We start from the raw sequence: 256191 nt of genomic DNA, 5'->3' as shown, positions 1-256191 counted from the left end.
TCTTGAGCCAAAAACTCGTCACCAAACACCAATCACTTGTACATACACTATATGGACAAACGTATTGGGACACCCCCTTCTTTAGAACAGAAAAAGGCACTTCCAAAACTGTGGCAACAAAGATGGAAACATAATTCATGTATTTAAAAATTGTATTTCCATCTCTGTTGCAACAGTTTTGGAAGTGTCTAAAATGACTGTATCCCATATGTACGAGTCATTGGTGTTTGGTGAAGAGTTTTTGGCTCAAGATCTGCATTTAAAGTCACACCAGAGGTGTTCAGCTTGGATTAGGACTTGGCTTTCTGCAGACTTATACACAGAGGCATTGTCATGTTAGAATAGAAAAGGGTCCTGTCCAAACTGTTGCTTTAAAAAGAGAAGCACACAATTCCCGAGAATATCATTATATGCTTAAACATTAAGATTTGTAATTACTAAAGTAGTCAAACCTGTTCATTAGAAGGGGGTGACCCAATACTTTTGGCAATATAGTGTATGTATATTAGGCTTGCTCACTGATGGGTTGTAAAGCATTATTTAATTCAATTTAGTTTAATTAAATTTAATTTAATTTATGTACAGTATATATACTTTAGGCTTGCTCACTGATGGTTTGCAAAGCTTTAATTTAATATCATTTAATTTTATTTTATTTATGTATATATACTTTAGGCTTGCTCACTGATGGATAATTTAATTAAATTTAATATTTAATTTAATTCTAAATGTGTGTTTTTTGTTTTGTTTTTTCAAGTTCATCTACAGCCAGTGCATTTGAATTTCAACAACTGCTGTAATTCAAGACCTAAATAAATAGTCCAAAACATTTTAAAACCCTGAAATACAATTAAAATCATCCTAGTATGCCAATACAGCTTTTAAATTTTGTATAATTGTCTATTATTTGCGGATATTGAATAGTTGCAGGGTGTTCAATTGAACATATGAGGATATGTCTGCCCTGTTCAGGATGGATATATAATTACTGTAACCTAAAACTTGTAAAAACTTTTGACTGTCACTGTATATGAAATTAAATCTTCTCCATACAGCTCCAAAGTTTAGCAATAAGTTGTTCAAATCTGTCTCTCCTAGGCAGGTGTAGCTGGTAATATGAGCTTTGCGGGCTTGTGAAACAGCACAACCATTCTGCCTGAACAGCAGCTAATTAGCAGATTGTAGATGTTTCATGATGATGGAGTACAACACAAAACAGGACCGCAGCGAGAAGCCCATTGCTTAGCAACTATAAGTCAAGACACTGGGCAACTGGCAACATAATAGATATCATTTTTATCAGTTTGCAGGCCTGTATATCCAACAATCTCCGTCAATGGGGACAGATTTGGCTTCTCCCAAGTTATGTTGTTTTGGTACCTAGTATCATTATTGTCATACTTCATTGTGGAATTACTCAAATATGTCTTCAATAAATCATTTTGCATCCCTGTCAGACAAATAACAGTGACAGCTACACAGAGAGTGGATGAATTAGTAATAAGGAGACATACGGTACAAATGCTCTGGGATTTTCAAGCATATAATTTTATGCAGCACCCGGCGAGAGAGCCACTTTGACGGCAGACGCTTGGGATGGCTGGCACAAATATTGTTGAAGTAATAGCATCACTAACAATTTTGCAGAGAGAGTTACTCGCATTATTTGTGGAGGAAAGATAAAACTCACTTTTGTTCCTCTTGTTGACATTTGTACTACAAAATACTAGGCTACATAACTTAATAGAGTTAACTTTCCTCAAAACTTGTCATATTACAATAAATATATGTCACATTATAGTGGAAATGTTTGGTGTGTACCAAGAACACAAAAGTGAAAATGTCATTTAGCTCAGAGCAAGAGCAATCTTTTGGTATTATCGGAAAGCTTTAGGCTAGTTTAAACAATATTGCATCCAGTATCGCCAAGAAAGTTAATATTTAAAAAAAAAAAACACATTGTATCAGTCATAGACAAGATAAATATATCAACCACTCAATCTAAAAACTCTTAATACTCTTATCTGAAGACAGCTCACACATTCACCTGCGCTGCTCAGTATTTATAATAGAATCGGAGGGAAGAAATGCCACAGTCAATATGACATTTTCCCATTTGCTCCTTGCAGAAGTGTATAAGTGAGAGCAAAACCTAGCACAAGACAAGCCGTCTGCTCTTATCACACAGCTAATGACAAAACATTTGTACCAGTGTGGTAAAATTTGGGTTTGTCCTGTTTATCTCTGTCAGCTTGACATTTTCACCTCAGAGTGTTTCTTTAAGTCTCTTTTTTTAATGACATTGCAACACAAGCATTTCTAGAGACATAAGATTGTCTCAGCTTGTTTTCCTCTCTCCAAAAAACAGCTTCTTTAATTCATCCCATGCCTTGATTCGTTGTTAACGCTCCGACATGTTCGACAGTGACAGGTGCTAGCAATGGATCCACTGAGCTGATGACTTCATTAAATCAATTAAACCCGTCACAGGGTCGCTTCATTGCCATCCACACGCTCGCTGCACCAATTAGTTTCTCCCTCTTGGTGTTTTCGAGCACGCATCTCCCATTTGCCACAATGCTGCTCCACAATTAGCGACCAAACAAACAAGATCTTGCAGTTTCCAGACAACATCAAGATCTTAGTTTGTGGCTCAGTGAGAGCTTCGTGTGGGTGGGTTAGACTTTCTGCAATCTGTGATTACAACAAATTATTCAATTATCATAACTGAAACATACTGTATATGTAACTAAACTGGGCTGAAGTGGCCTGTTCGTAAACGCAATGGTGACAGGAGAAACCTTTTATGGATTGCACCTTATAAGATTTGAATCTACAATCTTTGAGTCTCAAGACCAGACTGCACAACTTTCTTCGCCAGCATCTGAACCTTGGTCAGCTGCTTGAATGATAATTATCAAACTACAGGCTACTGAATAGATGCACTCTGAGAGAAAAGAAGTGTAATATAAACACTTTATGTGCTAATACAGTATCTCACAAAAGTGAATACACCCCTCACATTTTTGTAAATATTTAATTATATCTTTTCATGTGACAACACTGAAGAAATGACACTTTGCTACAATGTAAAGTAGTGAGTGTACAGTTTGTATAACAGTGTAAATTTGCTGTCCCCTCAAAATAACTCAACACACAGCCATTAATGTCTAAACCGCTGGCAACAAAAGTGAGTACACCCCTAAGTGAAAATGTCCAAATTGGGCCCAATTAGCCATTTTCTCTCCTCGGTATCATGTGACTCATTAGTGTTACAAGGTCTCAGGTGTGAATGGGGAGCAGGTGTGTTAAATTTGGTGTTATCGCTCTCACTCTCTCATACTGGTCACTGGAAGTTCAACATGGCACCTTATGGCAAGGAACTCTCTGAGGATCTGAAAAAAAGAATTGCTGCTCTACATAAAGATGGCGTAGGCTATAAGAAGATTGCCAAGACCCTGAAACTGAGCTGCAGCACAATGGCCAAGACCATACAGTGGTTTAAAGGGGTGGTTTACTGCGATTTCACTTTTTTCATTTTAAATAGTGTGTAACGTTGCTGTTGGTGCATGAACAGTATCTGCAAAGTTGCTGCGCTGAAAGTTAAACGTAAGCAGAGATATCGTCTTTTAAAAATCAGGAAGTTTAATGCCTACAAAATGCTTGACTCTCTTCATAACCGCTTTCTGGGTCTGATTCTGGCTCAAACTGATACGGCAATATTGACACCATTATTTACATTTGACCGGAGCACATGCAGCTGTCGGCCGTAAAGGTAATGGGCGTGAAGTTTCCGGACAATGTGCAGTACTCAGTTTAGCCAATCACAACACACCGGCCCAACTAACCAATCTGAGCCCATTGCCTGTTTCTGAGGGAGTGGTTTCAGAGAATCAGGAAGTCAACCGGTCTTTCAAATGACAGAGGAGAAAGTGGCTTACAATAAAGGTGAAATATATGAAAAATAAGGCGTTTTTTAACAAACGAAACACGAAGACATGTTATATTGCACCCCATAAACACAATCAAGCAAAGAAAAAAAGCAGTAAACCACCCCTTTAAACAGGACAGGTTCCACTCAGAACAGGCATCGCCATGGTCGACCAATGAAGTTGAGTGCACATGCGCAGCGTCATATCCAGAGGTTGTGTTTGAGAAATAGACGTATGAGTGCTGCCAGCATTGCTGCAGAGGTTGAAGGGGTGGGGGGTCAGCCTGTCAGTGCTCAGACCATACGCCGCACACTGCATCAAATTGGTCTGCATGGCTGTCGTCCCAGAAGGAAGCCTCTTCTAAAGATGATGCACAAGAAAGCCCGCAAACAGTTTGCTGAAGACAAGCAGACTAAGGACGTGGACTACTGGAACCATGTCCTGTGGTCTGATGAGACCAAGATAAACTTATTTGGTTCAGATGGTGTCAAGCGTGTGTGGCGGCAACCAGGTGAGGAGTACAAAGACAAGTGTGTCTTGCCTACAGTCAAGCATGGTGGTGGGAGTGTCATGGTCTGGGGCTGCATGAGTGCTGCCGGCACTGGGAAGCTACAGTTCATTGTGGGAACCATGAATGCCAACATGTACTGTGACATACTGAAGCAGAGCATGATCCCCTCCCTTTGGAGACTGGGCCGCAGGGCAGTATTCCAACATAATAACGACCCCAAACACACCTTCAAGATGACCACTGCCTTGCTAAAGAAGCTGAGGGTAAGGGTGATGGACTGGCCAAGCATGTCTCCAGACCTAAACCCTATTGAGCATCTGTGGGGCATCCTCAAACGGAAGGTGGAGGAGTGCAAGGTCTCTAACATCCACCAGCTCTGTGATGTCGCCATGAAGGAATGGAAGAGGACTCCAGTGGTAACCTGTGAAGCTCTGCTGAACTCCATGCCCAAGAGCGTTAAGGCAGTGCTGGAAAATAATGGTGGCCACACAAAATATTGACACTTTGGGCCCAATTTGGACATTTTCACTTAGTAGTGAACTCACTTCTGTGAGATACTGTATACCTTTAAGGTACTAATATGCACCTTTTTGGTACAAAGGTACCTTTTGAAAAGGTATCATCCCAGTGAAAGCTTTTGTACCATTTTTTTTTCTTCTGATAGTGTGCAATATTAATTCAAATAAAAAGCTCAGTCTTACAGCAAAAATAACTTTCTTAACCACTAATTAAAATTTTTCCAGTCCAAATTTACATATCTAATAATAAAAATATATTCATAGAATATATCTTAAACTAATTATTATATAATATAATATAATATAATATAATATAATATAATATAATATAATATAATATAATATAATATAATATAATATAATATAATCACAAACATTGATGGAGATTATTTTAAATAATAATAATATTATATAATATTTTTTGCCAAATTAGATACATCGAATAGATAGAATATATAATATTCAAAGTAAATCTATTTCAAGATATATCCTTTGAAAACAAGTCTCATGAAAGCAATAAAGCAATATCGTATGCCAAAGTAAATTGTTTTAATTATTATATATTTTTGATGAAAAAAGTCAAAAATAGTTACTTTTAAAAAAAATAAAAATAAAAACAATAATAATAAATATATTTCAGTGTATGAATTAGCTGGCTGATGGTCTTCGTAATCAAGCGTAATCTCAGTGCTTTGCTGAAAGTGCAGTTGTGTGGTCACGGCTGATGTGACCTGAGGTGGCTATCATCAAGCCGTGGCTGATGAGTGATGAGAGGGGACATCTGCTCCTCATGTTCATCCTCTCACCCACATCTGGCTGACATTCAGATCAACACAGCTTGCTGTCACACACCATCAAAGGCCTGTGGACAGTGACAGCATGTGACATGCAAGAACAAAGACAGCCAAGTGCTTCATACTGTACATCCTCAGAGTGAGATACAGGAGTTCACAGGATCAGCGTTGGAGCCTGTTTTAAAAAAAGCATTTCGGAAAGCAGTTTCTAGGGAAGGGGCCAGACCTACACAAGCACTCCAGACAACCTGACGCTCAATCATAAATCACATACTAAATCCACATACTAAACTCTAACTGGAAGATAAACTCTCCTATACGGCCATCGTCAACAAATCTTCAGTGTTCTGGTACACTCTGCTACAAGTGAACTTTTTACTATTCTGAAGAAAATATGATTGCAGTAATGATCACATTACTTTTCAGATGCTAAGGTGTTCTTTGTATTTGTAGCTTGTTGATACAAAAAAAAAGGTACAAAATTGTCATTGGGGCAGTACCCTTTCAAAAGGTAATAATAGTGGCACCAGAGGAACCTTTTCATAGTTCCTAGAACTATTGGCGGAAGTACCTGCTTTTAGGCACCGCAAGAATTAGGAACGTATTTGGTTCTATGAACTCCATTTGGGGGAACTAAAGGCGCTTTCACACTGTGTAGCTCCACATTTCTCCTTCGAGCTGTATTCCTGGTTGCATTCGCACCAGCAGCGGAAACTCTGAAGCAGCCAACAACGATGTCTTTTTAGCGGCATTTACAAATGTCAAAAACCGGTGAATGGAGGACGCCGTGATCTGAGCTGTGTGTTTTGTGATAATTTACACGATTGAAAGAGCATGAAAATCTGACTAAATCTCCGACGACAACTTGAAGTGTTACATATCATCGAAGCTGAGAAAAGAACACGATGCTGTAGACAACAGGTAAATGCTATTATTGCTGTTTTCCATGTTAGTGGAGTAAATATTTTTACACGGCTTTTTAAAAATGTTTCGTATACATTTGGCCAATCAGCATACACTTACGTCACTAATAGTTCCTATAGAACTGCTTTAGACCCTACTCTGAAATAAGTGAGTTCCTGGAACTAAAACCCTTCCTAGTTCCTGCGGTGTGAACGCGCCAAAAAGCGGGAACTTCTGCCAATAGTTCTAGGAATTATGAAAAGGTTCCTCCGGTGCAAAAGCCCCTTAAATTAGCTCCTTCATCAGAAGAGGCTTTTGCACCGTGTAGTTCTGAGAATACAGTTCTGGAAGCTAGCCGGCAGAGTGGTTTAGAAACCAATTTTGTCCTCAGACCCTTTCTTGGTTGCATTCACAGCAGCAGGAACTCTGAAGTGGCCAACAGTGACTTTTGAGTATTTTGGAGTATTGCTAGTTTTTCTTGGTGCCTGTTTTTTTTAATTTTTTTTTTTACTTTATTGGCATATCACAAGTGAATCACAGTTACTACTTAGGGTGGTTTCATTGAATCCCTAACAACCCTAAGTATAAGCAAAAGTGTCTTGGTAAGAAAAACTATTTACAGTTCTCTGTCTCAATCTGCAGTCATCAGCACACCTCGTACCTACATCTCTGTGGATTCATTTTGCAGATGAACCTGTTTTTAGATGAGAGCTTAATTCAGCCCTGACTTCTCGTTTCACAGGACGCTTTGAAGGCAGCTTGTTTGGCCAGTCAAACACTGTTAGGTTTATTAAGTCATAATGAATGTTGAGAATTATTGAGCATGACAACAACGGTGTGGTTCATTATTCCTGGTCACAGTCTCCCTGAGCAGGTTCATGGTGTTCCAGATGTGCTGCTCCAGTCACTTCACTGGGAATAATGTACATTTAAATGCTAAAAGCTGACTTTTTGATTGTAGTTCTCCAAAGTTTATGTAAAAATTATTTTCACTCATTCAGAAATGCTGTTTTGAGATATTAGTTACTGGCAACCTCTGACATTAGGTTTGTTTTTCTCCTGACTCGTTGCTGGCTGACTTCTAATCCACTCATAGTTGTGACAAATCTGTGTATGCAAATGGAAAAGAAGAAAATGGAAGCAAATGGAAAAACTCAAGAATGTTTCAGTGATTTGTCATCCACCTCATTACAGCATGTTCCGTTTCTGTGCATTTCATTTTGTATAATGGACTTAGTCACAGACCAATGGGTGGGCTTAGTCACTCTAAATGTATCCTGGCCAGTCTCTTGTTGTAGATTTGATACATTTCCTTGCAGTAATCTCCACAGTCACAGCCCTCTGACTTTAGCCCTGTTTGGATGGGACTCATTTGCTCAGAGGAGGTTCGGTTCAATTTTGTTTTAAAGAACATATCTTTGTTTATCCTCAGCCGTTTTAACAACCTCCCAGTATCATCTGAATCAGTGCATGCAATCATTAACATTCCATATTGATAACTGTAGCAAAATAGTAGTTTGGTAAACCATGTTGTTCCACAGAATAAAGAAAATCAGACTTGTTTGGAAACAACATGTAAATGAATTTTCATTTTTGAGTGAACTATCCCATTGACTGTCCATCCTTTCATAGGCTACAGTAAATGCTTGATCGAAGGACAGGATCACTGGGTTAGAAATGATCATTTACCCCAGACTGAAGCATCCTAATAAGACCTCATCTTCATGTTGTGCATTGGCTAAACTCCATATCAACTATTTTGGTTGCATCTGGTATAATATCAACCTTTATTTTGCTGCATCTAAGTGAAAACATTGAATCCTTGAGGAACATCTGTGGAGATGCATCCATTTCCATTAATTAAAACATAATATTTAAAACGACACACACACATCAACCGTGTACAGTATGTGCAGCTGCTTACATGTGTTGACAAAAAAAAAAAAAAGAATAATGACTTTTTCCAGTGTTCTGGATATATAGAAACCCTAGTACTGTCAGAACAACTAGTAAACTGTTTTTTTGTTTTGTTTTGTTTTTGTAGAGAGAAATCCTGTAATAGATTATGTACATGACATCCATCACTTCTGTGGCATCACTGCTGTTTGACGTTATTTACACAAGACTGACTTGATCGCTGCAGTATTGTCTTATTTCCGGCAATTGAACTGTCATCTGTGAAGCTGTTTATTGATTCTCTCTGTGACCTACGGTGAGAGAGTTTACACATGATCTGTCACTGCTCAGGTGAAAGATTCCAGTTCATCAGAAAAAAAAAAAAGATCTGTGCTTGTGTTTCTGTGTTACAGCTTCTGCAAGCTTTTATGTCAGCTGTGTGAAGGTATCTGATACATTGTTTTCCACTTTTCCTCTTCTGCACATTAACACATAGTGTTTTAAAAGGCAAGTGTGTTATTTAATTGAATGTTAAAATACAGCACTTTACACTATCATATATCCCTGTTTTTGCCTTAGAGTAAAAAAGTTATTTTGAGAGTTTTTTTTTTTTTTTTTATGATTAGCATTTTGCAATGTTTCTGAAATAAGTATATTGTGCCGATTAAGACTACATTTATGTAATCAAAAATACAGTTAAAATATTTTTGTTAAATGTTATTACAATTTAAAATAAGTTTTCTATTTAAACATACTCTATTCTAGAATGTGTTCTATTCTTGCGATGACAAAGTCATTACTTAAGTCTTCAGTGTCACACAATCCTTCAGAAAGCATTTTATTTTGCTGATTTGGTGCTTTTTCGTTATTTTTTATTTTTAATAAAAAGTTACAGTTTACAGTTTTTGCTGCTTAAGTTTGATGCATTACCATTCAAAATTTGGGGAAAGTACATTTAAAAAAAAGAAATGAATATTTGAATTAAGCAAGGGCACAATAAATGTATCAAATGTGACAGCAAAGGCATTTATAATGTTACTGTAAAGTCACAAACTTGTGCATTTTACATAATGAGGGACTAGGGTTATTAAACTAAAACTAAAACCAAAAACAAACGCTAACTGAAATAAAGTAAAACAATAATAAACTTTTATTTCAGCTATTTCTTATTTTCATTTAGCTTAACTTGATGCACTAAAATAACTAAAACTGTAATAAAAATGAATGAAACGATACAATAAAAATATTATATAAAAATTATTGTACAGATCTATTAAGAAATTATAATATTTTAAAATATTACGAATTATGAAAAATGACAAAAACAATAGATTGACTAAAACTTTAATTAAAATTACAATTAAAATTTAATATATAGAAGTTAAACAGCTGAAGTTTAGCTTCTTACTTATATTGTGTCTATTTTTTTATTTTATTGTATTTTATGTTGCTAATAATGTTACTATTTTTATTTAAAATGAATGCTATTCTTTTGAACTTCAAACTGTTTTCAACTTTGCCATTAATGAGAAAACACAGCTAATTCTGAATGCATGTTATTGGGAAAAAAAAAATAAAATAAAACATGTCTCCTTGCTAATTAGCTAAACCATAACTCCTCTGTCCCAAAACAGCAACTTTGGCTCAACCAATGATGTGAATTTTAGGCAAATTTATAACAATCATATTTTTGAAGATAACTCTGATTTTTACAGACACAGCAAGCAAGGGAATGTGGTACAAAGAGAAAAAGGTCATAGTGAGTGAATCTCTGAAATCAGACTGAGAGACATGTATTTAACAGGTTATTTGTCACCCTTTTGTTGCCGCTATGAAAGCAAACATCCACATGACCTGAGCAAGCCTTGCTGCTCTAAGGGTGTGCATCACTAGCAACCAGCAGACACAGACTACAGGGAATAAAAGCACTTCTTTTCACACTTAGTAAAATCTGATAGATTTTAGTATGTGCCCCTGTGGAGATCTCCATGGTAACTGTTAGCATTGAGCTTGCCGAGCTTTAACTGGCGGAGCTCTGCTGTGGATCTAAAACAGTGTGTGCCAAAGTCTGAGTCACGACTGAGTCACAACTCAGTCCTCCCTCACTGGCCTTTGAGTACACCGACATACTCACCCGTGTCTTTCTCCGCACACTGTGATCTACACACCTCACCCATCAAGCGCTCGGTAGGACCTGCGGAGCACGATGCACTGCCCTGCCTCCCTCTTCCCACATCTCTAAACACTCAGGTTTCTCGTGGAGTGAATCATCTGTTTATTCTAATGCTCTGATCACGCCTAGCATACGTTTGGAAGAGACAAACAAATATATTACAAGTGAATGATATATGCCAGTGGTTTTTAAAGGTTTTTAGGAACAGGACGGAGCAGAGACCTGTTATGTGTGTGCTGCATTTTTAAACTGGCCTAAAATAATGTGTGTATATAATTCTATTAGTGCGTTTACACACCGTGATGCATAGCAATCATTATGAAGTCATAAACGTGTGCATTTTACATAATGAGGGACCAGGGCTATTAAACTAAAACCAAAAACAAATGCACTAAATAAACTTATTAAATAAACTTATTTTATCCAGTTAGTTGCAAGGCAACATTTCACATTTTATTTAGTTTAACTTGATGTACTAAAACTCTAATAAAAAATGATATATTTAAAAATGTTAAATAAAAATTAAAACTTAAAGTTAAAAACTTTTATTTAAAAAAACTAATGAAATAAAAATGACAAAAACACAATAAAATGACTAATTAAAATTACAATTAAAATGGAAGACGTTGAAATTACAGTGAAACATTTAGATAAACTTCAGCATCTTAACGTCATCTTTAACTTCACTTAACTTTATTTTATTTCAAATAAACTCCCTTAATACAATCCTAGCAAGCAAATCTTAGAAACAAAATGTTTTACATTTATTGAATTTAAAAGGTAGACGTTCTGCCATTTTTAACCTGTACAGCTCAAAACATAGTTTTGTTTTCTCTAGTTCAGGGGTTTGTACTACTGTCACAGTTACGCTGCCGGAAGGAACACGGAGCCGTGGGTCAAACGAACAGTCTTTATTATAATCCAGAATAAAGGGTTATCCACACCTGGGAACAGGAGAGACCCAGCAAACACAGACTGGACAGACTAACGAGGGACTAATCACCAGACACACCTGAACCAAATGACATAATAATACAAGGGAGAAACTGGGTCACGGAACACATGGGGAGCAAAAACACAACAAAACAGTCCAGGGGCATGACAACTACTTTCTTAATTACAGTGTTTAATTAAATTAATTAAAGGTAATTATTTACTTGAATACACTTATTCTGAATTCAGAATACATTGATTATTTAAAGGTGAATTCAGTGGTAATATGCATCTTACAAAGCAAATAGAAATATTGTTTGCAGCGTACTTGTAAATTATTATATAAAACTCTTAATTAACACCAATGATTTTGAAACTAAATGCTCAGAAAGTATATAAGTGCATGCTATAAGGTTGTATGCAAAAAGACAACATGTGAAAAAACCCCACCACAGATGAATGCTTACGTGATCTATTGTAAGGTGGTTGTGAACTCTCAAGGCTGGAGTGTGTGGTTAGTGTTGGGGAAGGAAAGAGTGACAGCTCTCCTCCCCGATGCCTCTTTCAGGCTGAGCTGCTGTCATGGTGACTGACTCCTGGGTGCTCGACACCTGAGACAGCTTAAGCATTGAGAAGAGAGAGAGAGAGAGAGAGAGGATGAGGGAGGGCTGACCTGCCCCACACACCCACACACACACACACACACACTCACACACACACACACACACACACAATCAGCTATTAATGCTGCAGCTCATGAGGAGCTGTATGAGGAGATGTATGCCGTGTGTATTAACACTTGAAGGTGACTGACATCGGCCCTCCCTCTCATCTCCGAACTTCATAAATATGCTTTAAGCATAAGCCTCTGTCATAACTGTCACTTGTCTAACTAATTACCACTGAATACATTCAGTTTGCTATATATTTGCATTTAAGACACATTGCTTGACTTCATTTGCATGAAATGCGTTACCAAAAATACATATGAATGTCTTTAATTAGTCACATTCATGCACATACTTCTGGAGAGGTATATGTCATCTTTAATATAAAGCTCATAGTGTTTAAGATGAATATAATTATAATTTGACCACATATAAAGGCCCAAATATGCTATATATATATATATAGTGGATGCTTATTTCTTCTATTTTTATATTTTGTTAAATTTAAACACTGTTAAATTCAATCTTTCAAAATGAATATTGTAATTGTAATATTATAATATTGATAATGATGAATAGTGATGGCTAAAATCACTTGTATAATTTAAAGTGATTGATTTTATTTGTTGTGTCTTTTATAGTTACATTTATTTAGACCAAGTAGAGTAGAATTTTATTATGTAGTTTTTGTCTTTCCACGTGCTTATTTTGAACCTAACCTTTAAACAAACCTTATTTCTTCTTTGATTATTATTAAGATGTTTATTTTTGTATAAAACTGATCACCTTCCCCACATACACACACACACACACACACACACACACCCATCTTTGACTCAAATTGAGTCATTTATCTTTGACTTTGATTTATCTCCTGAGACCTGCATGGACATGTAATATGGGAATGATTTTGAATGACATCTATTTTATTATCAACAACTGAAAACAGAAAACAGACCCCAGCTGGCATGTGGCTCCCATGAATGTTTGTGATGTATATGTATTAGACAACACAGAAGAGCATGTGTAGACAAGATTATGATTTATGCATCCGTTTCATCTTCAGCAGCAGTTTTGCTTTGTGTATCACCACGTCGTTTGTCTGAAAGGATTTTGGAGTTTTGCATTTGGCCGTACGGAGTGAATTTTGGACAGTTCTGCCCAAAGTGACATGATTGTTGACCAGGACACTGCATTATGGATGAGCTACAGCCACTTATTTCTCCCTGAGCAACCTCTTCCTATCTGTCTCTCATTCTCCTTCGTCTCTTTCCTCTGTGTGCTGCTAAGTGCATTATAAAATTGTCAAGAGTGAGAGGAACAGAAAGAAGATGGGAATGTGACTGTGAGTAAGTGGGAGAGAGCCAGAACTTTTAAAAGAGAGAGAGAGAGGCACACTGTGTCATCTCTTGTGACGAGTGCACACACAAGCGATGCTAGTGAGGACACTAGCTCAGTGTGACCCGAAATCTCTACCAAATAAATCCGGACTGTGAAATTGCCAAGCACCTCTGAAAGTCAATGAAAGTCATTACTAATCCACCTGGCCAGAACACAGTCTGTGTCTCTCTGAGTTATTATGTCTGCTTTTCTGTCCTCTGTGTAGTCTCTTATGATATGTGCTAATGCAACACATTGATTCAGTGGCAATAGAAGCAAGGCATTTCTGTGTCTAGAAAATCAGTATGTTTTTTTTTCCTCCAGTGTGCTTTGATGAGATCTTTACTTTGAAATTATGTCTCTTTCTAAAACCCCAGTCTGATGTTAAACAAGTGAGTCTTTGATTACAGCTTGCTGACTGTGCTTGCTTTTGTAGGATTTTATTTTAGCACCCAGTAAGCCCACATGCATATTGGAGAGCTTCTTAACACTCTTAAAATCTACAAACACATGATAAACATCTTAAGAACAGATTCACATGCAATGGCACTTTAAACGGGATACATTCTATGCAACTTTAAACACTTGCTCTTTTTCACTTCCAAAAATTAAATTAACGGTATTTTACTGTAAAAATACATTAACTGCCCTGTTATTTATTTTAGTTTTTCAATGTATATAGTAAGGGAATTTACCTTCTAACCAGTCAACAGGTTTTTACCTTAGCATTTTTACAGCCATTTGCTGTTAAATTTCCACTGTTTTTTTTTTTTTTTTTTTTTTTGTGTGTGTTGCTGATGATTTGAAATTTTGTTTCTATTGGAATAGTTCAACCAAAAATTCTGTCATCATTTACCCACCCTCATGTCATCACAGTTTGTAAAGTCCTTGTGTAGCTAAACATTTAATTAAAGTCATGCAAGTTTTGGAATAATATGAGGGTGAATACATTTTGACATTTTACCCCATTACAAGGATAGTTCACCCAAAAATGAAAATTAGCCCATGATTTACTCACCCTCAAGCCATCCTAGGTGTATATGACTTTCTTCTTTCAGATGAATACTATCAAAGTTAGAAAATGTCCTGCCTCTTCCCAGTTTTATAATGGCAGTGAATGGGGTTTAAGATAAAGTTTGATTTTTGTAAGAAAAATATCCTTATTTAAAACTTTATAAACTGTAATCTCTAGCTTCTGCTATGTGCATTCACAAGAGAGTGGCGTTCCAGCGGATGATGGAGGACGTACACTGTTAAAAATTGTCTTGTTAAAAAACAGTAAAGAACTGGCAGCTTGGTTGCCAGCAAGTAACTGTAAAATTAACTGTGTCTTACTGTTGGTGAAATTTACAATTGACTACTGTTTTTGCAAATACAGCATAACACTTTTTTTGCTCTACTTCACAACTAAACAAACAATGTGTAAACTACAATACAAATATACTATGCCATTGTGTACGCTATTGAGTAATGGCCTGCTAGTAAAAAGGACAACATTTTCTTCTTGGTTTTTAATATATATGTGTACCCTTTGAAATAGTGACTTGAAATGTAACACAAGTAATGCAGCTTTAAAGTGTTGATTCAAAACTTGTTTTGCTTTATTAAAAAAAAAACAAACAAACAAAAAAAAACTTTCTTAGAAAATACATTAAAGACAATAATTGAAATTTAAGGGGAAGAAGTGGTCATAACAGAAATAAACTCAACATATTCCACAAATCAGATTCTGACTTACAGAACATTGGTACAAAATGAAAACAAATTGTAAAATAAAGCCCAAAGCTTATTACATTTATGACAATAAATGTACATTTCAGCTGTATAAATGATAAATAAATTGCTTTAACTCTTTAACAATTAATTCTAATAGGTCATGCAGTCCGTCCAAAAAAATAACTCTGGACACAAAGATTAAGTGAAAAACTTAGAGAACACCTGAGTAAATGTTTTTGAGTGAATAGAAATTAATGAATACCTGAAAAATAGAGATCAAGAGACTGTGTGTGTGGGTGTGTGCGCACACACATTTTTTGTGACAAATGAGGACATAAATTTGTATAATGACAGGTATTACAAGGAGAAGGTGACTTTTCAGGACATTACTCCATGTCCCCACTTTTCAAAACGCTTATAAATCACAGAGAATGGAGTGTATTGAAAATCTGAAATAGCAGAAAGTTCCCTGTAAGGGGTAGGTTTAGGTGTAGGGTTGGTGTAGGACAATAGCACATACAGTAAGTACAGTATAAAAACCATTACACCTATGGGATGTCTCCACTTTTCACAAAAACAAACGTGTGTGTGTGTGTGTGTGTGTGTGTGTGAAGTGAGTGTGTGTGTGGTCTGTGGTGTGTAATAATGGTATAAAGTCCAACTCAAAATCCATCAATTTTTTTAAGTAGACTGCAGACACGAGGGTTCACAGTTTTCTTTTTCCGGGTGACCTTCCCCGTCAGCTTTGATATGACTCCTCCAGCCCTGGTCCCTTTTCCGGATTTATCTCGATGAACCACCTGAAAAACAAATGTGTGTGTTTAGAATTAGTGTGGAGGGGAAAAAAACAGATGGCAACACTTTATCTTAGGGTCTCTTAACTAGTTGCTTATTAGCATGCATATTACTAGACAATTAGCCATTTATTAGTACTAATTAAGCACATAGTAATGCCTTATTCTGCATGACCTTATTCTACATCCCTAATCCTACCCAATACCTAAACTTAACAACTACCTTACTAACTATTAATAAACAGCAATTTAGGAATTTATTGAGGGAAAAGTCGTAGTTAATGGTGAATAAGTGTTCCCTATTCTAAAGTGTTGCCAAAAAGGGTACTCACGGATAACATATAAATATTACAAGTATATAAAATTATATTCTTGTATCAAGAACACTTCACTATACTTTGTCAGGAAAGGAAAGCTTTCTTAAGAAGCTCCAACACTCTTTTGGACTGAATGATGTGTTTCAGTCTAGATTAAAGATATCTCTTTGTTCAAGCATTGACATAACACATCTTATACACTACTATTTCAGCCATGTCTTATAGAACTGTAACATATGCACATGATCATCATTTTAATGCTAAAGAAGGATGGGTCCTAGATGAATCTGCTTCCTTTCAAGGTTTCCACCAACACCTCACCACCGATAGACATTTTATTTCCTTGACATTCACCTACTGCTCACTGGGGCTCAAATATTTGATAGCAAATTTCTCTATTTGATGCTAGATTCCCTGTTTATTAGGGCCAAATGTTTCAATGAAACATACATTTTCTGTATAGCTGCTTTAAAAATATATGTATTGTAAAAAGTTATATAGAAATAAAATGTGAAGTGAATTGAATGTATGCATCCAAGTATCTAACCTTTGAATAAATTCCAACATGCATGCGTCTTCAGCTTGACATTGAAGATTGAAATTGTTGTAAGTAGAAAAATCAGCTGCGAGCCCAGACAGAAAAGCCAGCTGGATGCCCTCACAAATGATGTGCTCCTCAAGGCTGACCATCCAGTGCTGGATTCTTCTTCCTGGTGTTTCACCTGAACCTTTAACAAGAAAAACACATTTAATGTTTTAATTTAATTCACATTTAATTTCAGCATTGACATAACATTAATTTGACATTGCCAGATTACAAATGAATGCAAGGAAAACTAAAATCATTTTAAACAGTCACAGAGTTCATCACTTCTAACATAAGAAAAGCATTTCAACATGGACTGGTCTGGACAGACCTTTAAGTCAAAATGTGTATACTGTAAATTGTGTATTGTAAAATTTATTTTGATTTATATTCAGACAACAAAGAAAGCCCATCCACTGAAAGTCCACACAAGTGCATGGTAAATAAAAACTCAATTTCAAACATGCTAGCTTTCGTGTTTACATTTTTAAGTGCTCCAAGCATATGCTTTCCGATTCAGAAATCCAGCTAATAAGTATTCTATCACTTTAACTACAAAACCAACATGCATTGATGCAAAAACATAACCAACATAAACACAACAGTAAAAATCCCCCTTAGAATAAACATATGTCATACTAGAACATGCTTACCCAAATTTGCAATCACAATGACACCTACATTTTGAGTTTGTTCGTTGTTGAGGTTTATTTTTTATTTCATGAGATCGGGTCGAATGCTGTGGCGAATCCAGAAGTGACAAACACAGCAACGCAGTGGAGAAAGCAAAACAAAACACCGGTCACTAAACAAGGCTTTGTGTAGAAAAATGTCAGAGGATTTCCATATAAACCAAGAGGAGACTGGTTTTCCTTTGCTGTAAACAAAACTTAGTTCTCGCGAGACTAGCATATTCTCACCGCAGCTTACTCTCTCATGAATGTGAGTTGATGGAAGCTAGAGATTAAGATTTATATTACGGTTTAAGTTTTTAATATGGATATTTTTCTTACAAAAAAAAAAAATGTATCGATTTTCTTCAGAAGGCTATAGCTAACCCCCCAGAGCCATGTGGAGCAGATTTTATGATGGATTTATGCATTTTTATTGGACTTCATCCACCTAACTTTATCTTAAACCCCATTCACTGCCATTATAAAGTTTGGAAGTGCAAGTACATTTTTTTAATATAACTCCGATTGGATTTGTCTCGAAGAAGAAAGTCATATACATCTAGGATGGCTTGAGGGTGAGTAAATCATTGGGAAATTTCCCTTTTTGGGTGAGCTATCCCTTTAAGGGTACATTTACTAACAACAATGGTAATGTTTTTTACTTTGCAGTTCTGAAAAGTTTTGCGTACAGATGAAAGGTTGTCAAAATGATCCCCGTTCACGCGGATCCATGAATATGACTAAAAACATTGTATTATTCATGCCACGCCAGTAGTTGGCCATGTCAAAAAAAAAACACTACATGCCTATGCACATACCTATTGATTATTATTATTTTTTTTGCACATACCTACAGATTAAACACGTAATACTCATCTGCATGACATCACCGCTTCCACAAATTTGCATTTTTGTAGTATACATGAAGACAATGTTTTTGTTTTCAAAAACTTGCACTTTGAAATCTATTTTTTAAAACTTTGCATTTTTAGGCTCCCAAAATGCCATAGTTGTGTTGTGTTTGTTTTTTGGCCAAATCCCATGAAAAATTATCAGTTTAAGTTGAAAACTGTGCTGTGTAAATGCCTCCTAATGTTCGTAATGTTTTCCTTTTAGGTTCCATTGAAAAATAACTGCATACGGGTTTGAAACAACATGAGGGTGAGTAAAAAATAAAAGAGGTGAATTATTCTTTCCAGTGAATTTTGCTCAGTATAACACATTAATCATCAGCACTCAACCCTTCCTTTCTCCCCGCTCAGCACTCTGCTTTTCATCCTTCTCTGTTTCCTCCTCCACCACTTCACCTCCACTGTGTGTCCCAAACCAGCCCACTGTTTTCACACCCTCTCAAGCTCGAAAAAAACAATTACATAACTCACTGTTGCTCAATAGAGCTCATGTCACTGCTGTGAAACGTACAGCATCAGGCATGCACTGTAAAAAAAAATCTGTAGTTTTTACAAAATTATTTTGGCAGCTGTGTAAACACACACACACAACAAACTGTAAAATTTACAGTATAAAACTGTAATTTGCGAACAAGAAAATTTCAATGTAAACCAGTAAATTCAACAACACACACTGCTATTAAAATCTGTTTTGAACTTTTAACATACTGACAACCACCATAATAGTGCAGGCGATAAAAGAGAAATCCACTTGAAGAATCAAAGCTCATCAAAAGTAGCTTCACCACAAGCAGAAGTATATACTGATATATAGAAGGTGCCATTCATGCAAACACACATGATTCTTAAATAATGCAATCAACTTTCATTAAACAACAGAAGATGTAACATAAAGCACAAATGTACATAACTGATAACAAAACTATTAAAAAACATGATTATTTAAAGAAAACACTTTCAAATGTGGAGTGTCATGCAGGGAATTCTGGGAATATCAGTTTACAGTTTTTGACTAAATTATACATTGATTAGTTTTTGTTTTTTTGTTTTTTTTTACTTCTAAAAACTGTACAATTAACAGCATTTTACTGTAAAATTACATGAAATGTCTGGTTAGATGTTTTACAGTTTTTCCCTGTATATAGTATGGGAACTTACAGTTAACCTACACTGTAAAAAAGGACTGTGGATTTTAACGGTAAAAAACTGTGAAAATGCTACAGTAAAAACCTGTTAAATGGTTAACGGTAAGTTCCCCTAATATATATGGTGAAAAACTGTAATAGACATTTCAGACAATTTTATGGCGAAATACTGTTTTTGGAAGTGAAAAAGAATGTAAAATTTACAGGTAAATAAACTGTAAATTGATGTTCCCACAATTCCCTGCGTTGCATTTCAAATTGGACGTTTTTTCTTTGAAATAACTATGTTTCTTCTTAGTTTCTTCTTATCAGTTATGTTTATTAGGGTTGTATGTTACATCTAATGTTGTTAAATTAATGTTTATTGCATAATTCAGTTTAATGAGTCTCACCATGATGGTGTTTAGTGTTTGTGTGAATGACACTGTGCACCTTATATATATATATATATATATATATATTATTTAAAAGCTGCTTGTGATGGGCTTCGGTTCATCATGTGACTTTCTCATCACCACCTGCATTTGGTGGTTATCAGTGCATTACAAAGGTACAAAACAGATTTCAGTACTTCAATAGGTTGGCATATTAACATTATATCAGTTAATGAAATTACAGTATTTAACTGTAAATTTAAGTTAAAACCTAAAATGTTGCTACAGTATTTGTTACGGTAGAATTCCAGCAACCACAGCTGCCATTTTTTTACGTAAATTTTACAGAATTTTTTTTACAGTGTTATAGTTTTTTTTCTGTAGCATTTTTACAAATTTTTTGTTCAAATTACACTTATTTTTTTACAGTGTGCAGCGGGAGTGATTACATTTCAATGTGTTCATCAGCACGGAGGCTGTGGCCGCTCCAGCTGCCCGAGATCGTCGGGTGAGGAGTGATTGGTGTTGTGCTCAGAACAGGTGGGCTCGGTGTGCAGCTGGACCCCTCATCATCAAACCCTGCTTGATGAGAGCAAACAATTCATAGCAGCGACTTCTGGAGGACAACGTGAACCCAACAGGAAAAAAGAGATGGTAGCAGCTGAACTGTTAATGATGATGATGATGATGATAATGACAATGTTGAAAATACACGTGGCTACAGCTGGGATGTGGACAAAAATGCTGAATGTGTCAACTAAAATGAGTCACAAATTCATTTAAGCTTTGAGCTGTAATGTGTTTTTGTTTGCTGACGGATAGTTTAGAGATGTAAAGTGAGTTATCTCCTCCATTCTCTTCCTACAGCCCACTTGTGTGGTGATGAAGATCCTCTTTAGAAGTCGGAGGCTGTTTCTGAAACCTGCCTTCGCAGGAAGTATACAGAGGTAGGGAGGCATTAAGGCACATCCAAATTCAAAGTTTAAAGTAAAGCACTGATGTATCCTTTCCTGTCTATTACATCACACAATCCTGTGTACCAGATACTGTTGGTGGAAAGTATAAAAATGCTGTCGGGTGGAACACTTTAAAGAATTAAACGCCCATTTTCTTTTTTTTACATTTACAGAGTATCTATTTACACTAAGTGCAAATAGGCATCTTGTTGGCAAAAGCTATTTACACTAACTCCACCCACCATTTTCTGTTTAAGCCAGACTAAATTACAAATTAAACCAAATTGCAGTAGTGGAGAGTATGGACAGTCGTTCGAATTCACCTTTTTCAGTCTCATTCTTTTCCCTTTGCTCATGGCCTCTCAGCTCAGGGATGATTTTTAAATAAAAAAAAAAAAGTGGAAAAAAGTGCCAAATACTGCACTTTAATATTTAATAGTGGGAATCAAGTGTTTAATGGTTATTTAATGAAACTGGAAGTGGTGTCCTCACTTTGATCGAATTGGATCCGTAAAAAACTCATATTTTTACCATACTCAAAACTGTGGTTCCCTTCCTGGACCTTCAAAAACACTTTTACTGAGTAGTGGGTTTGATATGGTTAGGGTTAGGGTACAGTGTATAGGGGTGAGCTTTATAGAGATGGGGACAAGTAAGGTCCCAAAAAGGCAGCATCTGTTTAGCATCTGCCTAAAATATATTTCCATGTTATGATTGTCAATAAATATGTGATTTGTTTCCTAAAAATCTCATCTTTGTTCTTAATCACTAGATGTGACATTGAAGTGTCTTGGAAGTCGGTCTGAAACCAGTTTCCTTAGTAAGTTTGGAAACATTAGTGTAAAGTTTTTGAATCATTAGGTTTGAAATAATATTGGAATATATTGTTGGTGTAAGTGCATTTAAGCACCAGCAACAATGATGCCATAAAAATAACATTGGTTTGGTTTTGCAAAGAACCTTTGAGCAAAAGGTTCTTAAAATAACAGTATTGTGTGAATTTTAGTGCAAAGAATGACTTTCTGCTACAAAAACCTTTTGTGAAAATGGAAAGGTTCCACGGCTGTTAAAGGTTCTTGGTAATACCAACAACAAACTATTACTTTAAAGAAAGGCAATATACATTCTGTGTTTTACTGACTGATTGCCAAATAATAAGGTTAGTACACAGTGGACCAATTAGAACAGTTTTAAAAAGCTCTATTTACCTTTATTCTAAATTCATTATTATTATTGCTATTATTTATTTAAATTAAACATGTTTCCACCATTTATGTAGTCAATGCAAAGTCTTGACAAAATGAATTTATGCTACTATTATCCAAACATTTGGAGGACCCTTTTTGCACAAAACTTTCCCTAGCACATCTGATGCATGCACCTGAATAGGTTGTGTGAGCCTGTTAAAGAACCCACACATCTGCCAACCTTCTCCGTTAATGTAATGATTATGAAGTTGTAGAGCAGCTCATCACAATGATCACCTTTATTACAGAGCGAGTCTGGGAAAGATGTAATAAATGGAAAGAATAAAGACCGTGTCTGATGACCCTGCTGTCATGAGAATAAAAGAGTGCATTAGAAAGGACTTGTTATTGGGGAATGAATCTTCCTGGATTGCACTTATCCTGGACTCATTAACATTCACCATTCACAAAGCACTTCAAAGCACGGAACGGTTTCGTTTTTGTTTGTTTGCTTTAATAAATACTGTAAGTCATCGTTCAGAAATAACAGCCTCTAGAGGATGCCATATTTTTGGGGTGGAAAAATCCTAGCATGAATTGACATATTAACGGCTAATTCATATGTATACTCTCATTTGTACTTCATACAATTTGTTTAAAGATGTTTAATTTTATGGGTGGACCATCATGCTTTTTTAAAGATCACATCATGCAAATTAATACTAAATAGCCACCTTATAAAATAGTTTTCTTGTGAGATCAGGTTAGGAAATATACTATTAGCAGCTTGTGTGAACATCTATATGAGTGAGTTATTTGAAAAAACAGCAAAAGAGGAACGAGCATAGGAAAGAGTCATTTTATATTAATACTTCACATTAAAAGTCTCTCTGATGAATAATTGATTCAGAGAAAAATGTAGCAGTTTGACATCCCTGTGTACTAATGAAATGGTATATTAACTTTGTCTTGTTATACCCTAAAGTCAGGGTACACGAGTACTTGCAGGCAAAACCATTCTACTGTACACTTGTTAATGGAAATGTACATCATTCTCCGTCTGACAGAAATATCTATTATTTGTCATAATTGTGACGAAAGCCAAGTCTCTGTGAAAAATGACATCTAGTTTTTCTCATTTATCTCTCTTTGGTTCCCATAATGATTCACTGTAGTTCCTGGGAACATCATCAAAATGAAGACAGTTTTGTTGGACATCTGAGGCGGTGCGTCGGGTTTATCCTGTCAGAATCTCCCCGGGTCTTCACAAGCTGTCATACGCCGCTTTGTTACATCCATTTACACATCAGCTCCTTCAGGACTTGTAATAAAGAGTGATTTCTCGCTCTCCAGGTTGTATCTTCAGCCATCATACAGCCTGGACAGTCTGTGTGAAAGCCTCATCCAGGCCGGAGATGAGGAAGAATTGCCTCTCCAATGACAATCACATCGTCATGTCAGAATGTTCTCATATCCTGTTTCATTAAACTCTAATTTTGGTTATAAGAGATATTACACTGTCAGGTCCTATTGACCTTGCCATTCTGTTGTCGGCGCTGCTCATATCAGAAAAGGAGAGGAGAAAAAAATAACAAAAAGCATATTTTCTCATTCTTACAGCTCATTAATACGAGCTTTTCATCTCTGAAGAGTTATTCCCTCACCAAAGCCTTTTTTGCACTGGATGTCATGTTTTATTCAAATAGTCTCCGCATCAGACATGAGTAAAGTTAACACAATATAATGAAATATTCAATCATTCTTTTGTATTCCATCTCTTCCTCTCTCCGATAGACGTCTTGCTTCGTAGCGTTTCTCAATCGGTCTGGAATTGGTACTTCCAGCCAGACCGCATGTTTGTGCTGCTCATAGTTGTTGTCACATAAGGCATATGAGAGAGTGAAAACGACCCAAGGTGGTTGGTATTGTATACAAAAATATGAAAAGATTTGATTCTCTCCCACCCAAAATAGCTAAATAATTACTTAAGATTGCTTCAGACGTAATTATTGTCCCAAAATTGTTTTTGATACAATCTGCTAAAAAGAGAGCATCCAACCAATGCAGCGCATTACCTCCCCTTGCACTTTAATTACTGTGATGATGATGGTTCACTGTTTCAGTTCAGCTCTCAACGCTTCTCCCCAGTGTTATTTTGGGTATGCATCAGGCACTTCATTACTGATGCTTCAAAATACAAGCTTTTCTATTTGCAAGAGGAGCCTGTGCTAAACATCAGCTAAAATAAATGTTGAATTTGCACAATTTTCATGGAATATTTTTTACTTTGACTCACAAATTGCTTCGTGTGGTTTCTTTTCTTTTTTCTTTTTTTTTTCACACTATGTCATGTTCTTAGACTAGTGGTTTTCAACTGGTGGGATCACAGACAGCAAACACATTTAAATAATAAAATTCAGCCATATAAGGAAATAGATTATTAATCTGACAGCATGAATAAAAGAATAAGTAAACATATAGATATGCATGCCAAATTAAGCAGGTGCCAGCATGACATTCACTCATCCTTGAAAACCCAAACTACATTAAACATGTAAAAAGGACGGTTTGTACTGACCACATTGTATTTTGTGTAACACACAAATGATGGATTTGTTTATTACAAACATGCTTTTCATTTCACAAGATGTTGATTGATGGACTGGAGTCATTATTATGATGTTTTAATGGACTCTGACGGCAGAGTAACTGATGTAATGCTAAATTTCAGCAAATGTTTTTTTTTTTGGTGAAATGTTCCTTTAATCCCAGTGTTTGATTTAAAATTGATGTAAAAGTGCGCCCTAGCTGAGAAGTGGTTTTGCTTGTAGACATCTTTTATAATTCTTGAACTTATTCTACCTGGTTGTAGTGATTAGATAGTAAGCAATTTTGTATTCACATGTGTGTGTGTTTTGTTTAGCACTATTAATGTGTGTGTGTGTTTGTACACACTGGAAGAGATGAAGGGGAAGAGAAAAACTGCTCTCATATTTTAGCTCAGTATCCCTTATGAGCTCCCAAAAGAGCCCCAGAGACACGGCAAATGGAGGAAATGAATGATTTATTTACTTTTTGAATGTGCTGCAAAATATGCAAACGTCAGATGAAAAGCCTAAGCAAATCTATCTCCCTGAGGCAACAACACAGTGTTAAGTTGCTCCTTGAAGTCGTCATAAAGCTTTAAAAACTGACCATGAAACCATTTTTTCCTTTCCTCATTATGGGACTCAAAACTATTAAGCAGATGCCTCACTTGTGCATTTTACATATGAGGTTTGGGAATGAATGAATTTAAGCAGACGATCTGCTTTCATAAGGAAGGTAATATAAGCTAATATCTGTCATTGAAAAGAGTCTGTAGGTTTCTGGTTTAATGGGCCGAGCGCTGGTGATGCTGTGCAGAATTGAACAAATATGTACACAGCTGTTAAACATTCAGATAACTGCCGAAACATAGCAGATACCATTTAAAGGCTTAGTTTTGTTCTGAAAAATATGATTAAAACTCCAGTGTCCAGTGGTCATGTGGGTCGAGATCACATGACCAGCCAAATACTACCAGAAAAGTAACAGGAGATGGACCTGTTGGATATATGAATGAGAATTATGGCTGGTACTCTCTTACAAATAAAGGTTTCAAAATGGTTCCCCAAAGAAACTTTCATTTTATTTTTCTTAGTCTAAAGAATATTTTTAATTTGAAGAACATTTTTTTTGCTTTCCAATTTAAAGAACCAGTCTTGGAGCACAAAAGCAGTCTTAAGTCGCTGGGGTATATTTGTAGCAATAGCCAACAATACATTGTATGGGTCAAAATTATCCATTTTTCTTTTATGCCAAAAACATTAGGACATTAAGTAAAGATCATGTTCCATGAAGATATTTTGTAAATTTCCTACTGTAAATATATCAAAACGTCGTTTTTGATTAGTAATATGCATTGCTAAGAACTTCATTTGAACAACTTTAAAGGTGATTTTCTCAATATTTAGATTTTTTTGCACCCTCAGATTCCAGATTTTCAAATAGCTGTATCTCAGACAAATATTGTCCAACAAACCATACATCAATGGAAAGCTTTCAGCTTTCAGATGATGTATAAATCCCAATTTCGAAAAATTGACACTTAAGACTGGTTTTGTGGTCCAGGGTCACATTTGTAAAATGGAAAGGTTTTATGGATGTTAAAAGTTCTTTATGGAAGCATCAATGCTAAAGAATAGTGTATAATCACTCCACCTTGCAGTTAAAAGACACCACTCATCTTTTCAGAGGCATTACAATGCTCATTATTGCATTTATAGAAATGATAAAACTAAAGAGCTAAAGAGGCACAATTTACAATGACATTTTTTATCAGATTTTATTCCTAATTTTAAAATGTTTTCAGTTTTTGAGCCGTGCTGCCATATTGATTAAAAAAATCACACACAAACATATGTATATTAAAGAAGTTCTGGACAAGCTGTTCATAATGAAATTATTGTAACGAAACATTGGCATGTTTATCATTTTTTATCACTTACTCTATTATAAAACACTTAGCCATCTCTCTTTGTATAACAAATGACTGACAGCAATCTTATCTCTGACCTATAAGTGTGATTGGGTTTGAATTGATTTTGTAAAGCCTCATCTTTGCAGATGCAGACGTTAAGTGCATTGCTTGGGGGCATGATGGTGGCGCCTGGAGCAGGAAGAACCGCTTCCTCACAGTGATGGAATTAAGTTGTTCAAACTTCCTGATTATTTGTGCTTCTAAACCAATGTTCTGTTCCAAAAAGTGGAAAAATAATAAAGTGCGATTAAAACCATTTTTAATAATGGGGAAAAACTGTCTAAATGTCAGAGCGAAGATATTATGCCCACAGTTTTCACTAACAAAAACAACACAGAATAACTGAGTGGTTCATTACAGTGAACAATATGATGATATTGCACATGGCTTGTTCCCTCATTAGATTGTCTTTCTTTTGATTGACTCGAATATGCTTTTTGTTCCATGCACTGTGATGGTACAACAACTCCCAATTAAAAACAGACTAGTATTGTACTGTACAGTACATGCAGCAATAACAATGGAGTGATTGTCCTTACAGGCTGGAACACACTATACTCCTCCACATTCACCCGTGACTGACGGATGATCAGACCCCAGCCTTTATCACATGAGATCCGTCTCTGACTGTTCTCTGACTTACATATCAAGACAATAATTTTACACGAGACACTGAGTTGTAAAACCATCAGTTTAACCAATTATGAGCAGGAGTCAAATTATACATGAGCACCGCTCTCCAGTATTAAAAACATAACACAGTTACAGGTCAAAAACAAGGTGAGAGGCAAAAAACCTTATTTCATTTCACATCTGGCTTATAATTTGATTTGTGACCATGTCAATGGATATTAAATGACACAACTGATATCATCTGCGTGAACAGCTAATTTAATATAAAACTTCCTAATGTTCACTTATTTATTTCATTTTTATATTATGGCTCAGATGAGGAGGGTTATACTTTTCCAATATGCAATCATATTAATGTAGTTTTCAATTGTACTTGCTTTTACAATTTTACTTAATATGAAATGGCTGGGAAATACAATAAATTTATGCACAAATCTGAATACGTCCATGTTTTCAGCTGTTGGTACAATTCAGTCTGGTATTAGATTAAAGGTAGTTTAATATTTTACATAAATATTGATATTTTACATACTTTACATTAATTGACACACTTTAGTGATAATAAGAGATTTCTAAACAAATTTGTAGCAGATACACTATTGTTCAAAAGTCAGGGGTGAGAATTAAAAATGTATTTTAAAATGTAATTCGTTCCTGTGACGCAGCTGTATTTTCAGCATCATTACTCCAGTCTTCAGTGTCACATGATTCTTCAGAAATCATTCTAATATGCTGATTTGCTGCTTAAGAAACATTCCTTATTTTTAGGCTATCAACATTCATGTTTAAACTTTTTTTTTCAGGATTCTTTCAAAAGATTAAAATTCAAAAGAACAGAATTTATTTGTAATAGAAATCTTTTGAAACATTATACAGAACGTGAACAAACATAAATGTGACCCTAGTGCACAAAACCAGTCATAAGGTTACATTTTTTGAAATTGAGATTTATACATCATCTGAAAGCTGAATAATCTTTCCATTGATGTATGGTTTGTTAGGATCGGACAATATTTGGCCGAGATACAACTATTTGAAAATCTGGAATCTGAGGGTGCAAAAAAATAAAATAAATAAATAAATCGAAATATTGATTAAATCGCCTTTAAAGTTGTCGAAATGAAGTTCTTAGCAATGCATATTACTAATCAAAAATTAAGTTTTGATATATTTTCAGTAGGAAATTTACTAAATATCTTCATGGAACATGATCTTGCCTTAATATCCCAATGATTTTTGGCATAAAAGAAAAATCGATAATTTCGGCACATACGATTAATTGTTGGCTATTGCTACAAATAGACTTAAGACTGGTTTTGTGCTCCAGGGTCACATATGTCCCCATAATACTTTTTATTCTTTAGGCACTGGTTTCAAAACTAGGGGGCAGCTGTTACCTGGTGGTTTAGTATGGCATTACGCCAAGAGGGCGGAGTTATGCACCGGTAGGTGGGAGGAGCTATAGTTTGAAAGTGCAAACGCAGGACAGCAGGAAATCAAATTTCAAATTCCCATAATTAGAACTTTCACATGCGGCGGCGTATTTAAACAACACAATAACATGAAGAACACGCTTCTCTCTGACTTTTAAACCAGTGGCGAGAAATCAACGAAGCGTGCGATTTCATAACACGCTGAAAGAGCCCAAGCGTGCACCGTTTACAGACTGTAAATGAACTCGAGTAGGCAATGGTTAAAACGAAAACGCACAGTTAAATTGCGATTCCCAGTGATAAGCATCGTCTCGAATTGTATCAAAGCAAACGGCGTTTGCGCTTTTAATAGCGCGTAAACTGCGCCGTCGCTAGTGCCAACTGATAAAAAGTGATTTAGCCATGCAAAACTGACTAAAGCAGATTTATTTGACTGGGACACAACTGGTAGGATTCCCCCATCTGCTGTCCTCAGGCAGCAGCCCATGACTGAAAGTAAGAGATGGGCTGGGCCGCCTCTTTGTGACAATAGAGAAGAGCTGAAGGTGATCGCGGGAGCGGCAGCATCACCGTATCGCTCTTCACGGAGAACGGACAGGGCACCACATCTGCTCATATATCAGAGCTTCCACAAGTTTATGCACGACCACAGCAAGCCGGTTGTTTGACGCGAACTGGACGAGCTGGTCTCACTCCTCCTCCTCCACGCGTGGGCTGCTCGCGCTGCTGGGAACCGGAGAGCTCGGGTCCATCCCAGCGTTCAACTCACTATATCGGATTCATTCGTGAACGGCGGATGTAATTTATCGGAGGAAAGCATCCAAAGGCTTTATTCACTCGCACGCGCGTCTCTTAACAAACACGGCTGTTGTTCGGGGGCCGGATAGCCGCGCCACACGCGTTAGACTCGGGAGAGATTGAGTCGTTGTGGAGTCGGTACACGCACTTTGACGCGGTCCGAACAGGTGTACGCGTTCAGAACTCCATCCGGACTCATTTCTGAAGGTCTGAGTGGCGATTAGGAATTTATAACCACATTTGCATTTCCCCCCCCTGCAATATCTGGACTTAATCGGCGGTGCTGAAACAGGAGAACTATGGATATCAAATGGCTTATTATTGCCTTTGCGGTTTTGGGTAAGTTACATATTTCATCATTTTGCGACCCCCCTGTTTAATTACCCCCGGAGATGCCCTTTTAATTCATTCCATGAACTTGTTGCAGTTTTGTGTCGTTTTTGATTAATGCTCCTGGTATTTGAGAGATACATTGTCGCGTAGGCTGCACGTTAATAATCTGGAGATGCTCGATTTTTTTTTTTTTCTCATCGAGACGTTTCCATGTCTGTGGATGCTTGTGACCCAAGTTATGAAGCTGTGAAAGTACATACTGGAATAATATGAAGTAGTTTTTGATGTGGTCCAGTGATTAAGTTGTCTAAGCAGTGATGGTAAATTGATGAAGGATATTTAAAGTTATCTCAGGTCGTGTTGTTAGATGTTGAAAAGGTTTCTTATGCGATTCTGTGTATTCCTTAAAACATCTTAAAGCTGTCATTTTGGCTACATACCATATATGTATTACAAACATGTAGCCAAATAATCTAGGTTATTGTATATACTTATGTGGTGTTTTTACACCCCGTTGTAATGAAAAGGTAGATTCTGTATGAGCATGGATTGGATGTGAGATGTCAGTTGATTATAAATCTATTTACTTGTTTAACATGGATGAGTTGATTGACCCAACAGCATGCTCTGACTTGTCATCCTTGTTTTTTTTCACACTTTGACAAACACGAGGCAGCTGGGTCTCAACAGCTCTGGTCAGATGAGTGGGGTTTGGTTTGGGTCTAATGTTGGTTTAGAAAGCCCAGCTGGAGATTAATGTTCCTTTATGGGGGACATTAAATCAAGTAAACACTGGAACGCATTGATTGATTTGAAGACACTACACACAATTTCACTCCTAAAGGTGCACCCAGTTTAAAAAAAAAATAAAAAATTGGGCTAATTAGAAGTGTTTAAATGCAAAGAAATTAACAACGCTTTTGAGAAATAGCATTAAAGACTTGAGGCTTGTCAGTCTTCAGGAAAAATCTGATTTTATTGACATGGAGCAGGTTGCCCTCTTATGGGTGCCACTATGTTGACGTCACATGATCAGCTGTGTTATGAAATTTCTGTAGATTCGGAAAAGATTGTATTTATGAGAAGAACGGGGATGAATTGTTATATAGAATAACAGTTTATAGCACTTGCATAAATTGAATATAAACACAAAAACAAAAAAAAATGCAAAAACACACCGGATGCACATTCTGTATTTATCATTATGTAGAAGTACAGTTAAAAACCTCGCTGTATTTTTCTGTAGAAAAGGTAGCCTACATCGCTGTCTGTCTCTGACCAGGGTGATTTGAACTCGCATGACCTTGTAATTATTATGACTTCCCAACTCATAAATATGAACCTCCCAAGAGAATTTGAAAGTGCAATTAACATGACTGGTATTAATAATAACAATGGCAATATAAAACAATAAAAATACAGATTGTGATGAATAACGGCTAAATGCAGGCCTGCACAAAAACTTATCTAGTGCAGCTTTAAGCCTTCTATCAACAGTTTTAAATCTTGACCTACTGCTCGAGGGCAAAGATAAGTCTGTGTCATTACAAGTTTATAACACTGAAACACACCTTGTCCTTACAAGCCAGATGTCACACACACCTGGATTCAGACTCACCTGTGTGAGGCTGTAGTGTGTCATTGGGTTAAAAAGCACAGTGTATTAGTCACACAGACGTTCTCCAAACAGATGTGTGTGATCACAGTTTATGATCTTAATGTATCTCTGTTGATGATAACACTGCACTCAAAAACTGCTGGACAACTGGAGCTGTGTTTGTGTTGTGAGAAAGCATGTTTTGCCAATGAACTAGGTTAATATGACATTGAGCTCGGACTCCCGTTGGATTATCCTACCCCCCCACAGACTATATCCCCATATCCATGTAGATAAGTGGAGACGGAATGGAACAGGCTGTTATTTCATTAATCGACACTCTTTTCCTCATGCAAAACACTTTTTAAGCTGCTGTCAGTGCACACTCGCGAGTGCCAGTCACAGAAAATCATTAATGTGTACATTTACATATTCTACTCATACCCCCCATTCGCTTTTGTCTCCTTTCTTTTCCTCATCACACAAGCAAATACCGTCATACTCATTCACACAAACTCTCTACCTCCTAGCAAACAACAGATGGCTGTACCATCCTGGACAAGAGGCATGTTAGTTCTGCAGGGAGGGGCCTGGGTGAGAATGGAGCTTTGGCTACTGTTGGCTTTCTTATCATTTTTGATGTAAAAAAAAAAAAAAATGGAATTAGTGTGGTTACGTGCTTTTACGTTTGCTCTCAGCAGAATGATTTGATCAAATGAGTGTGAGAAGTACGGTTAATTTGTACCATTTTTGGCCTTTTGCGTTACTATAGCAAACCAGTTCCCTAGATCACCTTTGATAGAGGCTCATACCGCTCCTTTAGCGTTGAGGTTCTATTAATTACATGCAAATGATCATATTTCAGTAAAGAAGATCTTCAAAACACTGTGGGTTTGAACGCAGGGGAACTCGAGGGTTTTTGAGGAAATGCATGAACAGCTCATTTTCATATTCACATCAGCAGGTGAGCTGTATTTGAGTGGAAATACAGAGCAGAAAATATTTAATTTCTTATCTTCATTCTGAGTGAACATCTTCCTACCCCTCGTTTTTTGTGTTATTCTCTAAAACTGCTCGCAAAACAGCAGGAGAGGCCATAAAAACCTTCTTCGCTCACACAAAGTTAATAGGCCCACAAACCGGTAAACACAACCGTAAAAAGCTTTTTTATTTTTTTTTATAGTAGTGTCACTGTTCTATTCATAATTAGCTTTCCTCACTCGTGGGAAATACTTTTATTTATAGGACCATGTGGTGTAGGGCTAGGCGATATGGCCAAAAATATGATCACACTAGCGATATTTAGCTTGATATTCATTACCATTAATGCGGAAGGAAATGTTTCCACATGTTTGTTGAGAACGAAGGGAAAAATAACCTGTTTGGTCACAGTTAAACTCCATAGAGTAGACTAACTTTTAATTTGGGACCCCATTCTGAGTTTTATGGTTTAATACAAACTTATCAAAAATGGTGTCTAATGAAACAGATTTAAATGATTACATTGAAACATTACAAATGAAAATATAACCGTTAATTTACAGTTTGTGTAAGGATGAAACCACACCATCAATCACACACAGACTGACAACTTTGCAGTTGTCTTTTGCTTATTTCTGTTGTGTTTAATGCCGTTTAGATGAATCCATATCAAGTAAAATAGATTATCATCGATAGACCAATTTTATCACAATCTCTATATGCTATAGTTTATGTAATGTTCATGCTTATCAAGATGTTACACTTGTGGTATTGTGGTCTGGAGATAAGGCTAGTGTGTGTGTGCTAGATACTGTGATTTACTGTGTTTGCCTGATCGCAGTGTTTGTTTATGCAAAAAGTGTCCCCATAAGCAATGTTATCCCTTTTGAGAAACGCACTAGCCTCATAGTATGCTAATTTTAACTACTTTTCATCCATTTTAATGCAGCTGTTTGAACACCATAGAGGAAGCTATCATAAAGAGAACGACAGAATGGAAAAAGTGAGTGCTGGAGAGAGATTATTCAAGGTGTTTGTCTGAAGCCTTTATTAGCCTCCCACTGACTCGAGCACATTAGCCGAGCTTAGCTTCCCTGCATGGAGTTCACAAAAAAACAATGCTCTCATTTCCTGACACTCAGGCTGGGCTTAATAAAGCCTCACTGAGTGGATTTTGGTTTTATTAGAAATACAGAGGAATTTAAAGGTGCTGTAAGCAATTTTAGACTAACTGTGTTTTGCTAACATGCTTTGCTAACATTGTCATGCAAGACCCCCCTGCAGCGCTATCCGATCTATGCTTGGTCTGTTAAAAACCTTAGCACATTATTGATATATTTATTCTGGCTCGAGCTTTTCTTAACCAGTAAGCTATGCTGACGAATAGGCTAATAGGCCTAACTGATAGCTTGCTAAGCAAAGGCAAAATGGTCATAAAATGGTCAAATTTTTAATTAGCTTTGCTTATGAAAATGTCATAGATAAACACATTTTGTAATTAAGAGGAAATTCACTTTTAAACAGATTTTCTCCTATTTCTAATTAGGAATCAGATAGTCTACCCTTAAGTTGATAATGTTATGCTAACGTACGTTCGGTAAGCGAGTGAGTTCATTCAGGCAAGACCAGTGTTTCTCAATGTTTTTCTCTGTTATCCAACACAATATTCAAAGGCTGCCCTCAGACAGGCTAATTTATTTCCAGCATTGCTTCTATAATTATGACAAAGCTGCTTGTTTTCAGACTTTTTATTAATTAACAGAAACTACAAGAATTGATTTAAAGTCAATTAACCATGATTCATTTTGTGATTGTGAGTATGATATCAGCACACGTTCTGGTTTGATGTATTTTAAGCATCTTGATTTAAAAAGTATTTTAATATATTAATAATTAAATACTGTTAAGTCATCCTGCAGCCCCTTTTGAATGTTTGCTGCACCCCAATTTGAGAACCATTGCCTTAGATTCAAACCATGGGTGAGTCATTTTGATCGATTCATTGAAAGAAATGGCTCATATGTTGAATCAGACTACACTGCTTGTGCAAACATGATTCCAATTCTGGTAAAAACCAAAATGCTGTGGATTTATGCAGCGTAGATTCAACGTCAAAGGTTGTGAAGGAAACATGGCTTTCTCAAAAACCCCCATTGTCCATGTCAGCGAAATGATTTACAGACAGCGTTTCTGACTGGCCACATAGCCTACGGCTGTCACAAAGACAGGTGTCATTTCTCAGGACACCCATTTCAGTGATGTCAAGTAGAAGAGGCGTTTTGGGTGTGGTGTTCCAGAAAATGTGGCCATCAAACCCATCACTGCTGTGGTGAAGTTGTGTTTGAAGTGGGAAACAATGGTAATTTATTTATACGTACTAACTTATAATAAATACAATTATATTACAATGGTGGCTTCGGTTAGAGGAGGTAGGACCAAAACTATAGTGGTCATTCCTGCCATGTTAGCGCTCTACCAGCCATCAGCGCTGTTTACACCCAGTGTTCAACTTCAACACAATGGGGTTAAGAGTCCCAGCGACGTGTAAGATTCTTGTAGAACAGACACAGACACACATTGCACAGATACACAGTGTGTTCATAGGAACATCCGAGGAGCCTATTTACGCCTCCCACACAACACTTTGGTATCTCGCCATGGCTTTTCAGTCAGTCGTTTCACTCTGTTGTAGAACGTGATTGTCCTTCAAAACCCTGAGAATGCTGCTGTAGTCGGGGGCTCTCAGTTGCCTGACTCCCGAATGACCCGTTGCTCCAGAATGCTGATCCGTGAATATTTGGCTACGAGCGTCTAGCTGGGCCCTATTTGTCATCTGTCTGATACGTCCCGTGTATGTTCAGGACTGCCTTGAGATGAGGCCAGCGCTACACGTGTTTATACATTCATGGCATACTGTTCATTTGCCACGCTTCAGGGGATTATTACTGTGGTGAAGATCTGTATATATACTTAAAAAAGCAATTACTTTTCAGAAAGTATAGTTTTTGAGTTACAGATAAGGAATTTGAATTAGCGTAGTCTACTCTTTCAGATGTTAAATTTAATTTGCACCTGCTATTTTCTTCTATTTAGGTGAGATTGCATATAAAAATTGTGATTTTTTTTTTAAATTGGTCTTCAGTTTTGGGCTTTTTGGTGTTTGAAGTTGTCTCTGTTCCATTCTACAGAAAAAAAAAATGGTTATTGATCTGGTTTTCTATGAAAATGTCTATGACATATCCTAGTCTGCATTACCTCCGCTAACCCTGCATAGATTTTAGAATTTGTAGCGTTCAAATATATGTGCATACATTTAAACTTAAAAGCTAGCATTTATTTGATTTTATCTTGATTCTCTTCAAATTCTCCTAAAATGTTGTCTTAAAAGACAACATGTCCTGGATGAACTCCCCATATCAACATTTTAATGTTCAACTCAAAGTTCTGGATTAAAAATGTATGAGAATTGACTGAAGTTTCTGCTTTATATTGTCAAATTCAGTAAACTGTCCAAAAATAAGCCACAGCTTTATAGTATACTTTCTATCCCTTGGTGTACTGGAAGCTGGTTGTACAATCATGAGTAAAAGGTCAAGAAGGCATTTAGTGAGGGTGTGTCGCTTTCCAATTGTTCGTCTTTATCAGGTCTACTGCTGTGAGACTTTATCAGCTTAAGCTGTGTTGCACTTGAATCACCAGTGTTTGTGTGTGTCCTCTCAGGTTCTTTGTAGTTTATTTTTGGTTCCTTCTCTGTGTGTTTGTTCGTGCAGGTAGGTATGCGCTTGCCTGAAGTGGCTCAGATTAGATCTAAACAAAATGGAAACATGCAGCAGGGGGTTGGGGGTTAGTAAGCTCATTTCTGCCCCCTTGGCTATTATACAAGATCTCCGTAGTTGGCTCTGATCCGTGCCTGGTACCTGCCTCTGGCTCTTCCACACTTACAGGAAAACAGACCCCCTCTCAAGATCTGACCAAGAAACTGAGGCGCTTTTCTGCATGTTGGACCTCATTCAAGTAGCTTTTTAGTGTTGCAGTCACTTTGAATTTCTCTTGAAGAGATCTTCTCCTCCCCCCAACAGCTGAGCACACACACAATTGCAATGACCCCCATACACAGCAAACACCCACACCCCTGCAGAAACACTTCCACCTACCCACACAAGGCATTTAGATAATTTACTATATTTAACAACATTTATATCTTCTGTAGTAACGCTTCCTAAAATGTGAACATTTAAGAAAGTTTCTAAAATCCTGTTTTGAATTTTTTGACAATAGTAGGTTGAGTTCATTATCATTAATATTCAGATCTGTCATTGTAGCTCTATATGATTTATATCACTTATAGAAGAGGCATAGTAATCTGACACAGAACAGGCTAAAGGACTGTGCAGAGTTTAGTGGACATAGCTTGAGATTTGTAGAAGGATTTAAAGTCAGTAGTTTTCAGTGGAACAAAACAGGGTTTTGCTTCTGTTTGAGAGCTTGACATACAATAGCTTGTAATTCCTCTTGGAGCTTTCAGTCAGAACTTTTCAATGAAAACCTATAGGATTTTGCTCTGGTTTGAGAGTCTCTGGTGAGTTCAAGTACTCAGAAAAGATATAGCAATCTGAGCCAGAACAGGTTGAGTCTGGTGGATATAGCTTGGGAGCTCTAGTTGGAATTACATTCAGAAGTTTTCAGTAGAAACCGACGGGAAGGGTTTTGCTCCTGTCCTGTCTGAGACTCCACAACTGGAAAAACATATATGCACAGTAGGTTAGAAAAGAGGTAGCAGTTTTGAGTCAGGACAGTTTGTATGACTGTGCAAGGTGCAAAGTTTTGGGTTAGGGATTCTGAAAGAAACCTAGCCCAAGTTTGTTGACTTTTGTCATGTTAACTTATCTAGAGTTCCTGTATGCCCCTAATACCAGGCACTAACAATAGTCCAGACGTCCCTCTGGGGAAGGTCCTGAACACCAGTGAACGAGCCAACCCTAAAAATTAGCATCTGTCATGCCTGAAAACTGCTTTTGGAAGTAGACGAAAGCCTGACTCTATTGAGAGACACTGCCATTACTGTTTTAGCAAACCCAAGGAATCTGAGTGATCGCGCTTAAAACGACAGAATAAAGCAGTCAATCAGGAGCAGTGTGTTGGCAGGGCTTCATTAACTCTGGTCAGATGCCTGCTGTCTGATTGTTTTTCTTTAGAACAAAGGAGCGAGTGGACGGGCAAAAATGGTGGAGAAGGAATGAGGGATTAGAGGATAAAGGCTTCCACTTTTCTTTTAGGACACACTGCCATCCAAAGACAGAACGTGACTGACAATTGCTACAGAAGCTAGTCAGAAGAGACTAATTAATTGTTAATTAGCTTTCTTTCTAATGTTGTGCTGTGTGCACAAACATGGAGATGGAGATTTTGAGTTAAAAGCTAAAAGCTGTCATTCACTCAAGACACTCAAGTTTATTTTAGTTTGAGGTTCCATTGGGTTGTCTTTGACAAGAACCAGTCATTAGTTGACTTATAATGATTTAGTGCTTTAAAGTGTGTCCATACAAACAAAGGGAGCAATGGAAAGAGGGTAGGGAGGGAGAAGTGCTCCAGAGAAGCGAGACAGTTTGGGGGTCTGTGGGTGGCTAGACTAGACACTTAACAGGCGTGAGTGGCTATCCCGGTGGGATGTTGGAGCGCAACAGAGTCGACTGGTCACAAACACTAAATATTTTAGCATGTCCATGGAACTGATGGATGGAACGGTGGAGTGGGGTGTCTGCAACCCACTCATGAATAATTCACAAGGGCACTCGAGGGACAGTGGGAAGGCGGGTCAGTCTATGGGTGGGGGTTGATTGAATAGATGGTGTGATAAGATGGGGTCCAGAGAAGACACAAAGATTGTACTGTTCTGAGCGATTGACCGTAAGTAGGACATTCCTGGAGAACATTTTTTTTTTTGGTCTTGGGCAGCTTTCCTGCTGGGGCTACTTGCTTCAACTAGACTGAACTGCATTCTAAACCATCATTTCCCGAAGATTTTAAAGGGGGCGATACATTTATATATTTCGGGCTGTAATTGTTTAATCACCATTCCCAAAGATCCAAAACATGTTCTACTTGGATAAATCATATCCTAAATTGAGTATACTTTAGGGGTTTCTTCACACCTGGTATTAAGATGTGTTTTTAGTGATCCGATCACAAGTGGTCAGTTGACATACATCGGCATTTAAAGTGATAATTCACACAAAAATTAAAATTCTGTCATTAATTAGCTACTCACTCTCATGTTCTACAAAACCCTTAATACCTTCGTTCATCTTTGGAATACAAATGAAGATATTTTTGGTGAAATCCGAGAGCTTTCTGACAGCAACGCAACTGACACGTTCAAGACCTAAAAATGTAGTTAGGACGTCATTAAAATAGTCCATGTGACATCAGTGGTTGAACCTTAATTTCATGAAACTACAAGAATGTTTTTTTTGTGTGCAAAGAAAGCAAAAATAATGACTTAATTCAACAATTTCGTCTTTTCTGTGTCAGATTTCGACGCAAGTAATTAATGACAGAATTTTAATTATTGGGTGAACTATCCCTTTTTTAGCATTTCAAAATGCATTTTCTGTGACCACTTGTGTTTGGATTTTGTCAAGATACTCCCCTCTTGTTTTGTCACTCTACATCACCTTCGCAGGGGCACTGAGTAAGGAATGTGAATTCTATTGAATATATGAACCCATGTCGTGTGGAAAAGAAAGTGAGTGAAAAGGGCAGCTGCAGTTTCAACTGCAATATGTGTTTTTTGGTATAATTCTGCAATGGCATAGTTTGATGCACCTTCTCTCAACATGTCTAAGAATGATCATGTGTGGGCAGCGAGTAGGCAGAGCTTTACTTCAGGCAGGGAAGCATTCAGGACTGTAGTATTTCCACTACAAATGTGATGTGATCGCTTGTGTCTTTGACTGCATACCCATGTGGTTTCAGTGATTCAATCTGAAAACACTTTAGACACCGTTTCCACCTGTATTTAGCACTGATTACTTGTGATTGGATCTTCTAAAACGTATTGCAATACCAGGTGGAAATGGGGCCTAACACAGTCCTGTTTGCTTTCGCTACACACTCGAACACCTCTGTTTCACCCATTTTTAACTTGCTCTTTTTTTGCTCTGTGAAAGACTCCAGGTGAGGTTACTTCTGAAGTAGTGCAGCATCGGTCATAAATTTGGGGTCATTTATCTGTTTGTGGCACACGTAATTTAAAGTGCCCCTATTATGGATTTTTGAAGATGATCTTTCAGCAGTGTGTAACACGGCTCTAAGTGAATGAAAACATCCTGCAAAGTTTTAAATCTGAAAGTGCACAGTGTATAAAGTTATCGTCTCTCAAAAGAAAGAGTCGACTCTGAATCACTGAAACGAGTCGTTTTTAAAACGAATCCCAAGCCGTTTCATGTTGATGTCAACATGAAACATTAGCATATTGCCGCCCACTTGTTGGTCTTTTCGCTTTGATCTGAATGAAAATGCAAATTCATTCTTTACCACTAGGTGGTGCTTTCGGAGCGTTAACAATGTTTTCCCGGTTACGCTGTACACAAAGCAGCACCGCGCTCACAAACACTGCTTTATCAGGCATTACAGGCGAGATCAAATGAGACCAATCGACCAATCACCGCAGATTAGCGTCACACAAAGGAGGGGTTTGGAAAAATGAATCGTTAAACGAATCGTTTGGGAGTCGTTGAGCAAGTAAGGTAAAAATAAATGCATATTATAAGACAATGAAAGTGTTTTTTAACCAAAAATGTGAATCTTTCATTAACCATAATAGGGGGCACTTTAAGGCTCCTCGAGACCCCTTTATGCTCTCCTGCTGGAAGAATGAAACATGATCTGACATGCTAATAAAGGGCAACTTGGACTAAATATTTATCTGATTACTGAATACAATGTAGAGACTCACTTTAAGATGAAGAGAAATTGAGGAGTTGTTTTGTTGCCTCTTCTCCCTTTCTGATGATACAGTAAAATTAGATTAATATTGATCTAGATTGAAATTAACTAGTAAATGAACTAGCCAGATCAATAAACGCTATAGCTACATTTAAAGTATGCAGCATGAATCACTGCTGACAATTTGAATCTGTTGGCCACTTCCTCTGCCTGTGGTTCTAATGACATTCACTGCTTCCTCTGCCTCAGGATTAAGTGAAAGCTGAGGGAAGTATCCCTATTGTATTGCGAAATATGCCTCCCCCATTTATCTTCTGCACTCTCTTATACTATGATGCAAGAAATAGTTTTTGGAAAGGTCTATGTGTTTTGTTTCTTGTTTTGGTAATTAGAGTGGTCTCCATAGCATAGAGTATATAAACAACATTGGGCGGCTCATGACTCAACTCTGGTATGAGATGCATCACAAGATTTTTTTTCTTTTCTTTTGGACCTAAAGGTACGGTGTACTAGTCTGGATAAGGTTTTTCTTACTTTTTTTCTACTCTTATATACCAACTTCTTGGTTACTTTTAATTGTGCTTGAGCAGGGGTCTGGATCTGGGCTTTGTTTTAAATCGAAACCAGGATTTCTCATCACTTTTGTTACCAAAATCCCCCAAATATGATGATCCCTTTGAGGGGGACCCCATCCTAAAATGTGCAAGGCAGCTTTATATTTTAATGAATAAAGAGCTAGTACTGTGAAAAAGAAAATTCTTAGTATAAATCTAAAAAAAACCCCAAAAAACTGTCAATAGAAATAGAAAAATATATTTAATAATAATATAAATTATTCTATTAAATAATATAATAAATTATGTTGATGATAATTCATTATTATATTTAAAAATTCTTTAAAATATACTAGTAATGAACTAAGAGGAAAGCCATGCAGCTAGAATTTATTGAAATGTCTGTTACTGGTTGTCACAGTGTTTTAGTAAGTAAAATCAGCGCTAAAGATGTGGATCTGGCATGTTGGTGTGTGTAATCAGTGTGTTTGTATTCCACATACACATCTGCATGTGTCATCCTCTGTGAAGTCTTAACATAAATGGGCACAATGAATATTTAAAATGTGTGTATGAGATGTGTAGACGTCAGCCTCTGTCTCACCTTTGTGTTGCACAGTAAAAGCAAAGTGTTAGATGGGTTCATAGATTATTAATGGAGAGAACAGTGCTGAGCAGAGCAGCAGATGGTTGTGTGGCCTGTATGTTCCTGCCGGAGAGGAAAGAGAGAGCACTGATTGGCTGTGATTGCATGTATGTTGTGCGTTATAGTGAAGCTAGTCTTTCCAACCAGACTTTTGACTTTCGGCATATTAATTCTGGACTGCCTTTGTATCTTACTCTGGCCAAGAACCACTTGGAAGATTCAGTCTGTAAATGGCCAACCACAGTTTATTTGTTATTTATTTATTTAAGTAATTCATTTTTACATGACATTTTGGATTTATCTGAAATGGTAGATGTGACAATAATACATTTAAGGTAAAAAAAAACACACACACACACACACACACACACAAAAAAAGAAAAACCTGTGTATATATAGTGGGGTTGCACAATTTGGGGAAAAATCTAATTGTGTGTGCGCTTTTAAATGCATTTTAAATTGCTATTCCAATTTAATATAGATAAAATAAATAAATAAATAAAAAATCCAAGTTAGCTGTGCTTGTTTATATAAGGCTGCACAGTGGCCAGAATTGTGTGATTTATAAAAAAAAATAAAAAAAATAATAATAATCATAAAATAATTATTGTTAATATTCTTATTATTACTACTATAATTAAAAAAATAATAATCTAATTATATCACTGGAAAGTTAGGAAAATACAATATCATAAAAATATAATAAATATAAAATATATACATAAACATGAAATATAATAAACATACCATACAAAATAATACCAATACAATATCATAAGAATATAAATTGTAAACATTACATCAAAATCAACTTTTTTGACACAAAAAGGAAGGAGCTCTTTTTTTTTTTTTTTTCTCAAGTACTCCCAAATGCACATTCGAGCAAAGATAAGATTGATTAATCATGCAGACCTAGTAAGCACTGGCTCGCTCAGGACCGTGTACCATAAATCAGGATTCGACTGATATATGGTATTGCCTATGCGCTGGACCTTTGCCCCTGACTCCAGCTTCTTATGTGTTTTAAGTATCCATCAAATGTAACAGTTTGCATCTGCGTGAAAGGAATCGCTTGCGCAGTCACGCACATGTTTTGAATCAGGCCCAGACCTTTTAAGTATATTTAGGACCGTTGTAATTTTGAGTCATGTTGAGCGTCAGGTGTCCTGTCCTTGTACACATGCAGTGTGTAGTGGACCGTAGTATCCAGCACCACCTGTTTCCGTGTCCCAAGGATATTGTTCAGTTCATATCGTTTGTGTGTCCATAAAGGCAGCACAAGCACTGATTCATCTAAGACCTGGCCCAGAGTCCAGACGAGAACCACCTCGGCCCAACAAAGGGAAAATAGCTTCGTAGAGCTACAATAAACAGCTAACTGCAAAATCCATGAACTGTCTTATCTTCAGGGTCGATGCTTTTGCTTCAGCACTGAAAATACTCTGAATGGGTAACTATAGGTTCATAGCGTACTCGTCTCTTGAAAGAAATGAATCCGTGTTAAACAGAGGTCAGCTCTCTCACCTATTGTGTGCAGCAGCAGGCTTCCTTTTGAAATGAAAGATGGAGTGGCTGTGGAGGGCTAAATTGTTGCCAATTACAGGGACGGGCCACAGAATAGCCTTTACTCTTCTGTTTGTGTGATACATCCATTAAGGAGGAAGGGGCTTGCTCAATCCTAATGACTGGCTTGTCTGTGTTGGCCTTATAAGTGCTTTTTTGCCTCACATTGGCTAATGCATCAGCATTTTAAAAAGCACACGCTAATGTAGACTTCAGTGCCTAATGCAGGATGCTTTCTTCACAAGTGTCGTGCACTTACATATGTGCCTATTAGGGATGAGCTAAACTACATATTTTCTGAATAGGCTAGTCGGTGGGCTGACAAAACAACTAGTCTATTTAACCCAACGCAAGACACGATGCGCAATTTAAAAAGCAGACAAAACTAGGCATGGGCCGGTATGAGATTCTGACCATATGATAACCTTAGATAAAAATATCACGGTTTCATGGTATCACGGTATTGCGATTACAGCTGTAAATTGTGTTTTGTTTTTTTAAATGTCTGGGTAAAAAACAACAACGTTTTTTCCACTGAACACAATATATCTTATTTTGAAGAAAAATATAGAACATTTTGGAAAAGTAAACATGTCAGGCTAAATAATTAAAATAAATAATTGAATTCTTGTTAATTAAATTAAGTGCAGTCACTTAAGTAAGAATAAATAAATTATTTTCTGTAAAAAAAAAAAAAAATCCTTCTAAATGAAGAAAAAAAAAAAAAGTGCAGTCACTTAATCTTAACCTACAGCTCAATCAAAAATATAAATGCATTTACTTGCACACATTTGAGAATCGAGACATTTCCTAATAGTTAACACGTTTGGAAATATTTTGAATAATAAAAAAAAAAAATAAATAAATGAAATGCAAGCCTACATCAGTTATACAGTGCTATCGTGGCTGCTGTGTCACATGACACCCAAACCAGTCCAAACCAGTCAGATTAATATGCGTTAAAATTTGCAGACAAATTGATTGTTGCTTTAATCTAATTGAAATCATTGCATATTTGATCATTGATTTGGCGCGCTCGTTTTCACCTGTTTTTGCATCTTGATTAACTCCTATATGACGATAAAAGTAATCTATTTAAAATACAGAACACTGTTAAATGTAATCCTTAGCAAAATGAATATATTTTTTATACTGTACATTATAATGCCTAAATTTACTTACAGCACTTATAAATATTGATTTAAAAAAAATTTAATATCTACATATTTTTTTCAAATATTGGCTTATATCAGCCAACATTTGTGAAGCTTTTGTGAGGCTAGACTAAGCGTAAGAATGGTTGTGAGAATTTTTTTGTCTTGTTTTTAAAGTTGGACATTTTTAAATTCATTATATGCCACCTTTAAAACACAGTGGTCATGGCAGTATGCTGTAATGAAGTTGAATTTGAAGTCACTAACTTGCAAACTGTCGAATAGCCAAAACATGGCATGTTGTTGAAACTCTTAAATTTAAAGCCACACAAAAAAAAAAGATTGTTGAATGACTACTTGACCATCATTCATGTATGTTGTTCAAGGCTCTACTGTATGTCTGTAAATGCCTCTTCCCTTCTGTGCATCTATGCCTGTTCGTGTTTTGAGGGTAACGGTGGTACAATAGTCCATCTTCCTGTTGATGATGAATCCAGAAGACATATGACAGATTTTCCATTCATTTGGGTTCCCTGCAGCTGAGGCCCGGAGGAAATTGCCTTTTAGGAAATTGAGTGGAAACAAATTCATTTGGTAGTGCGTGAGCCTTAACAGGAGGTCAGTAGCTGAGAGAGCCTAGCACTGCAGTGCTGACCGGAGACCCCTTCGCCTCGTTCGCTCAACACTTCACTGACCTGCTCCATTACCGGCACTCCCACGGCTGCTTTATTCCCCTTCATTCACATAAACACAGAATCGGCTGGCGCGCTCACTCTTGACATGTTTCATTTGAGAGCTGTGTTCAGTGTCATATACGCATCAATCTGAATGCAGTAGTCAAACAATTTACAAGCATTTACCGTATTTGCTGCTGGCCTTCTGATGTGCAACCAATGATTACCAGACAATCTGCGTGACGTATCATTAAATGAGTGCTGTCGCTGCATATAATGTGGAATGTGTATCATACTTCCTGCTTTCTTGCTATATTACATCCTCATTTATTTTTTCTGCAAAACACAAAAGACGATGATTTGAAAAGAACAAGCAAAATAATCTTGTTTTCTGTTTGAAATAACGTTATTTTGCTTACCCCATTGGCAGATTATTGTGCTTGTTCTAAGCAACAACTCGCTTAAATTTGACTTGTTTCCTTCTTGATTTAAGACAAGTCCGGTGCATTTTGTATAGAGAAAAACAGTTCTTCAAAATATCTTATTTTGTGTTGTGTGGAAGAAAGCAAGTCATCCAGGTTTGGAACGACATGAAGGTGAGTAAATAATGACAATTTTAGGGTCAACTATTAATTTTTAAACTCTAAAAGGCAGAAACTCAAATACACTATCGTTCAAAAGTCTCTTATGTTCTTCAAGGTTGCATATTTGACCAAAATACAGTAAAAACAGTAATTTTGTGAGTATTATTACTTAATTATTTAAAATAAGTTTTCTATTTGAATGTGTTGGCAGGTGACGTCAACAGTTGTGCAGCAATATGAAAACTGGGATTTTGTTTATTATTTATTTTATGAATAGAAAGTTCAAAAGAACAGCATTTATTGGAAATAGGTATCGTTTTTAATTAGTGCTCTCAAACGATTAATCGCATCCAAAATAAACGTTTTTTGTTTGCATAATATGTGTGTGTATTGTGTATATTTATGATGTGTATATATAAATACACACGGTGAGCGTGATTTCACCAAGTACAACATGTTCCTGGATCAACATCTTTGTTGATCCTGGAACGTCATTCCAATCAACCAATCAGAATTGAGGGATAACTTTTCAGGAAATGTAAGTTTTAGGCTTATGATCAGGGTTAGGTGCTTCGACACCCTTGTTAATCAGCTATCATTTCTCACTGATTTTAGGAATAAATTATGGGTAGGATTAGGTTTAGGGGTAGAGATTGGGTTAAGTCTATATTTTTGGACAATAATGTTGATCCAGGATCAACAAAAGATGTTGATCCAGGAACATGTCTTACTTGGCAAAATCACGGCGACCAAATACACACACACACACACAGCATATATTTTGAAAATATTTGTATATTTTTATATTCATATAATTTGTCATATATAAATATATTTAATATATAAACGTTACATATTTTTCTTAAATATATACATTCATGTGTGTATTTATATATACATAATATATATATACACAGCACACACACATGTATTATGTAAACTTCCAAAAAATTCATCATTAATCATTTGACAGCACTATTTATAACATTATAAGTGTCTTTACTGTCACTTTTGATCAATTTAATGCATACTTACTGAATAAACTTATTAATGTTTTTAAAAAATCGTACTCCGTTTGAGCTTGCGATTTGAATGGTATGTACTGTATATAAAGAAAATGTCTATTAGCCTTCATCTTATTGCTGAAAGAACAAACATAGTTATAACATAGACAATAACAGCAGGAACATTGCTCACAGCAGAAGATATAAAGTCTACAAATTTCAAGATATTTATTGTCAGAAGACTGTAAATTCTGAAGCACTTCGGTAGCTTTAACTGCATTGATTTAAAGGACTTAAATTTAGAGACGCCACTACTCGAGGCGACTTACAGACGCTATAGCACAGCAAAGGAAAAAATCAAAATCTCTACAAATTAGTCAACCTCACCACTGAACCACTCCGACCCATTTTTACTAGCAACCTTGTAAAACATCTCTTCCGTGATGCTATTTGCGATGCTTGTCATGTGGAGGTCAGAGCCGCTTGTTTTGAGAGGTGCGTTCAGGCCTCAACGAGCGTCTCATGAAGGGCCTCTGCTGTCTGACTTAGTTTATCACCTCATGTGACATTTACAGTGTCTGTGCCTGCTGGCTTGAAAGATAAAGCTCTCAGGTATTATTATGACTATATTGTAGAGCGAGAGTGATTTTTATGGTAATTGCACTTCCCTGTCCTTTCCTGGAGGGTGTCTGTGTGTGTCTGTCCTCGCCTCTGTTTGATTTAAGTGGAGCACGTCCAGTGGATTTTCTGCCCCGTGCTTGTTATCCTTCTCGGCCAGCCGTGTCTGGCGTCACAGGTGTTTATTCAAGCACAACGCACCACGTTTGTGCATTTGCTCTTTTCTCTCGTGCATGGATAAAACGCTGTTGAACATGGCAAAGGAGGTTAACTCTGCGGATCTCCAAGTTGTGGAGCTTGTATCGTGAGAGCGTTTGAAGTGACGTGAGTGTTTGACACAGAAACAGGGCTTTCTTGTTAACTTGCGTGAGTTATGGAGAGTCCCAGACGCGCCGAGGTGCACAAGAAGTGGGATTATCCGTAGCTGGTTTAAGAACATGGTGTCACATTATAATGAAGCAGTGAGATTGTGCCTCTGTGGAGGAAACGTGGCATGCTTCTCACGGATTAGTCCTTTATTCCCCTTATCTTTGTCGTGTGCATAATCCGCACACAGCCGTCCCGTGTGAACGTTTGTCCTGGTTCCCACTCTCAATGGGACACTGGAGCTCCGAGTCCAGCAATCACAAGCTAGATAGAAGAGAACACAGTGGGTTGAGTAGATTTATATTGGCAGCAGAAGCGGAGCAGGTGAAACTAGATATTAGATGTGGGTTAATGCCGTGTTAGGACGGGCAGCTGTGGTCAGAACGTAGGTAGAACGCCTCTGATGAGGGATTTAGGACCTCATTTTCAGCCTACGTGAGCCGTGGCTTCACTTTGAAGTCTCTCTGAGCCTGTTAAACCTCGCTGAAAGGGTTCAAAGATCTCTGAGACAGACACGAGCAGCGGGGATTCTCACATGGTCACGGGCTGAACGAACGAAGAGGGCTTGTGAGGAGAAAAAAACAAGGGGAATAGAAACCGAGAGAGTGATGTTGCGCTGTCTGAAAGGATAAAATATGGTGTTTGACTTCGTTTTAGGTTGCATCAGCTCCCCTGAACACATGTTTAGCACTTCAAGTGATGACATTTTTATGAGCAGTCGTGTGCGGACCTCAGTTTGCCGCAATCTTCTTGCTGACTGAAGTCGGTCTGCTTACCGGCTCTTCAAGCACAAACAGAGCAGCTCTTTGAAGGAGTATATGGGTGTTATGTACTTAAAGGGATAATTCATCTCAAAATGAGAAGTCTGTACTCAACCTCTTGTCTTTTGAAATCCGTTTCTTTTTCTTTTATTTGAACACTGAAGTAGTTATTTATGGGTCAATGACTTAGAGAGTTCTGGCAAATTATGGAAAATAATACTTTTTTGATTTTAAGAAACTTATTGATGTTGGAGTGCATAGTCGTGAGAATCTGCAGGTCTCTTCTCAATAATTTTGTAGGCTATTTTTATTATTATTATAATTTTTTTTGCATGTTGGTTGGACCATATGGTATTTGTTGGTCACACTTTTTAATTTTCTTATTGTGCATTTTTTTTTTTTTTAAATAAGCAATGAAGCATTTTGGTATAATATTTTTTTTTTCCTGAGGAACAATAATAAAAGATCAGACTAAAAGCTGTTTAGCTATATTTTCTATTTTAGAATGTTTTCAAATGTAATTTACTCCTGTGATGCTTTTTTTTTTTTTTGCTTTTTTTGATGAATATAAAATTCAAAACAACAGCATTTATTTAAAAAAGACAACTTTTATTGTATTATATAATTGTCTACTGTTACTTTTGATCAATTTAATGCATCTTCGCCAAATAAAAGTATTAATTTCTTTAAAAAAAAAAAAAAAAGACCCAAGATTCTCCATGTTAGTGTACAATGGAAAGGAATGGAAAATAGGATTTTCAATAAATAATGTGTGAAATTTCTATTTGTTCCTCACACTAAGCTGTTGTATCTACTCTCAATATATGGAATATAACAACTTGTAATGTCTTTGGTGTTTCATGGAAGACAGTAAATTTGGAATGACATTAGGATGAGTAAACTACAATTGTACTGTACTGTTTGAGTGAACTATCCTTTAAATGTGTATATTGCGCTCATTGTCCTGGAATACATCAAGTCAAGGCACCTTTATTTATATAGCGCTTTATACAATACAGATTGTCAAAGCAGCTTTACAATATTAAGCAGGACAATAGTGTGTCGATAATGCAAGAGGAATATGTAATCCCATCATGCATCTCAGTCTCATTTTGTCATACGTTTTCTCTTGTCCATGATAGTTGACTTTGTGATGCAGAGCCAGACCATCCATGCTTTGTTTCTGTGGTCATCCCTTTAAGAACTGGTCAGACAGAAAGGCGCCTGTTTTCTGTCCTACTGTGGTTCTTGTTTGCCCATCTAAAAAAGACTTGCTTGCTTGCCTGGCAGACAGCACTCCAGAAATGTATCAAATTGTGAAAACCATCCCACAATGCACCAGTACGCGATTAGAATGAGGTCTGAAACCGCTTGCATTCCTTAGGGCCTCCTTTTCAGAGTCGTGCTTATTGCATTTAATTCATTTAAATAATATCAACAGGGCTGTTGGAGTTTATGGGGAAATTTTGGTCTCATCTTAAGAGCCTTGAGCAGTGATGCTTCTGAAATGATGTCACACTCAGAATGCAAATCCCATTAAACTGCGCTTTTGCAAAAAACAGAGTAAAAAAAAAACAAAGAAATTCAAGATATAAAATGGATTTATGAGCTCAAGGAAAAAAAAAAAAAAAAGTATCCCGAGACTGAGGGCCTGACAAAACAGCACAATGAAAGCGCTGGAGGGGTGGGGAATAAAGATGGAGTAGCTTTGCATATATTGTAAATATGGCTCTACACACCCAGAAATGAATGTCTTCTATTTCATATCGTTTTTTTTCGACTGACTGGGTGCAGCTCGGTGTATGAGGCCGTTCATTTTTCATTTAAATAGCCTTTCCAGGCATGTACGCTACTGCTCGGAGGCGCAAGTCCATTGACTGCCGGTGTGATGGAAGTGAATGGGAGACTGAAAGAAAGAGGCCAGCATGCATTAACTTAAATGATTTATTGAAGAAGTGAATTGTGCCTAAAGACACACCGTTTGTCCTAATGTCTCACTTGCACTTTATTTTTCTGCTAGGATGCATTTTTGCACCGACCCAGTGCTCGCAACCAGCAGTTGCACAAATTACATCCATGGTCTACAGGCAACATGTTTTCTGCCTGCTCTGTGGTCCTACAGTCTTCTGATTCACAGACGTTTGGTTCATTATGAAGATTTGCGTACCTTCCTGTATTTCCTGCTGGCCTGTTCTGTTCTCCAGCCTGTCTCCCCCTCAGGATATTACACGTTACATCTTTTCCTCCAGACTCTACATCTGCATATGACCCTCTCTCACACCATGCTGTCCCTAGATTACCTCTCTGAATATAGCTTTGTCTCCTAATTTGAGCCTAACCATGCATTCTTATCAGAGACTGTTCTTATCTGCGGCAAATATGCAATGCTGCTTTCCAAAGCAAGGCATCTCGTAATTACACCGCATAGCTTTCACCTTGGGATCACACCTATGATGCCTTAAAATGATATTGGAACAGAGCGTTAAGACTGATAACTACAATGATAAAAATATAGTTTTGAAAGTCTTTCTAAATTAAAAAAAAAAAAAAAAAAAAAAAGAGTCCACAGCTATAACGATAACAGCACAGATGAATGACATCATAGATATCATATGCAGCGTGTGCTTATAATAAACAGAACATTATTGTACTTGGTGTGGATGCTAATATAGATATTGTCGTCTTTGTGTGAACGGGCCTTTAGTACGGTGGCCCAGTAGTGCACAAGCACAACAAAACAACGCATTGGACTAATTTTGTTGTGTGCTAATTACGCTGTGTTGTGCTAATTTCATTGTGTTGTGGTTTGTTTCTGTTGTGTTGTGGTTTGTTTTCATTGTGCTAATTGTGTTGCATTGTGACTTGTTTCTGTTGCGTTGTGTTAATTTCATTGTGTTGTGGCTTGTTCCCACTGCGTTGTGCTAATTCCGTTGCTTTGCAGCTTGTTTCCATTGTGTTGTGCTGAATTCGGTGCGTCATGGAGATTTCGTCGTGTTGTGCACTACTGGTACACCACCGTACTTTAGTTTTACCACAACCCACTCACCAGAGCAGCAAGGCCAGGATTCTCCTCTTCTGACATCCCCACAGAGCAGACATCAGGACTGCTGTGGTCATGTCTTGCTCGCTGAATGGTTTTGTATTGATCTAATCAAACCCAGAGCACGCTGTCTTACGACTCATTTCCTGTCCTTCCTTTGGGGCTGTAGCCCACAGACCCCTTTCCCCCCTTTCTTCCTGCCATTGGACAGTTAAGTCACTTCCATTTTTAAATATAGTTAATACTTTTTAGAAACCGATTAATCGCCACACACACCAGTACAGCTGTGCCTCCAGCTGCTCACCCGCACACACACAGGAAGCAGTGTGCCACCCCCCCGTCTGCCTGTACTAAAAGACCGGTGTTGTTTTTTACGCGGCACAGCTGAGGTGCTGACTGGAGTCCCTGTCCTGGCCTGGAAGAGGCAGTGCATATGCTTTTCTCTTTCACTCTCTTTCACACACACACGTTTACTTAGCTAATTTGGGCATTCCTTATACTCTGTTAGCTAGTTATGAAAACAGAAGATTTTCTACATTTATTTTACACCTTTAAATCTGTTTGTTCATTCTCTTTTATTCATTCTATTTTTTGTTTATTCATTTGTCTTACATTTTTTTTTGTTCATTCTGTCTTTAGTAAATTTTTTTGTCTTTCTAACTTAATTGCTTGCTTTAGTTAATGTCCTCAAATGCATATAATATGTTTGGTTAGTTGTCTAATGAGAGATGTTAATGAGGGCATTAACATCTCTCATTAGACAACTAACCAAACATACTATATGCATTTGAGGACATTAACTAAAGCAAGTGTTGCCAGATCCAGCTATTATAAGCGTTTTTGGACTTGTCTTTTCCACTTAATTTGACACTTCAGCATGTCAGCAATGTCCTTATCTTATTTACTAAAGATTTGAAATAATTTTGGTTTATTTTTATTTATTTTTCTGTTTTTGTTTGTTTTAATAGCACAATCTGGCAACACTGCATCGCCGGCACTTAAACTGCCAGTAATCAAAAAAGCCCATGGACAGGTTATTGCACATTTGGTAAGGCAAACGCAAAAATAAAATAAAAATCATGTTATTATCTTTCAGAAACAGTAGCATTTAACACTAATACACAGATCTGTAGAACAAGTAGGTTACAGAATGAAATGAAATGCGCAAACACTAGCCATGAAGAAGTCTATGCTAAGTCATTCAGAATAGTAATAATTATTTCACAAATCATGCTATAAACATTCATAAGGGCACAAAGTTATCAGTTATATAGCAATGGTTATTAATGAAAACTATAACAGCAATATGTATTGTTGCGTAAATAATAAACAACTGATAAAATGATCCACCCCATCTATAATAAATTATTAACATATTTTGATGCAGTAAATAGGGTATGATTTAAAAATGGTCATCCCTCTAAAACAGAGAAAACATCTTTCACAAACATCTACATTTCCGTCTCTTTTAAAGTGTTTATAGTGTATATAATGAGTTGCGTGTGAAAGGCATGGCATCTGGAAAATGTAGCCTATTTTATTGCTTTAATGTTGATCTAATTGCAATCTCAGAAATGCACTCAGTAGCCAATAGGTTTGCTGGCTTGCTTTTGTCTCAGTTTATGTATTTTGGCACAGTAACTAGATGCATGGGCTCTGAATTCCTTGATTTATGTGACTCTAATCTTGCACCTCTCCTGTGAAACCTCATTAGTCCCAAGTCCCTTCTTATCTCCAGTCAGGACAGGCTTCTTAAATCTGGCTTTTTACTCATCCGAGCTCTGTTAAACCTTAAACATATCAAAAAGCTGCTTGTCACTTTCTGGTTCAGCTCAGCTCTCAGATAACAGACAGAAAGCCAGCACCTTAAAGTATTACTGTATGTAGAAGAGAAGTGACAATAATCACAAAACAGGAAATGGAAAAATGTCAAAAATACAAGTTTAAAATGACATGAGAGTGAGTAGATAATGACAGTTTCATTTGTTTTGCTCCTTTTAAAGCTCAACTCCAATGCTATTTATTTGTCTTTATTTGCTCAAATCTGTTTTGCTATTGTTCATTCACTACAGGCTCGAACAGACAGCCAGCATGAAAGCAACCCCAAAGTCACGTGCACTGCTTATGTGTACATAACAAATAAAATTGGCGTTAAAGAAACCATTCGATTCCAATCTGATGGTTCACGCTCGGGTCACATGGCCATGAATTGAACACATAATCGGATCAAGGACCACATATCAAAGCCGCCCAAATCGGATTGAAAAGATTGGATTTTTTGTGTTCACACACTGCTCTGAAAAATGGGATCTGTGTCACACATAGACAAAAGAAACTGGATTTTGGGTTGCCAAATGCTGTGAACTTGTATTCCTTCTCAATATGATCCCCTCTTCTGGTCATTTGCTTCTCTACATCCTCCTCTAATTGGCTGTGGGTTCCCACCAAGCCCCTTTTTTGCTCTCCTTGTGAGGAAGTGCTTACGCTCTGGCCTGCATCACGTGAGCAGAAGAGATTTTGGTAATTGCTCCGCTGGGTTTGGAGTTTGTGAGGTGTGGTGATGGTGGTAATGGTCTAGGCCAATTTTCTCCGTGTGTGTGTGTGTGTCCTGTTAAACACCAGAGCTGTGCGTCTTTAGAGGGGTGTTGCGTTACTCTCTTGGGCCGTGAGACGCAGCTTCATGGCTTGTGTCTGTATACTCAGCGGCTCCATTAAAGTGCTTTTGGACTCGATGTGTGAGAGGCAATTAAAGCAAGACAAACAGCAGGCTTGGGAAAGTGGTTGTCTCTCATGTACCAGTATTTATCAGAGACTTTTGTGCTGACCAAAGACTAGACTGTAGTCTCCTCCTCCAGCATTGTCTTCCTCACTCGTTCTTGTATTCTACCGTTTTCTTTTGATCTTTGCAGCTTTGACCGCATTTGATCTAGTTTGCTCTCTTATTCTTTGTCTATTATCCACTCACATTTGTCTTCTGTTTTTAATTGTTGTCATGGTTTTAAAGCGGTTTTGTTCTGTTCGTTTGTTCCCGTGGGACTCTCTTTACAGCGATTTGTGTAGTAATAATTATGGTTGGGAACTGAGAACTAAATTCTATTCAGTGCTTTCATTTGTCAAAAAATACAGTATCCAAATGATTTTCATGGCTTTCAGTTTTGTTAATATAAATAAATGTGTAAACTTTTCTGTCCAACTCTTTTCACTAAAAAAACGTGTATAATGACTTGTTCTTTATGTAAACAGTGTGAAATGTTTATTTATTGAATGTCTCGACATCCACCTTAGCTCTTTTTGAAGAGTTTGTGAGAGAAGTTTTGTGTATAACATTTGTGTCCCTGGAGCACAAAACCAGTCTTAAGTCGCTGGGGTATATTTGTAGCAATAGCCAAAAATACATTGTATGGGTCAAAATTATCGATTTTTCTTTTATGCCAAAAATCATTAGGACATTAAGTAAAGATCATGTTCCATGAAGATTTTTTGTAAATTTCTTACCGTAAATGTATCAAAACTTAATTTTTGATTAGTAATATGCATTGCTAAGAACTTCATTTGGACAACTTTAAAGGCGATTTCCTCAATATTTAGATTTTTTTTGCACCCTCAGATTCCAGATTTTCAAATAGTTGTATCTCAGACAAATATTGTCCAACAAACCATACATCAATGGAAAGATTATTTATTCAGCTTTCAGATGATATATAAATCTCAATTTAGAAAAATTGACACTTAAGACTGGTTTTGTCGTCCAGGGTCACATTTTTAGTGAATTGGTTGGTTTTGGGATTATTTATTTATTTATTTTTATTTTTATTTTTTGCTCTTAATGGGCCTCATTTACGAAACGAACGTACGACAGAAAATTGGGCGTAAGGTCATTTCAACGCAAAACTTGAAATTTATCAATATGGACGTGAGCGGTGGCTACGATCAAATCTCACGTCAGGTCTGAGCTCGTGTACGCAAGTTTGTGAGTTAGCCTGAACTTGCTTGCAGCATAGAGAGTTTCGGAGAATTGTATAATGACAGCATTTTGTTCATTTAGATTATTTTCCTAAACCGACAAAGTTTTTTTTTTTTTTCCCCTTTCAGGGCTTAGCTTTATATGCGCAAATAGCAGCATAAACAACATACCATGATGAATCACACATCGTCGTATCACGCACCTGCAGCGCCTCTGTGAATGGAGAAAAACAGAAATTATAAAAGGAATAAAATAAATAGGGCTACACAAAATATATTTATCTTAATTAACAGATTAACAAAAGAAAAAAAAAAAACAGTGCGACAAGTATAGGCCACTTTCGTTTTTGTGACACTCTTAATGCATTTTATTTGTTTTCTTTAGGCTATATCGTTATTTTTAAAAATGTAACTGATGGGTGATCACACAGGTGCCTCACACGCACACACATAACATTTCAGCGTTACTAACTTGACATTTCGGCCATTAATCAAACTAAAATGCAGTCACCCAAACATAAAAGTTGCACTGCACAATTTGGAACAAAAAAGTTCCACTGTAAAATCAGCGTGCAGCGCCGAAACAAACATTTATGTTTGCGCATGTGAAGGATGATGTTTTACGTGGATATTGGAACGCAAGTAAAGTACAAAGCCTTGTTTACATCACAGATAATAGTTTAGCAACCAAATGTTACATGGCAAAAATGGAAACATTTGGATGTCGAATGAGAGAGACTTTAATAAATTCGCTTTAATAAATTCATTTTAGCTTGACGTTGTATTCTGTTTAAAATGAATGCCACTATAGCCTAATTTGTGTTTTACTTCATAGTTTAATATAACGTTTTATAGCTACACATTTTTTTCATTCTTGTTCTGTAATACCGTTAAATTTAAAGGGTTTGTTGTGGATTAAGCAGAACTAAATAATCTATATAGTGTTTATAATGTTTATAAATGTTTCATTATATTTACTGGTATTTAATATACATATAAATGAATACCATTGTTTGCAATTATTAGGTTAAAGGGTGTTTTTGGAGTAAGATCAGTTTCTGTTTCATGAGATCACTTCCTCTTTTTGGCCGGGTTATGTTTCTCCGTGTCGCAAACTCTAGGGGCGTGATATTCAAACGGCGATTGTTTTCTTCCGGATCTGCGCTCGTTTCTATGTTAGATTGATAAATGAGGCCCAATATCTCCAATTGCATGGGAATCAAAATGCTTTTGGTTCAATGAAAAAATAAAACAAAATAAAGAAGTCATGCAGGTTTAACACAACAAGAGCATGAGTATGGACAGTGTTTTGAGTTTCAGTCTAATAACTGACTGACTGAATCGATGAAGAGTTGAAATGCAAGTAATTATATTGTAGTTATTGCACTGACGTATAGAATATTTACAGAGTTTTATGTTAGTTTAAAGGGATAGTTTACCCAAAAATTAAAATTAAGCAATCATTTTCTTACTCTGAAGTTGTTCCAAACCTGTATGAATTTCTTTCTTTTGCTGAACACACATGAAGGAACATTGAAGATTGTTGATAACCAAACAGTTACCTGTAGTTTCCATAAACTATGGAAGTCAACGGGGACCAGAAACTATTTGGTTACCCATTTTATTTTTTTAAATATGTAGTTTAGGGCTATCATACTATAAAAGAAGTAGACTACTAAAATAATTGTTAAGGAACAAATCCCTTCACTAAAAATAATACGATAATAATTGGCTCTATGTGATTAGCTTACACTGCTAATTAGCAGGAATTCAGATTAGTAATGCTGGATGAGAGGTTAAACAGTTTAATGAGATTTATTGTTGTCAAAAGTATAAGGTTGCTCAGGACCATGATTTAGAAGCTAGGTGAAATAAAAATTTCATGAAATGTCTTACTCTCTCGCACTTGGCACTCGGAGGACCAAAAGCTCCTGTGGTGTACTTTGATAAAGTACTGTAAACTGGTATTGAAATGTATTTGAAACAGACAAAACTCTTATGCCATCCTCCTCCACAGGAGAGAAACGCATGGTGTTTTATACAGTATGTGATCCATATTTAATGCTGCAGAGCTGATGGCAGGCCAGAGCTGGTTATTCTGGGGAAGTCTTCTGTGACCCACATGGAAACGCTGCTTTCATCAGCCGAGCTCAAAAAGAGGAATGAGCCTGACATGAATGTTCCAGTTAAATATCTCCGAAATGTCTCTGGATTTAATGTGTCGTATGAAATCTTCATCCTGCTGAAATCAGACTGATGGCTCATGGTCTAGCAGGCTGTGACAGGGCTTGTCACTCCAGCCGTGCCAGAATTGCAAAATGTACCCTGGCGCACTTAAGAATCGAAACCCCGGTTCGATCACATTTCATAACCACATACTGTACTGTAAAGACTTTTTTCTTTGAAATGACGAGATGGCATTGTTTACTGGTGGACGTAGTCTAAATGACTCTGTGGAGTCTTTGTTTAGAATGCAAGTCCTGCAAATCAATCTAACAGATGTATGAACTAACTCAAACTTGGAGTGCGTGTTGAACTATGTAACAGTCAGTGCTCTTGCAGTGGTCTGTGTTGACAGGTAAAGTCTGGTTTTCAGGGGAAATGTCTCCCAGACAGTCTTTGAGTCCTGAACAGTGGCTCTGAGGACTTTGGCACAGCGAAGCGAAACTTCAGCAGACAGACGAGGGGTCACATCTTCAGTAAGGAAGATGCTTGAAATGGGAATACCAAAAGTGAGGGTGACACGGATATGAAGTGCAAAGAAGGGTGAATTTTTAAGGGTCTGTGGGAATGTAAATAAGAGAGTTAGTTTGGTGCTAGCATTAGAGTTAAAGGTGCAGAATGCCAGTTTAACTGACTGTCTGATGTTGCTTACTACATGCAAAAAAAGCATAATGTGGGCAGTGATTGGTTGGTTGCTTTGCAGCGTATGAAGGTTTTGTTTTGTAATTCCACCAGATAATATACACTTCTATTCAAAAGATATACACTTCTGTAAGATTTTTAAATATATTTTTGAAAGACATCATCTCTTATTCTGACCAAGTCTGAATATTTGATTTAAATTGGTATTGATTTTTCAAATTAAAATAGTAAAATAGTAATACTATGACACATGTATTGAACCGAACTGAACCGAAACTTTTGAATGGTAGTAGAAATCTTTAATGTATTTAAGATTTTTTTTTTTTTTTTTTTTTTTTGTTTTTTTGTGAGGAAGCCTTTGGGCAAATAAAAAGGTATTAGGATTTTATTTGAGGCAATTAGTTATTATAAGAAAGATGTTTTGTTTTGTTTTAAGAGTTATGTCTGTGAAATATTGTGTATTATAATATAATTTAATACAGTATCCTAAGTTTTAAAAGTCATAATATTGGTAGTACTGCAGATAATATTAATAAAAAAGCCGTTTTTTATCATCCCCATTTGCACGTAATCTTCAGTTACTTTATATGTCATCTAGGCGGTCATCAGACTACCCATCTTTATAGTCAATTATTGACTTAAAATATGCCTGAATGTGGTCCAGACCTCATGCCTTGCTCTGTGTGAGTAGTTTGGCTCTATTGTTCAGCTATAATTCTGACTGAATAGAGAACAATTTACTGCACATGAAGTTGTTTATGGGGAGCCAGGTTGGCAGAGCGCAAACATGGGTCTCCTACAGAGCCGGATGTCATGGAGGGAGAGAGAAACGCAGGGCATGACAAACATCAGATCAACTTGGGAAGTGTAAATTATTCCCATGTGCACAGTTGTGCCATAGTGCAGCGCAGTCAAGATAACCCAGCTGTGTGCTGCCGTTCTATAGAGCTGTTTACAGTGTTGCGTAAGTTACTAAAAAAAATAATCCACTACAAATTACAAATTACTTCTTTAAAATTGTAATTTGATTACATTACTGATTGCTGCATTTAAAAAGTAATCAGATTACTAATTACTTTTAAGTTACTTTCAAGTTTACTTAAAAACAAAATACACTACAAAGAGAAACTCATAGTTCTTTTATTTCATATTGACTGAAGAAAAATACATATTCTTTTTTTGGTTTTGTAAAATAAAGAAAACAAATAGGGTGCGCTTTCTGCATTCTCAGTCTCCGTGAATATCTTCCTGAAACCAGTCACTAAAATGAACAAAAATGACATGAGACATGACATTATTAAATGAAGTAAGTCATGTCGAAAACAAATATTCTCTGATAAAATAATCCGTATGAAACCAATGCGAGGTCCAGTCTTTCCCGTCTGAACTCACCTATAATGTGATCATACCCACGTACATCGCACGCTATAAGATAATCATCCACACGAAACCAAGCTTGAGACGCGTGAACATGTAAACGCTCACGTCACCTCTGTAGAAAGATTCAAGTTCATCTTGGATACGTTTTGTTTTTGGAAGAAGACACGCTGTGAGGAATAAGCCTTGAATTGTGATGCCGACGCGGTTTAATCCAGCGGAGGATCTCATTCTGATGAGTCATTAATTTTTACTTTATTAGTGTTACTGTGACACAAACTTGTACACGTTCACTAGTTTAACTTTTCCCAAACTATAATACCAGGCTAAAATATGTTGAGTGCAACATTTTGAAATATGATGGCAACCTTTCATTGCATCTAAATGTTGTAGGACTCTCATCTTAGCTCGCATTCTCCGGTGATTTATTAAAGGGCATACTGACGCGCAAAACATGACTTTTACTACTTTTTTTTTTTTTTTTAACATTGCATTTGTAACTTATGTAACGGAATTTTATTGACATAAGTAACTATGGAAGCCCGTTTCTGTCACTGAATAAAAAAAAAAAAAAAGGTTATTGCAACTTTTTATCTCACAATTCTGAGAGATATAAACTCGCAATTCTACATATCAGTCCTTTTTCCCCCCTCAAAACTTTAACTCGCAATTGCGAGTTTATATAACGCAATTCTGACTTTATAACTCGCAATTGCAAGTTTATATCTCACAATTCTGAGAAAAAAAGTCAGAATTGTGAGTTTATGTCTTGCAATTCTGAGAAAAAAAAGTCGCAATAACTAGGATGCTGTTTCAGTGGTGTTTTTTGAGTGTCTGAGTGTGTAGGAAAGCACAGGCGTGTGTGGGAGTGCAGGGGTTACAGGAGGGAAGGAAACAGATAAAGTAAGTGATAAAAGCCACTTTCAGTTCACTACGGGATGGCCCGGAGATGCAGATGCGTGTGCATATTTAGAAGTAATTAAATCACTGACGTCTCTTCTGAGGCGTGGGGAGCGTTCACCCACACACGCTCACTCATTGTCACAGATCCGCACCAGACGGGACGCGCTAACAGATGGGCTCCGTCTTTTTTCTGTTACAGATTGGACAATGACATTCGAGGAATGACTTTCTCGCTGTTCCCTCAACTCCAAATGTTCACACTTGTCTTCCTTTATCCTAAGCTTTTGTCAAACTCGGGCAGGCTAGGACGATGTTAGTTTATCGGTTAACATCTTTTATTCCGTACAGAACTCTCATTATTCTCACAGAGGAGGTGTTGTGGCTGTCTCAGAGATGCAGATGCTGTAAAACGTCTGAAAGTAAGAAATAATGCCACTTATGTGTCCCGTGGTGGCTTGAGAGAATCAAATAATAAACGGATACTTTTACACTGTAATAAAATCCTGTTAAATTCACGGTTCACCTTAAAATTCACATTCAAATGTTTACAAAATAGGTTCAATTTATCAGTTTAATCAATATATGCATCAACAAATACATTTATCTATACTAATGATTAAAAAAATGTAAGCGTTTAAACGGTCAGAGGCTGTTTATTTGTTGCCTACTGTACTGTATGTACAGTAAGTGTTTATGTGCCTGTTAATTAATAATAATTAATATGGCTAATAATAATAATCAAATATTATATTACAATTATTATTGTTCTACATTAAATGAAATATTTGAATATAACTTGAATATATATATGTATGTATAGGTATTTATAGGTAGATAATGCCTTTTAACAAAAGTCCATTTTCCAGATATATTCTCCAAATATTCTAGAATATAAACGTAGTATGCTATAATTTTACAGGAAAATAACTACTTTACACACACACAAAGATGAATAATTGCCACTTTCACATATGAAACCCATTAAATTGCACTAAAATTGCCAGATTACCTTTTCTAGTGAATGTTCCGCATCTGCTATTCATATTTTGCTACCGTTCACTCATCTGCATTCTGCACCAAAATGCTGTTAACATTTTATAATGTGATTTGTCTTCGGTCCTGTGTATTGCTTGTTTCCTAAGGAGGCTAGTTATTTGTTTTTTTGTTTTTTCATAAATGAGACCATCTTTAGTTTCAGTAATCAGTCAACTAATTTCTTCATCTGCTCGCATGGAGAGAAGATTTTCCATTTCAAAACCTGTCCAATTTGACAGCATTATTTTCCACATCATTTCCCAATCCAAACATGCCTAATGAACACTTAAATTAGGTCTTTTGGTCTGTTTAGGCACATCTCTTGCTAAGTGGGCTTATTTTTATATGTATACCTGAGCTGAGAGTGTTTACATGAACTCATTATGATTTACTGGCACTTTGACCTTTATTCGTGTGTTAATTGTAGTTTTTACAGTGTAAGTTTTTGATCACAGCAAACACACTAGCCACGTTTACATGTACACTTTTTTTCTATCGTACAGAACCAAATTGATATCTCGTTTGCAGTTTCTAATAACTAAGTTGCACAGATAGCGTATATTTATCAGATAAAATAATAAACACAATATAGCTTGATCTCAGCCAGTTGATCAACACACATCATCTCCATAATTTCTTAATGTTAAAGCATTGAGGGATAAAATAACTGTACGACCCTCTGTAAAGCTATATTACAAACATTTCCACGTCTGTTTTCGTACAATATTAATGGCGTGAGCACTTATACATTCAAGCAGATTGGAAATTATGAATCTGTAATAAATAAATACGAATGACAAAGGCAAATTTTGGCCAAGTTGTTTATTTTCATTGAGCTATTCTGTCACCATTGAGTTGTTTCTAAGATGAATTGCGCTTGATTTCAGATCCGTTTTCCACTCCAGTCATGAGAGCGGATAGGTCATAACACAGCAAGCGTTGTTCTAATGTGTTTATAACTGTATAATATAAATTTTAACTTCTACCTCCGCTATTTCCCAGTCTCTACTGTAGGGTCGGTGTCCCCAAATCACAGAATGCCGCAGCGTAATCAGTTTAACACGGTTACATGGCAGGATTTTAATTTTGTTCGGTTTATAGAAAGATTACAATTTCATTTGGTTTGGGCATTTTTATTCCAGTTGAGGTGTTTATATGGTGCATTTTCATTCGGATTGGACTTTTAAACTGATTATAATGCTCTATGTAAACACACCTGCTGTGTGTGTTTCGTGAAAGTGTGTGATTCTATCGAGCGTCTGTGTTTACTGTATAATGGGCCTCTTGGCTGAAGGCCACTTGATTTCGTGACTCCACACACACACACACACACACACGCACACGCGCACACACACATACAGTTCAAGCACTCAAAAGCCTGAAGGTTTTCTTATCAGACAGGAGTGGACTTTTTATCAAGATTATAACTAGATTATTGAGAAATACCTTTTGACTGGTTATGATGGTTCACCTGATTTAAAAAAACACCATTATAAGCTTGTTAGATGTTTATATACTGAATGTACTCACATTTTTGACCCATTCTGTCTTTCTTCCAGTGGTCTCATGCTCGGCCCAGCGGCAGGTCACAGTTCAGCCGGGGCCCTTGATCCGAACGGAGGGCTCTCACATCACCGTCTGGTGTAACGTGACCGGCTACAAGGAAGGTGTCGAGCAAGACTTTGAATGGTCCATGTACCTTTACACCGCTCCCGATCGAGAGATCCGTATCGTGAGCACGTCCCAGCACAACTACGCCTACGCCTTGTACGCCCAGCGCGTCAACAGCAAGGAGATCTACGTCGAGAGGCTAAGCGGAGACTCTGTCCTGCTGCACATCACCAAGCTGCAGGCCACTGACCAGGGCATGTACGAGTGCTACACTCCCAACACCGACAGCCGCTACCTGGGCTCCTACAGCGCCCGCACCAACCTCACCGGTGAGCCCCTCCGAGCCCTCACTTAACCCTGATTCATAATCTAGTGTGCTTCCCACAGCACTGTGTTTTTGAATTCATGAGCCTTATTCAGACTGGACAGGTTTTCCCGCAGGAGGTTGGGTAGATGCGTGTTTCACAGATGTACTTTGTGATTTTATTCTCGTCTGAATCAAACACATCTGTGATTTTTCTTTCACGAGCTCGGTGCAAATTACAGAGAAAATTACCTACTGTTTTTCAGATAACTCGGGGGTCCTCTGAGAAATCAAATTCCATCCGGATAGCAATGTCTGTGATTTGTGGGATATTATTATTATTTTTTGCTCCTCACAACTTCAAATTTTTTGACCTTTCATTAAAAGCCATAACTAAAGCTGTCAGTCAGCGCAAGAAGAAAGTTATAGTTACAGTGTTGTCCTTGTATTTAGACCTTTTTCACCAGCTTTCTGTGTAAAATGGTTGGTGGTTCAAGCTCTAGTGACAGCCCATCCAATTTAAAAAGAGAATTAAATCAATCAGAGACAACCAAGTCCTGTCTGAATCTGAACTTGAAATATCAGGCATCATATGTTAATAATAGGGATGCATGCACAATATATTGGTATATATATGTATATGTGTGTGTGTGTGTGTGTGTATGTATATATATGTATATATATATATATATATATATATATATATATATATATGTATGTGTATATGTTGAATTATTCATAACTATTTCCCTATTTTTACATTTACCATCATCTAACTTTTTTAATGTTTGAAAACTACTGTTAGATCTTTAGAAAAACTCAAAACAAATATACATTTTTATACTGTACATTGTAATGTTGTGACATTTAAATTCACTTCTAGCATTTCAAAATGACTGGCGTAATTTTAGTTTTTATTTCTAATTTATTAGGCAGAATTGTGTAAATTTGTTAATTTGAAAATGATAATCATCTTATCTGTATAAGCCAAAATTGTAATATTTGTGCATCCCAATTAATAACTGTGACTAAAAACACATTTAATCTGAATAGTATACTGATTTATTATTAGAGTTTTCCCAAGCAGTTTCTAGCAATGCAGTTTTGGATTTGCTTGGATAGTCACTTTTGACATTTTGAAATGCAGCTTTTTTTGGAGCCGTCAGCCTGAATCCTCTCCAACTCGTCATTGCTCATGTTAATGGATCTACGCTAATTGGTGGACTTTTAATGCCTGAGTGGATTTATGCTGCACAAATCAGTCACTGTTCTGGTGGAGTAACAGAGAATCTACCTGACAGAATGCCAGTCCATCTGTGTGCCAGCCCACCCTATTATTAAGTAGGGCACAGGCTTGTAATGCTGCCTTGCCACCTGCCACCATGATATCAGTATCAATAGTCCTCTTAATTGCAATTGTAATTAAACGTTATCCTTCCAGCTCTGCTCACACACACATACCGCTGATGTCTCATCTATTTGATAGCAGTCACATGGGCTTATCAGTGACTGTAACTTATTACAAAAAGCTCATTGTTAACAGTTCGGCTGTTGATTGTGACTAACCGTGTGGGCTGAGCTGTCAACCCCAGGCTCTTGCTGCATAGGCTCACATGCACCGCGTGTCTTGAGAGGCTGCACAAATGGACATGTGGACCAGCAGGAACAGTTTTAATATGGGATCGGTGAGTCACGAGTCGTGTTCGGTGTGGGCTGGGGAGCATCACACTGAGAGAGCCACCTGTTTAAGGACAGGCATGTTGCTCAAGATCCCTGTCCCTCTTTAAACACACCATTGTCCTTCCTGCTGTCTCTACATGCTAACAGACCTCATGGAAGTGCTCCCTTTTAACTAGCATCCTATTCCCATCATCACATAGCCATTATTGTGGGTGAAAAAATAACTTGAGTAAGTCATTGTCTCCGGATGCATTGAACCTGTGGCAAACAAAAGGTCAAGGTACAGTATAGTTATGTGATATTTATTGTTCAGTCTGTAGGAAGAGCTTAAGAAATTTCTAATTTAAGTAAAATTTCTTGAAGGAAAAAAACAAAACAAAAAACATGAGTTGTCATTTTCTTATCTTGTTGTTGCCGAAGACCCACATCATTTTTTGGGGTATGCAAACTAAAGTTAACAATTATTCTTAAGTTATAAAATAAGAAGAAAATTGCAGTTAAAAAAGAATTTCAGTCTTAAGAATATTTCATGAATCTGGCCCCAGATGACTGGTTTAAAAAAAGTACCCTGTACGCTGAATTGAGTTCAGTTACTGTCTTTGAGATGCTAATGCTAGTAATAAAATACATTTATACTGTTCCATGTGAGTTACTCTCCCTAATGCTGCAGGATTTCATATTCCTAATGAAATGCGGTGTTGATCTAAATTTAATCCCTTCTCTTAGAACAGGGTGAAACAGAACTGTTAGCGTGTTTTAGAAACACAAACAGTGTTTGTGTGTGTGTGTCGGTGTGCTGTGACCTTTTGCGTCTGATCTTTTCTCACATCCTGAAATTCCCACAGTGCACCAGGATCTGCTCTAAAACCTCCTTCAACCCTTTATGTCTCTATCAGCCAAGCTTATGCTTGAAAGACAAGCTAAGGTCAAAAGTAAAACGTGGCTAAATTCAATAGCTCTGGCAAATGCAGATAACAAACAAGCATTTTCCAAAATATAGTGAGCTGCTTTCCAGACCTGATTAATGATCACAAATGAGTTTTACATTAGCACACATTGCTAAGCTAACAAAGCAATACACTATTAAGTGTAAACATAGTTCATGTCACACATATGTCGGGGTTAAATGTTCACGTTTAAATGCAATTAAACAGCAGGATGTGCTAATGCTATACTGCGGTTGAGATTAGTGTGTAGGTTATGGTAAGGGGTTAGTATTTGTTTCAGCATTGTGTAAGCAATCAGCACTGTGATGACCAATGATGGGGATTGCACTTGCTTAACTAGTTTGTGGGAAAAAAAGTTAAATAGTTCAATTTAAAAGATGATCTGCGTACACCAGTGCATAGGGGTGTGCGATTTATATATCGTCTGCGATAATATCGTAATTGTTGTTTTAACGATGTGCGATTTGACATTAAGTATTTTGATTTCGAGTGCGTTTCACTGCATGATTCAGTCTAATAAAATGCATTTAGAATGATCAAAAATTCAAGATATGGGGACAAAAAATGTATATATTTATAACATTTCATAGAGTTGATCAATATCACACAAAGAGTGCCGTTTCTTTGTCCAAAAATTACCATGATTACAAATGTAGTGTTTTTAATTTATTTTTTACAACAGTTCAAAAGCAAGAAGTTAATTAATACACTTACGTTTTAGACACCATATTGCCTGTTTTTGCGCTATTTCGATAACATAAATAATTCCAAACACAGCCACCGCACTGTTTTGCGTCTCTGAGCAACATGACAGCGTTTCGTTCCTGAATGAATCAGCCGTTTAAATGATTCGGTTCAATCGCAATGATTCACTTATTAACAGTGGCTTGCTGCCACCTGCTGGCGGTTTTAATTTCACATTTAAAGTTTCTTTTTATTATTTAAATAATTTCAAATAACAGTATTCAACGTTTTATGTTTAATATATCTAAACATTGTTTATGCATTTATAATTGCAGGTTAAATGCATTCATGTCTTGCATTAAACAGTGTGTAAACACATCTAAATGCCCCTTCAGACGCAGCTTATGTGTTTCCTCTGCATTGCAAAGATTAATTTAGTTGATACTGATTTAATTAGCTTGGTAACAGCCCAAATGTCTTATTATTCCAATTCACTGATTAAATGTAAGATAATGCACACTTTTAGAAAAATGGATTTATAAAGGTAAAAATACCCATAAGAGGTAAAAATCTATTTAAACTTATTGGAAAAGATTAATTTCTATCAATTTCTGAACTGACCGCACCACACAAAATATGAAGAATATAAAAAAAGATACCAGCACAATAACACAAAATATTGTCTAATTATCGTTATCGATAAAATCCAAGAAAATATTGAGATATTATTTTGTCAATATTTTGCACACCCCTACTTAGTGCACCAGTATTTTCGCCAAATGCATTATTAAAATCAAGTTGTTTGTTAACATTAGTTAATGCACTGTGAACTAAGATCAAAAAACAATGAACAACTTTATTTTCATTAACTAACATTAACAAAGATTAATAAATAGTGTAATTGTTCATTGTTTGTTCATGTTAGTTAATACATTAACTAATGTTAACAAATGAGACCTTATTGTAAAGTGTTACTGTTATTTTTTCTAGTCTGCTTGGTGCTGTTAGTTCCAACTTACTTCTCCTGTAATGTTGGACTATTTCACCCAATATTTATGTGCTCTGTACTTTTTTTTGTAGTGTGGATGGGATTCCAAAATTGGCCAAAACGAGACCTCTAACAGAGCATAATTTTGCTACCCACTGCCTTAGCTTAGGAGTGCCTAAAAATACTGTTAGCAGCTCACTAGCATTTGGAACAAAGCCACTGAAAAGACACAGCATATGTCTGACCTTCAGGAATTTTCTAGTCATTGACAGGAATAACTCGACTAATCAAAAGTGTCACCATGCTCAAGTGTTGATATCTGTAGGATTCCACAGACTGTACTGGAGCTGTTTGTGCGTGCGTGTTTAAGCTAAGCTAAGCTAACAGCTGAAGCATGTGATGATTGAAGTTGTGGAAGCTGGTCAGGGCAAATGTAATGCTATATATATACACATCCTTGCCCGGTGTAATAATTAGTACGTGTGTTTTCATAGATTAATGAATGATCAGTATGCTTCGTAAGTGGGTTAGGAATGTGCGAGCTGAATGTAGGCCATGACTGGGCTGCTCTCAGCTGCTGACAGGAGTAATGGCTGTGCTCATTGTGGGCTGTATTTTTAGGCAGTGTACATGAGATGAAGGGAGGAAGCACATACTAACTGGAGCCTCTGTGTGTCTCTAACCTCTTAACCCATTTCCCCGCGGCCTTGCTCATATTACAGGACAACCCTTGCATGCTTTTCTATTCCTCACCGCCTGGCAGCTGCATGCTGTCATCGAAAATCAGCCAGCCCTCTCTTTCGCAGTTATGTTTTTTTTTTTTTCTTAATTCATTCTGTAATAACAGTTAAACTCAGTTTATATACATAGCCGCGGGCAGTTCTGCGTAAATATAAGCATTCCTGTCAAGAACATGTGCAGATCGTATTTCACCCCAAAATCAAAATAACTAATTTATACAACGCTTCACAGGCAGTTCATAAAATATATATTTTGTTTTTAAATTACGCTTACTCACCTAATTGTTGTTGTTATTATTGTCTTATTCTCATTATAAAAATAAGTTCAATTTTAGACAGTATAAGATACACACACACACACACACACGCACGTTTGTTTTAGTGGTTTACGGGGACTCTCCATAGGCGTAATAGTTTTTATACTGTACTTACTGTATGTGCTATTGTCCTACACCAACCCTACACCTAAACCTACCCCTTACAGGAGACTGTCTGCATTTTTAAATAAAAAAAAAAAACAACACCATTTAGTATGTTTTTTAAGCCTTTTGATTTACGGGGACAACCTTCAAATTGTAATACCTCTGTCATACCCATGCCATTTATACAAATTTTGTCCCCAGTACACACACACACACACACACACACACACACACACACACAGAGTATATCTTGTACTGTTGAATTTTTATTATAGTATTGTGGTTTATTTCCAGATGCAAAATCATTGCCAAATCCATAACCCACAAAAATTGGTACTAATTCAGACTTCCAGTGTTGTAAATTTTTTTTTTTTTAAAGAATTAAAATCACTGAGAGTAATAGGGATTTTCCCCTATGAAATGTAAAAGCTAAACTAATGAGACATTTGTGGGTAAATGTATGTAATGATCAAAAATACATATTTTAATGTTATGAAAAACAGGCACAATTGTCTTTGTTTCTTGGATGAAATGTGACCCTGGAGCACAAAACCAGTCTTAAGTCACTGGAGTATATTTATAGCAATAGCCAAAAATACATTGTATGGGTCAAAATTATTGAATTTTCTTTTAAGCCAAAAATCATTAGGGCATTAAGTAAAGATCATGTTCCATGAATATATTTTGTAAATTTCCTACCGTAAATATATCAACACTTAATTTTTGATTACTAATATGCATTGTTAAGATGCATTCATTTGGACAACTTTAAAGGCGATATTTATCAATATTTCGATTTTCAAATAGTTGTATCTCGGCCAAATGTTTTCCTATCTTAACAAACCATACATCAATGGGAAGCTTATTTATTCAGCTTTCAGATGATGTATAAATCTCAATTGACCGTTATGACTGGTTTTGTTGTCCAGGGTCACAAATGCGACCAAAGCATGTTTCTTTGAGATTCACCCTTCTAGTGTTGTCAGAAGTTACTTCTCTGTTTGTGTTCTGTCCTTTAAAAGCTGTGTCCCTGTAGTCTCTGATGTTTATTGTGCTTGGCTATATCTGTTGTTTTACATGATGGAATGATGAAATGAGACGATAGAGTTCAGTTCTCCTGAATAAACGTCCATTTCTATGCGTTCCCTTGGCATCTTGCCGTTTCTGACGTCAGTGGGCAAAAAGGAAGCTCTGCTCACTCCTGCCAAAGAAAAATGGTTCAAGCAAACGGGCGAAACATCCTCTTTTAATCTGCTTCACTCAGCTGCAATGATTTATTTAACAGTTTGCTTCTGAAGAAGATTTAGAGTTTTGTAGTTGTACATTTCAAATGGTTTCTTCTCTTCTCTAGCTTGGTGCTTTTGTTTCAACCCTGTCCCTAGTGATGCAACTCTGTTCAAACACGAGCGATACAATCACTACTGAGTGTTTGGCATGGTGTTGTTTTTGTTTTGGGTATAATTTATTTATGTATTTGTTAGTTTAAACATTTTATGGCTTTGAGCTTTCAGGCTGAAATCCTCTTTCTCCGACACTTTACTAAACTAGACTGCATTTACTCTGTCAACAAATTTAGTGTATTTTTCCCTACGGTTATCTGGCACAGACCAGATTTGGTTACAAAAATGCTTATCCATATGTTATTCTTTATCCAGTGCACATCCAGTATCTAAACGCTCCTATCTAATACTCATTTCACAATTTTCTGTATTTAATATCCACTGTAATAGATTTTGAGGTCTGTGCATGTCCAGACATAGTAGTTTTAAACCTTCAAGATGTTAAGCAATTGTGAAATGTCAAGCATGTTTTTGCAGCGAGGATATATATTTTTTTAAGATGAAAAGAGATGAGTATAAATCAATTAAAAGTGTGAAAGCACTGCAAGTCACTCTTATGAAGTTTTACACTCAAGGCTGGTTGTGTGCACATATCTTAACATAATTTGAAGGACATGAATGAGAATTCATTATTTCATTAAATTACTGTGCAGAATTGGCGAGAACAGCGTAATGAACGGTATGAGTAAGCATCTCCATTATTTCCAAAGGACAAAAGTGTGCAAAGAAAGGGCGTTTCTTAGTTTATTCTGAATAGCATGTATACATGAGTACTCTAGTCTTAATGAAGTCAAATTATTCTTCTCTTTTTCAAACTTAATTGAATTCCTGTGATGTTGTTGACCCTCTTAAGATATGTGAAAGAATGCACAGGTTAAGGTCGTATTTGCGGGAGTGAAGTAAAATGTTTAAGGACAGCTAGTGTGTTTTGGCGTGTCATAAATGTAAATACGGCTTTTACTGAAACAAAAGGGATGTGTGCTTGTTTTAACCTTTAATTTTTGTCTTTTGTGGTTCGGTTTTTGATCTTGGGCTCCTATAGATTGAGTGTGTGTTTGTGTGTTAAAACAGGTTATCATCATGTGGGAAGGATTTGGGTTCATTTTGTCACACACACACACACACACACACACACACACACACAAATACATTTACGTACTGTAATTGAAAGTTCCCATTTGAAATCTGTTGTCTTCACTTAAACCAATTATAATTGAATTGAAATGCTTTTTTTTTTGTCCCTAAAGGGAAATTTGTCTTGGACTACGTGGAGCTGTGCATAATATATTATCATCACAAATCTTACAAATGACAAATTAGAGAAATACTCCATGATGCGATGTAAAACATTTGTAGGAATACAAATGGCTTTGGCATTTTTAAGATAAGTGTGAAGCCATTATTCTCTTGTCAAGTCGCCTTAATTTATGTAGCACTTTATACAATACTGATTGTTTCAAAGCAGCTTCATAGTACTAAACGAGAGAAAAAAAACTGAATCAGTGATGCAAACTTCATCATATATGAGGCAATTCTGCTGTAAAAAGACAGTAGTGCTATTATTCAACTGGAGTCAGTTTAGTGTTGGTTGAGTTTAATAACTGTGCGAGTTCATCAATTAAAAAACAAGTTCAGTTCAGCTGTAAGCAGCCCTACAGAGATAATGCAGCTCGAGTCAGTGTTGATGCATTTCAATGACAGCGTCTGTGTTGAAAATGTTTTATTCTAGAATGCCCCCAAAAGAGATTTGCACTAACTTCTGTGAAGATTTTCAGCTGTTTAAAACACACAGACTGTAGCTGCAGACAGCTGGACTGTATCTGAGACTCATTTGCTGGAGAGCTGAGCTGATATGCATGTAGGGTGTTATACATTCCTCTGAAGTTTCCACTGGGTGTGCATGCCAACATATCCCTCCTTATCTGCTCTCCTCTAAAGCCCACATCAGCTGTCCTCCAGACAGGCCCGGTCCAGAAGTGTGTCTAAGCAAAGTCTGGATTTATACCCGTGTCCAAAGTTTAGTTTTAAAACATTTCAAACACTTTGAATTTATGAGATGAAGATGTGGAGCAAAAAAAGAGAAAATCTTGTGCAACTATATGGGAGAGTTTCTAAGGTAGAATTGTTCATAATATTTTAAGGTCATGGTTTAGTGAAGGGTCAGTTGCATTGTTTTTCACGTGCTGCTGTTGTTTAAAACTGCTGCGTAAGCAGTTTCAGGGACAAACAAGGTCTTATCCTCTCTAACCTGACGTAATTCAGGCCCCTGGCACCTTAAACAACCTGAAACGTGAGTAAGGAGAGCAAAGAGAGAAAGCCAGCGAGAACGGAGTCAGCGGTGAGTCAGGCTGGAATCAGTAGCGTATCGTCTGAGGTGTGTCAGCTTCATGAAAAGGGAGAAACTGTATCCTTCACTACAACTATAAACAAGAATCATGGTCTCAGCACACCTGGACAGGCTGCAACACGATACATCTATAAAACACACTCACTTTACCCCGCAGCTTTCTGCCTGTGGTGAAGAAAGGTACTGAAGAGATGAATCTGTGAACATTGTCATTAGTGCCTGGGAAATTTAGAGTGACAAACCACAAGAACAAGATGATCTTTCTTCTTTTGTCTGTCGTTATCTGTTTGTCCATATATGGCAATGTTTTGAGCCCTCATTGCCATCGCTGTAAACACTGGTGCTTTCACTGTAATCTGTGTTTTGGTGACCTTGAGAACGGTGTGTGGAGCTTTTGTCCACGAGTTACTGCCTCGGTGTCCTTCGCTTGTTTGCCTGTTTTGAACATTTGGTCATTCTGAATACTTTTGGGAAGCTGCAGTTAATGTTACTCTTTAAATTTGTTATAATACTGTAAACTTTTGTTTTTTCCAAATATACAATACCGTTCTATTATTATTATTATTTTTTTTACATAGCTACAAAAGATTCTATTTCAAATAAATGCTGTTCTTTTGAAATTTCTATTCCAATAAAAAGGATCATTGTTTCTACAAAAATGTTAAGCAGCATAAGTTTTTAACCGTTTCTTGTGTGGCATATTAGAATGATTTCTGAAGGATCATGTGACAATGAAGTCTGGAGTAATATCTGCTGAAAATTCAGCTTCGCCATCACAGGAATAAATGTTTTTAAATATATTAAAGCATAAAACTGTTATTTCCTATTTAAACTGTTACAACTTAATTGTTATTGTTTTACAGTTTTTACTGTATTTCTGATCAAATAATTTTTTTTTTTTCCCAAAAACGTTAACAAATCTTATCAACCCCAAACTGTGTTTATGTTAGTTTCTGTTGAAGCCCGTTTCCACCTCAGAATTAAAATTCAATTAAATTCAATTAATAATTAAAATTCTGGGAAATGTGACTATTTATTGTACTTTATAGCTCACAATCATAACTTTTATCTAACAGTTGCTATTTGTGACCCTGGATGACAAAAGCAGTCTTAAGTGTCAATTTTTCAAAATTGAGATTTATGCTTCTTCATATGAATAAATCAGCTTTCCATTGATGTATGGTTTGTTAGGAATATTTGGCTGAGATACAACTATTGTAAAATCTGGAATCTGAGGGTGCAAAAAAATCTAAAGCCTTTAAAGTTGTTCAAATGAAGTTCTTAGCAATGCATATTACTGATCAAAAATTAAGTTTTGATACATTTATGGTAAGAAATTTACAAAATATCTTCATGGAACATGATCTTTACTTAATATCCTAATGATTTTTGGCATAAAAGAAAAATCTATAATTTTGACCCATACAATGTATTTTTGGCTATTGCTACAAATATACCCCAGCGACTTAAGACTGCTTTTGTGCTCCAGGGTCACATTTGACCCTTATACGCATCTCAGTTGTAACTATATCTCCTACTTGCGACCATGTTCGGTAAATGCAAATAATTGTTAATTTTTTAATACAATACGGCCATTTCTTTACTTATCTCCAACTAATTTTAGTTCACAAATTCTTTTTTCTTTACTCTTAAGGGGAAAACAGGCTTAAAATAAATTATGACGCACAGTGTTACCAAACTGAATTTTACAATCAATGATTGTCTTCAAACAGGTCTCACCGTCTGCCATCGCTTGGACTAGCATGACAAAACATTACATTTCGTAAAAAGTAGTGATGTTTTGCTGTAGTGGGACTAATAATATAAAGTTACATGTAACGTTCCCCAGTGCTGGTTGCTAAATGTGTCGTCAGCATGTGCAATGCTAGCATCTGAGAGGAGGTTTTGAAACATGACTTTCCCAGCAATGATCCAGCAGAGTGGGAGAAGATCTGGAGCTGAGCTTTCCAACCTACGCACCAGCCCTCGCAAGAAACAGCCTGCACTTTATAGCATGTGTAGCAGGGAGTCCTCCACCCCTGATAATCACATGCTCACTACTCCATACTACACCGAGAGTGATATTAAACCCTGAACCAGGCTGTCAGTGCCTCTGAATGCCAGCATGTGCTGCGAGCACTCGTTTGAGCCAGCGATGAGAGACCTCCCCTCTCTTAATCATGGCAAAACACATGAGCAAGTTGAGCAGCAGTGCCTGAGTCATAAAGAGCTACGGCGCTGGCTCTCTTCAAAGCTGTCAGCCAGCGTATTTTGACAGCGAGGGGAGTCCAGAGGGGCGTTAGTAATTTAGGAGCCGAGCTCCTGCTTTAAGAAGTGTGCTAGCGTGAGTCAGAGGTTGCAGGCTGGTGTTTGTATGAAACCTCATTAGAGTGTGAGGAGCAGTGCGGTCTGGCCTGACTCTGAGAGCGCTGGACATCAGCCTAAACCTCGGAGTGAAGCCATCACATAGGCTTGAGAAGTTCTTTCTTTAAATGCCTTAACCTGCTGTGGCGTGAAGCTGGCGTGTTTAATTTCAGAGCCATTAAAATGCCAATATCGTCACAACATCTGAATAGCAGTGGACAGTTTTAACTTTTTAATGCCATCTCCAAATATCATGTTTTTTTTTTTATAACAAGGAGAGCAAGGAACATGCTTCCAGCTTTCCTGAGATGAAATTTAATCTTTTAAAAAATGTTGAGGATCGACTTGTGGACCTGCTGGGGAGGAAATTAGTTTTTATGAGAATTTGGTACATTGTGTGAATAATGTTCGATACATGTGTACTCCAGCAACATTCTGCATGATTCTCACAATGAATAATACTGTCTAGAGGCATAGCTGTTACATTGTTACTTCGAGCCCAATTCTAATTTGAATAAGAAAGGAAAGTTGCCTCGCATAAGCATTTTAACAAATGCAGTGTGTTTTTCTGACTACAAGCTAGAGGACTAGTATGTGTGTGTTTTGGGAATGGATCGTTGAGTTTTTTCTAAGTGTTTTTGATTGACTCATTTGTGAGCTACTTTGGGCAAGAGTGTCCATAAAAATGCATTTCTCATAATATTACTGTATTTATGACCAGATGTTTGACCAATTCAGATTTCCCAGATGCTATAACTGCTGTGCTTTTCCTATTAATCTAAACTGTTTGTCATGTTTATCCTAGTTTTCTGGCCCAGTATATTTTTGTCATTTTTTTTAATGTCTTTTTGCCATGGCAGATTGTAAGAATCTGTGAGGTTCAGGTAATTAGAAACTTTGCTGCATTTTTTTTTTTTGTGTGTGTGCAAAAGAAATCTCTTATATTCACCAAGGCTGCATTTATTTGATTCAAAATACATTTGTCAAAAAGCCTTGGGATGTTGGTTAGCCAATCAGAATGAAGCGTTCAAACATGCTGTGGTTTGAGCACGAAACCATATTACAGAGTCAGCTGTATTCCTCCTCGTGAAGAGGACACGGCGCCGGAGTGATTGTGCTAAGGGAAAGGGGTGAAGGGTTCACTTGGAGTCCTGTGGCGGGGGTAATGTAGCGTAATAGAAGCGTGTTTTAAACGCGGTTCTGCTGAGATCAGCGGGAGAGCTAAAACTGGAGATAGCTGTTCCTCTCATCTCTTTTAGAGAATCAGCGTAGAAGAAAGCAATCTGTTTCTCCTTTTATATTTCATCTTTAAAACTCTTTTCAGCCAACTAAAATGTCCTTTCCCATTATTCTGTGACTTCAGTACATTCACCTCTATGAGGGAAATTGATTTGAGTGGTTGTGAAGTGCTAAATCGTCTTGCCTGCCATAGTTAGGTAGACGTTTGGTCTTTTCTTGTGTGAGGAGAGGGGTGAGGAATGTCACAGTGAGAACATTTTTCTTACGCTGTCTCTATTCCTTTATTTTTCACTGTGTGTGTGCCACTTCTGGTTTGCACTGATATTTCTATGCCTGTGCTGTGAGTTTAGTTTATATGGCCAGACTGAAGTTGGCGAACTAGAGCTGCACCTCCTGTCTCAGAAAGGACACAGTCTTCGTATTAAAGGCTGTCTGGGAGTCAGGAAAAGCTGCTTAAACCAGCCACACAAGAGAAAGTATGAAAATGAGAAAAATGGAGTAGAAGTTGCGGACACCAAAGAGAGGGCAAGAAAGAGTCTGTCCAGATGATAAGAGAGGAGAAGTGAAGAGGGGATGAGACGGACGAGTCAGTGGAGGAGATTTCGAGGTTATTTTTCGCTTGCTATCAGACTGTTATCAAAGACTGTCAGAGTGCTGGGGGCTGTTTCATAACAGACACTAAGAAAAGCGGGGATTAAAGTCCAAAACCTGACATGAAATAACCTAACAAATCAATGGGGACTAAAGCGGTTTCATAAACGACGATTTAAGTTCACGCAATCTCACTAATTTGATCCAGGTTCAGTGAGTCGATCATGGATCAAATCGATCCACCATGGCTAACCGCGAATATTTGTGCTTTTTAATGCATTTGAGTCATTGTGTTTTCCTCAGTGCATAACTGACATGTTGTTATATTTTTCATCTGTAAATGTTAGAAAGTCATGCAAATATATCTATTTTGCTGTCAGGAGTGGGCGAGGCTAGGAGCGCAATAATAAAATATAAAATATACATTTTGATAATATTTGTTGTTGGATATTAAATGTGACACGTAGAATTTTAATCCTACTTATACATGTATTTTTATGATTGCAGTGACTGTAAATCAAATGTAAGCTGGGTAATACAGCCCTAATTACTAGCTCAAATTAGGCTACTGTGTGTTCCTCTTATCAGTTAAAATGTAGTCTGTTTTCTATTTTTTTTTAAATTTCGTTTAATTCATTTAATTTAGTGTTTTTAATGCAATGCTTTAAAGAGCAATTTTAGATTGTAATGTTTTAATGTTCTACTAATAACCATAAAAGGTACAGCTGTCGTAAAACTACAGAGAATTTTATTAGATTCAAGTCATTAAATTTTGGGCACAATACAATAAATACAGTCGGTTGTAGCCTGGGCCTGCATTTTTATTTATTTGATTTATTGAAGTTGCATTTTCTGTATACTTTTTTGTTTTTGGACTAATAATAAAGTCAACTAATTGTATGTGAGAGAGTCAGTGGTATTATCAATGCGTTCCTATTGGTCAGTGTTAGAGGAGCTCAGCTAAACCTGACAGTTAGCCTGTGTTTGTTTGGCTGAATTTCGTCAGAAGCAAATGGATGTAGTTTAGTGTAAAGAATTAGTTCACCCATAAGTACACAATCTGGTACTATTTACTCACGCATTCCAAACACGTTACATAACATACATAATTTCATATTCTAAGTGACTCTTCTGAAGTCATACGGTAGCTTGGTCTTTGGTTCTCCAGTGTAACCAATGTAATGTCAAACCACATATTAAATATATTTGATGGAAGAAAGTATCTGCAGTGGATGTGACGGTTATCCTTGAATAATGACTAATCGTTCCTCACACAAAGCTATTGTATCAAACTTCAAAGGACTTGACAATAGCATGTGTGATGTATGGACTGCTCTAAAGGCTTTTTATAAATTTTATTTTATTTTTTCTTTGGAACTTGACAACCTATCGAAGCCCGTTTCCGCCACTGAATAAAAAAAAAAAAAAAAAAGGTAATTGCGTCCTTTTTATCTCACAATTCACTCTTTTTTTCTAATAATTATGCGATACAAACTCGCAATTCTGACTTTTTTCTCAGAATTACGTGATTTTAAACTCTCAATTGGGAGAAAAAAAGTGAAATCGTGACTTTATAAATCATAATTCTGACTTTATAACTCGCAATTGCGAGTTTATATCTCACGATTCTGTGAAAAAAAAAAAAGTCAGAATTGTGAGATAAAAAGTTGCAATTTATTTATTTTTTATTCTGTGGCGGAAACGGGCTTCCATAACAACCGGTGGCCACTATGAACTGTCACTGTATGAAAATAAAATCTATGTGGCAGTTCTTTCAAAAATATTTTTGGTAGAAAACTAATGGCATACAGGTTTGGAATGACATGAGGGAGAGTAAATAATGATTCATGATTTGGGTTAACTCTTCCTTTAAATGTGCTGTAAGAGATTCAGAAGTTTTGCTAACTTTCGCCACCACTGAATTAGACGGTCCCTATCCACAACTACATGCCTTCCTTCCTAAAGCATGCACAAAGAACATGCACGGATTGACAGGCAAAGAGCATTTCTGGTCATTTTTTAAAGAGCAAACAGCTCCCTCAACTTTTTTTCCACCTTCTTACAGAGGCTTAAGCTGTCACAGAGAAAAGTGTGATTTCTCAGGACACCTATTAAAGTGATATCTGTCAGGTAGTAGAGGCATTTTATATGTGATTTTACAAAGGACAAATCCCAGAAATCAATTGTTTTGATTTAAAGTGCCCCAATTATGGATTTTTGAAAATGACCTTTCATGCAGTGTGTAACACAGCTCTAAGTGAATGAAAACATCCTGCAAAGTTTTAAATCTGAAAGTGCACAGTGTCGACGTCACCATGAAGCCCACTTGTTGGTCGTCTTTGCGTTGGTCTGAATGAAAATGCAAATTCATTCTTTGCCACTAGGTGCTGCTTTTGGAGAGTTAAAATTAGCGTTTTCCCTGGTAACGCTGTACACAAAGCAGTACTGCGCTCACAAACACTGCTTTATCAGGCATTACAGGCGAGATTAAATGAGACCAATCGACCAATCACCGCAGATTAGCGTCACGCAAAGGAGGGGTTTGGAAAAATGAATCGTTGAGCGAATCGTTTGGGAGTCATTGAGCAAGTAAGGTAAAAATAAATGCATATTATAAGAAAATGAAAGTGTTTTTTTTTTTTGACCTTGCATGCATGTCAACCTCTTGTTGGGGACTCCCAAAACCAAAATATGAACCTTTCATTACCCATAATAGGGGCACTTTAAAATCTGAAAGTGCTGATAATACAGACGGTTGTGCATAGGTGTGAGCAGTCTTTAACGCATGCTTTCATTGGGCACATATGCATTGCACGGTTTGCACTGTAGGGGAGATTTCTTTCTTTCCATTTGTCTGACAGTCCCATAGGCCATCGGAGGGGCTCCTGGAGTAATGACATAATGGTATAAAGTGTACTGAGATGCCTCCTCCGGCACGGCCAGATTGGCTTTAGCAGTAATTGAAAGATATTAGAGCTGTAATTTGCTCTGAACAATCTCCACAGTTACCAGCCAGGAGCTGCCAGAAGGCTATCAGTAGATTGAAGTGGACTGAACGGTAAGTGGCTGAGAGACCTATTAGGAAAAAATGCATAAGGAGAGAAGAAAGTTTAACAGCTTGATGGAGGAAGAGTGAGAATACAGTTCGTCAACCTTCTGCAATCTTCTCTCTTACGACTATTGGGTTTGGGTGATCAATCTGGCACCATGGAGCGGTTCTTCAAATAATGGGTGCACCAGGGAGAAAGGCCTGTATTTTAGCTATTTGCCATCATGTGATGGAATTAATGGGACTTGGAACCAACGTGGGCCTGAGAACATGAACAATAACAAGCTCTCGGCTAATGAGAGTGGCTTAATGGGTTTATATATTTCAAGGGTGTCAACCAGGTTCGTCTTTACATTGGGAAATTGGGCCAAAGCATTCCTCCTCTGCGTTGCTTTAGATTTGATTTGCTTAAACCACTAAACCCCAGGCATTCTCTCCTCAGCAGTGTCTAATGAATGCAACAAATCCTCTGGAATAAAAAAAAAAGAATACGAACATCGTTTGTAAATGAATTCTGTGGCTGCTGCTTCACTGTACACCACGTTCAGACATCCTATTGACAGCGTCTTGCGCGTGATCTGCGTTCCCGCAGAGCTTACTTCTAAGTCTAATCAAACACAACTCAACCAGCTAATCAAGGGTTTGAATTTAACTCAGCAGGAACGTAGATCTCCGTGTGAAGGATTGAACGCCCCTGGTTGAACGCAAATGAAGATATTTCTTCTTCCTGTTTGCACACGTAAGCGAGACGTTCAAGGTGCCCTTCTCTTCTGACTGTGAACTTATTTGCATACAGCCCATCAGTACATCTTTTCCCTATCTGCTCATCACAGCACATGCTTTTATGGTGCTCACCAAGGCTTATAATTATTCCCAGACGGTTCACCTTTCTGACTGCTGCTCCTTCAGGTCAGCCCAGAGTTATGAAGCAATAAATGAAGCTGAAGAACGGATGAATAAGATACCTATAAATCAGATAAATCATTTTGGGCATTTCTGAATCCCAGAGTCTGCAGCAGCCCATTAAAGCCATCATGCCATGATCATGTCCTTTGAATAAGTGTAGCGTCTTCCGTTGGGGTGACCTTGCCGTCACAGACGTTTTGTTCACCAGGTTATTTGCGACATTGAAAATGTTAATGCCTCTATAAATTCACATCCCATTGTTGCAAGCGATCCCCCGCCTATTGTCTTGTACACAATTGCACGCTCACCTTTGCATTGAGTGTGTGTGCGCATATGCATACCCATGCAGATACACACTTGCATAAGCCATAAAAAGGAGGCTGTTGAGGTGCACTGGTGCGTGGATAACGGCACTGTAGCCCTGAATCAATAATCAACTTTCCCTTGAGTTAGTAAAAGATATTACCATTTCACCCAGCTCATTAAAATGTTAATCACTTTTCTCATTATTTGGAATTGAAAATTTTGATTTACTTAAAATGTCTGACATAATTAGTTTCAATTTGAATTAAAGGGCCACCGTGCTTTCTCTGTCCCTTTTCAGTTACTCCAGCATGAGTTGCTTTAGCACAGCAGTCGCTAAAAAACCTGAATGACAATGAAATATACTTTTGAGATGTTTATCAATGTACTGTATGTGTAAGAAAAAGTCTATATTGTACAATACATATTAGTGCTGTCAAACGATTAATCGTGTGTGTGTGTGTGTGTGTGTGTGTGTGTGTGTATATATATACATAATACATATACACAGTACACACACATATATTATGTAAACAAACTTTTATTTTGGATGCAATTAAACGTGATTAATTGTTTGACAGCACTGATACAGATGTGCACTAATACTGTGCACTAACCGTTAAAATAGTCAGTAGTGCTGCATTGTGACCCAGATGTTGGTATAATATGGTATTACTGATTCTCACTCTTAGCAGTCAGCCTGTAGCTCATTTAACTGTATAACCGGGACAACGCACTCTTAAACCCCTCTTTATCTGCAGCCCAGCCAGCCAGTTCTTCAAAGCCCTGAAGATAAGTGCATCATTTACTCAGTGCAGATGCATCCTCTCAGCTTGAATCACACCAAGCATTTATGCACACTTACTGAAAATCTCCAGCCTGTCTCATTTTCTTGAGGTAAATAGCGGAGTGAGTGTGCATTCGAAATCCAAATCAACCATGTTCAAATCCAAACCCACTATATACATATCCTTAAACCTGTCCGGAGATTTTCATCATACTTCAGTTCTATCTGATGCACATTTTAACCCGCTCAACCCGAGACCAGAATTTGTAAAAGGCACAATTTACATTCAGCTGGAAAGATTCTAATTAAAACGAGAGAGGGAATTAAATGAATTAATTAACTGAACGTCTACCCATAAAGCTTATTCAGCCACTCAGGATTAAATATTTAATTTTTTAAAATACTTTTATGTATTACAGGTCATGTTGCAGTGCCAACACAGGGCAAAGTTGACAATCTGTTGTCTTTAAAATCCAACTCATTAAAGCAATGTCACGCTCATGACTTATCCTAAACTCCTGCCAGCACTGCTTTCCAATTTCAGCTTTTCAGCATGAACCTCAGTGGCCAGACAGCAGACAGGGACAAATATCAACCCATGTCCTCCTTTTTAGAGCCCTTCAGTTAGGCACTGGACAGACATCTACATCATAATGTATGTAAATTAATGCTGTCAAACGATTAATCGCGATTAATCGCATCCAAAATAAAAGTTTTTGTTTACATAGTATATGTATGTGTACTCACACAAATACACACACGTGTATATTTATATTCATATAATTTATATTATATTATATTATAATTTTCTGAAATATATACATGCATGTGAGTGTATTTATATATACATAATAAATACACAGTTCACACACATACAGTATATTATGTAAACAAAAACTTTTATTTTGGATGCGATTAATCACGATTAATTGTTTGACAGCACTAATGTAAATATTAGCAATTTATATGTAGCTTGAATGATTTTTGATGTAGAAAGATGGTCTTTGAAACCAGATGGTATGGTTAATGTAGCAGAGGCTCATTTTTTTTATTTTATTTTTTTTTTACTTATTTTTCTGTTAAAGAAATTCTAAAGCCATTGTTTTTAATGTAACATCTATAATTCTGTACATTTAACCAATTACCCCCGGTTTCACAGACAAGACTTAAGCCTAGTCCCCGACTAAAATGTAAGTCTGAGCTGTTTTAACTGAAAGAAACTTGTACGGATTGATCTTGAAATATGTCAGTGCCTTTGTTTTGTCTCAAGATGCACACCAGTAATGTTTTTTTCTAAGGCGTGTCTATTAAAATGACTTTAAAACCCTAATTGAACTATGGTCTAGTCCTGGCTTGTGAAACCGGGCCATAATGATTTTAGCAGCATTACAGGACAGTTTTTGTTGGGTCTAGTCACTGTCAAAGGGTCTTAAATAATGTACATTATGCATCTCTCTTTCCTGCTCCCCTCTGCTTTAGTGACATAATGGAGGTTGTGTATGCTAATCTCCTCAAGCTTATGTCAGCCATATTCAATAGACCAGGACACGGCGCATATGCTGCCACCTGTGCCCATTCACAACCGCCTCCGCCCAGCCTGCTATTCTGTAGGGAAAACTCATTCACCCCATCCGTACATCCCGCCTTCTCTTGGTTGAGATGGAGCGGGTGTTCTTTGGTTGCATCTGCTGCCCACCTGGATGTGTGCCTCTACACTCCCTCCTCGTTTCTTGCGTCTCGGCCAGACCCCTGGGCATCCTCACACTCGCAGACCCTGGCATTCAGATCCTCTGCTGCTGCCCTCAGCACCACCCGTGATCCTGCAGTCTGGCTGGGCATTAAAGGAGTAGGTCACCCAAAACTGAAAGTTCTGTCACTGTTTGCTCACGCTTATATCATTTGAAGTCACTGTCTTTCTTCTGTGGAATACAAAAGAGGACAATTAACAGAGCTTCCAAGCTGCACTTTTTTCAATGCAGTGAAAGTTCATGGTGACTGTGGCTGTCAAGCAACATTGGGATGACCTAAATTAGATGATGGATGACTCCAGAAGTGTGCAATGTAGTGTACAGGTTGTATTCATTGTCATTTTTGAAGCTTGACAGCACTTGGTCACCATTCAGTCATCATATGCAAAACACAACCTACGCTCATTAGAAAAATGTTCCTCTACCTGCAAAACTCCAACTACCTGTACATACAATTCACTGCAGTTTCCAGTTGAAATGAACACTAGTGACCTTAAAACACAAACCTTTATTCTTTTTCACACTGATTGCAGGGGTGAATTATCGCGTAATAAAGACTTGTTTTCCAGCAGTTCATTGCATAATACTGTATTATGGCCTCATAACATTTTTACCACAGTGCATGGTTTGTCAAATAATCCATTTTGAATCATAAAATAACCAGCTCTATATAAAAATTACTTTTCTGAAATTGTAAACATGTTGGTAAAGCATTGCACTTGCGAAGAGGGGCGATCAAGGATAACTCGCATAGAACATAAATCACAATAAAACTGCTCAAAGACTTGTAGAAGCAAGCTAAAATGCCATGGCTGCTTCAGCATATGTGTTTTCATCACAGGTTTGCTAATGTTAATACTATTGCATTTGAAAATAACATACCACCTACCCTAAACCTAACCAACTGTGCATAAACCTTTTAGCACCACTCACTGGACATTTCATTTCCAAACTGCCGGGACAACAACCTACATAATAAAATGTTGCCAGATTTACCTTCATCTGTTTTGGGGTTAAAGCTGATTTTGCTTTAGTGTAATGCCACTCAATTACGTTTCACTTTGAAAGTGTCATGAAACCTGGCACAGGTGCAAATTTCCAATGAGTCTTGGTTGGGAAAGGGACAGTTTGGACATCTTGCTAAATCTATTTCGTTTTAGTAATTAATGGCACATTTCATTTTTGGGTGAACTATTCCTTTAACAAAGCTGCATCCTGCTTATTTTGCCCCCACGGTCCAGCTGAAGGCTTGCCCTGTTTGGATGGCTTCCTTCTGTTTCTGTTCACCCTTCGTGGCCAGTTATGATATTAGCTTGGCTCCTCGTATACGGCTGATTTCTCACCGCGAGTCCATGGTGGTTGCTCAGTCTAGCAAATAAATGGATTTGACCTCTCCTGATGACTCTTTTGTACTTCTAATGTCCAGACTGGCTCTGTCTCTACGGTATTTGTGGTTGTTTAATCAGAGGGATTTTTTTATTGGCTCGCCATGAAGGATATCGCACCATTCCATTGTGGTTTACAACCAGCCGCCGCATTAGCGCTGAGCAGCCTTTGTAGCCTTTGTCGCCTTAATCCTTCGGCGAAGCCTTGGTTCTCCCCACGCGTGGTTTACGACACCAATTCCTCACCCACACGTAATGCTGTGACACACTGGCTCAACTAACTGTTAGTCACACACCACAGCACATGTAATGAATCATAAACTCGTTTATTCTCACACTTTCTCACAATGTAACATTTCATACACTCATGCACGGGCACATTAAACACACCTCAACAGACTGATCAGATGGTGAAGCCTGTAACTGTGGCCATCCTGAGGAGTTGTTTAATTGGTCACCAGGGTTGCCCATCTGTGGTAGGCGGCGCTTTTGAAAAGACAAATGGAAAAGTTTGGAGAGACGTGAGCAGGGGCGGGAGCTGCTGAGGGTGCGACTGAGAGATGGGATGGAAAAAGAGGAGCAGAAGAGGACGGAGAGCGAGTGACAGAAGGGCTGAGAGGGGGGCACGCTGATAGGGGAGGAATTGGGTGCCAAAACCCCCGGAGCACATGGGGCAAAATCTTTGTCCTCATACCTTTTTTTTTTTTTTTTTTGAATAAGCTAATCATGAATTAATTCATTTTATTCATTAATCATGATTTCCCCCTCATTATTTGACTGCAGAAGGATTGTGCAAACTGTAACAAAAGCCTACTCCATGTCACAAAACTACAAAAACATCTATTACATTTATTAATATGGAATAACCTTCTGTCATTTTTTTTTTCCAACTGCGCTATGTTTATTATGATGGTCTGATTTGGTTATAAAGGTGAAGTAAGTGAAGTTTGTTTATTAACATGGAATAACCTTCTGTCATTTTTTTTCCTTTTTTTTTTTCAACTGCACTATATGATTGTTTATAATGATGGTCTGATTTGGTTTTAAAGGTGAAGTGTTGCAATTAAAAAATGCAAAACACATCTTGAACACATGGAATTAAAACACAGTGTTTGTTTTTAAAAATTGTTTTTGCAATATTCCAATATTTTACATCAATTAAATTTGCAATTTGGATAGAAGCACAACTTTTGGCTCAGTCAATGTCTGGTCAGTGGCAGATAAGGGCAGTACTTGGGAAACCTGTGAGAAAACAATCATGATTTTGCAACAGAAATTTTGACCTTTGTTTAAATTGCTGCAAATAAATCATTCTCCTTTTGTTAGGGAAAGTTCAGCAAAAAATGAGACTTCTGAGCTGCGTGGAGCAAAGTTTACGGTTCTCGTGCATTAAGAAGCATGTGTGTTGATCAGTATCTGTATGTGAATAAAACCTTAAATGAAATGTGTTCATCAATTCAGACATCTTTGATTAAACGGCTCGATTCATATGGGTTCATTTTAATGATGTCTTTATAAACATTTTTGATTTTTACATTTTAGCTGCATGGCATTTCAATGAATGGACAAACTAGCTGAGAAAGTATTAACAATTCTGAAGATGAACAGAAGCCTTATGGGTTTGGTTTGACATGAGGTGAAGTAAATGATGACAGAATTTTCATTTTTTTGGTGGACTATGTCTTTAAACAGACCAGATAAAAGCATGACATTACATGAGTAGTAGAATAACTGGCCATCTCTTTTCTCATGCTAATGCAGAAGCACTGTAAACGCAGCGCTGGAGCCCATTTATTAGCTACAGTGCTGCAATCTGATTGGTTCTCTGGATACGGTGACTGTGTTCAGTGTGTTTGTGGGGAATAGTGGTAATCACTTTCCTATGTCTCTATACCTTGTACATTTCTGCTGATCCAAGCAGTCGTATGGCGGGGCGGTCAGCCAGACTCACTGATAAACTCTAGCAGGACAGCTGAGTTAGAGCTCAAGAAGAGAGACCGATTCCCGGAGGGGGTTGAAATTTATCAAGAAAAATAGAGAGAGAGCAAAGAGAGATGTACTCGCTTCTGTCCTCTACTGTTTACTTCTCTTTCAGTTTAATTCTCTTTTTTTCTTCCTCTTGGATCCATTGTCCCATTGTTCTGCATCAATCCTTTGCGCTTCCCCCTCTCCATCTCGCTTTCCTTCCTGCTGTTGCCGTGTCGTTGGTGTGCGTGCTATCCTCTTTCCTCCCCGGTCTCGCCAGTTCCTTATCTGCATCTTTCTTTGGTGTCAGGGCCTTTCTTCAAGTAGGAACATCAATTGTCTGATTAATTTCTGAAAGGGCCTTGGAAGCCACGACAACACACATTATGGTAATGAGACGGTGACTAGATGTCACAGATGTATTATCAGTAATTATTTTCCTGCTATTTTTCTCCACTGCGTTCAATTACAGCACTAAAAATTCCTGATTCTTTTGATGAGATTTACAGATTACTGCTTGCCTATTGATTTGTTGCGGTCCCTCTTATTGTTTCCTCCTTCTGGAAATCAAATTGCAGAACTTTGCTTGATGTTTTGGGGAATAGAGGTATGGCTAATGAGCTCATTGCTGTAATCGGATTACAGGGCTCTTGTACCCCTAACATCCCATTAGATTTCCCCCTTAATGATGGGCTGATTATTCCAATGATAAAGAGCTGGTAATGCAGCACTAATCCCAGCTCTGAGAGCGAACGGGGTCCAGACATGCAGTCAGATGCTCTTGACAGACCTCTCCATGTTTTATTCACATTTTGATGGTATTTGGAATGATTATTTATGATGGAATTATCATAAACTGTGCTTCTATCAAGGTTTTTGTTAAGTGGAGAACCTCCTGTGACTGTTGGAGGCTCATCGTCCCAGTACTGTTTGTTCCTCAATCTGATTTGAAACTCCTTGTGTGTTTAAGAAGATTATTACTAGCTTAGTTTAGTCATGACACATTTTAGCAGAGTGTAATATTTTAGCCATCATCACATGGCAATAAAGCTTGTTTTCTAGCCATGGCCATGAAGTATCATTGAATGAACAATATCACTCTTAATCCTTGCCTTACTAAGGAAGTAAATCTGCTACTTTGTGTCTTTGATTAGATTTAAAGGTGACGTGTGTTACGTCTCAAACCATAAATGTTTTCAAACATGCCTTGGACATTCTGTCTGTCTGCCATTTGTCAACAAACAGATAGTCTTGCCCCAAAGTTGGTTGAGTCAGTGTTGCGGTGTCAAGCTGGGGTGCACTTACCAATAGCATTGTTAGCCAACTATGGTCGCAGCTTCCATTGCTACAACATAGTTCAACGATTTGGTGTTTCCCGAAAACATACCGTATTGTCCCAAATATAAGACGATGTTTTTTTCTTGGAAATACATCTGAAAAAACGCGGCCGTCTTATATTCGGGGTCTAGACTTTGACATGTCAATAATACACCCACAACAACAGGTGGCGCCAAAAACGCATAAAACGAGTATGCCATGAAATATGTAATGTAATGTGTGTTGTAAAGTCGTGACTGTCATGTTAGCCTGATGGGACCAAACTTCCTCTGTAAGTGATTTTAAAACATAAGACTATACCCAGATTTGAAGATTACAATAAGATTTCACTTCTACTGATAATACAATTTTGGTAGGCTACTATGAGATGGATGGCCTAAATGTTATATAATTCAGATGGGCTACCTGCTATTTCAATGGTATATCAAAAAGTGTATATTTTTCAATGTCATTGTTGGTACATTTTACCAGTATTTACCATACTTTCAAAAAAAAATTAAAATAGGAAAAATATGCAATTTGAAAATAATTTAAGAAAAAAATGTGTTTTACAGAGAGAAAAACAAACAAAAAACAATATTTGGTTTTCAAAAAGCCTTTTTCCAAAAGGTACATCTGGAAAAAGGGGGGTCGTCTTATAATCAGGGTCGTCTTATATTCGGGACAATACGGTAGTTCAAATGAACATTCACAATTGACAAATGACAGGGAACAAAAAATAGTAGTGCTGTCAAATGATTAATCGTGATTAATCATATCCAAAATAAAAGTTTTTATTTACATAACATATGAGTGTACTGTTTATATTTATGTATATATAAATACATAAACATGCATGTATATATTTAAATAGAAAGTGGTATGTTTATATATTAAACTATTTACATATAATGTAAATTATATGAATATAAACATGCAAATATTTTAAAAATATATACTGTATGTATATGTATGTGTGTATATATGTGTATATATATGTATGTATGTATGTATGTGTATATATGTATATATGTGTATATATATGTATACACACACACACACAGTACACACACACACACTATGTGAACAAAAACTCTTATTTTGGATGTGATTAATCGTTTGACAGCACTAAAAAATAGTAAATTATTCATCAGGTGCCATTATTCAATACAATACAATACAATTTTATTTACAGGTGCTGGTCATATAATTTGAATATCATCAAAAAGTTGATTTATTTCACTAATTCCATTCAAAAAGTGAAACTTGTATATTATATTCATTCATTACACACAGACTGATATATTTCAAATGTTTATTTCTTTTAATTTTGATGATTAGAGCTTACAGCTCATGAAAGTCAAAAATCAGTATCTCAAAATATTAGAATATTACTTAAGACCAATACAAAGAAAGGATTTTTAGAAATCTTGGCCAACTGAAAAGTATGAAAATGAAAAGTATGAGCATGTACAGCACTCAATACTTAGTTGGGGCTCCTTTTGCCTGAATTACTGCAGCAATGCGGCGTGGCATGGAGTCGATCAGTCTGTGGCACTGCTCAGGTGTTATGAGAGCCCAGGTTGCTCTGATAGTGGCCTTCAGCTCATCTGCATTGTTGGGTCTGGTGTCTCTCATCTTCCTCTTGACAATACCCCATATATTCTCTATGGGGTTCAGGTCAGGCGAGTTTGCTGGCCAATCAAGCACAGTAACACTATGGTCATTGAACCAGCTTTTGGTACCTTTGGCAGTGTGGGCAGGTGCCAAGTCCTGCTGGAAAATGAAATCAGCATCTCCATAAAGCTTGTCAACAGAAGGAAGCATGAAGTGCTCTAAAATTTCCTGGTAGATGGCTGCGTTGACTGTGGACATCAGAAAACACAGTGGACCAACACCAGCAGATGACATGGCAGCCCAAATCATCACTGACTGTGGAAACTTCACACTGGACTTCAAGCAACATGGATTCTGTGCCTCCACTCTTCCTTCAGACTCTGGGACCTTGATTTCCAAATGAAATGTAAAATTTACTTTCATCTGAAAAGAGGACTTTGGACCACTGAGCAACAGTCCAGTTCTTTTTCTCCACAGCCCAGTTAAGATGCTTCTGACGTTGTCTCTGGTTCAGAAGTGGCTTGCAGCCCTTTTCCTGAAGACGCCTGAGCGTGGTGACTCTTGATGCACTGACTCCAGCTTCAGTTCTCTCCTTGTGAAGCTCTCACAAGTGTTTGAATCGGCTTTGCCTGACTGTATTCTCAAGCTTGCGGTCATCCCTGTTGCTTGTGCGCCTTTTCCTCCCCAAATTCTTCCTTCCAGTCAACTTTGCATTTAATATGCTTTGATACAGCACTCTGTAAACAGCCACACCTTTCAGTAATGACCTTCTGTGCCTTACCCTCTTTGTGGAGGGTGTCAATGTTTGTCTTCTGGATCATTGCCAAGTCAGCAGTCTTCCCCATTATTGTGATTTCAAAGAACAAGAGATACCCAGAATTTATACTGTAGGGATAGTCATTTATTCAAACTCAAATGTAAATATTCTAATATTTTGAGATACTGATTTTTGACTTTCATGAGCTGTAAGCTCTAATCATCAAAATTAAAAGAAATAAACATTTGAAATATATCAGTCTGTGTGTAATGAATGAATATAATATACAAGTTTCACTTTTTGAATGGAATTAGTGAAATAAATCAACTTTTTGATGATATTCTAATTATATGACCAGCACCTGTATATAGCACAGTTTAAAAACAACCGGAGTGGACCAAAGTGCTTTACAACACTATACAAACAATAGGCAAATTAAAACACAGCAACAGAGAGAGAGAAAACTAAAAACCTTTTAAAGCTAAATGATACTTAAATATTCACAGAATATACACAAGCCACTAATTGAGGATGCACTAATATACATAGTTTAAAATGTATGTATATTTAAATAGAAAGGAAGATATTGTACTGCAGGTTAGCTTGCTTAATTACACTATGCTCCTAACCACAGGTGGGGAGCTGTAGTACCAACCACATAAGTTTGTGATGATGCTGTTTCCAAATGTTTGTTTGAACTATGGTTTCGGGAAACACTGAATCATTGAGTTTTGCCGGTAACAACGGAACTTGAGACCATAGCTGGATAAAGATGTTTTTGGGAAACGCACCCCTGGTCGGGATCCGGGATTGAGCAATGTCTCTACATATGAACAATTATAGTTTAATGTTTTGGTTCATTATAGTAGATGTTTTCTAATTTCCTCATCTATTGAATGCTGTCAGTATGTTATGTATGCTCTCGTTCACAACCATCCATGTCTGGCTATCTGACAGTCTGTTAGTCCAGGGATTTTGTAGATGATAGTGAATATATGCACAGATATCATTTTTTCCCCCTGGTTGTTTACAACACCTTCACTTGTTTGAGATGATATATTTCTGTATTCTCTGTTTACTTCTATATAATTTCTCCTTTGTGTTGAGGACAACTTTAAGTAAAAAGTGGCACAGAGCTTACCCCTCTCTCACTTACATATTTTAATTTCATCCCACTTGGTCCAGGTCAGTGCTTCATCAGCTGCCACCCACAACAACATACTGTAACCTACTTTCTCTGTCATCCCTCTTTCTCTCCTTATTCCTTTCCTTTCCACCCTCTCTCCTGTTGACTCGAGATTTTACATGGACATATGCCATTATTCTCTTCATATACAGTATATAATAGATTTTTTTTGATGTTTGTTTTGAGTTGGTGGTAGGGCTGTGCGATATGACAATATATATCAGATGGATGAAATAAAAAGTCTATTGTTTCATATTATGCTCTATTGTTTATTTCGTGGTGTTGCAAAATACATTGTTTACAGCAATACTTTTTCGTCATTTGGATGACTGCGATCTTACATGCCACCATGGGGCTCCGAGCAGGAGAACGACCAGCCGGGACAAAACGAGGAGCTCGTTCCTAAACGAGGGACTACATCTGTAGCATGGACACTTGTTTTTAAGAACTGCAGTTTTAAAACAACCAATTTTAAGCTGTTGAAACACAAACAACAGAGCTATATGCGTGCGCCGTCTCTGTTTCTGTGTGAGAGGTGCACGCATTTTTTTCCGCTTTATTGGCTTTGAACGATTACATAAACACTTATATGCGTCAGAATCCCCATCTTTGCAAGTAACCTCATAAACACAGTGATTTAGGTCTTAAGAGAGAGTCAACAGCTGAAAAAGAAACGCACATGTAACAGTATATTGGATCTGGACTTCGGTCTTAAAGAGGAAGCTGCCCGATAATCGTCTGTCTGCCATTCATATTAATCAAACAACAGTGAGAGAAAATCTCTTACTGCTCATGACTAAATCATTTTTGTAACTTTAATAAGATGAAATTAAAAAAATAATAATGAGATATTTATATGTATGCATAGAATCTATACTTTATACACGTTAATTCTATCCATCTATCTATCTATCTATCTATCTATCTATCTATCTATCTATCTATCTATCTATCTATCTATCTATCTATCACTATTTCATCACTGTTTATTTATCTTCAGTGAGCTTGAGGTTTTTTTGTCTCTTTTAAGGCTTATATTAGTTTGATATTGACATTGGTGACAAGGATTATGAAAATTCTATGGTATCAAATATTTTAATATCATAAAAATCTTTTTAAAAGAAAAAAACAAAAAACTATATTGTGATTTATATATTGTTATCTTGATATAAAATTAGTCACATCGTGATATAAGATTTTGGTCATATCGCCCACCCCTAGTTGGTGGACAAGCTCTAATGAAGTCCAAACATTCAGTGTGTCGGGATCTGCCTGCCTGTTATTAGAAAACCCCAGACTTCCCTCACTGACTCAGCACTCTGGTTAACCATGTTACAGCTCCAGTTGTCTCTCTGGCATCAGCATTTTTCCATTGAGACGGACCAGTTGTTCTTTCTCAGGTCTACAAGCATCATTTTTCCATGAAAGTATTTGCCGTAACTGAAGACACACAGTTGTTCACAAGCCGAGGCTGGGGGAAAGCCCCTGTACGGTCTCTCAGATCTTTCACTCTTTGTGTGGCAGCAACAAAGACAGCAGACAGAGATGACCGCACTGCTGTGTCAGGTTGCTCTCTGCACTCATATAGACACACAAATGCGTATGTGCGCAAATACAGGCTGTGTGCCCAAGGCTAGGTTTGATGGTGTTTCTAATTGGGGATTTTTTCTTTCTTTTGTTGTAGTCCATTGTAGTATTGAAAACAGAGCAGCTGTGCCCCCTGGGGTCAAGGATGGGCATATCAGGGTGTGGTTGTCAGTTGATGTGTGTGATGGGTCTTTTTTCACTACTAGCCTGCCATTAACATTAGTTTCGGTTGATCTTATGCCAAGTGGTCAGGTGAGACAGATTTACACTTGGTATTAATGTCTCAATTAAGTCTCATGTGACTGTTTGTGATCTGATATCGAGGTGATGTCCATTATTTTGTGGCTACATTTGTCACGTAACACAGTGTGGCAATTCAGAAAAGAGAAAATCCACCCACCCACAAACACACACACACACACACATACAATTGTCCACAATCATATTCAAAGGCCCCGTAGCCTTAGTTTTGTTTTCAAAACGTATTTTAATCTATGGACATTTCTCGTTTCCGTCAATTAAAAAGGAAGTAAAACTTAAATAATTATAAATACAATTACAAAAACTAAATTACAGTAGTTTTAGGAACTGAATGTTCTTCAAGGATTCCACTCTTTTAAAGCATTAATTTACATGACCTTCCCAGTCATTGTGATTTATTTTTAAATTTGGCATAACGAGAAAAATGCTTGTTCATCACAACATGCTCGTGGGGTTTTAAGATTTAGTTAATTTGCATGACTTTTTATGTTTAAAAATCACATTTTTAAAATTAGCCTACCTCATTTATTCAGGATATATGAGAGAGAGATGCACGTCTGAAGTTGGTTGAGAGTTGGTCTCTGGTTGAGAACCACTAGTCTAGATATTTTCAGAACAGTTATTGTGAAAGTAAATAAAGATTATTTAGCTATAGGATCTTACTATTATTTTTCAAGTTAAAGATTTGATCGAGCAATTCATAGATTAATCTGCATTGTTCTCATATTAAATGAAAGTACTTTATTTTCTAGTGGAAAGATTTACATGCACATACTTTAATGTTCAGGTATAGAGATATTGCTGAATTTGTGTTACATCTTTGCTAACATGCTAGCCTGTGTTCCCTGGTAGAGTTGCCAACCGTTCCGTATAATACAGAATCTTCCCGTATTTAGGGCATCAAAGCAGCGTTCCTTATGAAAGCCATACGGAAAGCAGTTTGTCCCGTATTTAAGGCATATGCCGTATGACTATAAACTATAAAGTAACAAACTCTAAGTTGAGAATTTAGCATTCTTTTTGGACAAGTGTGTGATTTGTGAACATAGCCGATCGAGGAAGGCTTTAAGACGAAGCAGAATCCTCTGCGCGCTACAGGAGTTTTTTTTTTTAACATCTGCGTTTTGACTTCAGCAAATTTTTGACACATGCAAACAACGTGATTATTGCATGCGTGTGTGTGTCCCTTATTCTGTCCCTTATTTTACTAAAACCACGATTGTCCCTTATTTTCCTTTTCTGAAGTTGGCAACCCTATTCCCTGGTAAGCACAAAAGCACGGACATCCACTTGCAGAAAACAGCAGATATGAATATGAAAACGTTAAAAGGTGGAGAGTTGCTATGGACACCCTCTCCCAGCAGTGTATGTGTCGGGGATAATGCAGAGGATTATAGTATAACTAGCATGACATCAGCAGGGAAAAGAATGCTGGGTAAAAACTCACTTTCCAGACGTCTTTCTCCTCTCAGCACACAGGTTATCATAGCCCGCCATTACCTCCATGAGATGCAGGGTGTTACTTAAGTCTGTCTTCTATATGTGATGTGTTCACAGCCAATTGTAAATGAATCTTATGAGCTTGTTCTTTTTTTTAAATCAACAACCTAAAGTATAATGAGTGTAGTCCAACTCCCAAACACATCAGTTCTTTTAGTGAATCAAAACCATATCGATTTACCAGTTTGGTTCAATTTGCAATTGGATGAATATCATTACCATGTTCTTTTTAGTGAATCAAAACCACACAGCTGTGGTTCAGTTCTCAAGCAAATTAATATTGTGACCAGATTCTCTTTATTGAATCAAAACCATAAAGCTTTATCAGTGTAGTGCAATTCCCAAATGAATGAATCTTATCAGCCGATTCTTTTTAGTGAATCAGAACCATAAATGATCAACATTGTTGTCTGATTCCAAACAAATTAATCTTATGAGTCGGTTCTTTTTAGTGAATTAAAACTGAACAGCTTTAGCGTGGTTCAATTCTCAAACAAATTAATTTCATGACCAAATAATTTTTTAGTGAATTAAAACCATAAAGCATAACCAGTGCAATTCCCAACTGACTGATTCAGGCAGTTCTTTTAAGTGAATCAAAAATATACAGCATGACCATTTAAGTCTAATTAGCAAACATCTAAATGTACTGTTAAAATTTTCCCCCCAGAAGTACTAAAATTGTTAGTAGCTCCATTAAGATACCAAAATTGTACCTTTTTAAAAAAAAAAAAAAACAAACAAAAAAAAACATTATATTTTTGTTTCGTATATATTTGAGTGTCTGTATGGCATTGCTCGGCTTTGTAGTATTCACTACCCTCATGCTGCATGCTGATAGTTTAAGGGGAGTATATTAATCGTTCGTCTCTCTTCAAAGGATGCTTTTTGCATAAAAGATTTTATCAGAGTTGCTCTGAGGTCATGTTTTCTCCGTCAGCTTCGCTGCAGATTTCATCAGCTGATTAGTCTGAGTGGTGAAATCAAAGTGATTTTATATCTCCGTTGTTTGATTCGGCCCACAGATGCATCTCATCTGCGAGAATGTGTGGGTTTTTGTTTGTAGCATGTGTGACTGACTCATCGCGTCACTCTAAGTATCATTTTTGTGACTAGGGTGGTAATAGATGTCATATGCTTGACAAATGTATATCATGTACGTTTATTTTGTGATGGTTCAATTGAGTGTCAAGTTGATGCTAAAGCCATAATGTGGAGAAGCTTCATGTGTGGGTGGCGTGATGTGTTTTATTGTTTTATCTTTAGCTTCAGCTATACGTCTGTGGTAAATTTGACTTGAAAGCGATGGGTGTGTACAATATGTTTGATTTTTACTGAATGTACAGTAGGTCTGCACATTTAATTAAAACGGCTTGGTTCACAGTAAATGTCGCTCCATATCTGCTGCGAATTTAGGTTGCTTATAATGTGCATTTGGGAACACAACATACAGTACATCAACTATCTTGCTAAACTTGTAATGAGAACCACTTATGAACCATCTGCTGTCAACAAAAGAGAAATGTTGAAGAGTCCCTGCAGTTTTCCATCACAATAAAAGTCCAGTGCAGTGGTTTAATGTTTGAAAATGAAGAAAATAAGATGGCGTATGAGAAGAAATCTAATGCATATTAGAATTGTAATTTTACAGTTTTTAAATTATAAGTTATGTTGTTCTTCTCTTTTTCAGTCACAGGGCCTGCAATTGTGATTTATCATTACTTGGATGTTAGATGTTTTCTTTATTTTGATTCTCAATATGTGACCCTGGACCACAAAACCAGTCATTTGGACCAAGGATCAATTTTTCAAAATTGAGATTTATGCATCATCTGAAAGCTGAATAAATAAACTTTCCATTGATGTATGGTGTATTGTTAGGATTGGACAAAATTTGGCCGAGATACAACTATTTGGAATCTGCAGGTGCGAAAAAATCTAAATGTTGAGAAAATTGCCTTTAAAGTTGTCCAAAGTTTTGATATATTTACACTAGGAAATTTACAAAATATCTTCATGGAACATGATCTTTACTTAATATCCTAATGATTTTTGGCATAAGAGAAAAATCTATAATTTTGACCCATACAATGTATTTTTGGCTATTGCTACAAATATACCCCAGCGACTGTTTTGTGCTCCAGGGTCACATATGTGTTATTTTTTTGGACATTTTCTCCTTTCAAATGCGGATTGATATCTAATCAGCTAATATACTGGTTGATTTCTTTCCATGTGTGGCCCTGGTTTTGTTCATTTTGTGATGTAATGGTAGATTAAAAAAATGGGTACATCCCTATATACAGTCAAGGTTGGAACTGGTATTTAGTCCCACTTTTTTACTGGCAAAGATTTCTGCTTTATTTATCTGCGCCCTCACATCATGCAAGTGAGTTTAGTTCAACATGTTTGGACAGCAAACGTTGTTATGGTTTAACACAAACTATTTCTTGAGCATCAGTAGTGCATCTGTCATTTGTGGCACACTATGTAATGTATTTGTCTTTCTTCCTGTAATGCCTCAATACACAGATCAGCATTAAAACGCATGGCGTCTCCAAGACGGGACACAGTTGTGCAGCGGCTGGAGACAGATGGCTGCATGCTGCAGCGTTTGATGCGCGGGCTGTCTGGACCCCTGCAGGGCAGCCCCGTCTCTGGGGACACGCAGGCCCGTCTCAGCCTGGTGCCTGTCGCTTGTCTCCATCTGCACACAGGTATAATGAGCACGTATATCCACAGGGGCACATGCATTTAGATGTAGCAGTGCCGTGCCGATTGGTAGCAACATACATGTAAAACCAGAACAATCACAAATTGGGAAGATGGGCAACAGCAGATTGTAATTCTAGAAGCAGCAGCAGCCTGTGTATGGATTGGATGCATGAAAAAGAGAGAGAAGGATCTAAATCTTCATGTTGATCTGATGGATGTGTAGATAAATGGTAATGGAAATGAGAGTGCCGTGACTTTGCAGACGCAATGCAAAATGGCCATCACTCTTCCTCCGACAGCTCAGCCTTGACCCATCCCTACTGAGATGTGCACAGGTGAACACGCAAGGGTTGTGCTTCATGGAGAGGTTACAGATTGTGTGTGCGTGCATAACTATCATTGGTGCAGGTGTCTTAAAATGCATCTTCTGTGTTTATTTGAAGTCATGCTCTGTCATACTATCAATAAATCCTGCTGTTGGCGGCTCAGGGGTCATTAGTGATGGACTTCTGATTTAACAGATAGTCTAGAGCTGCTCTGAACACTAGTGAGCTGCCTTGCTGTCTGCTGTCTGCTGCCTACATAAGTAGCTACCTTCTGAAGCATCTTAACTAAAGTTGGACCTCAGAAGCAGCTATGGTCTTGTTCAGACAAACAGACTTTTTTTTTTTTTTTGTAGTTTTAAATGGAAAAGGCACATGAAATCTGATCCAAGCTGATTTAAGTTCCAATTGCAAATGATTTGAAAACTGATTAACAACAGATTTTTATTAATGCATCTCAGTCTGAATGAATGGATCTGGCTTCATGCGATTTATTTATTTATTTTTTTTAATCAATTTTGTGCAATGAGAACAAAAACATTGCATGCATTATGCCACTATTTCCCTTGTTTACACTGATTAATGTGATCGGGATACTGCCATCTTGATGAGAAACACAATCAGTTGTGAAACATTCATCATAAGTTCACGCATGGTGATCCTTTGCAAACTTGTGCTGTTAATAACAAACAATGTGGGCCTGCTAGCAAAAAAAAGTGACTGTGGTCTGAACAGAAAATGTCTGATATGGCCACATAATACTAGGATTTTAAAAAGTCTATATTGCAGAAAATAGTGACTTGGAATGGTCTACGCCAGCTCCCCCAACGCTGCATATTTTACATGCTACCCCATTTCAGGTCTCGGAGTCTCTGCTAATGAGCTGGTGACCTGAATCAGATGTGTTTGATTATGGAGACATGCGGTTTTGGGGGCTCCAGGAACATGGTTGATAACCGCTGGTTGACACAGACAGTAAAGCAGACATGTATCAGAGACTGGATTGGATTGAATTGAATAGATTGTTGTTAGAATGTTGCTAAGATAATTATATGGTACACTCAGGAAAAAAAAAAAAAAAAGCTGTCAGTGGGGAGGTACCACTTCAAAAGGTACTAATACATACCATTTGGGTGCTAATATGTACACTTAAGGTACTAATATGCACCCTTTAGGGGTAAATTAGGTACAAAAGGATACCTTTTGAAAAGGTACTGCCCCACTGACAGCTTTTGTACCATATTTTTTCCTGAGAGTGTACACTTAAAGGGACAGTTCACTCAAAAATTAACATTCGGTCATCATTTACTCTCATTTTGTTCCAAACATGACTTTATTTCTTCTGCATAACACAAAAGAAGATATGTTGAAGAACAGTGGTAACCGAACAACATTGGTGCCCAATCCACTAATACATTTCTCAGAATATCTTCCTTTGTGTTTCACAGAATATAGCAAGTCGTACAGATTTGAAATTATGTGAGGGTGACTAAATGATGGTAAGTTACATTTTTGGATGAACTAAAATACATTCCACACACAAATATTGGTAAAACAGTCTTTTAATTAGACTGAACTAGACACATAGATTTTGTCTATCTCAGAAGGTCTTCCCTTTTTTTGTGCCAGGAGGGAGATGTATGTCATTCCTGATGAATGACCACGGTGAAAGGGAGACATAACCAAAATATAGCTATAAATCGCTGTAACGCACTCCTCTCTGGAGCGAGACACACTTTTGGAGCCTCTGAGTGACTGCTTGATGAATTCATGCGAATGGAGGTTATCCCACTCTCAGTGTCAATTTATAAAATATTGTGTTTGAGTTAGTGAAGCGAGTGTTGCTTTTGTTGAAAAACACGGTGCACGTCTCATCACTGATGTCAGGGTGTCAGATCCTGGCCTGATGTGTTTAGCTTCCCAACCACTGCTTTATAACTACTGAAGAGAAGCATTTTCTTAGCCTTCGTGCTCCGCTATAGCCATAACTCTACCCCGACCAAGGTTTCTTTCTCAGTAGGGAAGGTCAGATACTTCACAGTGGTATAGCCTGCATCCGACTGGCACACATTTATACAGAACTGGAGAGTCGGAGTGAGTCTGTTGTGGCTATTGATTAGTTGGACTGATTTAAGGGAGGTGCTGACGTGGCCAGATGGAGTGCTTCTAGTTACTTTCACTACTGGAAAGAGTTTTCTTCTGTGCGCCTCACAGCCGAGAGAGACTGAGAAAGAATCGCAAAGAAATGGGATAATTGGATGTTGAGGAACAAAGATGGAAAAAGGAATGAAGACTGAAGAATGGAAGGAAATTCAGATATTATGACAGGAGAGAGAAGAATGAGGTAGATGCACAGTGAAAGGGTGATGGTGTCCAAGATAGACTTCCTGCAATTTTATCTTGCAATTTCAGGTTGATGAGCCCATAAAGAATAATGAACTCATAAACGTTTCACAAAAGTCAATGTGACTATTATATCTAGCGATGCACCTATGTTAAAAAAAATCTGGCTTATTTATTTGCTTATTCAAGAATTATTTTCATGTTTGGGCCAGTGTTAAAATTCTACATTATTTTGTACAAATAAATAAAAAAATAGAACACTTAAAACTAAAATGAGCCATTTTAAAATGCTACAAGTGAATTAAAGGGGTCATATGACGTTGCTAAAAAGAACATTATTTTGTGTATTTGGTGTAATGCAATGTTTTTATGCTGTTTAAGGTTCAAAAGACATTATTTTCCACATACTGTACATTATTGTTGCTCCTCTATGCCCCACCTTTCTGAAACACGCCGATTTTTACAAAGCTGATCGTTCTGAGAAGAGAGGCGTGCTCTGATTGGCCAGCTATCCAGTGCGTTGTGATTGGTTGAATACCTCAAGCGTGAGACGGAAATGTTACGCCCCTTACCGTATTGTGATGCTGTGTCCCGGCGCGACGACGACACAAAAACAATAAAACCCATTATAAACGAGGCATTTGCTGATTCCAGTGGGGACATAATTACTGATTATAATGACTTTTCTGTCTTTTTACGCGTCACGTTGCATCGTGGCACGGTAAACATTACCATGTCTGCATTTGTGATCGGAGAAACGACAAACAACAAGCACTACTCTACACAGCTCAAAACTCGAGTTTGAATCATCGGTGGCAAATTCTTTAAATAAGAAAACATACTTACAGGCTGTGAGTCAGAAGCGCCAGACTGTCCTTGCAAAGTTGGAATTGCCCCACTTTATAAAAACAGTCTTTGAGCAGCTGGCAGCTACTCTCCCAGGTTCAGGAAACAGTCCTCCGTAAAATGCGCTGCACACACTCTAATATTTGGGTTGAACTGTTCTGGAACAGTGTTGTAAACACAACTTAACCACTGATTTCTAGTTGTGTCCTCTTTTGGAAGCCCAAACAAAGTAGTTTCGCTTTCACAATGAAACACAGCGTCTCCAGGACATGGCGCCAGCAGCAACAATACTACAGCGAGAATAAAACTCCCGCCCTCTTTCTCTGCATAAACATCTGGGTGGTGTTTTGCAAATCTCCCCACCATGACGTAGACATGTGGGGGTGTGTTTGAATGAGCCGTTTTAGGGGGGCATAGACGAGTCTTAACTTTTATAAAGAATATCTCTTTGGTTTTGAGACTTTAGTCTTAGATCTTATCTATGCACAATCAACTTGTAACACTCCAAAGAGAAAGGAAAACTTGAAATCGCATCATATGACCCCTTTAATTAAGGCATGCATCATAGAATTATAATATATATAGTATAAAAAAATATACTTTTTAAGATTATCTTAACATAACACTGCTTTTAAATTATTAGTGTTTTTAAGATTAGCTTTAAGTGAGTGTTAGATGACGGCAAAGGTCATTTAAATGTAAAAATAGGGGAAATGAGCATGAAATATTACAAATTGTGTAGCTCTACAAACAAGCACAGTAAAAAAAAACATCCTCTGGCCTGATACTGAGATGTGGCCCATTGTGCCGAGTGAGTTCCCAGGTGTTCCTCGTCCTGATTGTGAACTTCAGGGAATAGACAGCTGAGTCGCAGGCAGAGGGCCGATTACTCTCTGATGGGGGTTACAGGTGGAGGCTTGAAGGACCGTCTCCACGTCTCGGCCCCACTCTAAGTGTCTCACAATTGGGCCTTCTGCCGACAGCAGGGCAGTCTTGTCGCGCTCTCTGTCATTATGAGTCTCTTGGCGGTGGAAAGCCTTTTAACCTGTGTCATGTCTCTGTTTGTCAGGTTGAAGTTATATGACAAACGTCTTTTTTTTTTTTCTTTTTCCCAGATGAGACTCTACATGTTTGCCGCACAGGCTGAAAGAATATAGTCAGTATGTGTTTATATAGTGTGTTATAGTCTGTTATTATTTTTAACTCTTTTTAACGATTAGAACAAATCCTTAACCACAATGGCTTCCGTGATTTATTTTGTTGTTTTTTTTCCAATATATGTTTCATGTTGGATAGTAAGGGAATACTACAGATTTCTAATTGCTGTTATTTAATTGTGTATTCTTATCTCTGTCTGTTTTTTTCATTTAGATTACCTTTGCCACCATCTAACACTTATCTTTAAAAACGGATTACTTTATTAACACTGTTCAATGTAGTCTTTAGCAGATCTTAATGCATTCCTTAATTGAGATCTGTTTTTATATTGCACATTAATGTTGCATTAATGTTGCAAGTGTTTTTAATTTGATGTATTATTTATTTGCATTGTAAATAAATTATACATTTAGTTCATTTTGTTTTATTTATTAATTTATTTATTTATACAAGGTGGTATAGAACTATTATTAGACAAACCAAGTTATAAACCAAATTAATTGTGACCTTATCGGTGTCGGCTAGAATTTTAATATAGATATATTCTGTTCCCTAGATACCTGGATTAAAAGTCATGGTAGTGGCTTTAATTGAACCACTGATAGCACCCTAGCAACCACCTAAAAAAAACCCTAGCAACATAATAGCATTACACTGAAAACCACTCAAAACACTGTACAATCATGGTGGCGACTGTTGCTCAGGCAAACATCAGTTTTTTTTCTTCTTCAAAACATAAATATGCTACGTCTCGAGCAGAGCTTTACGAGTCTGTGTGGGCTAACAGGCTGTTTTTGTCCACAGTAGGTCTCAGATATTCACAACTTCCTCTGTCACAAAGTGGTATTAGCAAAGATGTTTCTGCTATCTCTTTCTCTCCCTCAGAAAGCCAGGCGGACCCCATGCTGTTGAGATTAGTGACGATTGGACACGGTGTAATTTTAGAGAGAGTGTTTCTGGGTCTTTGCATGTAGATGTACGTGTGCGAGAGAGAATTTGCTACGGTGTGAGCGGCGCAGATGCTACAGAACCACAGTGACCTTTTTACAGGACTGGATCTAATGAAGTGTGAACGGCAAAGTGAGATTTAAGGAGCTGTTGGTTTTCACTGTGGAGATGCTCATGCACACCCACACACACATTGTGAAGATGCTGCAGCGTTGCTTCTTACACTCTAGATTTAATTTTGCTTTCTGAAGACTGCATGCATTGTTTAAGAGTGCTCCTTGTAGTAGTTCATGTTTAAAGGGAAATATTAAAGTAGAGGGGCCAATAGGCCTGTAGATGTGAATGAGGATTGACAGCAGCTCTGACAGCACTGGGGATGCTCTCTTTAGAGGGATGGCTAATAGTCTCTCATTATAAAGGCTGATATGAATTATAGATGGAGCCGGAGAAGTCTGCCTGCCCTTAACTACACGACTATCGATCCCCACTGCAGCGTCAAGTGCCAGTACAATTAAGACCTCGCCAAATTGATGTGCTATGGAACCTGTTTCAAATTTTCCATTTTCAATCTAGATATGCTTTATCTGATGGAGGGAATTACCTCAGGGCTCTTTAAAACTGTGACTGATTCGTTCAGAAACTGGTCCAGTCTGATTAGCGAAGCCCACTAGAACTATGCACAAAAGATATACAGATAAAAAGTGCACTCAGACACAGAAGTATCCTCGTGTACAGTATATGGTAAATGTGTATATTTACAGCATGTTCATAGTTACAAGAACTATTTCTGTTTATTTTTTCCTTTGTGGTAGACATTTAGGCTGGCATTACTGTGGCTATAATACTTAGCTAGAAGTACACAAACATAAATGTTTGGCATAAAAATGTTGTCATGTTTTTGCATGTGATCTGTTTAGACCAATGTGAATGATTCAGAATGATGCAAATGCTTAAAAAAAAAAGCAGACATGCACCAGTTATACAGTATAGTAGGGAATTATCTGTCGATTTGCAAACTTCTGTGTTTGTGAGCGCCTCCAAATCATAGGTTTATGTAACTGCAGCATGTCTGGGCATGTGATTGCAAGTGTTAATCTTATTGGCGAGCTACTTTTCTTTGCAGTGCGATATAAAATAGATTAGAACACCTCTCTGTAAAAGTATTTGCATTGATGGTGTGCAACTGTTCAAAACGGATGCATTAACTATGGTGGCCCAGAAGTGCACTACGAAATCTTCACAACACAACGAAATAGCACAACGCATAGGTCTAATTTCCCTGTGTTGTGCTAATTTTGTTGTGTTGTGCTCTACTGGGCCACTGTAATTAACAGCCGTTCAAATTAAAATGTTTATCACACCGAATTTTCAAACATTCATCTTGGTTTGAATAGGCCTTCAGTCACTGCTTTTCAAAACCGTGCTGTGTTTGTTTGAACTATCCAACATGGCAATTAGCACAGTCAGCGCTGCAGGTTTGGGACGGGGGTATGTTAGGTGCTACTATGGAAGACTGGGGAATTGTTTGGTAGACCTATGCAGTAACCACCTTAATTTGCAACAGGGAAGTAAGCTAATTTCTGTAAATGTGTGAGACGTCTGTTCAGTGTTAGGGGTAACGCATTACAAGTAATGCAAGTTACGTAATCGGTTACTTTTTTTCAAGTAACTAGTAAAGTAATGCATTACTTTTTAATTCAGAAAATATTGGATTTACTTTTTCAAATTTGTAACGCCAGTTACTTTGTTTCCCTGACAGCTCTCCTGTCTTCATGTTGAGAGAAATCTGAGCGTTGTGTGTGAACATGATGTTACTGTAGTTCTAGACTAAATGTAAACATGCATTAATTCATCTTACTCACAAAAAAAAAAAAAAAATTTAGTATTCATCAAAATTAATTAAAACAGTGAAATCCAAACTCAGAATATGACGCAAACCTGCAATAATTAAATATGTTAAATAACACAAATGTGTCCCTGGTGCCAAAAATCATTAGGATATTAAGTAAAGATCATGTTCCATGAAGATATTTTGTAAATTTCCTACTGTAAATATATCAAAACTTAATTTTTGATTAGTAATATGCATTGCTAAGAACTTCATTTGGACAACTTTAAAGGTGATTTTCTCAATATTCAGATTTTTTTACACCCTCAGATTCCAGATTTTCAAATAGTTGTATCTCAGCCAAATATTGTCAGATCCTAACAAACCATACATAAATGGAAAGCTTATTTATTCAGCCTTTATATGACGTATAAATCTCAATTTCGAAAAATTGACCCTTATGACTGGTTTTGTGGTCCAGGGTCACAAATAACCTTTATGTATTTAATCCCATTTTATTAATCAGTGTCTTTGCTGCTGACCTTTGATGATCAAGTTTAACCATACTAATAAGCAAAAATGACTTTAGATAAACTAACATTTATTACGTCATTACTTCATTGTTTTTTGTTTTTTGAAGAGTGTTGAACCTTCTTCTCCTGCGTTCTACTGTACGGACGTGAATTTACTTTTCCTTCAGCCTGAAGCTTATTCCTTTCACTTTTTGGTGTGAAAGGGTTTTTAAATTTGCTAAAAATATTACTACTTTTTTTTTTTTTTTACAAACAAGCAACCCCTGCCCAAATTTAAAAAAATAACGCAAAAGTAACAATGCATTACTTTCCATAAAAAGTAACTAAGTAACGTAATTAGTAACTTCTTTTCGTTGCTATATGTAAATAACTAGAATAATAGCAAAGCGCAGTAAATGGTGAAAGTATTTGTGCTACAAACTTGCATGTGTATGATTAGGAAAATACATTAAAAATGAGGTGGATTTTATGTAGGCTGAGATGTAATAGTTTTGTTTGGTGCTAGTTTTGCATAAATTGCCTTTTTGAATTTACATGCAAGGGACAAGAACTGTGTAGAACTTGATGACAGGCGTTCAGAATGTGCTGTAATCTGCAAGTTTCTGCACGGTTCTGTCAGTGCAGATTGTGTGCAAGCCCGGCCTACTCATATGTCCAGCTGCGGAGTGTTATATTATGGATGGATCCCCCGCTGTGCCGACTGCTCTCATACCAACTCTGTGGGCTAAAAGCCGAGCCAACTCACCACTCCAAACAACATGAGAGCATTCTGTCTCTCTCCTTTCACTTCGACACTCATTTGTTCATTATCTAGCTCCTTTTGTCATCTTTTCTTTATGTAACGCTCTATTTTGTAGCTTTCTGTGCATTTTCTGTGCATCTCAGATTATGTCACAATTGAAACTTGACATCACAGCATGATGAATTGACGCAAACGAACATCACAGTAACATTTTTGGATCTGTTCTCACTTATGCCGCGAGGGATGGTTAAAAATACATTTCTTTAGATATCCTATGGAAAACCGACAGCACAGAACTCAACAGAAAAAAAAACTGTGACTCAGAAAGGAAGTTAAAAACATCTGGTATCTGTCCACCGAAAGACACTTCCTGCTTATCTATCACTTTTGATAAACCCCTGACTAAAGGTGCAGAAATCTGGAACTTCTCAAGAGTTTTTACCTGCTTGTGAAAGTATTCCCACAGTCCCTCCAGTAGAAAACGGATTAAATGCGGCAACAAGTTCTTCAGAAACTTTTACACAAACGCTCGCACTCAGGCACAGCTCTCGGCGAGTCATTGAGTGACATGATAAAAGCGATGGTTTCCCTATTTGCGCTTTATTCTGCATACTCTTGAGAGATTAACTGAGATTGCTACTGTGAGTTTGCCAAGGCTGGGTGGAGTCCTGAAAGAAGACATGAATCAGTATGGACATGCAAAAGAAAGTTCAGTGTTTGCTTTGTGACTGAATCAGCTTTCAGTTTGCCTATGAAAAGCTGTGTGAACTTTTACAATTGAGTAAACAGCGGTGCCCTATTGAGCAGTAGTTTGACCTGAACTCCAGCTGTTGGGTAGTCGATAGTCTTGGATAGCCAGCTGGCAAAGGTCTGGTCCACACTGCCGCTTATTCTGATCAACAACTGTCCATTTAGACAGAGGGTCACCAAATATACCTGAAATGAGAAGCAACCAATCACAGCTCGTTTTGTTTGAAAATTGTGTAAGCTGTTTTTAGTGGCTGTTGTATCTGGTAAAAGGCATCCTTGTTTCCAGGTGAAAAAAATAAAAAGCATGTGCAGCAAGATTCATTTTTAATGAGCTGAAAAGAATGCACGTCACACCTCTGTTTATCAATGTGCACTGGCTACCAATAGCTGCTCGCATAAAACTCAAGGCATTAATATTTGCCTACAAAACCAACGCTGGCTCTGCGCCCCTTTACCTAAATTCATTACTTCAGACTTATCTGCCTCTAGACGCTTGCGTGCTGCAAGTGAACGTGGCTTTATTGTATCATCCCAAAGATGAAAAATCACTTTCACAGACTTTTACATTAACTGTTCCCTCCTGGTGGAACGACCTGCCCGACTCAATCCCAGCAGCTGAGTCCTTAACCATCTTCAAGAAACGGCTAAAAACACATCTCTTCCATCTTTATTTGACCCTCTAACTCTAGCACTCTCTATTCTAATTCTATTCTTTAAAACTTGTCCCTTTTACAAGTTTGCACTCTCTTCATTTACTGCTTGTTTTTCTTTTCTAATCTTTTTGTGTTCTATCTGTTTTCTTTTTATTTATTATACAATTAACAAAAGCAAAAAAGGCCTCTAACACTAGCTTGCTCTATTCTTTTTCTATTCTATCTGTTTTCTTTTTATTTATTATATAATAAAAAATAAAAAAAACCTTGCTATGTGTTCTGCGTTAAGCTAACTGAGACTTGTTATAGCACTTGCGTATCATTGCTCTTTTGTTGATTTTGATTGCTTCCGTTGTCCTCATTTGTAAGTTGCTTTGGATAAAAGTGCTAAATGACTAAATGTATGTATGTGTGCCTTAACTCCTGGAAATTATGGAATGCCAGCCAATCAGATGAGGAAACAGTACATTTTTGTGTGCCGTATGCATCAGACGGTCATTGAGCGGACTGTGGGTGTGCCGCGGTAGTCAGTCTGTTGTCAGGTTGTTTTTAGGCCTCTTGATCACTTTCAGAGCTGCTGGATTCGCCTGCTGCAACATAGTGCTGGCGCTTATGTGTGGAACAGGTTTTATTTTAGTTTGCAAGTATATTCACATTTTTCTTCCCGTAAAAATGGACAAGGCCATTTGTAAATTCTATGGGTTTAGCTTCCAGTCTCATCCACATCCAGCTATTTTTATTTTTATATCAAGCAGCGAAACGAAAATGGATGAGTCTTACCATATTATTTTAATGTATTATCTTAATTATGAACACACTGGTTTGTAGTGCAAACAGTTTTACCGTTTACTGCATGTGTTAGGCTATTATTCTCGTTATTTCCCTATACACTCTTAAAAATAAAGGTGCTTAAAAGGTTCTTCACAGCGATGCCATAGAAGAACCATTTTTGGTTCCACAAAGAACCATTCAGTTAAACGGTCTTTAAAGAACCATCTCTTTCTTACCTTTTTATAATCTGAAGAACCTTCTTTCGCCACAAAGAACCTTTTGTGAAACAGAAAGGTTCTTCACATGTTAAAGGTTCTTTATGGAACCATTTAGACAAAAAGGTTCTTCTGTGGCATCGTGAAGCTCCTTTATTTTTAAGAGTGTAGCGGTGAATGAACTGGAAGTCTTACTTCCGCGTTGAAGAACAAGTCGGATATATACTGTTCAAAAGGAGGTGTTTTTTGATCTTACACTCTCAAGGCTGCATTTATTTGATCAAAAATATAGTAAAACTAACTTTCTCTCTTTTTAACTTTCTCTTTTTTAAAATGCAATTGATTCCATTACTCCAGTCTTCAGTGTCACATGATCCTTCAGAAAATCTTTTTATATGCTTATTTGCTCCTCAAGAAACATGTCAGCGTAATAACATATTATCAGCGTTGAAAACAGTTGTGTAACATTTTTGTTCAGGAATCTTTAATGAGAAGAATTTCAAAAGAACAGTATTTATTTGAAATATGATTATTTGTAAAATTCTAAATGTCTTTATTATCACTTTTGATCAATTAAATGTGTCCTCGCTTGAGTTATCTTACTGACCCCAAACTTTTGAACGGTAGTGTATATGTTTCATTTGGTCTAAAGTGATTTATACATTGTTATGACACTTTAGACCAATTGGAATTGCGTGCATGCATTTTAAATGAATGCATGCTGGTATATTTACGTGCATTATGTATTTGTTTATTTTCAATTTATTCTAATCAGTTCAGTTTTGGGGTTTGAAAAGTTTGCGGTGAAGGGAGAAATGTCTTTGTTTTTCGTGTGTTATTTTTAAATTCCGTAAAAAACACTGTTTGAGATGCAGATTTTAGCAGAACACAACTGAACAGCTCATGACTGTAACGCTGTATGCTGAAGCATTTCCTTTATGATTTGCACTTCCTCTTCCATGCCTCCCATGACCTCCACCCCTTCCACACACATGCTAAACACCATGCATCATCTATTCTTTCCCTTCTCCGCCTCCATCGCTCTTCTCTCTTCGGCCTTTCTCTTTCCTCCCATATCCACCCGCCATCTCTGATTCACTATCCTTTCAATGTCTATAGCCTTTCTATTCCTGTCATTTGAGATTGTGTGTGCAGAAGCATTAGTGTGGATGTGTGTGAGGGCAGTGGTTTGTGCGTGTTCCTTCCTTTGGCCGTGTTTGGCGATTTCATCATAATGCTTCATGGTGATTAGAAAGGGCCAGATAACAGTAATTACCACATTTTGACTTATTCTAGGCAAGAAATTGGCCTCATCGAGATGCTAGAGTGTTGTGAGTTATTGCTATGTAACAGGTTGCTAGGTTGTTCTGAGTGGTTGCTAGGGCATTTCTAAGCTTATTAGCTCCAAAAAACACATAAGAATACCAGAGGCAAAAACATATTTGATGATAATGTTAGATTAAGGCCATAAGGTGTTGGGAAAGTTGATGTAATATTTAATTATTGCTCATGGCATGTATTTTTGAACAGTTTTGGTGGAAGTGAGATGAGCAATAATTACTGAAATATGCTGTAGCACTTTAATATATCGACCAATTCTCCCTATTAACTAGTTGCTTATTAGCATGCCTATTATTAACATATTGACTGTTTATACTTATAAAGCACATATTCTGCATGAGCATATTCTACATCCCTAATCCTACCCAATAACTACAACTACCGTACTAACTATTAATAAGCCGCAAATTATGAGTTTATTGAGGCAAAAGTCGTAGTTAATGGTTTGTTAGTAGCAAGAATTGGATGTTAAAGTGTGACCAAATATTGTCCTGCTTAATATTTTTGTCAAAACTGTGATTTGCATTTGTATTAAATATTTATTTTTTGTTGTCTTTACTGTCACATTTTTGTCAATTTCATTGGGGGGAAAACATACAGACCACAAACAGCAATGTACTGTATATTTTATAGATTTAATTCAGGCAAACATTGCACATTTTTAAAAAATGTTAATTACAAAAAAATAAAAAAAAATAAGTATAATTAAATAAAAAAAAAGTATGATTAAATAGCAGCTTGTATAATAATTGAACTTGTGTGCCCTTCTTACCATGTGAACACAAATCTGCCGATGCACAGGTATTACATTTAGTCCGGTGTTTGTGTACCAGGCACTTGCTGCTAAGCATTTGTCACACTAAGCGAATATGTTAATGTTAGATTCCTTTTCACTATTTTAATTTTCATGCACATTGCAATCTGAGAATTCACTCCGGCAGCGGTAATAACACATTTCAATTAACCTCAGTAATATTTACCTAGAATGGCCCTCGATCCATGTCTACCAGCCATCAAACATATTACTTTTCTTCTTGCATCAGTTGTGTGTGTGCGTGTGTGTGTGTGTGTGTGTGTGTGTGTGTGTGTGTGTGTGTGTGTGTGTGTGTTATGATTGCCTTTTTCGCGTGTCTTGTATACATGTGTACTTGCTTCGCCCCAACACACATTTATGAAAAAGCTGTTTTGTTTCTTGGGGGCAGGTACAAAAAAGATCCAGTTACTGAGGTGCTTTAGCCTTATTTACTCTGTGTTTCCACTCACCAAACCAATTACTGCACTCTCATCGAGTTCATATTGTTTGACCTTTATCAGAGAGAGAAAATGAGAGCGAATCAGAGACGGGGAGAGACACTGTGTGTTCCTGGAGGAGAAACATGCAGCATTCATTCTCATATCCTATATTCAATATTTCAGAATGCAATTAGAGGAGCTAATTATCTTAGCAGCCTTTACTATGGCTGCGGCTCTGATGGTCTCTAATTAGATTTGGAGTGGAGAGAAAGCCCCATAGAGTTCCCACATATACTCCAAAACAGCAGAGAAAGTCTTAATTCTTCTGTTTCAGACATGGGTGAAATATGGTCGTAACATTGTTCGTTCTTTGGTGTTTGTTCTTTTCATGTCAGTCCCCTATTGTTGTGTCGGTCCACGTGTCGCTTGCTCTCTCGTCCTCATCAGCAGTATACACAAGCGCGGTGTGCTGGTGGTTACTGTTATCATCTCTGAGTGCAAGGATCAAAGACACCACAAACACAAACCTAACATAAAAGCCCTGCCCATGCAAACAGCGAGCTCGTATTTTGACTCTTCTTTTGTGTTGTCTCCATCCATCTGTTTCCCTTCTGTTTGGCGCTTTAGGCCTTTTGATGCTTCGTTCTCCCCATCTTTCGTCATCTTAAGTCACTTTTTTCCACTTTCGTTTTGTCCCTGATCGTCTGTCTAATATAAACACAAAATAAAGTAAGCAAATAAGTAAATAAATAATAAAACTTCACAAAAAAGGAAATGTTTAATTGTTATTATTATGTAAAATAAGTATGCATGCAATTGAGAAATGTATTTATTTGAGAAATAATAATAATAATAATAATAATAATAATTCAAAAGAAAGAAAATGTCTATATAATAGTAATATAATAGTAATTATTATTATTATGTTTTTGTCTAATATTATTCATTCCACTTCAGCAAATTATTATTATTATTATTATTATTAATAATAATAATACCCTCACAAATAAGTATTCAGTTTGTGTCTGATGATAATTGATGAACATTTTATTTATTGTAAAATAATAATAATAATAATAATAATTAAATTAGAATTTACAAAAAAATTTGTCTTATTATTATTATTATTATTATTAATTATGTTTTTGTCTAATATTATTCCAATTCTGCAGATTTGGGTCTCCTCTTATTAAGTGATAAACATTTTATATTTGTGTAAAATAATAATAATAATAATAGTAATAATAATGATGCTATTTATTTTACTTCAGCAATTGTGTGTCTCCTCCGCTTTTATAAAGTTTTTATTATTTATACATCAGCCTTATTTTGGCCGTCTGCCAGCCTCTCTAGATCTGCTTATGAATCAATAAATACCCCTTTTAGTTGACTATACTAACACAAACCAGCTCCCACATATACCTCTTCTTGCTGAACTTCCGCAGGTGGAATATTGTTCTTGTGTGCGCATTGATAATTCATCTTTGGAGACGGTGGGATTAATGTAGGCAGTGCAAACAGTAAGACTGAAGAGGGCAACTCACCCTGCAGTCGCTCGCACTCAACCTCAAGCTTTATTTCTTTAGCAAGCCAATGGAAATGACATTTACCTCTTTACTGTCTAAACAGAGTGAAGCATATTTATATCTCCGGGAGAGAGACAGCGATTCGAGCTTGATAGTGTCTAAAAATGTGAAGCGAGTTATTCTTCCTTCCTCGCAGCTCTGGAGATTCATTAGGTATTCTTGAAATGTTCATGATTGAGTGTTTGAACTCCTGAATAAGCAGTAAGTGTCGGCTCGAGTGGGTTTGCGTTTCTGCCACGGTACTTGAGCGGGTGCGTTTCAATCTTTTTGTCTGTGTTCCCACAGAGGGCCGGCTGTCACGCTGCTCTCCGCAGAACCCCAGCAGAACGCTGCCTTAATGTCCGAGTTGAAGACAGGAATCGTGGCTTTCCTCTCTGGGGAATGCTGCTGAATGTTTAGCTCTTTAAGACGGTGTTTTCAACCTTCAAAAAAGGAAAGGGAGAAAGAAAAACGGCGGCTGGTTTTGAGAGCAGATCTCATTTGAGTCTGGCATACTGATGTCTTCCCCTGGGCAGGGTGGGTTTAATGACAGCATGGAAGCGCTTCCAAATGCTCCCAGCACTCTTTACTCGGAGCAGGCTTCCGGAAAGCCTTGTGTGATTGTGCATAGATCACTGGATAGTGACTAACGACTCCAGTGGTTTGGAGGTTGTTTTTTTTTTCTTTCTCAATGGCTGTTATGAATCAAGAGCTCTTGAACCTGATTCATGTGGGTCTCTGTTCCCTCTCAAGACCGATTCTCCACGGCTTTAATTGGAAGATTGTGTAGTGCTATGTGATCTCGATCTCGGTCTTCTCTTTTGTGTGTGTTCTCTATTGATTGTGTGCTGGTTTGATCATTATCTGATTCATCCTGAAGCTGTTCTCTGTTGTGGAGACCGAGAGGTCAAGGTTTTTCTGTTTAGCATGGTCCAGTTAGCCTCTGCTGATAGATTCTGTAACTAGATCATTATGGTGCCGTTAATGCATCATTTTCCGTTTTCCCCCATTCCAATGTATATAGGCTTGTTTCTGATTACATTTTTATTTTTAGTTAATTATATTAAAATGAATGAATATATTAATGAAAAATATATATTATATTATATTAGTGTATGCTGGCATCTCTTTGACCCTGCATAGGACAAATTTAGAAAATGGATGGTTGTATTATATTATATGGAAATATTAAATAATAAAAAATTATATATGTAAAAATAAGACAAAAAAAAGACTTTGTTTTGAACAAAAGTTCATATTTAGCTTATTTTAATTTTATTTTGACCTACATTATTTTAACAAGTGTTATATGATTACTTTTTTTAGTTAATTATATTAAAATGAATGAATATTTTAATGAAAATGTATTATATTATATTATATTATATGACCCTGCATACACTGAAAAAATATATATTAATTGAATTTACTTTTCTTTTCTTTTTTTAAGGTAAGTGGTTGAAATCAATTTATTTTAGCTACATTTTGAGTTGATTAACATTTTTGTATTTATTTTTTTATTTAAATGTGGCTAAAATACATTGTTTGCAGCCACTTACCTCAAATTTAGTATAATTTTTTTTTTCAGTGTTGGCAGTTTCAGTTTTTTTCAGCAAGTTTGGAAAATGGATGGATGTATTATAATATATTGAAATATTAAACAATAAAAAAAAAACATTAAAAATAATAATGTTCAAAGAGTTCATATTTTGCTTATTTTAATCTTATTTTGACCTAAATTATTATTTTAACTAGTTTTACATGATTGTTTATCTTATTATCTTATTGCTTTTATTAATATATTTTATATTATGGTACCAGATCACAAAAATGTAAATAAATCTAATATTTTGTTTCATTCATCATATCATATCTTTTAGTTTAGTCTTTCCATTATTGATGAAATATTATGAAATTATTAATAATGTAATGAACAGTGTGTTATGACGTCACATTTCTGCAGCTAGTGATCAGTCACATGACCCATACAGCTCAAATGATTGGCTACAACTGAGCACCCATGAACAAAGATGGCCTTGGTGGAAACCAATTATGTCTCTTTCTCTCCCTCATATTCAAGAGGTCCTTTAATCAGTGCTTTCTATGGCTTAAACTAGAATAATAGACCACATCATCAGTGCAGGACAAGGAAAAGGAGCAACAATGACCCCTTGCATTACATTTATCGCTTGACCTTTATGTCTTCCATCCTCCAATCCGGTCCTCTCTTCATGTAGCTGTGTGCATGTGCTGGTTGTATACTTGGAGGCACGAATCAATGTGTACCAAAAACATAATGTTGTTTCTCCTTCTGTGATGTTTCTCTGCTCCATTTCACATCTCAGTATTCGATGACATCCAGAAACATTTGAATTCAACTGTGCACTAAACACAAAGAGGCCTATGTGACTCTGTGTTCGAATGGCAAGAGCGAGAGAGAAAGAGCAGGGTTGTGGGGCAGAGAGGAAGGGACGAGAAGACGAGGCTGAATTGAAAGAGACTATATAAATAAAAGTCTGGTGGTGCACTGGGCTGACAGACAGTCTGATTTGGTGTCTTTGCGTCTGTCGGAGGGAACGAGAGACTGAGAGTGAATAGATGTAGTGGTTTCTTCCTCTCTTTCCACTGTGCTTTTGATGTGACAGTGAATTGCGGCTCTCCCACTGAGCGTGGGGTATACAGTTGTTGTTCTGACGACCTCTTTAAATCTCTTCTGTCCCCGTCTATCTACTCACCTATCTGTGTGTCTCTCTCTCTTTCAGTCACGCTTTGCCAATTATTTTGCTCTCAGCAGCTGTGTGATTGCACTTAAATCGCTGGCCAGAGGGAGAACTGCTCACCCTTTGAAAGAGGGCAGGATGAAGAAAAAAATAGAAGGAGATTTTGTAGATAATGGGATTGAATGAGTCAGGGCAGGTGAAAATCTGGAGGGCGGAGAGGCATTTTGTTGACACAAGCTGCAAAATCTAGTGTGCTGCCTACATAATGTCTGAGACATCATACCCTGCTGAGGAAAAACACATCAAAATCAGACTAAGGTGGTGTTCTGTTCTTAAAAAATAGACTTCCACAGTGACCAAGCTGACATGTGCCCAAACCCTTTTAAACCATTGTGACTTTTTTTTTTCTTTTTTTTTTTGCCTTGTAAGATACATCAGAAATTAGCATCAACATGGTTCCCTTGGCAAAAAACAATAGGATTTTTGCATTGGCTTTTGGATTAATGTAGTTTAGTTTAGTTTATTTCATTTATTTATACAGGGACAATGCACAACAAAAGTGTTGTGCCAGAGTTAGCTATAAAGCTAATTTGCATCTACACTCTCAGAAATAAAGGAACAAAGGCTGTCACTGGGGCGGTACCTTTTCAAAAGGTACACTTTTGTACCTATTAAGTTCAAATGTGTACACTTTAAGTACTAATATGTACCTTTTAAGGTACCAAAATGGACCTTTTAGGTACAAACATGTACCTTTTGAAAAGGTACCACCCCAGTGACCGCTTTTGTACCTTTATTTCTGAGAGTGTAGGCAGGATATTATTAAAAAATTACAATATTCAGTCACAAAAAATACAATACATACAATATAACATGAAGAGTAAAAAAAAAAAAAAATGAGCTGATTGGCATGCATCATTCTCCACATATAACACGATCTGGACCCTAAACACATTTTGTCAAAAAAGCCGGTATTGTCCACTTTCAGGCATCGCGAGTTCACATTTTACTGCAGAAGCCGACAAGCGCCCCTGCTGTTTTTATGAACAGAAGCCGATAAGTCCATTTTAGCGAATCAGCACGCTGTATTCAGGTCAGGTGACAAGGCTACTTTCACTTTGAAAAGACACGCTTGCTGAGAGGAGTTTCGTCAAAGCTGACTAAAAGCAATCGAGCATGCATAATTTCGACGAACTTGATGAACCTGTGATATCTTCTTCAGGGCGATTTAATCAAAATAACCCAACTGCAGTTTGATTATTACTTGGAGTGTGCAATAAAAAAAAACGCGATTTCTGAAAAATTTTATAAAAATGGAGTTATCGTTTTTTGCAAATTAACTCTTCACATCATACTCCATTAAATAAAAAATAAAAAATCAAGTCAATGATCACATATTTGATATTCCTTAAGCCATACTTTAAGCGTAGTTTTAAAAATACTAAATGTTGTACACTCTCTAATATAAACGGGTATTAAATTCCATGTTCCATGATTGTCCAAAAACAGTTTTCTTAAATTTAGTTGAACAGTCACCTCTAACTGATGATCTAGTCTGCCTGATATTGTCCTTACAGTAAGTCACACATTGTTTAATCAACAAACGTTTATGATTTTTACACTTTTTGTTCATCAAGATAATCTTCTAAATAAGCACAAGTCGTATTATTTTTGAAGCTGAAATACAGACTCCAGGAAAAAGCTAAAGTTAGGTTCAATGACTTTAATGGTCAAATGTCACCACCACTAAGATTTCGATAACTCTTTCAATCTTTACTGCAATATTACAAGTTGGACAGTTTGAGTTAGAATAGTTTTCAAGAGCATGAGTACAAACAATAGCCAGGTTTCAATCCAAAGTTGTAAATTTAACTTGTGCTCAAAATTGGAATATCGCGTAAAACATTTGCGAATAATCACCGTTTCCATCCGAGTCAAAGAGAATAAAATCGTCACTTCCTGATAAACTGCCACTATACATCACTAAGAAAACTAGGAGAAGCCACTGAATATAATAATTTTCATATATAATAAATTACTTGCGCCTCAGAGCGAGCAGACGAAACACAATTAATGCGGTCATTGCTGTCGGAGGTGGATTCCTGCTGTTTGGGAACGCAGTCATGGAACAGTTCTGGGAGGCAATTATACAGAAATACTTTGATGACAGGCTTTGCTCAGGCTTTTCCGAATGACCATAACAACATTTCAGATGCTGTGGAATGAGATCGGTCCGCTGGTTAGTCAGGTTTTGCCGTCCCATAGCGCAAAGTCACATAACTTCTTTGATGCACTTGGAGGAATTTATTCTCCATTTATCTCCATCTCCCATTATTCACATTAACCCTTTTCCGCACAAGTCAAAAACCACCTCAAGCGAGCGTAAAAACTTTTTTGCTAAATTTTTATTCGAAATTCAGCGCTACCATCACTCGTTTCTGATGCGATACTTCAAAATGCGCGTAAAAGCAGGGTGATGGAAACATAGCTAATGAGGCTGTAAAGGTGGACTAGTGAGTCGATGTGTTGATGAATGTCCCAGACAACCTTGGCAGTTCCATTTAGCCACCTGTTTGCAACAACCTTTTTCAAGATGTAAAGAAAACCCCCGCATGAGTATGGTATTACTGATGTATTTTATGTTGTAGAATAAAACATGAAAATATCTTGAAAATAGCTTGTATTAACCACAGACCTTATTTTAGGCATTAACCAAAAAAACCCACTCGCTTTGGGACAATTGAACTGGAAGTGAAAACATACTCAAAAACGTGTTTCTGGGATTTTAGGACTCATTCCCTCAGCTCAGTGAAATCGTTAATCAAAGATGGCTGATGAAAGGACAGAACATATTTCATTCGATAGTAAAAATAATTAATAAAATGGTTCTAATTAAGAATATATCGGATTAAAATGCACTGTTTGTCAAATTTGAGTGATTATGCTATGTATTTTGTTATACTTCGCAATAGTGTTAATACTATAAACTTCCCTGACTCTTTAGAGAGAGCACACTGAGCTTAATTGGTGCAGCAACAGTTTTTAATAAATTGAATGTAATATTTATTAAAATGACAGGATTTGTGATAAATAAATAGTCTAGGTAATGTATTAAATTTATACATATTTTAATATGAACAACTATTATTAACAATATCTATGACATTATACTTTTTCTTATTGATGTCAGTCTGAAGCTGTGTGATTTTCATAGTAGTGCACCTTAAAATAATATGAAATCTTTAAAAATTACAGCACTGTAAAACGACAGACCAGCAATAAACTATCAGTTTTTAATATTATGGATGTAAAAGTACACGCCAGTAATGCCTGTGTAGTACTATATTTGCATAGCACACAATCTTATACAGCTAGTCAGCTAACTGTGTTCTGTAGCATCTGCGCTGTGTTGCTAAAACTATCTTTTGGATCTAATGTAATTATTTCCCACATCCAAGTTCCAGGTTATAATATGCAAAAGTCTGAACATTAATCTGTGAATTTTACAATAAGTAGTGAAACTTACCCCCAAAAAAGCTTAAACGTCTAAAAAACGCGCATTTACGGGGGCTCCTCTTTTGGTGAAAGTTTTTAGACAGCTTTCAAAATGGCCACCAGACAGTGTGAACACATGGAGACTCATATCTCAGCGTGCAATGATCTGATCGACTTGAAATTATAGGAGGTATATAGTAACAAACATATCAATTGGTTAAGACATCAAGCAGGATAATAAATTATTTTTTATTTTATAATCTGATCTCAAAAATGGAAGTGTGCTTAATGGGTACATGAGCTTAATAGGTACGTTTACCCTAAATATAGTACAGTGTAGCTCACTAGGGTTTGAAACAGAGCCGGATTTTACAGTAGTGTGTCTCTGAATTCACAACACACCAACCAGCCTGGTGAAATGTCCCCTATGACTTTCCTTATGTCCGTTATAGACTGCATTCGAGCAGATCTTCTTTGCTATTGTGTCGTTCTCCTTCATCTCATGTTTTGAGGATGTTGCTGCGTTATTGAGAGGAGCAAGGTGTTCCCCACTTAACCTTCCTCCACTCCTCTAATTGTTAAATGAATCCTTAACTTGTTTGCATTTGCATTAACTGCTGGATTATGTTAATTTTCAGGCTTCACTTGGCAGAGCGGTGTGTTTGATATTGTAATGGAGACAAGGTTAGCAGAGAATAGTTCATTTGCTGGAGCACCAGGAGGGATAAGCACTCGCTTTTTAGCATTTGTCTTCGCTCATCTGCACGGCAAATTGAATTGCAGTTGCCGATAAGAGAATGCAAGTTAGCGCTCGTGTTAACCTCTGATATCTATTAAGGTTGCTTACTTGTTAAGCGCTGCATAGGTTTTATGGTTAGCCCCTCACCTTAGAGCGCCAGCTCGTGAAAGCCAGGTGTCACAGGGAATTATGGGTTCCCTGGGTTTTATGAACAGATACTTTTCCTAGTTAAAAAGTAACTGAGAACTAATGGCCCAACTAAGTGACTCATAATCTTTCAAAAATTGACAAGTGAGCTCTTTTCACCTCCAATTCACACTGAAGTGAACTGACAAAGCATGTTGTCCATACGTTTGCACAGCGGTCTGCTCTTATTTTGGTGAGATTCAATTTGATTTGCTGACAAAATGAGGCAATAGTGAGAGAGAATGTCAAAAGCTGTTACTTAATTTATCACCCCTGTGTTGTGGCTCTGTGATGAGGGTAACAGTCTCACAAGTGAGGGTCGGTAGAATTTCCCCAGCACTTCTTTAGCTGTTATTTTAAGTTGCTAAGTGGGCAGCTGGATTAAGGAGTCGTCTTTGGGGCTCCTGAGTCATGTCATCTGCTCAGGTCAGGGAATTCACATAAAATTTAACAAGGTTCAGCTGCACACTTTAGTGAATGTTGCTCATCTGGTAGCTTTCAAGTGAATAGATGGCACAGACCAGTGGGATAAGAATGGTCTGGACAGAGATCTCAAACCAAGTGCGAGCTGGATCTAGAATCATCATCTTGCCCTGCAAGCGGTATCTCATTTCCAAGTTTGTGCCCCTGGCATCACACCTGCATGTCAGCCCTAAACCGGCCCAGAATCTGAGATGCCTGACATCAGTGCTATGACAATATATGACGTAACAGTAGAAATGTCAAATTTTGTTATTACACTCATAACGCAATATTTCCACAGAGGGATTTCAAAAATCTAACATTGAAAAGAAATCTATAGCACATGGTTTCCCAACCTTTTTTGACTTGGGTACAGCCACAAAGCAGTAAGGATTAAAGGGGTGGTTTATTGCAATTTCACTTTTTTAACGTTAGTTAGTGTGTAATGTTGCTGTTTGAGCATAAACAATATCTGCAAAGTTCAATGCAAACAGAGATATCGTCTTTTAAAATTCTGGAAGTTTAATGCCTACAAAAACGGCTGGTAAGGGACTACAATGAACTACTTCCCGGGTCTGATACGTCACGGACCCAGATAAACCCCGCCCTCGGGAACATGTAAGGAAGGGGGCGGGGCCATGCTGTGCTGCTTAAGAGAAGAGGAAGAGAAAACTAGGGGTGTATGTAAAAATCTATTCATATATGAATCGCGATTCTGTCTTCTATCGATTCTAATGGATTCACAAGTTTCAAAATTAATGTTATAAAACAGCCGTTCTTAATCCTGTTTCTCGCGTCGCCCTGCTCTGCATCTCTCTCTCTCTCTCTCTCTCTCTCTCTCATTCAGATCGTCAGATCAGCTCCAACAAACTGTTCCAATTATACATTTTCACATAGCTATGAGAAGCATTATACATGGACGCGTGTGCAGTTGCAGTACTGTATTAAAGCTTTAATCAGAATAAAACCGTATATTAAAAGCTAACATAAGCAGTAGCATAATAACAGCGTATCTAAAAGTATGAGACGGCAAACAAACAAACATACCATTAAGAGCCGTGCTTGCACAGGTTCTGGATGATCCTCTTCAATATCCTCTGCGTCTCAATCGAGCTCAAATTGATAAGCAATATAGACGACGCCATTGTTTACAATACAACCGGAGCATATGCCGCTGAGCTGAGGGGCGGGACGTTTAGACGCACTCTCGGCGGTTTAGTGAATCACAACACACTGAGCCAGCTAACCAATCAGAGCCCATCACGTATTTCTGAGGGAGGTAATCTGAGGGAGGAAATAATCGAGGCGTTTGTCAGAGAAGGGACAGAGCGGTGTGGAATAAAGGTAAATATGAAAAATAATGTGTTTTTAAAAAAACGAAGCATGAACACATGTTAGACTGCACCCCATAAACACAATCAAGCCTAGAAAAAAAAAACAGTAAACCACCCCTTTAAGTAGCCTACCCCATTCATCTGGTGCAACACATATTTTCTTTTTTAAAAGAAATGAATTCATCAACTACCAAAATATCTGAGATTAATTACTTAAATCTTCAATGTCACATGATCCTTCAGAAATCATGTCATTATATTTTTGTGGACACTGTGATGCATAATTTTTTCAGGGTTTTTATTTTGTTCAAAAACAGCATTTATTTGAAATATAAATATTTTTACTGTCACATTTTAAAAATAAAATAAAAATACTGACCCTAAACTTTTGAACAATAACCTATATTCCATATTTTATTTATTTTAATTTTTATATTTTAAACCGTAGTCTCACAGGCTTAAAAAAGCAAAATCAAAGACAGATTTGTTGATTGTAATGGGAACGATTTAATTCCTTAAACATCACACACCATTGTTGACAAGGTGTAGTTTATTTACGGTTGCCAGGCAATGGCACAATTTTGCACATTAATATAGAATTCAAGTAAATGTGCATATATAGGCTGCTTAACGTCTTTGAACATGGCTCATCCAGTAGCATTTATAATGTAAAAGTGTTTCGTTTATTTTTAACTCGCATTATGTAATGTGAGGCTGCACTGATGCCTCATTCATAATTTATGTATTATGAATAATTTGATCTTTTGTCTTTCTTTCATCAAGCTAGTCCAAAGTACATTCATAAAATATATACCTGGCTGAATTATCTATAAAAGTGTGTATTTTTGGTCATACCGCACCTTCCATGCCTCACATCCGTTGACTGCTGCCAGAAGGATACGACTTTTGAGTTATTCAATATTTGTAAGTCTCAAATTTTGATCTCAAACAAATTACGGTAGTGTTAAAAAAAAATCCTCACCGACCGAGATCCCTCTATTTCTCCGTCAGCCCTGGTGTGCTTGTGAATTGAGTGCTAATAGCATTAGATTAGCACTAGCTTTGCGCTTCAGGCCTGATTTGGTGACTTAACTTGGAGAGCCGGTAGTTTGATGCCATCAATAGCTCTATGCCATTACAAGTTGAGGATTTAATGTTGGCATGGAAACAGCTAGCTGTTTCCATGGGACCTTGTTGAGTAGTTGTTATGGTAACGAGCTCGTTTCTGTAGAATATGATATCTGATATTTCTGTATCGATCGTGTTTCCTCCAGAGACTCTGGGTTTCTTGTTTGTTTAGCATGCGTTTATGTTAAGACGAAGAACCCTTATTGAGTTTTCCCATTACTTGCATCATAATGCATGATGGTTCTATGAAGCCAGCGACGAGTGCGGGGGTGTACGTGGCTCTACAGTAGTGAAGATTGTCCCTCAGGTCCTCGCCTACATACCAACACACACTCGCACTCCTCCACAAAGGAATCTGTGCTAGCGCTTGCGCTCTTTCACACTCCCACACCATCATCTACTCTTTGAGATGCGCACAACATAAGAATGGAAGAATAATCAGATGCCCAAATGGAAAAGTCCCTCTATTTTTATCCTAGTGTTTCCCCACCTCGGTTGTGATCCGTGAGGTGGTTGTTGGTCACCGTGGGCTTTCTTATTAAAAAACCCAGCGGAGGACCGCCACCGCCTCAGTCTCTCAGCCCTCCCTTTCAGCCTCGTTTCACTATGTTTTGCTTCTTTATTCTCTCTTTCTGTCTTCGTGTCTAACATCTGTGCTTCTTCAAAGCGGCGCTGAAGTAACCTGCTGTTAAACAGTGCCGTCTTTCCTCTGGTTCTTTCATTTCTTACCCCTCGTTTCATTTGCATCGCTGCCGTCTGCTGTTCCTCCTCTGTCACTCATCTCTCCCTCACGCAGTCTTTCTCTCATTTCATTAGTTTTATATAAGCCGTGTCCCCACCCCACCCCGCTCGCTGTTGTTTCATTAGCGTCGCGTACCTTTTGTGTGGCTCGGGCGCTCTAGCTCAGGAGTGGTAATGTGTGAGCAAACATGAAGTTGAATAATTGAGCTCTCATCCGCAGATGCCCTCAATGCCTGTGCAGGTAAACCAAGAGGATTCAGTTTCACAGCGCAGAAATGTCGAAGGAGTGTGAGTCCGCTCGCTCAGTTCAATAGGTTTTCATTTATTCAGGGCAGAGAGAGAGAGAGACAGGTTGATTGATTCATAAAGGCTTTTATGCAGCTCTCTGTAAAGGCTCGTTTTTAGAGTGAGTTTGAAGGCCTCTGTTTAAGATTATAATGTCATCGAGTGGCCCATGCTGAACCAAGTTGCTCATTCTGCAGTTTTATTTATCATTTTCTTTGCTGATTTTGAAGAAAAGCATGTGCTATAATGTGTTAAATGGAGCTGAGTGTACTGTTCTCTTATTGATACTGTAGCTGAACGTATAATCGCATTAGTGATCATATTAGGGTTTGCTTTTATGCTTTTGGCAGGCACTTTTTGTTTATGTACACTCCATATGTCTTTATCATATTGGTTATCAGTCAATACTATATATATATATATATATATATATATTTATAAAAACATTTATATAGTGTTTTGTATTTAAATGTGCACATTTTTAATTTGTTTTATTTATATTGTTTTTCATTTATCGGTATTAGTCAAATATATCATTGTGCATGCTCACTTTATTTAGATTACCTGTTGCTGTCATCTAACACTCACTTGAAGTTAATTTTTTTTTTAAATGTACAAATTTCATGAACACTTAAATGTTCTATTGGATTTTTCTACATAGAAGACCAAGTGCACAGATAACAACGCCATGAGTTATTGCCAATATTATTTCCCCAATTAACAACAACCCAACAAATTACATGCAGTAAAATAAAACACCCAGCAGTAAAATAAAAGTAATAGAAATTTTACATAAGGTGCCCATGAGTGAGAATCAGTTTATTTATTTTCAAATTGTTTTATACAGTACGTTATGATGTTGTGATACATTCACTTGTACTGTAGCATTTAAAATGGTTAATTTAAATTTATTTAAATTTATTTAAACAAAATAATATATAATTTATCAGTTATGGGCTATAACATCAACAGTTAGTTGTAGAAACTGTAGAAATGTGCATTCCTACTTTCTTATAATACAACTTACAAATTAGGCCTATGTGTTTAAGCAATTAATGCATTCACTGCATATTAAACCCATAAATTTGTCATTGCTAACACCATCCATGTGCTAGCGTGTTAAGCTACAGGAATGCGTTCCAATCTCAGGCAGACAGTTAACATCACTTTAACCCTTTAATAGTTTGATCTTCATTAGATATGCTTCAGCCTGATTGTTGTCAAGCAATCATAAGCCTGGTACATGCATCAAACACTTCGAAAACCATTTTACCAAGGTGCACAGTGCACCAGGAACATTTCATTACATGCTACTCCAAACACTGGCTGGATGCATTTACATTGGACCTGCTTCAGTGCTGGACTCCTGGAAGGGGTGACAAGGTGCAGAAAGCACCAGATGCAGCTCATCACGCACTGCCAGCAGGATTACATTTCCATGCCACTCCTATGATCAGCCTGGAGCTGAGCCAGTAATGTAAGATTCATCCATAAGCACATAGTTTTGTGTTATACCTATTACCTTTTATGGCCACGCTTATTTTTGGGAAGTCATTTAAATAAATTTTCATCTCTGCTACAGTTGAGGAAATGGTTTGATCGAAATCTACAAATAGTCATGCTTAAATAACTATAAAGTGCCTTTTATTTTTTGCTAAAGGCCTGCTATATTTAGGATTTTTTTTTTTTTCAATATTTTTAAGTGTCCTGGAAAAGGAAACTTGAGGCATTGGAGACACTGACAGCTGTTAGCGCCTCATTCAGATAAATATTGTGGCTGCAGTTTTCAAGATGTCACACAGGTTTATTTCCAGGATTTTGGTTTGTCACAAAAATCCATTCCTCGTGCAGTGATGTCAGAACGTTTTTTTCGCAGCCTGTGAGACGCCATGCCCAGGCTGAAGATCTGACTGGTGCTAATCAATGCTAGCACCGCACTAGCGTCTAGCGGTAATAGGTTGCAGAATATCATGTTGTGGTAGCTCGGCGCTAAAGGATGGTAGCGTGGTGTCAGAGATGTGCTGGAATGCCCTGCTGCTCTTCTGGAGTGTGTGAGCGTGGGTTCAGGCCACACATTCAGAAATCTGTGTTTGTATGCAGTCACGGGTCTGCTCTCCTTTCATGCTTCCCCAGCAAACATGTGTCCATGTGCATCTGCAGTATGTTGTTTACGTATGTGAGCCTATGGCACTGTACACAAGAGAAAGAGGAAAACTGTATAGACTAAACCCATAAGGGCCAGAAACATGCTAAAGGCAAGTAAACAAATGCATACTTAATGTGTCCTCTTACAAACCCTAGTACTCTAGACAGTGTTACATTTATATTTAAATAGATGTGCCTTAACCCAGATGTGCTGTAAGTTAATATGAAAATATTCTATATTTTACACCTGTAGCTTCTCTCGTGCAAATGCTGAGAATAACAGTGTGCGCTTACATCTCAGTCTGACACGTTTTGGAATACAATGTTAAACAAAATTGAGTGTGTGTAGCTAGTAGGGATCAGTGCTGTTATTGCTGTATTGTAAAACAATTTATTACTTTTACAATTTATTACGATTACTTTTCATGAACTGAAATAAATAGAAAAAAATAAGATTTCATATATATTGTAAATAACTAAATAAAATAAATAAGTTGAAGCTGACGTACTAAACATACTAAAGCTAAACCTGAAATAAAAATAAAGCTAAATTATAAAAAAAAAAATATCTATATTTATATTATCACTATCTATTTATATTGGTATCTTTATTAAAAATAAAAAATAAAACTACAAAAGCATTTAACAAAATTACTAAAACTGAAAGACAACTAAAATTAAAATTAAATAAAACTGTTTAAATAAAATTACATTTTAAACAAAAGCTAATTAAAAATATGTATAAATACTGTAATATAAATTATACTAAAATAACGCATATAGAAATGCATGAATATAATATTGCCTATTAATACGTTTAGATTACATCTCATGTCATTAAAGTTAATCTTTAAAAATACCTCTAATTTAATACCGCTGTTATCTTGAATATCTATTTTTCATACTATACATTATAATGTTGTGGTGCCTAAATTAATGTGAAATAATTTAATTTCTCTTAAAAAAGATTGATTTTAGTTTCATTCATTTAGTTTTAATTTTTTTAAACAAAATAGAATACATTTTAATACTAGCCATTAACTGGTTAGCAGTCATAACATGAGTTATCGGTTTCAGACAGAATTTTAATACTGATGCATCCCTAGTAGCATGAAACATTTGCATTGAGGTACTTGTGCAGAGTATGTTTCAGCCCCAACAAAGTACATCTTTCAGTTTGTTCTGTAGTCATATTTGGTTTTTCGAAAAATTCTGCCATATTTTATTGGATAAGGACCCAGAGGCTGACAGAGGGAGAAGAAGAGTGAGGGGTTGTTGAGGACAAAAAGAGGCTTGTTTTTTCTTGAGGCTATAAGTTAATAAAAGGGTTGAGATTGAGCCACCCTGCAGGAGAGAATCCTGTTTAAATGTTAATAGGACAAGGCCTGAATGCCTTTAAGGGTGTGTTTTGTTGTTCATGAACTTTACTCTCGAACTAACCTCATGCCACGGTTTTCTCCACAGTGATCCCGGACAGTCTGACAGTGACGGCTACTCCTCAGACTCTCTCGAAAGTGGAGGGGGACACGCTACAGCTGAGCTGTGAGGTCACACGCCAGACGTCCCAGCACACTCACGTTTCTGTGGGCTGGTATCTGCGACCCTCTGATGACCCCAATTCTGGTCCACGTGACTTGGTCACCCTGTCTCGGGACTTTGTTCTAAGGCCGGGTGGACAGTACCGCCAGCGTCTGTCTTCAGGAGACCTGCGTCTGGACAAGACCAGCGCCACTTCCTACCGTCTCACCATCTACAAGCTGCAGCCCACAGACCAGGGAGAGTTCTACTGCGAGGCCTCGGAATGGATCCAGGACCCGGATCGCTCCTGGTACGCCATGACCCGGAAAGAGTCGGAGAAGACATCTGTCAAAGTTCAGCCCACAGGTGAGTGAGAGTTGTTTGGGGGTTCGTCGCAACATCTTTTAGAGGTTAATTGCTTTATTTTAAAATAAGTTGATATGATTCTTTAGGGTCTTAGTGAAAAGTCTGTAACATAGTTTGGTTAAAATTTTTCAACGGTAGTGTAAAACAACACCGTTTTTACCCTGTCAAAATCAGCTCTGTTTACAGCAAGCCGTTTTGTTGCATGTTTCTTTAAATGCAAATGAGCTCTGCTGACCCCGCCCCTCTCTTCCAAGACGCTCTCTGAGAGATGGTAAACTTCGTGAAACTTGCTAATTAGGACATTATTAGGAAAGGCGATTTGCAAAGATTCATTAAAAACCTTACACTCATTTCTTCTGGAGGTGAAGCTGGATCACGTGTAAAGATAGACACATTTAGGTAGATCGGGGGAGCATTCCCTTCAGAAACAAATGTAAATCTACTGTATTTCCAGTGGATCAGATGTCGAAAGTAAATGACAACTGCTATGTTCATTATTACAACCAACAACAGAACACCTCAATCGCTTAAGAGACATTCTTGACTACATCTGCTCCGGCGGTGAAACAATGGAGGACTGATGACAGCTCACTCAGGGCAGGTCTAAGGTAAAACACTAGTGTCAATCAAACAATTGTGGGAGGGGCATGGGTCTGTGTGACATCACACCGACAGGCTTCTGAGATCGGTTCGATATGAGAAAGGGGAAATGATTTAATGAGATTAAATAAAAACCACTGGGTGGATTTTTATCATTATAGGGTGGTTGTGTACACATACTGCCAATACACATTTCAGTTCAAACAACATGAAAAAGTGCATATCGCATCCAATGACCCCTTTAAAATCCTATTGGTTAATTATTCACTGAGATTGATTTAATTTAACACAATGAAGAGAAGAGGTGTTGGTAAAGAAATGCAAGTTGTTTTCTCACATGTGGAAAAACACATATTTGAGACGCATTCAGTTGCAGTGTGAATGTAGCCAAAAGAAAACTTTGGAAAAGTAAGTATATTTTATATTTTATATTTTATGCGACATGAATAAAAACGAGGGTGTGAGGGATAGAAGTATTGTACAATGCTTTCAGTAGGCCTCAGTCATGAAACATGAACATATTTGCATATACTGTTGCATAAATTCAATCTTATGTAAATGAACATAACAAAATTAACATAAGAATGGTTTTATGGACAATTTACACCCAGATGTTTTTCATTTGTGATTCTTGGAGTCATACTGTTGTGTACCTGGGTGTTATTCGTTCGGCCGATAAAAACCTGTTTTTCCAAAACATTTCCATTGAACAAGAAAACTCTGAAAATTGGATTGCGAACATTATGCGCGATCTCAGACTATAAAGAGATGGTTTACCCAAAAATGAAAATTGTCATCATTTACTCACCCTCATGTCGTTCCAAACCTGTATGACTTTCTACTTTCTGTGGAACATAAATATATTGTGAGAAATGCCACAGTGTTTGTTTGTCCATAGTAAAAGTCAGCCCTCACTAAAATGTTTTTTTTCAACACTCTTCAAAATATCTTCTTTTGTGTTGCTGCTCTATAAAAAAAAAAAAAAAAAAAGTCATACAGGTTTAGAATGACATAACAGAAGTTTCATTTTTGGGTGATAAAAAAAGGGTTATTTTTGTTTATATAAAATTAAATATAGTGTTTGTCCTAATATGATAATTTTTTCAAACACTTTACACCACGGAAGTACATATGAATGTAGTTCAACCCTATTAGACAAATGACTCACCAATGTCATGCTCATGGTCGCCTTGCTCTCTAAAACACGGCATGCATGACTCTGCTTCCCTGCAGAAATCCTTAAAGGTGCCATAGAATGGAAAACTGTATTTACCTCGGCATAGTTGAATAATAGGAGTTCTGTACATGGAAATGACATACTGTGAGCCTCAAACACCATTGTTTCCTCCTTCTTATGAAAATCTTGTGAATAAAAAAGACCACTGAAAAATAGGCAAATCAGAACATAACACAGACTGTGACGTAACAGTCGGGATCATTAATAGTTGCGTCCCCAACATTTGCATATACCCGCCCATGTTCTGTGCCAGCCGCCAGCCGAACCATCAGAAGTTTTGCAGGTATTGTGAAAAAACAAGCGAGGACAGCAGCGAAAATGTCAGATCATGGAAATAAATGTTATGTTCCAGGCTGTGCAGGGGATGTGAAGTGCAGGGATGGGTTGGTGTCTGTATTCAGAAAGGCGTGGAAAGCAAATAACGCGTTCTAATAAAATAACGCGAACCACTAAAGCAGGGGTCACCAGACACGGTCCTGGAGGGCCAGTGTCCTGCAGAGTTTAGCTCCAACCCTAATCAAACACACGTGAAGCAGCTAATCAAGGTCTTGCTAGGTGTACTTGAAACTTCCAGGCAGGTGTGTTCAGGCAAGTTGGAGCTAAACTCTGCAGGACACCGGCCCTCCAGGATCAAGTTTGATGACCCCTGCACTAAAGGGACATGGTTAGCTACTAGCGGTAGCCTGTTACATTACAGTACATAAGATTTCACTTACCACATAAACAGAGTAAGGAGAGATGACTGAGGATGATGGTGAATGATTTACAGATCCTGAGCGCCACTGACAAGCATCTGATCTTGTCAAATGTGTGGTAAGTACTGCCGCTCCATAGTATAAACAGAGTTTGTGCGATCGCGAATCTCGAAAGTGAAAGTAAAAAGCGATCGTGCATTTGAAAACAGTTTCAGTGCCCCGCATATTAATAGCGGCTATATTAATGATGCCCGCATTTTATATACAGTATAATTACCCGACGATATAAAGGCGAGAGAAAGTATTGAAATATATATTTTCCTTCCTGCTGTGAGCTACTGAAATGAGCCGCACTGTGAAACAGCCAATCAGAGCAGAGCTCAACACTATTATTCATGACCCTTCCAAATAAGCCAATAACATACCATTTAATTCTAGGGAGAAATCCTAGGTTTGTAAATGCACATGTAAAACCGTTTCTGGAGATTTTTTGCCCTTACCTAAGCCACATACCTTCTATGTAGATATCAGAGAGCAATTTAAAATATTGTATCAATGCATTCTATGGCACCATTAAATATGTCCTAAATATGCTGATCACGGTCTAAAATGAAGCACATTACCGGAGTCCCTGAGCGGTGGCTGCTGATCCTCTTAACATCAAACTCCCTGTCATGGAGTACAGAGCAGGCATCGGCTCTCAAAAGTCCACTCCCCTCATTGATACCATCAGTGTCATGAAGGTTATCATAGAGCGAAGTCTCAGTGCTCTCTCAGCATCAGAGAGCAACAAGCCAGTCGCATCGGCTCATCTAACTCCAACACATCAGTTGAGTAATCATGGCTGACATCTGCTTGATGACCAACACTTTTAAAGAGAAAGAAATGTCAGTTCTGTCATCATTTACTCACCCTCCTGTCGTTCCTAACTCATGATGTTCTTTCTTCTGTGGAACACAAAAGTAGATATTTTGAAGAATATCTCAATGAAATTCAATGTAGTCCAGAACTTTCAAAATCCAAAAAGAACAAGAGAAATGAATCCATTCCACCTGACTGAATCTAAACAATGCATTGTTACATTTCTACCCCTAGTGGCAGATGTAAGTTTTTTTTTTAATTTGTCATAAAGCAGCTGTTGCCCTCTGCTTATTCACCATGGAAAAATTAATGAATAGTGAATATATAAATTAGTGGTGGGCCGTTATCGGCGTTAACGTGCTGCGTTAACGTGAGACTCTTATCGGGCGATAAAAAAAATATCGCCGTTAAGCTATTCTCAAAGTTGGGCTGGGAGCTGGGTCAATACTACGCAAGCTATGATGACTTTCACCTTGATATTTTAGCGCGGATGTATACCTAGCCGAATTGCACTGTAGGGGGCGAGAACGAGTCTTCGAACCTGTGTGTATGCGTGCTAACATGGATGCAGCTATGAAGCCGCCGGGTTTGCTTCAGGGAAAATTTATTTTTAAGAAGCTTCCCAATGGAAATCGGCAAGTCATTTCTGTCTCTACATGGTCAAGCTCTCTGTATCGCGCGCACAGCGGAGTTCCGCCCCGGTTCGCACACACACACACACACACACACACAAACAAACAAACAAACGTAAGCGCACACACAAGTGAGCACACTCCCACTCCTATTTGTAAATATTAAGCCGCAAAACGTCTATTTAAATATGACTTCTGTGTGTCTCTGTGTTAATGTATGGCGCAGACGCACGGGTTTGTTCACTACTCATACAGAAGACCGCGTGACGCTTGCGGCGATATTAACGTCTGCCGTCTCACTAAATGAGGACATAAATACATGAACAACATCTCCAGAACTGCTCTGAGAGTCACTTCATGAGCATTCGAGCGTTTCATTTGAGAAAAACTATCCTCACGGCAACCCGTCAAAATAAAAGTTCGGTTTCACTTGAAGACATTGGGCAGAACGTAATAGGCTACTACTACTAAAACTATTAAAACCTTATCTTTAAGGAATAATCATACAATGTCTTCAATGTTATTATCAATATTAAATTCTTGATGACTGCTAGTTGTTTACTACTAGTAGTGAACTTATTCTGATCTACTTGGCAGAATTCAAATGAGCCATTTTAATCTAGATTAATCTAGATTAATTCCAAGATTACAGTGAGATTAATCTAGATTAAAAAAAAATAATCTATGCCCACCACTAATATAAATGTATATCCACACAAAATAAATGTCCGCTGTTTGAAAGAAAGCTTAAGTGGTTTTTCTAGGGCTAATCAATTTAAATAATTGTGTAATAATTATATAAAAAAGTTATTTTGGCCACAATTATTCATAACTACCCATTTTACAGAATTTGTGTTTAATTATTTACATTGTAGGGCAAAAAAAATATTGGTACTTCTCGGTTTGTGTTCATAATCATACATTATATCCAGTCGGGTGGTCAAAAAGGGTCCAGCCTCGAAAGTTAAAAAAGCTCCTGTATTACTTTCCATCAGAAATGAATGTCTGATGTTTGTTGGAGATGGTGTAAAAGTGGCTCAAGACGACTGAAGTGACACTTGTATGATGAACATATTGAAATTTAAGCCACAATTCACTCTCAAATCAAAGACTATACACAGACTTTATCAAGTGTGGTGACACAACCTTCAGTTGTTGCCTAACTTTCTTATTGGTTTTTGTACATCACAAGACCAAACATCATAACGGGTTTGTGTCTACATACTTTATGTAGTCTGTGGATGTATATGATGATTAGTATTTTCGTATAAAGTGGGTAAAATACCATTTCACCATTTTTCTCAGTAAATATATTTCTAAAGGTGCTGTTGACATGAAATGTTCACCAGATTTCGGTAACAACCAAAGTAACCCATACATACAAAGAAAACAAAACAAATAAGTTCAGAAATGAAGATATGTGTAATAAAATGGAATGACACAGGGAAAAAGTATTGAACTACTGAAATGTATTTAATACTTTTTACAAAAGCCTTTGTTGGTAATGACAGCTTCAAGACGCTCCTGCAGGAGAAACTAGTGGCATGCGTTGCTCAGGTGTGATTTTGTCTTCAAATCTTGAAGGATCGGTGGGTCTCTTCTATGAACTCTGATCTTTAGTTCTTATTTTCTATTGGATTGAAGTCAGGGGGTTGTCTGGCCGTTCTAGCAGCTTTATTTTCTTTCTCTGAAACCCGTCGAGAGTTTGCTTGGCTTTGTTTCGGATCATTGTCACCCTTATTTCATCTTCTTCATCCTGGTACTGTAGGTGTTGGGACTGAAGCAGCTAATATTCATTTCCACTGACGAGGGGCAGGATTGCTTTCTAATTATTATATATTTCAGCTGGTGTCTTGCAAGTTTTTGCACCTCCTTTTCATGTGTTCAATACTTTTTTTTCCCTGTGCCATTCCATTTTATTACACATAACTTCATTTCTGAACTTATTTGTTTGGTTTTCTTTGTATGTATGAATTACTTTGGTTGTTACCGAAATCTGGTGAAAATTTCATGTCAACAGCACCTTTAGAAATATATTTACTGGGAAAAATGGTTGACGTGTTCAATACTTACTTTACCCGCTGCATCTGGACTTTGTTGACTTTTATTATATGGCCAATTGGTTGAAGCATTCTTCAAAATTAACTTCTTTTGTGTCCCTCAGAAGAAAGAAACCACATGAAGATGAGTAAATGATGGCAGAACTTTCATTTATAGGTAAATTATTCCTTTAAGTTGTTGTCGAAGTTAATTGTGTCAGACTTTTAGCGATGAAAACCAAGGATGTTTGATGTCACTGTCAAATCTGATGTTTGATAACCCCACATTTGATTTGAGAGCTAACATAAAAAGCAAGATTTTTACTTAAATTTTACTGTCACACACTGCAGTTGTGTTGGGTGAACTATTCTTTAACACAACGCCATAGATCTGAACTTTTCCTCTCTCCCGTTCTCCAGAATAGCCATATTTCACAGGACAGAGGCTGGGGCAGAAAAATGCCTCCCTCATCTCTGGCTTTAGTCCATTACTTTCCAATTTATTACAGTGCCATCGCTCCATCCTGAGCATGAGACAGCATGTACAGCAGACGTGAGTGCTGTCTTTCTCTGACTGACTGAGCACACAGGGCTGTAACTCCATCTCAAAGCACATCGGCCCAGCGGTTTGATGGGAATGGGAGGTGACAGCGTACCTCCTCATCAAACGCGCTGCAGGACGGGAGCTGCGAGTGGCATGTTAATTCAGCCCTGTTATTGGTCAAGAGTCCCAGTGGTGGGAGGATTGGACGAGTAGGGGACAGCTTGTGAGTTTAGGGTGTGGATGTTGGATGGCTGTCTCCCAAGGGCACCTCCACAGAGTCAGGCTGCAGATGGGGACAGAGCCTAATAGTGTGATGATTTGCGGTCTTCAGTGGTGTAGGATCAGGTTGAGATGAAGCTCCTCATAGAGACAGATTGAAGACTCGTCTATTTCCCTTCAGCTCGTATAACCAGTGGTTCTTGATACATGGCCATGTAACACTAAATAGCCACTGAAACCTTGACTGTTAGTAGAAGAGTAAATTGACACAAAGAGAAACGGTGCAGCGATTCAGTTACTTTTAATGCTTGTGAATCACCCAAAATTAAAACTGAAACGTACTTTCTTCTGCGGAGCATAAAAGAATATATGGTTTGGTATTGAAGAATGTTGGTTCAAAAACTGTTTTGGTGGCCACTGACTGATATTGTATGGACACAGAAATATCTTCTTTACTTTAATATTTACTTCTCAATGCTTATTCAGTATTAAACAATTTAGCCCCGCCTGATGATTAAAGATGCGGTCACATTAGTGCAATTTCATCAAAACAGGATCCATTGTAAATGTTGTAGCAATATATGAAGCACCATTCATACTGAAGTCACTTTTAAGCCTGATTTTTATTAGTCAACAGGTATATTTGCGTCACCAAATTGAATACGAGCTACATCTGCTTTGGGGACTTTTTTTGAGTAAACTTTTAATAGAAATCTGTGCAAAGCTCATTTTCACATGGATTTCATTTGAAATAATTGGATTATGTTCATTGAAGAAATCAATGAAGAAATGTTCATTTTGACCCCACTTTAAAAGTGTGAACTACATTAGTAGTCTAACTGATCATAATATGTATAAGGTACAGTAGCAAAACTCCCGCAGCTTCAGAGAGAGTGAAAAAAGTGCATGTAACGCTAAATAACCTCTGTTTTGGTGCACGATTCCTTGACTGTAAGTGGAAAAAGTCAGGAAAAAGTCCATGTTAAAAGGAACTTAGAGTAGAGTTGAAACATTTCAGTGATTTAGCTGCTTACAATGAACTAATTTATAATGTTTATCGGTAAGTGCTGTTTTGAAAGTCTCAGTATGTGGGGCTATTTACAGTAAATGGCCTTTAAAAGCATTTAGAGATAGTCATCTGTTTTATTGTAAGCATCCTCCAGTCAAGTGTTCCAGTTTTCTTACAAACTACACTTACTAAAGACACATGACTTTCAGTTTGTTACAGCCCTCTACTATCAAGCAGTATTGTTATCAACTAAAACTATTAAAATATTTTTTGTTAATTGAAATAAAACTGCAAATAAAAATGACTAAACATACTAAAATTGTTCAAATTAAAACTGAACAAAAAATAAATGAAACCTGCAGTAAATAGAAATAATAGAAATAGAAAAACTGAAATAAAACTGAAAAATATAAAAATAAAAGCAAAATTCTAAATATTAATAATTATTATAATAGTATTTAAACTATTCTAAAATAACAATGCTATCAAGACCAAGTGAAAAAAAACAAAAACATAATAGTAATTATTCTAAAATAACAAGGCTATCAAGGCCAAGTGAACAATAATGTATTTAAATGTTATTTTAAGCAGTGGATGTACAGAGATATTCCTCAGAGATTCAATTTTGGTTATAGGCCTGTTTAGTGCTGTCTTTAGGTCATGGACCTTTTTTTCTCTCCTTTTCTTTAAAAGATGCTGTTAATTGCATACGGGAAGGGTTTATTAAAAAACTGGAAACTTTATTAGAAGGTAGTTCTAACATAAATGTTTAATGGATTTTAAAGGGAGTCAAGGTGAAGTCATTACGGCCTGATCCTTCAGTATGCAAGCCAGGCTTCACCTGACTGAGATTCACATTAGAAATTCCAGAGAGCATTTCAAGAGCAAGACTGAGACGAGAGAAGACAGATTTGTCTGTAATCCCCTTTTCTAGCTGGCTGTGTCCAAGTCCCCTTCCAGCTAGACAACACGCTCACAATGTTCTCTGTGTACTAGCCAGTGGCCTGTTAGGCTCAATTGAAAGTGCACGTGTCTGTGCAGGAGGGATTGGGTGGCTGTTTTGAGGGATTGCAGCCAGTTTATGTATTTTCATTTGTAGTTGACTGAATTGACTCTGTCGAATTGGCCAGAAAGTCTGGTTTAAGCTAGTAATAGTCGTAGTTTTGGAACTGCTTGGTTAGTACGTTCTGCAAGTGAACGTCACTTTATTGTATCATCCCAAAGAGGCACAAAATCCCTTTCACAGACTTTTACATTAACTGTTCCCTCCTGGTGGAACAACCTACCCAACTCAATCCCAGCAGCTGAGTCCTTAGCCATCTTCACGAATCAGCTAAAAACACATCTCTTCCATCTTTATTTGACCCTCTAACTCTAGCACTTAAGCTAACTGAGACTTGTTTTGAGTATCATTGCTCTTTTGTTGATTTTGATTGCTTCCATTGTCCTCATTTGTAAGTGGCTTTGGATAAAAGCGTCTGCTAAATGACTAAATGTAAATGTTATTATCTTGTACACCATCTTGCACCAGCAACAAACCAGTAACCAACTGGCCATGCCAGTTTATGACGCTCAAGCTGGTTTTTAGATGACATGTTGGCCCATTACTAACTTGGTCCAACTAGAAACCAGTAACCATGTTCCAAAAAACCACGTTAAACTGGATTTTCCAGCAGGGGAGCTTCTGAAGAGAGGCACGCGATTGCGCTCTCGGTCATGTGCGATTATTCTGTTTTGCATATTTATGTTGACGTTAGCTCAATGCACACCACATGTCATGCTCATAACACGTGTAAACGTTTGTGTGTTTTCTCTCATCTGTCTGTTAATGTGTTTATTGCTCTGGTGAACTGTGGGGAAAAACAGAAGTTGTGCGGTAAGCATTAATAGGACATCAAATGGCTCATTGAAGCACATACTACAGCAGATCGATGGACTCATTTTGTGACGAAGCTTTTGGCAGCGAATCCCACACAGCAGCTTGTTCACACAGCCCCCTTCCAGCTACCACAGTTATTACCGCTCCCACTCAACACAATTGTCTCTTTCTCTCTTTCTCTCTCTGGTTAGCTGTCATACAAATCTATTGTGCATACTAAATTCAAATCTAATGGCATCATTCATGCTGTGAACCCTCAATCCTGACATTTCCTTCCCATTCTAAAATCTTTATTCATGTGACTTTGAAAGTATCCCTCTCCTTATGAATGCCAGATTTGTCCACAGTCATCGTATTGTACTGTACTTGACTATATAACAAAGCTGTAAAAGGAGGGAGAACATCTTCATAATTAGATTCTAATAAGATGTCAGCCCCTGAGGTCTAGGGTTCAGTGAACATAGTGACTTTGTGCGTCTTTTGTACAAAGCACTTTTGTACTTCTGTCTGTCAATCATCTCTTCCAGGACACATGAAGGAGAAATGATGAAGTATAGGTAGTATACTTTCGCTGTTGTCTTCTCTGAGCTGTCGAGCACACTAGAACATCACTACAAACAGTGGGATTATTGGTGCATGCTGAATAATTTACATTTCATTTTTAAAGTGGAAACAGTTTTCTTTTCTGTTTTTGATCTCCTTTGTTTTTGCAGTACCATCTGCCTTAAATATTTTGGCTTTGATTACACAGGACAGTGGGTCCTTGATCAGTGAATGCCCTTGAAGATGGCTGATGACTGCTGTGCATGCTTCTCATATGCGTGAAATATGTGCAGGTCTGTGCAAGATAACGGAAATATTTTCATAGATTTTAGTATTTTACAGTGCTCATATATTTGTTATTAAATAATACACATTTATGATATTTATCGTATTATGATATATACATTTTATTTATTATTTATATATTTATTTATTTATAAAATAATTTGCACATTACCGTAGGGTCTGTAAGATTTTTAAAATGTTTTTGAAGGAAGACTCTTATGGTTATCTAGGCTGCATTTAATTGATCAAAAATACACTTAAACAACAATGTGAATGTCTTTACAATATATATATTTTTTTCACTTAAATGTATATTTAAAATGTAATTTATTCCTGTGATGGCAAGGCTGAATTTTTAGCAGCCATTACTCCAGTCTTCAGTGTCGCATGATCCTTCAGAAATCATTCTAATAAGCTAATTTGCTGCACAAGACACATTTCTTATTATTGTCAATAGAGGTCAACCGATAGTGGATTTTACCGATACCGATAGCTAGGTTGGACCACACTGGCCGATACGGATTAATCAACCGATAGTTTTTAAAATGGTTACTGAAAGAAAGTTAGTGCTTTACTATTTCTTTTTTTTTTTTTTTTTTAAGTACTGAACCATACTTTGTAAATGAATAAAAATATTAATATTATTTACTATATTGATCATTAAAGTTATTTCATAGTTTGCTAATGTTAAAAGAAGAAACTTTAAAATTTAAAAATGTAGCCTATTAGTAGCTAATAGTGAATGTTGAAATGAACACACTCCAACATGGAACGATACTTCTCCAGTTTTCATTAATGCTACGAATGGACTCTTATTGTTAAGTATTACCATTTAATTTCAACAGTCATGCTTAAAGATGGCCATTTTTAAATCTCTACACAAGGCCATAGCATTAAAACGACACACATATGGATATTGTATGTGTACTCACACACTTTATTTGCTTCTATTTTTTAACACTTGATGATTATCTAATCAAAAATAAAAAAGAGTCAGTCACACACCGGGCAAAAGCGCAGCGCTGCGTCTAGGAGAACTCAGAGATATCACACACACACACACACACACCCACCAGACGCTTTGCGTTCAATTCAAGTGGCGGTCTAAAACAATTTATTTAATCACCAAACGGACATAAGTTTGCTTCAAGAATGAACAATGTGGCATAAATGAGTTTGAAGTTCGGTGTTTAAAAAAGCAGAGCAAGTGGAAGGAGAACGCGCAGTCTGTATTACAGCTCTCTATATGAAGCATACAGACTTTATTAGAGCCACAGAAAGACAAACGTTTTGCTGAAAACTGCACAATACATAATTTATAGCCTAGAGTGAAGTCATTATGTACATTCACAACGATTTGGGACAAATATAATGTAATTTAATAGAAAACTATGTGAATGGCACTCTGGATTTTCTGTCGGCTGTATTTAAATGCGCGTCTGGAGTTTCCCGCTCTGTGCAGCGCGCAGTGTAACGTGTCAAAATAAACAACACGTGCTGTCAGTGATTTCCGCCTCTAGAGGCCGCTCTCGTACTGTATAATGCCAACGGACCCTTCTCAGCCACTCCAGCAACGGTTGCAAACCGGAAATCTATCGGCATGGATTTTTGCCGATAACCGATAGTTGCGGCAATCAACTATCGGTGCCGATTAATCGGCAAAACCGATTAATCGGTCGACCACTAATTGTCAATGTTGAAAACATGTCTTTACTGTTACTTTTGATAATTTTACTGGCCCAGAACTTTTGAATGCTTGTGTATTTTTGAGTCATGACCATGGAATAATGAATGATTAATGGAAATGAACTGAACCTTACATTAAAGGGGTCATATGATGCGATTTTTTTGTTTTCTTTAGTGTGTTATGTAGCTGTTCGTGCGTGTATAAGATCTGCAGAGTTACAAAGCTCAAAGTCTCCCACAAAAGGATTGATTCTATCTAAAAGAGAAGGCTGATCCAGACCGGGCTAAAACGGCTCATTCAAACACGCCCCCACATGTCTGCGTAATGCCGCCCAAATGTGCACGCAAAGAAAGAAGGCGTGGTTTCAGTAACCGCAGTAGTGTTGATGCAGCCATGTCAGGGAGACGTTGTGTGTTTCTGTGCAAACGCAAAAGCACTTTATTTGGCCTTCCGAAAGTAGATGCAATTAGGAATCATTGGTTAAGATTTGTTTACAACAGCACAGCACAACCCAAATGTTCGAATTTGTGCAATGCATTTTATGGACGACAGTTTCATGAACCTAGGAGAGTACAAGGCTGGCTGTGCACAAAGGCTATTTCTAAAAAAAATTAAAATAAAATAAAATGGGTCAATTCCGACTTTGCTATGACAATCTGGTGCTTCTGAATCAGCGACTGTAAGTATGTTTTGTTATTAGTTTAAGTATTTGCTATTGATTTTTCAAATGCTGAGTTTTGGGCAGTGTAGAGTAACGCGTTTTGTGTGTGTGTGTGTGAGAGAGAGAGAGAGAGAGAGAGAGAGAGGGTCACATCACAGTGGAGTCAGCTGTCTTAACCGCGGTTTGTGTGCAAATACATACGAGCATCATCACTGTGTCTGTCATGTGACTCTGTTCCCCTCTCGGGCTTGAACTGATGGTAAAACTAATGATATTATTAACTATCTTTAATGTGTTCGGCCAATCACAATGCACTGGGTCAGTTGGCCAATCAGAGCAGACTGTGCTTGTCGGAAGGAGGGGCTTTTGTAGAAAACGACACGTTTGAGAGAGGCGGGGCTTAGAGGAAATACAATAATGTACAGTATTTGAAAAATAATGTGTTTTTTGAACATTAAAGCATGTCAACATATTCTGTTACACTAAATACACAAAATAATGATCTTTAAAATAACATCATATGACCCCTTTAAAATCCTTGCAAGTATTGCTTCATCCACAATATAATGTTAATATTCAGTATATCACCCAACCCTACTTTATGCCCATTCATTTGCTGTCCTTTTAATCCAAAATGCGCAAGGGCTGGTAAAGGATGTTTGGATGTTTATTGATATGTAATGTGTTGATTAGCCATTGATGCTAATTATGAAGCACAGATCTGGGCGTGAAAAATCAGTCAGACAGCAATCATCCGGCAAACGCAGACAGATTTCAAATTGTGATGACCTCTCTTCCACTGCAGTCTGGCGTAGAGCAGAGAGGTGTATGTATTCACCTAATGTATCTCGTCGTTTTTCTCTCTGTTTCCCCCCCTTTATCTCCACTGCTAATTAATCTGTCTGAAGCGTGCAGATTTAGTCCTAATACTCAGACCGGCTCCGATCAGGCGGGCAGTAATGTCCTAATGGAGCATCACGCTGCTTGAGTACCACAGGAGGAAAGGAAAAACAGCCACTGGCCTTTGTCTCCCTGTGATCTGTGAATTCCTCTTTTAGCAAAGGCCTGTTTACTGTGCTGTTATTTTGGAGAGCAGCGCACAGCGTGAGAGACAAATAATGGCTGCATGTAAAAACACACATCATCATCCCCCCCCTGTACATTTCCCTTTCTCTGTGTCAGTGCCATGTACTTACGCAGTTAGAGCGTTTCTCAGGAAGTGTGTTGTAGTAATTAGAGCCCAGGGGCAATCACCTCTGAAGAAGCCAAATGAAGTGAAGAAAGTGCTTTTCTGATGAGGCGCACAAACTGCGTATCATATGGAAATTAGTTCTGTAAATGAAGATTCGTTTGCTTTTGATGTGAGCGTCGGTTTGAATTTAGTCCAACGTGGACCATTTTGTCATGGATAAATTAGGGTTGGGAGGTTTGGAAGTTTTATTTTTTATTTTTTTTTTTATGATTTTTAACTAGTCAACTTGAAAATGTAACTACATGATTCAAGTGACTTTTTCTTTATTAACCCTCTAGTTAAAGAAAATTATATTCCAAGTGCACCACACATGAAGTTGTCAACATGATGTAAATGTTAAACAAATCACTTGTTAAATACCTTTGCAGAAAAGATGCATGAGCTACACCTACATATTGTACAAAAGTGTCTTACACATATTATGTGACCCTGGACCACAAAACCAGTCTTCAGTCACTGGGGGGATATTTGTAGCAATAGCCAGAAATACATTGTGTGGGTCAAAATTATCGATTTTTCTTTTATGCCAAAAATCATTAGGATATTAAGTAAAGATCATGTTCCATGAAGATATTTTGTAAATTTCTTACCGTAAATATATCAAAACCTAATTTTTGATTAGTAATATGCATTGCTAAGAACTTCATTTGGACAACTTTGAAGGCCATTTTATCAATATTTAGATTTTTTTGCACCCTCAGATTCCAGATTTTCAAATAGTTGTATCTCGGCCAAATATTGTCCGATCCTAACAAACCATACATCAATGGAAAGCTTAATTATTCAGCTTTCAGATTCAAATTGACACTTAAGGCTGGTTTTGTGGTCCTAGGTCACATATGTTCAGAAATAATACAAGGAAAATGATAAATGTAAAATTCAAGGTAATTCAAATTCAAAATGACAGGTAGCCTATAACACAAGTAGACACAAGGTATAACGCAAGTACTATTAAAGGTCCCATGGCATGAAAATTTCACTTTCTGAGGTTTTTTAACATTAATATGAGTTCCCCTAGCCTGACTATGCTCCCCCAGTGGCTAGAAATGGCGATAGGTGTAAACCGAACCCTGGGTATCCTGCTTCGCCTTTGAGAAAATGAAAGCTCAGATGGCCCAATCTGGAATCTTCCCTTTATGTCGTCATACGGGGAAAGGTTACCTCCCCTTTCTCTGCTTTGCCCGCCCATGAGAAAATGAGCTACTACCGTGCGACGCGAGCGCAATATTTTTTTTTTCCTCGAGAGACATCATGGCTTGCAAACAAGCGAAGCATGGCAGTTGCTCAGTGTTTGGATGTACAAATGAACACCAAAGTATTTTTTTAGTTCCTTCATCCGAGCTACATGATAATAACTGAAACAGCATACATAAACAAACCAACTAAAGTACCGCATCCAGACACAATATTTTAAACTAACCATTCGGAGACGTCCTGCTGTAGCCGCTGATCAGATTCTGGGTCAAACTGAAAAGCTTGAATGACTGCGTGTCTATGAGCCATTGCGATACATCCACTGTCAACATTAGCGCATGGTAGCGCAAGCTGGTTAAGGCCACACCCCCACCCTCCACCTTGCCCCGCATCTCTCATCCTTAAAGCTACAGACACAGAAATGGCACGTCCTAAGGAAAGCTCATTGTGGGACTGGCTCATAGTGGCTGAAATTCTGCACCAAGGCTGAATTTCGGGAAACAGACCTCAGATACAGTATTAGTGACCACTTAGGCCTATATAAAAGCATCCAAAAAGCAGTATGTCATGGGACCTTTAAAGGGGTCATCAGATGCCTATTTTCCACAAGTTGATATGATTCTTTAGGGTCTTAATGAAAAATCTATAATATACTTTGTTTAAACTTTTTTACCCTGTCAGGGTGTTTTCAGCAAGTTGTTTTTTAGTCCATGTTGCTTTAAATGCTAATGACTCTGCTGACTGCTGATTTGTATCTTTATAGGATGGATGTGTGTACACTTCCAAGACACATTTATGTTCGAACAACCTGTAAAGTGAATTTTGCATCCGATGACCCCTTTAACTATAAATGTTCTGTAAAAACAAAAGCAGGTTTTTTTTATTGGATTGCGCTGCTTTTCCATTGTTTTTTCTAAACATGGACGTGTTTGACTGTTGTGCTTGCATCTCTTGCAGCATCTCCTGCATGAAGCGACAGTCTACAAACGCAGCGCTCAAGTTAAAAGTTCACTCCCATCTTCTTGCATGTTTTTGCTATTCCACTGCCCGCATCTTTGCCAACACAAAAGCACATTCTGTGTGAACGGTCGTCTAGCGCGATATGAGCGCGTCACATGTGAGCGGTTAATCACGTCCGCCGGCATGCGGTTCAATCTTTCTTTTCTCTTTACTGTTATCATTGGCATATTGTCAAAGTGTCTAATTCTAACGTTTGATAATGTTTCTATTCAAAATCACGATTCCTCGATTTCTAAAAAATAAAATCGTGGCAAAGCATTATAAAACTGGATGTGTAATAGGGGATTGTCTTATAAATCATCTGATGCACGCTGATGATTTAGTTATTCTGTCCCCTTGCAGTGCGGGATTGCAACAGTTGCTTCGTGTATGTTCAAGCTATGGTGTGCAGTTTGATATAAAATTTAATAGCAAAAAGAGTGTGGTTATGATTGTCAAAACCAAAGAGGACCTTAAGCAAAATGTTCCATCTTTTTATATTGGTGATCAAGTATTAAATGTTGTGAATAAAATAAAATATTTGGGTCACATTATTAAAGATGATGAAGATGACGTGCGGCGCCAATGTTGTAAGTTGTATGGACAAGCAAATATGTTGGTTCATACATTTTTTATGTGTACAGATGAGGTTAAAATAGCTCTTTTTAGATTGTACTTCATTGTGTACAGCGCACTTATAGTGTAATTATAGTAAAGCTAAAATGAAAAAGCTTCAGGTAGCATTTAACGATGCACTGAGAATTTTGCTTAAGCTCCCAAGGTGGACGAGTGCAAGTCAGATGTTAGTACACTGTAAAAAGTGAAAGTTGACTTAACTTAAAAAAATTTAGGAAACCCGTTGCTTTAAAATGATTAAGTACATAATAATAATAAAAATAAAAAAAAGTTAAGTGAACTTGACAATTCAATTAACTTTATTTTTTTAAAATTATCATTTACTTTTAAGGCAACGGGTTTCCTCAATTTTTTTAAGTTAATTCAACTTATCACTTTTTACAGTGTATATAATAATATTCCTACACTGTAAAAAAAAAAAAAAAAAAAAAAAAAGTTGAGCAAACTTAACATTTTTTGAGATTTGAGCTTTCTCAACTTAATTTTTTTAGGAAAGTTTTGAGTTTTCTCAACTTTTTGTTGTATAAACTGAAAACAAGAAGTTGAGAAAATTCAAAAATCTGCTGAAGCTGGTTGCCTTCGCTCAATTTTTTATTTTTATTTTTTTATTTTTTGCTGTGTACTCTTCATGCTGTGTTAAGGAAATACGCGTTTAATTTTATGTGTCAATTGAGTAATTCAATTATAATGGTTCTAAGTGATCCTACATTGAGTGATACTAAGTACTCCTGGTATTGGAAGCGCTGGAATGAATGTTTGTATGTTTTTTAAATAGTGTTGTGGCATGTATATTTATGTTTGTATTGTCTTGTATTTAGTTACTTTTGTGGATATGGACCTAAGAGTCTGAAATAAAGGAATGATGATGATGATGATGAATAAATTCGAATTAATCGATAAAATCTGAAAAAAAATTGCCCAGCCCTTGGCTAAATCATCTTTTCTTTCTGTCTCTCTTTCTCTCTCAGATCGGGACTTTAGTATCCAGGTGACCACTGAGCGCCGGGCCTACACGGCTGGTGAGCCGCTGGAGCTCCGCTGCACCATTGATGCTCAGAATGTTCCAGAGCGCTTCTTCTCGGTGTCGTGGGTCTTCAGCAGCTCACCCGTAGCCGTGATTGGGCCCAGTGCCGTGCCCGTACTGGGACCCAACTACGTGGAGCGGGAAGCCACCGGCCTCCTGACCGTGCGCAAAGAGAGCCCTTCCGTCCACCTGCTCAAGTTGCAGCATCTGCTACCGGAGGACTCTGGGAAGTACATCTGCAGAGTGACAGAACGGGAGAAGACCCTCACTGGAGACTTCATCGACCGCAGCAAGCGGTCCCGTAACGTTCAGATCACTGTAACCCCTATCAGTGAGTATCATGGTTCTTTATCGGCCCTCTGTTTCTGACTGGCCCCTAGAGTGGTCAGCTGATACCTCTCAACAGCGCTCTCATTAAATGAAAACATGAACCTTTCGGCCTCAATTCGGATGTTCATTACCTTAAGTGGATTATTCTGGGTTAGTTTAGGTTATAAGAGAATGGTTTAAAAAAGCAGAGTTCAGAAATTGATTTAGTAGCATTGTGGAGGCAAACGGCTATTAAAGTTCTTATTTCTGCAGAAGTTCTCTAAAGAGCAGAGAATATACTTAGTATCGTCCCTTACTTTCTCAGATGCTTTTCAGTTCATGTGCCAGGTGCTGCTCTCTCTCCCACTGTGAGAAGTAATGAGTAAACAGGAGAAAAAATAATAGTCGTCTGAAAGCTAGATAATAGAACTTTGCTATTAATGTATAGCAGTGTATTTTATTCCCAGTTTTGACAAGCGAATTTAATGTATGTATGTATGTGTTATTTTAAATTGTAGTCCCATTTTATTTAGAAAAATGTAATACTTGTATTCAGCAAGGATGCATTGCATTTATCAATAGTGACAGCACAGAAAAAGATTTATATTTCAAACAAATGCTGTCCTCTTGAACTTTTTATTTAAAAAAGAATTCTGAATACTTAAACAAAACAAAAAAAAAAAACTGTTATTTTTTTCAACTGTTTTCAACAATAATAATTGAGCACCATATTATTATATTAGAATGATTTCTGAGAAATCATGTGAGAATGAGGACTGGCTGCAGAAAATTTAGCTTTGCCATCACAGGAATTTATTACATTTTAAAATATGTTTTAAAATTGTAATAATAATGATTCACAATGTTACTGATTTTACTGTATTTTTAATGAAATAAATGCACTATTGGTGCGCATTAAATACTTTTAAAAATGTAAAAAAAATCTTACAGACCCCAAAATTTTGAGCAGTACTGTAAATGCTTCTCTGATTATTAAAAACTTGTGAGTGGGCAATACAGTACTGTGTCCTATATAAAATCGCTTAATGCACAGCATTTTTTCACAACTTGGTTTTGTGGAGGCCTGAAAAGCCCTTGAAATAGCATTGCATTTCAAGTGAGAGTTACTTGAAAAGCCAAGTCTAACAGGCATGAAATGAAAGTGGGAACGCCGTCGCCTTCAGTGTAGCCTTAGTAGATCCCCAAGGTGGATGTGATTGTGCCCAGGCTGAGAAACCACGACTGAGCTCAAGGAGTTGATGAAAGCTAGATGAGGAGAGGAGGTTAATCAAAGGCTAGTAAGAATACATCTGTTCTGCTCAGACTTTGGCCACCCAAATCCAGCCTCTTCCAACAACAGTCCTTTCACACTCCATAAGTTGAAGGAGATCTTTCTTTCTTTCTCCTCAGGGGAATCAGCTTTTATAGGGTCTTGAAGGATGTCTGGCAAGTATGCATTACATCAACACGCCATATTTGTGCAGTTATTTACATGGTTTAGCTACATCAGCATGTTACATATTTCCATAATGCCCACCTGCTGGCTGCTTTTTGCCCACCCTCAAAAAAAAAGTTGGTTAAGTGAAGGAGACGCTTTTTTTCCGCCACGTGGGCAAAGATTTGTATGAACTTCTAAACCCGAAGCCATAGTTACCATAGATTTAATCTTGTTTGCTGCTGCACATGAAGTCTCGGGAGCTGAAACCCAAATATGGTAAGGGGCGTTGCATTTCCCACACATGCTCTAAACGGTTGACCAATCACAACAGACCAGGTGACCAATCAGAGCAGACTGGGGTTTTCGAAAAGTCAGGCTTTAAAGACACTGGAACTACACTGTAAAAAAAAAAAAAAAAAGTTGAGCCAACTTAAAATTTTAAGGCAACAAGCTTCAGCAGATTTTTGAGTTTTCTCAACTTGTTATTTTAAGTTTATACAACAAAAATTTGAGAATTTCCCACAAAAATAAGTTGAGCAAACTCAAAAATCTGCTTTTTTTTTGCAGTGTACAACGGTAGGTGCTGCCGCAATGCACAGTATGAGGAAAAAATGTTTTAGGAATTTAAATCATGTAAATGTTTTCAAGCAGACCCCAAAAATAAAATTATGAACTTTTCAATGAAAATAAAATGGGCACTTTAACATACTGTATATCAATTAGCCACAGTTCCGCCACTCATTATTGTGCCAGTTTCTCTCTTAAAGTGATAGTTCACCCAAAAATGTGAATTCTATCATCATTTATTTACCTTAACATCATTCCAAACCTGTATGACTTTCTTTGTAACACATATATTTAGAATATTCATAAAAAATGTCCCAGGTTTTTTTTTTTTTTGTCCGTACAATGAAACTCAATGAGGCCTGATGTGATTGTGTTGGACCTCTTGACTTTCAAACATTCTGCAAAATATCTTCTTTTGTGTTACACCGAGGAAAGAAAGTCATACATGTTTGTAACGATGTGGAAGTGAGTATGTTTGGGTGAAATGTTGTATTAAGGTGGCTAGAAAAAGGGAAAGGACTCTTGGAAAGGTTTGCGAATGAGGCACTTTATTACACCATGCTTTGGTCTTTTTAGTCTTTGCCCCCGCAGGAGACCCTGTGCAATATTTGCAGGGTTATTATAGCAGTAGATTGATAGTTGCAGTATGGATTCGAGACAGCACAGAGTTTAGCCTCATCTTCACCCACATGCTCGCTCTCTCTCTCTTCGGCTCAAGGCCTCACTATCTAAGTAGATCTTTCAGGCAATATATACGACTGAAGCATCTGCATGTAGAGACACTGAGACACTGGGTGAAGGTACAGCCATACCCCACATGATGACTGTGTAAACTTCTTATTTCATCTCCTCAGAGAATAGGAGCACATTAGAAATTGAAGAGGTTTCATCCCCAGATGTTTTGCTTTTGTTATGTATGAAATCAAAGCCTCTTGTGTTCGTTGCCTGGTTGGTCATGGCGGTTTTCTTCTCAAGACGTTCTGCTAGAGCCTCTTTCTGAAGAGAGCCTTTGGTGACCCATGGGAAGAGTGCAAACTTTGTCTCTTTAAAGTCCCATTTTTGTTTTATCACATGCTGCTTTTATAGAGACGTGGTGGTGCGAAATCCCTGTCGAGAAGCCTTTGATCTACACTCGTGCTTATGAGATCTCTCAGGCTCTAGACCTCTTGATGAGAAAACTATTCTGAGGCCTAGTCTGCTGTAGAGTGCAACGGAAAGATATGGAAGAAAAGATGCCATTCCTATATTGATTTTAGTGATTTTGTACAAACCTCAGACCTACCATGAGCTCAAATGTTGTCAAATGATTCAATGTTCTGTTAAAGCAACTTTCAACGTCAACTTAAAATAATTCTTTAAATTGAAAAACTGCAATACCCATAGACCTATAGACCACCCACTCCCATAAACCATTGCAAATGACTTCTTATTGTACTGTATGTCAACTCATGCATTTGTTTTGCATTAAATATCATGTTATTTTATGCTTAATCAAGGACGTTTTATACTTAATCTTTCTTTCTTTTCAAGACATTAATACTTTAGCAGGCATGCATTAAATTTATCAAAAGTGACAGTAAATACATTTATAATATTACAAAAGTTTTCTATTTCAAATAAATGCTGTTGAACTTTGCTATTCATCAAAAAGTTTTCAAAACTGATAATAAGAAATTAAATTGTAAAAATATTCACATTATAACTATTTTACTGTATTTTTGATCAAATAAATGCAGCCTTTGCTGTGCATAAGAGCCTTTCAATAACATTTTAAAAACCGTACAAACTTTTGAACAATTTCAATATGTTTATTTATATTATACATTGGTTTTATTTTACTTTTTGTTACCATTTTTTAACATTGTGAAGCTTTGAATCAAATGCGCTAACATCGTGATTCATGTGGGTGCTTGGTTCACACCTTAAAACTCTTTAATGAAGAATGTTTTTAAATGCCTGTGGAGAGTCCCTGCTAACTACGATGCAAATCCACCAAACACTGTCCAGTACAGGCGGTTCCTACAATACTTGAGGAGCCTGGTGGAGACCGGAACTAGGTCTATGTGTTCTCGCCTCAAGCCTTATCAGCCTCACCTCCAGAGGCTTTTGCAACTGACTCACAACCAGACACAATATAGCACAAGAAAACAGACCATTCATAGAGAAATGAATGGGAGCAATTGAAATGCTAAAAATGGTTACTGTAGGTATAGAAATCTGACCTTTAAGTTAAAAAAAGAGCCTGTTGCCCTAGTGGTAAAGGCAGCGCCTCAATATATTGCTCCAGAATGTGCCAGCCAGCTAAAGAAACTATGATGATACAATTGCATTGCTAATTTGATGTTTGTTACTGAACTAGAATGATGAGATGTTTTCTTCATTCAAGCAGCTATGCACCTAATGCATGCAGGGAAAATAGTGTTTTAGTGTACTTGCCTTTAAGGGACTGTATTACAATGACAGTTTTAACCCAATGAGAATTTGTAGAGTTGTTTCTTGTACAGCTTGTCATGAGTAATTTACTCGTACACAATGTAAATGTACTCTAATTAATATGATAAACTAGCACCAGTGTTATGTTTCCAAAGACTGATGTCTCATTTCCTCTGTTGTTTGTCTGTCTCTCATAGGAAGTAACATCACTGTGTCATTATCCAGTAACACTTCAGAGATTATGGAGGGGGAGACCGTCCAGTTGACCTGCGTTGTTAGCAACACTGTGGGTCCCTTGTCGGTGGCGTGGCAGTGGACGGATAAAGAGGGGGCGGGTCCCGCTGTGAACGTGGCTTCAGTGGATCGCGAGGGCACGGTCACTCCTGGGCCCAGCTTTAGGGAGCGCACCAGCTTTGGAGAGATCCGGGTGGAGCGGGTTCGACCCGACACGTTCACCCTGTTCCTGTATAATGCCTTCCCCACAGATGATGGCCAGTACAGATGCAGCGCCACCGAGTGGTCCCTGAGCGGTACTGCACCTGACTGGATTTGGCAGCAGATTGGAGACGAATCCGCCACCAAGACTATCACTGTAAAATCAGTTGGTAAGACCACATATGTTATTGGGGAAGAAATTATAATAATTATAATATAAATTAGTACTGTAAAACGATTAATCGCGATTAATCGCATCCAAAATAAAAGTATTTGTTTACATAATGTGTTCTGTGTGTGTGTATTATGTATATATAAATACACACACATACAGTATATAGTTTGAAAATATTTACATGTATATATTTATATTAATATAATTTATTTAATATATAGACATAACATTTTTATGAAATACATACATGCATGTTTGTGTATTAATATGTACATAATAAATATACAGTTCACACACATATATTATGTAAACACAACCTTTTATTTTGTATGCGATTTAATCACGATTAATCATTTGACAGCACTAATGAAAATATAGCTTTATATTTATTTTGGCATTAACTTGTTTATCTTATATTCTTGGCCAGATTCTTATATGATTATTTATTGCTTAAATAAATTGATTTGAATAATATTAAGTATTTTCATTTATTTAATGTTTTTTTTTTTAATTATATATTTACATAGGTTTAAAGTTTGGGGTCAGCAAGATCTTTTTCAGCATAGTTTTATTAAATTAAAAAGACGTTAAAGACATTTACAATGTTACAGAAGATTTATATTTCAAGTAAATGTTATTCTATGAACTTTCTATTCATTAAAAAAATCCTGAAAACAAATTTATCTCTGTTGATCAAGCAGACAAAAATATTAAACAGCACAAATGTTTTCAACATTGATGATAATGATAATAATAATATGTTGCTTAAGTACCATTAAAAATGATTTCTAAATAATTACGTAACACTAAAGACTGGAGTTATGACTGATGGAAATTCAGCTTTGCAATCACAGGAATAAATTACATTTTTGGAATACATTAAAATATAAAGCAGTTGTTTTCAATTGTACTGAATACTTGAACAGTTTCTATATGTGTGCATGTTTGTATTTATAAAAGATTCCCTCATAAAAGTAAAAAATGCGCTTGAAGTTCAGCGCCAGGGGACAAACATTTCCCCTTCATAAAAAGTTCATTTCTGACACTGTATTTGCATATATAGTGTATTTGTACTCATGCAGTGCATTTTTACTGTCAACATCACATCATATTTATGACATCATAAATTTTCTGCTTCATAACACACATTCATATATATAAACTCACACTTGAGCTCACATAGTGGCAGGAATACATATCCTCTCAAGTACAGTAGAGTATTGGAGTGGCATGTGCACTGTAAAGCCGGATCCCCGCCATATGAAGTCGATATAACCCACTCATGCTTACATTGCATCCTGTACAAGAAGAGCAGTGGAACACTACTGCTTTCAGCATTCCATCACAATCAATAGCCGTGACTTCCCAGTCTGCTCTTTAACTGTGTATGTAATGAGAACACACACACACACACACACACACACTGCAGAAAGGAAAAACATGAGTGCATGGCAAGCTGGCAGATGCTCTAAATAAACATTGTGTGAAACTGCATGTGTTGCGTGACAATGAGTGGTTTTTAGACAAGATACTAGACAAGATCAGTTCTTGATAACATACAATATGTCTGTGGTTTTGATGGTGAAGTGTGCAACTTTTTTTGATACTTAAAATACTTTCTACTCTTCCAGCTCAGTTTGTAGAGACAACTCTGAGTCAGTCATTCATAGAGTTTCTTTCTGAAGAGTTGTTCTCAAACATATGCTCTCGTTTGCACAGCCTTGCATTGTGGTTTATATTTTAACCAGAGGCATGTTTTTGGTGAACTGCCTGTTTGGGGCGGAACAAAGATATACTTTATAAAAGAAAATGTTATGACCAATTTTAATTTGAAATTGTTTATATTAATTTAAGTTTGTAAAAATTAGTGCTGTCAAACGATTAATCGATTAAAAGTTTTTGTTTACATAATATGTATATATTATGTAATATTATATATATTATGTATATTATAGTATGTACTGTGTATATTTATTATGTAAATATAAATACAAACACATGCATGTATATATTTAAGAAAAATGTTATATTTATATATTAAATTTATTTATATATAATATAAATTATATAAATATATACATGTAAATATTTTCAAAATATATACTGTATGAGTGTGCATTTATTTATATATATATATATATATATATATATATATATATATATATATATATATATATATATATATATATATATATATATATACACACATATACACACACATATACATACACAGTACACACACATATATTATGTAAACAAAAACGTTTATTTTGGATGCGATTTAATCATTTGACAGCACTAGTAAAAATATATTAAAGAAAATATGCATGGTAATTTGTATATTAAATTAAAATGAAGCCGGTTTCTCTCTCAAAAGTAACTTTTGTACTTTGAAATGGAAACACATTTTTATGGCAATCTCTAAAATGCTTGATTTTCTTTTTCTTTTTTCTCTTTTTTCTTTTTAAATCTTTATATTGTAATCACACCGGATTGGAAAAAGGAATTTGTCAAAGATGTGGGAACCCTAAATGCTGTTTTAAGGTTGGGAATCTCATCCAGAATCAGGTCTTCATGCATCCTGCATATTGAATCTTTGATGAGATGACAAAGACGGGGCTTTTTTTATTTATTCCTCTTAATTATTTATATCCGTGCTCTTCCTCTGCGATGACATTGATCATTTTTACTTCCTCTGCTGTCAGGATCAGCTTCGTTGAAGCGTTTCATCAGCTGTGCTTTTGATTTGAGGCTCAAAGAGTGGCAGCATGATGCTCTTGATGTCTGCTGTTTTGGCTTTTACTGTAAGTACACAGACTTCTTCTCCAGGTGTGTTGCAGGAGTCACTTTGCTCGAGGTGGATGATCACGTGATCGTGTGATAGTCACTCTTATGCGTCCGTGTGGGCATAGACGCTGTTTGTGTCCTTTGCTCTTGCCCTGTGACAGGTGTGTTGGTGGTGCTGAGTAAAAATAGCAGCGTTGTGTTTTCCAGCGTTGACTCTGGGTGACTGACCAGGGCCGGGTGTGAAGCAGGGCCCAGTTTGTGGTGTTATTCTGCTGAGAGAGTCTTAACATGCTCATTAGTGTCTGGCAGTGGTGTGGGTGCTGACTGGCTGCAGGCCACCCTGTAGCGCTGGAATCGTTTGGCTGGGTTACACATGACACCCAGAGGTGAGGCCAGACACGCATTCTGCCACAATTTACTTTTTTTGATCGCTAAGAAAGCAGTTAGAGCTCCCAGCATGTTAATTGGATGGCAGATAAATATGCATTCTTGGGTTTAATGAAACGTCTGCTAGTGAGCATGCTATAGGAAATGATTAGGTGAGAAATTTGTATGTAACTTTCTCTTTAGTTTTCAAACTTTTGGAGGTTTAAATAAAAAAAAATAAGAAAAAAATGAATAGAAATAGAGAGAGCTGTATTTATGATTTTGGACTACCCATACTGATCATTGTTCATAGCATGTAAAGGCAGCTGAATATTTTCATGTCCACTAAAGTTTGGGGTGGACATACTACACTTCTTGTTCCATTGACTGCTATTCATACACATGCAGTTTTGGAAGACGGGAAACACAGGCTTATACAAATTGTATTGTGTTCAAAAGTTCTTGTTTGGTGCAAATATATATCACATGAAGACATGTTTCCCATAGAAGAGTGATGCCTCGTGGGTGGTGTGACCTGTAAGCTGAATTAAAAAAACGCAAACCTTAAATCTGCAGGATTGCAACATTGTGGTAAAGTGGAGTAGATTCTATATTTTAAACTCATTATATATATATTACATGTTCAATTATGTATTTATATGCCACCTCATTATAACATCATATTATGACCATTGCAGTCTTCATAGAAACTTCTAGAAGCTCAAAATCTAGTGTGACTGCGACTTTTTCAAGAAATGAATGCTTTCATTCAGCAAGGATGCATTAAATTCATCAAAAGCGGCATATAATGTTACAGAAGATTTCTAGATAACACTTTACTTAAAGCCTTTGTGTAATGCATTATAAAAGTAGCTTTAATTATGCATTATAATGCACCTCATACAACGTTGTAAATGACAGTTATAATAATACATTATAATACTTATCTGTTCATTGTTAGACCTTTTGAAAGTGTAATGTATTAAAACGCATGATAGACAACGCTTCAACTATTATAATGCATTTTATCTTTGGTTACAATTATTTATAAAAATATATAATACATTAACAATACAAGGTAAATTATTATAATGTGATATGCATAAAGGCTTTAAGTAAAGGGTTACTGATTTCTATTTTAAATAAATGCTGTTCTCCGTCTATTCATCAAAAAATCCAGAAAAATTGTGATATCCACGAATTATCACACAAATGTTTTCAACATTGATAATAATCAGAAATGTTTCTTGAGCACCAAAATCAGCATATTAGAATGATTTCTGAAGGATCGTGTGACGCTGAAGACTGCTGAAAATGTAGCGTTGCCATCACAGGAATAAATTACATTTTAAAGTACATTAAAATAGAAAATGTTATTCTGAATTGTATTGTATTGTATTGTAACTGTATCAAATAAATGCAGCCTTTAAGAGCATAAAGACTAAAAAACATTTAAAAATACACAAGTTTCATGTCCATCATGATGACTACACTCTTAAAAATAAAGGTGCTTCATGAAGCCACCTCTAAATGGTTCCATCTGAAGAACCTTTCTGTTTCACAAAAGTTGGTGAAAGAAGGCTCTTCAGATCATAAAAAGGTAAGAAAGAGATGGTTCTTTGAAGAACCTTTGACTGAATGGTTCTTTCTGGAACCAAAAATGGTTCTTCTATGGCCTTTTAAGCACCTTTATTTTTAAGAGTGTAGACCTCATAGAGTTGCATCCTATCAATTGCCTTATGAACCATACAATTTAGCATGAATAGTAATACTTGTGTCAAGAGAAACATTCAAATTATAGATTAGATATGTATATTGGAAAAACAGCAAAGAGAAGAAACCTCAGCGACCAAAGGAACGGCTAGGGTTGGTTCTTGACATGAAAAGGCATCCAGAGGCCGACTGAAGCTCTGCCCTTGTGTCAGTCTGTGAGATTTGAAATCTCTATTCCCACTGTGTGTGAGGCTGGGTGTACGCCGCATGTTTTTCTGAGCATGTCTGTGTGTCTGGAATAATCAAACACTACAGCTGTGGCTGTCTGGCTCTGCCTGGACTCGCTCCTCCACCCACTTCCTCAGATGCCATGATGGTTCCTCTGATCATTGATGATTGCGTATTGAAAACATACAGTTGGTCACACAAAGTAGCAATGGGAAAACTGTTGGAATGTGAGAAAGATTGTGTACGTGAAATCCCTGGTGATGGTGTGTCCATAAAGAGTCCCGCTCAGCGTGTGTCCTGCAGTCCTGCTCTCTGGAGAAGATGGCATTGATCGTGGCTCCCTGCTGTCTGCAGTCAAATGAGGATAGATAGAAAGACATTACTGGTCATGTGTCTACAAGAGAGTGAAGCACTGGAATCCATCAACACATGAAAGATATGCGAATGTTCTCTCTCTGCCTTCCTCTCTTTATTTCTCTCTTATCACTTCTTGTAAACGTCCTCTCATTCTTTGGAGTCACACATGCTCAGGCCTGTCCTGTATTTTCCAGCATTTTTCTTTCTTTCTTTATACGCCTGATCACCCATTTAACCTATCATTACATTTGCACTATTTTAGTAATACATTTTAATGTTTTAAAGGGATATCTGTCATATTGCTCCAAATCTTTGTGACGTACTTTATTAAGATATTTTGAAACCAAACAGTTTGGTTACATTTGACTTCTATTGTATGACCAAAAAAAACACACACGTTTCTTAAAATATCATCTTTTATGTTCTTCAGAAGAAAGTCGTAAGTAATACAGATTTAGAAACGTAATGAGAATGAATGCATTTCATTTTCCTTTTTAAATGTTATAATGTTTAGAATGGCGTTAATATTGTGCATCATAAGCTTTAAAATGAAAACAATGTTATGTTTGCAAATGTTTGTTTTGATTGAGAACTATTTCTCCTTTCGCTCATCTGAACATGAGTACATTTAACCAAAGAAAGTGGTGCTTACCTGAGGTAATGACAGAGAAAAGAGGCTTCAGTTACAGTATTTCAGTCCAATAAATAACAACCAAGCTAAATGTGACCTTTATTATAGGCTAATAAGTTTTTGCATTGTTTGAAATGGTTATTGGCCATTTTATTGCTAGAAATCACAAAAATATTGTTTAATAGATGTAAACGTATCATGACTGATAACTGCATTAATGATATTTGGTATCATGTCAGAATGAAAATAAGTGTTATCACCCATCACAGTGTTATTAGTGGTTTATTTGGTCCTCGGACTGACTCAAATGTTAACTCTTGAAATTGTGAGTCTCTTGAATTGAATCGAGCCTAATGTTGCTTTTTGTCGCAGCTAAGACGACACGAGAAAGATGCGTTTTCTTGCTATTATTTCGTGATGCACAGTCTTTTTATGTGATCACATTCAATTCTGACTTCAAGCTCACAACTCAGAGAAAATAAGATTATTTTTTGTAGAGCTATTGTTTTAGCAGCTGAATAGCTTTGCGGGAAACACTGCTATAGATCCACCGATAATCCGATTTTGAGGCTTTTTTTTTTTTTTCAATATCTGAGCAAAAGTGAGCTCATTAAATGTTAAAAAAAAGCATCCAGCAGAGTGGATTTCCTGTGGTTTTTTTGCTTGCAGGATTAGTTTGCATGTGCTCAATAAACACGGGATGTGTGTGTAATCTGCTTTTGGCTGCTTTCCGACGTTGCTGCCCACAGGATTGAGTTGGCATGCTACAGGTCACCTTGTCCAAATTTTATCAAAATAATGCAGAGTAGATTAACTCTGCCGTTCTCACGCTTTCCTCCCAAACAGAACAAACTCCTGCTAGCCTTTCTCAGCCTAGTGAGCACCTGAACTCTGGGATTTCTCCAGGGAAGTCTTTGAGGCTCATTAGCATGCAGACAGAGTAGTTTGATAATGTAGACGTCTAACTTTACTGCCCCGTTCCTTTAATAGATGGTTTGCATAATTGAAGGACACAGAGGCTCTCCAAATGAAATTCACTTTCTCAACTCTGCCAGGCCCTGTGGTACTACTGAGATCTGGGCAAAGCTTGTGCCCGGCGGGTGTTGCGTTAACCTGCCCTCTGTTACAGCCCAGCAGCGTGGCATCATTAGGGCACTGGCAGGTAGGCTGGAAATGGATCTCGTTGTCTCCGTCTCTGTATGGCCTCCAGCTGCTGTCATCCGTATCAAGCACAAACACTCAGAAGTAGCCAAATGACGCTTTACTCCTTCCACTGAGAAAATGATTCGAGTTCCAGAAATCTCTTGCAGAAATTTGCTTCCTTTTCAAATGGAAAGACAAAACAGCCGGGGCATTCCCTTGTATTGAGTTTATTTTTCCCATGATCTTGTATAGTATGAGCAATGCAGATGTAAATTCCTGCTGAAGGCTGCCAGTAGCAGCTCGCCAGGGAATAGGCTTCTTGTCTATATGCCCATTAGCAGTTTCACATACTCATCAGTATCAGCTGTGAATTCACAATTAAGTCACCCGCAGTTCCCTCATCATGTTTACTTGTGTGACAGGCTTGAGCCGAGGGGGCAGCGCAAGCAGTTAACCAGAACTTCGTTTTTTCTTTCAAGCAAAAATAGAAAATGGTTCCACTGGAGAGAATAAGTACTTGAACAGTATTGCAATCATGCTGCAGTGGCATACAAGTGCAATGCACACACTTTTATCTTTATATATACTGTATGTATGTATGTACAGTATATATATATATATGTATGTATGTATATACAGGTGCTGGTCATATAATTAGAATATCATCAAAAAGTTTATTTATTTCACTAATTCCATTCAAAAAGTGAAACTTGTATATTATAATCATTCATTACACATAGACTGATATATTTCAAACGTTTATTTCTTTTAATTTTGATGATTAGAGCTTACAGCTCATGAAAGTCAAAAATCAGTATCTCAAAATATTAGAATATTTACATTTGAGTTTGAATAAATGACCATCCCTACAGTATAAATTCTGAGTATCTCTTGTTCTTTGAAACCACAATAATGGGGAAGACTGCTGACTTGGTAATGATCCCAAAGACGAACATTGACACCCTCCACAAAGAGGGTAAATCACAGAAGGTCATTACTGAAAGGTGTGGCTGTTTACAGAGTGCTGTATCAAAGCATATTAAATGCAAAGTTGACTGGAAGGAAGAATTTGGGTAGGAAAAGGTGCACAAGCAATAAGGATGACCGCAAGCTTGAGAATACTGTCAAGCAAAACTGATTCAAACACTTGTGAGAGCTTCACAAGGAGAGAACTGAAGCTGGAGTCAGTGCATCAAGAGTCACCACGCTCAGACGTCTTCAGGAAAAGGGCTACCAAGCCACTTCTGAACCAGAGACAACGTCAGAAGCATCTTAACTGGGCTGTGGAGAAAAAGAACTGGACTGTTGCTCAGTGGTCCAAAGTCCTCTTTTCAGATGAAAGTAAATTTTACATTTCATTTGGAAATCAAGGTCCTAGAGCCTGGAGGAAGAGTGGAGAGGCACAGAATCCATGTTGCTTGAAGTCCAGTGTGAAGTTTCCACAGTCTGTGATGATTTGGGCTGCCATGTCATCTGCTGGTGTTGGTCCACTGTGTTTTCTGAAGTCCACAGTCAACGCAGCTATCTAACGGGAAATTTTAGAGCACTTCATGCTTCCTTCTGTTGACAAGCTTTATGGAGATGCTGATTTCATTTTCCAGCAGGACTTGGCACCTGCCCACACTGCCAAAGGTACCAAAAGCTGGTTCAATGACCATAGTGTTACTGTGCTTGATTGGCCAGAAAACTCGCCTGACCTGAACCCCATAGAGAATCTATGGGGTATTGTCAAGAGGAAGATGAGAGACACCAGACCCAACAATGCAGATGAGCTGAAGGCCACTATCAGAGCAACCTGGGCTCTCATAACACCTGAGCAGTGCCACAGACTGATCGACTCCATGCCACGCCGCATTGCTGCAGTAATTCAGGCAAAAGGAGCCCCAACTAAGTATTGAGTGCTGTACATGCTCATACTTTTCATTTTCATACTTTTCAGTTGGCCAAGATTTCTAAAAATCCTTTCTTTGTATTGGTCTTAAGTAATATTCTAATATTTTGAGATACTGATTTTTGACTTTCATGAGCTGTAAGCTCTAATCATCAAAATTAAAAGAAATAAACATTTGAAATATATCAGTCTGTGTGTAATGAATGAATATAATCTACAAGTTTCACTTTTTGAATGGAATTAGTGAAATAAATCAACTTTTTGATGATATTCTAATTATATGACCAGCACCTGTATATGTATATAAACATTGAGGTAAGGATAGGCGCTATGCTCAAAATGCTATAGAATAGTAATTTTATATCCGTTCATTAATTTATATATATATATATATATATATATATATATATATATATATATATATATATATATATATATATATAGAAAAAAAATTCTTTTTTTTTTTTTCTGGTCAATTCAGTGAAAAATGGTTTGATAATGCTAAATAAAAGTATGCTGCTGTTGATGATGATTATTATACTGCTCTGAGATCTTGATGAACACAAAACAAAGGAAGAGACTATTCATCATTAATATTCTCATCTCAATTATGTGCAATGTAATTTTTATTTTGTTTTATTTATTTATTTATCTTGTATTTTTATGCATTTCTGTATTTAGTATTTTTGCCAGTTTTCTTTTGTTTTCTGCCTAATAACATCAAACAAATGAAAATTAGCAGTATTACTAATGAGCATTGTCATTTTTTAAGTGCAAAACCAGTTTCGGATTGTATTATGCTTATGTTAAAAACAAAAGACTCAAAAACTAATAAATAATATAAAGCCTCAAAAAATAGATAGAATAAAACACAGTTCTGATTGGATGAGTCAGCACATGAACTGAATTCTATATTAATGCATTGTGACATTGTAAGTATTTTTAATTACTGTACGTATTCTCTTTTTTTGGCTTTGCTTCAGAATCTTTCTTCTTCGTGTCGGCCTCCTCCCGTACACCCAGCGTGACGTTTGGCGACTCGTTCGACCTGCAGTGCATCGTGAAGCCACGGCACAATCCCAGCGTTCCTGCTGCGGTCACATGGCGCTTCCAGCCAGCAGAGGGCGACGGAGAGTTCAGAGATTTGGTGACGTTTACGAGGGATGGCACTCTGCAGTGGGGCGACCAGCTGCTGGGCCTGGGCACCCGCACCACGGTGGACCGCACGCCCACGAACACCAACTTCCGCCTCAGCATCACCCGAGCCGGACGCAAGGAGGCCGGGACATACCAGTGTGCTGCCCTGCTTTATCGGAGCAATTACGATGGCACCTGGAGCACGGTGGCCAACCGCACCTCCAACCCGCTGGGCATCAGTGTACTGCAGCCTGGTGAGTCTAAAAACGGCTTCCGTCGCAGGAAAGGTACATGTAGGCCACCTGACTGCTCGACTGAGCGCAAGAACCAACTATGACTGTTCTGATGGCACTAAATTGCAGATAAGTTTCACCGACACCCGTTAAAGTTTGGGTTTGTAATATTTGCTCATGTCAGAGTCACTTCCCAGTCTCAAAAGTTAGCATAATTAAGACAACTCGCACTTTACTGTCACTACAGAAATAAAGATTTCACTGATAATGCACCATGTTGTAGTGTGGCCTAGTTTCACAACTTTCACCCTCACTAGATCTTTCTCTCTCCCATTCTTCTGTCATGTGTGCATGTGTGTGTTTCACCAGATATTGGCCACTCTGTGCTCATAAGAGTAATTGAGATGATTGGCGTGTGTGTGCAGCTGAGGCAGGCCCTCCTAATGGCCTGGAGTCTGCGAGGAAGAGGTTGTTAATATCCTCCAAAGCGATTAGAAGAGAAGAATATGAAGAGGGAAATGATGGTGGGAGGGGGGGTAGAGAGAGGGTCATTAGAGCAAAAATTGGAGCTCATTAAATCTAGTCCCTCCAGACTTCAATCCCTGGACTGAACAATGTCACTCCCAAAGGAAGACCTCCTCACTGACCTCACACACACACACATTTGTTTTTCTATCATGGTGGGACTTTCCATTCACTTCTGTTGTTTTAGAAAGGTAATTTATCTCACTTCAATTTATATAAAGCCGGGCTCACACTGTGCGATGATCATGTCACACTGTGGGATCTTAGCTGTCATTGTCAGACTGTACGACAGACAGGACGAGTTAAAAACAGGTGCGTGCAAGAAAGCTTGTCTGGAGTTTTACATTATCAACTCATACACGTCCAGTGGCTGCGAACTGCATTGCACGTGGGAACGAAATGTTGGCTATCATGAAAAGCATATGAACGGCGGCAATACCGGCGTATTTAAGAAGAATAGTGAATGCAGCTCTACACATGAAAACAGCGGCGCAACCAGTGTTTATATAGAAAAGGCAACATATCAGATGAATTCCATGAGCGGAGGACAGGAATAATTCTCTAGCATTAATTCTTCTCATAGCTTGTCTTTAAAAACGTAGACAATTTGACATTCATCGTAGGGGTAGTCACACTGCAGGACTGTGCGCCAAATCTTCTGACTGCCAGAATTTCGTCGGAGGTGAAATTTGATCGCAACAGCCATTAATCGGCTGTCGGTGAACATGTCAAACCAGCGATTAAAGACTACAGATTTTAGCCTAGGATTATAGGAATCTTTTAGGATTTTCAAAATTTGTCTCAGACGACCAAATCGTGGCCAAAATCGCACAGTGTGAGCCGGGCTTAACCTTAAACTTAACCCTCACACACAAACCTTTTTTAAGATATTATTAAGACATTATTTAGTACATTTTTCAAGATTTTCTCCTCTTGGGGATCACTGGCTGAGGCCCGCAGGTTTTACTGTCCTTGTGGAGATATTTGGTCCTCGTAATTAGTGGTCGGCCGATATATCGCCAACGCCGATATATTGGCCGATATTTGGCAGTTTTCCTGTTTGGCCGATGCGTTCGAGGTGGGACTTTTATTTTGACGGCACTGAGAACAGCAGCGCTTGAGCACACAGTGCTCACATTCTTCCTCTTGTTCGCTGTCATCGTCAACAGTTCTGTCTAATACGGATATATAAATGCGCATTTGCTGAATGCTGAGGGCAAACAAAAAGTATTATAGACAGAAGTCTGTCTAATAATCAGATAGAACTGTTAAACAAAGGGATGAAAATGTATGCAAAAAGTATTATAACGATTGCTTTTATATTATTAGTAATAGAAAGGCAAACATTATAATACTTTATTGTTTGCCCTCAGCATTCAGCAAATATGCATTTATATAATGTAAACAAATCTTTGAATGACTAATGAACATTTAATTTCACGAACCTTGCAAACTTAGTCGAATCCAGTTGTGAGATCTAGTGAAGTGTGTGTATCCTGCACGATGTGTGACGCTTGGTCCGTGTGAATTGAATGCGGACAGGAGGAGAGTTCAGTTTCACTGGAGACGCACGATCGACAAACTTTAAACTTGTGATTTTAAATTATGCTGCGCTTTATGCATTTGCCCGCTGTCATATTCATGTCATTTTCACTGTGTGCTGTATGTAAAATGAGTGTTACCTTGGCTTTATTTGAAAAAATATGATTCCCAATGCACACAAACTTCCCAGAATACTGAGTGCCCTGTTGGTTACAATGTTTACTTCCTTTTAAATTATATATTTTTTATTAAATATTTATTTATTTGTGAAAAATACTTTGTCATCTAAAGTGTAAGTGTTTATTTAACACATTTATTTGTTAATCCATTTTCAAATGATTTCAAATTTCTTAAATATTAATTAAAATAAATAAAATTATATCGGCTTTATATCGGCCATCAGCCACCCTGCTTTCCAAGATATCGGCATTGGCTGCCAAAAAAACTATTTCGGTCAACCACTACTCGTAATGTAAACACAACCTGACCAACACACAGAGTGTGTTTAATGGACATGTGCTGGTGCCCATAATGAACCAATATTCATAATATACACTAAGATAAGCTGGTTTTTCCTCAGTGTTTCTCAGTCAAGTCAGTCTAATTCCCCAGTCTATACCCCCCCGAGCCAATCATTTTAACAGCACATTTGATATTGCTAATACAGTCAAAGTGCAGGTGGTGTTATTTTTTATTTGTAGTTTTATCTGTTTATTTTTTAATTTACTTTTCAGAGGTTTTTTTTTTTTTTTATGTTATGTTTTTAAAAGACAGAAGTCTTTTATGATCACCAAGGCTGCATTTATTTGATCAGACAGTAACAATAATATTGTGCAATTACGTTATTACAATTTAAAATAACTGTATTGTAGTTAAATATGTATATAAATATATTTTAAGATGTAAATTATTTCTATGAGGGCAAAGCTGAATTTAGTGTCACATTATCTGTCAGAAATCAGTCTAATATGCTGATTTGCTGCTCAAGGAACATTTCTTGTTATTATCAATGTTGAAAACAGTTTGTTTAATATTTTTTGTGGAATTCTTTCATGCTTCTTTGATTTAAAAAGTTCTAAAAAATAGCATTTTTAAAAAAGAAGAAATCTTTTGTAACATTGTAAATGTCTTCAGTGTCACTTTTGATCAATTCAATGCATCTTGGCTGAGTGAAAGTATTAATTTCTTCAAAAAAAAAATCCTGCTGACCCCAAACATTTGAACTGTAGGGTATGTGTGTATATATATATATATATATGTATATATATATTTTAGTGTTATATTTACTTATTTTATTAGCCAAAGTAGTACAACTTACCACTACCATCTAGTAACCATAATTATCAAAACATGTAATTAAATGTTAGAAAGATTTTGGAAGCTTCATTGAGATTCTAATAATGTATTATGATTTTACATTTCAAAACCAGCAAGCTGGATCACTCAGCTTTTTCTACATTCAGTCCGAGGTGTCTTATGAAGCAGAACTGTAGTGTACAGTATATTGTTTCTGAGCCAGACCATCTCCATAGAGCTCATTGACATGGAAACACACTCCTGTCTGTCCCGTCTCTTCACAGCCCAGTCAGAACAGCTGGAGATGTCTTTATTCTTCACCTTCAATATTTATTATGTGCATGTACGTGTGGGTGTATGTGTACATGTATAATTTGTTGACATAATTTGTAACCTTGACCCTACATGCCATAAAATTGATATCAATGTTTGGATGCATGAGAGCTCATGCCATTGCCTTCCATCTCTCTCCATTTCAAGTTGTGCTTGTAACTGTTGTCTGACCCTGTGTGGAGCAGAGCCCCTTAGTAAGAATCAATGCAAGGACTTGGCAGGAGTTAATGGCTGTGAGACAACCCTGGGGGGGGAACATGCTCTGCTTTCCCCCGCAGGCCTGCTCCCTGCCCTCCGGCTGCACGCAAATCAGTACAGCCCGCCGGAGACATGCTTGTAGGTACACTAGCTCATTCCAGCCTGAGGTTCCCTTGTTACAAAGCGTATCTAAACAGCATTGTGCTTTTGTGATGCCTTTTTGAATGTAAGATGGCTCGAATTATACAGACAGAAAAACAATGCAATATAAAATGTCATGCACTTGAGATATATTGAATGCATCGGAACATTTCTAAATCGATTCTGTTAACATTACCATTATGAGCTCTATTAGCATTAACGCTATTACCAACATTACCACCAATTTATTTCTTATTATACTTTCCCTTCCTGAAATCAAAAGCTTTATTGCAGCTGACGCATCGCTTAAGTCTATCAAGGGATCAAACAACAAGCATGTGTGACTTTATTTCTTCCATGGAATGCAAAAGGAGAATTAAACTGGTTATTTTCCATGCAATTAGAACCCATGGAGATTGAGGCTTTCAAGCTTTTTAAAGACACACAATTACTATAATAGTATCATAAGAGTTTTCTGAATCCATTTGATAGACAAAACTATACGTGGTTATTTACTGAGAATATTCCTCTTCATTGAGCACATGTGTCATTGTGCCAGTGAACTGGAGAAATAGATCGGTCTGATTCATGAACCAATATTTGTGACCCTGGACCACAAAACAATGTGACACAAAAGTGTCAATTTTTCTAAATTGAGATTTATACATGGAAAGCTGAATAAATAAGCTTTCCATCGGTGTATGGTTTGTTAGGATCGGACAATATTTGGCTGAGATACAACTATTGGAATCTGAGGGTGCAAAAAAATCTAAATATTGAGAAATTCTTAACAATGCATATTACTAATCAAAAATGAAGTTTTGATATATTTACAGTATGAAATTTACAAAATATCTTCATGGAACATGATCTTTACTTAATATCCTAATGATTTTTGGCATAAAAGAAAAATGGATAATTTTGACCCATACGATGTATTTTTGGCTATTGCTACAAATATACCCCAGCGACTTAAGACTGGTTTTGTGCTCCAGAGACACACTTCAGACCGGTTTTGTGAACAAAATCAAACAGTTTATTACAAAAAAATCATACTCAAAAGAACAGTTTGTCCTTTTTAAATCCTGAAAGCCTCAGTTTCAATTCAAAGTAATTGTGTGGAAAAGATTAACCAGTACAATTCTTCAGAATCTCCTCTTTTGTGTTCAACAGAAGACAGAGTCATGCAGGTTTGAAACGACACGAGGGTGAGTAAATGATGACAGAATTTTCATTTCGGGGTGAATAATTTGTTTAAGCAATTAATATTTTCTATTTGATTGTGCATTTCATTTACCTCTTAGCTCCTGCAAAGTTGAAGTAGTTTTGTTCGCCCCCTTTATTTAATTTTTTTCTTCCTGAAGGCCTTTAGAGTACAGTGTGAGTTGTTGTGGATGTTAAGGTGAGGTGAGCTGCTTTGCCATGTTGGACTTCCTGCTGGGCAGTCTGACACACTGATGTCTGCAAGACAAGAAATTCTTCCAGGTGCTGAGAAATCAAAGTTGTATTGCCTTAAGGTTTTGTTCCAACAAAGGTCATACTGGAAGTATCAAACCAGAAAGAATAAAACAGAAGACAGTTACTCTTTGTGCAAGTCATTGAGCACGCACTGCCAAACTAAACATACTGTATTTTAAAATTGAATATGCCTGTTTTCTATATGTAGTAGGATGACTGTGTTCCAATAATAATATTAATAATTGAATTTGGAACACCATCATCCTACTACATTCATCTTAAGTTGATTATACATATATGATAGCACTATATGGAACACTGACTGGACCCAGAAAGCATTGCTCTCAACATTCCTTTTTTTATTATTATTATTATTTTTTAAATAGCATACAGTCAAGTAATGCAGTATTGGAGTTGACTACAAAAAGAAAAAGTACTGTTTAACTGCTGTCCATTGTTTTTATTGTTAAACAAAACTTAATAAAATATCAAATAAAGTAAAAGATGCAAACTTAAAAACTGAAATACTACAGAAAACTTGGCAGTAATGAAATAAACTTGGCAGTGCTAAAATTACTACATGTGAAACTAAAACCAAAATAAAGGTTAGAAATAAATGTTAAACAAAAGACTAAGATAAATGAGAAAAGCACATAACACAGTTACTAAATCTTAATCTAAAAATAAAGACTTTGAAAGCTATTCAAATATTATCAAATACTATAATGGTATATAAATAATACTAAAATAACGAACTAAAGCTATTGTGATTGTAACTTTTTAAGAGCTGTTATGTTATAGACTAACATATATGCTCTGTAAAGAATGTGATGATAGGGCACAATGTACTGTATTAATATAAAGGATTTTTAGATTTTATTTTAACAGGTTGCATTTTTGCACTTATGTATATAACGCTTTGCATACTGTATATAGTTTGCATGCAAAATTACATTTAAATATATTAGTTTATATTTTACAATTCTCTGGCATCTGCATAGCTGCTTTGACACCGGGGACTGTTGTTTTATAAAGCAGTTTCACACTTGCAGCGTTATTTTCCAGTAAGAGTCTCGATTCCCAGCCCTTCTCGCGGCTCCTTGCGTGTTAACGGTTTAGTTTACACAAGCATCACGCACATATGTTTAAGATGCAGAGCGAGGCAGAGCTCTTTGCTCCACTGGCTCCGTGACCTTACTCTCTCAAGGGGAAAGCCGGCACCCAGACGACCCTTCAACATGCATTTGGGAATCAACTTATCATCCTGAGCACTCCTTTAGTTTCCCTGGTGTGTGCTTCGCTGTGTGTTTATTGCACTGAATGGCAGGCCGTTAGAGAGCACAAACACAGAGATGTTTGAGCAATGGCCCGTGACTTTCCACAGAGATTTTTCTTTAAATCCATCTGAATTTAAAAGTGCACTTTCTAAAATGTTGAAACCCTCCAGCCTCACGGGGAACATCGATGCAGAGGCGATGTTGCAGATGCGCCGCCTGTGTTTCCGAGTTAAAAAGGTGTGATTGCTTAACGCGGTCCTGGTGGATATTTGACGTTTTGACATCATAGAGTTGTATCCAACAAACATTTCATAAACATAAACAAACACGGCCCTGCTGTTGATGTTTACTTCATTATTGACATTTGAGAACGGCGCTGATGGAGTCCCGGAGTGTCTCTGTCATCTTCTGTCTCTGAATACAGCCTCCTCCAGTCACTCGCAGCTAGGACGCATCGGGGCGTTTGATTGGCTGAAGAGCGTAATCTCGCTTACAGCTGCTCTGTTTATAGTCCAAAACTCTGAAGAGAATTAGCAGTTTGAGTCTCGTGTTCTCTTGGGAACTTCTAATGGCTTTTTGGAGAAGCTGTTTTCTGTTTATGAGACTTTTACATTTTGTTCTACAACTAATTTTGAAGACTGTGACTACCTCAAAGATGTTCTTTATGAATAGGACAAATGTTTTTGTCGTTATTTAGCAACTTCTGTTTCTACTGCTCAGCGGTCTTTTTAAAGGAATAGTTAACCCAAAAATAAAGTCTGTCATCACTGATTCACCCTCAAACCTGTACGACTCGCTTTCTTCTGTGGAACATTAAAGAAGTTGTGTTGTTTTGTCCATACGGTCAAATTCAGTGGGGTCCAGTGTTGTTTTTATTGTATGGACAATGAAATATTCTTTTAAATATCTTCTTTCATGTTCCACAGATGAAAGAAAGTCATACAGGTTTGGATCAACATGAGGGTGAGTTAATAATGACAGAGTTTTAATTTTTGGATGAGCTATGACCTTAAATCCAAAACTTCTAAAAAATATATATATAAATAAATTTAAAAAAAAAACTTTAAATTTAACACACAAAAAGTTATGTTTTTAACGTTTTGTCATTTCAAAATATCATCATTGGGTTAACATTTATATGAAAGGATAAGGGAAATCATATATTTTTTTTTATTTAAAAAACTAAACAAAACAGTTTTGCCTTCACTAGTTAATTTTAAGTAGTTCTGCGGTCTTAAAAGTACAAATATCCCATGTAGTAATTAATGCAAGCTTAAAATATGAGTTTAAAATAGATGATGTACAGCTTGTCAAGCCACAGAACTTCTCTTAAGTATTTCAGCAACCCATATGCTTCATAAACAATGTAGGGCATTCATTTATCTCTGCTTTATCTTCATATCTGTTTGTGCTAGTTTTCTAAATGTTAAATACTTCTGGCTAAATGTTGCGAGCTGACATTTGGAGAAACAGGTTGCGTGGAGAATATTCTCTGAAAGAAGTGGAGACTGGAGTGGAGGTAATGATGTGTGAAAACATCATGCATCTGACTGAATGCATTATTGAGAGACATTAAATCATGTCTCCAGAAGTGCCTGTTTAATATGTATAAGGCGAAGCTCCTTCTCACTGCGTGAACGTGAGGAACAGAGGCTCAGTGTAAATGCAATAAATGAATAAGTTTTGCAAGGATGGCGTGAAAACAAACACTACACATTCCTCATGGTTTGTAATAGAAGCTTGCTTTGTGTGCTCAGAGAAGGTCTTGCATCTTGCAGTAAAAGAACGTGATGCTCATCTCATCTCATAGGACCGGTCGGGTCTATGCTTTAAAGGCTTTTTATTCATATTTAATACGTACGCCGGCTCGTGTGCTAACCTCCGCACCCACATCTGGAGTTCCTCACAGCATCATGGGAACAGACCGGGGGGCTACACGTACCCCACTTGATCTCACGTCTCATGATGAGAAGAAACGTGAAGATGTCACAGTCTTTTGCTTTTCCCTTCACCCACTTGCTTTTATTTCCTCTTTCTCCCAGACTCTTACTCCTCGCATTTCATTTTAATGAATAAAAAAATCTGTACCTTTAAAACAGCTCCTTTACATCAAGAGTTAAATGGCATGATGCACATTTCATCAAACATTATGAACATTAAAAGGAAAAAGAAACACTGATGAAAAGCTACGTTCTCTGTTCACACGGAGACTCCGTCCAGTGGACAGATCTTTTCGGAAAATTAACGTAAGGTCATTTTTTTCATATTGTGATGCACATCCAAGTGAAACTAATTATAGAAAAAGGAAAAATGTAGAGCAGGTGCTTGGTTCTGTCCATCAGTTGTTGATTAGATGGAGGCAGATCTGAATTTGAGCTTACAGATGATTGTAAGAAAGGGATGGCAGCTTTTTTTTATTTTTATATAAAAATGACCCTTATGACTGGTTTTGTGGTGCAGGGTCACATATTCCAAAAGACAGGTAGAATATGAGTGTACTGATCAGAAAATATATATATATATATATATATAAGCTTTCCATTGATGTATGGTTTGTTATGATCGGACAATATTTGTCTGAGATGCAACTATTTGAAAATCTGGAATCTGAGGGTGCAAAAAAATCTAAATATTGAGAAAATCACCTTTAAAGTTGTCCAAATGAAGTTCTTAGCAATGCATATTACTAATCAATAATTAAGTTTTGATAAATTTAAGGTAAGAAATTTACGAAATATCTTCATGGAACATGATCTTTACTTAATATCCTAATGATTTTTGGCATAAAAGAAAAATCGATCATTTTGACCCATGCTACAAACATACCTGTTCTACTTATGACTGCTTTTGTGCTCCAGGGTCATATATTGTCTTAATCTGGTGATGGCTGTCAGGTTGAACAGTAATGTTCAAATGAAAGTTTGACCTAAATTAATTTTTCAGTGGCTAAATATCCCCCCCCCCATCTTGAACATATGGTCCAATCCTTCATTTCATGTTGTTTGTGTTCCACATGATTCATTCGTGGTGTCAGACCGAGAACTAGTGGGATTATTTGCTGAAGTATGGAAGAGATGGATGATTAATATAACAGGCTCTGAATGCTAATCATAGCACACATACTCCAAGCACACTGACTCCAATGATTCATAGTTACCAGTGATAGTGCCTTTCTTGCTGCCTTCACGCATTAAACAGTGTGTAAATTAAAGGACTCAAGTATGTGTTGTCCTATAATTGCTTATCATGCTGATTTATTTCATTTTACTGGAAACAGAGTCTTCAATTTGAAGTAATATTTAAATAATGCATGTAGGACGGTATTATGTTGTTTTTCTTCCAGAGACAAGGAAGATCTCAACATGTGGGCGAATTTATGTGTGTGTGTGTGTGTGTGTGTGTAGCCTGCGGGGTGTTTCTGGGGGCAGGAGTTGGCAGTGTTTGAGCCGGCGGTCTGGTGTGTGTGTGTGTGTGTGTGTTTATGGCTGTGGCCTGAGGAACGGTGTTTGGCACTGCTGTCAGTCACAGTCACAGCCATTGATCTCTGGTCCTTCTCTGAGCTGGTATAATGTTAAACTGAGGTCCATCTGTCTGTAGAATTGGCAAGAAGCACTTTTTCTCCCTGAGAATCTTTATTTTATCTAGAATGATACAACTGCAACACACACACATTTTAAATATTTATTCGCATCCTACACTGGACAGGCGCTCATCCCACCCTTCCTCCTGATGGATTCCTGTCATAGATCCATATACATAAGATGTGGGTTGTGAAGGCGGTTTATGCGATCCAGTTTCTCAGGAGGGATCCAGCACTAATGTTACGTTGGACGTATGAAGTTTCCGAGAGTAGGTTGTTTAAGGCGTTGCTCTGCGTTCATTAAGATGTCCCTCTGTTCCACTTCTGCCACTAAATGAAACGGCGCCGGCAGGTTGATCCGAAGCCGTATGGCGTCGATATTCATCTTCAGTTAGTGCTCACGCTTTTTCTTAAATTAGAATTTGTGTGTCTTCAAGTGCAATAGAGGGAAACTCCTCTAGCTGTGATTTCATCATAAATGCAGAGCGCCGATGACGAATCCACACACAAACAGCGTCCCAGCAGGGGCTGCAATGTGATTCTCTCCTGTTTGAGCTCAACTTTATAAATCTTTTTACATTTTGAAACTAGATTCGGCATTTAAATGTGAATTTTAGGGGTTGTTTTTCCTCTTGTGATTGCGTTTGTGCTTTTATGGTGCTTGTGAAATGCAATAAGATAGCACATGCTCATTTATGCCGATCTCGAGGGAAGCCGCGTAACCTTCCGTCGTTGTGACACAATCTAATCTGTGTGTGGTAATACCAGTGGATGTGTCCTAATGGGACCATTCCCACTCCAGATTAATGAAGCAGTCAGATGTGGAATATGAACATTTTTTCATTAGTTTCTCAGCACAAACAGGATGAGAAATGGAACAGAAACTGGATTTAGTGTTGCCCTACATAGAAAGAGTTCACCTACACACAGCCAGATATAAAACTCGTACTGTTTGCACATGCTTTCAACACAGAAAACAGATTGCCACAGTCAGAGCAGCGGTGAGCGTGCATGCTGGTATATTAGCTCTGTTCAAATCCAAATGTGCTGAGCTCCCTACCAAGACAGCATTTTAAGGCATCATGCTGTTTCAGCATTATTACTCTGCCTTCAAAGACATCTTCTTTTGGCCAAATCTGAAGACAGCATTGCCTGCAGCGTGTGTGTCCTTACCAGAGAACCCCACAATGCATTGCAGTGAGCTCAAATATACTTTGTTTTCATTTAATACTGCAAAATAATATTTGTGTGTTAGTTTTGTGCAAATCAGCATATCATATTGCATTTTTTGAAAAAAATGCAATTTCCATCTTTCTAAAATATTGTTTAATTCAATGTGTTACCATTTCTTTTTAATTATTTCTAAAATCTACTAGAAATTTCTGAGTGAAAATTGTGTATGTGAGTGTGTGTTGGTGATTTCCATATAATTAGAATATTAAATGTGTATAATTAAAGAGTCCCAAGAAAACATCAGGGACACATTAAATTGATCAAAAGTGATAGTATCTTCAGTGCTACAAATTTCTTTTAGATAAATGCTGTTCACTGTAAATAAAAAATAAAATAAAAAGTACGATCAGTAAGTTGTGGCAACTTTTGTTTTAACATTATCTTAACTCGTCGAAATAAGTTGAGCACTTTCAGTAAGTTATGTGAAATTCAACTTGATTTAACTTTGTTTATTGTGTTAGTTAAATTTAAGTTTAAAGTTTTCACAATGATATTAAACATCAACCTTGAAAATGACATATGGTTAGTTTTCGGGTTAGGGTTCATACCTTATAAAGACGTACTGCATGCACGTAGAACAGGACTGAACGGTAAAATGTTACCGAAAAGTTTCTTGAGCAGCAAACCAGCACATTAAAATGAATTCTGAAGGACAATCGAGACACTGACTCCGATGATGTTTAACTGGGTTTTATGGTGAAACACTGAAGCGTTTATGCACACAACTAATTAGTTAACCTAACATTCCTTAACACACTGACGAACATGCTATTTATTTGCACAAGGCCTTTGTAGTTATCGAAGCTGAGCGTTTCTTTCTGTTATCCTACTTCTCCCCGTGTTACTCGCGCCATGACTGGATCCAGCCAGCCAGTCTTACAGGAATATGTGCGTCACCAGACCCGAGGCGGCAGTCAGCTCAAAGCGTCCTCCTCCAGACACATGCCCTTACCTTCAGGATTATGCATGTGAAACAGAAGGAGACGACTGCGCTGTGTTTTATGGCTCAGTCATCAGCTTCCTCTTATCTTAGTTGCTCTAGCAAGTTCTCCACATTGCTTCCTTGCATTATCTTATTGTTTGATGTCGAGATGCATGTTATTAGCTTGAAAGCAAATCAAAGGGTTATAATTAACAAACAATCAATATTAGCTTCCTTCCCCTCTCTCTCGCTCTTTCTCTCATTCGCTCTTGCACCCGGTTCTGTTGAAACTCCTTCTCATTAATACAGTGCTGTCCCAGCGGCCCTTGTTAAAGTGCTAAGTGTCTTTTACATAAATGGGTCCTGGCAGTGACGGATCAGTGCTCTCCACACCTGTCGTACCCGGTGGGCACCAGTCATCCTGTCCACTGATGGCTCTCACTATGCCTGTAATTGACGGCATCTGAATTGTCATGGAGAAGCGCTGTCTCTGTGTCCCATGGATGGATCTCTGCTGTCCATCTTCATTAGGAGCACAGTCTTCCAGCATGCACCACAATCTCCCTCCAGGGCTCAGAGGATTTATCAGCCTCTATCTTTCCCATGCACACATTCTCCGTTGCTCCTTTCACGAGACCCTGTAGCTTCACGTTCTGCTTCTGTCTGCTTTGAACCTCCTTGCCCATTCTGCTTTACCCCTCTAAACCAAACTAGTTCACCTGTCCAGATGTGAACAGCATATCTCCGATAGGGCTGGGCGACATGGCAAAAATATATAATCTCGATTTTCTCCGAACATTTGACCGATTTTGTACGATTTTAACTAATCAACTTGAAAATGTAACTACTACATGATTAAAGCAAAGTTTTATCTTTAGTTCTTAGTGCAGCACACATGAAGTTGTCATCATGATGCAGGCTAAATGTTAAACAAATCACTTGTTAAATATCTTTGCAGAAAAGATGCATGAACTACAACTACATCTTGTACAAACTTGTCTTGTGCATATTATATGTTCAGAAATAATACAAAAAAATGCTTAAAAAAATTCACAAGTAATTCAAATTCAAAATGACTGAAGGTATAACACCAGTAGAATATTATTCTGTCACCATGATGCAAACATGAAACATCAGTAGTTCTTTACAGGTTTTGTATTCGATTATACTGCTTTTCCATTGTTTGTTCTGTGTAAACATGGACACGTTTGACTGTTGTCGCGATTTCTCGATTTATAAAAAACAATATTGTGGCAAAACATTAAATTCGAATTAATCGATGAAATCGGAAAAATCGCCCAGCCCTAATCTCCAAGAAACCTGCTGCTCTGAGAGAAGAACCACCTTATTCACAGGTTTCTGTATTCACAGGCTGCATGACGACACTTTCTGTGCCTAATTTCACTGCTACATGATGTGACCTACAACGGTGCTTCTCCCTGGTTTGGAGTTTAATTGCCTGCATAGTCTTCTGCAGTGTGGGATGTAGTGTAGCCGTGTTGATCATGTCTTGTGCACCGCAATTTTACTCCAAGTGCTAAAAGGAGAGCAGAAAATGAAGCCATCACCAACAGGCGAGATTTTTTATTTTGTTTGGCCTCCAAGTAGCATCTAGATGCTCAATTTCATGAAAGGAAGCGGCTTTTAAAGTGGCCAGCTTCTGACTCTGAGACAACAAGCGCCTCTAGGCAGATGGAAGAGGTTTTAAGATCAAATGCATTTATTTAGTAGCAATTTGTTTGAATCAAACCGCAAAGTGGCCATTTTAACACCTGTGGGAGGGTGTGTGTGTGAGAGAGAGAGAGAGAGAGAGAGAGAGAATTTTTAGAATTTTGAAAAAACTTTACATTTAATCAAGTGACAATACAAACAATAATTAATTTATGAAAAAAAAAAAAAACATTATAGCATATTTCCTTCAAAAACAGTACACAATGCTCCTTGATTGCTCCAGATCATTTCAAAAGTTGACAGATCTTCCATAGTTATATAAAACTTGAAATCAATCAACACTCTTGATTTTACTAAAGTTAAAAAAGTCAACACTTTGACAGGACTTTTTCTCAATTCTGTTTTTCCTACTGATATAAATTGCAAATTTAGCTTCACCCAAAATGAAATTCAGTAATTGAGAAGTGAACTTCATGTCACGTCTGTACTTAAAACCCCAAATAAAAGTCTCTGCAGAAAATAACTCATCAAAACAATTGAAAAGCCCATTTAAAACCACAAATAAAGTTTCTGACCTAAAACACTGCACAAAACAACTGTTTCTCTTTTGGAGCAGAGAGAGAGAGAGAGTTTTTCTTCTTTCATGTTTTTGAAAAAAGTCTCATGACCAGTGTTGGGGGTAACTCATTACAAGTAACGCAAGTTACATAATCAGATTATTTTTTCAAGTAACTAGTAAAGTAATGCATTACTTTTTAATTTACAAGAAAATATCGGAGTTACTGTACTTTTTCAAATATAGTTACTTTGTACTCATTTTTTGACTGACAGGCCTCATGTTGAGAGAAATCGGCAGGAAAGTACAGAGGAGTTGTGTGTGCTGTGTAAACATGATGTTACTGTATTTCTAGACTAAATGTGAACATGCATTAATTCATTAAAAAAAAATAAAACATTCAGTATTATATAAATATAAATAAAAACTGAGAAATGTAAACTCAGAATATGATGCAAACCTGCAATAATTAAATGTTAAATGACACAAATATCCTTTGTATTTAATCCAATTTTATTAATCAGTGTCTTTGCTGCTGACCTTTGATGATTCAATTCAACCGTACTAATAAGCAAACATTACTTTAGATTAGCCAACATTTGTGCTTAATTTTTTTTTTTTATGCTGAAGAGTGTTGAACTTTCTTCTCCTGTGTTCTAATGTACTTTTAATTAAATTTTCCTTCAGCCTAAGGCTTATTCATTTCACTTTTTGCTGTGAAAGGGCTTTTACATTTGCCAGAAATATAACTTTTTATATTAAAAACAAACAAGCAAGCCCTGCCCAGATTTAAAAAGTAACATAAAGCATTACTTTCCATAAAAAGTAACTAAGTAACATAATTAGTTACTTTTTTAGGGAGTAACACAATATTGTAATACATTACTTTTAAAAAGTAACTTTCCCCAACACTGACTGCATTTATTTTATCAGAAAAACAGTAATACTCTGAAATATTATTACCATTTAAAATGTCATTTGTTTTCAATAACAGCAAAGCGGAATTTTTAGCAGCCATTAGTTTTCAGTAATATGTACAGTAGAGTACATATTAAAATTAGTAGTCATTTGCCCTGTATCCGTGTTTATTTTGCATGCTGCTCCTTTATAGGTTCCCAGATGTGCAGCAGGGCTAGTCAAGAGGCTGATGGAGGTCTTACAGCACCACAGTTGATCTTATTTACATGAACATTGATATTCATCAATATATGACATTATAATGCTCAGTTGTTAATCTTGCTTTTAGTACTACTTGGATGTTCTGGTTTGATTTAAAAGTGATACTTGGCCTGACAAATCTGAGAAGCACTGATCTACAGTATTCTCCAGACCGTATCTCAGGAGCCTTTATGTAGAGCACCTTATATTCCTCTCAGATCCCACAAGCTCTTTGCTCCTAATTCAATCACTAGAGCTTTGTGTGCTCCCTTATTTTCCATCCCAGTGCCCAGGCAATAGACCTTACTCTGTGACATTCACTGACACAATGGAAGATTGATGAAGCACATTTGTTTCTGAAGCATTCATATCCAAAATCATTTCATACAGGTTTGGTAATTAATTATTTCTGAAGTGATGCTCAAGGTCAAAATATAGGACACTGTCTCCCACCTGATTCTCAGAGAACCCCTTCAGTACACACAAACTCACACCCACCTGCACTCTGACTCTGTTCTAAAACCTCGTGAACTGCCTACACGGATAGCATTTCAAGCAGCATAGGCTCATTGAAAACCTGCATCTACCTACATTTTTGCATACAATTCAGTGCAGTTTCGCATCCATTTTTTTCTTTTTCTTTATTAGAGTATTAGAGTACAGCATTGTTAACTTAGCAACAAAGCCCCAAACTCTTTTGAAATGAATTATTTGTTTTCTGTGCAACAAAAATGAGGTGTGCTATTTGTATGATGCTTAAAGGGATAGTTCACCCAAAAATGAAAATTCTGTCAATTACTCACCTTGAAGTCATTCCAAACCCGTAAGACCTTCGTTCATCTTCAGAACACAAATGAAGATATTTTTGGTGAGCTTTCTGACCCTCCATAGACAGCAACTGACACATTAAAGGCCCAGAAAGGTAGTGCAGACATTACCAAAATAGTCCATCAGTGGTGCAACTGTAATTTTATGAAGCTACGAGAATACTTTTTGTGCATGAAGAAAACAAGGTAACACTTTACAATAAGGTTCATTAGTTATTAATCTTAGTTAATGCGATTTTAATAATGCATTAGTAAATGCTGAAATTACCAAGTTTTATTTTTGATAACGTTAGTTAATGGACCGTGAACTAATATGAACAATTTACGACTGTATTTTTATTTACTAAGATTAATAAAGAGTGTAATAAATGTAGTGTTCACTGTTTATTCGTGTTTATTAATACATTAACTAATGTTAACAAATGACACCTTATTGTAAAGTGTTGCCGAGAACAAAAATAACTTTATTCAATCATTTCTTCTCTTCCGTGTCAGTCGACGCATGTTCACGAGAGTACCACAACACACAGTTAGACAGCAAGGCATCTCTCTAAACAAGTTTGGAAATTTTAACTGACGGTGCTCCAAATGTCATTTTGCATATCACACGCATTTTTTGGACCACTTGTAAACACTTTTAAATATATGTCCTTAGTTATCACCAGTGCTTCTTCAAGCTGTCTGTAATAATAACAGTAACTCGCCCCTGCCTGTATCCATAAACACACTTCATAGCATTTTTAATCAAAGTCTCTGAGGATGCCACTCATCTATTTAAAAAAAAAAATGTCCTCACTCACTGAGCTCCCCAGCTAATGTTACTTGACTTCTTCACTCTTCAGTTCCTGTAATGTTTTCATTCCTTTTTACTTTTTGCACGAGTTGTTTTTGCTGATTATCATACATATGAGGCTCTGAGTGCAAAACGACAGAAAGGCCTGTGGGTAAAATGACAAGAGCATTAAACAGATGCTATTCATCCACATTCCTCGCCAGACACTCGCTCCGGCCAAAAGTAAACATTGGATTTAGTTGAGTGCGTCTCTCTCGATGCATATAAACACATGCCACCAATGCCCTCTCGAGCAGACCTCAGTGTACTTACTGTATGCTTTCCGATAGCACACAGCAATCCCAGAGTGCCCTGATAACCACACTGAGCTGTTTTTGCTGCATCACAGACCCGAACCCGCACATATGTCGTAAGTTAAGGGAGACACGTCTCAACGGAAGTTGGGAAATTAAAGCAGGGAGGAGGCACAGGGCTCATCTGTGGACTCCCTGCCCGAGCACAGATCCGCATAATTACAATATAGCCCTAATTGCATTGTAGAAGACTGCTGGAAATCCTTCTGCAACACAAAGGAATCAGAGATGTATCGGCCTCATTAGCATAGATATTAGGCCCCATTATGTTTTTGTAGCAGACGGAGGGCAGCAGTGCTCAAGCCCCATTCTTCACTGTGCAAGGCGGATCTGCTTAAACTGCTCTCCTGAGGGAACACAGCCTCCCGCCCCTCAAAAAACACACACACAATCTGTTTCACTGGGATTAAGCACATTTCAGAACGTTAATATGACACATTTCAGGCTCGGCTGCTTGGATTAACAGTTAGAAGAGCAGTCAAGTTTGGAGCTCTAAGCCGGCCTTCAATGTGCTTGGGTTAGTGCTGCGTAAAAAGAAACACGTTTTTTAATGCGTTTTCAACTGAAAGTCACTTACTCCACTCCATAGACCATCATTTCAACAGTTATCGAACTTATCTCTGCTCGAAGTGAGCAGCTCTTCTGCCATTCTGCGATTCAACGATTACTTCTTAATATTACTGCACTCGCTGATTCTCTTTTTTTCCCCTTTTTAAAGCATGTCGTGCTTTTTTTCCCCTTCTCTCAGTTCTTCTATCCCTTTCAGGCACTCCTCTGTCTGCTCTTTCCATCTCTGATGATTATCCACCTCCACTTGTCATTGCTCCACTTAAAGCCACTTACATCCGCAAGGCAGTAAATGGATCTCCTCTTCCCCCCTTTAAAAAAAGAGAGCCATCCAAAAAGTCTTTTATGTTTACATGTACACCTCAACCATTTCTCAGTCTCCACTCGTGCTCGGGCAAATAGACGTGCTTGTGGAACTCATAAATATGCATGAACTGGGATATTATTATGCTGTAAGTGATTGACAGTGATAAGGACTCTTCATCTGTCAGTGGGGGTTGAAATTAGCAGCTACCGATTAACTGTTCTTCCCTAATGACTGCTTGTGTTTTTGTGTCATCAACAGAACTCTTGAAAGATCGCCGTTTTAATAATGCAATAAGAAATACTTAGTGGCATAGATCCCATTCGCATCGCAGGTCACACAAATGTTAGTTTTAGTCTTTTTTCCTGTTAAATCAAATAGTCTTAAGGCCAATTCACACTGCAGACCAAGGCGGGCAATCGTCAGATTACAGTTTGTCACTTCCCAGACATTCACGACCCAACAAGTGCTGATTCAGCATGTTCAATCAGCCAAAACAAGCTCCGACAGATGCCAAAAGACAGATAAGGGTAAAACACTGATCTGACAAAACCCAATAAAGTGTCCGCTACCATCTGTTGGTGTGGTGTGAAACACCCTTTACTGTATTTTACTAGAGCCAAGGGTAGAGCCATTTTCGCGATTAGACGTGCATCGTGTCTTTGGTCTGTGAATCAGTAATCAACATTCGAGCATGTGATATGTTGTTTCCTATGATTGGGATTCCAGTGTAAATACATTTTGAATGCCGTTACTGACCTTACTCAACAGCTGCTGATACCTTTTTTACCTGCTCTCTCCTTTAATAATAGCCTTTTTGCAAATCCTCCATTACATTTGAGATTCAGAGGACAATCTATACTGTTGAGATCAGACTGAAATGATCAGGACGTTGTTTAAAATACATTTAAGACCGATGTGCAGAGTGGAAGGTGCTACATCCAGTCATTAAGACTTGTTAAAATTACAGTACATATGTGTCCCTGCAGCACAAAAGCAGTCATAAGCAGCACAGGTATATGTGTAGCAATAGCCAACAATACATTGTATGGGTCAAAATTATCCATTTTTCTTTAATGAAAAAATCATTAGTATATTAAGGAAAGATTGTGTTCCGTGAATTTATTTTGTACATTTCCTATTGTAAATATACCAAAACATAATTTTTGATAAGTAATATGCATTGCTAAGAACTTCATTTGGACAACTTTAAAGGCAATTTTTCTCAATATTTAGATTTTTTTTTTTTTTTTTTTTTGCACCCTCAGATTCCAGATTTTCAAATAGTTGTATCTCAGCCAAATATTGTCCGATCCTAACAAACCATACATCAATGGAAAGATTATTTATTCAGTTTTGATGTATAATGATGTATAATTTCTCAAAATTGATCCTTACAACTGTGGTCCAGAGTCACATATGTTTTTTCCTTTGCACCTCACTTTGACTGAGTGGGCCACATTTATCGCCTCTGACAAAGTTCTGGCAGTGTCAGAGATTTAGTGTGGCATTCGTGCTGCGTGACTGCTCCTACAAGCTGTACATTCTGACTTTTACCCAAGATCTCACTGGGAACATATTGTTCAGGCATTAGTTTCAGTAAATGCTCTTTTTGCACTGGCAAGGACATTTTGTTTGCTCAGTTATAGTATGTTTAGCACAACAAACTTTTTTTTTTCCTTTTTTTTTTTTTTTTGATATGGCCTCTATAAAATCTCCAGTGCATGTGGATGTCACTGGAATAAATGTTTTCTTAATGTAATAAATAAATGTTTTGTGTTTCTTGATGGGAAGGCTGCATTATCTTTGGAGATTGTGTCATCAATAAATAAACCAAATAAAAGCATCTTTATCTCGGCAGCGCAGCGTGTTGGTAATTAACTGGGGCTAACAAATTGGACACACGCAGGAGGAGGGAACGTGGCTCACTGTCTTAGAAAATCACAAATGCACTCTAAACATTTTCTCTGTTTGCTTTTTCCGCTGCCAACCTCCCCCTCCACACCTCCTCGCCCTCCGTCTGAGAGCATCACAAACTGCCTCTAATCAAGCTCTGAGCTGTTTAAAATGTGCTGCTTGATTTGCTTCATTTTTGCCGTCTCTCTTACTCTCCCATCTTTCTTTTCCCTCTCTCGCTTTTCATACATTTATTGATTTTCCTAATTTGATTATACAACAAAAATGAAATGGCTTGCAGTTTTGTCAAGAACAAATATCTTGTTTAATCTAATTGTTTAACCGTGCCTGGTGGAGTCAGAGCCGGAGAGGATTCTGTCAGAATTTAATTGGCCGCCTTCCTTCATCAGGACACATGGAGGAGACCCTCCGAAGGATTCAGACCTAGTAAGGGTAACCCTAAAAGCAAGTGATTGATGGAAAACCCACGCAAGAGTATTCATAACTATGGCTAATATGAGTGGGGAGATAATCTTATCTACTGCAACTCTTGGGAGCTAATGAAAGGATAGCTGCTCCTGTAGGACAGAAAGTACAAAGACCAATGGACCTCATTTCCGTCTTGGTCTCTGCACATTTTCTTTATTAGAAAATTGAATGGAGGAAGAGAGAGAGTGGAGCATCAGTCCTCCGCTCCAAGTCCACTTATGCATCATGCTGAAAAAAAAAAAGCATTGACTAGGAGTGAGCTTGAAACAGAGAAGGCAAATGTTTCCAATCGTATTGCTTTTCTGTTGTCCAGGAGACTAAACTGTGTCTCGACTGTGAGCTGTCGTGCATAACTTTTCTCTGATTTCAAATAACCTTATGTAAATCTGAGCAATATTGTATGATTGTATTTAATTGTGCAGCAGTGCTAGAGTCAAACAACAGTATTAGGTGCTTTGAAAATGGCACGGTGTTTGTAAACATGATTTTCTGGATAGCATGTAACGCTGCTGAATGCACCTGTGATCGGTGAAGTGATCAGCCACAAACAAATTCAGTAAAGAAAACTTGCAAAAGATTCAACTCACAGGTACAGTTTTAAGCAACTGGCATTAAAGAAAAGTGTAGTTTGCTTTCCTGCGTTGATGTATTTCCTATGGAAACAGGAAGCTTGAGTGCACTGAAAAAAAAAAAGATTAATTGAATTAACAACATTTTTTTAAGGTAAGTGGTTGCAATCAACTTATTTTAGCCACGTAAATAAACACATTGTTGAATAACTTTCAAATTTCAAGTGTAGCCAAAATAAACTGTTTGCAACCACTTACCTTAAAAAAAAATGTAGTATCATTTTTTTCAGTGTGTTGTGTATCAAAGAGCTTTTCATATTCTTATAATCTCAACATATTAAGGTTAAAAAAAAGACATGTCGAGATCATGTCAAATTGTACAGATGAGTAAGATTGTAAATGTTAACCTCATAAATATCTGCTAAAAGTGAATCGATTCAATAAATGCTGTTTTTTTTTTTTACTTACTAGTCATCAGACAATCCAGGAAAAAAATATCATTACACAAAATAATATTAAGAAGTGCAACTGTTTTCAGCATTTATAATAATAAGAAGAAATATTGCTGTAAGAAATATTAGAATGATTTCTGAATGATCATGCTGTTTACACAAACTACATTATTAACATTATTGTGATGTTCACTGATACTAGTACTAATTTATAGAAAAAATAATAGCACATATATTTTACCATACAGTAAATAAATCAATAAAATAGTGAATGCACACTTACTCTAGTCTATAAGACATGTTGAGATCATGAAAACATGTACAGATGAGTAGGATTGTAAATGTTAACCTCATATATATCTGCTAAAAGTGAATTTTCAACATATATGACTTCAAAAGCTAAACTACATGCTACATAAAAGCCACATAACTCAAATTTTGATTTCATGGGGTCTTTAATCCCTGACATCTCTTTTTCAGCCTTTGTTTTCTGTCAAAACCGGAGAAATTAGAAAGAAAACTAAGAAATCTGTTGTGTGGAAATCCCATCCATCGGTGGTTCTGCTTTAGAGGATTGAAGAGTCATTCTCCTGCGATTAGCTGCTAGCTCTGAAGGCTCTGTAGAGATTCCCTATGGAATGACTGCCAGCGCTTTGAGAGCATCTTTAGTGTGCACCCAACCAGTAATGTTTTATGTCTCAGGGCACACAAGATGCCATTTTGCATTTACAGGATAAATGCCTGTTAGCAGTGTCAAAAACTGCTAAAGTTTATGTTCATTTTTGTCCGTTTAAATTAGTGCTGTCAAATGATTAAGCACGATTAATCGCATCCAAAATAAAAGTTTTTGTTTACATAATATATGTGTGTTTGTACTGTGTATATTTATTATGTTTATATAAATACACACATGCATGTATATATTTCTGAAAAAAATATGCTCTGTTTGTATATTAAATGTATTTATATATGTGACCCTGGAGCACAAAACCAGTCTTAAGTCGCTGGGGTATATTTGTAGCAATAGCCAAAAATACACTGTATGGGTCAAAATGATACATTTTTCTTTTATGCCAAAAATCATTAGGATATTAAGTAAAGATCGTGTTCCATGAAGATGATTAGTAATATGCATTGCTAAAAACGGCATTTGGACAACTTTAAAGGCGATTGTCTCAATATTTAGATTTTTTTGCACCCTCAGATTCCAGATTTTCAAATAGTTGTGTCTCAGCCAAATATTGTCCAAACCATACATCAATGGAAAGCTTATTTATTCAGCTTTCAGACGATGCATAAATCTCAATTTCGAAAAATTGACCCTTATGACTGGTTTTGTGCTCCAGGGTCACATATAATATAAATTATATAAATATATACATATACATGTAAATGCATGTAAAATATATACTGTATGTGTGTGTGTGTGTATATATATACACACAATAAATATACACAGTACACACGCGCATATTATGCAAACAAAAACCTTTATTTTGCATGTGATTAATCGTTAGACAGCACTAATATAAATTAAATTCTGGCCCACTGCGGATTCTGAATGTACTCTTTATATGTATCCTGAAAACTGTTTTTGAAGTCTCCTATAAGTCTCAAAGAATGCACTGAAATGTTATTACAATTTAAAATAACTGTTTTCTATTTTAATATATTTAAAAATGAAATTTATTCCTGTGACATTTTCAACAGCCATTGTTTCAAATTAGTGAGGAGCCGTCTTGCTTTCAAGAGCTTTCTAACATTTTTAGCATATTAAAAAGTGACTTTGACTCTCACAGTGATCTTTCTTTTGTTATTAAGTAATTAGTTTTTTGTTTTTTTTAAGAGCTAAATTAGCAGTTAGTCAGCTTGCTTTATGCCAACAAGCAACTGATCTAGTGCGAATATACCATCAACAACTGAAGGGACTCAGACACTCATTCCTGTCGGTTTTGTTAGATCCGTCTGTTTTAAAGCTGAACTGTGGGGAGATGTTAACTCTGACAGCCCTGCAGGAGTGAACAAAGCTCATTTTGCAGTGTGACATTTTAATTTTAGAAGCTCTTGGCCTGATAACATGTACAATGGCAACAGTATGTCAGCAGACGCCGGTATTACTGCAAACATCAAATACAATTCTGATCATTAATTATTTGTCACCGTATTTTTTTTTTTTTTTTGGAGTGGTTTGTGTGTGGATTTTAAGAATATGGAATAAAGCCCACATATTTGGTAAGTCAAAAGCCTAAATTGAGGAACAATTCCTTTGCGGTTTTATTTTTATAAATCTTAAAAAACCTTAGAGAAACAGTGTTAAATCGGTGAGATTTGACATTATACAATAGAGTCGAGTAGCTTTGCTGCAGGGATTGGGTTTCTGGCCTGCTGGTTAGAAGCGTAAGAGTGTTCATGCCACTGTTATTCACGGAGAAGGTCCAGGCTTAGGGATGATTCAGGGGACTTTGCTAGAAGTGCAGAAATGCGTGATGGGGATTACTGGAGCCAAAGTGTCAGTGGAAAATTGGATTTTTAGCAAAGAGCCATTAAAGCAGGAAAAACAGAATGCGAGGTTTCACAGATGCTCATTAATTTGAGGTAATAAAAGATGTGAAAGAAACAATCATATGAAGTCCCACCAATTTTGTATTTTCTTTATAAAAGGCACTGCATGTGTGTGTGTTGAGGAGTAATACAGTGGCATATGTTTGATGCGTTTGAAAGTGTGCCTGAACCGTTTGCACGTTCTCGTGCCAAATAACAGGGATGCACATGTAGGACATCTGCTCTCTTTGCTTTTGAACGCTTCTCTGTTGCACATATCTAATGATCTGCATTGGTAAGCATGTGAGACCTTTTATTTGCAGGTGTGAAAGTGTGTCTCCCATCTCCATTGTGTCTTCCTGAGCTCTTCTGGTACTCATAAATCCACTCATGGTGTGAAATAGCAGCCATTGCCGATGGCGGTCACACCTGTAGTAATCCAATATGTATGCCACAGCCCTGCTCTGCCAAGAATGTTTCTGACGTCTTATTTTTTCCAGATCTAAAACAAGCGATTCCAGCACTCCCTCAGCAACAGTAAATATGTGACCCTGGACCACAAAACCAGTCATAAGGGTCGATTTTTTTTAATTGTACATTATTCATCATCTGAAAGCTGAATAAATCAGCTTGAAAATCTGGAATCTGAGGGTGCAAAAAAATCTAAATATTGAGAAAATTGTCTTTAAAGTTGTCCAAATGAAGTCCTAAGCAATGCATATTACTAATCAAAAATTATGTTTTGATATATTTACGGTAGGAAATTTACAAAATATCTTCATGGAACATGATCTTTACTTAATATACTAATGATTTTTGGCGTAAAAGAAAAATGGATATTTTTGACCCATACAATGTATTTTTGGCTATTGCTACAAATATACCCCAGCGACTTAAGACTGGTTTTGTGCTCCAGGGTCACAAGTCCATTCTGGTTAAAGGCCTATTCATATCAAAGAAACAGGGGATTCCTATGGATATTATTTCAAAGTGCACTTTTTCATAAGTGCGTTAAGAAACATGAAAGTGTACTCTTTAAGTGGCCTTTTATTTCATTAATATATTATCTTCAAGGACAGTTTTTTTAAAATACACTTTTAAGATTTGAAGTACATTACAAGTGCACATTTAGTGCAATGAATTGCACTTCATTTTCACAAGGGTACTCACAGACAAGAATATCTGTCTGCCAACAGACAGAAGTGTCTTTTTTAATGTATTTGGTCTAAATAGTCTGTAAATCTTTGTATTCATTGTTCTAACAACGTTTCCCCTTTTTTGCTTTCTCCTCCTGTAGTGAGTAAACTGAAGGTGCACAAGTCCAACCAGAGTCTGCAGTTTCTGGAGGACAGTCGGGTGCGTGTCAACTGCTCCATCACCTCTCAAACCAGCCCGGACTCCCAGCATGCTGTGCTGTGGTACGCCCGGAAGGCCGAGGCGGGAGAGCCGGATGAGCTGCTGCTGAAGATCGAACACTCAGGAGCGTTCGAGTATGGAGCGTACGCAGAGGAGGAACGTCTCCGCAGCCGTGTGCAGTCAGAGAGGCTCTCTCCTCGGCTCTACGGCCTCACCCTGCACCGTGCCGAGACCAGCGACTCTGGAACATACTACTGCCTTGTGGAGGAGTGGCTCACGGACCCCGATGGACTCTGGTACCGCCTGGCGCAAGACTCCTCCGGCTTCTCACATGTGATGGTGAGACAGCCAGGTAAGAATGCTGTTGCTTATCAAATGGATGTATATGTATATTTGTGACCCTGGACCACAAAACCCATCTTAAGATTTATACATTATATAAAAGCTGAATAAATAAGCTTTCCATTTATGTATGGTTTGTTAGGATCGGACAATATTTGGCTGAGATGTAGCTATTTGAAATCTGGAATCTGAGGGTGCAAAAAAATCTAAATATTGAGAAAATCACCTTTAAAGTTGTCCAAATGAAGTTCTTAGCAATGCATATTACTAATCTAAAATTAAGTTTTGATATATTTACGGTAGGAAATTTACAAAATATCTTCATGGAACATGATCTTTATTTAATATCCTAATGATTTTTGGCATAAAAGAAAAATGGATATTTTTGACCCATACAGTGTATTGTTGGATATTGCTACAAATATACCCCAGCGACTTAAGACTGGTTTTGTGCTCCAGGGTCATATTTGTATTTAAATGTATATTTATTTAAATATGTCCCACATTTAGTTTTCAAACTTTTTACTTCATTTTTTTTAAAGAAATTAATACTTTTATTAAGCAAGGATGTACAGTATTAAATTGATCAAATGTGACGTAAAGACATTTATAATGTTACAAAAAAAAATCTATTTAAAAAAAGATGCTGTTTTTTACTTCCTAATCATCAAAGAATCCTGGAAAAGACATTAAATATTAAGAAGTGCAGCTGAAACTGTAAACTTGAAATTGTAAAGACATTTCACATTATTAGCCTACTGTTCCTCTTACAAATAAATGCAGCTTTGGTGTGCATAAAATACTTTTTTTCAAAAACATTAAAATATCTTTTGAATAATATGTATGTTACGCATTTGGTGTTTTGCAATTTTTTTCTTTTTAAAATTTTTAGTTTAATGTTTTTTGGGGTTTTTTGAAAATCAGAAAAATACACAGATTAGTGTTTTTAAACTATAGCTCTGGAGCTAAAAGTTAAGAGACCAACTCCAAAACACTGCATTTTGACCAGTTGTCATTTTCTGCAAATGAATGCTCTAAATGTTTATTTGGGAGAAATTTTGTCAGTAGTTATAAAACAAAATTGTTAATTGTACCAATAAATAGTAAAACCAGAGAAAATGATAATCTTGCAGTAGTCACTTTCATTTTTTTTTCCCAGAGCTGTATATTTATTTTGGTAACAGGGTTGCAGAAATTCCTCAAATATCATAAACAAAAGAAAACATCTCAGGCCCTCCTGAGATTAACGATCAACATTTTCTAAAGGTTTATTCGGAAGAATTCTCTGGTCCTTTTTGGTATCTTGTTCATGGAAAGTGCTGGACAGTATCTACAATGGCACCCAACTAGCCATGTTGGCCTTTATTCCTATAGCAGACTCCGAAGCCTTTGAGATTCAGTTGTCGGTGTGTGTAACAGTCCCATGGGCTTACCAGGCCATCTGGCATGAGAGGATCGGAAAGAGCAGCATGAAAACATTCTCCCCCTGAGACCACCGTGGAGCGCAGCCATCCTGAGCTCATGTCTGTCCGAGCTGAATCATTCATCAGCATGTGTGCATTTATGAGAGGAAGACATAAAGAGAGACAGGGGCTTTGTATGTGTAACTCCTCAAACGCAAACGTGCAGCATATCAGCCCCTCGGGGAGCCCCCACACATGGGCCACAGACTTTAGCGCGCTCAGTTCAGGCGACGAGGGGGAGTCAGAACCTCACATCGGACACAATCACGACTGCTGGAGCCCAGAGGCTTTACTCATGAGTGTCACACAGCTGCTGCTCCTCTAGTCACCCCCGTGGAGACCCTGCTATTAGCTATTCATCTATCTGCCCCCCTTTTGCAGATAATGTCCATTTTTTTCCTGTAACATCATGACCTCGCTTATGTAGGCAGGTCTAGTGTGGTTCAGGTGACTATTTCAGAAAAGGTTTGCGTTAGTCTGATGCCATCTGGACTCTTTTGACAGCATTGAATCAAAGCTTTGACAGATCCCACCCCCACAACACACTCTTCAATATTACTGCTCTACACATGGGTCATCGACTTACCGCTGTTACACAGACACGTTTTGTTGTGTTGTTTGTCCTCAGGTCCGTTGAGCGAGTAGCTTTAGGAGCACAGGTGGCCAAGACATCTGCTCCTCTGAAACAAATCAAGGTCAAGAAAAGTGTGTTTGGGTGCTTTTTGCTGGTCAGATAACTTCAAAAAGTGATAAATTATTATTATAAATGAATAATGCAAATCTAACATTCACATTGACATGCCGATCATTATGGAAGCCCTTGTTTTGCATAGTTGTCATGCATTTTCTGTTCTTCAGCGTGAATGCATTTCCCTTAGCATACAGTATCTAATCTTCTTCTCAGCACTGCTTTAGTCATGAATTCTGTATTTTATACCTTTATCTGTTTTTACCTCTCGTATATGTACTGTATATGCACAGTGCATAATATATCTAAATATGCACTTAAATTCCAGGCTTATTTTTCCTGGAGATGCAAGTGAGAGTGTCAGATCACCTCTCCGCCGCATGATTGCTTGAAATAGCATCTATATAAATGTATATACAAATAGATAGTTGATGAAAGGTTCAGCACCTCGTAATCTGCCATCTTCAAAGTTAAATTGCACTGCTTTTACATGAGCAGAAGATAAGAGGAGCCCCTTAAAGTGTGCCGGAAAATGCAATCTTATTTTTAGCTGATCTCAGCTCAAGACCCCGTTGAAGGAGCTTGTGACTTCTCACACAAAATGTGTTGATCCTCACCTTCATTTGAGAGTGACATACTGAACTGCTAGTTCCACATCCCTGGATGCTTGATGCCGTGCAGAATTTTGATAGAGAATAGAGTTAATTTTAGGGTGTGTTGGAACATGTAAATAATTTTTGTACTTTTTAGGTGTAGTTCTGTCATTATGTGCTCACCCTCATGTTGACTGTCTTTTATCTGATAAAAACATTTATTCTTATTATAAATGTTGAAAAAACAGTTGTGCTGCTTAATATTTTTGTGGAACCCATGATACATTTTTTTCAGGATTCTTTGATGAATAGAACATTCAAAAGAACAGCATTTATTTGAAATGGAAATCTTTTGTTGCATTATGAATCGCTGTTGATTCTATTGCAAATGTCTTCTTGTGTGTTCAACAAAAGATACTCATACTGTTTTCAGAGTGATATAATTTTCTGTTTTTGAGTGAATAATTTCTTTAATTAAACTAGAATATTTGGCTCTATATAAATGTCACAATGAGTTTGAGCTACCCCAATCTTTGAAGAAGATTAGAAATGTTGTCATGCAGTTAATGATTTTTACTATCGGTTTTATTGCAGTGGTGAAGTTGCAGGTGGAGGAGGCAGAATCTAATATCACAGTACCTGAAGATGGAGCAATCCGGCTGGGCTGCAGCATTCTGTCTCAGTCCTCTAAAGATTCCCGCTTCTCTGTATCCTGGTATGTGTACCGTTTGGGACAGGAGGAGGAGGAGGAGGAACAAGAGTGCGTCTTTTCCATCGGTCATGATGCAGTGTTTGGTAATGGGAACTGCAGCCCTACGGAGGAGCCCGGTCCAAACTCCCGCCTGCAGTTTGAACGCACCACCTCTGACCTGTACAGTCTGACCATCCAGAAAGCTCGGTCCAGAGATGCCGGCAATTACTACTGCCATGTGGAGGAGTGGCTGCTGAACCCACGCAATGCCTGGTACCGCCTGGCCACCAACAACTCTGGAGTCACCATTGTTAATGTTATGGAGCAGGGTGAGCTTTTGCACTTTATAACCTCTAACCACATTCTAACATGTGGTTGTTAATATTTTCTTGTGCGTTTACACTGTGTCCTAACCAGACACAATGCAACAAGTAATTTATCTGCCCATACTTAATGTGAAACTGAAGCAAATTTTCTACATTTTCCCCCTACATTTTCTGTCTTTGTAGAAATGGGCACAGTAAAAATGGGCACATAAATTCTCTCTTTTTTTTTTTCAAGTTTCTGCACAACCACCTACATGTATTGTTTTCTTACCTGCAATTTTTTCATGTTTTTACACACAAACAGACAGACAGACAGATATATATATATATAGACAGACAGACATATAGATAGATTGATTGATTGACAGACAGACAGACACACAAACATCTAGACAGATAGATAGATAGACAGACAGACAGACATATAGATAGATAGATAGATAGATAGATAGATAGACAGACAGACAGACAGACAGACAGACAGACAGACAGATAGACAGACAGACAGACAGACAGACAGACAGACAGACAGACAGACAGACATATAGATAGATAGACAGACAAACAGATGGATAGATAGATAGATAGATAGATAGATAGACAGACAGACAGACAGACAGACAGACAGACAGACATGTAGATAGATAGATAGATAGATAGATAGATAGACAGACAGACAGACAGACAGACAGACAGGCAGACAGACAGACATATAGATAGATAGACAGACAGACAGACAGACAGACAGACATATAGACAGACAGTCAGATAGGTAGACAGACAGTCAGATAGATAGACAGACTGACAGACAGACATATAGATAGACAGACAGACAGACAGTCAGTCAGTCAGTCAGATAGACAGACAGACAGACATATAGATAGATAGATAGACAGACAGACAGACATATAGATAGACAGACAGACATATAGATAGATAGACAGACAAACAGATGGATAGATAGATAGATAGATAGATAGATAGATAGATAGATAGATAGATAGATAGACAGACAGACAGACAGACAGACAGACAGACAGACAGACAGACAGTCAGTCAGTCAGTCAGATAGACAGACAGACAGACATATAGATAGATAGATAGATAGATAGACAGACAGACAGACAGACAGACAGACAGACAGACAGACAGACAGACAGACAGACAGGCAGACAGACAGACATATAGACAGACAGTCAGATAGGTAGACAGACAGACAGACAGACAGACAGACAGTCAGATAGATAGACAGACTGACAGACAGACATATAGATAGACTGACAGACAGACAGTCAGATAGATAGATAGATAGATAGACAGACAGACAGACAGACAGACAGACATATAGATAGATAGACAGACAGACAGATGTGACAACAACATAGTGTACTACTGCTTGAAACATTTATCTACTTTTAAATGAATGAATAAATTATAGGAAGTATGCTGTGTATAGTACAGAGTATTTAGTTAGTGTACTATTTGGAGTCACATTAACAGTTTTGTTTTGTCATTTTATTATGTTGGTTAGGACCAGTGTTGGGGAGTAACTAGTTACATGTAACGGCATTACGTAATTTAATTACCAAAAAGTAACTGTAATCCATGTAAATGTGGAATGAAATTTGAAAATGAAAAACAGTTGAAAATATTAATATTAGTAATTTGGAAAAAGAATTAATTACTTTAATAAAGTAATTGAAATAGTTACACTTCTTATTGCATTTTGAATAGGGTAACTTGTAATCTGTAACCTGTAACCTTCCCAAACACTGGTCAGGACATCTCTTTTGTAACTTCCATATTAAATTGTTCTAACTCTTTCTGCCCCCCTCCAGTCTCTACCCTACAGTCAGTGGTTTGTTCAAACGACTCCCTCTTCTACTTCGTCTTCTTCTACCCCTTCCCTATCTTCGGCATCCTCCTCATCGCGGTCCTGCTGGTGCGCTACAAGACCCGCAGCTCCAGCAAGAACCAGGAGGGCAAGAACGGAGCTCCGCTCTTGTGGATCAAAGAGCCTCATCTCAGCTATTCCCCAACCTGTCTGGACCCCCCAGCCCTCAGCCTTCACCCCGGCTCTGTGGAGTAACAGTGACACGAACGTGACCCTGTCTCGCTCATCTACACTCTCTCTCTGACTCGCTCTCTGTTTTTCTTCTCCTCCTCGTCCGTGATGAGGCCACCAGAAAGTAATCTGGGCTTCTAGCCTGGCCTGTCAATGCGTCCATATGACTGACTAAGACCTTCCTCAGTTGAAGTTGCCATGACTACGGTGGCTGCCGGCACCGATGCCTAGACATTCGCTTTGCTTTCTTTTTCCTGATCTTTTTTTTTTTTTTTTCTCAAGTATAATTTTACTTTTCATTCATGCTCTTGTGCGAGAACCTTTCTTTGAGGTGGCAGTATCCGTGAGCCTTGATGTATTTTACCCGACTGACACCTCTCCGGGATCGGAAAAAACAGTTTATTTTTTTCTTTTTTACTCCCGTCTATGAAGTCTGGTGGAAACCATTGCATATTATTTGTTATTTTGTCTGTGCTGATTTTTGCTTTAGAAGCCTGGAAGGTCATTGCTGGACTATGAGACAATGGTGTATGGATGAAGGAAGAAAAGGACAATCTTTTCTCAGAAAAATTCGGAAAGCTGACAATGGATGTATATCGATTTTGTTTGTGTGCACGTGCCACAGAACTGACCTGAGAACTGCCTCTGTTTAAATGGATATAGACTATGGAGAGCCCTCATTGCCCACAGACTCAAGGATATACATGAACCCCAGCTCATCCTCACTGCCAAAGACCAATGCAACTTCAAAAGCCACAAATTCAAAGACACTGAATAGGATTAGATCTGTGTAGCGTGATGCTGGAAAAGACAGTGAGCTTCCAACACTGGCATGTTTCCTCATCGCTGGTGCTCAGATGTTTCTACATGCTCCAAATTGCCCGTTTCAAGGTCTTCTTGACCTTTACGATGTTAAGAAGATCCATTTATCTCTAAAAACACCCTTGTGTATGTGAGTGTGTGCTTGTTTGTGTGTATATGCACAACTGACCCCACATTTGGTGAGCGCTGGCCTCATCGTCCTCGTATTTTCATAATGCAAGGTTAAATGGAAACGAAAGTGGGCGTGAAGGGCTTCTCTCTCCGGAGTTTTTGAATTTCTCGTAAAAAAACGTTGTCTTGTGGGAGACGGCAGACAGGACACTATAGACTCGAGGGACATTCTCAGTGCCAAGATCTTTTTATCATCATACGTGCCCCGTGACGATCCAGAAGGAAAGCAGATATGGGCAGACTTCTGCGTATATGAGTTATGAAGGGATTTGACATTTTGTTTTATCTATATTCTAAGTCACATCAAGTGTTGTTGTTCTTCTCTTTATTGGTTTGTGTTTGAAATATGGTGCCCGCTCTTTGTGTTACCGCTGAAAAAATCGTGAAAACTTATATTGCGCAGTGTCATAACCTGTAACCTGTGAAGACCTACTAGTGTGATTATATCTCTGAGGATGAATATAGCATTGAAATTTCCGTCGGTCTCCATGAACACTTTGAAAACACTGCCATATTTTACCATTGAAGATGCTATGATCCTCACATCTGCTCTGCAATCCACACGAGTCCGGTTTCATTCAAGAAAGATTCAACCTCTATACTGAAAAGCATTTAGAGCTTAGCTGTAGCGTGGATGATTTTTATGTTAATTTTCCTTTCATGTCAACACGGACTATGAAACATAACGTGTTATCTAGTAACGGCGACCTGCGGTCTGACACCAAACTGGATGTGTCTCACTTATAGACTCCGCAGAGTATCATCTGGGTCCCTGCCGCCCTCATATGATCTCAACAGTCAACATCGCGGCTTTTCTGTAAATGAAATTTAGATCCATTCAAAGCTTGTGATCGTCTTATTTATTGAATCATAAAACTCCTAGATAGAATATGTGAACTTCATAAATCTGAATAGACAGAATGTGGCAGAAATGGCAGAGAACATTGAGGCAAATATAACTTGGCTATACTTGCGTGCAGTGGCCTAAAGGATTATGGGAAGTAATTCAGAAGCAGTCTGAGAATCTTCATGACACAGTGATCTAGCGCTCTTTATCTACTAAATTTCGTTGAACTGTACAGTGCATGATGATGAGTAAGGGGGACATTTTCTGAATGTCTGAAAGTTGTGTGTCGTGATCAGATCAATGGCATCCTCACCATCTCCACTCTGAGGAAGGCCTCGCTGATTCAAAGCACCTGTTCAGTCATTTTAACACAGCGACTCTCAAATGTAATACAGATCAATAGGTTGACCTTCCTCAAGTAGGAGATGTGATATTGCAGTTCTGCTGTCGTTCAATCTGTACAGACTTATTCAGAACTCTAAATAGTGTTTTTGTAGTTCAACATGCCCAGCTGAATCATAATGTTCTCACAATGTTGTAAATGCATTCCGAGGGCTGCATGTCATGGCTGTGTACTGGCAGTATAGCTGCAGAAAAACAAATGACAAAAAATATTGTGTTGATGTGTGTTCAGTTCAGCCAGTGCTGCTTTTTCAAGTGGTGATTTTTGTTCTTTTTTTTTTTTTTTTTTTAAATAACCAAAATAGTGCACTGAATATTTAAAAAAAGAAGTTGCCATAGGTTTTTTTTTTTTTTTTTTTAATGCTTATGTGTTTTTGTTGTACTCTGTTTAATTTTTGTTGTGTTTTTTATATCTATACTTATTTTATTAAATTGTAGCAATTGCTATTATGAAAAGGCACTTTGCTATTGTCAGTTGATTGCAATAAAACATTCAGTGCACCACACTTTAGATTGTGTTTATATAATAATGTATCGGTTTATATTGGACCAGTTTGCAAATTTTAAGAGTTGTAGCAGTTAAAGGCATAGTTTAAATATTTTCTCATCCTTTTCAAATCTGTAATTGTCAAATCCACCAACATTGGACACCATTTACTGCCATTGTATCAACAAAAACTTTATGTTCCACAGAAGAATGGATGTCTTACAGGTTTGTATTTGAATTAATTTGGATTTTTGGTTGAACTATCCCATTAAGATAAGCTTCTGAGTTTACAATTACAGCTAGTAGTTACATTCAGCTAAAGAATAAGGTTTCTGTACCTTTCACCTTAATGAATAACAAGAGTTTTTGATTCTTTCCTTGACCTCCAGGGCTTTGAAGGGAGTGAAAAGTACTGTCTTTTAAGAAGGTGAGACTGGAATCTGACATATCTTGCAGTGTCTTATCTGGTCTGGTGAAGTCAAACGCTTTGGATTGTGGGCTGGATGAGTTATTATAGCAGGCCAGAGCTTGTTAACCTCCAGAGCAGGCGGAGGACTCACATTGAGAGCTGCTGTCCCTTCCAGCTGCTCACAAACCTGATTTAATGGTGGACAGTGGCCAGTCTGAGCATCTGTCTGCATGAAGACATCCTTTCGTGCTTTGTTTACCTAATTTTGTGATGTTCTGTATTTTCAAATTACAGCAGTTAACTACAGCCCCCAAATTCGGCATTCAAGGAGTGCATATATTTGCCCCAAACACAATGAAATAATTTACTTTTGTGAAACTTCGCTTGTTTTGCTCTGGTTGAGTCTGCGTGCTGCTTGATGACACACAATATTTCATGAATAGGCTTCTTATGGAACCATTTGTTTTAACAGGCTGAGAAAAAAAAAATATACTAACTAATTGATCAAATGTTGTCAGAAACAAAAGTTTCTTATAAAAAATAGATTTTAAGCATCCAGCCACCCCTAATGAAGCAAATTAAAATGAGAAAAGACTTTAAAGATTTGAAAACCTACTGAAATTGATTGATAAGCAGCTATGATTAATAAATAAGTAACTTGTATTTACATAACACTGTTCTAGAACATTGCCACATGTACAACAAGGTACAAAAAGTGACGTGGCATCCTATTAAAAAAAAAAAAAAAACGTGAAGAAAATAGTAGCAACTTGCTAGTTAGTCAGATTTTTGGGGGAAATATAGTAATTCTAGAGAGCATTCGAACAGGACATATATCTGAGTAAGACTTTAATCTTAAAGGCACAGTAGGCAAGATTTGGTCATCTAGTGAATTAGGCGTAAAACTGCAAGTAACTGTTCAGCATGGATGAATATGATGGTTTGTACTGGTCTTTATTTATTATTATTAATGTTTAAAACAGTTGTGCTGCTTAATGTTTTTTGTGGAAACTGTGATACAGTTGATTAAAATAAATAATGCTATAAAAGACGTCTTTTCCAGCAACATCCGACCTGATGGCTCAAATTAAAAATCATTATGAGCTTGGCGTTGTGTATCTCGATAAGGCAAGAAGACAAGCTCTTTTTGTTCATTTTAACCCCAAAAATCGTATGTAATGCAAATAGCCATTACATTGTTTTTTTGTTTTTTTTTGTACGTAGTGCAGCCTATATCTGCTAAATGTGAATGTTCTGTCAACGTTTAGCATTTAGATGACATCAAAGCAAATACTCATGAAGCGAAAGCCACAAACCTCTCATTTTAATTTCACGGGGTCTTTAAGCTAAATCGTGCATGCGGTCATGTGAGCTCTGCGACTCATTATTTTAATTTGCATCGTTTGGGGTGGGTGTTTTTTAAACATATTTTGCTCAATTTGTGAAGCAGTGGTGTGTATGAATGATAATGTGTGTGTGTGTGTGTGTTTGTGATGGCCTGATGTGAGTAGCAAGAGGTTGTCATACAGGATAGATGGTCCTGTCCGCTGTTTCTGTCCTGTCTGCTAACCGAGCATGGCATGACCACCAGGGGCCAGGACCAAATCACATCACACCTATCATAACTCATCCTGACTCGACGGCTAAAACTCCATTCTGCTCATGAATATTAATACTTCTCTCACTCCATGATGTATGTGGGATTGTGTTTCCCATTTCTGGGTCTGCGGGAGAAACTGCTCGGAGAATTTGTAAATACAGTCTCCCCGCTACCCTTCATTACATTACCTGTCTGAACGGTGTCGAATCAATTTGCTGACACCACCGCCTGTGCTTTGTGTCACAGGACCTATGAAAGCCCTGAATGGAACGGGAATTACTTTCTGATGAAAGCAAACCTGTGCCACAGGTGTGTACCTTTTGTGTCATTTGTAATATAACAAAAAAGTGTTGGAGAGGAGAACAGACACCACGTCTCTGTAGGATTGCAGTGAAACATGGTTCTGGGCTTTGGGATGCACTCTTCAATAACATCCAGAGCCGAGGTCATGTTTCTGACAGACCGCCTCAGAAATCAGGAAGACGGATTAAAGAAGAGCGAATACAAATGGATAAAAGAAAGCAGACAGATGCCTCGGGGAAACACCACCGAAAGAATAAAATGTGAAGAGTGTGTGTTCATGTTTACAGCAGGGTGATTCAAGTAGTTATTTTGTCCACTTCAGATGCAAGGTCGAGTTGTCTGATGCAGGAGAGTGTGTTTTTCTCATAAAGACTGTATGGATTGTGAAAAAAAGCTCAGCTCAATAGACACCAGTAGAGTTCTGCAGACATGCTTCTGTAATTATATTTTTTGACAGCGATTTTAATCATCTATTGACAATATTTGTTTTTCTTTTTTTCCCACCAAAGTCAGAACACTATGAGCAACTTTAAAAGTTGTTTTGTATCCTGAAGAAATAGACACTTTGCAAGCAGCATATGTACAGGGTAATGCACAATCTGCATCTGCCTGCCATTATCGCATAATATAAATAAATATATGTATATATGTGTATGTGTATATACATGCATATATATGTGTGTGTATATATATATATATATATTTATTATTATTATTATTATTATTATTATTATTTTTTTTATTTTTTTATTTTTTGTTACCATTATTTCTTTTTACATTACCATTCAAAATGTTGGGTTTTTTCTAAAAAATATATATATATATATATAGATAGATAGATAGATAGATAGATAGATAGATAGATAGATAGATAGATAGATAGATAGATAGATAGATAGATAGATAGATAGATAGATAGATATTTGTATTTAGCATGGATGCTTTATCAAAAGTGGCAGTAACTTAAATTGCTTTAAAACATTTATGTAAATGCTGTTCTTTTGAACAAGTTCCACAAAAATATTAAGGAGCACAACTGTTTTCAACATTAATAATAATAATAATAATAATAAAATGTTTCTTGAGCAGCAAATCAGTATATTAGAATGATTTCTGAAGGATCATGTGACACTGAAGACTGGAGTAATGATGCTGAAAATTCAGCTTTGCCATCAAGGAAATAAACTCAAATGATTTTATATTGTAACATTATTTCACAATATATTCTTTTACTGTATTATCAGTCAAACAAAAGAGACATCTTTTGAAATCTTACTGACCCCAAATGATTGAACTCTAGTGTATACAGTTTAACTCACGCTAAATAACAGTATGCGGTGATCATTCAAATTCAGAGCTGTATCTAACATATGAATAAACATGTCTCACATGTTGTCAGCTATGCTAGTCACTGCTAAACATCACAGAAACCTCAAGCTACTGCTGTCTTCATGTTCTCTGGTTTTGCTCGGTTGTTGAACACTAAACTCTCGCCACAATCTACAGCCATCCATAATAGATGAGCTTTAAAATGTGTGGTTTTCTACGGGGGCCCAGCACCGCATTAATGAGCTCTAGTTCCAGGCAATATGAAATCTGAAGCATTTCAGGTGAGCATTACTGTCTTATTCATTTGCCTCAGAGCAAGTGTTTAGTTTAGTTGTTATTGTTTACTGAGGGAATGCTCCTACCATCTCGTTTTGCTGCTTGACGTGTTTTAGATGGTGCCGAAGGGTTTCATTATTAACCTCCCCATTAAATCCAGTCTCCAGTTAGCTACTGTGGTGTTAAGTGTTATGTAAATGAAGGGTTTCATTAGAGAGAAGCGAGATCATTTAGATTTGTTAACATTGTATTGATTTCTGTGCATCACAGTGGTCTCCACTAACCTGAGCTTCAAGTACACGTGAAGATATGAAGCATATCCACACAAACCCTTCTGAGTTCACAATTGAAAAGAAAAATAAATGCTTGAAATGGTGGATTTGAATTGATTTACATTCTCGCAGATCCTAATTAGTGGTGTTATTGAGAAAGAAATGCCTTTCTTTAGCAAAATTGCTGTCATTAAGCAAATGCTGCTTCAGCTCCCCTTCACAGGTACACTGCTAACCCTGTGATTTTCACCAGAGGAGGCCAAAGTGAGCAGCTGAAGAAAAGTATTACATGTATTAAAGACCAAACACAGAAAACCCTTTCATGTGTTATAGTTTAATTAGCCTCTCTCTGCTGGGGGAAAAAAAAAAAAACGACTTAAGGCAGCCTACAGTAAGTGGTTAGCTGGTCTCCCGTTGATGGTTTATAAGGGTATAGCCATTGATAATAATAATAGAGGCTACTAGTAACAGTTTGGTTACCAGCAAACTTCAAAATATCTTCTTTTGTGTTCAAAATAATGACAGAATTTTCATTTTGGGTGAACTATCTCTGTAAGTTAGGCTACCCCTGCTAGCCATGGCCAAAAATGCTAATATTTTCAGACACTGATCAATCTTTGACACATCAAAAGACTTAGCAGTTTAAGTGAGGCTGTTATTATGGCTGGCAATCTTTCACACACTCACACAAAGGTATATGAAGAGATAAGCCATTGGTTTTGGACTTGCTAGCATACCTGGGTAAGCAGATGCTTCTTATACTCTGCATGCTGAACGATGTTCAATCACTACATGTTTATCAGTTCTTCTGTAATGTTGTTTGTGGTTCATTTTAAACTGCTGGCACGAACTGAAGTAATGTTTCTACATTAAATGTTGTCACAACAGCAAACTAATAAGCTGAGCTGTATTTACTTGCTCTTCTGGGACTGGGTAATTCTGAATGAATGTGAATAAGATAATGTGCTTATAATAAATCTACTGATCGCTTTTGCTAAGAGTCTTAATGAATTCCATAATACTACTATAATTTCTGAAGTCAAATGTCTTAATGCATGCCAAACTAGTTTCATAAGGCTAAAGGAATTACCAATAGTCACTAGTCTTTGCTGAGGCAAATATTGAAGCGACTACAGCTGTCTGAAAACACAATCATCTGTTTATTTCATATTTTTGGAGCATATTCTAATTTCCTGGTTCTGTCAATAAAAATGAAAAATGATGAAGCAGCTTTTGCATCTTTCATTTTTGTCTGTCTCCATATAAACCTCTTTTCTCAGCTCAAGAGGAAGTGAAGTTTCATCAACCAGAGAGCCTCGGGAAACTTCCAACACAGGGTTGACTTAGTATTTAATATAATTATAAATATAATTCTAATCCTAATCTTTATTTAAGAATGTACAAACATGCTATAAAAATCCCATTCAAACGTGCACATGATATGTAGCTTATATGATGTGTATTTTTGGTAACACTTTAGAATACTGTTCCAACATTAATGAATAACTACACAGGAACAAATGACTAATGCAATATTAACATTGTAGAAACTACTATTACCTAACGAGAAACTCTGATTAATGGTTTAGTAAGTAATAGTGCTCAATTGAAACTGGTAGTTCACTATTAGCTAATCAATACTATTTTTTTTCTTTCATATATCCTGGAGAACGCCTAAGAACTACTGTACAGGTTCATTATTAATGTGAATTATGCATAATGAATAATCAATTTTAAAATGAAGATCATGGTAACCTACTAGTAATGACTCAAGTATTGCCAAATCCTTCTAAAGGAACTACTAATTATTTGGATCAGTGAGAAAATCATCATAACTCCCTTATTTTGACTGACATCATTGTAAGCTTTTTTTGATATATGTAAAGTTTTGGATAGTAATGACTCAAGTGTTACTACATCCTTCTGAAGAAACTAATTATTTGGATCAGTATGTTAAAGTAAAGATCACGGTGACCCACTTGTAATGATTTAAGTGTTACCAAATCTAGCAAAATGTATTACTAACCACAAAAACCTTTTTAGGGAGTGATCATGATCTTCACTTTAAAATACTGATCCAAAAAAATTAGTAATTCCTTTAGAAGGATGTAGTAACACCTGAATAACTACTATCCAATACTTTACAAAACCCTCAAAAGTCATTACTAGGGAGTAATCTTCATCTAGTGATCCATCATGATCTTCACTTTAGAATACTGATCCAAATAATTAGTAATTCCCTCTGAATAATCCGGTAATACTTGAGTAATTAGAGTTAATTATACAATATGTATTATTCATATTTATTATGCACCTGTATACAGTAGGTCTTAGTAGTTTTTGGGGAGGTATGAAAAAACAGTAGTTACTGATTATTAGCTAATAGTGACTAGAATAAACTACCACATTCGACTAAGCAGTTGTTTCTTGTTAGTTACTAGAGTGCTAATTAGGGATGCACGATATATCGGCCACCATATCGGTATCGGCCGATAAATGTAAATTTTACTGTTATCGTTATAGAACCGATAAGAAAATTTGGCCGATATATTATGTAGCATCAGAACGAGTCAGACAAAACTAAGATTCGATCAGGACATCGAAACATGAGGAGCCGAAATTCCAGGAGAACATGACAACGTCGTAAAGATGCCTATCTCCAACCTCTGGAGCAAGCCTAACCAACAAGCCTCTTCCAGAACAGCTCGCAACATTAAGACAAAAGAACATTTATTGATAAGTCCAACGCAGGAAGGAGATCGTCAAATTTGGGGTAAATAGTCAAGATTAATGGTCAAAGAGATGGCCATCACATGTGTTCCACAAGAGAAATCACAAGCTTCTTTAGATTGACTTTTCCCCCACACATACAAGACAAAGGCTGAGACTGAAATTCCTTTGTCCAAAGAACATGTCTTTTGGTCTCCACAGAACTATACAGAGACTTTCTTTTTCATATGCACGTAAAATCATCCTAAAAGGACATTTCTAGGCGTAACACTATATTATGTATGTAACCCACACATTAGATTATCATGTTTTAAGCACATATTATGTGTCTTTTTAATAACTATTGAATGACTTTAAGGTTTATTCGTGTTTGGTATGTATGAGCTTGACAATTCTAGCTTGAAACGTTTCTTCCAACTGATTCTTTGTCAAATGTATCATATTCTGGTTATAGAAATCACATCCGAAATTATACTTTGCAAGAGTGTGTAAAATTCAGACCATGTGACTGATAACATGCTGATTTATGATGGAAGGAACAACCCTAGCTAAGATAATAGCCTATCTAATTGGTCAAGACACCAGATGGGATGTGTCCAGAAGCCGAGTTTAAAACCTCAGGACACCATCAAATCTCCCCTTCTTCTCGACACCGCGTTTTGACGCTGTTTTAGCGCTCTTTGAGCGTGCTCTGGCCTACAGGCCAGTTGCTACTTAACACCACGATGAGAGGAAAAACCACCTAGTCTCGTTACTCATTTTATTCTTTTACTTTAGTTTCTTTTCTTTCCGTTGAGTATCGTGTTCAAAAGTTAAGTTTGCCGCAAAGTCCAGCTCCGACTGCACCCGCTTCAAACTTCAACCAGCAACGGACTCCAAGACCATCCTCAGCCAACGCCCAACCATTGGCTTCCCAAGACATCACTTCAAAGACTACTGAACTTCCAGCCAATCACCAACTCGGGAAAACCCCTTTCCTGCAATGACGACGACAGAAGGAAATTCCTGTAACACAAGGCAACGCAAGTAAAACAACTCCAGATTCTAACTGAACTGGTGCATTTAATATAAAATTTAGCCTCATTGCGAAACTCAATGCGAGGGTTAATTAAGTGATTGATGGTTTGTTCAGGTCTATGCAATAGCACATATTGCTATAAACTTGGGATTTCACATTCTCATTCTCTAAACTCATCCTTTCTCTCTTTCTGCAACGTGTGAATGTGTGAATGCGTGTGTTCATGTTAGATTAGTTTATGTCTTAGGTTTATATAAATAAAGTCGTATTTATATTTAAAAGAGAAGTATCTTGTGTTTTGTGCTTACAAGTTAATGTCTTAATCTGCCGATCTTGTTACTGTGCTTATTAATAGTGTTTTCACTATATTTTGGATTTTAATATCCAGTGCAGAGTTGATGTTATACGGCTCGTTCAGTGAATCGCTGCCGACTCAGTGATCAGCCGCAGAACAGTGATTCTGTTCAAATTACCTATAAAATCATAAATGATTCCCTTTGAGCTAAATTAAAATGATATTTATGTATCAAACCCTACAATTATAGCCAATAAATAATGCATTATTTCCTGCAGAGGCACTTCAGGTGCGTACTGTTCGCCATGATGGTTTTTAATTGCTTGAAATATTAATCACTTCGAAAAGGAAAATATAGTGAAGTGCAACATGTGCAGGGCAAGTCTGTCATAATGAGAACATTACTGTAAAATAATGAATGGAATCTTTGTGCGCCTGTGTTTTAGCGCGTTGATACAGGAAGAGCGCATCCACAACAGAGCTATAAGTTTGCTTGTGCATTTGCAGCCTTTTGTGCAATTGTGGGTTGTAATATTGTGTTTATTTTATGCATATATGATTTATCTCCCAGGCCTATAGAATTCATTTGGTTAAGCTAATAGAGCGTTAATAGATCGCTTTAGCTCAGTGCATGCAGCTCAAACAGCAACGCACAACATTAATAACTATATGATTAGGACTGTCATATAATATTATAATGATAACACCATTATTATAAAACGTTGTGAATTCTTTGGTTTAATTTGTCGTGTTTCAGCACGTTGTTACGGGAAGAGCGCATCCACAACAGAAGTTACACATTCTGGTTAGCACAACTTAGTTCGAGTTCACTTGTGCATTTGCGTCTTTTTGTGCATATATAAGTTATAATATTATGTTTATGTTGTATAAATAATAAGCGCTTCAGTTCAGTTCATTCAGCTCTTCAGCAGCGCTAAAACTGCATGCTGCTATTTGAAACAGTGGTATTAATTTAACATACTACTTTTTCAAAATCAATGATATATGAATAATAACCACCACTTTTATTTTTCTTATAATTTCCATCAATAATATAGTTTAATTAAAATCATTTAATTGTCAGTGCAGAGGCTAATTAATTTATTAAGGCCGTTTAATTTATCCATGGCACATGAATTTTTTTATTTTTTTTTTGCAGTGTTTTGTAATGTAATGTAATGTTAAGTAATGTTGTCCAGTGACTTGTTTGCATTATTTAAGCATTGTTTTATTTATTTGTAAGGCTGCTTTATGTTTGATTTATGTTGAAGTGTTTTAATGGTGAGACTTTTTTGTAATCAGGCTCTCAAAAATTATATAAAAAAATTGGATTTTGATTTATCGGCCAATATATCGTTTATCGGCTTTCATGTATAAAGAATTATCGGTTATCATATCGGCCCAAAATGTTCATATCGGTGCATCCCTAGTGATAATATTGTCTTACTCTTGTGTAGTTATTTATTAATGAGCAAACAGTATTCTAAAATGTTACTGTATTTTTAATTATGGCGGCAAAGCAAAAACAGTAAGGTGTGTGAGTCTCAGATATGGAAATGAGGAAAAGTGCAGGAAAGTGGGTCAACATGTAAAAAGCGTGAAATTTTATTATAACGTAAATAATACACCGTATACAGAAAGGACTTCACCTGGAGCTTGGGCGGCTGCTGTTTTAAGGGAATGTAATGCTTTAATATTTTGATTTACACACTCTGTATTTGTCCTGTCTCTCATACGCTCCCCAGAGTCAAAGCCAACAATTGACAGCAGCCTGTGCTCCTCCAGGGCTGTAGTACTTCAGGGAAGCAATGAGTGAGAAGCTGAGAGCACTTGCCACTAACAGGATTATCCCTCACTGACTCATGAGCGGATCACATTCTTAATAAACGTGTTACCTCACTCTCTGAGCGGCCGCAGGTGATGTATATGTGGATGTGGCAGTGGGGGGTGCTTGCTGTCACGGTTAGACATGGTAACTTGAATTTGTTTCACTCTTATTGAGCACCCCTAGCATTATGGGTAAAGCTACAGTAGCTGCAATCCCACATTGACTAATTAATAATTCACTGACTAACATACACTTGGCTAAGTTCTGTCAAACAGTATGTGACCAGCTCAAACTTCAGGGGACGTGTTTGGATTTAAAGAGTCAGTTGTTGTTGTGCTGGCGCTCGCAGTACAGTAGCTGTAAGCTAAACTGTGTTTTTGTACTCGTCGTTTTCCTGCTCTTTCTGGGAGCATCTGACTCCCAAAGCGAAGCACAAACAGACTGTCTGCCTAAATACAACAATTTCGTCATTGTGTCATCATCACCAACAGTTTAGCTACACACAGAGAGTTCTGTTTGTGTTGCCCTTGAGTACGGTCTCATGCTAGTAGGCCAGTATTTAGTAGCCGTCAATGATATTTTGACAGTAAGTATAACAGCACGGAAAAAGTCAAAACATATCATATAATAACACAGATGCCACTCTGTGCATGTATCTCTGCGTGTGGCTTTAGCAGTTAATAACTGTATTACTGTTGGGTTTTCACTTCACTTTTACTCATCCTTTAGTAGCACTCATCCTCATGTGTCCTTTTCATGACGCTAAGAAATATTACTGCTCCAGATGGCATTTTACATAATTTAACAAATCTTTCTTCACAGAGCAGCAGCTACCTGACTGGTTAGAAGAAGAATCCAGCTTCAGACGAAGTGTGAGCCGAGCAGATGCTTTCATTTGTATTGTCAGCATGTGCGTTTAAACACTCGTGAGAAAATGAGACTCCAGATACTTGCTTGTTTATACATAATAAAAAAATGCTGGCTTGAAAATTACAAATACTGTCTGGAGGACACATAGATAACTGCAGTAATGTTCTAATGAACTTGATAAACTTCCAAAAAAGATTCACAATCATGAGATTAAAAATAAATAAAAGCAAGCCTCTTCATTTACAGGTATTTTATTATTTTATTTTATTTCATTTTATTTTTTACAATTAGAATGATGCAATTTATATTAATAATAATATTTACTATAGAAAGAAAGAAAAGAAGTAAGAGCAATTAAAAAACAAACAAACAAAAAAATATATATATTTATTTATCTATTACACAGAGGCCTCCAATAGAAGGTCTCTTTATTTGAAGGAAGTTATACTGATTTTCTTTCTTCTAGAAGCGTCTGGGAGATGATTTTCTTTGAAGCAAAATATGATTGGACATATTTTAATGTAAATCTTTCATCAAACCTATGATTTTCCTGTGACTGTGCAGCCTAGCCTGTCTCATGGTCAAGATCCTATGAATCATATTCAGAACAAAACATGTCCATTCATATGATGTGCCCATGGCTCCACCTGCTGTAACAGAAGAGTGTTTGAAGAACATTTGGAATTTATATATTTGGTCAGTTTAGGGCAACGCACCTGTACAAAACTTACTATTGTAAGAATAGCTTCCACCAAAACACCATAGTTGCTACTTTTATTGTTATTGATGTACAATGTCAGTACATTAGTACAGTAGTTTCAGCAAGGCGTTTATTGGCTACAGTGCAGATTACGTCATGAAAAGCGCGACAGCGGCGGGTGTTTGTGTCTACAGTGAAAGTGAAGCCGGTGATTTACATGAAACAAGGCGCTGTCATTATAAGATGGAAAGACTTCTGTGTGAAACACACGGTAAGTATCGTATTCTCGTTTATCACAGTGTAAAGCAGTTTCACTCTGTGTTCAAGCTGGCGACTTCTGATGCGTGAATGCGAAAGTACTGATTCAATTTATTTAATTTGTTTAACAAGACAAAGGGCTAATTCAACTTGTGTTGTTCAGGCAGTACATGCTTACTGAAGACCGGTGTGAAGGAAGGACCGAATAAGGGCAAAAGTTTTTATATTTGCACTGCGCGTGATGCAACGCCCTGCAACTTTACACTGTCTACAGAGTGAGTGCGCGCACCTTCATACATGCATTATAGTAATCTAAGTGATATGCATCATTTATTCTAATTTTATTTTCACTCTATTTATGCACGGATTTGATACAGATTGAGTGGTTTTGTTTATTTAAATCAAATGTGCATGAGTCAGTGTGTTGCCTTGTTTTTCAGGATCCCACCATCGCACTGCCTTCAGCATGAAGACTCCATGGTTGAACTTCAGACACTAATATACAATGAAAAACGGGACAAATACAAGTAAGGGTTACGCTGCATATCTACTGTGAGGATGGTGTTGGGAAGCACAGAGACCAATATGAACGATTACTCATAATATTAATAATTTTGAGTGTTGTGGAGCAAGCAACGGTCTTCTCAATGAAGTAAATGAAGCCCGAGAAGCAGCTCCGGATGTTAAAATAAGACTTTACTGTAAAATGCAATGCAACAAAGCCGAGATGAATTGTTTGTGTTGTACCTGACATATTGTGGAAATCACCCAAAGTTCAAATCCAATGGAAAGCTGCTGGATGAAGGGCACCTAAAACTCAGTCTGTATTAAGACATCCATCCAGTATTGGAATAACCATCTGATCATTCTGTTGATTACTTTCATAACCACACATCATATTTTTGAGTAAAATAACACTATATATTCAAGTGTCGCAATGTAGGTTGTTGTAAGGTTAGTAAAAAATTCAAGAGGACTCTTTTCTGAACATGTATGCATTTTTCTAGGCACAGTCCTTGTAATTGACTGCAACGAAAGGTAAATAGGAAAGGATTCTAAATCCACGCCGTTAATACTTTATTTCTTTCATAATCAGGTTGTTTTATCGCTGTATGCTTGGAAAATCTGAAGGACAGAAGTGGTGTGGTTGTGTTCCGTGGAGAGAGGTACACATTTGATTTTTTCTTCTTAAAAGAGTTCCTTATTTAATTTATTTCTCTTTTTTTCTCTTAGTTTATACACTGCAAAAAAATGCTTTTCTAACCTAGATGTTTAGTCTTGTTTCCAGCCAAAATATCTACAAATTCTTAAATCAAGAAGGATTTTCTATACAAGTAAAAAATTATGGTCTTGTTTTCAGAAAAAACATGTCAAAATTAAGTGAGTTTTTGCTTGAAACAAGCAAAATAATCTTCCAATGGGGTAAGAAAAATAATCTTATGTCAAACAGAAAACAAGATTATTTTGCTTGTTTCAAGCAAAAACTCACTTAATTTTGACATGTTTTTTCTGAAAACAAGACCATAATTTTTACTTCTTGATTTAAGAATATTTATATATTTTGGCTGGAAGCAAGACCTTCTACAAATAGGCTGTTCCACATATATATTTGTAAAATGCATAACAGAGATATATACTTACACCACACAATTGTTTCACACATATTCCACATAACTACATGTTTTGTATTTATGGTATCATCTAAGTATGTTTTGTCTTATGTACTGCTTCAAAACTAAAACAAATAAGATGCTGTGAGGCACAAGCTAAAAAAAAAAAAAAAAAAAAAGAGAGGCACACATGTATTTTCTAAAATTATATTAACATTAAAAAAAAAAGTTAGCATATTTGTGTCCACTTTTTGTTTTTAAAATTATGAATTTATTTCTTGAGACAATTCACTACGACCTTCTTGCAGAAAAACCCTGAGAAAAGGACTGATTTGTCAGAGAAAGATCTTCAATCCTCAAGCCTCACTCCTGTCAGAAACCCTTTCAAAGTCAAGACAAAACAGGACAAGTCTTCAGAACGCGAGAGAGATCCAGATGCTGAGATCAATGGTGATAACAAACGTGTGAACGGTAAAGATCACAGCAGTGCTAAAAAGAAAGAAGAGCGGTCCGAGACAACAGAGATAGAAGGGAATAACAAGAATGGGTCAGATGGTCAAAGCGGGTTGGACAGAGAGGGGAAAGACTCAGAGTCTTGGAGGAACAAGAAACTTCCCGCTGGGATGAAGATAAAGAAGAGAGCGTCTGATGATGAGAGGTTCAGGAGCACCGCAGAGAGTCCTGAGAGTCCAAACTCTGTGGACGAAAGTGTTCAAGGACCGAGTGAATCCGAGACCAGCCTCAAACACCAGCAGGAGAAGAAGCCTACAAAAACAGGCGGCTCTGCACAGAGCTCATCCGGATGCGATAAGAAAGCTTCAGTAGAGAATGAAACAAAGGATGACCGCTCAAACAAGCAAAGCACTGCTGCTTCAAAATCAGCTCCGGATAAAACTCAAAGCTCCGCATCGCAGGACGGCCCAGTTTCTGAAAAACCCACAGCACTTAATGTTCAGAAGGCCGTAGCGAAGCAGAGTCAGGCAGAGGACCGGTTTGGTGAGTGGAGCGACGAGGAGGATGATGTTCAGCTGGTGTCGGTACAGAGTGCTCCGACTCCAGCCGCACCTGTTCAGAAAACACTCACCTCTTATCCTGGTTTCCAGCCTGCTTCTAAAGTCCAGGGTCGGTCTGAGGACCCCGGGGCCCTCCACAGCCATCTCACAGCCCAGCTCAAGCAGAAGAAGGTTACCCATCCTTTACTGTTGTCTTGTTTGTTACAGTTAATATTATGTAATAGTCATGATGCATTACAAATTTGATTCAGCTGGTTATGCTTAACCTCCTGAGACCCTGCGTCCTCATATGTGACCCTGGACCACAAAAGCAGTCTTAAGTCGCTGGGGTATATTTGTAGCAATAGCCAAAAACACATTGTATGGGTCAAAATTATCCATTTTTATTTTATGCCAAAAATCATTAGGATATTAAGATCATGTTCCATGAAGATATTTAGTGAATTTCCTACTGTAAATATATCAAAACTTAATTATTGATTAGTAATATGCATTGCTAAGAACTTTATTTTGGACAACTTTAAAGGTGATTTTCTCAATATTTAGATTTTTTTTTGCACCCTCAGATTCCAGATTTTAAAATAGTTGTGTCTCGGCCAAATATTGTCCAACAAACCATACATCAATGGAAAGATTATTTATTCAGCTTTCTGATGATGTATAAATCTCAATTTAAAAAAATTGACACTTATGACTGGTTTTGTGGTCCAGGGTAACATATGAGGACATTATGTTTTAGTGATTTCTCTGAGACGTTACATGTCACAGTTTTAAGTCTGGATGTCCTGTACAGAGCACATTCAGGGCTTTTCAGAGATACTAAATGTTTCATTGTAACCACTCCCTCTCCTTGGTCTTCAAATTTATCATTTAAATCTGACTAATTTTTAAACTGTGTGTCATACATCAACATCTCAGGAAAATGTTATGGGGTTTCAAATCAAAATTTGACTTTCTGTTACAAAACAGGACGTTGATTTCATACATGTCCTCATATGAAGACACCTGGGGCCTGTTTCATAAAATAAGTTTAGCAGCTGATTTGTCAGTTTGATTTGGTTCAAAATAAGTCTGACTAACTGAAATAAGCCTGGCTTATTTGGTAAACTTGTTTTATGAAACAGCCCCCGCCGGGACTAAAAGCATGTTTGTTACGCATTTTGGGAAACAAAACAAATGAATAGGAAAGAAATTATATTTCAATATTTCTATGAAATACTATATATTATTATGAAAATCTTGTCAATTATTACTCCCATTATTATACTTATTTTTTCATTCTATGTTGCCCCAAAAATATTAATATGCAAATGAGATTTCGTTTAGAGATGCATTGTATATAACGAGAAAATCCGTTTATGGCCATTTTACACACATTTTGCATTAAAAAAAAAAAAATGGTATATCAAATCATTCTGTTGTGACATAGTTGAGAATCATCTTTATGCAATGTTTGGTTAAAAAAAAAGCATATATATATATATATATATATATATATATATATATATATAAAAACTAAACTGAAAACTAAAATGTATTGGTGATTTTATAAAATCAATTGTTTTTGCCTGTGCATGTTCATTCATGTCTTTTTATTTAAAAAAAAAAAAGAGTCCCGATGTCCTCCACCAAGGACATGGCATAGCTTATGAATTATAATTTTTTTTTTTTTTAAACAATGTAATGACATGCCCATCTTCTCCAGGTCTCAGGAGGTTAGGGTTCCTCACTCTCTGTGTGCTCTGTCTCTCCCAGGCCACTCTTTCAGTGGTGAATGTGTCGGCTCTGCCAGATAAAGGGGAGCGTTTGAAGAGTCAGGTGAAGGAGCTGGAAGAGGCTCTGGAGTCTCTGAGTCTGACCACGGAGTCGCTGTCTGGTGAGGCTCGCTTTATTTTTGGGTCAATGACGCTCATTATTCTTTCAAGATCTATCTGTAAATTATTTAGTATACATGATTTATACATGACTTGAATGTACCTCTTTTATTATGAGTATGTTTTTATTTACCAAATTAAAATGTATTTTGTTGTTTTCTGGGGATGCATACACTACCATTTAAAACGTTTGGGGCCAATAAGTTTTGTTTTGAAAAAATTAATACATTTATTCAGCAAGGATACATTAAATTAATTAAAAGTAACAAAGACATGTATAATGTTGCAGTCTATTTCCATTTAAATTAAATACTGTTCTTTTGAACTTTCTATTCATACAAGTATCCTGTAAAAAAAAAAAAAGAAAATCACGGTTTCCACAAAAATAAATGTTTGTTGAGCAGCAAATCAGCATATTAGAATGATTTCTGAAGATCATGTTACACTGAAGACTGCAGTAATGATGCTGAAAATACAGCTTTGCCATAACAAGAATTAATTGCATTTTAAAATATTCAAATATTATTTAAACTCTTATTATATTTCATAATATTGCTCTTTAACTGCATTTTGTGATTAAAATAAATGCAGCTTTGGTGAGTACAAGGCACAAAAACCTCACTGTCCCCAATCAATGTGTAAAAGAATAAATGTTAGGCTGATGCAACTGTCCTGATGTCATAATGAAGGCAAAAGCCTCATTATCAGGATGACATTTTTGGATTTCAGTGATTTAGCATAATGTTTTATTACTATTTTATTATTACTTTTTTTTTTAACAAAATTACAGTTTATTAATATTTGAAAAACTTTTCAAAACCATGGGGCCTAACTAATTTGTAGAAAAAAGAACATAAAACAGGAAACAATGTTATATATTTGGGACCCCTGTAGATCCTCATGACTTTTTCAATATCAGAAAGTTTTTTTTTTTTTTTAGATCATCAGATAATTTGACCTTTTTCATGACAAGTCAAGGCTGTAACATGCTTCCTAAAAAAAAACATAATGATGTTTATGAATTAAAGTGCCCCTATTATGGGATATGAAAGGGAATCCCCAACAACAAGTTGACATGCATGCAAGGTCAAAAAACATTTTAATTTTCTTATAATATGCATTTATTTTTACCTTACTTGCTCAACGACTCCCAAACGATTCGCTCAATGATTCATTTTTCCAAACCCCTCCTTTATGTGACTCTAATCTGCAGTGATTGGTCCGATTTCATTTAAAGCAGTGTTTGTGAGCTTTTAACGCTTCGAAAGCGACACCTAGTGGCAAATAATGAATTTGCATTTTCATTCAGACCAATGCCAGCAAAGTGATGATTAATTTCTTTTGAGAGACAATAACTTCATACACGGTGCACTTTCAGATTTAAAGCTTTGCAGGATGTTTTCATTCACTGAGAGCTGTTACACACTGCATGAAAGCTCATCTTCAAAAATCCATAATAGGGGCACTTTAATAATTAATAAAAATTAAGCTTGATAAGCTTAATACCCTTATACTGAAGAAATACTGAAGAAATTCAAATGAATCTCAGATAAAGAGTCTCAGGATAAAGTCAAATCGGAGGCAGAACATAAAGCAGCACACAGCCATTCCAATCCATTCAGTCGTCCTGGAAGCACCGTCCTCCTGCCCGCCGCTCCAGCTCTCGTGATGAAGGAGTCCTCTGGTAGCTCACTGGGTCTGAACCTGAGCCAAGGCTACTCCCAGATGTTTGGAGGTATAGTGTTTAATCTCATTCTTCTCCTATAAATTGGTGCTTTGTGTGCCCATCTCATTAGTGAGCGCATTGATGTGCTGATTTGGCCGGTTGTCTCTGCAGTGAATCCTCAGAGCCAGGCTTTCTATGGTGGCAGGATGACTGAGAACAGACTGCTGGCTGTCCGCAATGCCACCACTGAGACCATCGACCATCTGCACGACTCGCTGGAGTCCTGCCCTTCAGAAGACACAGAGGCACCGGATCCCAAAGGAATCAAGGTAAGCCGGTTCAGGCTTTAAAGCTGTCTGCATATTATAATGCCATCATAGTCAAATGTGCATAAATTGAATTATACAGCTGTACTGTAAAAGAGTAAAAGTAAAAACCTCATGATCAGGAGTGCAAAATATTTAAATGCAGGACGGAATTTGAAAATCTGATGATTGGACTGCAAAATAGATATTGAAGTGTAAATGCAAATTAGTAGACTTGCCACTTGTTCAATATAAGAAGTTACATTTTTCATTTTATTGCTAACTTTTAATTCATCAAATTAATTTCATATTTGTTGTGGAATAATTTGCTGAATAGTTAAGTATACAGTTAGATTGTATAAAAGATGATTTTATTTCACAAGGTGGCGCTGTTGCCTCATCAGAGGAGAGCTCTGGCCTGGCTGCTGTGGAGAGAGACACAGAAACCATGTGGCGGAATTTTGGGTAATACTCATCATTTTTATTAATATTTTGATTGAGATTGATATTTTATATATGCATATATATTTAATATATGTATTTGTGATGTTGTTTTTTATTTATTTTTTAATTTAGTCTGTAACACTTTAGAATAGGGAACACTTATTCACTATTAACTATGACTTTTCCCTCAATACAATCTTAATTTGCTGCTTATTAATAGTTAGTAAGGTAGTTGTTAAGTTTAGGTGTTGGGATGTAGAATAAATTCATGTAGAATAAGTCACTAATATGTGCTTAATTACTACTAATAAATTGCTAATGTTCTAGTAATATGCATGCATAGTTAAGAGACCCTAAATTAAAGTGTTACCATTTAGTCAGTAAAATATTTATTATAAAGTAAACCCTGACAGGATGATCAGGGGCTCCAGTGTGAGTTCAGTGTGAGTTTGGCAACATTGCATTCTCCAATTTATAATACAAACACTTACAAAACAAATTAGTGGGAACTAAATATTGATTCAAGTTAAAATTATTGGTCTCACTTTATATTAGGTGGCCTTAACTACTGTGTACTTGCATCTAAAAATGAGTACAATGTACTTATTGTGTTCATATTGTATTGCAAAACATGTTTGCAAGTATTTTTTATTTTTTTAAACAAGTGAAAAATCATGCCAATAACTTTTTTTTTTTTTTTTCAATCAATATATTTAATTTGAAGGGAGTCAATGACTGGTCTGAAAAAACAAACAAACATGTTTTTAAAACATTTACTAAGAGAAAATGGTTTGAATACACTTAAGAAGTCTGATGTTTTTCTTCAACATTTTTATCAGACACCTAGGCTATATATAGGTTTCTGTGTAAGCACTGTACTTCTGAATGGGCTGAGGCTGGGATTTAGCTGATTTGAAATTAAAGTATTTGATGAACGTATATTATGTGCCGAGAGCATTCACTCAGTATCGTTATCTCATTTTTGACAGATATGGCTTTTAGAGGCTTTTGCATCAGAAACTTGGAACATTAAATAACAACGACAGAGACGACATTTGAAAAACATAACATTCTATGACTCAAAACACTTTTTACATTTTTTTTTATTTAACTTTTATTTAAAACAATTAAATCCAGTATCATATGTGAGCACAAATATATATACACACACAAGCATACACACCTTCCCACCACACACTCAAAAATCATGCACACATATCCCTGCACTCAATACAGTACATGCCTACAATTTATATGACCTAATAAATAAATAAATAAATATAGACTCTAAGCATTGAAATAAATGATCAAATCTGAAGACTATTTAAAATTGCTGTTTAATAAAACTATTCAAGTGTAAATGATATCATAATTTTGATAAAACACAAAATATGGCAGAACATATATATATATATATATATATATATATATATATATATATATATATATATATATATATATATATATATATATATATATATATATATAGGCACAATGTCCCCTTTGGTGCATGACGTCTATTGAGTGGACAGATATGTTTTCTGTCACAGAAAAAATGTACAAGAAAAATATTGTTAAAATTTAGATTAAGATTTTTGACATTCCTATTTAGCTGAAAATTATTTTTTTGTACCTGTCTGGTTTTCTGAGAATAAAAGGATTCATCATTTATTCCTGAGGCAATTGGTGCATCTCATCTTCCCTCTGCCTTTTTGAATATAAGATGCAATATCTCAAAACAAAAAATGGAGACAAAGACAATAATTAAATGGAATTGTAGACAGGGCTTTGGGGGTTCACCACTTGGTGGTTGGAACATGGTACTACAACCTAAATGGTTCAAAATGGGTTCCAAACATCTGTCCACTGTAGTGGACACATGCATGAAAGGGTTAACACATAAATGCAATGCAAAACAGGTATGTATACAACAAGTGCATTGTATCAAATGATTAATTTAAATGCAAGTACACAGTCATTAAGGCCACTTAATATAAAGTGGAGCCAAATTATTTTATAATGCAATGAACGTTTTTAAATGTATTAAAATGAAGATTTAGCGGTCAGTTCTTGAAGCCTAATATTAAACTACATCCAGTTCAGTCCACTGTCCACATAAAAGGCAGATTTTTTTCACCATAAAATTAAGTCTACACCCTTTTCACATTTCTTCTGTTCTCAGAGGCAGAAGTTGACGTACTTCTAAACCTCTATAGTGGTGTTTTACATTTTAAAAGAGGCAAAAATATTGCATAATTACACTGAAAAAATGGCTTATCTTACTAAGTAAAATATTCTTAAAACAACCCCACTGGCAGATAATTTATCTTGTTTAATGCAAAATGCACTTAATTTTGTTTTCTTTCTCCTGGAAACACGACTAAATATCTTAAGTCGTTTTCCTTATCTGGTAAAAGTATCTTGATTTAAGAATTTTTAGATATTTTGACTAGAAACAAGATAAAAATACAAAGTAATGTAAGCCATTTTTTTTGCAGTGTAGTTACAGTGGACAGAAGGCTGTCAAAATTAATTGTAGCTAACTTTTTTTTGTAATTCAGTGACGAGGTAAAATAACACAAATGATAGTGTTATAAATATACATTTTTTAAAAAACAATGAAAATATTTAATTTTGCTAGATTTACAGTGTTTGTAACTGTGGAAACGTGTCTTCGTTTATGAAAAGGGTTCATTAATTGTTTGAAATGTTTGTTTTTTGTGAAGCTGATGACATGGGCCTGGGGAAGACTCTCACAATGATCGCCCTCATTCTGGCTCAGAAAAAGAAGAATGAAAAACTGGAGGAATGGATTTCTAAAAACGGTATCCATCAGTAATTAATAGGTCACAATCTTAGATCTTCAGTCCGTGTATGTTCGTGTTTTATCTGATTGGAGCTTTCTGCTGTTCTCAGGGCTGTTGTGTACGCTAACAAATTCATGATTGCATGTGTCATAATTACCATCCTCAGATTCAACCACAGTGGCTTCTCAGGGGACGTTGATCATCTGTCCTGCTTCTCTGCTGCATCACTGGAAGAAAGAGATTGAGAAGCGTGTGAAGAGTAGCCGTCTCAGTGTGTATTTGTACCATGGCCCCAACCGACAGAGGAGTTCAGGCGTGTAGGCCGCACACTTTCATTGATATTTTTTCATATGCAGTGGCATTCATACAGTGCCGTGAAAAGGTTTTTGCATATTTTACACTTGAATGATTCAGATCATCAAACAAATTTTAATATTAATTAAGTTAATATTTTAATTAAATAAGTTTTCAAATAATGATTTCATTTATTAAAGGAAAAAGGCTGTCCAAACCTGCCTGGCCCTATGTGAAAAAGTAATTGCCCCCTAAATCTAATAACTGGTTGTGCCACACTTTGCAGCAACAACTGCAATCAAGCGTTTGCGATAACTGACAATGAGTCTTTCACATCGCTGTGGAGGAATTTTGGCTCACTCTTCTTTGCATAATTGTTTTAATTCAGCCACATTGAAGGGTTTTCAAGCATGAATGGACTGTTTGAGGTCATGCCACAGCATCTCAATTGGATTTAAGTCTAGACTTTGACTTGGCCACTCCAAAACCTTCATTTAGTTTTTCTTGAGCCATTCAGAGGTGAACTTTCTGGTGTGTTTGGGATCATTGTCCTACAAAGCAGCCTCAGACCATCACACTGCCACCACCATGTCTGACTGCTGGTGTGATGTTCTTTTTATGAAATGCTGTGTTGGTTTTACGCCAGATGTAACGGGACACACACCTTTCAAAAAGTTCAACTTTTGTCGCATCAGTCCACAGAATATTTGCCCAAAAGTCTTAATCAAGATATTTTTTGGCAAATGTGAGACGAGCCTTTGTGTTCTTTTTGGTCAGCAGTGGCCTGGGTGCGTCTAGTGAAATTTAACACCGCTTTCTAAAATAATGTGGTTGATCACAGTTCTTTCATGATTTAATAGGTTAAACGATTAATTTTTCACGTATGCCAGGTAGGTTTAGACAGTTTTTTTCCCCTTAATAAATGAAATCATCATTTAAAAATTGCATTTTGTATTTACTTGTGTTATCTTAGTGTAATATTAAAACTTGTTTGATGATCTGAATCTTTTAAGTGTGACAAATATGCAAAACAATTCAAAATCAGTAAGGGGGCAAAAACCTGTGTCCAAATACTTTTTATGGTCACTGTACAATTGCAATTATTCAGTTTTGTTTTGTCTTTTTGTCTCTCTCACTTTTTCTTTTGCTTGTCATCTTGCTTAACCTGTCCTCTTTCTAATCTGTCTCCACCAGCCTTGCCGAGCATGATGTTGTGATCACCACATACAGTCTGGTGTCTAAGGAGATCCCGGTGCAGAAGGAGGATGCGGAGAAACCCTCTAAGGACTCTGATCATGTGGTACGAATAGTGACCTCAACATCTGAATGATTAATTTAATAGCTGAGATGTTTGAGGGCCTGGACCTGTTTTGTTTTCTGAGCGCCTCTGAGAGGTTGTTTTAAGAAGTTATTTGCTTCTTGTCTCAGGCCACAGACCTGCCTCCTCTGTTACGTGTTGCCTGGGCACGTGTGATTCTCGATGAAGCTCACAACATTAAGAACCCAAAAGTCCAGACATCCATGGCGGTGTGTAAGCTGCGGGCCCGATCACGCTGGGCTGTTACTGGAACCCCTATTCAGAACAACCTGCTGGATATGTATTCACTCCTCAAGTATGTTCAGTTTGCCACAAAATTCTTTCACAATGAACAATTTCTAGCTATTTAAGACACACTACACCACAAATGTAACAATAGCAATATTCCGGGATCTCAAGTGGGCGTAAGGCAGCAAAAACATTTTTGGCATTCAAATCCATCTTATTTTTATGTATCCTGGAAAAAAAAAAAACATGCCTTTTTTATGTTCACAGTCCTTTATATAAACCCCAGATTGGTTTTTTAAGCATTTGGCATCTCATCCAAAGTGACATTGGATTCAAGGTATAGATTTGATCTGTTCTTGTAATTCCTCGGATATCTAACATGTGATCTTGACATTGCTGGCGTCACACTATATTGTTCGAGCTGAGGAATGCAAAGTGTCTCAGTCTGAGCAGACATATCTGATTTGATGTGTTTTCCATAAGTCAGGAGTCAGAACACGACGGCTGTGCTCAATAATTTCTACAGCTGTGTCTGAATTCAATACATTTTACTGTTTCCTCTCCTGGCAAATCGACGTGTAGAAAATGGTGAATTGTTTCGGTGCACAATGAGACAAAGTATATGTGTAATATGTCTTTTACCCTTAATACGCTTCATATTAAGAAGTATCTGGATATAGTTCAGCCAGACAGCATTTACACATTTTTCCCGGTGTCTGTTGCCTTGAAAAGCCAAATAATCTGCAGCACAGTGCTTTAACGACTCTGTTATAGCGACTTATTTACTTGAACTGCTGTTGTTTTTGCACATGCTCTGCAGGTTTCTGAGATGCTCTCCATTTGACGAGTATAAGCTGTGGAAGGCTCAGGTGGATAATGGCTCAAAGAGAGGAGGAGAGAGATTGAACATCCTCACCAGAGCTCTGCTGCTTCGCAGGACCAAAGATCAGCTGGATGCTACAGGAAAACCACTGGTACACACACACACACACACACACACACTCAGTGTTTAGGAAAACCACTGGTACACACACAAACTCATAGCCTAGAAATGATTAAAAACTCAAGGATTGAAAAACTGGAAATATCAGGGACATTTTAAACTGTGGCTTCCAGGTCTGGAAATTAATATGAAAGTTAGCCGCAATCACAAATGACACAAATTTATGGAAATGTATTGTTAACCTGAGGAATCCTGAAATGTTTGTGCTTCTGCTTCAGGTCTCTCTGCCTGATCGGACGTGTGAGGTTCACAGGTTGAAGCTCTCTGAAGATGAACAGGCTGTATATGATGTTGTGTTTGCTCAATCCAGGTTCATCATCTCACTGAACATCCATCTGTTTGTGTATTCAGTACCTTCCACTTCTTGATGTTTTGCATGCATGGTGTGATTGTCTTGTCTTTTTCCTTCCCAGGTCCACACTGCAGAACTATCTGAAGAGACATGAGGAAGGAAACACTAAAAAGGGTGACAGTAGTAATCCTTTTGAGAAAGGTAAGCAGTATCTGTCACTGTAAGCGAAGGATTGAGTTATTAACAGTTAATGAGCATTTGATAGCAATCTGTTTTTCTAAATTAAACTAGTCTCACGCTTACAGTCTTAAGTTTCAGTTGTATGTTCTGAAAGTGTGTGTTTCAGGATTAACCACTGAATCTCTGTGTGGCTTTGTAGCCTCCTTTCTCACTAAATAACTGAGCTTTTTTTCTCAGGTTCGTTACAGTAGTCTGTGTTTTTGTTTTAAATGTAAATCATTTTCTCACTAAAGCTGATATGTGCTTCCAGTGTACATAAACCTTTTATGGCAAGCTCCAAAGGGTCAAATGTATTTCACACATTTATTAAAACATTCATTAAACCCTTCACTAAGCCCAAAATATGCCAAGAAAATATACCCCACACCATTACATCACCGCCTTTTTTTTTTCGGCCCATTCTCTGTAACCTGTAGAGGTGGTTGTGTGTGAAAACCCCAGTAGATCAGCAGTTTCTGAACTACTCTGAATATGGCAAGTATGTTGGCTTGATCTAAGTCACTTAAATCATATTTCTTCCCCTATTCTGATGAGTGAGATCCATGAACTTAACTGAGTGTGTCAGATAAGATACAAAATGTGCAGAGCAGTGGGTTCCCAGTACTGGAATTGAGAACCACTGTGGTCTGTCTGAAGGGATGCGACATGTACTTTTGAAATGTGTGTTGGCAGTGTGTGTACACAACCACCCTATAATGATAAAGATCCACCCAGTGGTTTTTATTTAATCTCCTTAAATCATTACCTCTTTCTCATATCGAGCCGATCTCAGAAGCCTGTCGGTGTGATGTCACACAGACCCAGGCCCCTCCCACAATTGTTTGATTGACACTGGTGTTTTACCTTAGACCTGCCCTGAGTGAGCTGTCATCAGTCCTCCATTGTTTCACCGCCGGAGCAGATGTAGTCAAGAATGTCTCTTAAGCGATTGAGGTGTTCTGTTGTTGGTTGTAATAATGAACATAGCAGTCGTCATTTACTCTTGACATCTGATCCACTGGAAATACAGTAGATTTACATTTGTTTCTGAAGGGAATGCTCCCTCAATCTACCTAAATGTGTCTATCTTTACACGTGATCCAGCTTCACCTCCAGAAGAAATGAGTGTAAGGGTTTTTTAATGAATGTTTGCAAATCGCCTTTCCTAATAATGTCCTAATTAGCAAGTTTACCGTCTCTCAGAGAGAAGCTCGGAAGAGAGGAGGGGTCAGCAAAGCTCATTTGCATTTAAAGTGGCATGCAATAAAACGGCTTGCTGTAAACAGAACACCGTTTTTACACTGTCAAAATCAGCTGTTTTACACTACCGAACTATGTTACAGACTTTTCACTAAGACCCTAAAGAATCATATCAACTTGAAAATGGGCATCCGATGACCCCTTTAACAAAGCTCACTTCGAACTTTGCAGCCTTTGTAGTCGTAGCCCCAAGTCTGTGTTCTTCAAAGGATACAACCTTCAAATTGGCATAATGAAGTGGCCAGTGAGTGTAGTTCAGGGCTTGTGTGGGACTGTTCATTTACCGATACAGGTAAAGAAGGTAATTGAGAGCTTGTTTGTGTCTCAGTTGCACGAGAGTTTGGGATGTCTCAGCAGGAACCGCTGTCTTCCTCTCAGCAGCCTCAGGGCTCCAGCACCATCCACATCTTATCACTGCTGCTGCGTCTCAGGCAGTGCTGCTGCCACCCGTCTCTGCTCAAGAAGGTGACGTTCCCTCTCTGTGTCACACACTCTTATTACACACTTTCACGTACTAACACAGTGTGTATGATGTGTTTTTCCAGACTCTGGATCAGTCGGAGATGCAGGGGGATGGTGTAGCTCTGACTCTAGAAGAGCAGCTGTGTGCTTTGTCTCTATCTGAGCCCTCTGACCCTAAAGACACTGTGTCCCTCAACGGCAACCGCTTCTCCTCTGAGCTCTTCCAGGACACTCGTGAAAGCACTAAGGTGAACATCATCTCCTGCACCTTGCTGTGTGCATTTTATTTCCAGTATCCACCTTTTTTTCTACACCCCGTGACGTTTTGAGCTAACTATTTGAGTAACTTCAGGGGGAGTGACCATTTTGAGAGCCATGTAAAAACCTGGGAAAGAAATGTAAGAGATTTTAATTCGATATAAAAACAGAAGAGAAGAAAATCAGGAGGAATGGAACACAGCTATTTGAAATTATTTGTTTCAGTCATTTTGAACGGATATTCCCTAAACCGGAAGTGCCTCCCATAATTTTAAACATAGTAGACTGACTCGTTCAGAAAAAGGTGGATATGTGTGTCATTTGTCACTATGCTCTTTGTGATGTCATTTATTTATTTACTTCAGATTTCAGCCATTCTGACAGAGTTGAGAGAAATTAGGAAGAAAGATCACAAAAGGTATGTCAACTGGACTTTCAGTTTCGGTAAACGATAAAACCTTTAAATATCTTCAGATCTCCATCTGGTTCTTATTATCAGTAGATCCACATGAATAACTCCTATGTGTGGGAAGCCTAAATAATGTGTCTTTATTCTGAACATGGAGTTTTAAAAGGGAAAAGTACCTCTTGGTTCTATCATAAACATAAGATAGTAAATGTAAATTTTCCACTGAGGTAAAAGTCATTAGAAGATACATTGCAAGTTTTCCTCACTATGTCTTTGTTGTTTGATCTCATTTAACAGTCTATTATTATTTCAGTCTGACATCAACCATGTACTATATTGAGATTCCCAAAACCAGTTTGTAATTTTTGCAATCTTTCCATTTTGAACCCTGCAGTGTGATTGTGTCTCAGTGGACCAGCATGCTGCATATCGTTGCTGTTCACTTGGAGAAAATGGGGCTAAAGTTCTCAGTAATTGATGGCACGGTCAATCCTAAACGCAGAATGGACCTAGTGGAGGAGTTCAACACTAACCCTAAAGGACCACAGGTATATGGCATATTCCTTCACATTGACATCACAGCAGGTCTGACTTGTTGAGCATCTGTAATTTCACTGACTGCTAATGTGTTTAGTTGGTTTGTCAGGAATTAGAAAGATGTTCATTGTTGGCCTTGATGTTGCAGGTGATGCTGGTGTCTCTGTGTGCTGGAGGTGTGGGAATCAATCTGATTGGAGGGAATCATCTGTTTCTCATGGACATGCACTGGTGAGCCACTTCACACGTTTTTAAGAAGTTTTAATGAATATGTATTAATACAAATTTCAGTGTTACACAGAAGATCTTTATATGTGACCCTGGAGCACAAAACCAGTCTTAAGTCGCTGGGGTATATTTGTAGCAATAGCCAAAAATACATTGTATGGGTCAAAATTATCGATTTTTCTTTTATGCCAAAAATCATTAGGATATTAAGTAAAGATCATGTTCCATGAAGATATTTTGTAAATTTCTTACCGTAAATATATCAAAACTTAATTTTAGATTAGTAATATGCATTGCTAAGAACTTCATTTGAACAACTTTAAAGGTGATTTTCTCAATGTTTATATTTTTTTGCTCCCTCAGATTCCAGATTTTCAAATAGTTGTATCTCGGCCAAATATTGTCTGATCCTAACAAACCATACATCAATGGAAAGCTTATTTATTCAGCTTATTCTGATGTATAAATCTCAATTTTGAAAAATTTACACTTAAGACTGGTTTTGTGGTCCAGGGTCACATATGAGTAATTTCAGTCTCTTGAATGCCGGTTACACCATCAGTCTAAAGTCTAATTTATAAAACAACACAAACACAAACAATAACTGCTTTGGTTCACACTGTAAACTGATTTGCAAGTGGATTGCTTCAGAGAGACCGTGAACGTGTATAAGAACTGGGCCTTGATTCACAGGAATCCAGCACTAGAGGACCAGGCCTGTGATCGGATCTATAGGGTGGGACAGTCGCGGGATGTTACAATTCACAGGTGAGGATTTGATGTTGCTTGTATTCAGTTATAGACAGATAGTTACACAGTTAAGTAGTGGTTCTTAATGACCAGAAAAGACCGCTTCATGAATGAGATGAGCCCCAAAAAAAAACATGTTCTGTAAAGATTTTGAGGTAATATGGCATGTGGCATATTTTCCTATCAAGCAAAGAAACATTAGCAGCAGTCAGATTGATTGCATGGTGTCAAGCGTGTCATCTCCCCGCAGGTTTGTGTGTGACGGGACAGTTGAAGACAAGATCTCTTCACTACAGGAGAAGAAGAAGGAACTGGCTCAGAAAGTCTTGTCTGGAACTGGATCCTCATTCACTAAACTGTCTCTGGCAGATCTCAGGGTCATCTTCGGTGTGTGATATGCATTTTATTTCATAAAACTAATATTAATCTACAAACATCATTTTATCTACTTTCGTTGTTGTCTTGAATCCGTTATTGTATTTCTAGGAAGATATCATGAAATCAAAGACTTTATATTCAAATGGCTAATGTTTACATTGAATAAATTTAAAGGATGTCACTATGCAATTGTCATGAAATATTTTTTTCATCTCAGTTCCTTGCTAAACTTGATTTTAACATGAGCACACTCATCTAGAGAGGAGAGGTTACACAAACAAAGCTAGACTAGAGACAATGGAAACATGAGGGTTATTTTAAAACATTTAATGTAAAAGACACTAAAGTGCCTTAATGTGGTGTTTGCATAGTTTATCGCAGATGAAGTGAATTAAATGCAATATTTGTTAAATACACAGACATTTCAGTGACGTTTTCCTGAAGCAACAGAAACACTTTTCATGTAGGCCTACTGTTTAATACAGCACCGTCTGTGCAAGAATAAAGAGAGCATAGATCATATTTAGATATATTTTTAGGAATGAAAAATTCGGTTTTGCAAATGTTTGAAATGTGGCATTCAAAAGGAAAGTTTGCTATCAAATAGCACACCTAGTTTCCCAACTGATGACGATGAGCGCAGATGCTGCAACCCCAGCTGCACCGACCAAAAGCACGATGGGAAACGACTTGCTGACAACACAGCTTAATGCTCATTAGTTCAAGAAACCATGATGTTTTGTTCTCTTCTAAAATATTTATTTGTATCTGATATCATGTCATTGTTTAAATTATGTATGAACATTCCCACACACTTGACAGTTCGATCTCTGTGAACAGTTGATTGTCATGTTTCTAAAAAAATTCTAAAATACATGTTTGTATTAAAGTAAAAATGGATAAATACGTTTTTTCAAATGGAATTAAATACTTTGAGTGTGTTGTTCATCATATTTAAAACCAACAGAACTGAAATTATATCCTGTCTATAAGCAACACAGTGCATGAGTGTGAATAACGCGATATCCCCATTTGATCTCGTAGACTTCAAGAGGTCAAACCCTGACTTTCACTCCTCCCCTCACTGCCTCACGAGGTTAGGCGCATCTGAAATGAACCTTAGAAGTGTAGTAATTCAGAAAGTGTTACTCGAGATATCAGTTATCCAAAATCCAAAAACTATTGTTTTCTATACCTTCCATTGATAAAATATGGTCAGCTGGTAACAAGTTTTTATTGCCGAATACGGTAAAGGAAATGTATTTTTAGAATATTGCACATATTACCCCTATAATGTTTTTCAGGGGTCATATGATGCGATTAAGTTTTCCTTTCTCTTTGGAGTGTTACAAGCTGTTTGTGAATAGATAAGATCCCTGAAGTTGCAAAGACTAAAGTCTCAAAACCAAAGAGATATTCTTTATAAAAGTTAAGACTCGACCATGCCCTCCTAAAACGGCTCATTCAAACACGCCCCCACATGTCTACGTCATGGTGTGGGGAGATTTGCAAAACACCACCCAGATGTTTATGCAAAGAAAGTGGGCGGGAGTTTTATTCTCTCTGTAGTATTGTTGCCGCCGGCACCATGTCCTGGAGACGCTGTGTTTCATTGTGAAAGCGAAAGTACTTTGTTTGGGCTTCCAAAAGAGGACACAACTAGAAATCAGTGGTTAAGTTGTTTTTACAGCACTGTTCCAGAACAGTTCAACCCAAATATTAGAGTGTGTGCAGCGCATTTTACGGAGGACTGTTTCCTGAACCTGGGAGAGTAGCTGCCAGCTGCTCAAAGACTGTTTTTATAAAGTGGGGCAATTCCAACTTTGCAAGGACAGTCTGGTGCTTCTGACTCACAGCCTGTAAGTATGTTTTCTTATTTAAAGAATTTGCCACCGATGATTCAAAGTCGAGTTTTGAGCTGTGTAGAGTAGTGCTTGTTGTTTGTCGTTTCTCAGATCACAAATGCAGACATGGTAATGTTTACCCCGGCGCGATGCATAAAAAGACAGTATAAGTCATTATAAATCAGTAATTATGTCCCCACTGGATGCAATGTGATGTTGGTTCAATATCACTTTTGCACCTGCAATTAATGTTGAAACAGAAAATCAATTAAAATGTCACTGAATCAACGTTATGATGTTGGTCTTCAACATCACTTTTGCACCCTCAATTAATATTGAAACAATGGGGATATTTCAACAACAAAAACAATGGTAATGTCATTGAATCAACATTATGAAGTGATGATGGTTCAAGATCACTTATTCACCCTCAGTTAATGGTGAAACAATGTTGAGGAAAAAAAGCAGGGCAATGTCATTGAACAGCGATGAGGGTGTTTTTTTTTTAAATGTGAGCATTATAAATAAAAAAACATGATTTATTTTGTGAAAATCGTATTTGTTTAACTACTGTACAGTAAACTGTTCAATTGTTGAAGGTGTAAAGAGACTAAATTGTATAGTATTTTGATGTAAAAACACATATTACATATAGCGAACAGGGGAGCTCCAGTGAGCAGATGTACGTCTCCAAAGTAGATTTACATAAACTACATACATCTTAAAGACACCTACTAAATGTCTATTTAACATCTGACAGGAAAATGTTTGATAAGAACATCAAATAGACATGAAATAGACATCTGAGTGAGTGATGTATTTGTGCTATTATGTAGAATTCATTGTTGTCAACACTGCTTTAGAAAAATGCAAGTAGTGTAAATAAATAAATCAACATAAAGTAAGTAAATATGAGTTATTTTATTTGTCCATTAGTACTGTTGATAAATCGAGGAACATTTGTGTTGGATAAAAAGCAAACACATCAGCAACTACCCCAACATGCAAATGTAGCACTGAGCAGATAAATCACAGAGGTGACTTGACTCTTGTCAGGATGTTACAGGGACAGGTGAGACACGTGTACTTATTCGATGCAGAGTGAATGATGAAGGAATGCTGCCATCAAAGGCTTTGAGTGAGTACACTACAGAAATTAATATCTTAAGAAAAATCTTGTTTATTTTAATTATTTAAAAAAAAAAAAAACCTTTATAAAAAAAATATAATGCAAGTAATTTTGTTACTACTAATACCAAAATCAAATGACATTGTGCTGTTAAAATAACTGCTTTTGTATTATATTTGTACATTTTTGTATGATCTGAAATGTCTGCAGGCTGCTGTGAGCAGTGAGGATGGAGAAGTCCACAGCAGCATCCTGGAAATGGTCCAGTGTCGTGGATGAGACGCTCCATCACTCCACCTGCCCTTACGGCCTCATCTGGAAATGATCTTGCTCTGGAGCCCAGAAAAAGACCAAAAGACATTGAGGATGAGGATTGTTCTGCTGGATTCTGTTCATACAACATCAGTCAATGGAGAGTTTCAGAATGTTTAAAAGCATTATCAAATAATGTCATGAAGCTTCTGAAAGCCTCCATCGACTGATATTGTATGAACAGAATTTTTTTCAGAGGTTGTGCCCGAGACACTTACAGAAAAGCTTTTACGAAAATCACATTTACATTTATTTAAATTTATGCATTTGGCAGACGCTGCTTACCAGTTCAGTGGTTTAGCCCACTACACCACAAAAAAAAATTACCATGTAATTGTAAACGTATGTAATGAAATTTGGCAAGAAAAGGAAAGCTGACAACATTAATTGTAAAATGTTTTAACCTGTGTAAATGTCTTACAGGTGGTCGTGCTCATGGAGAGCAGGCACAGACACAGCGGCAGCCAGATGTTCTCCTATTCTTGCCTCTTGTGTGCTTCAGGGGGGCTATCGTCACGGTCTTCCTCGTCCTCTGAGCACTCAGGCAAGGATAGCCTCGATGTCCCTTTCCCATCAATGATCAGATTCCAGTCTGACTGCGGGGACATGATGGACAGCAAAGACAGGTGAAGGTGGGCACAGTGGTCAGCTGCAGAACTGGCACAGCTGTGTTAAGATGGCAGTAGGATGTGGGGTTCACCTCCTGTAAACATAATTATTGGAACAATAAGTTTGAATAAAGCTTTGTTTCATGTGTTGTTGACTTGTGTGTATATATATGTATTTATTGTGATGGTTACTTTTATTCATTTATTCATGTCTCCTGTTGTTGTCAGTAAATAAAATAGAATTATTTAATTAAAGCTGCAGTCCGTAAGTTTTGCCTCTTTGTCGCCATCTCTGTTTGAAAACCTGAAATTGCAGCTGTTTGCGGAATTATCTTGCTTGCGTGGGGTTGTGAGCCGGCACAGCTTCAGCGCGGATGAATCTAATGTTTTGAGGTGAATGTGTGGCAGTCAGTCACCGCTCCGGTGTGGATATTTACTGTACTTCGCAATTACAGATTCTAGCCTATGTCTTGGAAATATGACCCAAATAAGAATTTTCACTGTATATTGCCATCTGAACAAGTAAGTAATAAGTCTGCCACATTTGTTCTGACCAACTGAGGAAAAAAGCATTACCATAAATCTCGCTACCAATGGTGATTAAATCTAACGATCGGTTATACTTTATTCTCAAATTATTAATGTTAACAACATCAGCGTTGCGTGACAATGAGTATTAGTGTGTAGATTTCAATTTCTTTACAGTCTAATCTCTAATTGTCATGCCATTCGAATTTCATATTAAGAAATTATTTTAACCCAAAAAGCAAACTATGCTCCCAATCGAACTGGTTTTCTTTAGAATACAAATCTTGTGTAATCCCAGGCTATCTGTAATCAGAAGCACATTTAAAACTGGAATATAATTCAATTTAATTCACATGTGTTTCATAAACACATAATCCTTTCTGGGTTACAATCCGCCATCAAAATGATAAATTTAATTATTCCAGCTGCTGTAAGAAAAGGCTATAAACGAACCGTCACCTGCAGGACCCTCACATGCGATAGCCTAGCAGCCAGGATAACTTATTTATGTTTACAGACGTGATGTAATGATGCAGTGCCATGCTTGAATTTCCCACGAAAACCTACCCATACCACTTAAAATTAGAAAACATTATTATAAGCTCACCGTTGTGAATTGGCTAAAGTAAGGTGATAGTTTTGAATACTGGCTGGTTATGTACTTGCTCAAATATTGATTTTGGAACATTTTTAACCAAAAAAAGTTACGGACTGCAGCTTTAACTTTAGCATTAATTCATTGCTTGACTGAAAATTGAGATGTATTCACCTTGGCTGCATTTGTCTAGTGTGTAGTCATGAATAGCTATGGCACATGACAAAACAAATCACACATTTTGCTTGTTTTAATAAAAGGCACGCGCACACACACACACACACACACAATATATATATATAAGTGCCGTTTGAAATTTTCTTCTAAAATTAGCATTTTTATCAGGCTCCTACATTTATGTTCAGTTACTTCACTTTGATTGCATAGAAAAGGACATATACATTGCCATTAGAGCAAAATTACTGAACCTAAACATAGGAACCTGATAAAAATGCTAATTTTAGATGAAAATTTCAGACAGCACTTAAAGGCTTTTGCAACTGAACTCTTCATATATATATATATATATATATATATATATATATATGGAAAAATGGTGATGTGTTCAATACTTATTTTACCCGCTGTATGTGTATATATATATATACACATATATATAAAATTTATCAATCGATTATTGGTCAGAATTTAGCATTATTATTGTACGTAAGTGTTTGGGTGAGCTAGCATGCATTTGTTTTTAAATAGTAATACTTACATTTTTGAGTATAAAATCAACAGTCTCCTCCAAAGGTGAGATCTTTAACCAGGTGCCCGACGTCTCCTTTGTGCAGACATTGCAATCACTGAGGAAAACTGTACTAGGTAAGCTTATCGAGTTAGTCGTTCCTATCTGTTTTTTTTTTTTTTTTTTTTGTAATTACATACAAGATCAAGAAAAGATGATTGTATCTTTAACAATGAACAATCATAATGACAACAAAACAGAAACAGAAATATAATGGGTTTGCATACATCATGAGATTATATACAGAGAAAAAAGCACAATGAAAAGGTTAAATATCTTTGAATAATCATAATAGTCATAATAATGAAACAATAGTTAAATTCAACAAGAAAAAAAGGAAAACAAAAGAGATTTAAGCCAGTTTTGCTTGTGCATGAAAAGTTTTGCACATAAAATAAAGAAATTAACAACATAATCAAGTTTTCGTAATAAAAATGTTTATGGATAAAACTGTCATATTAGAGGGTCATATTAGTAGGGTTAAAAATATAAAATCTTAAATCAACTCAAAATGTATTGGTTACCCAAAAATATAAGGGCAGCTGTGTCTTCAACAAGACCACAAAATGAGCAAATTATTTACAGATAGATGAACATTTCTGAAACATTAAAAGAATTACAGATAGATGAATTAAACCTGTCGCTTATATCTTTTTAGTTGTTGCGCTTGTTATTAAGTTGTAAGTCACATGATGGATGATGAGCGGATCACATTCATACTTAACGTGATCAGGCTCTAGAGTACATATGTACTGTACTCTTTTAGTGCTCGTTGAGTAAGCACCTTTTGTAATTAAGTACCTACTCACGGAGTATGCAGTTTCGAATGCAGCCTATGTCTTTAAATGAGTCTGGGTCTGCCTGTCATGTGAGTCATCATTTTATTTGGTTATTTTAATTAATTAATTTTTTACCCTGATGCTGGGTAGTTTATGGTATTTCTGGTATTTTGCCGCTTAATTGACACAGGCAAAATGCATTTGAGGATTATTTATAATCGAGTACTTGAATTAAATTGAGGAATCGTAACAGCCCTACTCCGGTATAAATATGTACTGATTATAGTTAAATATGTACCTTTGACAAACTGCATTGCACTCCATGCAATTGTCATGTATTTTGTTGGTTTTATTCATGCTTTTGCGGAGGCACGTGCACAGGTAGGGCTCAACCTGTGCAGAGCACATGCCCCTTTGTTCCCTTACACTCCGAAGTGCCCTTTTTTTTGGTGGCGGTGTTTTTTTGTTTTCTTCAATATATCGATGCTATTGGTCACCCTTTACATTTGTCTGCCTGTTTTACAAATATTTAGCCAGTGAGAGATATTAAAAAGAGCTTGTGACTAAATCTTGTTGGCTCCGCTCAAACTGTCAGTAAAATCTCATAACTCCACCTCCTCTATCTGGACTGAATGAACTGAAGTTCCACAGCAGCTGAACGAAGTCTTGCAAGGGTAAATAAAGATATTGTTTGAATAAGTGCAGCGTTTTCTTTACGCGGGAAACACTATGTCTATAAAGGCTCATATTTTATGTATTTTAGATCTGAGATATGTGGGACCGGAGAGAGAGGGCTAGCGTTATAGCCAATACACTTAAACAGCCTGTGCATACAGTTGCATTTAATCTCTTTTATAAAATGATATTTTGGTCAAATGTATTTTACAACAGGAAAAACTGAGCACCCATATAGCTACAACAAACTTTGTAACCTGTTGATTAAAACGTAATGCCGCCGTTTTAATGACGGACAAAATGTGCATTTGCACACATTTGCTGGTCAAAAACCCCATAACTGCGTTTGAGTTTGACACAAACCGACTGAGTGATTCTCGTCACCTAGGTAAATATATATTTCTAAAAAATGTCTTCTTTAATTTATGATTGCTGATACACTTAATTTATTAACATTTAATAATAGCCTATTATATGGTCGCACATTTACACTGTTAATATGCAGTATACTAGCTAGCTTGTTTCTTAATTCTATACTCCGCTCGTCTTCACATGTATAAACGTAGTAAAACATGGTTTTAAGTAATGTTTTCGAAACAAAAAAAAACCCATTACAGAATCAGATCACTGTGAAATCTTTATATTTTATCATGCAGAATGTCATATTCTGTATCTATTCTGTATATATATATATATATATATATATATATATATATATATATATATATATAATTTGTTAATTATTGCTGGCTTATTTTAGACCTTCATGAGACCAACATCCCTGGTCCTCAACAGTATCAAGTTTTTGCCAGGTAGGTGTATATATGTTGGATATGCTATATGGCTATAGTTTCTTATAATCTCCTATTTTGACTGGAATTGTGTTGGACATAATTATTTAAATTATATTTCAAAATAGTTTGGCAAAAATACTTGACTCATTGCTTTACTTTCCTCTCTACTCGATGACATACATAAACATGTTAACCAAATAATACAAATTAGCTTATAAAACCAAACAGAATAACTAAAAAAAAAAAAAATTTCAAACAATATTATTATTATGGTTATTAATCATGTATAAATCTAAAGCTTTTGAGATTACCCAGGTGAAAAACAAGTACACTTCCATAATGTACTTAAAGTGCTCTATTTTCGTGCACTAATTTTGTACTTAATATACTGAAAATGATCCTTTAGTACTTCTTAAGATAAACTTAAGATCATCTAAGTGTACTCAACTGTGCTATTTTGAGACACCATGAATATGAACTAAAATGCACTTTTAACATAGTATCTTTGCGCGAAAATAGAGCACTTTATGGAAGTGTACTAGTTTTTCACCTGGGTATTATTTTGTGTTATTTAATTTGTCATTAAGATGAGACCAAAAAAAAAAAATTAAATAATGGGGGTGGGGGTGCCCTTTTTCAGTTTCAGCACATGCCCCTCAAAAGGTCTGTGTATGGTCCCTGCTTATGTGTCTTTTTTTATTTTGTAATTTGTCTCAGTCTTGGTTCCTGATTTGTCATGTGACTCCCCTGCCCCTCATGTTACCTTTTTATGTGCACCTTTGTGTCATGTGTTGTCTTCTGATGGTTGGGTTACCATGGTCTCATCAACTGCTCCACAGTTCAGGGCTGCGTTTCCCAAAAGCATTGTAAGGCTAAGTTGATTGTAGCTCCATTGGTTTCAATGGGTCTACGATGTACTTAAGCTTACGATGCTTTTGAGAAACACAGCTCAGGCCCGTCAATGCTCCAGAGTCCGCCACTGCTCCAAGGCCCAGGTCAACCATTCTATGATTCAGGCTCATCAAGTTGAAGTGAGAATGAAGTAGAATCCATTCCACCACTCTCTGTTTTGGACTGTTTGGTTGGTTTTGAGATGTTTTGTTTAAGTGTCAGGAGCTTCCCATAGTGAGAGGGATCTGTCATATTTGTTGTTGGTTTTGTTCATGCTTTTCATGTCTTTTATTTTGTAATTTGTCTTAGTCTTGTTTCTATGGTGGCCGAGAGAGCTCAACGTGCTGCAACTTCAGAAAACACATGCAAATAGAAAAAGCACCAGCAAATCAAGAAAACATCTTCTTCAGTTTGACAGCAGGTGGTGCAAATGCTCACAACGCAAACAAATAAAGAATTTTATTTGCAGTGTGTTTCTTTATTTGGTTGTGTTGTGAGCATTTGCAGCTCCTGTGTTGTCAAATTGATGAAGTTGTTTTCTTAATTTGCAGGTGTTTTTTTTTTTTATTTACAGTGTGTTTCTTTATTTGGTTGTGTTGTGAGCATTTGCAGCGCGCGTGTTGTCAAATTGATGAAGTTGTTTTCTTAATTTGCAGGTGTTTTTTTTTTTTATTTACAGTGTGTTTCTTTATTTGGTTGTGTTGTGAGCATTTGCAGCGCGCGTGTTGTCAAATTGATGAAGTTGTTTTCTTAACTCGCAGGTGTTTTTTCTATTTGCAGCGCGTTGAGCTCTCTCGGCCACCGTATGTTTCTGTAGGGCTGTGGTTCCCAATTTTTTTTGCAGTGTGCACCACTTTATGGTGTTTGACAAGTGTCAAGCACCCCCACCCCCAAATGTAATAAAAACAGAATCATTTTCACCAAAATTTCAGTGCTTCCCTTATTAAATGTTTTAATCTGAGTCCGGTCTAGCAAGTCAAATTTTCTTTCACATACCCCCCCAAAAAATACACTTGTGTCCCGGACAAGCATTAATCTGATTTGGCTGAGGAAGATTCTGGTTTGGTTGAGGAAGGAGTACTGGTTTGGCTGAAGAAGATTCTGGTTTGGCTGAAGAAGATTCTGATTTGGCTGAAGAAGATTCTGAATTGGCTAATGAGGATTCTGTTTTGTTTGATGGAGATTCTGGTTTGGCTGAGGAATATTCTGGTTTGGCTGAGGAAGATTCTGGTTTGGTTGAGGAAGATTCTGGTTTGGCTGAAGAAGATTCTGGTTTGGTTGAGGAAGATTCTGGTTTGGCTGAGGAAGATTCTGGTTTGGCTGAAGAAGATTCTGATTTGGCTGATGAGGATTCTGTTTTGTTTGATGGAGATTCAGGTTTGGCTGAGGAAGATTCTGGTTTGGTTGAGGAAGATTCTGGTTTGGCTGAAGAAGATTCTGTTTTGTTTGATGGAGATTCAGGTTTGGCTGAGGAAGATTCTGGTTTGGCTGAGGAAGATTCTGGTTTGGCTGAAGAAGATTCTGATTTGGCTGATGAGGATTCTGTTTTGTTTGATGGAGATTCTGGTTTGGTTGAGGAAGATTCTGGTTTGGTTGAGGAAGATTCTGGTTTGGTTGAGGAAGATTCTGGTTTGGTTGAGGAAGATTCTGGTTTGGCTGAAGAAGATTCTGATTTGGCTAATGAGGATTCTGTTTTGTTTGATGGAGATTCTGGTTTGGCTGAAGAATATTCTGTTTTGTTTGATGGAGATTCTGGTTTGGCTGAGGAAGATTCTGGTTTGGTTGAGGAAGATTCTGGTTTGGCTGAAAAGATTCTGTTTTGTTTGATGGAGATTCAGGTTTGGCTGAGGAAGATTCAGGTTTGGTAGAGGAAGATTCTGGTTTGGCTGAGGAATATTCTGGTTTGGTTGAGGAAGATTCTGGTTTGGCTGAAGAAGATTCTGTTTTGTTCGATGGGGATTCTGGTTTGGCTGAGGAAGATTCTGATTTGGCTAATGAGGATTCTGATTTGGCTAATGAGGATTCTGATTTGGCTAATGAGGATTCTGTTTTGTTTGATGTAGATTTGTTTGAGGAAGATTCTGGTTTGGTTGAGGATATCAGGTTTTGGTTTAGAGTGTCTGTGGGTTGATTCAGCGTTGCAGGATCTTCCTCAGTGATTACATTTATAAATTCTTTAGACAGTGTCTTCCAGGCAACACCACAATTGCCTCTATTATTTAAAATACTTCTACATTTTTTGTATTTTTTATTTTTATCCTCTCTCGCATTTCCATCTCTGCACACTTCATTGTCTCTTATTCATATGCATCTTCAAATAAAATGAAGATGTATATGAAGATTCTGGTTTGGCTGAGGAAGATTCTGGTTTGGCTGAAGAAGATTCTGGTTTGGTTGAGGAAGATTCTGGTTTGGCTGAAGAAGATTCTGTTTTGTTTGATGGAGATTCTGGTTTGGCTGAGGAAGATTCTGGTTTGGCTGAAGAAGATTCTGGTTTGGCTGAAGAATATTCTGTTTTGTTTGATGGAAATTCTGGTTTGGCTGAAGAAGATTCTGATTTGGCTAATGAGGATTCTGTTTTGTTTGATGGAGATTCTGGTTTCGCTGAGGAATATTCTGGTTTGGTTGAGGAAGATTCTGGTTTGGCTGAAGAAGATTCTGTTTTGTTTGATGGAGATTCTGGTTTGGCTGAAGAAGATTCTGATTTGGCTAATGAGGATTCTGTTTTGTTTGATGGAGATTCTGGTTTGGCTGAAGAAGATTCTGATTTGGCTAATGAGGATTCTGATTTGGCTAATGAGGATTCTGATTTGGCTAATGAGGATTCTGTTTTGTTTGATGGAGATTCTGGTTTGGCTGAAGAAGATTCTAATTTGGCTAATGAGGATTCTGGTTTGGCAAAGGAAGATTCTGGTTTGGTTGAGGAAGATTCTGGTTTGGCTGAGGACGATTCTGTTTTGTTTGATGGAGATTCTGGTTTGGCTGAGGAAGATTCTGGTTTGGCTGAAGAAGATTCTGGTTTGGCTGAAGAAGATTCTGATTTGGCTAATGAGGATTCTGTTTTGTTTGATGGAGATTCTGGTTTGGCTGAGGAATATTCTGGTTTGGTTGAGGAAGATTCTGGTTTGGCTGAAGAAGATTCTGATTTGGTTAATGAGGATTATGTTTTGTTTGATGGAGATTCTGGTTTGGCTGAGGAAGATTCTGGGTTGGTTGAGGAAGATTCTGGTTTGGTTGAGGAAGATTCTGGTTTGGCTGAAGAAGATTCTGTTTTGTTCGATGGGGATTCTGGTTTGGCTGAGGAAGATTCTGATTTGGCTAATGAGGATTCTGATTTGGCTAATGAGGATTCTGTTTTGTTTGATGGAGATTTGTTTGAGGAAGATTCTGGTTTGGTTGAGGATATCAGGTTTTGGTTTAGAGTGTCTGTGGGTTGATTCAGCGTTGCAGGATCTTCCTCAGTGATTACATTTATCAATTCTTTAGACAGTGTCTTCCAGGCAACACCACAATTGCCTCTATTATTTAAAATACTTCTACATTTTTTTGTATTTTTTATTTTTATCCTCTCTCGCATTTCCATCTCTGCACACTTCATTGTCTCTTATTCATATGCATCTTCAAATAAAATGAAGATGTATATGAAGATTCTGGTTTGGCTGAGGAAGATTCTGGTTTGGCTGAAGAAGATTCTGGTTTGGCTGAAGAAGATTGCCCTTATGTGTCAGTCAGTATGGTTGATACAACACTTGAGGTACCCCATTGCTGATGTCGTGCTGCGTGTTGCCACTCGATTCAATTTTGCTCAATGGGTGTAGCTAGACTTAAGACTGGAGTAGATGAAATAAAATAAGCCCAAATAAAATAAATAAATAATTGCTGCAAATAACACGGTAAAATAAAATACACGAATCAACCAAAGCATGTGTGGGAGACCAAAGTAATCGATAGCCCAGCAGAAGGTGGGACAGAAAGAAACTGTAGAGGTAGGGGTACTGTTACATTTTACACACACTGTCTCTAAGTGTCAGTCGGATGCTAACAGCTGAGGTAAAGGCCTCTATCCATGTAGGGCCGTTAGCGCGGTAGCTTCGGCTACATGCAATGGTCTGTTTACATTAGTCTGTGACATATGCGCTGTCTTGAGTTTGAACCGAAAGAGCTCGCCGCCTTCTGGGGTCAGACGTTGCTAAGAAACCGATGCACGCTTAACAACCGTGTGCGCAAGCACTTGAGCCAGATGTAAACATGCATGGGAATCTCTCGCTCAGCCAGACGTGACCTGTCGTTCACACTTCATTCATAACTTACACAGCGTGTTCACTTCACAGACAATGGCAAAACATTACACCATTAAATCGACCAATTGCATCACATCAGTGGATTAATATGAATGCAATGATACGCGACAATAAGCAGATGAAATACTGTAGTGAGATTTTTTATTTTATCACACAGCTAAAATTCAAGCCGCTGTCCTGAAGAGATTTTATCTGTTCAGGAGAGACTTCTGTGATTTACAACGAAACCCGAAAGTGGGGATTTTCTTTACCCAATATCAAATAGATTTAATCTAAAACTCTATGCGCTGCCGATCTGACATGTACTAGTTGGATATGGAACTTATGCTGTTCAAAACTGAAAATGGGGATTCTTCACCCAAGATCATAACTTTAATATAAAAATATTTATATATATATTTATACGCTGCGGTCTGGGATTTCTTCGCCAGATATATGGGACTTATGCTGTTCAAAACTGAAAATGGGGATTCTTCGCCCAAGATCATAACTTTAATATAAAAATATTTATATATATTTATACGCTGCCGGTCTGGGATTTCTTCGCCAGATATATGGGACTTATGCTGTTCAAAACTGAAAATGGGGATTCTTCCCAAGATCATAACTTTAATATAAAAAATATTTATATATATTTATACGCGCTGCCGGTCTGGGATTTCTTCGCCAGATATATGGGACTTATGCTGTTCAAAACTGAAAATGGGGATTCTTCGCCCAAGATCATAACTTTAATATAAAAAATATTTATATATATTTATACGCGCTGCCGATCTGGGATTTCTTCGCCAGATATATGGGACTTATGCGGTTGTTGCAACAATTACTTGATCAAGATTTTAAGACTCCCGATTATCATTAATCCGACACTGACCTGCAGTAAGATTAATGTTGCTCCGTGATCGGGCGAGGGGGCACGCATTAGTTAGCTACGCTAATGGTTAAACCCACGGAGTAATAGTCTAGTTGTATGGCATCGGAACACCAATGGCATCAATCTAGCTACATATAATATAAGGCCTTAATTTTAAGATAAGCGAGAACATCGCCGATATCTTCTTCGCGCTAAAAGAGGCTTTCTTCGCTCGATTTAGGGCGGTTAAAATAGCATTAAGACACACTATAAAAGGTTTAGTCGTTTTATAGGGTCAAATTTATAAACTGCAGTTAACTTAAGTCATTAACAGCGGCTGTTTCTCAGCGAAACCCGAGAACTGTTAAGGCACGGAAAGTGGGCGTGTAGCCTACATTCATTCACAAAAGACGCAGTTGGATAGTTTGAATAAACACACATAAGAAACACACAATTGTTACTGAGTCTGCTCACAGAACTAGGTTTAAAACGCGTTGCCCGCATTCTCCACCATCTGTAGCATATTTGCTTTATGAGATGAACATAATCATAACGGGTTATCAATTATATATCCATCTTCAGGAATTAGCTGTAGTATTAATAGTACAATAAAATGATTAGTTCGTCCGCAGTACGGACCCTTCTATTGAGTCTAAGGAAAATTATTCCTCTGGTCACGGCAAATAATTTCCTTACTGAAGCATTGCTCCGAGCATTGTAGCAAGACCGGACGTTAAAGTGACTTCGTTCTGAGAGCAGCAGACACAGACAACCAAGTGTGAATACATATGGATGTTTATTAAACTACACTACAGGGGAACATGTAACATAGAACTAGACACAGACATACACACATTAAACATGGATGCCAACGCGAGGAAGGCATGGAGAGAGAGATAGAGAAGGGAGAGAGGGAGAGAGAGAGAAGGAGCGCTCGCGCGCAAGAGAGAGTATGGCAGGATTTTAACATCAGCTGACTACAACCTGTTACAAACCATCAGATAATCACATCACCTTAATTAAAAGGGGTCGAAGCCTAGAAGCGCATCTAGATAGTTAACAAGCGGTTACTTGCATGGGTTTTGTGGGAGCTGAGTAAAGCATCCTGGTGCGTAGATTCCTGATGAATTCCTTTAGGAGTGAAAGCTTTGTCATTCCAGTCATGGGTGATTAGTCCGAAGTGAGTTGACAAAGTTACTGAGTTTAAAACTTCCAGAAGATCGGACTCCCCCGGAAGGGGAGCCGTGAGGTTTCCAAGGTGATAAGTGTGTCTCCGGGGCACCGACAGTTAAGAGAAAAAGCCTTGGCTTTTGGTGTGGGAGAAGTTTTATCTGTTTCCCTGTAACACCCATTTTGGTTAGTTTGACCAATAACAAGGCTCATAGTTTCAGCGGAAAATGTTCTTTGTCCCACTTGACACCTCGTTTGCATGTTTTACGACTGATCTGGAGACTGGTGTAATTTTCCCCACAGTACAGTAAAAATAGTGTGATGCATTTCATGATCACATAGTGTACATCATTGTGTGAGGAATAAAGAGCAGATCATTTTGATATCATGAAAGAGACATCTAAAAGGTATTAAACCAGAGATACCTTCATACCTCTAAATATGAGTGTTTAGAGCTTACTAATACGAATAAAGAGTGGTAACTAGGCTAATACAATAAGGAAACATACAAACAACACATGCATATACCAGATACATTTATAACTGCTTAATTATGGCCTAAACAGAGAAAATGTCTTTAGGTGTGTGTGTGATGTGTATTTGAAATCGTGGAGACAGACTAGTCTGGTCCGGGGGGTCACCCCCCCCTTCTGTGGAATGTGTTTGAAGCTTGATAAGGACACTTAGTCGATCCTTTTGCATCCTTTTGATAGTGATAAAGACCATCTGCAATTTAGTACCCATATAAATGTAAATGCTGAGGCCAGGTCAGTAATTTATATGCAAAAGTCAAAAGGCTAAAAGGGTCCCTTAAGACATAAAGTCCCAACGACCATCAAGGATCATAAGCAGATGTTACAGAATCCCCCCTTTTGGCTGAAAATGTTCACCTGGAGACATCTTCAGCCAACAGTGGATCATGATGGTCAGACGGCAGGTGGATCACAAATGACTGATGACAGGTGGTTTCTACTTTTCCTCAGCTTGGGTGTTAACCTTTGTCAGGTTCAGCAGTGTCTCCGCCTGGGCCCCTCTTCTCCAGTGGTTCCGTTTGAAGGTCTGAGGGCGTGCAGCTGTGCACCTGTTCATGGACCTTTGCATCAGGTTGACTCTCAGGACTGGATGTGGGTCTGAGGAGGTGTAACCTGTCTCTGTCAGTCGCGTGAGCTTCCACTTCTGGATATCTTGGCCTTCTGTAGTGTTTGGTCAAACTGGGTGATGTTTTAGCCAGTTAGTCAAGGTCTTTGGGAGTCGTCTCGTGCAGTTTCAGGGTCTGCATGGAGAGGCTTTCTTCTTTTGCTAGAAGGGAAGAGTTCTATGGTGAGGGCTGGCGATGCTTTGGTTTGCGGCCATTCACTTCTTCCAGTGTGTAGCAATTCTTGGATGGTGGACTCTGTTCTGCTCAGCGGTGGTGATGCTGATGAGGGCTCCGCTTTTCTTGGCTCTAATTCCTTTTCAGGTGGTCTTCCAGAGCATTTATCTTAGAGTCTTTGTTTTAAGGTCAGTTTTAGCTTCCTCTAGTAGCTGTTCTGCAGACTGTAGATGTCTTCTCATGTCTTTCTGGGAAGAAAGTTCTTGTCACGTTCAGCAACTGCAAGGGCTTCTTGGAGCTGTTCAACTTTTTTTCTTTGTTTCCGGTTTCACTCCACCTGGTACCTTGAGTTTATCCTGAGTCTTCACTTGAGCTTGTCTGTGAAGCGTGAGATGTGCAACAGCTCTCTCAGGAACTCAGTGGTCTGATGCCTGAAGCCATCCTGGACTTTCACTGCCAGTTTGTCTATGCGGGTTTTGGCCATGTGTCAGTTCCTTTTGCAGATGGGTGCTGTGCTTGTCGCGTAGTGTCAGCTGGGCTTTGAGGGCGTAGCTTAAGGAACTGATGGCCTTGTTTAGCTCCCTGTGGTGGTGATTCTGGCTTGAGTCGTGTGTCAGGAGTCTCTTCCGGATCGTGACTATTACTCAGAATATTAAAAGTTCAATGGTCTTTAGGGCGAGGCTCTCTGTAATGCCTCTTAGTCAGGTGTTCACATCTCCTCGTGTGGGGTTTGCTTTCTGTGACATGCTGGCAGACTGGAAAGTGAGGACTGACACAGATCTGTATGGTGTTATTGGCCCATATGTGGTGAAACAGCTAAGTGTCATTTCAGTGATTGCAAACCCAAAGTGGAGTGCGTTGTAGTGTGGCTTTGTGGTTCAGGCTTGCTGTTTCGGAATTGACAGCAACCTGACATGCTCTGAACATATTCCGCCACATCTTGCTTTATGCTAGCCCCGTATGCCACTTGTTTTAGTGTCTTATACGTGTCTCTGGTACTGTGGTGTCCAGCACATGGTGCGTTGTGGGTATGCATTAACCTGACCCCCCTTTGTCGCTGTGTCACCACAAGCTTTGGCGCAGAGTGGGCATCAGGGACATATTATGGAATGTTGCTCAGCACATGTAACATGTGTGTGATGTCATGCCGCAGTTTTAGGGCTGGAGCAGCAGCAAATCGAGCAGATGTGATAGGGTGGTTGGAGGGGTTAGGGAGGTGGTAAAGAATAAGCTTTATTGTTCAGTCAGAGGTTTGCATTTAGGCAATGACATTTATGGATAGCTCTTAAGTTAGTGTCAGGGCTGCGAGGTGGGTACCCTGGAGGTGAAAGTTGGTTTCATTCTGGTTACGGCTGCCATGTTATGGGTGGGTGGGTGGGTCTTGGTTGAGGCCGTAGCTCACCATGCCATACACTTGTGATGTTGTTGCATGCCTGGTACAGGTGTTGGTGCTTGACTGGCTTCCTGTTCATTGTGGCAGACTCATCTTTTCCTAGCCAAGGAGGTGGCGTGTGAAGCTGAGATTGGCATAATTTGGCAAATTGGAAATTTGAGTCTGTGTAACTGAGGAGTTCTTTGATGCAGTTCTTGTGAGCTGATGCGATTTAAAGGGTGATCAGGATGGCTGTCACTTGTACTGTGATCACTGGGAGTCCAGCTTGAAGTGTTGCTGTGGGAGACTGGAGAATCACTGGATGATTCGTGAAGTGCAGAGCTGGGCTCTTTTGTCATCTGAGTAGTTAGTGCCCCGGTGGGAGCAGTGATCTGCTGAAGTGGGCAACCCCCCTTTAGTTCTGGCCATGTTGTTGGTGTAGACCAGGACTAAGGCAGTAGTTGGTGAATCCAGCTTTAAGATGAAACTCCTTGGGATGAGGGTAAATTAGGCATGGTGTAGAGTGCAGATGCCATTTGAGTTTGATGATGTAATGTGGTCTTGAGTGAGTCCACATAGCTGACATCAGCTCTGCATCGTTGCTTCTTGTGAAGAGCAGCTTGGGCACTGGCAGTTCAACAGGTGCAGGATGTCTCTTAGAAAAGGGGGTGTGGCTCAGAGTGGGGCCAGGTTCCCTCCATCCCCTTGAAGGTGTGTGCTTGAGGGTTTGGCCACGCTGTCTGTGTGTCACACTGTCGCTGTCCGTTCCCCTTTTGTGTATGCTGGTACTGCAGTCTCATATTTTTGCCAGTGTAAACGTCTGGTATGGTCTGGCCAGACGTTCTTGCACTTTACAGGGCTTCTCCAAGGGGTTGCAAGGTCTCATAGGAAACTTGTGCATTTGCTTGCGAAGGCAGGTCTGGTGTGTGCTCGGTGAGTGCTTTGAAGCGTGTGAGGCTTCAGGCCATGTCCTCATGGCTGGCTGTGAGATTTCCCCGTGACCTCTGTGACCTGACAGTCTGTCTAGGTGACCTGTCTGGCTGGAGTGGCTGGGGTTCTTGCACTTCAGCCCAGAGTTTCGGCTGTCTCACTTTCGGCAAAGGGTCAACTGACCCAGCAGCTCTTTATCACTGAGATGCATGTTCCGTGCACACCTTTGGGCCTTAAGAGTTCAGTTCTGTTTCTGAGCTTCAGCTCGGGGTCTGCCCAAGAGTTGGAAGTGACATAAAAGTTGGATTTACTCCAGTGTCACCAGAACTCCAAGTCTCGCCTTTTTTTTCCAACATGCTGTTTCCTGGTTTTCCGATTGGGTCCCTCAGAAGTCCTGGTATCGGGTTTGTGTGGTGACCGGTATGCTGACAGGTGTTGGATCAACCTGGATGTGCAGCCATCAGCTGAGGTGGCTGGGTGATGCCATTACCTGGCGATGGAACGGCTGGCTCTGTGGTCAGTGGCTGGTTAGCAGAGATCTGGGTGAGTGTTCAGCTGGTGGGCATTTTGGGGCGGTCATCCATTCCAGTTCTCACACTTATAAGGAGTCTGTACTGCCCATTTTGCCTCTTTTGCGGGGCCTCCTCTGAATGAGTTCCTTTAGGATACTCAAGATCTCTATACTGTCTCAGATGTAGCCACACTGTTCAGCTCTGAGAAGAGCTGGGACGTGTCACGAGGGTTTCTGCTGGTGAAATTTCAGGTTTGTTGCTCAGTGCTCTGTCTGGTGCTTGGGAGAGGCACCATCACGGCTATGCTGTTCCTGCTGGTTGGGAACTGTGTTGACTTTCTGATGAAGCATCTATCACAGTGATGTGCCTTTCAAGATGCAAAGGCAGGAGGAGTCTGGGTCGTGGGCTGGTCTGACCTTGAAACTGAGTTCTCGCGACCAGCTGAGATGTCAGTGCTTATCTCTGTGTCCTGGCTGTGCACTTCAGATGAGTTGGCTGGCTGGAAGTGTGAACGTTCCCGCACTTGAGGCTAATTCTCTGAATGCTTAAAGTCCCTTGGGCTCAAAACCATACGGCAGGTTCATGTTGGTGAAACGAGGGCCGGTGTCCATTTGGGTTGTGTACAGGGGGTGTACGGTCTCATGGAGCTGATGGTCAGGTGCAGGAGAGTTGACCGTGTGTTTCTTTTGGCTTGTCGTGGGCGGTCAGCCGTCTGCTGATGTGCTGTTTGGGTGCCATCTGGTGTTAGGATGGATGCCTCTGTGGTGAGAGACTGTTTGACAAGATCTGGGCATTTCTTTTAGTAGGAGGGCTTTCTGGTAAGTTGTTGGTTTCTTATGCCACTCGTAGTTAAAAGGAGTTTGATAGTCTGATATATCCTGTTTGCCCTGCTGGGGAGGCCACTCGCAGGATCAGTTTGTTTTATGTCCTCAGGATCTCTGTTGCTGGCCCGTGTGCTCTCCAGAGTCAGTTCTGGGTTTCAGAGTCATCCTGAAACTTTCTAATTCCTCTTGTAGCTCCTTGTCCTCTTCATCCGCTGTCATTTGCTGGTCCAGCTGGTCTGGCGGTTCTGCACGCGCTCCCGGTCCTCCGGGCCTCCTTGTGGTTGAAGCATCTTTCGCTTGGCTTTAACTGGATGATGCGGTTGTAGGCAAGGGCACCGATGATCCTGGCTGGCTCTCTGTGGCTGTAGCCCTGGTTTGATCATGGTCTGTCTGCCGGTTCAGGTTGTCATCCAGCTGTTTCGCTCAGGTGCTGTAGATCAGGAGTGGTCCCGGACCGGAGGGCGTGTGTTGCAGTGCTTAGCTAAGCCGGATGATCTGGACACAGGTGGAACACAGGTGGAGAGGGAAAAACACAAAACACCAATGCAAGTCCGCACAGATTTAGTGAGCTAAAATATTTGGGCTATGTGTTGCATGATTAACTGGTGTGATCAGTTAGTGACGCAAACTAAACGCTTACATATCGTGGCTGATAAGGAAGGAGTGGATAATTGGTGTGAGTGAGCACCCGAAAACTACGGGTAACACTGTTGATGGGTGATAACCTAGGGGGTCATTTAATGACTTAGGCTATTTGGTTTATCAATGTTATTACCAAGTATTTTCTGATGGTTCAAACAGGTTCGGTCTCCGGGCACACAAAAAAAAAAAACCAACCAAAACAAACAGAACCAAAATTAATAAAACAAATCAAAGTTCAAATTTAGAAAGGAATAGTGGGAAATCAAGGGCTTACTACCACCTCTAGGGGCTGTGACAAGGACTGCGGAGCAGGGATCTTGTACTGCCTAGGGAGGTGATGGGAGAGATAGCTGGACAGACCAAGCACGCTAAAGCAGAGAGGCTCTCTAGTCCTCTTCATGTTTCATATTGAGTGAATGGCTATATCTTAGGTGTTGTTAGGCTTGGTGATGAGCTGAGGTCACTCGGGTGAGCCCCAGTGGTTGGGCCGTCCCCCTTGACTCTCCCGAGCACGCAACTGCAGGGGCTCCTGATCACTCGCACCCATGGCACCCGGTGGCAACCACTCAAACAGCAATGCCTTTTGGCACAATGTTGCATCACTCAAGTGAGGGAGGCTCAACGACTAGCTGGCACAGCCAAAATTGGGTTTCGCCTGTGGGTCCCAAGTTACACGGACCCCTTTTGGGCCTCGAACTATGGATGAGTTCGCTCCTCTCAAAAGGGTGGACCACCGTGTAACTTCACAGGGTAATTAACCAAAATTGCCCTTATGTGTCAGTCAGTATGGTTGATACAACACTTGAGGTACCCCATTGCTGATGTTGTGCTGCGTGTTGCCACTCGGAGTACAGGGCCAGAGGTATCCGAGGCGCCCCCCCCAGTACATGTTGGCTAGGTCAGGCACACGAGTCCAGTCCCCGAGAATTCCCCATGGATGACTCGTCAGCTTACTGCCAAGCACCAGGGGGCATGCTACCTAACAGGGAACATTGAGAGGGGACAACAGAAAGATTAAGTGTCTAGGATGAAGCAGCTTGATGCCAATGAGCAAGGGAATCAGACGTGTGACGGTGGGCCACTAATAGATTTGGAGGCTCATTGTGCACCGCAGTGGCTAGCATTACCTATGCCTATAGAGGAAGGAGAGGAAAAGGGTAACAAAATAAAATTGAAAATTGAAAACAAAGTTAAAATGTCCTAATTGCGTAGGAAAGTAAATGGAAAATTGTTTTAAATAGATTTAAAATCTAAGTAAATTCAATTTTGCTCAATAGGTGTAGCTAGACTTAAGTCTGGAGTAGATGAAATAAAATAAGCCCAAATAAAATAAATAAATAATTGCTGCAAATAACACGGTAAAATAAAATACACGAATCAACCAAAGCATGTGTGGGAGACCAAAGTAATCGATAGCCCAGCAGAAGGTGGGACAGAAAGAAACTGTAGAGGTAGGGGTACTGTTACATTTTACACACACTGTCTCTAAGTGTCAGTCGGATGCTAACAGCTGAGGTAAAGGCCTCTATCCATGTAGGGCCGTTAGCGCGGTAGCTTCGGCTACATGCAATGGTCTGTTTACATTAGTCTGTGACATATGCGCTGTCTTGAGTTTGAACCGGAAAGAGCTCACTATCGCCTTCTGGGGTCAGACGTTGCTAAGAAACCGATGCACGCTTAACAACCGGTGTGCGCGAAGCACTTGAGCCAGATGTAAACATGCATGGGAATCTCTCGCTCAGCCAGACGTGACCTGTCGTTCACACTTCATTCATAACTTACACAGCGTGTTCACTTCACAGACAATGGCAAAACATTACACCATTAAATCGACCAATTGCATCACATCAGTGGATTAATATGAATGCAATGATACGCGACAATAAGCAGATGAAATACTGTAGTGAGATTTTTTTTATTTTTATCACACAGCTAAAATTCAAGCCGCTGTCCTGAAGAGATTTTATCTGTTCAGGAGAGACTTACGCGGTTTACAACGAAACCCGAAAGTGGGGATTTTCTTTACCCAATATCAAATAGATTTAATCTAAAACTCTATGCGCTGCCGATCTGACATGTACTAGTTGGATATGGAACTTATGCTGTTCAAAACTGAAAATGGGGATTCTTCACCCAAGATCATAACTTTAATATAAAAAATATTTATATATATATTTATACGCGCTGCCGGTCTGGGATTTCTTCGCCAGATATATGGGACTTATGCTGTTCAAAACTGAAAATGGGGATTCTTAGCCCAAGATCATAACTTTAATATAAAAATATTTATATATATTTATACGCTGCGGTCTGGGATTTCTTCGCCAGATATATGGGACTTATGCTGTTCAAAACTGAAAATGGGGATTCTTCGCCCAAGATCATAACTTTAATATAAAAAATATTTATATATATTTATACGCGCTGCCGGTCTGGGATTTCTTCGCCAGATATATGGGACTTATGCTGTTCAAAACTGAAAATGGGGATTCTTCGCCCAAGATCATAACTTTAATATAAAAATATTTATATATATTTATACGCGCTGCGGTCTGGGATTTCTTCGCCAGATATATGGGACTTATGCTGTTCAAAACTGAAAATGGGGATTCTTCGCCCAAGATCATAACTTTAATATCAAAAAATATTTATATATATTTATACGCGCTGCCGATCTGGGATTTCTTCGCCAGATATATGGGACTTATGCGGTTGTTGCAACAATTACTTGATCAAGATTTTAAGACTCCCGATTATCATTAATCCGACACTGACCTGCAGTAAGATTAATGTTGCTCCGTGATCGGGCGAGGGGGCACGCATTAGTTAGCTACGCTAATGGTTAAACCCACGGGAGTAATAGTCTAGTTGTATGGCATCGGAACACCAATGGCATCAATCTAGCTACATATATAAGGCCTTAATTTTAAGATAAGCGAGGAACATCGCTCGATATCTTCTTCGCGCTAAAAGAGGCTTTCTTCGCTCGATTTAGGGCGGTTAAAATAGCATTAAGACACACTATAAAAGGTTTCGTCGTTTTATAGGGTCAAATTTATAAACTGCAGTTAACTTAAGTCATTAACAGCGGCTGTTTCTCAGCGAGAAACTCGAGAACTGTTAAGGCACGGAAAGTGGGCGTGTAGCCTACATTCATTCACAAAAAGACGCAGTTGGATAGTTTGAATAAACACACATAAGAAACACACAATTGTTACTGAGTCTGCTCACAGAACTAGGTTTAAAACGTTGCCCGCATTCTCCACCATCTGTAGCATATTTGCTTTATGAGATGAACATAATTAATCATGACGGGTTATCAATTATATATCCATCTTCAGGAATTAGCTGTAGTATTAATAGTACAATAAAATGATTAGTTCGTCCGCAGTACGGACCCTTCTATTGAGTCTAAGGAAAATTATTCCTCTGGTCACGGCAAATAATTTCCTTACTGAAGCATTGCTCCGAGCATTGTAGCAAGACCGGACGTTAAAGTGACTTCGTTCTGAGAGCAGCAGACACAGACAACCAAGTGTGAATACATATGGATGTTTATTAAACTACACTACAGGGGAACATGTAACATAGAACTAGACACAGACATACACACATTAAACATGGATGCCAACGCGAGGAAGGCATGGAGAGAGAGATAGAGAAGGGAGAGAGGGAGAGAGAGAGAAGGAGCGCTCGCGCGCGAGAGAGAGTATGGCAGGATTTTAACATCAGCTGACTACAACCTGTTACAAACCATCAGATAATCACATCACCTTAATTAAAAGGGGTCGAAGCCTAGAAGCGCATCTAGATAGTTAACAAGCGGTTACTTGCATGGGTTTTGTGGGAGCTGAGTAAAGCATCCTGGTGCGTAGATTCCTGATGAATTCCTTTAGGAGTGAAAGCTTTGTCATTCCAGTCATGGGTGATTAGTCCGAAGTGAGTTGACAAAGTTACTGAGTTTAAAACTTCCAGAAGATCGGACTCCCCCGGAAGGGGAGCCGTGAGGTTTCCAAGGTGATAAGTGTGTCTCCGGGGCACCGACAGTTAAGAGAAAAAGCCTTGGCTTTTGGTGTGGGAGAAGTTTTATCTGTTTCCCTGTAACACCCATTTTGGTTAGTTTGACCAATAACAAGGCTCATAGTTTCAGCGGGAAAATGTTTCTTTGTCCCACTTGACACCTCGTTTGCATGTTTTACAACTGATCTGGAGACTGGTGTAATTTTCCCCACAGTACAGTAAAAATAGTGTGATGCATTTCATGATCACATAGTGTACATCATTGTGTGAGGAATAAAGAGCAGATCATTTTGATATCATGAAAGAGACATCTAAAAGGTATTAAACCAGAGATACCTTCATACCTCTAAATATGAGTGTTTAGAGCTTACTAATACGAATAACGAGTGGTAACTAGGCTAATACAATAAGGAAACATACAAACAACACATGCATACACCAGATACATTTATAACTGCTTAATTATGGCCTAAACAGAGAAAATGTCTTTAGGTGTGTGTGTGATGTGTATTTGAAATCGTGGAGACAGACTAGTCTGGTCCGGGGGGTCACCCCCCCCCTTCTGTGGAATGTGTTTGAAGCTTGAAAAGGACACTTAGTCGATCCTTTTGCATCCTTTTGATAGTGATAAAGACCATCTGCAATTTAGTACCCATATAAATGTAAATGCTGAGGCCAGGTCAGTAATTTATATGCAAAAGTCAAAAGGCTAAAAGGGTCCCTTAAGACATAAGAAGATTCTGATTTGGCTAATGAGGATTCTGTTTTGTTTGATTGAGATTCTGGTTTGGCTGAGGAATATTCTGGTTCGGTTGAGGAATATTCTGGTTCGGTTGAGGAAGATTCTGGATTGGCTGAGGAAGATTCTGGGTTGGTTGAGGAAGATTCTGGTTTGGTTGAGGAAGATTCTGTTTTGTTTGATGGAGATTCTGGTTTGGTTGAGGAAGATTCTGGTTTGGTTGAGGAAGATTCTGGTTTGGCGGAAGAAGATTCTGGTTTGGCTGAAGAAGATTCTGATTTGGCTAATGAGGATTCTGTTTTGTTTGATGGAGATTCTGGTTTGGCTGAGGAATATTCTGGTTTGGCTGAAGAAGATTCTGGTTTGTTCGATGGAGATTCTGGTTTGGCTGAGGAAGATTCTGGTTTGGCTGAAGAAGATTCTGGTTTGGCTGAAGAAGATTCTGATTTGGCTAATGAGGATTCTGTTTTGTTTGATGGAGATTCTGGTTTGGCTGAGGAATATTCTGGTTTGGTTGTGGAAGATTCTGGTTTGGCTGAAGAAGATTCTGTTTTGTTTGATGGAGATTCTGGTTTGGCTGAGGAAGATTCTGGTTTGGCTGAAGAAGATTCTGATTTGGCTAATGAGGATTCTGTTTTGTTTGATGGAGATTCTGGTTTGGCTGAAGAAGATTCTGGTTTGTTCGATGGAGATTCTGGTTTGGCTGAGGAAGATTCTGGTTTGGCTGAAGAAGATTCTGGTTTAGCTGAAGAAGATTCTGATTTGGCTAATGAGGATTCTGTTTTGTTTGATGGAGATTCTGGTTTGGCTGAGGAATATTCTGGTTTGGTTGTGGAAGATTCTGGTTTGGCTGAAGAAGATTCTGTTTTGTTTGATGGAGATTCTGGTTTGGCTGAAGAAGATTCTGATTTGGCTAATGAGGATTCTGTTTTGTTTGATGGAGATTCTGGTTTGGCTGAGGAATATTCTGGTTTGGTTGAGGAAGATTATGGTTTGGCTGAAGAAGATTCTGATTTGGCTAATGAGGATTCTGTTTTGTTTGATGGAGATTCTGGTTTGGCTGAGGAATATTCTGGTTTGGTTGAGGAAGATTCTGGTTTGGCTGAAGAAGATTCTGATTTGGCTAATGAGGATTCTGTTTTGTTTGATGGAGATTCTGGTTTGGCTGAGGAAGATTCTGATTTGGCTACTGAGGATTCTTATTTGGCTAATGAGGATTCTGTTTTGTTTGATGGAGCTTTGTTTGAGGAAGATTCTGGTTTAGTTGAGGAAGATTCTGGTTTGGCTGAAGAAAATTCTGATTTGGCTAATGAGGATTCTGTTTTGTTTGATGGAGATTCTGGTTTGGCTGAGGAAGATTCTGGTTTGGCAAAGGAAGATTCTGGTTTGGTTGAGGAAGATTCTGGTTTGGCTGAGGACGATTCTGTTTTGTTTGATGGAGATTCTGGTTTGGCTGAGGAAGATTCTGGTTTGGCTGAAGAAGATTCTGGTTTGGCTGAAGAAGATTCTGATTTGGCTAATGAGGATTCTGTTTTGTTTGATGGAGATTCTGGTTTGGCTGAGGAAGATTCTCGTTTGGCTGATGAAAATTCAGGTTTGGCTGAAGAAGATTCTGATTTGGCTAATGAGGATTCTGTTTTGTTTGATTGAGATTCTGGTTTGGCTGAGGAATATTCTGGTTTGGTTGAGGAAGATTCTGGATTGGCTGAGGAAGATTCTGGGTTGGTTGAGGAAGATTCTGGTTTGGTTGAGGAAGATTCTGTTTTGTTTGATGGAGATTCTGGTTTGGTTGAGGAAGATTCTGGTTTGGCTGAAGAAGATTCTGATTTGGTTAATGAGGATTCTGTTTTGTTTGATGGAGATTCTAGTTTGGCTGAGGAAGATTCTGGTTTGGCTGAAGAAGATTCTGATTTGGCTAATGAGGATTCTGTTTTGTTTGATGGAGATTTGTTTGAGGAAGATTCTGGTTTGGTTGAGGAAGATTCTGGTTTGGCGGAAGAAGATTCTGGTTTGGCTGAAGAAGATTCTGATTTGGCTAATGAGGATTCTGTTTTGTGTGATGGAGATTCTGGTTTGGCTGAGGAATATTCTGGTTTGGCTGAAGAAGATTCTGGTTTGGCTGAAGATTCTGGTTTGTTCGATGGAGATTCTGGTTTGGCTGAGGAAGATTCTGGTTTGGCTGAGGAAGATTCTGGTTTGGCTGAAGAAGATTCTGATTTGGTTAATGAGGATTCTGTTTTGTTTGATGGAGATTCTAGTTTGGCTGAGGAAGATTCTGGTTTGGCTGAAGAAGATTCTGATTTGGCTAATGAGGATTCTGTTTTGTTTGATGGAGATTTGTTTGAGGAAGATTCTGGTTTGGTTGAGGAAGATTCTGGTTTGGCGGAAGAAGATTCTGGTTTGGCTGAAGAAGATTCTGATTTGGCTAATGAGGATTCTGTTTTGTGTGATGGAGATTCTGGTTTGGCTGAGGAATATTCTGGTTTGGCTGAAGAAGATTCTGGTTTGGCTGAAGAAGATTCTGGTTTGTTCGATGGAGATTCTGGTTTGGCTGAGGAAGATTCTGGTTTGGCTGAAGAAGATTCTGGTTTGGCTGAAGAAGATTCTGATTTGGCTAATGAGGATTCTGTTTTGTTTGATGGAGATTCTGGTTTGGCTGAGGAATATTCTGGTTTGGTTGTGGAAGATTCTGGTTTGGCTGAAGAAGATTCTGTTTTGTTTGATGGAGATTCTGGTTTGGCTGAGGAAGATTCTGGTTTGGCTGAAGAAGATTCTGATTTAGCTAATGAGGATTCTGTTTTGTTTGATGGAGATTCTGGTTTGGCTGAAGAAGATTCTGGTTTGTTCGATGGAGATTCTGGTTTGGCTGAGGAAGATTCTGGTTTGGCTGAAGAAGATTCTGGTTTAGCTGAAGAAGATTCTGATTTGGCTAATGAGGATTCTGTTTTGTTTGATGGAGATTCTGGTTTGGCTGAGGAATATTCTGGTTTGGTTGAGGAAGATTCTGGTTTGGCTGAAGAAGATTCTGATTTGGCTAATGAGGATTCTGTTTTGTTTGATGGAGATTCTGGTTTGGCTGAGGAATATTCTGGTTTGGTTGAGGAAGATTCTGGTTTGGCTGAAGAAGATTCTGATTTGGCTAATGAGGATTCTGTTTTGTTTGATGGAGATTCTGGTTTGGCTGAGGAAGATTCTGATTTGGCTACTGAGGATTCTTATTTGGCTAATGAGGATTCTGATTTGGCTAATGAGGATTCTGTTTTGTTTGATGGAGATTTGTTTGAGGAAGATTCTGGTTTAGTTGAGGAAGATTCTGGTTTGGCTGAAGAAAATTCTGATTTGGCTAATGAGAATTCTGTTTTGTTTGATGGAGATTCTGGTTTGGCTGAGGAAGATTCTGGTTTGGCAAAGGAAGATTCTGGTTTGGTTGAGGAAGATTCTGGTTTGGCTGAGGACGATTCTGTTTTGTTTGATGGAGATTCTGGTTTGGCTGAGGAAGATTCTGGTTTGGCTGAAGAAGATTCTGGTTTGGCTGAAGAAGATTCTGATTTGGCTAATGAGGATTCTGTTTTGTTTGATGGAGATTCTGGTTTGGCTGAGGAATATTCTGGTTTGGTTGAGGAAGATTCTGGTTTGGCTGAGGAAGATTCTGGTTTGGTTGAGGAAGATTCTGGTTTGGCTGAGGACGATTCTGTTTTGTTTGATGGAGATTCTGGTTTGGCTGAAGAAGATTCTGGTTTGTTCGATGGAGATTCTGGTTTGGCTGAGGAAGATTCTGGTTTGGTTAATGAGGATTCTGTTTTGTTTGATGGAGATTCTAGTTTGGCTGAGGAAGATTCTGGTTTGGCTGAAGAAGATTCTGATTTGGCTAATGAGGATTCTGTTTTGTTTGATGGAGATTTGTTTGAGGAAGATTCTGGTTTGGTTGAGGAAGATTCTGGTTTGGCGGAAGAAGATTCTGGTTTGGCTGAAGAAGATTCTGATTTGGCTAATGAGGATTCTGTTTTGTTTGATGGAGATTCTGGTTTGGCTGAGGAAGATTCTGGTTTGGCAAAGGAAGATTCTGGTTTGGTTGAGGAAGATTCTGGTTTGGCTGAAGAAGATTCTGGTTTGGCTAATGAGGATTCTGTT

The 256191-nt window shown here is 37.5% G+C and overlaps 2 protein-coding genes across 4 annotated transcripts; both read left to right on the top strand.

Annotated features, from left to right (window-relative positions):
* Nucleotides 1-29072: 29072 nt before the first annotated feature.
* igsf3 (immunoglobulin superfamily, member 3) lies at nt 29073-200162 on the top strand. Of its 3 annotated transcripts, XR_009272768.1 has the most exons (10): nt 29073-30132; nt 63318-63698; nt 128047-128466; nt 146407-146793; nt 151407-151814; nt 161919-162326; nt 188284-188694; nt 192023-192448; nt 194284-197464; nt 197629-200160. XR_009272768.1 is itself a non-coding variant. In XM_058786543.1 (9 exons), exons 1-9 carry the CDS (start codon nt 30093-30095, stop codon nt 194532-194534), a joined length of 3132 nt encoding a protein of 1043 aa, XP_058642526.1. In that variant the 5' UTR covers nt 29073-30092; the 3' UTR covers nt 194535-200161. The 3 variants fall into 3 exon arrangements, 2 of the variants coding, with proteins under 2 accessions (XP_058642526.1, XP_058642527.1); XM_058786543.1 differs by having other exon boundaries at nt 194284-200161; XM_058786544.1 differs by lacking the exon at nt 29073-30132 and adding an exon at nt 97916-98100 and having other exon boundaries at nt 63580-63698; nt 194284-200162.
* Nucleotides 200163-208888: 8726 nt separating this feature from the next.
* On the top strand, nt 208889-226666 carry ttf2 (transcription termination factor, RNA polymerase II). Its single transcript, XM_058788084.1, has 23 exons — nt 208889-209140; nt 209291-209402; nt 209568-209654; nt 210224-210293; nt 211046-211921; nt 213506-213626; nt 215174-215359; nt 215462-215619; nt 215979-216060; nt 218766-218864; nt 219013-219163; nt 220335-220440; nt 220569-220753; nt 221507-221660; nt 221908-221999; nt 222103-222182; nt 223789-223925; nt 224006-224170; nt 224546-224598; nt 224984-225137; nt 225275-225357; nt 226048-226122; nt 226355-226666. The coding sequence occupies exons 1-23, from the start codon at nt 209026-209028 to the stop codon at nt 226497-226499; spliced, it is 3486 nt and encodes a 1161-aa protein (XP_058644067.1). The 5' UTR covers nt 208889-209025; the 3' UTR covers nt 226500-226666.
* The last annotated feature ends 29525 nt before the right edge of the window (nt 226667-256191 follow it).

The sequence above is a fragment of the Onychostoma macrolepis genome, chromosome 09, assembly GCF_012432095.1.
Source record: "Onychostoma macrolepis isolate SWU-2019 chromosome 09, ASM1243209v1, whole genome shotgun sequence".
Classification (NCBI taxonomy): Eukaryota; Metazoa; Chordata; class Actinopteri; order Cypriniformes; family Cyprinidae; genus Onychostoma; species Onychostoma macrolepis.
Note: the sequence above shows the minus strand (reverse complement) of the source record. Positions and strands in the feature narration are given on the sequence as shown.

Excerpts from the sequence above, each read along its gene's own strand:
- ttf2 (XM_058788084.1), top strand. The coding sequence starts at position 209,026 with ATGAAAAGCGCGACAGCGGCGGGTGTTTGTGTCTACAGTGAAAGTGAA. Across the intron at positions 210,294-211,045 it reads GTTGTGTTCCGTGGAGAGAG|AAAAACCCTGAGAAAAGGAC; the intron begins GTACACATTTGA and ends ACCTTCTTGCAG. Across the intron at positions 219,164-220,334 it reads CGACAGAGGAGTTCAGGCGT|CCTTGCCGAGCATGATGTTG; the intron begins GTAGGCCGCACA and ends TGTCTCCACCAG.
- igsf3 (XM_058786543.1), top strand. The coding sequence starts at position 30,093 with ATGGATATCAAATGGCTTATTATTGCCTTTGCGGTTTTGG. Across the intron at positions 146,794-151,406 it reads GATCACTGTAACCCCTATCA|GAAGTAACATCACTGTGTCA; the intron begins GTGAGTATCATG and ends TGTCTCTCATAG. Across the intron at positions 188,695-192,022 it reads TGTGATGGTGAGACAGCCAG|TGGTGAAGTTGCAGGTGGAG; the intron begins GTAAGAATGCTG and ends GTTTTATTGCAG.